The sequence below is a fragment of the Cavia porcellus genome, unplaced genomic scaffold (assembly GCF_034190915.1).
Source record: "Cavia porcellus strain 051 isolate PalLab524CR breed Dunkin Hartley unplaced genomic scaffold, mCavPor4.1 scaffold_29, whole genome shotgun sequence".
NCBI classification, from domain to species: Eukaryota; Metazoa; Chordata; class Mammalia; order Rodentia; family Caviidae; genus Cavia; species Cavia porcellus.
In genome coordinates this window covers 16,691,764-16,978,096 of record NW_026947512.1, presented here as the reverse complement: position 1 = coordinate 16,978,096, position 286,333 = coordinate 16,691,764, and the positions used below count along the sequence as shown (strand labels likewise).

At 49.1% G+C, this 286,333-nt stretch overlaps 1 protein-coding gene and 3 long non-coding RNA genes across 4 annotated transcripts; 3 read left to right on the top strand and 1 right to left on the bottom strand.

Annotated features, from left to right (window-relative positions):
- Positions 1 to 48,852: 48,852 nt before the first annotated feature.
- On the top strand, positions 48,853 to 65,959 carry LOC134473903 (uncharacterized). The gene is made up of 3 exons (XR_010044384.1): positions 48,853 to 49,051; positions 58,221 to 58,339; positions 65,768 to 65,959. It is a non-coding gene; the product is annotated as an uncharacterized LOC134473903 (long non-coding RNA).
- A 659-nt stretch (positions 65,960 to 66,618) lies between these two features.
- On the top strand, positions 66,619 to 70,952 carry LOC111758253 (uncharacterized). Its single transcript, XR_010044382.1, has 2 exons — positions 66,619 to 69,366; positions 69,665 to 70,952. It is a non-coding gene; the product is annotated as an uncharacterized LOC111758253 (long non-coding RNA).
- On the bottom strand, positions 70,887 to 264,221 carry Plxna2 (plexin A2). Its single transcript, XM_003474768.5, has 32 exons — positions 263,626 to 264,221; positions 239,513 to 240,779; positions 234,965 to 235,147; positions 174,388 to 174,522; positions 138,629 to 138,729; positions 135,408 to 135,531; positions 133,690 to 133,843; positions 133,062 to 133,158; positions 130,470 to 130,584; positions 122,379 to 122,579; positions 120,671 to 120,767; positions 117,297 to 117,487; positions 102,883 to 103,034; positions 97,180 to 97,297; positions 95,273 to 95,409; positions 94,012 to 94,179; positions 93,776 to 93,869; positions 90,298 to 90,537; positions 89,587 to 89,730; positions 89,096 to 89,330; positions 86,985 to 87,127; positions 86,134 to 86,402; positions 84,227 to 84,293; positions 83,925 to 84,071; positions 83,271 to 83,430; positions 82,821 to 82,924; positions 78,521 to 78,620; positions 77,854 to 78,044; positions 76,464 to 76,633; positions 73,951 to 74,163; positions 72,985 to 73,135; positions 70,887 to 71,388 (listed from the first exon to the last, which is right to left on the bottom strand). The coding sequence occupies exons 2-32, from the start codon at positions 240,743 to 240,745 to the stop codon at positions 71,293 to 71,295; spliced, it is 5,730 nt and encodes a 1,909-aa protein (XP_003474816.3). The 5' UTR covers positions 240,746 to 240,779; positions 263,626 to 264,221; the 3' UTR covers positions 70,887 to 71,292.
- LOC134473902 (uncharacterized) lies at positions 179,310 to 191,827 on the top strand. Its single transcript, XR_010044383.1, has 2 exons — positions 179,310 to 179,604; positions 191,660 to 191,827. It is a non-coding gene; the product is annotated as an uncharacterized LOC134473902 (long non-coding RNA).
- Positions 264,222 to 286,333: the final 22,112 nt, after the last annotated feature.

The following is a 286,333-nucleotide window of genomic DNA, read 5'->3' as shown; positions in this document are numbered from 1 at the left end:
TTGAATATTGTCAATAGTTCTTCAACAGTGTGCTGAGAGTCTGAAAGAGGAAAAGCGGGCTGGCGCTGTCATCTCATTATAATATATGACAGGTTTAAACTGTTGTAGGCCATCCACCCGTTGCTTCTTCCATCTCTCCAAGTTCATTTATTTATGCAACTGGTGTGCACTTCTGGGCTAGGCACCATGGGTCCTGTGCTGACTTCTGGATGAAACTGTCACTAGCACCTGTTGCTTACCATCTTACTGAGGAGACCCAAGTGGACCATGAAAGACCTCCACAGTGCATGTGTGTGAATGGGGTAAACAGAGAAAGCAGGATGAGCGCTCCACCAGGAGCCCAAGCTCAGCCTGCGAGGTCACCTGGAAGGGGTGATGTTCAGGTGGGGACCAGAAGGATGGAGAGTTGTACCAGGGAAGTGGTGAGGTAGCAACCTTCCTGAGGGACCTTGAAGTGGATGGGCACAGTGGAGTCTGGGGGGAAGGTTTGGGAGGTGAGGGGCTGTGGAATGGGCCATGAGGCATTGTCCTGCAAGCTGTACCAGGAGCTGGACAGGTTCTAGGGGCAGTACAGTGCTGCAGACTGAAGGACCTGAAAGATGGTGCTGGCTCAGGAGTGGAGGGCAGAGAGGCTTCATTGTCTTCACTAGCTCTGCCCTGCAGCGAGTGCTTGAGGCCACTGTATGCGTCCCCACCTCTGACCTGCTTTGCTCTCCCTGGCTGCGGCACAAAGATGCCCTTGGAGAACACCTTTCTATCAGGTGGAGCACTTCCACACCATGTGGTGGAGACTGCACCCTGCAGCCACAGGTGAGGCAGACAGGTGAATGCTGTTTCCCGCCCAGGAAGCCACTCTTAGACCTCGACAAGCTGAGCACATGAGCCTCCCACACAGCTGCAGGAAACAGGGAAGCATAGGGACGCTTCCATATCTCTGGGGGAAAGTCTGCAAGACAGAGGGACGACCTCTTATGGGAAAAAATGTATTTGCAGCACAAAGTAGGATACGAATACCACTTAAAGTGTGTGATTTCATGGTATGAATGACATCTGTACTGCTGTGCAGCCATCTCCGCTGTCTCCAGCACGTCTCATCCCAGACAGACATGTGCTACTACTGAACAAGAACTCTGCTTTCCTTCCTTCTCTCAGCCCTAGGTGATCTCTATCTTCTGAGATTTTGTCTCATTTAGATATTTTATGTAAATGGAATCACACCCTGGCTTATGTCATCCCAGCATGGTGTCTAAAAGATTCATCCTTATTGCGGAGCGTATCTGAACTTCACTCTTTGCGAGACTGAGTGATATTCTGTTGTATAGATGGTACACACATACTTTGTTTGTTCCCTCATCAGTTGATAGTCTTGTTTTTTCTGCCTTGTTCTATTGTAAATGATGCTGTAATAGCCCTGCTGTACAAGCACCTGTAGTTCTTTGGTTTCAGTGCTTTTAGGTGTCTCCCTGTGAGTGGACTTGCAGAGTTGTACAGTGTTTCTGTTTAGCTTTTTTGAGGAATCACCAAATTGTACAAGTATAGAATCATAAAATTTTAAAGAGGAAAAGGATCCTGGGAGTAACTGTTTAGCTCTCCTACTTTGTAATTGGGCAGGTAATTGTACTTTAAACTAATCTCCATTTTGTTTTTGTTTTGGTCCTGGGGATTGAACTCAGGGCCATGTGCCGCTGAGCTGAACCGCCAGCCCCTAACCTCCATGTTTGAGCACTGACGATATATGCCGGTTCTTCTGAAGCAACTGAAGCTTGGGAAAGCTTGATAACAATCTGGCACCTGGTAAATGTTAAGGGGAGTTCTAACCTGAGTTTATATCAACCTTTTGGTTTGATTAAGACTCTAAAAATGGATCTTGTCATGGCATCGGGGTATCCATATTGACTTACTGCAACTGGTTCTTAGGTTTGACCATCTTTGGACTAGGACTAGGTACAAAAGGCTATGCACCTGTGAAAGCTTTCAATTTTTACTATTATTTTATTATTTTGCGATGCTGGGTATGGAACCCATGACCTTTGCACTGAACTACATCCCCAGCCTTTTAAAAATCTTTGAGATAGGGTCTCTCTGAATTGCTAAGTTGCCCAGGCCAGGCTATCACTTGAGGTGCTCCTGCCTCAGCCTCCCAGAGTGTAGGATCTCAGGCATGTAACTTCATGCTTTGCTTTCAATGACTTTAAATTTATCTGGCACATTTTCTTTCGTTTGTGTGTGTATGTTTTTTTTCACATATCCTGGGTTTACTCATTTTAAAAATGAGTCTTCACTGTCAGTGAATGATAGGTCAAGCAGGAAACAAGCCGCTCTGTTGTCATGTTGGGTAAATATAGTATTCATGCTGCTTCTTCCTCTTCTGAATCTTCTCCAAAGTATTTCTCTGAGGAAACATTCTGCTGGGGGGAGGCTGCTGAGGGGAAGGGAGGGTGCTTCTGATTTCCACGTCTTTTTCTTCCGTCCCTGTTCCTCTCTGTGTGCTTGTCAGCCTCTCTTGTTCAGTTTTCTTTGTTAGAGATTGAATTTCCAAACCCAGCAGCCACTCTCGCGCCTACCTCCTTCCTGTAGAAGCCAGCTCACAGCCCATTGTTCCAGCCGGGCGCATTCCGGGGGCGCCAGATAACATCGCCCCAAGCCTTCTGCGGCTCCTGGGCTTCGTCTTGCTGCTTCCATTCCTGTTCTGTCGCATGCCTTCTTTGCAGGAGGCATTGTGTTCCGACTTCCTGTGCTCTTTCCTCTCTAAACAATCAAGCTGGCCGTAGGGGAAGGCCAGGGTCCTTTTCTCCACGTAGGGTTTTAAATTCTGTTCGTGGTGAGGCTGAGGAGTAGAGTAGCCTGCTTCTTTGCGATTGGGTAATAAAAACGCACTCTAGAGAACCGGGCTTGGCTGCTGTTCCTAACAGCTCTCCAGAGGGCGCTGTTCCCCCCACTTAATAAAACTGGTAACTCACACTTGCTTGTAGGCGGCTACCTTCTAAAGCACACTGAAATATATTATATGACTTGAATTTGACTGAAACACAATGTGTGAGCATTATCATCTCTTTTATAGATGACGAACTTAGAAGTACTTTTCCCAAAGCCATACATACTGACAGGTGCAGGGTGCAGACTGCATTTGTTTATATTTTATTAGAATAGGACATAGCCCCATTCTTTCTGACCCTTAGCAATCAAATTTTTAAATTTTTAAATATTTATAAAGAAATTAATAGACAAGAAGAAGGAAAAAAGTGGAGAAAACCAAAGTGTATATAAGAGGTAATCAATATATTCAATGAACACTTACATTGTTTCAAAAAAATTATTATAGGAGAGGATACATGTCATTAACTGCTCCCACAATAGACCCTTTCTCTGTCTTGTAAGATAATTGTCCCAGGTATCTCTTTATAATGATGGAAATCTAATAAAAGAGGTGTGAGAAAAAGATACAGAAAATGTTGAGTTAAAACAATTTATTACAGTAAAGACACGCTGCTCTTGTAATCCACAAATGAACCCCCAAGAGTCCCTGAAAGGGTTGCTGGCCCAGGCTGGATACTGTAGCCGGTAAAGCCAGGGAGTTCCTATCTCCCCCCACCCTTAGGAATTACCTCTGGCGCCAAACTAAGACCAATGGGCTACCTGTGCATCCCTAATGCCCCTTAGGGTCCACCCCAGACCGAGGCTACTTATGTGCCTCACTCCACGAGTTCCAGAGAGAGAACGCTGGCCCCGGGTGGAGAGACCACACCCCAGGGGGTCGGGGGTTTCTCTCCCCGCATTCCCAAAATAAAGGTTACTTATATTTTATACTTCTTATCTTTTCAGCCGCTGGCCAGTCCTCCTTCTCCTCTTCCTCCCCTTCACAGATCTATCAGTCCCCAAACTCGAGTCCAAAAATGGTGCAAGACTTGTTTTTTTTTTAAAAAAGCAGTGCTGATTTATTTTATCCTGGGCCCAGCGACACAGTGCAGTTGGAGTTTGCAAAAGCTGTGTGTCTCCCTCAAAACTTTCCCGACTTTTTGTAGAAGGCACAGTTTACAAAGTAAGGGCTTATGGGTTGGATCCGGAAATCTGCTAAGGAATGAAGAAGACGTTTGTTTTCCTTAACAGAGGACAGAGAAGTCTAGCAGTAATTAACAATCCTTTGTCAGCTTATTTTAGCACAACATCTGTTATTTGTAGAGGGCAACAATGGTTAACATATCAATTAGGTTAGGTTCCCAGGGATTTAAAATTCTTTACAGAGGGGAGCATTGATTAACATGTCAATTAGGTCGCCCTCCAAAAACGCATACAGAACAGTATGGCGGCATTATAGGTACTTTGGTCATATAACTTAGGCATAACACAAACATAATGAAGCTCTTTTGCTACTGTACAGCAGCTGCTATTCATACTTTTCACAATCCTCCTCTTTCTTTGAACAAACTTATCCCATCATCCTTGCCGCTTTCTGCAGCAGTTCTGGAATTCTCTTCTGTGAGTGTCTCTAGGAGATGGCATAACAGCTGAGGAAGGGCTGCTGGAGACACTCACGAAAGGGGACACCTCACACTGCTTTCCAAAGTGGCAAGGACGATGGTATAAGTATGCTCCAAGCAAAGGGAAGTATTTTGAGGGGAATCAGCAGTAGTTAGTCAAACTCTAGTGATTTTTAAAAAATTGAAACATTCTCCACATATTTCAATCACACTTTGCATGAATAAGACGAAAACACACCTATTTCTAGTCCTGTGTATGGACTGCATGTTGCTTCATATATCTTTATTCATTTTCCATTGCTGCATTAAAAAAAAGTCACCCTAAACCTAAAAGCTGAAAAGAACACCCATGTCTCAGGCCACCGCAGGTTTTGAATCTGGTGTGAACGTTTGTGTTCACTAACAGCAGTTGATCATTAAGGCTGAAATCAAGATGTTGATCAGGATGGGCTCTTACGTGGGCAAGAGCTGCCCACATCCATACCCTCTTGTGGGTAGAGCCCTGTGCCTGGGCTGCAGGACTGAGGCCCTTTTCTTTGCTGGCTTCCACCGCAGGCTGCCCTCAGCTCCTAGGGCTCCCTGGTACCTTCTAGCCCTGAGGACACCTCACCCCCTTGTAAGATCCCACTTCTGCTGCCAGACAGAGGGAGTGCTCTGTGTTACACGAAGTCAAGCATTGCAGCACAAGTCGGTAATCCCAGTACTCTATCTAGGAAGCTGAGGTAGGAGGATCGTAAGCTAAAGCTCAGCCTGGGCAACTTAGCATGATCCTGTCTGAAAATTAAAAATTAAAAAAGTACGTGAGGGATGTCGCTCAGTGCAAAGACCGTAGGTTTAAAAACAACTCACAGAATTAGGCACAGCTCACCCAAATGATTTTCCTATTTTAAGGCCAACTCTGCCCCTAAACTGAATAATGGAGAAAAACCCACCTAGCTCACAACCCTGGAGATTATGCAAGACATGCACTCTGGGGAGGTGAATGATTTGTGCATACTGTTTTCTGATGGCAAGAAACCCAAAACTAAACAACCCTCCTTTGAACTCTGAGGCAGACCAGTTCTGTTCCTTCTGCTGCCTCAGATAGCCCCTGGGCCGTGGTGCCCTGACTGTGGAGCCCGCAGAGCCCCAGCCCTGCTTCACAGTTCCCAATGGCTATGAATCAGCCGCATCAGTCTCCCTAGTGCTCTGAGGTCTTGTTCACTGTGCTGACTCGGGGGCTATGCATTACAGTACCTCACAGCACCCAAACGGCCTTTGGCTCCCAAGTCTTAACAATGCTCTCCTCCCTCCTGGGCAATCTTTTGTGCTCTGAATGGCTGGCTGGGAACTTCGGCCTCTGCATCTGCCTGATGTTAGCTTCCAGCCAGCATCAGGCCTGGGCCCTGTTCCATGCCCTGCACAAAATCATAAATGACACCGGGCTTGGCACTGAAGGCTGCTCTGGCTTTTGTATCACCTCCTGCTCATAGGAACTCAAAAGAACATATCTGCATCCCAAATATCCCAGCCTCTTCTCATTTCTAATCTGGTGAGTGCAGAGATGTCCACACTCATTTACTAAGCTGGGTGACAGAGCACACAACCTGCTGGATGCTTTGGGCTGGTGTCTCTGACCATAATCCGCCCTCAGAAGTCAGCCTGCCTCCCTTGGATAGCTTAGAATCACAGCTTTCAAATGCTCCAGTGTGGGTCCAACACGTTCCTAGGTGCCTTAGTATGTGGAAGGCCTGTAGCGACATTTTCCACAGGAGGGAAAGATCATCAAACACAGGTTGCCAACGCAGACATAAAGACATACGAGGTTCAAACCACTTGCCTGAGGGTGCAGAACTCAAAATATGACAGAGGAACAAGTGACAGAAACTTACCAGTGACAGCTGGCACCTCTCCCACACCTGTGATCGCTTGCTTGTCAGGCAGCACCGCTGCACACGTGTGTGCTCGGAGTTCCTCACCTCTAATGGCTCCCCTCCAACTTTGTTTCAGGGAACACCAGTCCTGCTCCTTGTGGGTGTTCTATTTCCAACCCCGACACACTGCTGTGTCACACAGGCTTCACAGTGGCTTCAACCACAAAACAGCCCCTGAAACAGCACCCACACAGTGCCATGCGGAGGACGTGTGCGTGGTGTGCAGGGTTTGGACTGCAGCGTGGCTGCACGCACAGTGCGCCTGCGCAGAGGTGCTGCCTGGGTAGTGGACTGAGTGGCTGGGGCAGATGGAGGCACCCAGGTGGAGTCGGACTGAGCACCCCTTGCTGGGTGAGTGGGGTGCAGATCTACAGCAGAGAGGGCTTGTGGCGGGAGAAAGTTCCTTCGCTCTCACCCTGCCTGCTCAGGGTCCATTCCACGACTACCCACGGAGGCCAAGCTGGCAGGCTGGTCTTGGCGCCTGCCAAGACCGTCATTTCCCTCTAACGAAAACTTCCCTGCCCTGCAAGGCCTCCAGCTGCGGGTGGCTGGCTGGTGGCATCTGTGTCCTCCTCCTTACTGCAGCTTACTGGGCAGAGAGTGAGCCAGGTTCCAGGACACAGCAGGAGCGGGGAGGGGCCTGGTGCAGAAGTGCTTCCCCATCAGAAGCCTTGCATTCTCGGGGCCAGTTGCATCCTCATTCTTGCAAATCAGAACTGGATATTTGAGACAGCACCAGCTGGACAGTAGAAAGGCAGACTGACAGACGCAAACATGAGCATGCCTGGGACAGATATGGGGACAAGATAGTGCTGTGTAGCACTGCCAGCAATGTAAACATCTTCCACCCTCCATTCTTGCTCGTATATCCCAGGGAGATTCCAGTCTCATTCACTGGATCCATGAAGACTGCATCCCTGCAAGGAAAACCCAGTCAAAAGGGACCTCAATAAGAAAAGTAATTCATCTAATTTAAAGAGACAATCCCACGGTTTCTAGGCCAGTTAATTTAGGGGTGTGCCAATGTCATAAAGATCTCAAGTTTCCTAAACCTCTTCAGTCACCCTCAGCAGTTTGCCTGTCCTTCTAGCCTGATTTCTGGCAGGATTCTGGGAGATGGCAGCAGTGCCAGACAATGACACACAGAAGCAAATAAAGGAAATATGCCTTTCTTGTGTCCTTTAAAGGCAGTGGGAGGTGAGGAGGGGAGTCCCCTTTAGGTTCCCAGTAAGTGCCTCCTGTGTCTCACTGGCCACAGTTGCACCCATGCCTGCTGGATCAGCAGGGAGGGGCATGGCCCTGAGCACAGAGTAGCCTCCTGCCTGTGCACAAAGCAGCAGCATCTGACTTCTGAGAGGTGGGAGAGGGAGCAGCAGAGCTGGCCCTCGATCGTGCCTAGTCCATTGCGTGACATGACAGTTGTACTGGTCTCATCCAACTCAAAAGACTCAGCGAACACCTAGGCATCACTGGCCAGCTGAGGCCTGGACTTTGGTAGAGACCCTTAGGAAAAGAGTCAAGAGGTGAGTGCGTGATCTTATAGGGACCTCAAAGGCACTGTTCTGTTCCAGTATTCTCTGGGATCCACAGGTGTGCACGCACAGTGACGGAACCCAGAGCAAAGGCTCACTACTGGGCCTTCCAGTGACAACAGCCCAAGAATGGGCTTGGCTGTCATCTTGTGCAGGGCTCAGGAGCTGGCCTGTTTTCTCACCTGCCCGTTCACCTTCTTTCCTATGTACCTACCCACCTTCCTGCCTTCCTTCCAGTGGAGCTGATGGTGGAGTAGGGAATGTGCTTTTCACACAGGTTTCCTGATGCCCCTGCTGCCTGCCTGGGACTAGACATAGAGAGTCGCCCTGGAGGGCAGGGGCATGGAAGGCTGCCATCTCCCACAGGGAAGCCTACTTCCTGGTCACTAGCAGTCACCAGCAGGCTGGCTGTCTAGATTACAGAGAGGAAGGGCTGCCCCTCTCCTAGAAGGCAGAAGCTTGGACACTTGGCCTGCTGCCAGCAGAGCGGACCTCAGTGTTTGGTGGCTGCTGGTGGGGCCTAACTAGAGGAAAGGGCCCAGAACCCTGTGCCTTTGTAACCCATTTGTTTCTTATCATAAAAGAAGTGGTTGCTGCCACCCTGCAGGCCGCATGGGCTGCTGTTGGCTGGCAGAGGAAGAGGCAGAAGGCCCCTGGCGGATGCCAAGCTTTGTGGACTCGGTCTGTACCCCAAAGAAGAGGCTAGGTGGGTACACAGCACAGGGCACTCTGGGCTCCCTCCCCGCCCTGCAAGCTCAGAAGAATGGATTTCTTTAGTGAAGACTAAAACTGCCCATTCTGCTCGGTTGCACCATCCACTCTAGGATACTCATGGGTAAGCCTGAGTCCCCAAGGTGCTAGGTCTGTGAGGCTGCTATCCATTGAGTGTCTGTCTTGCCCTAGTGGCATCTGGGGACTAGCTGCCTCGACTCCCGAGGGCACTAGGCCTTGTGGGGGAGGCCTCCGCGCCCCCACCCACCGTGACCCCTCCCTGCCACAAATCTTATGGAGCAGTGGCCTTGGGACTACGCAGGCTGGGGGCGGGCTTCAGCGCTCTGGCCGTCCGAACCCTGTGGGCTGCGGACCAGGACACGCCAATGGCGATGTGCCAGGCTCCTCTCTGATGCCTGTGCACCAGCGGTCCCAGCTGGCAGAACCAGACTGCACTTTCGGGGTTCGCAGCTGCCAAGCATCGCACACCCACAGCTTCCCCAAGAAGCTGGGGGTCCCTGGGGCCCAAAGAGCCAGGAGATTGGGCCACAGGAGGGGGGACCTGAACAGGGTGTGCCCCGCCCAGGCCTGCCTCTCCAGATGTGCACAGCTGCACGGGTGTCGCGTGCCGGGTGGGGCAGCCCCGCGAGAGTCCTGCAGAGACGCCTCAAGCCCCGCAGCCATGGCACTGAAGAGCGGTCTTTGGACATTTCAGTTCCACTGTTAATCAGCTCCTCAGCCTTGAGAAATCCACACCCCTCTCTGTTTTCTTGGTTACAAATAAACGCAGCTGCCATTGGAGTGCTGATTGTCGCCCATGACCTTTGCTGACATTAGTTTCATCCTCCCGAAAGGTTTCCCAGGCGGGGTGTTACCCACATGCTGCAGATGAGAGAGTGGGACCATCCCGGGAGCGGGCCCTGCCAAGCTGACCCAGGAGGAAGCAGAGCCCTGGGACTCGAACCTGTCTGGGGCTCCAGATACCAGGCCATCTCTACCTGGGGCCAAGGATGTTCTGGCAGCACTACCACAATGGAGACCGTTCTCTTGGGACCTTTCCTCCTCAGTCCTGAAGTCCAGGACAATGAACAGTGATTGTAACTGTGACTGAGAATCTCGCCTTGGGGAAATCAGTCTGGATTACCCGCAGGGCAGTCCCTGCCAAGGCAGGCTGGGTGCAGGCGGAGGGCAGCAGCCAGCCAGCCAGCCAGCCTTGCCGCCTCCCTGGCCTCCCTCCCCACGGGCTGACCTTCCTTCCTGGGCCGCCTCTGCTGGCCAGAGTCCCTGAGGAGGAGGCGCGTCCCCTCCCCGGCCTCCTGCTCCAAATGAAGACAAGCAGGGCGTGCACAGAGGGTCTGCCCCGCAAATCCCCTGGCAGGCTCCGGCTGGTGGGAGCACAGGGTTGTCTTCCTTTCTCATCCTGTGCCTGCCGCTTGCTTTTCAGATACAGTGATGGAAGATGGGGTGGGGGGAAGAGAACCTGACTGTCAAGAGAGATCGGGGTGCTGGTCTTTTGTAAAAGCATACCTATTAGTGATAAAAGCATCAGTCCTGCCTGGCCCCACAAGCTGTGGGGGAGGCTCAGGGTACTTCTAGGCCCTCTGTGTGCTCTGGGATGGAAAAATGAGCCTTTTTCCAGGGGGTACTTGGGATTGAACTCACAACCATGTACCTGTAAGGCAGGTCCTTATGCTGCTAAGCTAAATCCCCAGCCTGAAGATGAGCCCTTTCTTGGGCCTCTTCACACTGTCGAGGAAATCAGGCAGGCTGCTGGGAGCTGCTCTCTTCCACCTGAGCGGGAGCAAATGAGCAGGATTATTAGGGAGAACAGGATGGAGATTTGTGAAAAAGCTACAAATAGAACCACCCTGAGATATAGTTATACCGACCCTCAGTTTTTATGCAAAGGAAATTAAACCCTTACATCAGGCAGACATCACACTCCATGCTCAATGTGTCAGTGCTTGACCCCGGTCAGGATGGGGATGAGTTCATCTAAGTGATCCTGGACAAGCAGTGGGTAAAGGAAATGTGTGTAGACACTCTGTGGAACACGACTCTGTCACAAAAAGGATGAAATCCTTTTGTTTTGCAGAACACAGATGGAAATGGAGGACACTATGTTAAGTAGAAAAAGTCAGGCATATAAAGACACTTGACCTCACCCATGGAGGGAATCTAACAATTGATCTTGCAGAAGAGCGGAGTAGCCACTACCTTCCCTGGGAAGGGTATCAGGGATACAAGGGTGCAGCTGGATGGGAAGAATAAATTCTTATTTCTGCAGCACAGAACAGCAACCATGATTGACAATGACCAGCAGCACATTTCAAAGTAGCTAATAGAGAGGCTTCTAAACTCTCCCACCCACAAAGGGTAAGTGGTAAGTGCTCCGGAGGATGGACATACCAGCTGCCCCCCATCTGACCCTTACCCAGGTGTCTTTCTAGGCGGGCTGTGAGTATTCATCCCCCCTGCCGCTATCAGGAATGACCTCACACCCAAAGGCTCAGAGCAGCAGTGTTCATCCCTCTTCAGGTCTTGATATAGGGGAGTGAAACTCCCAACTTACTATGTCGTACTATGTACGAGTTCGTGTTCTCTAAAATTGAAGAATGAATTTTAGGAACAATGGAGGTTAGGAGCAGAATAATACATTTATTGAGAGAAAGAAAGCTTTTATCTGAGAAAGAGACAGAAGGGGTCCTGAGTGCACTGCCCTGTGTTTTCCAGGGACTTTAATAGAGTAAAATCATGAGACAGGTTCAAGGTGGGGAAAAGTGGGAACTCACAAGGCAGATGGGCATAAGGTGGGACAGAACTATGGTTAGCCAATAAGATTAGTAGTTCAGGTAAAACTGATTAAATTGGGGACAAATGGGGAAGCCAGTCTCTAGGGTGAAGAAAGGGGGTATTGTTAAGAGTTATGACTCTCCCCTAGGGGGATGAGATGGTGACTCTAGGCTTCCTCAGGGTGGCAGGGAACTAATTAGAATATCATTCCTTAGGATGTGGATGCATTTGTTTGATCCTCTGTCTTGAGGCCTGGCCCACAGCAGGAGTTGTCTCCCCAACATTTGTAAGATACCTGCACTGGCTCCTTTGAGGACCCAGCTCTGTCTGACTGCCTATAATATTTCTAACTAACTCAGCTGCCTGCAAGTCTGGAGCCCCATGTCCCTGCTGAAGGAGGATCCTGGCTCATGTCCCTGTCTCCATGTCTGGAGTCGCTAGCAGCCACCAAGTCTCCCTTGTGCGGTGTCCCTGTACTCTTCGCTGACCCCTGCATGCCTCCCTCCCTGATGGACACACAGTCCTCCCCTACCTTTGCACCTGGCCCCATGGGTGATCCACAATGATCTCCCCATGTCTAGGTTCTTACAGTCATCGCCATCCTAAGGCTCCTTTTCCCTAATAAAACGACTTTTTTGCAAGTCCCAGGGAACAGGACTGGGACATGGCAAGGAGGATTCACAAAAAAGGAGAACATCAATCAACCAACCTGGGGCCTTAAACAAAACATTTTTTAAAAACAGAACTACAGAATGACCAGCTCTCCCTCCCTTGTGAAATAGACCTCACATAGCCATTTTCTCTGCACACTTTACCAACTCTGAAAAAAATCCTTTTGGTGCTGCGCTACCTACGTGCATTAAAAGCAGGGGTGGGTAACAAGGACAGGGGGCCCACATAAAAGGGCCGAAGCAATCTCCGAGGGCCAGAAACAGTGTACTGTGCCGCTTTGGTGGCCACAGGCTTGGCAATGATTAGCTGTTAACAATGCTTCACAGCTCTTAGCGGCTCCACTCTGCAACCCTCTGGCGCTGCAGATTTCAAAACAATCTCTTAAAATCATGAACTGTATTGTGTAGAGCAGCTTTAGGTTCAGAGAGAAATTAAGCAGAAAGTACAGAGAGTTTCCATCTTCCTGTCCCCACCCCACGCACTCCTCCACCTGAAACATTTTTAAAAGCGACCTGGTCCTCTTTCTTTCCAACTGCAATGATTAGATACAAAGTAACAGCTACACTGACAGCAGTTCCCTGAAATCTCAGCACTGCTGGGGGAACCTCTGGAAACTCCTGCTGAGTGCACCCCCGACCCAGGTGTGCTCTGCAAAGCCCATCGCTGCCCATTGACTTGAGCATGAGGTTTCAGTTTTTCAAAGGACTCCTACCTGAACATCTTCTATCTTAAGCGGAAAAACAACACGTGTGCCCTGGTTTGTCACCAGGAAGAGGATAAGCTGGAAAGATCCCTCAAGGTAGGGGTAGTTCGTCCCCTGAGCGGCAGAAGCAACGAACCTCAGAAGGAGCAGGTGTTTGCTCTGAGACTCAGGTTCCCCCCACCTCTGCCCCAAAGCAGAGCTCTGCTGTGCCACCGCCCTGTGTGTATCCACTGAAGAGGACAGGGCTCTCCTCCGGAAATGGCCGGGAGCAGCGTGGTAGCCTACAGGATAGGCCTGCTCAGGGGCCAGGAATGCAGTCAGTTCTTTGGTAGCAGGTGAGGCCCTGAGGACACTCACTCCTCACCCTGTGCAGCCCTTGGGCCATGAGCTCCTCTCCCAGCCTGGTTCATCCCCAAGGCCTGTGCCTGCTCTGACCTGCACAGTCCTGTAAGACTGTAAGGCTGTGGCCTGCCTGCAATACTGTCTGAGAAAAGCGTCCCCATTTCCCAGGCCTAGGGTTGGCATAATGGTTACCAAGTCCGGGATCTGCCACACAGGGAGAACTGGGACTGGAAGGGCCTGCGGGTCACGGAGTTGCCAGCACATTCATCAGGGCAGTTTTCATGAGTAAAGATGGGCCAGGAGTGGTGGTGCTCACCTGTAATCGCTAAACTATGAGGATGAGGCAGGAGGATCTCAAGCTGAAGTTCTATCTGGCAACTTAGCAAGGTAGGGAGACCCTGTCTAAAGGGAGTGCAGGGGCTCGAGGTGTAGCTCAGCATTAAGTCCCTGAGTTCCATGTGCAGCACTGGAAAAAAAATACTGACCACCTTGCTCAGACTGGGGCGGGACAGGCCAGGGAGGTGGCCCAGTGGGTGGACTTTGGGCCATCGGGTGGGCCAGGTGGTTAGGCCTGGGCCTGGCTTTTCTGTTTTGTTTTGTTTTTCTGAGTCAGCGTCTATGTACTCCAGGCTGGCCTTGAACTCCTGTCGACTGTCCTACTCAGCCTCTAGACTGCAGCAATCACAGGCATACGCCATCACACCTGGCTCTCAGCACGTTGTCGCATTGCGTTCTTGGGAGCTATGAGCAAGGCGGCCCAGCCCTGAGGCACGGGACCCGCCCCGGACTCCCCGGGAGCCACAGCTCAAGGCTGCGGGGAGCCGGAAGCTGGGGTGGGGGTTGACACGCAGCCTCGGGTCTGCGCAGGCGCGGAAGGGCCGGTCAGGCGGGCGCGGCGGGGCTGTGCGGCCCGCGTCTGCCCTCTGGTGGACGCTCCGTGCCATGGCAGGCCGCCTCCATCGTCCAGGCAGCGCAGTCCGCTGGAGTCCTGCGTGTGGGCCTGGAGTGCGGAGATTGCCGGCCGCGGGCGGGTACGGGGTGCTGAAGCGCGTGGCCAGGAGCCCGCCGGGTGGAGAGTGAGCGCCCTTAGCGTTCCGACCCGAGCAAAGCCGGGTTGGGTGTGGGGCGGTGCGGGGGACCGGCCCGCTCTGCAGGCCGAGACTGAGTGCGCCCCCTACCGGCTGAGAATGACTCGTCTACCCTTGCGGGGCGAGGCCGAGGTATCCGGGTCTCCTGACTCATGGCCAGCCCTGCTCTGTTCGCCAGCTGTTGTTGGACTGTGTTTCCTGACCTGGGAGTGTCAGGCCCAGTACTAAGCGTCGTGCTAGCCTACACCGCCCGAGGGCCATATGGGTCATTTCCTCTGCACCCGAGTTTCCCAGGGATGCCTGCTGTGAGGTGGCTACCCAGGGCTCCCCCCTTCTGCAGCTCACCCAGTGACATCGCATTGGTGGCCATCGCGTGCCCGGAAGAGGTCTTTGCCCCAGTCCTGCAGATGTGAAGTTACGGGCTGTCGGATCCCCCTGGCCGCAGCGGCCTTCAGCTTGGGCAGGTCGCAGAGGCTGTGACATGGACTCAGGCTGTGACCTCTCCCCGTGAAGTCACATGCTCTGGAGAAATACGTAGACTGGGTGAGCTCACTGGGGACTGGTGCAAGGCCCTGCTCACAGGAAAGGCAAATGGAGACCCTGAGAGTTGCAAATGGCCTGGGCCTAATGAGCAAGCCAGTGACTCAGCTGGAGCGAGACACTGGCTTTCTGGACCACCACTTCCTTCGTTTATTGCATGCGTTTCCTGAGGCCCTATGGTAAATGCTGGCGGAAGGCTGTGAAAAAGTGCTTGTCCAGACCTTGTGTCCCCTGGGATATGTGAGGGGAGATCACAGCTAAACACATACGTGTAACCTGAATGCTAGGTTGGGGTGCACGCTAACCCTCTGCGTGCCGAGAGTGGAGTGTGGGAGGGGCACACAGGTACAGCCAAGCACGTAGAATCACTTGTCATCAGCAAGGGGCCACTTGCAGTGGTCCTGTAAGGTACAGCAGAGCTGGAAAATTCCAGCGTCAGAATGCGATGCTTTACTCACTGTGGGGACTATGGTGTCCATCAGCCGCTGCTCTGTTGGTCATAAAACAGAGAGCTTCAACCCCAGGCCACAGCCCAATCTGTGGCGGGCACACTCCTCTGGACTGGGCCTCACAGCAGAAAAGCAGCGGGCAGCGAACAGAGCTGCCTCAGTTTCTCAAGCTTCCCACAGTTGGCTCAGCTCCTGAGCCCCACCTTCCTCAGCTCAGAGGCAGCGTTGGGTCCTCCAGGAACGCAAACCCTAGTGTGAACTGTACCTGCCAGCAATTTTAGTTGTGGCCTCCTTTAGGTCAACCTCAGATCTGCTGCCCAAGAAACCAGCCTCCAGGGCCTAACAGCTTAGAGACCCTGGTGTAAAAGTAAGCTCCTGAAATGGAGCTCTGTGCACAAACTTCCTAACCGAGGCTTAGTAACAGTCATCAGTGACTAGGGTACCTGCTCCTATATTTGCCGTACCACATCTTTTATTGTTATTGTGGTGAACTCCTTCTGCATATTAAAGGAAAAAAATTCGCCATGGGGTGGTATGTGGAGCCTCCTCACTCACTGTCACTGTGTCCCTTGATCACATCCAGATGCTCCTCTGAGTGGCACCAAAGATACAGGGGAATGAAACTCCCAACCTACTAGCTGTCCCGGTATGAGTTCGTGTTCTGTAAAATCGAAGAATGAATTTTAGGAACAACGGAGGTTAAGAGCAGAATATATTTATTGAGAGAAAGAAAGAGAGAGAGACAGAAGGGGTCCTGAGTGGGTTGCCAGGGACTCTTCTTTTCTAGGGACTTTTATAGAGTAAAACCACGAGGTGAGACTATCCAAGATGGGGAAAACCTGGGAACTCCCAAGGTGTGCATAAGGTGGGGCAGACCTATGGTCAAGCAATAAGATTAATTAGGTAAAGTCGATTATATCAGGGACAAATGGGAAAGTGAGTCATGTAGCAAGAGGCATGCTTAAAGAGCAGTGGCTCTTCCCTTAGGGGGTTGGGATGGTGACTCCTGACTTCCTCAGGGTCATAGAGAACTATTTGGAATATCAGTCCTAAGATGTGGGTGCATTTGCTTGATCCTTTGTCTTGAGGCCCAGCCCACAGCAGGAGGTGTCTTTTTCCCCTACAGTTGCGAGATGTCTGGGCTTCTGCACTGGCTCCTTCCAGGACCAAGCCCTGACTACCACCTGTACTATTTCTGTCTAACTCAGTTGCCTGTAACAGTACCCTGTCCCGTTTGAGTGTGTGTGAAACACATTGTGATTTTGAAGCACAATGAAGTCAACCAGTGCTGTGTATTAGGAGATACTTGTTCAAAATCTTGCTGCTCTGGCAGGCCTGAGAAAGCATGCCTCTCAGCCTCTTCCCAGGTGCTTCTGTGATCTCTGCGTTCATTGTTTCCTCTCCTGATCGTTTCCAAAGAGGGGGCTTGTATAAAACTCCAGTTCTAAAATGGTGCAAATCCTGTCTGTAGCAGGTATTTCAGATCCTTATTGATGGCTGTGACCGTGGCCTTGGGGAGATGGCAGGCAGCCCCGCCTGGTCTGTGATAACGAGGCATCCTCCCTGCAGTGAATAATAGAATAGATGTGCCCAGTGCTTGGGCAATCAAAGTGCATGTACAATCACACTGCCTCTGGTTACAGAGATCAGCAGAGGGGCCTGGGGAGCTGGTGGAGGCCAGGAAACTTTCTAGGAGGGAAGACTGGTCTTCAGAGGCGCCTTCTGCTGGAAGGAATTTCTGTTCCCTCTGAAATGCTCCCTGCTGGGCTCGCTGCTGTTAATCTTTCCCTGGAGGCAGAGAACTCATCCCTCTACTACCTTTCTACCCTGTCCCTGAAGCATAAAGAGATGAAGTGTGAAGGCCAGAGGTAAGGGGGTAAAGGAACAGGGGCAGGGGACACCATCCCAGACTTGAGTCTCCGAGAGGACACTGCAGTGCAGTGTCACACTTCCTGTCCACTGTGATGAGTCTCTGCCTTCGCTGAGGTATAAGTGACATGTTGCCTTCAACTTCCTAGGCCAGGCAAAGGGACTGCTGTGGGTGCTGTGGGTGTGAACCTGCCCTGTGGGGGAAGGGGAGGAGGCAGGTGGGGGACTGTATTATCCCCTCTGAGCCTGCTCTGCTTGCTGGGCTGCAAATCAGCATCATCCTCAGAGGAAATTAATTTGGGGATTTTTATCTGGAAAAATGGGTGAAGATCTTAATATCTGTGCCGCTCAGTGTGTGTGTATTTCTAGAACAGAAGCCCTGGCAGTGCGGGGTGTGCAGGAGTATACAGGATTTAGCTTGGTCAGAGCGAGCCTAGCTTCAGAGGATGCTGTGGGAACGCAGCCCACTGAGTCTGGCCAGAGCACTGCATGTTGTGTGTCTGAGTGTGGGTGTGTCTGAGTGTGTGTGTGTGTGTGTGTCCCAAGTGAGCCCAAGGCCTGAGTCTCTTGCCTTTGCTCCTGTGTGAGCCAGGGTACGGGAGGGAAGTGCACACCAAGAAAGGTGTGCCAGAAAATAACCCACTTACTCGTGGAAAATCATCTTGTGTGCGAGCTCTGTGGCCTGTGAGCAGTGCCAGAGGAGAGATGGAGGTAGGGGACTGAAGAAAGGTCCCTTTCTGATAGAAACCTAGTGTGTGGTTTCACAGAGAGTGCACACACGTGCACATACACACTCACACGTGGTTCCTTGTGAGTATCCCAGACCTGTGTGTGGGTCACTCGCACATTTGTACAACTGGACATCCTTGGCAGCATAGGACTTGTTTCAACTTATAGTTGGGAAACTGAGGCCCAGGGTTCTTTTGAGTTGCCCCAGTGAGTGGGGCTAGAGTGCCACAGTGGTAGTGGAGTCATGCTACCGCTGCTGGTGCTTATTTTCAAGGGTGTGCGCCAATGGGCTTGGCTTCCTGGGTTCCTGGGCTGCGGTATCTGGCCTGCTCCGCCGGAGGAACTCGAGAAATGAGGTGGGGTGCGCCCTATAGACCTGAGTGCTTACCACCCTTCCCAGGAGCAATTTGTTTGGCTCAGGGGTGTTTTGAGGATTATAAAATGTCGTGTTGTAAAATGCACACATCCTGAGTGTAGAGTGGGGTGAGATGTGATAAGCAAGGTCCTTACCCCAACTGGGAAAGGAACATTTGCACCCCGCGGTTTCCTTGTGCAGATGCCATCCTGCCCCTCAAAGCTGAGCCAGTCTCTAGCAAGACCGGTTCATCATCCACTTCTCAAACTCCAAGTACACAGTATTATTTCGTGCAGATCTGGATTTTACAGCTCAGCATGTTTTGGAGATTGGTCCATGTGGTACATAAGCCACTCGTTCATTTTTAATTGCTGCATAATATTGCGCTGTATAGATGTATCACAGTTTGCTTGTCCGTTTACCTGATGGATGTTTGGATTGTGTACAGCCTTACATTTTTATAAGTGAGGTCGCTCTGGACAGTTGTAAATGAGCCTTTGTTTGCTTCCATTTTTCTTGAGTAGACACCTAGCAGTTGATGGTAAGGTTGTATGGTGTATGGGTTTATTTGTTATGACTTATTTTTTAATAATTTTGTTTTTCCATAGATTATGAAATGATATCTCATTGTGAATTTTATTTTTTTTATGTTTTTATGTTTCTTTGACAATGAAAGATCGTTTAATGTGCCTATTGGTTTCCTGTTTTTAAATTTTTTGTGAGTTAAATATTTTGCAAATTTTTCAATTGTGGGATTCTCTTATTATTGGTTGTAAGAGTTCTTTCTGTGTTCTGAGTATATAAACCTTGCATCCTTGTGCAAGGTATATAAAGTGTGAGTATTGTCTCCCAGCCTGTTGCTTACCCTTTATTTTTGTAAAAGATGCATTTTCTTTTTTCTTTTTTTGGTCTTTTTCGGTACCGGGGATTGAGCTCATGACTGCCTGCTTGCAAGACAGGTGCTTATGCCGCTGAGCTAAATCCCCAGCCTCTAAAAGATGCATTTTCAAGATAAAAAGTTTTAAACTTTGGATGAAGTCTGCTTACTGATTTTTTTTCTTTCTTTTGTGGCTTATGCTTTTAGGACCCTAAATATTTCTGCCTATTCCTATGTCACTAATATTTCTCCTATATTAGGTCAAAGAACCAGTATGAATCAATTTTTAGTAGTCCGAGACAAAGATTAAGTTAGCTTCCTTTTTATGATATAAAGGTTTCCTATTGCATCATTTCCAACTTATCAAAATAAGCTGATCATATAAGTACTGTACAGGTCTCTTCTGGAGCCCCTATCCTGTTTCTTGACTCTATCATCTTGCTTATGTCACAGTTTTGATTAGAGTTTGATTAGAGTGAGCCTTAAATTGAATAGTATAAACTTTGATTTTATTTTTTTTAAAATTTTGATATCAGCCTGGAATTTTTTTTTGCATTAAGTTTGACTTTGTAAAATATTGTACAAAAATATTATTTATACCAATTACCAGGATTCTGGGCCTGAAATACCAGCACTATCTCATATTTTGTTCATGTTTGTTACTTTGGCTACTCTAGGTTGCCTGTATTTCCATTCTAATCTTAAAATAAGCTTGCTTCTTGAGATTCTGACTACCATTATGTTTTAAATATATTGAGTATTCCCATGCACAGGCATGGTATATTTTGTTATTATTATTTTAGTTTGTCCTTAAAATCTCTCAGAATTATTTTATAATGTTCAGTTAGAAGTCTTACATATCCTTTGTTAAATTTGCTCCTCGTATTTTATGTTTTGATGCAACTACAAATGCTTTTATTTAAAGGTTTGAAACATTTGAAATATAATATTTAAATGGCTTCTTAGAATATTTAACATACGTAGTTTTAGTTCAGTTTCCAACTCAGTAAATTTCAATTTCCAGTTTGCTGTGTAGAAGTAGAATTGATTTCTGCATACTGATCTTGTACTTATATGCTGGCTGAATTCATGTAATTAGTATTTTTGTAGAGCCCTTATGATTTTCTATGTAGACAATCAGAAATCTGTGAACATATGCAATACTTCCCTTCCTTTACAGTCACATGCTTTCCCAATCTTTTCCTTGGCTTCTGCAGAAACGAGGACCTCAGTAGTATGGTAAGCAACATTTAGAAACGGGAGCAGACCTCTTAGCTTTGCTTCTTGGCAGGACACTGGCTGGCTTTTGAACTGCTCAAGCCTGTGTTGCGCTGGGAAGCGCTGCTCCAGGGCCAGCTGGGTTTGCTGCTGAGGAGTGACCCTGACTGACTCCTGGGGGCAGCACTGCAGGTAAGGAAGGAAACACCGCCCTGGCTTGTGTCCCAGCAGCTGTGACTGGGTTCCCTCAGTCTTTCCTTGGGAAAAAGCGGAGTCTGAATAAATGACAACGTGAAGCCAGCTGAGCTTTTTGAGCAAGACCTCCTTGATGTGAAATTTGAGGGGTCCTGTTCTCTCAAGTGTTGATTCTCTCTCTTTCTCCTGCTCCCTTTCCTGGTCCTCGCCCTCACCCTCTCCCTGAAGAGTGGCGTTTGTACATTTTGGTGGTTCCTCCCTCTTCCTCTGCTCTTTCCCCCAGCATAGACCCCCGCACACAGAAACACTCAGCTACCCTCAACTAGAGAATTGCAAACCCTTGACCAAGAATCGATGAAGACCAAGAAGATGTAGGAATAGCAACGTACTCTATCCTCAGGGTTTAAGATCACTGATAAAAGTCCTTAGGAGAGGGCAGGAGAAACTCTCTAAACATACCTGTCAGCACCTGTGGGGATAACAAGGCAGAAGGAGGCCAGACCTGGAAAGCCGAGTGGGAGGTTTGCCTGAGCTCCAGTATTTGAGACCAGTGTGGGTTCCATAGCCAGGCAGTGCTGCCCTTACACCCCCAGAATCCCAGAGGTGGTGATGTGATGCAGAGCCAGAAGAATCTGATTCATGTTCTCTGAAACGAATGTTCAACTTGATCCTCACAGTGAAATATAAAGGTAGGGCCTGATTGAATTTAATGAATGCGTTAGGGCTCTGTCCTCATGGATGGATTAAATAATCCATTAAATAATCCATCCATGAGTGAATGGATTAGTGCTTGAATGGGTGACTCAAGAGTTTGGCTGGATATTTTGGGCGCTTGTTTCTCACCCCACGATGCCCTGAGCTACCTCAGAATTGGGTTATAACTGAAAGTTTCAGAGGATAGATCTGACTGCAGGCACAGGTGAGTTCAGGACCACAACAATGTCATCAGGACTTTGTCCATATGCTGGGCATTGTGGCCACCAGTAATCCAAGGCTCATCACCAATTAGATGAGCAACTCCTAGAAGGGCAAAGCTCCTCTTCTATTAGCTTTGGCAGAAAAGTCCTATGGAGGGAGCTTATTGGCTGGGTTTGTGCCAGGTGATCATGCTGGACCCAACTACTGTGGCCAGAAGCCTGAGGAATCTGACTGGCCAGCCAGGATCCTGTGCACACCACTGAGAAAGGGCAGTGCCAGTCTCTTTGATGCCATAAAATGAGGGTTCTTCCATCAGAGGTTAGGAGTTGGGCCTGGACAGCCAGTTCCTATGCAGAGTCTAAAGCCCGACTCTTACGTGATTATCTGAGGTCAATGACCTGTCCTAATTATCCTTCGCTTTCTTCATCTGAAGGGGAAGGAATGGTTTTCATTTATGTTGTACTTTCACAGTGGGCGCACAGGTAGGGAGTGTCAGGATTGTACCTGGAGATGGAAGGGGCATAATAGGCAGCTGCAGTCATGTGGCTTCATTTGTGGAAAGCCAGAGAGTAGCTGATCCACTCCCTGAACCCAGGTAATAACCTGATCTTGGAAACATTGAGGCGTTGAAACTACCAGAAAGAGCAGGCACTTAGATCTTCAGTCCTGTCGTCCTTTTTCCCGTGCAGCGTGAATGCTAGCCTCACACGCTTGGCCAGAGCATGGTGTGTCGAGTAACTGGCTGTGAGACCTGCACTGCATGAGCATCTCCCCCACTGATTGCTGCCCCGACACAAGCATACATAAGACTACGGGAGCCAGGAAGGTAGCGTCTGGAAATATACATGGAAAACATACTAGAGGTGGTGGAGTGGCGTGGAATTCTGCTGGGAGTCAGGCTTTCAGAGTGTGCTCTGCAAGTCAGGCTCTGCTGTAGCAGAGGGCTCTGCTTGCTGCTCTCTGCAGAGCCAGAAGGCCAGTAGCTTCTGGGTTCCATGGGAGAAAGGCAGGTTTGGGCTGTGTGAAGTTTGGGGGAGCCCAAGGATGGGGTGAACCACATTCACCCTGAGGATGGAGTCTCCAGATAAACTTTGTGACTTACCAAGGGGCTTGCTCCAAGATTCTAATGCTACCATTGGTATTTTCCAAGCTCAATGATCAGAAATTATTGTGTAAGCACTGGCTCCCCACTCCATACTGGAAACAGAGAATCAATAATAATATAGCAAGGGGTTTATCAAGCACCTAATATTTGCCAGTCACTACTTGAAGTGCTTTACTATAGAAACTAATTCAAGCTTCATACCAACCACAGGAGAGGAGCTATATTACAGCTCCAACTTTGCAGTTAGGGAAACTGAGACATAAAAGTCTATACAGAGTCTATGTAGAGGCACTTTCACTTGTAATTGGATGAGTTCACATAGGTAAAAAGAGAGAAGTGAAGCTCAGAGGACAGGAGAAACAAAACATATAATATTGATTAGTCACCTTCCTGTCACTGGAACAAAACACCTGACACCTGTATCTCAAAAGAGAAGGTTATTTGTGGCTCACTGTTGCAAAAGGTTCAGTCCATGGTCAACTGGTTCCAGGCAGAAACAGCATAGCACAAGGACCTGGGAGAGAACAGCTGCTGACCCATAGCAGCCAGGAAGCAGGGAGAGGGAAAGGAGGGGGAGGGAAAGAGACAGAGAGAAACAGAGAGAGAGAGAGAGAGAGAGAGAGAGAGAGAGAGAGAGAGAGAGAGAGAGACAGAGAGAGACAGAGAGACAGAGAGACCGACAGAGACAGATAGAGACAGAGAGAGAAAGGGAGAGAGGGAGAGGATCTTGGGCCAAGAATATACTTTTCCAGGGAATGCCACCAGTGACCTGCCTGCACTGACGGAGCACTAACACCACCTCCAAATAGGAGCTCGTTAGTGGTGAGTGCAGCACCCTATGATCCGTTACCACTTCTAAAATGATGAGACTGTTGGAGTACATTTTAGATCTGAACCACAGTAAATATACTTTTTTGTTTGTTTTTCTAGTAGTTGCAAAACAAAAAAATTAAAAACAAACAAAGCCTTGCACATGCTAGGCGAGCACTCTATCACTGAGCTACATCCTCAGCCTTGTGAATATTCATAGAGAAGTCTAAAAACCAGGCAGCACAGGCCAAGCTGCTTGGGCTTGCTGGAGAGAACAGGAGATCTAAAGGATTGAAAATGGGATGCATTGTGTGAGAGCCAGAGTTCAAAAGCAACTTCCGGTCTGTCCCCTGCTTCAGAGGCCCAGCACCCCTCTGGCCCCCTGCAAGGTGGCTGAGGACACTAATGGGCTGCCACTTCCCACTTCCCTGTTCACCTCCCTCTCCTCATTTTTCCATTTCTCTGGTTATCATAATTATTTGAGAATTTACAGAATAATCCGTCACCAAGTCCTCCAGAACAAATTGAATGTCAGGTTTATAAAACAACCTAATAAAGCAGATGGCATTACCCGCTGGTAAATCTCTCTCTGTTTCCTGCCCTTCCCCCTCCCCACTTCAGCCTCCGAAAGCTGACAGATTATCCATTTACAGGCAGATTAATCCCGAGCAGTACAAACACTGGGACAAAATTACACTTTCTTGTCTGCATAATTGATAAGAAGGACACATTAATCTATAAAGCCTGGAGGAAAGGCCCATCTGTCTGTCCAGATAGTCATGGAGGTGTCTGAGAAGGAAGGAGACCCGTCCATCTGTCATCTGTCTGTCTGTCTGCCTGTCTTGTTGTGAGGAGGCCACTTGCCCAGTGCCTGCCTTCTTTCTGCCTGGTCCTGGATCCTGGGCCAAGCCATATTACACACTGACTGTCAGCTCCCTCGGTCAGGGTGGAAGCTAGCAGGGTGGAGGGTCCCACACTCCGGAGCTCCGGAGCTCAGGCCACAGGCGGAGACTTTAGCTTTCCTGCTTTCTTCTCTCCAGGTGCTCTGCCAACATCGATGCCTCTGAACAGTACTCTGTGGTGTCTTCCCAGGTTGGCGTCTGGCATCCGTTCACTGTCCCTGGTGGGGTGTTCCAGTTTGTTCAGGAAGATTCCGGGTTAGTTCCCTGCCCGCTTTCTACCACTGCTTTATAACTTCTGCAAATGTACATGCTTTTATTCCTTCTTCCTCTTTCCTGCCACCTGTGCCTGTTAGAGACTGTTGTAAAGCACGAGGCCTGTCAGGCTGTCTGCACGAGTCCTGCAGCCAGCTCCTCCTACAGAGGAGAGGGATGCAGGGGGTGGTCAGCAGATGCTGCCGCAGCCTGAACTGTCCCCTTGCCAGTACAGAGCTGGTCCTGGCAGAGACGGTCACACTGCATAACTGCCCTACCTGGATGGTTTAGGGCAGGCCCTTCTGTTCTGGGACGGGGGCAGCTTAGTGTGGAGACAGAGGGCACCTGGGAGGTGGGTGGATTACCAAGATTGAGGAGAGGGTGCAGCAGAGGTCCTGGCAGACACCCCTGCTGGCCCAAAGGACTGGGAAGAGAAAGGAAATATAAAAGAAATGGCAGAGAGAGAGGCATGCTGCCAGCCCAGAGGAGAGGGAAGAAAATGGATTAAAGGAGAAGCAGAGGTCTGAGGCCAGAGCTCGCCACTTCTGTTTCCAGGATGGGGTGTGTGTGTGTGTGTGTGTGTGTGTGTGTGTGTTTGGGCCTGGGGACCTCTTAAGTCTCTAGCATGCTGCTGGACCCCAGCAGAGTCTGGTGCTGGGCTCCCTCCAAGGGACTCCATTCCCAGGAGAGAACTCCGCTGGCTGGTGGGTGCACCATACTTGATAACCCCGGGTCCCTACACCAGTCTCCAAATCCAGGTGGCTTCTCTGAAGAACTGCACTGGCTGTCAAGGGGCCACTGTGGGGCCCAGGCCACTTCCCATTGCAGGCATCATGGCACAGAGGGCTCCCAACAATAGATCCACTCTTATCCTTGAATCCCCAAGTTCCTCATGCAGGGGACACCTGCTGTCCTGCCTGGTACTCAGGGGCTCCCGGCCACTGGGCCCAGCAGGTTTAAGCTGCTCGCAGGGCTCCTGGCTGCTACACCCTGAGGTGCTGCTGCATATGGGCTTGACCTCGCCTCCTGGGTTGACGTTGGTGCTACGCTGTCTCCTGCCTCTCACAAGGTGATTTTTCCCCTTGGCTCTGTATTTTTTCCTCTTGCCCTCTGTATTAGGAAGCATCGGTGGTGGGTTTGATACAGTCCCAGTGAAACTGTAAATATTAACTCACTCCAGTTTCAAGCTTTCCTTTTTGAAATAAATGACTTAGTTCTACATATATAAAGTATTTAAATTGACAATTATAATTTTAAAGGAGGAAAAAATTAGCAGCTCTGACCCCTGGGTCCTGCAGGCTTGAAAATAATATCATTCCATTTTCATGGACTCATTTTAGTAAAAAAAATTATTACGACATGAATTGTAAAGTAATGCTATGTAAATTATCTACAGAAACCAACAAAGCACTTAATTTTAGCCCCTAAATGTAGTAATTAACGTTCGATGAACATCTAAGCTTTGGAGAGTTAGTTTAATAGGTATAAGCCTGGGTGATAAAGTGAAGTTTCCTATGTATTTCTGTCTGAATGACTCAAATCACTTCAACCAATTAACTTGCTTCTGTCTAAAGAGGCAGCTTTCTGGTTCGTTTTGCCATGAAAGCTGAGGTTCAGCCTCCACAGAACTGTGAGCCGGGGGCAGCAGAACATGGTCCAAAGAGCAGGAGTTTGTGCTTTTGTTTTAAAATTGAAAACGCCAGCGCCTGTCACTCTGGGAAGGCACAGGGAAAGTGGGAAATGCTTTCTGCTCTTTAACAAACAAAACACAGCAAGCACATGTGCGGGGGAACAAAGCTGACTGGTTAAACAAAGGAAAAAGAAAGAACTTTAAAACAAACAGTCAACAACAAACAGAGAAGCAGGTGGGGCGAAGCAGCACCAGGGCTGACTCGGTTGGGTTCTCCAAGGACTGGGCCTGCAGTGCTTACTGCTGGCATCTCCTCCCTGAGTACCCCCTAGAACTTTTGGAACCTCCTCTTGCATGCTCTCACTGAACCTCTTCATGCTTCTGGTTACATGTTACTGACTTTTTATTTTATGCCATGTTTGCAAGAGTCAGGAAGCAGAGGGCTATAAAGGTAGAAAGGAGAATTCATCGTGCAAACACAGCCACTATAAATTTATATGGACTTAGTAAGAGCTGTTCCAGTCATGGGAATAAAAACAACAAAAAGAAGGCTGGCCATGGTGGCCTATGCCTGTAATCCCTTGGAACGCTGAGGCAGGAGATTGCCTTGAGTTCAAAGCCAGCCTGGGTTATGTAGTGAGTACTGAACTGCATAGCACGAACCTGAACTACATAGCCAGAGCCGGTCTCAAAACAAAAACAGAAACTACTCAACTCTGCACCCCGCAAAAAACAATAAAAAGGAACAAACCTTACCATGTAACATGAGTGAGTCTCAAACCATATACTGAGTGAAAGGAACCACACCCCGCACAATACATGCTTTGTAATTCTCTCTCTCTAGAATTCCGGAAAATGACAGAAAACAGAGGAACAGTTACTTAGAAATGTTGGCAGAGGTAGGGGAGGATGTTGAAGAGCAGAAATACATTTTTTAAAGAGGTAGAAAATATTTATAATCTTTATTCTGGTGATGGTTTTATTTATAAGTACATTTTGTCAACACTGAACAAATGACAGCTTGGTACACTTCAGTTATAAACACTTCAGTTATATCTTAATGTTTAGAGAAAAAGAATAAATTCTTAAAAATTAGGAGGATGTGAGCTACAGTAAAGGTTTCCTCTGGTTTTTTTTTTTTTTTTTTGGCACTTGGGTTCAAACTCACAACCTCATGTTTGCCAGGCCGGTGCTTCTGCCACTGAGCTATATCCCCAGCCCTCTTTTCTCCTTTTAAGAAAGACCAGGAGCTCGTACTAATACTTCTAGTCCCAATCCAATACTGCAAGGTTCTTTTTCTTCTCCATTTAGTTATCTGTATCTCAGTTTTTCCTTCAGCGATTCTGTCCAAAATATTCTCAAACAGTATCAGAATATGGACTTATTTGTTTATTTCTGTAACACATGCAAAATGATTTTGGGGATTACCATACTCAGACCATTTCCAAAGCAATACTATTAGGAAAAGTTCACCATTTCTGTACAGTGATTTTACTTGGGTTAGATTTCCCTGAGGGGATACAGCACAGGTACTGTGTTCAAGTTTCCTGGAACAGATGGTTCCCTTTCATGAAGAGGCCTTATCAGTGGGTATAGATAGGTTCCTTCGCTCTTGCTTATATTCAATTTTAGGTTCCTTCTCTGTTTTTTTTTTTTTGTCTTTTTTCTTTTTATTGGTACTGGGGATCGAACTCATTCATGACTGCCTGCTTCCAAGGCAGGCGCTTATGCCGCTGAGCTAAATCCCCAGCCCCTGTTTTTTTTTTTTTTTTTTTAATCAGTACCAGGGATTGAACTCACGACCATGAGCTTGCAAGGCAGGCACTTATGCTGCTGAGGTAAATCCCCAACTCCTCCTTCTCTGGTTTTTAAAGAATTGTTAAGAATTTTAAGAATTTTTATTTCTGTATGGTAAATATTTGCATGGATCAAAATCAAAATTAAACAAAAGTGACAATTTGAGAAGTTTCTTTCTCTTCCTTAGGCATTTCTTGATATTTTAACTCACTCCAAGTAGGTGACAATTTACACTGGCTTCTGATTTATTCTTCCTGGGTTCTTTTTAAAAAATTGGTATATGTTTTTAATTTACTCTATCTCTTTCAAAATATAACATTCTTTCTATGGTATTTACTTAAAATACACTGGAAATCACATCAGTTTACAGAGCTAGTTCTCACTCTGATAGCTGTAAATCACGCTATTGTAATTATGGAATAACGTACTCTACCAATCCACTATGCTCATACTCATGTGGCTGGTTCTCAACATTTTGTAATTATAAGCAGTACAAATGAAGAGCCTTGTGCATGATTCATATTCTAAGAGATAAGTTTTCAAAGTAAACTAATATTAAATCGAATTATTGGCTGAAAAGTAAAGTGCTTATGTAATTGTGTTAAGTATTGCCATATTTTAGATATGGAACCAAGTACATTCTTGGGGTCGTATCATTTTGTATATTCCCTTGCATTGAACCTGAGTGACTGTTTACCCATCTCTTTATATTTTACTTTTATAATTATGATTATTACCATTAATCTAACATCTATACTTATGTTTATTTGGCTTAATAATGTCTACAATTTCATTACTGATGTTATAGCTATGTTTCTCTTTTTTTATGTTTCAGTGGATGCTTGCTTTTTTGGATAATAATAAATTTTACTAAGTAACTTAATTATTCTTCCACTATGTTTCTTTCAAAGCACTTTTCTGGGTTTATTTCTTTGTTAACAAGCCTTCCAACATTCCTTTCAAAATGAAGTTTCATGCATCAAACCCTGAGGCCTCGTGTGCCGACATTTCCATCACATGTATTCAGTTCAGCTGAATAGGAAATTCTAAATGTAATGTTCGTTTTTGTCCTTTAATGTTTTGAAAACATTTTTCTCTGTTTCCCTATATGCAATGTGTTCTTCAGAAATTTGATAAGTTAGGATCTTTTACATTTTATTGATGTGACCGTTTCTTTCTGTAGAATTAAAGAATTATTTGTCCTGGGTCTTTTATATTCTTAGTTTCACTAAAATATGTAAAGATGTGGGTTTTTCTTTATTCCACTTTTGCAGTCTGTAAGTCCCTTAAATTCTAAAGTCGTTTGTCTTTTATTTTTATTTCTTAAAATATTTCCTTCCCTTTCAATTTTATCTCACCTTCTTGGGATCCCATCATTTGGATATTAGTACCATTTACAAAAAGCCTTAGTATTTTATTACCAATTTCTGTTTCTTTATCTCTCCTGATGCTTTTCAGCAGAGTTCTTCAGCTTGGTTGTTCAGCTTCCAAATCTGTTTTCATTGATATCACTCAGCTTATTCTGTAGCTTCATATTTTAATATCATTTCTTTTGTTGGAAATGTTTATCAAGCTTGCTTAATACATTTAATCCTCAGTCCATCATATGTCGTGGAGTGCACGCTGTTACACTCATCTTTTGAAACAATTTTCTTTCTCAATGTCAAAGTCTCTGGGCCCGTGGGCCTGTGCCCCCCGGGGCTGCCTTTCACTCTGTGTGGTGACGTGGAGTGGGAGGGTCAGAGCCGGAGTCCTCCCTTCACTTCCTAGTGGGTTTCAGTGAGGGGAGAGCTCCAAAGCAGCCATTCACGCCACAGAAACCCTCAGGATTCCTCCCAACCACCTGCTGCCTCCTCCCCAGTGCAAGCTGGCCCTCCCTTACTGGGCATCCCTCTGTCTGGGACCCTCCTTTGAGCTGGATCCTCATGGTAGGTCCAGCAACCTTCTGGGCATTCTGTTGATGCATGGATATCCAAGGGCACCTGCAAATCTGCAGTTCATTTCGTTACCTCTTATCTCAGCAGAGGGAGAAGACTTCTCTCATAATATTCCTGGAATCCTGGAGGTCTGGTGCTTGGTCATCTTGAGGCAAGTGTGTGTGTGTGTGTGTGTGTGTGTGTGTGTGTGTGTACATGCATGTGTGTGTGTGTGTGGGGGGGTTCAAGACCAAAACTTAGAGCAGCTGATCTACCTCTGGGGCTTTTCCCTTCTTTATTCCCATTTGCCTACACACCCATCCCTTCTGTCTATGAACCCGTTCTCAGCTGACTGGACCCCTTCCACTCCCTGGAATTGCTCACAGTTTTAGATTCTCAACTCCATGACTTGTTTCTCTGCTGTCCTTTCCTCAAGATTAATTTCAAGCCAGGCAGCCAGCAGCCTGTGCTTGTCTGCCGTCTTCTGTCCTGGCAGTGGGTCAGTGTTTCTGGGTAGATGCTCAGTCTTTGAGAGGTCTTTTCCCTCTTCTCAGCTGTGGGGAGAATACTGTCTTCTTGTCACTTCTGTCCACATTGGGCTGCTCTCTGCCATAGAGTGACTCCTGTGGGCTGGCCCCTGGTGACCTGTGGAGGTTGCTTGGGGTATCATGTAGGCACCCTCTGTGGGAGTCTGTGTCCAGACTGTGGCACCTCCCTAGGGTGTGGAGAGATCACTCATCCCTGCAGGCTTCATGTTCATTCTTTTTTTTTTGGTCTTTTTCCTTTTTATCAGTACCAGGGATCGAACTCATGACTGCCTGCTTGCAAGGCAGATGTTTATGCCGCTGAGCTAAATCCCCAGCCCGCCTCATGCTCATTCTACAGCAGGCATCTTCCTGCTGGCTGCTGCTGTGTTCTGTGCCACAGGGAATGAGCCTCGGTGCTGGAATTCTCTATCACTGGGGCCTCCAACCGCCCCTCCTGCACATCGGAGAGTGTGATAGCACCACTCTTCCATTGTCCCTGATCTATCTAAGGGTAGCCAGAGTCCCATCCACCAAAACGTACAGAGTTCGTTACCAGCTCCTCTTAGGACCTCTCTTCCTTCTCCTTCTAAGTATGTCTGCAGCTGTCTTCCTGCTAGAGTAGGAGTAGAAGCCCCTTAGGATGAGCTCTGTGTCATATTTTTGCATGCGCTGTTTAATGTCTGGCCTTGGGCTCAACATAAAATAAGCACCAGATAAATGTGCATTGAATCACGTTGAGTAATACAAGCCAAAAGGAGATAAGGGCTTTAAAAGAAATGTTTGGGAGACAAAGACATTATTTATGGTTTGGGAATGTGGAACGGTTTCTTAATAGGTGACATCAGACGGTGCTGACTGGTGAGGGGAGAACACTCGGGAATTGGGAATATTATGAACACAGGCATGAAGATGGAAAGCATGGATGTTTATTCCTTTGGGGACAGAAATCATTCTTTGGGTTTCTTTGTTTGCATAGTGTGCCTATATGTGGTGCTCAGTGTATACTTCATGGGGTGGAATCAGAGCTATTTGGTCTCACATCCCCTGGAAGGTGGGCTGAGAGCCTAGGTGCCTAGTAGTTAGAAGATGACATTAGGTCAGAAGAAACAAGGCCCCTTTTTTTTTGCTTATAGACACATGCAGGGTTATAAATCTCATACCTTACATCAGCTCAGGTCCTTGCAGGAAATCAGTAACACACCTAGACAAGGGAGCCAAAGAGAACAAGCCAGACCCTAGCTTCTCCTTGTGACTCAGCACCATTCATGGGCCAGGGGTAGAGAGAAGAAGGCCAGACCAGAAAGCAAGCCCAGTCTGGGAACCAGCACCATGCTCGGGTCACTGATGGACTGGAACAGCCAGATCCCAGCCCTTTCCAGTGCTCAGGCTGGCAAATAAGAAGTTCTCCCCTCCATAAGTGACTAGCTTATCCAGAAAAACACAGGTTGTGATAACTATGGAGGTGAAATGCAGTTGGATGCCTGTGGTGCTTTGGTGTTTCACTAACATTGCAGGTCTAGGGCCAGTGGTCTGATTATAGGCTCAGAGGATAGTGGTACACAGTGTAACATCTAGTGGGGGTCTCCTCCTGAGGGTTGTAGCCATTATTGATTCCCTATGGTCTTATTTTGGAAGTCCTATATAGTTTCCACTGTTTTGTTAGGTTGGGTTTTATTTTCTTTTGTTTGTTTTGATTATGCCAAATCCAATAGCAGGAGCAGCTATTTCAAAGATAGCAAGAAATATCATGGTAGCAATTTTGAATTTACTATAGGCTTGTTTTGAAGTCCTTTATTGCATTCATTGTTTTGTTTTTAATGTTTTTAATCTATTCTGTTCTGTTTGATTTTTACTATGTCCAAAGTTATCTACAGCTATTTTGAAGACATCAAGTGGCATTATGGTAACTATTGTTGATTTTGTAATGTTTTGAAGTCCTGTATCTCTTACACTGGTTTGTTTTGATTGGTTTTATTCTGATTTATCCTCTTTCAAATAAAAAAAGAGTTATTTGCAAAGATGTGGCTGTTAGAGGAACCTAGCAGTTAGACATCCCAGGCTGCTGAGTCCCACCTCTAGAGCCTCAGGGAGAGAGGGAAAAGTCATCTTTTGTAAAGGGAGAGGCTGCCCACCCAGAGTTCTGCCTTTCCTGGAGGTACCACCAGGAGGTTCTGTGAGTATACCCACAGGAGGTTACTCAGTCTGATCTCCGGGCTCCCACCAGTGCCCCCCATTGGCCAAACACAGCTGAAAGGCTCCCAGGGTGCAAAGCCTGGGCTGCAGACCAGCTGGGGCACATCCACTGTCTCCGTTAATAGCAGCCCAGTGAGATGACTTTCTGAACAACCCTGTGTTATCCATGTTATTGTCAAGAAAAATAAAGCCAGAAAGACTGACTTATCTAGGATCAAGATGCTACCACAAAGATTTGAGTCTTCATTGCTCATAAGAACAACGATTCTGTCCGTGTGTGTGTGTGTGTGTGTGTGTGTGTGTGGTCTCTGGGGAGGGGTTCAAGAGGTTCTTGGCTGGATTATGGGCTGGGAATGGAGCCTGTGTGGGGGCAGAGGAGGGACATCAGGGCATGTGCTAGCAGAAGGGGCACAGGGTGGGGAGCAGTGACCCACAGCAGGAAGTCCTAATGAGGGCTCAGGATAACTTTATAACCTTAAAATTTGTTAAAGACTCCAAGTTTTGTTTAGATGGGTTGAATTTCTAATAAAATATTTACCCTATCAAAATCAAAAAAGAAATATAAAATACTTCTTTTCGATTAATTAAAAATGACAGTAAGCACAGAGCATGTTAATTTAATAACATTTCTATTAGGAATTATTTTAAAAAATCAGCAAGAGGGGTGGCCCTGGTTTACTTTGTCACAAATCTCTTTAATATCTGACTGGATTCTCCATCTGCTTTTGCAGTTAATCTGTTGAGATGTGTTGTTCTGGTTAAAGTATGCGAAGAAAATTTGGCTTCATCTAGATATGTTTTTGGAAAAAGTAGAGGCTTTTAAAAATCTTTTCTGAAAGAGTTGCCACTATACATTTTTAACACTAGATTTAAACTCTTTAAGTGCTAGCTTCTTGTTGCCTCTTTACAAACTAGAATTTGAAACCGTACCAATGAATCGTCAGGACACCAGTGTGTGTTTTGTACAAAATGCATGAAAATAATACATGGTCCTTGTACTGCTAATGGTTTTTTTTTGATTCATACATGATCCTGCAGAACCACTCATTGTGCATTGAAGGATATCACTTCTAGGAGCTTGTAGGTCTTCTAGATGTTGACATGTTCCATTATACAAGATTTCTTAAAAAACAAAAGCAGACTGGTTACTATCTCCATTGACCTCATCAGGAAAGGTTCTAAGTAATCGGGGAAGCTACCGAGTTCATGATGGCAAACACAAATTTTCCCAAATTCTCATTTTCCCATTTTCCCACAGCTCTGCCAATTGTTTTCTTTAAAACGAGGGATTCAACTGGGTGTGGTAGTGCTCACCTGTAATCCCAGCACTCTAGAGGCTGAAGCAGGAGGATCACTAGGAGTTCAAACCTCCATATGCTTTACACTTGGCTTATGGTCCATGTCCTCTACGAATCTCTCTCTCCATAACTCGAGCCTCACCTGCCCTGCCACTCCTACCCCCAAACCTTATCCTAACTCTTTCCAAATTCTCCAGAGCTCAAAATGCATTACCCTACCACTGTCAACCCTCCTCCCTGCGGAGCACTTTCCACAACGCTGTTTGTAATTCATTTAGTAGAAGTTATTCTTTCTCTCCTCATCTCTCTCCTCTGGCTCTCTGTTAGTCAGATTTTCCATTGCTGGAACAAAACACCTGACACCTGCAACTTAAAGGAGAGGTTACTTTTCAGTCACAGTTTCAGTCCATGGTTGGGTGGCCACAAGATGGAAAGGGGTAGATGGACTGGCCTGCTGGAGGGAAGTTGCTTAACCCAAGGCAGCAAGAAGCAGAGAGAGACAGAAGAGTCGGGTGAGGGATGAACCCTGACAAGGGCCCCGGGGCTCACCAGCTGCAGCCAATCCCTAGCTCCTGAGAGCACCCCGAGTTAGGAACTCAGCAGTGGATCAGTCTGTGATGAGCACAGTGCCCTGCGACCTGACTGCTTCTGAAAGCTCTGCCTTTCAAAATAAGAGACATGGGGGAGGGGGCATTAAAAAAATCTAAACCACAGTAGGCCCCGGTATTCAGTCTATCAGCCAGACCTGCTGATTCTGCCTACAGCTCATAACTTGCATCTGTTTGGTCTGTTTCCTTCTCCGTGACCTGGGTCCAAGCCGCATATATCTCTGTATCTCTTGCTTGCCCTGTCTCAGAGCTTCTCTCTGGTCCCTCTCTAGCGCCCCCTGTTGGAGTGTGAGGGTGGACCTTGTAGTCTTGTCTTCTGTCTGGGTTCAGTACTGCAGGATGCCCGGCTACTGGGATCTATCTGTTCACTGCTCACCTCTGCATAAAGGATGAAGGTGTGACAACCACCCTGCAGGTGATGCTACTGAGACTCATTAGGTAACACACTGACCTTGCTGTGCAAGGGGCTGCTCTGAGAACCCTGTCCGCACACAGGTCCCAGAGCCCGAGCTCTTTCTATTCCCCCAGCACTGTCAGCAAACGCTCCTCTTGCTCCTCTCACTCCGGGCTCACACGCACTCTCTACTTTTACCTTTGTGCATTTTGGATGCTTTTAACACACACACACACACACACACACACACACACACACACACACACACACACATATTTGGGGTCCAGTGTGGTAATTTGATACATATATTCAATTCAGTGTGTAATAATCAAATGAGGGTAATTAGCATTTCTGTTTCTTTAAACATTTGCCATCTCTTAGTGTAGGGAGCTGTTAGGCTCCTGTCTGCTAGTTTTTTACAAAGTACATAGTAAATTATTGTAACTCAGAGTTACCCTACTGTGCTATGGAATTCCAGAATTTATTCCTATTTTAGTATCTGTTGATGCCCCATCCACACCCTCCCTTCCACCCTTCTTATTTCTAGGAAGTCCTCTTTGACACAGGTTGAAGATAGTTTTTTTTTTTTCCTTTTTTTTTTATTTAAAGAGAAAGAAACAAAAAAATACATGGAAATGAAGATAGTTTTTCTACTCTGAAACTCCAGTTGAAGTTTACTCTCCATTGTGAGACATTAACAGGGTGGAAACATACCTAATTGTTTGACTTGGAAATGGCTATGTGTGGATGCACAAGAGTCTGAGTGTGAGTACATGAATGTGCCCACCTGTGCATGCAAGTGTGCTTCCTGGGGAGTGCCAGGGATGGTGTGAGCGTCTGTGTGCATAGTTGGTGGGGACTCAGGAGGGCTGTGAGTCTGTGGAATGGAGGTTGGGGCCCAGGCTCAGTAGCACATGGCCTGTCTGGGTACCTGAGACTTTGTCCCTCTGCCGGGCACCCAGCGGAGGGTCCACACGCTGCCCTAGGCGTGAGTGGGTAGGGAGTTAGGGGACAAAGCAGGAGGACGAGGAAGGGGGATGTACGACCAGCTTTGTTCTGCCTGGTGACTTCCCCACCCCCACTCCACACATGCGGTGAAGTCATTTTTGGTGCCAGCCCAGCCAGCCCAATCCCACAGCCCAACAGAAGGGCTGTCCCCACTTGGCTTTTGCAATCCTGGCCTGGTGACAATCCATGTCGCCTTTCCAGCACCTCCCCCTCCCTTCCCATGGCTGCTTTGCTTTGGCAGGTGTGAAATATTAATTGCTTCACTGGGGACCAGGCTCTTTCTGTCTGTCGTGTCTGACCAGAATATCATTCTTTTCTGCAAATATAATTACTGGAGTGGGGGCGAGGGGGGACTTCAAGGTAGGGAGGGGACGAGCACAGGAGGCATGGGCACAGAGAGGGGGATGCGGCGTTTTTTCTTAATCGTCTCTCGCCTGTCTGTTAATTAGGAGCTGCTTTGCTACACGCTGCGATATTTTGGTTAATTATGAACGAGAAAAGGACAAATTTGTCACGTCTTTTGTTTTTGCTCACCACGTCTTGTGGTGACAGCGGTGTGAAGGCTGATGGACTGCTCAGGCAACGGTGCCAGATGTTTGCACGTGCAGAGGCAGAGCCCACAGGGGTGCCAGGGTGCAGAAGCCAGGATGGGCTGTGGTCACTGGACAGAGCGGTAGGCTCGGAGTCTGTCAGGGTCATGGGATAGACGGAGAGATAAAGTCATGAATGTGAGTGCAGAGAGGCTGTAGGAGGAGCTCGGGGCCTTGCTAGTGGGTGGCCCTGGGAGACTCTGGCTCCTGCTTGCTGGCCTTCCGCACGATCTCCAGGACCAGGGCTGAACCTGCAGTCAGCTGTCAGAGCAGGCAGAGAAGGCTGGTGAGCGTCTGGGATGCACAAGGGATGTGTAAGGGGCAGGCACGCCGGACGAGGAGGTGATTATATGTGTGCGCTCTGACCTTCTCTGAGCCAGGCACCTCCCAGGCCAACAGGGCAAGCGTCTGTTCTCTCTGCGGTTATTTACTTGTCAAACCCCAGTCTAGAAGGAGCCGGAAAGACAGTGTGTAGATGTCATTTACAGTGACAGCTAGCAAAGCAGGTCACCCAATTGACCGAAGTCCTGAAGAGCAAAGCTGGAAGCTTCCTGAAGAAGGAATTCTGCCTCAGGACAGCAGAAGCCATGCTTGAGTTCCCTGCCTGACAGCCTGGGCTACAGACGTTGACTCACCAAGCCTGCAATTGCAAGGACCAGCTTCTTACAATCAATCTGCCTGTCTGCCTGTCTGCCCTTATGGGTTCTGTTTGGGCACTCTGATCAGTGCCATGTTGTAGCCCTGGCATCTGGAACTTGAGGACGAAACTGACTGGGCCCTGTAACATCCTCTAGGCCTACCAGAAGGCCTGCCCATAATAGAGCTTGGTGTGTATTTATTGCATATTGAATGAATTCATTTAGGGAACAAGAAAGACTTCCACCCCTGAACCAATCAAATAACCACCCCAAGACAGCACAGGCGGCACTTGACTTATAAATAGGTTGAGTTCCAAAAATTCATCTGAGTTAGTTGTCTGAGGCTTTTTCCCATAACAACAAGGATATCAGTGTTGGCAAGGCTCCTGGGCTGGCTGCCAAAAACCTATTTAACCCATAGTATAGATTAAGTGTGTGCATTTGCCATGAAAAATAGTGGAAAACAATACTCTTGCAAGGCTAGTAATTAAGCAAGAAACATGATAGCATTGAATAAAAATAGGTAGAAATTTCATTTTGAATATTGGGGTTTGAGAAAAAATGGTTAGAAAAGGATGAGCAAGTAGAGAGAGAGAGACTAATGGAAAATCTGGGCAGAATTGCCAGGCATTTTCAAGGGTTTTGGAAGTTTGTGGGACTGAGTCTTTGATCTCATTTCTCCTCACAAGCTGTGGTCATCCCCTCCTCCCTAACTGCTTTAGGAGGCTCAATTAGGGGGTGGTTTGTCACAAATGTAACAAGAATAGCCAATGGAGGGGTCTTGGTGTGTCCGGGCAAGGGTTAGAGGGGCAGAAAAGCAGTGCAGGACCCGTAAAGTGTATGCACTGTGTCTATGTGGCAGTGACATGACTTGAAGGCTTACCTGAACCTCAAGGGATGTGGTGGTGGGGTTCACAAGTGTTCCCCCAGAGTTGGGATTTTGGAAGGTTCCCGGCTCACACGGGTGAAATATCATCAAGGAATCAATCCATTAAGGAGTTCAAGTGGGATGTGTTAGAGGCGGGGCTCTGTCGGAGGAGATGGGTCACCAGCGGGTGCATTTTCTCTGTCTCTCTGTTTCTGTCTCTGTCTCTCTGGCTCCCTCTCTGTCTGTCTCCCTTCCTGGCTGCTATACGGTGAGAGCACCGTTCCTCCATGATGCTGTTTCTGTCTTACAGCCAGTCAACCATGGACTGAAACCTTTCCTCCTTTAAGCTGTGTATATCCCAGTGACAAAAAGCTGACTAATACACATGGTGACCCAGAGATGGAAGGAGGAGAGCTGGAGCTCCAAGGGTGTGGAGGGAACGCGGGAGAGACGATGAGTCAGCAGTTCACAGGGCCAGGCACCAGGAGGCGCTGTTGCTCTGTCTCAGCCAAAGGCCGTGATGGCCGCAGTCTTCCAAGGGTTGGTAGGGAGGCCGAGGGAGGGAGGGAGGGAGTGCTGGGGACCTTTCCAAGTTGGGGCTGATCTTGTGCAACGCACGTCTGGCTGTAGAGACCCACATGAGTGATGGGGACGACAAATGCCCACGGACACGATGGAGAAAGCACGCATTGGTGCAAGACTCACTAAGCAAAAACCCTGGCTGCCTTCTTGCTGGGGCCAACAGGGAGAAAAGCTGGCCGGCTGTTGGCCCAGAAGGCTGGCATGAGTGATGCACACGAGACCACGACAGGCCCCAAATGTGCAGGGAAAATGGAAGGAGCTCTGAGGCATGGGCTAAAATAGAGCCCCTTAGTTAGGGCAGTTTGGATGGGGAGTTTTTCCAATGAGAAAGACCAAGGCGAGTTTTCCTTTTAAAAGAACAAAAACTTATTTTCTTGAAGGTGATTTTGTATTTTCAGAAAAGTTGCAAAGTTAGCAGCATTTCCATGTACCCTTCACCCAGCTTCCCCAAGCCTAAAAGTCTCTCCCAATGCTGGAGTTTGGCTCGTGTAATACAGGCTTGGTGTGCAGGGTGGCGTCACTGGGAGTTGCTGAATGTTCTATAGAGGGGACCTGGTGCTGGGTCCTTGTGTCACCCCGGCTACTCATTCTCTTCTTCCTCCCTCTGTGCTTGTTTTTGCTTCCTGCCTGAGACATGACCCTCAGCTACACACTCCCTGATGTGTGCTTTGGCATTGGCCTAAGGGTAATGGATCCTTCATGGGCTGAAACCTGTTGGGGGGGAGCCAAAGTAAACCGTTCTCCTTGCAAGTTGGTTATCTTAGCTCTATTGTCACAGTGCAGGGAAGCTGACTAAGATGCATAACCACAATGCACTTATCACTTATGAAAATTAGTGATTAATGAGATAAAACATAGACTTTGTTCTAATTTCTCTAGTTTTCCCACAAGTATTATTTTTGCTATTGTTCTGGGATGCGATTCAGGATGCTGTGTTATAGTTAGGTATCCCTTCATCACTTCTAGGGTGTTGCTGTTTCTCAGCCTCCCCTTGGTTTTCATTGAGTACTAAGGAATGCCAGCCCGGTGTTTTGTGGACTGTCCCCTAGTTTGAGTTCGCCAGATGTCTTCTTCTGACCCATGAGGTCATGGATTTTTACGATGAATAATGCAGAGGTGACATGTCCTTCTTGTCATGTCTTGTTGGGAGCTGCATGGCAGGGACATGACTTCCTCCTGGGAACTTGGTTGAGGGAAGATACTGCCTCGTTTCCCACTCCTGCCTCCTTTATTACCTACAAACATTGCTAAAGGCTGCTTGCTCTGGAAAAGGCCGCATGGTTCACCACCTTTGGCTTTGCTACTGAAAGGAGCTTTTCTCTCTCTGCATTTGAGGTGAGTCACTAAGTTCTGTCCCTACTCGAGGACCTTGCAATCCAGCTCCTCCTCCCAAAGGAAAGGGTTGCAAAAAATTTTGGGAGATATATTTGTCACTAAATAACTAGGACAGAGGATGTAGCTCAGTAGTAGAGTAATTGCCCACCACGTGCAAAACTCTGAGTTCAATCTGCAGTATGATGAACGTAACAAACACACGAAAAACCCAGTGGCTCATTTATTAATACCTACCTGCAGGGAGCTATTTTGAGGCTTTGAACACACCCTGTGTTGATGGGTTAGCGGAGAGGTTGGTTTTGCTGCAGCAGAAGAGACAGGACATATTTAGGACAGAAGTAGAGAGCTCTGGAACACCTGGACCCAGACCTAGCTGGGAGCAGGAACAGTTAAGTCTTGCCCATGGCTTGTTGCCTGCGCCTTTGCCAGAGCTGGGGCCTGAACTGGCCACGGAGACCCTGTTGAGGACCTGCAGAGGCAGCTGTGGCAGCGTGGTGGGTTGTAGGTGTGGGAAGACAGTGCAATAAGCATTGGCCACTTGTTGTGTTAGAGGGATCAGAATTTGGGCAGCTGTAAGGATGGAGCCTGCCCTGCGATCTGCCTGCTGAGCCCGCGAGTGACAAAAGTGGAGGAAATGCTCTTTGGTTTTATCTAGGGCCCATACTTCTGAGCTGTGATGAGAGTCCCGTTCTCAGCAGCTCAGGCACCACTGGCAGTGCAGCTCCCTCCTCAGGGCAGCACCCAAATCCCTGTCCCACTGACAGGTGTCTGTTTCCAGTCAACTTTCCCTGCCTAACACCCTCCCAGACCTGGGGAGTCAACCACCAGCCGGACTGACTTTAGTGCTGCCGTACCCGAGGAGCAGCCAGAGACCAGGCAGGAAGCAGATGTCCTAATGCCAAGACCCTTGACATTTTGCACCCCAACCCCCATCTCAGATTTAAACACAAGTGTCTGGATTTGGAAGCGCTTTGTTTTTGCACAGACAGGCTTGGATTGGCTGCAGGTCCTCCAGACTGGTTAGACACCCCTTTTACCTAGATTACTTGTTGCTTTAGAAGCGCAGCAGATGTCCCCACTGTGTGTGTGCATGTGTAATGAACTGTAAATTACCTTGCTTAGAATCTTTAGCTTTTATTTGATTCTGTTGATCTGACTTCACTCCATGTCACCTCTCCCCAAAAGCCTTCCTTAGTTAACTTTATATGAACCTCATGTCAAATAGCTGATTTACCTGAGACTCTGTGCTACCCTGCACATGTGACTGAGTGATTGAAATGTGAACATTTGGACTCCCCTCAAGTGGAGGCATCCTGAAGACTGCTCTTGTTTCCTGGGGTCTGTGCTATTGACAGGAGATAGGAAGTGCATTGTCAACCTTCCGTGGTTCATGGTGACTTGTAACTCCACACAGCGTGGAGCACTGATATCAGGGATATGGATCCACTTTCAGAAATCTGGGGCTTCCCTGGCCACCCTCTTGCCTCTGTGTGTGGGTATTTCTTATTCTGACCATGATGGAAGCTTCCATGACCATTCTGACCATGACTCTGATGGAAGCTTCCTTATTTCCCCCAAAGGAATGAGCAGGAAACAGAAATACTCTTAAAGAGGGTTCAAAGAGTCCTCCTTGACAGAGGACTGCAAAGGAGCAGTCCTGATGCCTGGAACCCTGGTACCGGGATCAGCACTTCCATGGTCAGCAGGGAAGGGGAGAGCTTGGCTTCTTCCAGAGACTTCCTTTCTGTCTCCTTATTTGCATTCAGCAAGGAGGAGCCCCATTCTAGAGCATAACCTCCTGCTTTCATTCCAGGAATCTAAATTGTTATTTCTGTGTTTGTGAAAGATAAAGGATTAGGGAGAATGCTTTGCGTTAAGGCTCCATTTGTAAATGCTTTATAATTATTTATGAAATTATTCCACATTTTATAGCATGGGAGATAATAACTTAAATTGATGTATTAACCAGGCACAATCATTATTTTAACAATATTAAATGTACCTCTGTGGAATGATCATTTCATAAATATGAAGAAAGCATTCAGAAATGGCACCTTAATTTAAGACATTACGGGATCTACGACACCCAAATCCACAACCCTTTTTCTTGAAGACAGATGGAGTTTCTTATCTGACTGCAGTGTTCCTCTTTCTTGAAGTGAAAATGAATTCTTAAATTAGAAAAACATATCAAGGTAATTTTGGCAATGTGACGAAGCAATGGGAAAGAGATAAAAAGCAGGATTTCCAGGGACCAGCACAAATTAGACAAACCTTATCTTTCGTTGGCTCTTCCCTCTGTGCCCAGGGTCCTGGGGGTCATCAACCTCCGGGAGTTGGGGTGGTGATTCACGATTGACCTCAAATGCCAGGGCTTTGGTTCTTTTGAGCAAGGAAGACCTCCGGTAAGATCCAGAGGTCTCTGCCACAAAGGAATCCATGGGAGGATAAAAAATTTGGCAAACAGAGGGGAAGAAAAGGGCAGAGAGGAAAACACCACCTCCCCGCCACCAGTCACCTGTGCAAAGCAGGTGGAGGCCCGAAGCGGGGCTGTGCACCGTGTTCCGCAGAAGGCGCCCTCTGCTGGTCATTGTCAGAATTTCCACACCACGCAACAGAAATCTCTGCCAGCAGTGAAGTTTTTCTAAATTTTAGGCCTTGTATCCGAGTGTTTTGTGAACATATTCTTATTTAATTCTGAAAACAATCATGAGATGAAAGAACTGAGCTCCAGGCAAATTCAGCTTAGGTCCCACCTCTCGATTTCTGGGCTATCTGCAGTTGGTAGGCTGGAGAGCTGACCTTGAGGAATGGAGTTACCCACCTGCACTGCGACCCAAGAGCCAGTGGAAATCTACTCTGCACAAAGACCACACTCCGGGGCCCTCACGGTCCAGGGGAGATGTGTGTCTTGGTTTTGAACTTAGATCCAATAATACCTCCGTCCTGTCAGGGAGCAAGAACCTGCGAAATTCATATTATTTGTTGGAGGCATCTGAATTGGCCCTTGTGGGTTTCAGAAGCACTGGATGTCACACAGACTCATCTCTTTCCCTCTCAGTTTAGAAGTTTAGAAATCCCAGCAAGAAGACCTGTCCAAACTTCCTTCAAAATATGCTCCAGGATGCTGCTTCCGTAGTCCCCGTGACTGTTACCACCCTGGTCTAAGGCAGTGTGAGTCACTCTGTCCCGCAGGCCTCCAAACGGCTCTCTGAACAGTCTGTTCTGAGCCAGTGAGCACATCGAGCCCTGGAGAGCATGCCTCGTGTCCTCCCTCCCTCCCTCTCACTCAGAGGCCTTACAGTGCTCCAGAGGCCCCTCTGACTCGGCTCTGCTCACTCCACTGCGGCCCTCCAGTCCCTAGCGTGGTCCCTGGCTCTAAGAGTCAAGCTGTACTCCGAGCCCGATGCCGCTGGTTACCATGCTCTTCCCCTGGTAGTCTCAAAACTTGCTCCTGTGTCTCAAATGCCACCTTTGGAGTGAGGTCTGTGCTGATTGCCCTGCTGCAAGCGACAACTCCCACCCTTCCTTGCAATCTTCCCTATTTTCATTTTTCTCCTTAGCACACATTGCTGTCTAATACCTTATATAACGCTCTTGGTGCTGGTGCTTAGTGCTGCCTCCCTCCGCTAGAACATTCGCCCCCTGAGGGCAGTGTTTCTGTCTGCTGGAGCCTGGGAGGGCAGCAGGGCCGCTGCGGGCACTTATCAAGTCCTTGATACACATGAAGCTGGAGCCTGGGGATGGAGCTCAATTGTGCAACACTTACCTAGCATATGTAAGGCCCCAGGTTTGATCCTCAGAGCCATGAAAACAAACAATAAACAAGCAAAGGTGCGTCTTTGTCCCCAGCTAGGGGTAGGAGTGGCAAAAAATCCTGGCTCACCCATTGCAGATTCGGTTTTATTTTTTTTATTTTTAAATTTTTGTCCTTTTTGTTTTTATCGGTACCAGGGATCGAACTCACGACTGCCTGCTTGCAAGGCAGGCGCTTATGCCGCTGAGCTAAATCCCCAGCCCCTCGGTTTTATTTTGTATCAGTGGAAACCCCTTACTGCCTGGCAAGCTGGGGTGACTGGTCACCTTGCTTCAAGCAGGCAGAACACAAAGAAAGGACAGGGGTCTTCTCAGCCGGGAGCCTGGAGGAGTCTCACATCTTCACCTACATCACCAGAGGACTGGGTGGGGGTGAGGGAATTACTCCATCTCAGAGAAGCCTTTTGAATTATTGAAATTGCAGCTTATTATGGAGAAGAAAGAGAGTTTCTATTTCCTTGTAAGTGGCACAGGAGTAGAAAAATGATGGTGTAATGATGTTCCAGTGGAACAATTATTTTCCCGAGATGGAGTAAGGTAAAGTATCACTTTGATTACTCTCCGCCTTTATAAACCCCCACCCCAGGCTTAGCTCTGCAGCCAATAAATCTTCCAGCCTCCCTGACCTGTGGCTGCTGCTCCACAGGGACACACCGAGTGGTCCTCATCTGCCCGATGACCCCTGCTTCTCCTAACTGTGGTTTAAGATGACGAATTCAGGCCAGTGCCGAGGGCAGCTGTGACAGGAGACAGAGGCAGGGGGAAGGAGAGCCACTGACAGCTGGAACAGTGACCTTGGGCTGGAGGTGGAAGGCTGAGTGAGCGGGCAGGGAGAGCAGAGGGGAAGGAGCAGAGACAGAGGATTTCAAAGGCTGCCTTTGTAATGTTGCCTGGGGGAATGTCCCTGTGGAAGCAGGAGACTGTCCCTAAGTCTGCCTCATTGAAGTCCCCTTGGGCTGCCACAATAAAGTAGCACAGGCTGAGTCATCTAGGTTTAGAGCCCCAATGTCCCTGGAAGCATCAGGGGTGAGCTTTCAGGAGGTGACTGGACCATGAGGTGCTGGGCTCATCACCAATGAGTCCGCTGGTGACTTCCCTGCGGCAGGCGCCGTTCATGGTGCGCTGGGTTGGGGCAGGGTCACTGAGAGCAGGACCAGGAAGGTGGATTCTTGTCCTTCCCTCATGCCTTCCCTCCCTCTCTTGCTCTGTCTGTCTGTCTTTCCTGGCTGCCATGGGTTGAGTAGTTACCTCCACCATGCCATCTACCACGCTGCTTCTGCCTAGAGTCAGTTTAATTTTTCACAATTCTGAAGGCCAAAAGTTCAAGGTCAAGTCCCAGCCCGTGTGGTTCCTGGGGAGGTGTGGAGCTCTTGGGCAGCAGACAGCTGACCTCTCAGAGAGCACGCTCTGGCGCCTTTCTCTTCCTACCAGCCCTACTGGGTTAAGACTTTACTTTCATGACATATTTAGCTATTCCTCACAGGCCCTATCTTTTAATACATGAAACTGAGAAGAAAACAAACCTTTAGTCATAGCACCACCACCGTAGACTCAATCACTGTGTCCCGCTCCCCAGTTTGCATACGAAAAAGCCCAGTCACTGTTGTGGTGGGATCAGGCAACCAAGATTCTAGCAGTTGATCCGGTCAGGAGTATAGAGCCGGGGATTAGGGCCCTTATTAAGGAGCCTTAGGCTGCCCTCTGACCCTTTCCCTCAGGTGAGGTCTCAGGGAGCTGGGAAGCCAGCTCCCCACCTGCCAATACCCTGACCTGGGGCTTCCTGGCCTCTGGCACTAGAAGAAACAGGTTTCTGTTGTTGAAGCCATCCAGCCCATGCTAGTTTTAAGATGGTGCCTAACTGGAATTGCTCCTTTATGGGCTTCCTCGTGCTCCTTGGGCCCAGAGATTCTGGCTGAGATTCACTCCTTTTCAGCCTGATGGTGGTATCTTGTCCCCAGCCTCACCTGAGAGCTGGTTACAACCACCAAGTCCCAGGTGCCTTCTTGGTGCCTGTGTTGCTTGTCTGGTAGCAGGGTCCCCCCAAGCACCCAGCTCCTACCTGTCATGAATGCTGATTCTCTTTCTGCTGTGGGACCTGTTTGCTGTCACCGGGGTGCTTCAGGATCTAATGATTGTCAGCCTTCACAATCTTCTCCTCCTGCTCCTCCAAATCCATGAAGGTGGCCTTCTGGGAGGCCGGTCCCAGCTGCTGTGGTGTCCACTTGTGATCTCCCTAAGTACAGCCAGGGTGCCCGTGATGCCATCACCTGCGGATCATGCCCCCCCCCCCCCACTGCATCTCCAGGACCCACGCTGATTCCAGCCTGGCGGGACATTTCAGCTTTCATGCTCCCCCACCAGCCTGTGCTCCCAAAGCGAGTGCTTCTTTCTGGACAGACCATGTTTGGGATCTGCCAGAGCCCAGGTTGTTCTTAGGGTGATGCTGGCACCTGGAGGCGCAGCACCATGAGCTCCAAGTTTCTTTGGCCATCGAAGGATGAGCTGAATGGCTAGGCTGCCAAGTCCTGAGGATAAAGGACAGGTGGTGGGTTTTCATTGCATTGTTATCAATTATAGGGCTTCTTCCAGAGTGGCTGGCTGGGAATGAGGAGCATGAGGAAATCTGTAGTTTTTGTCCTAATTTGTTTGGTTTGGGGCTGGACCTCAAGCTCAGGAACCACAGTAATTAGCCCAGCTGCAGAATTGGGCAAATAGAGCACATGGCTGTCATGGCTCCAAGGGGCTGGGCTGGCACTCAAGCCACTGGCTCTAACAAGGGCTTTTGTCAGCTTGCGGGGCTGTGATTGCACTGGCAGTTGTGGGAGGAAGGATGGGGTTTTTGATTTCTCACCTCTCCTTCTTTAATCCCTTACCAGCCCTTTTGGTTTGAGGAGCTATCCCAATGCAAGCCTAGGGGAAGAGGTAGGGAGGGGCTCTTGGCATTAACAAGGCAGAGGAGGAGTAGGAGGAGGAGCACAGCCCCTGAGTGGCACGAAGGCATGCTTGATGGAGAGTCTGGGGTTTGGGGAGCAGGAGAGAGCAGGGAAGAAGGGGCACCGCAGCCACATGCAAATGCAAGCTGTGCAGAGGCCCAGAGCTCTGGGGAGAGAGTGTCTGCGATTTGCCAAGCCAACCAGAAAATTAAAAAGATGGCTCAACATGCATGCTGGAGCTCTGGGTGGGAGCAGGGCAGGAAAAAACCAGAGGAGTCAGAGGCCCTGAGCTTCCTGAGAGAGGCTTTGTGGAGCCACGGCAGGGCTGGGCTTCTTTCTGTGGTGAGGCTCAGCGGTTGGCTCTAGCAGTGCATTTGCAAGGCTGGTTACTGTAGCTATGAGCTGTGGAAGACACAGGCGAGGGTCTGTCCTCCAGGTCCCAGATGGCTCCCTACTTCCCACACCCTGCCAGAAGGGCTAGTGCACCTGGACTTCCCAAGTAGACAGGTAGAACCTGGGAGGAGGACTTGAGCTTCTGGGTTGTGGTGTCCAGTATCTTTGATATTTTGCTGACTGTAGTTCTTTGCTGGCTGTGGGAGAGAATAATGGTGGGAGGGATCCAGGAAAGGCCTCTGAAAAGAATTTTTTACTCATAAAAATGGATAAAGACTGGAAAAAAATGACTCAGGGCTGTTTCAGCAGTCTTGGATAGAAAGGCCAGCAGGGTGCAGCTTAGCTGGGCTTCCATTGAGCTGGGGAGGAGTCCTCAGCCTAAAACATGGGGTTCAGTGAGGAGCCCAAAGGCAGAAGCCATCTGGGTGGTGAGGACTCTTCTTTCAGCAAAACAGTCTTCTCTGCAGCACAAGAGGGCACCATGGTGAGGGCATCAGATGGGAGCAGACCTTGGGCCTCTGCCTATTTGGAACAAATACTCCTCCATCTCCACCATGAAGAGGTCCATGGCGCGCACTTCCTTCTCTTGTCAGGCAGACTGGAGGATGCTTTTCTGTTCCAAACCTGTGCAAGCCTGGAAATACCCACATGCTGAGCGATGGCTCAGCCAGAGACCACAGAGTCCCGGATCTGTGAGTCAGCACAGGAGCCAAACCCCAGCTTATATGGTGAGAAGGCTTGGAGGTGTTTCAGTCTCAGACTGAGCCTCCTGCAGGCGTACTGTAAGTCGAGGACAAGGACCGCTCTGTGTCAGTGGAGAGAGACCTGGTGTCTTTGGTTGGCACGATTTCATCTGCTATCTCTCTTGGTGCAGTTCCATCTGTTTTTCCTCTGTGGTGAACATTTGGGGATCACAATAATAGTGCTACAGTTTGGGTGTTGAGGGTCCCTCAAAGGTCTCCATGTGGAAAGCTTAGTCCCCAAAGTGGCATCACTGGGAGGGGGTGGAGCCTATCGGGGGGTCATAGGTCACTGAGGATGTGCCATCGAAGGGAATTGTGGGAGCTCTTCCTTTTTGCTTTCTGTTCATCATGTGAGCAGCTCTACATGACATTCCTGCCCTGCCACAGGCCAGTGCCATAGGACCAATCCATTGAGCATTGCAAGCTCCAAAACTGGAAATCAGAATAACTTCTTTAGAAACTGAACAGATGGGCATTGTTACAGTGAAGACAGCTGACTAATACAGGTGTCTGTTTTACTCACTGGTAGTCTTGGGGTTCTGAAACACACTAGGAAAACCCAAGCAAGTTAGTGAAGTGAATTTCTCTACAAAGTAGCACTGCTGAGTCCTCAGCTGGCTGCCGCAGACCCCTCTGCCTAGTTCCTTTCCCCTTTGGTCCCCTCTTCTTCACTTTCTATTACTCTTCTCTCTTTTCCTCCTTCCTCCTCTTGCTTTTTTCTCTCCTTCCTTCATTTCTTCTTCCTTTTTCTTTCATTTTCCTTCCTTTCTTTCCTTCTTCTTTTCTTTCATCCCTCAGTTTCTTTACTTTCTCTCATGACTTGACCTGGCCCTTGGTTGAACAGAGCTGTGTGCAGAGCTGTGTGGGGAGATGCATTTGTAGCATGCACTTTTAATAGGAAGCTCCCCCAAAGCCTAATTTTTTATGAAAATGTGAAGCTGGGGGCTCAGTGTGTGTTCTTTCTGTGGACCTTCCCAGGACCTACCTTGCTCTGGGCATTCTGAAAGAACCGAGTCAGATCTGTCCACGGGGTGGCTGAATAGGTCTGCCTCGATGTGAGGTCACTATGACCATACATCAGAGCCCATGTTCCTGCCAGACTTGCTGATTCTTAAAATTCCTTTATGACAGTAGAAGCCTTTCCAAGCCACTGTGAGAAATCAGCTTTATTTTCCTAATGTGACTGACTCTGGATATTGCAACTCTGCTCCCAGAAGACACATCAATCATAACAGCACTGTGAGAAAGTGCAGACAACTACAAGTGACCGCCTTTCGCAGAAGAGACTAATTTGTGGCATAGAAAATAATCACAGAGGAATTTTTGAAAAGGTGAGATCAGTGGGGTGGGGGAGGCAAATGTCAGCGTTCTAGTCATGATTTGGTTGAAACATCAACTTCTAGAAAATCTCTGAAAATTACTTTTTAGTTCTTCTGGCTGTCTATACCTTCTGTCTCGAGGCCTCCTGTCATGAAAAATAATCACTCCTGTGGATAATGAATGAACAGAGAATTTGCAAGATTTTTCATCCACCGACAGGTTTATCCCCCGTATGGGTGTGCAGCTGCAATGGTGCTTTAAGAGGACCCGGTCCCCGCCGTGCAGCCTCACCTGCGGAATGTAGCTGGTCTGTGGTGCACCCCAAGTCTCCCTCCCCTGGCTTCCCTGCTGGTCATATCCATGCACCTGTATAATCCTTTTCCCTGCAGGATGCAGACTTGATTCGGATGGAAGAGATAACACGCCCAGCCCCACACTCAAGCTGTGAAGAGATTGTGGTGTCCACATTGGCCGGCCATGCTCTCTCAATTGTTTCTTCACTTTCTTTTTCTTTCTCTTCTTCTGTCTTCCCAGCAGCTGTGTGTGAGGACTCTGAGCTGACGGAGGAGCCTGCAGCCCAGGAGTGGAGGCATTTATAACCAGGTGGCCTGCCCCTGGAACAGCCCCCAGGAGACCTCCTGCTTCCACGTCCTCTTCTCTTTTCCTCTGATTGTTGCCCTTCCTCCACCTCCTCCTGTTTTTTTCCTCCTCTTCTTCCTCTTCCTCCTGCTCCTCCTCTTTCTGTTTCTTCCTCTCCGCCTTCCTGGTGACCCTGAGCTGGGTAGCTTTGCTCTGTCATGCCCTCCCCGCCATGATGCCCTAACTTCATTACAGGCCTAAGGTCAGTTGGGTCAGCCAGTCCTGGGCTGGAACCTCTCAAGCCCAGTGAGCATTCCATCATTTAAGCAGTTTGTCTCGGGTATTTTGTCACAGGGAAAAGGTGATTATCAGCAGCCATCCTGCACATGGACACGGCACACAGCACATGTCCACCCTGCCCCGCTATCTAGTCTACACAGGAGAATGCAGCAGAGGTCAGCAGTGTGGAGACTCAGCCATCCTAGATTCTTGTCTCATGCAGGAGATGGTAAATCTTTGTTGTTTCAAATCACTGAGTTTTGGAGTCATTCGTTTTGTAGCATGGGTGACTACTACACCAAAATATCACCAATTCTTGATCTTTTCAGTGTCTTTGGACCACTCCATTCTCCACTGTCCCTATTTTTTTTTGTCTTTTTCCTTTTTATCGGTACCAGGAATTGAACTCACGACTGTCTGCTTGCAAGGCAGGTGCTTATGCCACTGAGCTAAATCTCCAGCCCCTCTACCATCCCTATTTATTGTACTCAAGAGTCCTGACTTTTTCTTCTACTTCCCTTAAACCTCTTCCTTTGGTTCTTCTTTTAGGTACCTCCTCTGTGTGCTTGGATTGAACATCAGGCCTTGCCCTCATCTTATTGTCTCTCCAGATGTGATGGTGCGGAGCTCTCTTTTGACTCGCAGGCTCTGTGCTGGAGAGACCCTCACTACCGTGGGGACACATTATGGTCTAGTGTCAGTAATGACCTCCAGAACCTATCCTGGGCCTTTCACCTGCCCCAGGTCTGACCCAACAGCAGGATCCAAAAGTAAGCTGATTTGCTAGAGCCGGAAAGCTTAACCAGACACTCTGGCAAGGCTTTCAGTGAAAGCTGAAATAACCTTCTTATCATGAGAAAATTCACTGGATTGTAGCTCCCAGCCCATTCTCATAGCCCCTATCAATCAGGGCTTTCCTGCATTTGTTAATGACGAATGGCAAATGGTTGGGCCATTACTTTGTAAAAACAAGATGCTGTATTCAGACATTTTTCTTTCCTCTCTCTTTCTTCTACCCCCACCTCACTTAATAGCTGTCATTCTTTAGGTCCAGGCAGCATTTCATTCACCGTTATCATTATTTTTGGAAGGTATATGTTAAAATGATCAGATCTGGGTTTCATTGCTGGGCTCTGGTGTCTTAAGGTAAACAGTCCCTGAAAGTAAGCAAGTGTTCAGCTACATCCTCTCAATCATCCCGGTCTCATGATAGTTCAGGCCTTGGAGTAAGTCGGAGGCCAGTCCCAGGCTGGGCAGGAAGACTGGAATTCAATTCACTAGATTGCCAACAGATACGGATGGCTCAAATTAAATCCAGTCTTTCTGTGTGGGTTGGAGAGCATCTGGCCTTGACTGGAAATTAGACATGACATTCCTCGCGTATTGTCACTAAGGAGATATTATACTAATAGATGAAATGTTTGGCGACAAGAGACAAGTGCTTTGCATTCAGGAGGGTCCTGGTACAAACGGGCTGAAAGGATGAGCTGAGACTGCTGGCGCTCCCTAGGCACCTGGGTGTTCCCCCCGCTTAATCTCACTGGATTACTTCATCTGTGACCGTACTTTAGCCATCATCCATCATCCTTCCTGGAGTGTTTTCTCTGGGCCATGATTTCTCTGGAGTCCTGGACCCACACATCTAGTAGCCATGGACACATGGCTTTGTCCCTAGGAACTGAGAATGCTTCAGGTCCAAGACTGGGCTTGCCATCTTTGCCCAGAGCTGCTCCTTCTTCCTTTTCTGGAAACCCTCTGCTTCACTCAGTCTGAAACCTGGGTCAGGTTTGCCTCCTACTTCTCCCTGACACTAGGCTGGTGGTCAGTCAGTGCATTTGGCTGTTCCTATGTTTTGCCTGTCTCTGAAAGTTGGTGCTTCGCTTATCCTCATGTCACCCTCTTGGGTGACACCCTCAAGGGTGGCCCGAGGCCAGGTCATCCTCTGCACTTGCAGATGGATGAAGACAAAGCAGTTGTGCTCGCAGGCTCTGTGCTGGAGAGACCCCTCACTGCTGTGGGGAACCTGCCCAGGCTGTGAGTGTGACCCTGTCTGTTGCACCTCTGTTGATCTGACCCCACTCCCCTCTCCAGTCTCATCACCTTTTTCCTATCACACACTTCGAGCTGTATGTTTCAGGCACAATGAACTGCTGAAAGCTACATTTTGTGGTTCGCTTGCTTGGAGCTCTCTCTCCTCAGGACTCAGCCTGTATGAACTCAGTACAGACACCACCTCCTCAGAGAAGCTTTCCTGCCCCGAGGCTGGGCCGGTATTCCCTGGTGTGTGCTTGGAGCCTGCTATTTTCACTCTGCCATGCAATCTTGCTTGCCTGCTTGGGAGCAGGGATGTCTGTGGTCCTTAGGGTTCAGGACCATGTCTACGCCCCAGGAAGGAATTAGTCAGAAAGTGACTGGCAGCCACAGGATGTGGAGAGTCTACGGAGGGGGAATGCCCACCTGCTGGATTCCAGTCCGTAACAGAACCTCCTGCAGCCCTGGCTCTTCCAGCAAGGAAAATCAGCTGGTAGAGTGTGGCCCAGAGCCTCAGGGTGCTGGCCGCAGTCCCCGACCCTCCTCTCACCGGGCTGGGCTCATGAGCATCTAAACCAGAGGCAGCTGGAAGCCTGACGTGTAGCAGGCGGCGCTGGTGTGAGGACCTGAGGCCGGTGTGTTAAGGGCTGCTTTGGTGAATGGCTGACGAACTTGCAGTTGTCCCCTGACCCCAGAAGCCTGGACCCAGGGCCATGAACTCATGCTTTCAAGAGCAGGGGGCTGACAGAGCAGACTTGATAAGAGCCTTGGTTGCCAGATATGATAATAATAGTCTCATTTATTAATATAAAAGCCCGTTAATAGAGGCGGCACTTTTAATTAGCCAACACGGCCACAATATTAATTTTTATCCAGAGTTATTTAAGTCCAGGAGGCTTCCTCCTCTCTTCTGTTAGCACTTAGCTGGAGGGCGATGGAGAACATTTGTAATTGGATTTCTGTGCAGGACTTAATTATAAGGAGACAATAAAGCCCCTGAAATGCGGCAGGTTCTACTCTGCTAACTATTATTTTCCAGAGACACACTTGGGCCAATGAATGCACAGATTTATCTAAATTATAATTTTTAAACTTAACAAAGCTTCCCCCCCCTCCCCCAGGTCTGCAGGAGGGCAGACTGCAAGGAGAGAGGCACAGAGGCGGATTCTCCATTCCTGTAATCGAGTCTCTCACTCCATGGGCCACTGCGCGGCTTCCTCAGGCCTCTTGGGATCTTGAAAGTGTATTTTCTTCCCTTGGCCAAATGGCTTATTAATAGAATTGGTTTATTTATATCTCGCCCAGAAAAGTCCCAATGTGATACAGCAACAGGGAGATATCGAGCCAATTAGTTGCTGGACTTGTTGTCGTGGGGGGAAATCTAGTTATTAATTTACTGCCCTTCATAGTGGCAGAATCAATTCAGAGGAAACCAGGAGAAAAAGCAAGAAAAGAGGCACAGGCTCAGAACACCTTCGAGCACTCAGAGAGGCAGAGCAAACCGCTGACCCCTTGGCTGGCTGAGAACCACAGGGAGCAGGGAGCCCGCAGCCACCTCTGTGTTGGTGACGTGGGTGTCGTGGAGCATCTAGGGCCTGTCTTTGTGCTTGCTTCTCATGACCACTCTGTGAAATGGCTTATTTCATACTGCTGTGTAGAAGAGGCTGGTGCATTTGTGTGTATGCTGTGTGCCGTGTCCCCTCCAGGTCAGGCTTTGGAGACACTGGTGGACGAGACAAACCCTATCCTCCTACAAGGTGCATGTGGCTCCATGTGACTTCCCAGGGCTGCTGGCCAGCTCTGACAGTGTCAAAGTCTGGGGAATGGCTTTGTCTGTCTTAAGGTGCTTGGCTTGGTGTGACTCCTATGACACGGATGCTGGGATTGGCCACCACTCTCCTGACCTCAAAGCCTGATGGACGGAAAGAGGTCAGTAGTGGGAATGAACAGTGTAGGGGCAGAGGAGCTTTTACTGTCTTCTGAGAGTGCCTGTGGGAGCGGAGGAACTCAGGGTGTGTATATACACTTTAAATTGTGGGTCAGGGAAGTAGTCAGAGGTAGAATGCAAAACTAGGGTTTGGAAGAAGTTGGTGTGGGAAACAGTAAGTAAGAAATAAAACACCTGCAATCCTACTGCCCCCTTCAAGTCGCACCATAACAAGCTGTGCACAGCTTTACATATCATTAAAATCTCTCTGAGGACATAATTTTAAGGAAAAAGGTAGTATCATGTCTTGTGGACATATTATAATTTATTACGTTTCCCATATTGTTAGATATTTAATTCATTTCTACTTATTAAAAATTATGTTAGAGAAAGAGACACATATGTCTGTCCTTATTTTTACTTGCTCAGAAGTGGAATTATCGCAACAAAAAGAATGTGTAGTTTACAGACTCGTGAGACGTCGCTGACTTCGGACTAGAACCCCTTACAGGTTTCCAGCACGCTAGCAGAGCAGAGAGAGGCCGTCCTCACGCTGTCCCTCCCCCCCAAGGCTCAGCGTCGGCTTTCACAAGAGTGTGCTAATTTGCCAGGGCAAAAACTCCATTTCATTGTGCCGTCTTCACACGTCAGCTACAGAGGAGCTCAAGCAGCGCCCTGCAGGTTTAAGCCATCATTTGTGTTTTTTCTGCAAATAGGCTATTCTTGCTCTTTGCACATTTTTGTTTTGGTTTTAGTGGTTTTTTTTATGTTTAAAAATGCTATTTCATATTCTGAGAATATTAACTTGTTGATGTTTTTGTTGCAGACATTTTGTCCAGGTTGACTTCACTGTTTATTTTTAGTTTCCATGATGTGTTTTTCTAGAGATGAATTTTTAAGCCACAAAATATATCAATTTTTTCTTCATGATTTTTTTCCAGTTGTCTTTAAGCTTAGAAAGTCCATCTCTGCACTGACATATACATACTAAGCATGTGTGTATTCTAAGTATCTCATGGCTTTATTTCTAAAATTTAACTTTAATTCATTCAAAATTCATTTTGTTCTCTGTAATATGGTGAGGATTTAAGTTGATTTTGCTCTTAAATAGTTAACTGCATATTCAAGCACTGTTTATTAAAGAATGGTTTCTTTCCCTGTTGGTTTAGATACTGCCTTTATCACATACTAAATTTTCTTAATATATGGTAGACTATTCTGAGCTATTTTATTGTTCGATTGGTTCTATTATAATCACACTGTTTTATCATTGTGTCTTTATTATTTTACATATTTTAAAATATGACACATTTGTATATGAAAATAATATTTTTAATATCTGGAAGAACAAATCTTTTCACAATTGCTCTGCTTTTAGGGAAAAACAAAAAGCTATTTCAGCTCATTCTTTTCCAGATAAATTTCAGAATTATGTTGTTTAGGTCTGGGAAACAAAGATCCCATTTGGGATTTTTGTGAGTGATTAAATTCAACATAGATCTTAATTTGTGAAGAATTGTATCTTTATACCATTATACAATCTTTCCATTCTAAGCAACGGCAATAACAGATTTTGTTTTCTTTTTACACTGATTTTTTTTCCAGGTTAACTCTTTGATCTAAATGGAATTGTAGTGTAAGTATGAGATGAGAAATAAAACTGATTTTTTTCCAGTTCCCTTTTCCTCCAAATCCTAGTTTTGTACACTTTCTTCAATGATTCCCAATTTTTTAAAAAATCGAGTCTATATATATTAGGACCTTTGAGATGTGCTCAAAGCATGCATTAAACGTCTGGATGAGAAACATATTACAGTGAAAGACACACTGCCATTAATCCCCCTCAATCCTCCTTCATGCCTCTGACACACTTACCTCATGTTCTTATCACTTTCTGAAGCTGTCCTGGAAGTCCTTCTGTATTAAGTGTCCTTCTGAGCTATGATCAAAGGCATGTGCATGTGCTGTGTGTGGGTGTCACCCACTGGAAAGGCAGCCTGGTCAAACCATTACAGGTGTCTTCATTCACCTTATCCACTGGATCTGTCACTGTGAGACTTCTAGGTCTTCTCCACAATCAAAATGACCCTGAAAAGTTATTGTTTATATCTAGATGTCACGCTCTTCGGTGGCATTGGGTCCTGGGGGTATCATAGCTGACTTGATGTCAGGAGGCGGAGTCTGCTGTGACCTGGGAGGGTGCATCTCTCTCCTGGGCTCCTCCCTTGACTCTGCTTTGCAGTGGTTGTGGGGTGAGTCGCTCTCCTCTGCCCGGGACCTTCCATCACTCTGCTGACCATGCGAGGATGGAAGCTTAAAATCTGCACCAAAATCACCCTCTGCTCCTTTAAACCATGGGGTTGGGCATAATGTCCCAGTGATGAGAATGTGACTAAGACAAAAGGTCAGTGCTGTGAATGGATTCAATATGGAGGGAGCCAGGACAGCACTACTAAAGATGCGGAAAGGACTCTGGAACTGCTTCAGAATGGGCAAGAGGCATGGGAGTGTTTGAACGAGGTGAGTTATTTTGAATGGGATTAATGACAGTGTGTCTTTTTTTGGCTTTTTCCTTTTTATCGGTACCGGGGATCGAACTCACGATTGCCTGCTTACAAGGCAGGCGCTTATGCTGCTGAGCTAAATCCCCAGCCCCCAACAGTGTGTCTTTTATCGCAATACATTTTGCAAAGTAATTATTTACTGTATTTTAAATCACACCTCCTATTTCCAGACTACCTGTTTGATCTCAGTGATCTGCTGTATTCTGTTGTCGATGTTCTTTAGTGCATCAACGGTGCTCAAACAGTGGTTTGATTATTAGTGCTTCTCTAGTACTAGCTGCAAGCACCATCCGTTTAAATAGCTCATGGAGTCCCTTCCTGGTTTCTTCCCTGCCAGGATTCATTTTCTGAAAGCAGTCAGCCTGAGGGTCAGCATCTCTAGTTAGATGCTTTTTAGTGGCTCAAGGTACTTACACAGGACTTCCAGTTTGAGTTTGGCAAACACCTGGGCAGGGAAACTGATTCCTGCTCTCCACCTCTCCCTTTCTCCCAGGTTAGCTGAGCCAGGTTTCCACCTGTGTGGTGTTCAGGCTCCACATTCTCCCAAGAAAGGAGTGACCAGAGAATTTGAGGGAGGTGGTATGGATGAGAACGGTCTTCTAAAGCCCTCTGCACGTCCCAGGTACTTGCTCTGTGCCAGGCTGTGTAAAGGACATTATTACATTCACTAGCTCTAATTTTTGCCATAACCACCTGGTAACCAGTTACTATATTTTCCACATTAGAAGAGTAGCCTGGGGGAGCTAGAAATTTGTAGACCATCACCCAACACTAAACAGCAAACCTGTGTTTCACCTGAGCGGGGTCTAACTCCCAAATCCATGGTTGCTACTTCTGGCTGGTGAATGACTCAGTCAGAGAAATACTTGAGGTCCCTCCCCAAGGATGCTTCTCACTGGCATTTATGTCATGGCTTATGTCAGTGGCCCCCAAGCCTCATGAATTACGGACTCAACCACATTTAGTGTTTGTGATTGGTTCATTGTGTAGCACTCGGATTGGTGGTGTGTTTGTGCCTTGTTGTTTGCGGTGGCCATGAATAGCTACCCTGCCAAGCCATGCTGCCTTGGAGCCAGCTATGTGTGGACTGAAACCTCCAAGAACTGTAAGAAATAAACCTTTCTTCCCTAACCTTGGGCACCAGGTATTTTGTCTCAGTGACAAGTAAAAAGTAACTAGGGCAATTTATCATCTCTGGTAAAACATTTTCAGCTCTTTGAGCTTTGAAGAGTCCAACTCCAGCTCTCCTGCTGAGAGGATCAGGGAAGCCATTCTGTGGACAGACAGATCTGGCTGAGATGACAGACCCAGATAGAATCTTAAAATAATATCATTCATTTATTGAGGAGCAACTAAAAAAAATCTAAATGTGCTTCTAATTTTGATCAATAAGCAACTGTGTACACTGTCACTTTTCTGCCTTATTACAGTGGATTCTCTTCTTTCCCACCTGAAGAGATTTTGCATTTGTGTACAGATGTATCGACATAGTTCCTTGTTTGATTTTCAGTGCCCTGTACTGCTCTGTCACGTAGATAATCCACAATTTAATAATTCTGAGTGTGGTCTGGGGTGTGCAAGGCAGGAACACACTGATAACAAAGGATTCCTATTTTATGGGGAGTTTTGTTTTGGGAGTCATGGGAGTGAAATTTGCAAATGATGACTTTTGAGCAGGCTTTGGATACAGATAGAGCCCTGGGCTTGGGGTCCACATGCCTGGATTCTGATCTTGATGTTTTCTGTTGTGTACCTGGTGTTTCTTTGTTTGATGTTTTTTTTTTTTTTTCTTGCTCTCAGATTTTAATTTTGCCATTCTAATAACCACACAAATCATGAAATGACACATGTGGAGGCAACCCGGAGGCCAGGCAACTTGCCTGATATCACCTTTGCCATCTGAGGAATCTGGGAAGCAGGTTGGTGTGGGTCTTGAGCACCCTCCTAAGAAGGCCTGGAATGGCCCTGTGTGGAACACTGTCACTCCTGCCCAGCCCAGCTTGGACCTATGAGGTCCTTTCCCCTCTGGACAGCTTGACAGGGACTGTATGCTGCAGCTATTGCTCTGCACGGCTGGAATGCAGGGCCTTGATGAGTGCACTTCCTAGAAGGGATCAGAAGGGCCAAGATGAACCAAGACACAGGCACATGGCGGGTCAGGATCACAAAGACAAGTGGGACTTTGAGCCCTAGGAAATCTGCCCTTGGAAGCTGCAAGTCAGGGGTCTGAGGGTACCAGGAGCTTCCCTAGGAAGAACTGCTGCATGGTGGGGGCTGTAACTCGGCTAACAGAACAATAGCAAGTCTGTGTTGCATTGAAGGGAACAGAGATAGAGGGAGACCAGTTGCCCAACACTAGAGGGACACAGTATGGGGAGAAGGGGAGGACGCAGAGGGACGAGGCAATTGTATCATAGTTCTCCAAGATCAGAATTTTCTAAGCACAAAGGTCAGAGAATATCGAAAGCAATGTTTTCACCAGAGCTCCTACACTGGGCCCCAGGTCCTGATCCTCCTGGTGCTTTCTCGTGATTCTGGTAAATACAATTTTAATTAGTGCAAGGACACACAGGGAAGAAGTGGATGGTGAAGGGAGCCTGGTACAGGAACGTCCCCATACACCCAGACAGGCCGGGGTGGGTGGGAAGGTGCTAATGTCCAGCCCCTCTGACATCAGGATTCAGGGCTGTGCTCTAGTCCTCCACCCCTGGCTTCCCAGATAGTGAAGCCATCCTTGTCCTTGAAGGTTTTCCTGAGGGTTGGGTGGGCAGAGAGGTAGGTAAGAGTGAAAAAAATCAGAAGGAAACAAGTTTAGTTCCCAGCATCCCTTGCCCTTGTGGAGGAGGGCGGAGTCTTTCTTTTCCTTTCTCTCTCTCTGGTTCCGAGATGGAAGTTGACCAGCTCAGCTCTCTTTTCATTAGTGGTCAGCTCTGAAACAGCAGTCTGCTCACTAAGGCAATGCAATCTCTTTTTACATAATCCACTTACTCTGGGAAGTTGAGGCAGGAGGATTGAAAATTCAGGGTGAGGAGGGTAATTTACAGACTTAGTGAGGGGGGATGTAGCTCAGTGTGAAGCCCCAGTATGCACCCATCCCATCAAAAATCATCTCTCAACTCTTCACTGAAAGGAAGCGATAGGTTTGCAATATAACAAGACCCAGGAGAGGTAAAGGTTAAATAAATCTCTAAACCTTCTGTGTTGGGCAGTCCTGGCCTCTGTGTAAATAGACATCATCTTCTGCTTCTGTCCTTCTTGCTCCTCAGGTTACACAGGTGAACTTTTCCTACTTCTTCCTGTCACTGTTTGATCCCAAGACCACGACCAGGCCTCTACCTGTTCCCTGCTCTCCTAGTTTAGCAGAGCACTTGTTGATCTCCTGTGGGTGAAAATAGTTATGTTGACTGAGTTTCACGGCCTCAGGAGCACATCAGGAGGTCTCTGGAGACCAGTCCCCGGGGTGGAGGTAGAGAGGACAAAGTCAGGTGGCTGAGACAAAGCAAGAGAGTCCAGGCAAGGAGGCTGCCCTGGCAGGCCACTAAGTCAGCAAAGCAGGCAGTGCTGCACAGGGTGCCTTTTGCTCTGTCAACTGGTGGCCACTTCTCTCTGCTCTTTGCTATTCCAGTCCCACCTTTTGCTGCTTGGTCCCTGTTTCGGCTCCTTGGGTGGCCCTTGTTCTCCTTACACCTGTGAATCCAATGCCACTGTCTGAACTTGGATTCTTGTCTGACCTTTGACACCTCTGTCCAACTGCTCTGCACCACAGCTGTGGTTCAGAGGTGCCTTGTCCAACAAGAAGACTACTGGACTCTCAGAACCAGGCAGGACCTTAGGGAGCCCATCAGCAGGGTTCCTTGGAGCCTTAGGGCTGCTCAAAGCTGCTCTGAAGGCCAGCATAGGGTGGTGGAATGAGGAGACTGGGCAGGAAAGGGCAACAGATAAGACGGCCTTGGCTCCCCATTTCTGTGCCCATCAGAGCAACCCTATTTGGATGTGGATTCTATAGGAACCTCCCTTCCTTGCTTCTCTCTCTCCCTTTTCTTCCTTCCTTCCTTCCTGCCTGCCTGCCTGCCTGCCTGCCTGCCTTCTTTTCCTCCCTCCATCCTCCCTTTTCCTCTTTCTTACTCTTTTTTTTTGCTGTCCTGGGACTGAGCTACCTCTCTAGCATTTTTAAATTTTTAAATTTTGATACAGGGTCTCACTAAGTTGCTAACTTACCTAGGTTGAGTTTGAACATTAGTTTTTCCTGCCTCAATCTCCCAGAGTGCTGGGATTAGAGGCTTGCCCTGCTTCTCTATGACATTTTTTTGATAAACCTTGTGAACAAAGGCTCTTTTCATAACCCTCAATTTATAAAGGAGAGATATGAGATTAAATAAGGAGAAAGGTTCTATCAAAGACTGGTTTTCTAGTAGATAAGGGCATTAGAGGGAGATATGCTCCCATTGGGGTGGATTCCTGAAGCCACAGGCTCAGGAGCACAACCTGACCTGCGTCTCTGAGTCTTGGTGTTTCTGTGCCTGCAGTCACTCTGGCTGAGAGAGAGAGAGACCTGAGGGACCAGGATACTTGGCCATTGCTGAATTAGGCTGGAACTCTGAGGATCCCTTGGCCATCCAGCCTTCTGCATTCAGCACTGCATGCTGGGACAGGCAAAGCACCTCTCTGAGTTCTGTGGTCACTAATGCCACAGCTTGGGGGGACCTGGGCTCAAATCCCAATAAAATTTCTAGGCTCCATATGGTTTTGAATTTGTTGTGTAATCTATCTGAGTTTCATCTCTAAAGTGAGAGCTAACAATACTCATGCTTCCCCAGGCTTTTCACAGAGGCCAGCAGATCACCTCTGTGAAGTGCTAACCACAGTACCAGCTACCCAGGAAATGCACCACACAGCCCCAGGTCATCCCCACCAGATGAGCATGGTGACCAGAGAGGTGTCAATAACCAGGAGGCCAGTGCTGGGACCCTTCCTCGTGCTTCACAGAAAGCAGAGGATGGAGAGTAAAGACCCTAGGACATGTTTTCAGACAATGGCCAAGAGGACTGTTATGGTTTATGTCTAGATGTTTCCCAAAGCCTCATGCAGGTGGGCTTCTAGAGTTGTGACTGATTCATGGTCTACTGCTAGGATTATGAGTGCTACACTCAGTTGGGTGTGATCTACATACAATATAAGGGACAGAAAGAGCCTTCTCGCTGTGTTCCCCTCTCTTTGCTCTTGTTGCTTGTGCTATTTTCCACTGACATGAACAGTTACCCTCAGCCATGAGCCACCCTGCCTTGGAGTCAGCTTACTATGCGCTGAAACTTCCACAAACTGTGAGCTAAATAAACCTTTTCTTCCTTAGCTTTGAGTGTTGGATTTTGTCCCAGCAATGAGAGAAAACTAACCAAGACAAGGACTGAGATTATAGGTTTCCTTTCTCCCTCCACATTCTCATCCTTCTCCCAGGGTAATGAAGCTGAAATAGAAACCTTAGGCTGCTCTGTGTTGGAGGGCAGCAGATGGTGCAGCCTCCAAGCAGCCACCATATAGGTTTCCTCTGAAAAAGCTCTTGTGACCTTCGGAGTCACCAACTGTCGGTGGTCAGCACAGGGGCTCCCTTTACACCTTCCCATTCCAAGCTCTTCTCCTGTGGAGTACTGTGGTTCTAGAAAAAGGAGGCCTCTAAAAAAATAGGGACCTGAAGTGAAAATCAGGGCCTGAGAAATGGAGCCAGATGAAAATGGAGAGCCTAGGAGAGATGTGACTGGGGGATTGAAAAGACTGGAAAACAGCACGGTTCCTGAGATGAAGCTATGGTCACATGTTTTGCTTTTCATCACTTTCTGATGTGTGCCTCTTGGGTAAGGCTCATAGGATATGGGCTGGGATAATATGGATGCTGACTAATTCAGGAGAAAATCCAGTAGAGAATGGCTTCTGACTTTGCCCACTGTTATTCCCTGTGGTAAACCCAAGAGTCATCCACTTCCCTGACCAGGAGTTGAAACCCTCTCTGGTCCTCTGTCACTCTAGGCCTTGAGTGCTCCCCACACTCTGTGGACAGCTCTCTTTTCTTCCTTGGTTGTCTAGCAAAGGTTAGGATCTTTCAAAAGCATTTTCTACTAGGAAACTAAGAGAGAAAGAAACTGGATGAGAAAGCACCCAAGTTATAGATCACAAGCACTGAGCTAAGTCTTAGTGTCTGATGAACAGATTGACTCATCTTCCTTCCCTCTGATGGCTGATTTTATGTGCAGTCGTGGTAGGGAACGGTGCCCAGTTGTTTGGTCAAACATCAGTCAGTCTAGATGGTTTGAGAAAGTATTTTTGTAGATGTGATTAACATTTAAATCAGCAGACTTTGAGTAAAGCAGATTACCCTCCATCATGTGGATGGATCTCATCCAACAGTGGAAAGTCTTAAAAGACTTGCCAAGAGAGAAGAAATTCTGCCTGCCTCCAGACTAAGACTGTAGCCCTAAGTCTGCTAGACATTCCAGCTTGCCAGCCTGCCCTTCGGATTTCAGACTTGCTAGCTCCCACAATTGCAGGATCCAATTCCATAAATAGTCTCTTCTCTCTTCTGTCCCTTTCTCTCCCTCTCTCCTTTTACACACACACACACACACACACACACACACACACACACACACACACACCTTGTTGGTTGATTGGTTCCCCTTCTCTGGAAAACCCTTGTTAATACCCTTAAGACTAAATGAGGATCAAGGTGCTCATACCCTTCCTGAAGGAGTGACAGGAATGTCTCTCTTTGACTCTGCTGAGTCTGCAGAGCATTCCATCCCATTTCCTTCTTTGCTTCCCTGGCTTCATGCTGGGAATGAGTCTCCCTGGATTTAAACTTTCTGCCTCCAGACTACCTGCCCATCAGTGACTCTGTCCCAGATATGAGTATAAGAGCAGAACTGTCCCCTGGTTCTCTGGGTCAGTGGACAACTTTCCTGCTAAACTCCATGCTTGCCGCTAAGATCTCATTCTGGTCAGCCTCTCAGGAGACATCAACCCTCACAGTGGCCAGCCAGGTCCTGTGAGTGGCCTTAGCATGTGGGTACTTGGCTTGATCCACTTCTACTAACTTCTATCTACCTGTAGCGGTTTTCCTGGCTGGTTCCTCATTGGTTTTGGGTAAACCTTGAGCCATCTCCTATTTTTGTGGGTCAAAATCTTGTCTTGCCTCCTAAGGACTTAACTCTTCGATACTAGATTTTATTTCTGAAACTATGTGCATTATTCAGCTTCTTTCAACAGCCAGATGTAGTCCTTCACCTCTTCCTGCCCCTGGCCCTGCTGGACAGCCTATGAAAAAGAATGCATGGCTAATTTTCTTGCTCTTTATTTATCTATTGTAATATTCACTGAATCCCTCACACACATTATCTTATTTAGCTCCTATGAAGCTTACTGATGCTTATTTGCTCCTCATTTTCTCTGTTTGAAAGTGGATGTGCAAAGAGGTTGTGTAACTTGCTCCATACTACACAGTGTGAGAATGAGCTGCAGCCTGTGCCAGTCTGAGTCCAGAGCCTGGGAGACATGAAACGTAGCCTGACGAAGGAGGCAGGCTGCGGACTAAAGATGATCCAGGCAGGGGTGTAAAATGAAGCCGAAAATGTGATGGGTATGATACAATGCCATGCAAAGTCCTGTGTGTGTGCTACGGCAGCCACAGGTTTGCATCAGACTCCCAGCAGCCGAAGCCGAAGGGGTGGACACTAGGTCCCTGGACTGCCTTCTCTCTATGCTTTCTTCCCGCATAGGTTTCCCCTCCACACCCAGAACCTCGATCTCTAGAATCCTGTTCTGCAGCTTGGCAACAAGTCTTTTGTCCTAGGAAAATGACCTTTAAATCCCTCCCAAGGAAAGGGGGGAGTCTTTCTCATGGTGCAAGAATTTGGTGTTGACATTAGCTTGTGAGATCGTAGGCAGCTGGAACATTAGGATTAGCCCTCACGCTATATACCTGACAGTGCCTGGTCTAGTGTCTTTTGCAGCAACTGGTGAACAGATGTGGGCTGCGTTGGACAAATGTGAATGTTAATGAGTGTTACTGTGCACTCTGCCGTCACGGCACCTGCTTGCTGCAAAAGAAGGGTCCACTTCTGGGGAGGACTTCTGGGGTGTGAACCTGTCCCAGAGCCAAGGAAAGGGAGCATTGTATAGTGGGAAGCTGCGGGAGCCAAATTCTGAACTTAGACATCCGTGGCACTAGCACTGAGGAACCATGTTCTCTTTTAGCAAATCCCTCAAGTTCTCTGAACTTCAGACTAAAGGGAAAAGGAGGGATCTGGTCATATGAGCATGAGCTGCCCATAGGAGAGGATCTCCAGGGCCTGGGATCTGGAGGTGATTCTCAAGTTCCATTCATTCAACAGCTCATCCATACTCAGTGTAGTTACTGAGCAGCTGCCATGGGCTGGGCCCTGCATTGTCCCGGAGACACAGCAAAGAACAGCACAAATAGGTATCTGGTGGGTTCTTTCCTCCTCTCCTTCCCCCCCCCCCAGGCTCCTGAAAACAGGGATGTCCCCAGTCCAACTGAGGCAAGATCAGCTGGGGGAAACTCAGGTAGAAAGACCCCAATGACCTCCCCTCTCCAGGTTTCCCTGGGTCTCAGCTGGCTCCTTTTGCAAAGCTGGGGACCAGGTCAGGCGCAACCCTGTCCTGCATGGTATTTCATGCCAGGTGTCACAGGGTCGCATTATTGCTTTTGCTGAGAGACAATTACATCAATTTCTCCACAGTAGAGTAGTGCTTCTTCTGGTTCAGGCTTGCATTTCCAACAGAAGAAGAGGTGATTTAATGTCAGTCAAAGGGAGCACATGGCTGGCATCTGCTGTACCACTAGGGCACACACTAATCCCACGCAGGCTCAGCCTGCTGCTCTGCATGCATGCTCTGCTCACTCTTAGAATCTGTATGTATCCCTGCTCTCCCTTTGGGAAGAGTGTGTGTGTGTAGGGCGTGCACTCATATGAGAATGGGGGACGTGTGGGTATCATAAATTTGGAGGCTGCTAGGTAGGGACCGAAGCATTTTCCCGACTGTTTCTCAGCACTGGCGCACATGTCGGGTCTCCAGAGCACACTTTTTCTCATCTGTATTTTCCCCATGCACTGCCCCGTGCTCATGTGTGAACAGGGCCTCCTTCCTCAGACTGAGGGCTGTGTTTCTGCTCCCTTCTCCTGCAGCAGCTTTTCCTTTGGGTTGGGTACCTGGACTCAGAAAGCCTCCTAAGGGAGGGAAGAATAGTGTCTTGTGTGTGATTGGCTCAGATGTCCTAGTGGGTCCTTGAGTTGTTCCTGTCTGTTTTCTATTTGTCCTGTCTATTGGCATTTCAGGATGGAAAATAGGAGCGGAAGTGCAGAAGGGCGGAGACAAGCATCCTTGGTGGAGGGCGCCACAGGTTGGGAGTCATGTGATCACATTGCTACCTGGAAGCCTCCTTGCAGAGCTGTGAAACATTTGCCTCTAGACTCTGTCTCCTCTCCTGGACAGGGCTGGTCCGCTGTGTTCTCCTGTTGCAACTGGGAATACCCACTGCCTCGTATCTTTCCCTCAACGGAAAATAAAGAAAATATAAAGTAAAACACAAAAACAAAAAACAAAAACCCCTGAAGACTTAAGTCTGCGCTGCTTCCCAGTGCCTAGCTGCCGTGTTTCCTTCTCAGAACCCTTAAGACTGCACACTCTGAAGTGATTGCAACAGCTGCAGCCCTGCCTTCCCATCTCCCATTCCATCCCCAGCATTCACCACATAGTTCCAGGCCAGGCATGCTTACAGAAGGATTTACACAAACAAATGCGTGTGCTTTCTGGAAAGAGCCAGGGGTGATGTCCTCCCTTAGGCCTGGGAAAGGGCCTCAACTCCTAGACTGTAGCAGTGGCCTCCATTGGAGAGCTGTAATCTGGGGTCCTGGGGCCAGGGGGCAGTGTTCACCCACGGGTTTGGCCACAGCAGAGCATGTGAGTGTGTGAGTGCACACGCGTGCGGGTGTCCTGATGCTGACTGAACATTAATAAGCTCTGGCTCCAGAAAGAATTCTAGAACTCCCTCAAAACAACTTAGCTCATCTTTCTGTGAGTACCTCACTTTTAAATAGGTCTGTGAGTTATTCTGCATAGATGCTGCCAAAAAACTCCATTTATTTGAAGATTTAAGATTTCTTTTTATCCAGTAAACTTTATTTATATATAACAACAGTACAAATTGTGTCCTTGGCTTGCAAAATAGGAGTGTTTCATATTTACAATAGGTACAGGATAATATATTAGAATAACAAAAAAACCCATTTTTTGGAACAATTTAAATAATTTTCTTATTATTCCACAACACCTAAAAAAACAACAAAACCAGACAACCATCATTGTATTTTCTTAAAAATAGATATGATACAGATTCCAGTGTGTCAAGGGGGTTGGGTTTGCATGGGAAGTGTTTGGGGAGAGGTGGGTGGGCTTGTGTTGCAAAGAGCGTGTCACTTCTTCCCCTGGACCTCAGTGACATCTGTCCCATGTGGTGGAGACCACGTTGCATGATGCTGCCCACTGCGGATGCTGCTAGGGATGTCAGATTCGCTCAACGTGCAGGCTGACCGAGCTCTCAGAGCAGCTTCCCCCCTTCCTGCGGTGGAGGTGGGAGAGCCGGAGCACTGCAGAAAGGGTGCAGGGAGGGAGACTTTGTAGGAAGAAAATGGGAAGGGGAATCCAGGAGAAGCTGAGGACTCCCAGGTTCCTTATTGGGCAGAGGAGCTGTCGTCTTGATCATCATGATCGCCTCACAAGACATCACCTAAAACCAGTAAGAGGGGAACACTATCCTCCATTCATGGGCTTTGGGCAGCTTCACTCTGGGGAAGCTGGAAGGAAGGTTGCAGACAGGGAAGTGAGACTGCAGGGTTCAGGCAAGGCTGCTGTTCCGGAGAGAGGCCCCTGAGATTCTGAACTTCATCTCCTAAGTGCCCTAGCCCCAAGGGCTCTGCTCCCACGGCCCTGTGTCTCGACGGCTGCTGTGCGTCTTCTTCTCCACACTGTTGCAGCATGTCATTCTTCCTTGTCTGTGTCCATGGCACAGCATGGCTGGGAGAGGGCCCTCCACAGGAGGGCTGCCAGCCCAGTGTCTCCAGGCAGCAGGTGATGGCACAGCCCCGGCCGTGATCAGGCTGGGTTTCCCAACAGGCACCGCTAGTTTGGCCCCGACTGCCCCCAGTCTACATGCCCACCAGCGCCTCTTCATTCTCGGTGGGGCTGGAGCCTTGATGGCTATGCTTGTCCCCATTGCTGGAGCTGGGAAAAGGTCAGGAGCTGAAGCAGCAGAGGCAGTGCCACCTGAACAGTAGGCAGCGGTGGAATGAGAGTAACTCTCCTGGCTGGGGGACCTCCCCAGGAGAAGGTAAGGCAGCTGGGTGGGTCGACTTACCTTCTTTACTGCACCCCTTTTGTGTAACGGGAACCTCTGTTGGTGGAGGAGGGAGGACTGTGTCTGCTGCATCGGTGGCAAGAACCAGCAGCCTGGAGAACAGACATACTCTTAGAAGGGCCCTCTCGTTCATCACGTTTCCAGCACCTTGGAGATAGCTGCTGCTCAAGAAGATCCTCTAAAGGAGAAGATGCAGGAAACAGCTCTTTCCTTCCAGGGACGTTTTAGTAACACATTCATGCTGTTAATGTCTCAGCGATGTTAGGAGAGATCAAAAGTGACTTTGAGAGCCACGCTATGGAAAGAGGTAGAAGGAGGATGGTTGACACCGAAGCACCCGCTCCACGCAGAGCACAGGGTCCAGCTGGGCTCCACATCTTGTCCTCTGGCATCATCTATCTTCCAGCCCCTGCTGGAGTTCTATTCTCTCCCCAGAGAGCTGCCTCTTCTGTGGCTCAGTGGAACAAACAGCTGGAGAAGACACGGGAGAGATTTCCTGCCTCCCTGCAGGAGGGACGGCTTCTGGGGAGGGACTGTGGCTTTAACATGTCTTTACACAGGCCAAATAGCCTCAAATTGGATAATAGCAAGAAGACAGCACAACAAACTCTGTCTCCTCCGCATTCTACAGGGAGTTTTCGTGGGTTCTTGCTGTGTGCAAGCAAAGAGTTGGCAGAGGATGGGTAAGTAGAAAGCTAGAATGAGGGGCCAGCCACTTCTGCTGTCCTCTTGACCTGGCCTCAGTCCAACTGTGTTTTCCTTTGTCTTTTTTTCTGCAGGGATGTCCCTCCGCCACTTCCTTTGCCAGTTTAAGTGCCCCAGCTCTCTCATGGAATCTGGAGGAATGTGGCCAGACCACCCAGGGCCACTTTGGCTCCTTTTCTCTCCATTTCCACTCTCCATCCCCCATCATCCTCCAGGGAGGCCTCCCCAGGAGCAGTGCGTGGTCACCCAAGTAGCTGTTGGGAGACCCTAGGTAAATCCATGGAAGCCAGGGCCAGGTGGCACTGAAAGAAGCGTGGGCCTATCTCTTACTTCTTTCTTGGCAAACAGAGCCTTGGATGCCGGCCTGAGCAGCGATGTGATCAGGAAACTTTCATTCAGCTGAGCTCAGAAATAAGTGAGGGTGGGCTGGAATTTCCATGGGTAGCGCAAAGTCGAAACTCACATCCTTCTGGCCCTATCACTTCTTTTATTTCCATAAATTATGGGCTCAGAGCTGATAAGCTGTGGGTGCCATGAAGAGCCAACACTTTGGCTTAGTACAGAGGGCCTGTCATTAGTATTTCTTTCATGCTATTAACAGAGCCCCAAGAACTTTCACAGAAGTAAATTATCAGAAGAAAGTGGCCTTGGCATGGCTGGTTGTGAATTATAATGAAAACAGCAAGTTTCCTGAGTATTTTGCTGAATGCTTTTCTCTTCCCATTTTCCAGCTGCATTCAGGCAAGAAACCAGCGCTGAAGAAACTAGGCAGTCTGCTGTGCGGTTAGACAGTTGTCTAAAACCGTGGACCCAGAGGTAAACCGGTCTCCCAAGTGCCCTTTCCCAGCCCTTTCTTGGGAATCCTATGTGATCGGGAAGCGGTTGGAAACTGGAATTGCCTGGAGGCACAGCCGGGCACAAAGAAGCTGGGGCCCAGAGTTCCTTGCAGAGGAAATGACCCTGGCCTAGTCTCTCGTGGGGTTGCTGGTCTCGTTTCCCAGCACTGCGGCTGAGATTCTTGAACCCTAAGAGAAGCAGAAGGTGGAAGGGGAAGACTGTCCCCTTTTGCCACACTCACTCTGCCCCTTTGTCTTTCTTGGCCCTCCTATCACAGGGCTGCTTGCAGAGAAACCGGAGCCAATTGCTTGATTCCAAGCCAAGGATGGAGGCAGGGACTTCCTGATGGACGTCCTTTTACAGCATTCCACTGCCACCAGAGCTGTCCTCCTTTGGTTAACTCCATCAGCTTCTTGGGGGCTTCTGGAGCTTTGGTCTCTTTGTTTGGAAACTACACTCAGGAGAACTGGTGATTCATGGTTTTAGGAGTTAGCAGGAGAGAGAAGGAAAGCAGCCTGATAATATGTCCACTTGTCCCTTGTCCTTCTAACCCGCAGGTCCACGACAGGCAGAAGAGGACAGTGACGTGGGTACGGGGCAGTCAAGTCTGCCAAGGCAAGTGTGGTCTGCCCAGTGGTCAGGAGCATGGGGTGTGAGTGAAGGGTTGTCTCCCCTCTCCAGGCACGAGAGAATGAAAGAAAATATAACAATAAATACTGCAGCTTCTTAACCCTACACTCTTCAAGTATTGCTTGCTGTAAACAGTGTTTGAGTTTTGTTTTCCTTTTATTTGCCAGGAACCAGGGCATGACTGGAATGGAATCCAAAGCCAAATGTCTTTGTCACCAACTCAACCCCCAGGGGACCTCCTGGAGGCCAGGCGGACACACTCCAGGCTGTTCCCCCAGAGTCCCTGCTTCAGGACAGGACTGAATAGGGGTGGAGCTGCTGGTTGTCCTTGGGAAAGCAAGGGATCTGGTCTGGGAGAGGCTCACCTCTCCTACTTGCCAATTCACTTTAGGGAAACCAAAAAGGAAAAGTATCAAAGGCCAGCTCCTCCTTCGTTGAGGTTTGGGATTAAATAAAACAGCAGCAGAAAGCACTGGTGCGCTATTGATAGCCCTTCTCTGTGGAGATGAGAATGGACAGGTGTGTGGGGACCAATCGTAAGTCCCTGCCAGCCAGGCACAGCTACTTGATGGCTTTGCACTGTGTGCCCGGTTCCAGGCGGCCACGCTCTCCCAGCAGCCAGGAGCTCCGGGCTGACTGGCGTTTGCGACGTGTTTGGTGTGGACACTGTGCTCATTCATCTCCTGCTGCTGCTTTTTTTGTTTTCTCCTTGTCCAAGGGAAAGGAGGCCTCTTCTTCCCTTTCGGCTCCTGCTTGGATCTCTCCTTGGCTCTTCCTGACATTTGGAAAGAGGACTTACACAGGGAGGGGAGGTGATAGGGACTAGAAGGAAGGAGTGGAAATCAGAGTTAAACAAAAGTTGGACGGGATTAACAGGACGGCTTTTTGTTTTGTTTTATTTCTTTTTTTCCTTTTTCTTAAAAAAATTAAATAAAGTTCTCATTATTTCCCCAATATACATCAAAGGAGTTTCATGCAAAGCAGCAGTCACAGAGGCCGGCCCATGGAGCACGAGCCTCTCAGCTTGAAGGGCCACCATTTCCTTGTCCTGTGGCGTCCCTAGATGTCGCCGCCTAGGATGACGCCTGCTGTCCTACTCACAGGCACTGGCTGTGAGGAAACCTGGCTAGCGTCAGGGGAGGGGCCTCCCCTTTCCCCTGGACAGGGCCTCAGGGGCAGCAAGCTCCGGGCTGGTCCCCTGCACTTGTCTTTCCTTCCGAGACTCCAGCGTGCCGGCGTGGACGGGTCCCTCTTCCCAGGAATGCAGGCCTCCTTTCAGCTCTCGAGGGACATGGCGCTGATGAGCTGTTCTACCTTGTAGGCCAGCCGCTGTCGCCGGGCCTGCTCGTCCTGCTCCAGCGCCCCGATGAGCTGAGGGACAGAGTGAAGGGGTGACTGCAGGGCCAGGCACCTGTGGAGCCCTGCACCCCCTCTGGCTACTTTTTCATTCTGCCTTGAACACAACCATCAGTAACTGAAACGATTGTTTGCCTGAGTACATTTAATTAGCACACAGTCATGCATTGCTTAACAATGAGGGCACTTTCTGAGAAATGGGTGGCTGGATGATTTTGGCATCACATGAATTCAAAGTTAAATTGAGGGCAAGAGAAAATGACATCATCAAGAAGCACAGTAGACGAGATATGTGAGCCTGGTAGTAGCCGGTATCACAGATGCAGTACCCTGTTCGACAGTCAGCTGTTTGGTTTTGTAAGCAGAGAGAATATATTCCAAAATGATGATAAATAGTCTAGTACAGTAAAGACCTAAGCCAGTCACTGTTCTTTATTACCAGGTATTATTCCTGCAGCCAACTGCATGTGTTACACTACCTTTTATAGACGGGCTGCCAGAAGAGAAGAGGGCTTTACCTCACTGTGAATGTGAGCAAAGCCCTGCACTAGGACAGTAAGATGGCTATGAAGTCACAGAGGAATATTTCAGTCCTCAGGAGGCCACTACAGGTGTATGGTGTGTTGGTGACTAATATGTCATGTTTATATATGCATACATCTAAATACATGTATGTATGTTTATATATACGCATATATATAGATATATACATCAATTGTTTAAAACAGTATTGGCAGATAGGAAGCACTATGTGTTAGCTATTATTATTACTACTATTTCTACCATCAGGCTCACTGTAATACGTGACTTATCAGTTTCTGAAAGCTGCCCTGTTTAGCCTTTCTTTGTGTTAAGGTCCATCTGCCTATCTGAAATGTGACAGATAACATCTGCCCAAGTGCAGAAAAATAGTGGGACCTATCCTTTCAGAAAGAATGAAATTAGTTATTGTTGTGGTTTGTGTCTAGATGTTCCCTCAAAGCCTCATGTGGTCATAGGTGGGACTTTTTCAGAGGTGGCTGAATCTAGTGTGATTGATTCATGGTACAATGCCAGGATTTAAGAGTGTGTGATTACTAAGTCAATCCACTGAATAGTTTGGTACTGCTCTAATCACAGCAGCCTGGACACAATGTAAGGGACAGAAAGAGACTTGTCTTGTCCCTCTTGCTTGCTTTGCTCTCTTCTTCCCCTCATATACTGTTTCTGTGTGTTAGAGTCACCTGATGCTACACTGAAACTTCTACAAACTGTGAGCTAAATACCCTTTAACTTTGGGTGTTGGGTATTGTGTCTCAGCAATGAAAGAAAAGTAAGTAAAACAATAATACAGTGCTCTGAATTGAGAAACAATTAAATTATTAAAAGTGTTATTTAAAGTGTTAGCAATGGATGAAGGAGACAATGATGCATGAGAAAGCAGTCCATGAATCAGGGAGAGGTCAGGCTGCCTTACAATGGAATGATAAGGATTTTGGGCTCATGGGCTTTTGACTGCATGAATTGGTTTTCTAAGTCAGACTCCAGGATGCTACTGAGGACTGGGCAGCATGTTCTCTGTGGTGCCATGGCTCCCCACAAGCTGCCCTGCCCTAGGGTGGCACCACTTACCTCCTCACTGTACTTGCTGACGTAGGAGTAGATCTCGTTGAGGGCGCTCAGCATGTTGAACTCCACGGCGTGCAGGCGGGACTGCTCTGCGAGGTAGGCATTCATGTCCTGGTCGCTGATGGCAGGGAGTTTGGCGATATCTGCATAGTATCTGTCGCACACAGGATAAGGCCCTTGATGAGGACTCAGCAAGGGTTTGCCTGCCTCTCCCCTGGCTCCAGCCCCTGGACAGCGTGGTTTCTCTTGCCCTCCCGTTTCTCTTCCGTGGGGCTCTTGCCTCAAGTTGAAGACCAGGGTTTCTTCAGGAGGCTCCATACAGCTTCGAGCTCAGGCTGCAGTGCCTGGCAGTATGTTTAGAGTCCAGGCTCTGGCCAGACTCCTTGTATTCAAACCCCATCTCTGCCACTTGCTAGCATGTGACCTTGGGCCAGATATGGTCATTGTCCCCATTAGTAAAATGGGAAGAATAACAGCCACTCCACTACTTCACTGGACTGTGTGCACATGTGTGTGCATATGTGGGTGTCTGTGAATCCAGGTCTTGCACACAGAGCCACACCCCAAGCTCTTATTTATTTTTTTAAATTTGGACACAAGGGCTCATGTTAAGTTGCTCAAGTTAAGCACGAAATTGTCATCCCCTTGACCCAGGCTCTCAGTTCTGGGATCACAGATATGCACCACCATGCTTAGCTGCCACTGGAGATTTTAATGAGATGGCACACACACAGTCCTTATCACAGTGTGGATTGCTCAGCTTATGCTTAATATGTGGAACCTGAAGAATAATCATCGGGCTTCCACGGCACAGACACACCCACCCTCCCCTCAGAGCAGAAGGCCTGGATGAGGAAGAAGGAGAAGAGCGTGAGGTTCCCAAGGAACCACGCCCCAGTCCTCAATCTGGGACACGTGCTGGGTGCGGTGTTGCAGGGAGTGTACCCGGCCATGCTGTGTGCTGCCCACCTCTCCACCCAGTTCTTGTAGCTGGGGATGTCCTTGGCGTAGAGCAGCTTGTTGGAGGGCGAGTCTTTTCCCAGCCGGTGCTCCGATGTGGAGCAGGAGTCCATGAAGGTCTGGGCCACCACCGACAGGCAGGCATCTGTGATGCTACCCTTGTGGATGTCGAACACAAACTGTGGGTTCTTAATGACGTTCACCCAGAAGCGCAGAGGGAGACTGCAGGAAGAGGCAGAGTACCCTAAGAATGACATCTTGCCCTGCCCTTGTGTGTCTTGCCAGTATTCCTGCCCAGTCTCACAATCACAGAAAATAACTGTCCTTGCAGCCCTCACTGGCTGTGCAATACTGACTCTGGGAGAGGAGAGGGGCCTTGTAACTCCATGGGGTGCTGACCTGTTCCCTAACAATGGAGGAGTGGGCATGGCTGGACATGGCTGGACTCACCACCGCCTGCAGGCTTTTCTAAGGCCTTGCTGCCCCAAGGGAAGCCTGAGTACAGAGGACAACACAGTTTTCTCAGAGTTGCAGACAAAGCCTCCAGGCTCCTGAAGTCCCCCTCCAGTGTTCATGGCCATTGTCGGGAAGGAGGCCGCCGGCAGCCCCAGGCACTGCCTCAGAGCAGGCACAAAGAGCGCCACCTGCCCTCTCCGCCCAGCCCGGCTGCCAGAGCTGCTTCCCAGGGCTGGCCCTGCCCAGCTGGGCCAGGAACGGGCTCCCCTGGGGCCAGCTCTTTCAGGACTCTCCCCAGGACTTTCTTGTGTCTGGACAGGGGCAGAGGGAGGAGGGCAGGCCATTGTGGGCACCCTGGGAATGGTTCTCTGTAGCTCTGCAGTTTTCCCACCCCAAGAGGAACCACCAGTAGTTAGGAGACTTCCTTTGGCAACTCGGGAATTTTTAAGCAGAAGGAAAGGGGCTTTTTCTGTCCCTGAGACCATAAGGGGGAAAAGCCCATTTACCCTCCTTCAAAATCCGAACAGCTGCCATTTCCCTCCTTCCCTGTTCTGACTGCTTTTCCAGCTGCCTTTGGGCCTTAACTCTTTGGTGCCTCTGAGTAGTGACCCTCTTCCCCAGGCATGTGCCTCAGCCCTGATGTGGTTCTCTACTTCTTTGTTGTCCCTTGACTCTCTCGCATTCCCGGCATCCCCAAATGTCTTTGCAGTGCCAGGTCTTGGGAAAGGGTGCTGTGGACCACCCTGAGCTGCCCATTATGATTTCTGTTTGTCCTGCCATCTGCAGAAACTTGCTCACTTTCCCATGACTTGAAAGGAGCTGCCCCTGCTGAGAGCTTTGCATCTCTCTGGTCCTCCTCTTCCTGGCAGCTTTGGGGACTTGTGATCATCTTCCTTGGACCAACTCAGGACCAGGACACTGCCCACAGCAACAAAAGGGGGTCCATCTCCGTTGCTTGGGTCTGGCCAGCCCACAGAAGGCATGGGACAGGGTAATTCAGAACTTTCTCTGGATTTTCTCCAAACTGCCCATGCCCAATACTGGGCTGATGATCCCTTGCCGAAGCAGATAGCTGTGATCCTGCTGCTGCAATGCCAAGGGAAGACCTGCCTGGTCATCCTGTACCATGGCCCCCCAGCCTTTTTGCTTTTGCTGTAGAAGTAGGAGGATCAGTGACCACAAAACCCTGTAGAAGCCAGGAGTAGAAGGGGTCAGGGTTGGTGCCTTCCAAACTGTTTTGTTGGTTGCTAGGACTTTTGATTTCCAAATAACAGCCTGGGCCCATCTGTGTCAGCTCTGTTTTCTGAGATCGCTGACTCCAGACAGCTGCATGGGCTGCCTGCCCAACCCGAATGCCAGGGCCTCCCCTCTCTCTGCTTGTTCCCAAAGGAAGCCTTTTGATTCTGGCTTGGCCAGGCCCTGTCTGACCCAAAAGTCAGTTCTTAATGTGGTCTGTGGTGCAGGGTCACAACCAAGAATGGAAAAGTTTCACGCAGGAGCTAAGGGAGCCATCCCTCCCACTGCTGACCTTCATGCGGAGGTGACCTTAGGCCAGGAAGTCAGGCCTTTAGGATTTTTCATCTGCTGCTTCCTGAAAGCCATGGTGTTGAGGTAATGACTGGGGCTTAAGGGATCAAGTCTGCCCTGGAACTCAGAGCTGTAGATCAAATCTGTAGCAGGTGTGAGCTCCCTTCCCATCCCCTGCCAACTCTACCAGGGTCCTATCTCAGGAAGTGTTCCTCTCAGAATGCTCAGCAAAACCTGACTCTGCTGCCAGCTTCCAGTGTGACCTCTGTGTAGCTGCCCCCACTCTCTTGAGGTCTTCGTGTTAGGGGAGGGCTCACCCTGGGGAAGGGAACCAGACTGCAAGGGCAGACCTAAACTGTGTGCAGAATTCTAACCAGAGGGGTACCCTTTGGAGCAGGTAGCCCAAAGGCCATGTTGGCTCTGCAGAGCAGCTCCAGCTGGGACAGCTTGCCTTTCCATCTCCAGGGTCCCCAATGTCCCCATCCTCCCAGCTCTGGGCCTCTGCAGGCTGCACCTACTGCAGGGTGCCCCTGGGTTACCAGTTGCTCTTCCAGGTGTGTCGAACATCTGTGTCGTGGATGCTATGCCTGTCTGCCTGCTCATCCAGGAAGTCAAACATATATTTGATGGCCAGGGGGAGGGCACTGCCCCGGTGCACAGTGCTGAACAAGGTCTCAAACAAGTCATCCACGAACTTCTGCAGGGTGCCCTAGGGGAGCAGAAGGGGGACATTGTGAAGTACAGGAGGAAGGAGAGTGGCAGGCAGCAGACAGGAATAACAGATTGTGCCTTGGGCCCATCCTGCCTTGAGAAGCCATCTATGATGAGAGACTGTGTGGACAGTGTGGTAGGGGTGAGGAAGGGCAGTGATTGGGGTGTCAGAAATAGGATGGGCTGGGGATCTGCAGAACCTCTGCTCTAATCTTCAGTTGCCTGCCACATGATAATGGGAGTGGGCTTAGGACCTCTGATGGGAAGCAAGGAAGTGCCGAGTCTCGGCTTTCCCAAGGTGAGGGGGAACAGACAGGCCATCTAATGCAAAGGACAGCTGAAGGACAGAGTGCCTCCTGGCTGGAGTTTGGCAGCACCCAAGGGGGTCAGACAGGAAGCACAAAGAGCCTCAAGAAACTGGTGACCTGGCATGAATGGCATCTGGGCAGGGGCCAGACGGAGCATGAGCCCCACAGTTTGTAGGCCCCAGGACCACCTTTGGGATCATGAGAACCACTGACCCTTTCTTTTCCTTTGCTTTTTATTTTATTTAATTTTCTGTACTGGGAATTGAACTCAGGACCTTGTGCTTGCCAGGCAGGTGCTGTGCTGCTATGCTATATCCCTGGTCCTGCTGGTCTTTTATCGTATACTGAGTGCACTTGGGCAAAGCAAAGAAAGGAGTGACAGGGGTCTGACAAAGTGGTTCTGGGCCTTCCTGGGAGCAAGACTGAGAATGCTAAGTTGGGTGCTGCTGTTTGAGGCTCTCAGCAGCAACACTGTGGGGTCAGTGGGGGAAGTCTTGTCTGACTTGGAGATCTGGGCTATATGAATGACACCGTCAAGGCTTACTTTCTTCTCAGACCATGCTGTCCATCTTCCGTCAATACATGGGCAGGCAGACTGAGGTGAGGGGAAGGAGCTGTTAGATTATTAGTAGGTTGGGACCTCCAGGCTTTCTTTCACATTTAGGCTACAATGGGTAGAAAGGGTAGTGGGCTGGAGGCCAACACATCTGTCCAGCTGACACCAGAAATAAGATCTCAGTGTCTTCGGGATAGGTGGGTCCCAGCCTGACAGCCCTTTGCCACTGAGGGGTAACCATAGTCTTGAGGAATTGGTAGACAGTGATGCTTTCCAAGGGGCCCTGTCCCCTGGGGACTGTGCCATATCTGTGTCCCTTTAGGGCTTCCCTGGCCTGAACAGAACTGGAGTTACCTTAGTGGCCAGTAGCCGGGTCAGGTAGATTTCAGACACCATCTTGCTGCCCCGGTCACCCTCCTTCTGGTCACCATGGTCATGGTTCTTCACTAGATGCCAGACCTTGACCCCACTCTCCAGGTCCGGGGTGATCATGGGGGCCCGGGAACGAAGGCTGTCAGGACTGCCAGTGTACCTGAAAGAGGAGTCTGGAGGGAAGGAGAGGGGCAGGGCTCTGAGTGACAGAGGTCATCGTCCTGCTGGTGGTGTCATTCCAGAGTCCCGCCCACATGCTGCATCCATTCAGAATAATCCAGGTGGCATTGGGAAGGACCCGTGGGATCTCATATTTGCTGGATTATTTTAGGGATCTCCAGCTGGCTCCAGGAAGAGGAACATGGATTCTTTTCTGCAATAAGGAGCTGCTCTAACTCCTCCACAAGCCTGTGGTCTCAGAGGAAGGGCACACATCATCCCAGGAGTGTCACATATGTACTCCTGCTGCTCTGAGGAGGTGCACCCTGTTGGGATGGACTAGACTGGTGGGGAAGGGAAGTAAATGAGCCATTGCCTTTGAGTGGCAGTCAGATACAGGTCTACTGCTGTGAGAAAGGGTACTTTGTGCTCCCAGGGAGCCCCCATAGATCCCACCCTGTACTGCCAAGACTGGCTTCCTAGGGCTCACCATATCTGCTGATGGATGTCCGGGAGATGCTGGCAGAGGCAGGGATGTTGTAGGAAGAGGTCTGTTTGGGGACCAGAGCCACCACTGACCTGTCTGATACCTGAGAGGGTTGGAAGACACAATATAGGCAAATTTGGGTATCCCAGGAAGTTACTTAGCTAAGTACTTGTAGAGGAAGATGATATAGAGTGAGTAGACAGTAAGGAGTCCAGGAACACTAAACATAACTGTTACTGTTGTTTTTACCCTTTTATTGGACCAGAGTGGCACTGCCTGATATGGTCACACCTTGTCACACCTGACTGCAGAGTGCCTGAAATGTAATCAGTCCCAGCAGGGACATGCTCTATGTGTTTGCACAGAGATACACTAAAAATGTCCAGATACACTGGGTATCAATGATTTATTTTACCTAAACTAATATAAATCGTCTCATTAGTAATTTTTATATTGATTATACATTGCAACAATACTTATTTTAGACTGATTAGGTTAAATTAAACACATTGTTAACATTAATCTCATCTGTCAATTTTTGCTTTTTAATGCTGTTACTGAAAACTTGAAATCACACACACACCTTGCACATGTGGTTTGCCCAATGTTTACACTGGGCAGAGTGGGATGAGGTGTGGCTTCTGCCAGTCCTGTGGGTTCCAACAGTTATTCCCATTTTACAGATAAAGAGATAGGAACCTGGGGATGCTAAGTGACATCCTCAAATTCACATAATGAGAGCCAATGTTAGTAGCCAGATCTGTCAAGCTCCAGAGCACATATTCTCCTCATTAGAAAGGATCACTTGGGATTTTATTTCAAGTCACACACATTTTCTCTTTTGGCTCTGATTTCTTTCTGGCCTGCGTCCTAGGATGTCAGAGCCACCTTGAATAGTTTCTACCAAAAGGGCAGCTGCCCTTGGGGAGTCAAAGAGAAAGATGGTATCTTATTCCATCCTCTGGAAGGGTACCAGGCACAGCACCCAGCCCATGGGGATAAATGAGGAGCCATATTGAGGACATTTGGGGCCATTTTGATTTAAGATTACCCTCCGTCTAATAAAAACGGAGAATCCCCAGCATCCTGGTGATCCAATTAAATGCCTGACGCAGAGGGAATAAAACAGCTATAATAATGTTATGGGCCATAAAACATTCCTATTAAACCATTTTTTATTTTAACAATTTTTATGAACTTTATAAGTTTGATTTATAGCTGCACCAGTCATAAAACCATCTTTCTGGGTCTTAAATTGTCAGTCCCTCTTTCCCACCAAAAAAGAATTAAATGTTGGGAAGTCAAACTATAAATGAACATTAGTGCTAACGAGATTCCCTGATAGCTGGTTTTAGTGGTGGTGTTTAATTTTACCCTCCCTATAAATCTGTAGAAGCCTGGGCAGTTTTTTAACACCTCTTTATTAATTAAGATTATGCAGATTTTCTTCTGTAGGGGCTTCAAAGACCTTGGCCTCCAGGGCGGGCAATGAGAGAGCATTTGCTTGATTTGAGGGCAGTGCTTGGCCTGAGGCCCTCACGGCACTGGTCCCTCTCTAAGAAGGTGCCAGTGCTCTGCTGATTTCCAAAACTGGTCAATTTGCACCATCAGCACCAAGTCTAAGATGGAGGGGGAACTCTCCACTTCTGACTTTAAGGAATTCTCCTTGCCACCAAGACAAGGAAATCCTGAAATGACACTCCAAACATTTGGTTGGGACAAGGGTTTACACTCCCAGTCAGAGCATTATTTATGCTCACCCAAAGGAAAAGCTAAAGGTGTCTCACATTACAGCCGTTCCTTTCAACTCCGAGTCTAGCCATTAAGCTGCTTTCACCCTTGGTTTTTAAATTTCTCAACTGAACTTGATGCTCAAGATGCCTGGGAGGGCCTGTCCCTAATTCCCAGCTGGACACATAAACCTCTCTGGGCCTCCGTGGTCTCGTTGGTCAGTAGAGATGATAATCATGTCTAATAATCATAGCTGTGAGGGTTATTAAGGAAATGATGCATAAAGGCTGAATCAGAGGCTGGTGTCCAGTGAGCTTTCAGCAAGTGCTGGTGTCACTGTTGCCACTGAGTCACCACCAGCATTGTTATGGCTTGTGCCCAGAGCTCCCCTTAAAGCCTCATACAGCCATGCAGAGATGGTTTTTTTTAGAAGTGGCTGAATCTAGAGTGTGTGATTAGTTCACTGATTGGTTTAGCACCACCCTAATCCCAGCATTCAGGTAGAATATAAAAGGCTCAGAAAGATGTGGTTAAGTTTGCTTGTTGCTGGGGACTGGGGATTTAGCTCAGCGGCATAAGCACCTTCCTTGCAAGTAGGCGGTCGTGAGTTTGATCCCCAGTACTGGTAAAAAAAAAAAATTTGCTTGTTGCTTTTGCTGTCTTCTGCCCACCATGAAAGGTTGCCCCTCTGCCATGCTACTCTGCTTTGGAGCCAGTGGATTATAGACTGAAACCTCTACAAACTGTGAGCTAAAAAAACCTTTCCTTCCTTAATTTTGGGCTTGAGGTATTTTGTTTCAGTAATGAGAAAAGTAATGAAGATCATCATCATCATCATCATCATCATCATCATCACCACCACCCTTGTCACTGTCACCATTACCACCCTCGTCATTAAAGTCTCCCAAAGGAAAGAGACCCTGGGATCCCTTCCACATAGGGCTAGCATGTGAGACTATCTCATACTCAGTAAAGCTCAGTAAATATTTGATAAATGAATGAATACATGAATGACAAATGACATCAGGGAATTGGAAATGCTTTGCATGATGAGCACTGCAAGGACATGTGGTTTCAGTCTTCTGTTTGGGTGCTGTAGGATGGGCAGCCCAGTAATAAGCATTACAACACCAGAAACAGAGCAGAAAGTCCCCACTCATGCCCACAAAGAACACAGGACTTGGGCATGGTGCTAGTCTCTTTTGTACTTTCCTATTCAGTTCTAACTGGTTCATTACAATTATTCTGCTGGATGCGTTTCCCATGTGACATGGTGGGGGTGGGGTGGGGTGTGTTTGTGTACAGAATGAACAGGGAGTGATTAGAGCTACCTTACATGTACATACACATTCCACACACCTCACCTCATTTTTAATACTTCCAACCACCTTCTTAGAGTCACCAGCCAGTTATTTCCATTTTGCAGATGAGGAGCCCAAAATGGAAGGAGATTAAAGTGGCATCACCAGTGATTGGGGAGATGGGGGTTTAAAAGGAGGCTCCCCAGGTCTTAGCTCTTCCTTTACACCACATTCATTCTGTGTGGGCTGGTGTCCAGGGGAGCGATGAGCATGGGGGACAAAGGCCAGTGAGAGAGATGGAGTACTATTTGGGGTACCCCTGTGTGCCCCTGAGGCTCTAGCCCAGCTCCAGGCTCCTAGCAGTCTGGTCACTGGCAGCTCTATGCGTGCAAGCCCAGCCTCGCAGCCCCTCTGCATGTCTCCCTTCGTGAGACAGGGACATGGGAGGATATTATTAATCAGACAGTCCCCTGGGTCTTGCAGCCTGAGGCGCTTCCTCTAGTTGGCTTAATTTCCCTTGGCGTCTCTCATTTCGTTTCTATTTTAGTATCTTCCCTGAGTCCCAATCTGTCTACCTGTGCTTAATCTTAGAGTTCCCCAAGCACCAGCCTTGACTGTTTCCCGGGGATAGAGGGGTGCTGCTAGGTCTTATGTCCTGCTGGGTGGTTTGACTGCTTCCTGTGTCTTTCAATATACACACATGTCATTGGCTATGCCTTATCCAGTCCACATTCTAAGTGGGACAGGGGTTCCTAGGAGCCCCCTTTCCAAGCGGAAGACAGTTTAAGCAACTCTTTCAGGGACATAAGGTAGTGGATGGCAGGACCTGAAGACAGGCCTCTGGATTCTCTGCTGCGTCAAGCCCACTGCTCAGCTGCAGGAGGACAAAGCCAGAGAGAGGACTCTCTAGGCACTGACAGGTGGCAGTCATGGGTGAGGACTTCCCCACATGCAGGCTTTCCTGTAGATCTGGAGACCCCGACAGGCATGCCGAAGTCCTACCCTGGTCAGTTAAACCTGTTCAGAGGGCGGAGTCTGAGAACTCTGTTATTGCTGGGGCATTGGGAGCTGAGAAGCACTGTGCCAGGCTCTGGGAAAAGGAAGAAATGGAGAACAAACCCACCCCTAGGCTTTGAGCCCTTATGGCAAAGGCTAGAAGGAAGGGATCACTTTGGGATGCTGAGGGCCCATAGCTCACCCCCACTCCACCCCCATGGCCTGGCACCACACTGGGCGAAGGCCCCGTGCCCAGCCAGTAACAGGGGCCTCACCTGGTAGTGTAGCAGTGTGTTAAGCCGCTTCCAGTCACCCTCAATCTTGGTGGTGATGTCCTCATCTTGCAGGACCACCCGGGCGATGCGGCCTTGGCGCCACTCTGCGGAGAGGGGTGGTGCAGGTGCAGTGTGAGGGGGCAAGATCATTGGTCTGGGCCTGCTGTAGGCATGTGGTGACCTGGTGCCCTGGAGCTGGTGCCAATGGCAGTGTTTAGAGGTGGCCAGGCCTATGTAGGAGGTGGAGAACCTGGTGGGCCTCCCTAGGGATGGCTGTGTCCACACAGTTTATATGCAGGGTGACTCTAAGTGCCCTCCATGTATTACCCTGTGACACACACTTTGGGAGGGCACGTTTGGCCTCATCCCTACCCTGCCATGTCTGGACAACCTCCGGGAAGCCAGGAAAGCCCCTCTCGTGCCCTCACATTCCACAACTGGGCCTCCTACCCAAGTCCATGTCCACAGCCCGGGGCCGCTGGGAGTAGGGCACATTCTTGTACACAGCATCGAGGATCTTCTCCTTGACCTGAGTGATGGTGTCACAGTTCAGCACCTTCACCGGGATCTCCGGGCTATTCTCGTTGTCAGGATTGACGCAGTTCAGGATCTGCAAGGTGGATGTATGTCAGCAGCTGGAGGTCTTCTTTACTCTGCTGGTGCCCTCCATAGATTAGCTCTGTTCTGTGCCTCAGTCCCTCCCAACTTCCTGTCCACCCCTTCTTCTGGCTCTCTCCTTCCTAATTCCTGCATGGCTTTGGGGAGACTGCCTGGAATGCGGTTCCTGAGGGATTTGGGGAGAGTCGCAGGTGGGTCAAGGACTGGATTCCCTTTCCTCAAGCTTCTACACTAGGAATCAACAGATTCCCACTCTTCCCCCAGTGTTACCCACAGTAAATGGAGACTGAGAGCTCCCAGAGCTCCCTGGATGAGGCAGGGAAGGAAGGAAGCCAGGGGCTTCCACACACTTAATATAACCCTGGGCTCCCCCTGAACTGTCCCTCAGCCTCTGCCGGCCCCATGTCCTGGCTCCAGGGTGAGCAGGTAGAGTGTGGGTGGAGCAAGTGGTACCAGGCTGTCCCCTGCCGGCCACTGGCCCCTTACCAGTGTCTTGTACTCGATCTGCTGCCGGATGAGCTTGTCCTCGCTCAGGGAGTAGCGGGCCTCGCCAGTGATGGCATCAATGGGGCCCTTCTCCATCTGCTGCTTGATGGCGCAGTACAGCATGAAGAGAGGCTCCCCAGCGCACTCCTGCAGATATAGCGGGGCACGGGAAGTGTGGGCTTGCACCCTTTTTCTCCTTAGTGCCCCTGGGATGTAGAGGTAGAGAGGGGATCAAAGCACTGAGGGCTTGGAAGCAGCCAGGCCAAGGAGTCACTGCTTTTGAGGGCTGGGGTCCCTCTCACCTTCAGGAACTTGTGCAGGAGGAAGGCGAACCAGTTGGTCAACATCTTCTCGGCCACAGACTCAGTCCTGGGAGACAGACAGGAGGAGGCAGTGGTTACAGGGGAAGGGGTTATGGAGAGAGGGTCATGGACAGTGCCTGAGCTTGCTATGGGGGCAACAAGAAAATGTAGTGCTGGCACAGGAGGCCAAGTTTAGGCCAGTGGTACCAGGATCTAGGATATGGCTTGGGTCTAGGAAAGTTTCTTTCTGAGCTTTTATTTCCTGTGAAAATGATGGGCTGGGGCCTTCATCCCAGACTGCTAAGGCAGGGTCTATAGATCCTTCCCATCCCCTAGGCCTCTGAAGGACCAGACCCCCACCCCAACTCTCTCTGGCCTCAGGGCGATGAACTGAGGTTTCCTGTTCCTCTGCAGGTTCCTGCGTGCCTGGAACTCTGCTTTGCACATCTGCCATCTGCCTTCCCAACAGTCAGAGTCTGACTGTCACAGGTTCAGATCCTGACTCTGCCAGGTACTGGCTGTGAGACCTTGGGTGAGTCTCTGGCTTCAATTTCCTCATTTCTAAATGTGCATACTGGAATCGGTGCCTCATACAGGAGTGAGGAGTGGAAAGAGTTAAGATGTTCAAAGTGGCTCTAGGAAGCACTGTGCAAATGTTAGCCTACATTACCGCTGTTGTGTGGGCTCCCAATCCAACCCTGGCAGGTAGAGAGCAGTGCTTGAGTTTAGCCAGCAGGGGCTCTGGTTTTGCAAGCACCTTCCCTCCCCTCCCTCGTCCCATCCTTGGGCTGTGAATCTGGGGACTTGGGAAGAAACCAAGCTGCTGTGACAGACCCTTGTCGATGGAGATGCTGGAAGGGTATTTTAACTGCCTGCACGTGGTGCAAATTATAACCTCTGGTTGCTGTAAATCCCAGGCATTTGCTAGGGCTGCTCAGCAACCTGGGCCTGGGAGAGAGTGACAACAGTAGAAAAAATTGTAGCTTTCTCCCAGGGCCCTCCCAGCAACCTCTCCCTGCATTGTGCCTGAGATTAGCTCTAATTTAAATACAACGCTTCCTAATAAGAGTTTCTAAAGCTTAGATTGGCAGGATGGGGGCTCAGCAGTCGTAAAACAAAGCCATGCTCCCGCCCTCCTCACCCCACGTGGGCCCCTGACGCATGAGAGCTGGGTAGCAGGAAGCTAAGGAGGAGGAACTGAGAGTAGAGGTGGCTCTTTCTAACCCCTGCTGGCCAGACGGGCTCCAGGGCTGTGGTGGGCAGGTAGGTGAAGGGGTTGCCAGGTCTGTAGCTCTTCCTTGTGCCAGCAAAATGGCAAGCAAGGCAAGTGCTAGACACTGGTGATTCCAGCCCAGGAGCTGCAGAAGCTGTGTCACATTGCTGCTCAGTGCCAGGCAGTGGAAGTGTTAGTGGAGATGGGCATGATTTCTACCTGTGCTAGCCAACATGGTGGCCACCAGTCACAGGTAGCACTGGGCAGCCAACCACTGAGAATATGGCCGGGATGATCAAGCAAGTGAAGTCTGCATTTCATTTCATTTTAGTTAATAGCTTCCCATGGCCAGTGGTCCCTGTGCTGGACAGCCCAGCTCAGAGGCGGAGGGAGGGAAAGACAATGTAGGTGTTACTATCTGTGTGTCTAGGAGGAGACTAAGCAATAGTTCCAACAAGTGGCAAGGCTGGGGTTCAAGGTGAGGTCCCCATACACACCATGCCCACTTGGCTGCTTAAGACACTGTAGTTTTTGGGACATCAGCTTCTGCTCTGAGGACACTTATGGGTATAGGCTGTGAGGTGCCATTTCTGCATACTGGGAATCTTGCTGTGTGGTTTGGGTGCCTGTCTAGTGAGATGCCACATCCCTGTTCAAATGCTGCCACCCTCCCTCGCCCTGCTGTGGGTCGGACCTCCGCAGCAGCAGCTTGGGGTGGTTCTTGTTCTCCAGGTTCTTCTCAATGAGGTCGGACAGCAGCTGTTTGAGGACATCAGTGGCGTACTCCAGGCGGCCCTGCAGGCCCGTCATGATGAGCGAGGCCACATTGCCACGGTCACGCATGGAGAAACTTCGCTGAAGCTCTAGTGTGCGGATGAAAGTCAGCAGGAAGACCTTGTTGTTGATGAGCTGGGCAAAGAGCTTCAGGGCCTTTTCCACATGCTGCTGCCCGTTCCCCTGGACCTGGGAGGGATGGTGAGAGACTGCTCTGAGCCCAGGCTCTCTGGAGGGTATGCTGGTGAGGACGCTGGCTAGGCACCCTTCCCATGAGTCCTGTGGAACCCCTCACCCATGCTGTTGGAGGAATGGCTGTTTCGTGAGGACCACATTCTGTTCTGGCTTCCTCCTAGACTAGTGACTGGGCTCCATGAGCATCTCTCTAAGGGGACACTGTGGGCTTCCCCCAAGGATACAACAGGAGGAAGCCCACCAGACATCCTCAGTAAAACAGACCAACAAAGGAGCAAACTGCACAGTCTTCTATCTTTCATGAACTACCTTAAACCCATTCTAGAATGAGGCAAGTTATTGTTATTAATTCAGTCATTAATTTACAAATGGCAAACAATAAACCTCACCCTGGAGTTGTTCCAGCTACTAGGGTGCTCATTTGGCTGTGACTTACCCAATAGGGCTCTTGCTGTGAGATTCTTTGAGCCATAGCACACTCTTAACCTGGCTTCAGTCTGTGGGACCCATCTGAACTTCCTGGGAAATGTGGGTCTGCATCCCTGCAGGGTGGCTGGGCAAGGAGACAGGCATTACCTCCAGCTCCCGCAGGACAGGGTGATCCTCGATGCCAGGGAACAGGACTCGCATGGCATAGGTACGGTAGTCCAGGTAGGGGATTCCTGAGCGGTCCAGGTCACTGGTTAGCTCATTGATGTCAGTCTGGAGCTCAGCAAAAGCTGTGAGAGTGAGTGAAGATAGGGAGACTCAAGGGGAGCTCCAGTTAGGGGAGAGGCTAGCAGGAGATGATAGTGAAGGAAGGGGACCTGGGGTGCAGAGGCAGATAAAAGGGCAGAACTGGGGGACGGGCACAGAATCATTTCTAGAATGCCTGCTATAATTTGGATTTTGTCTCCCCCAAAAGCCCATGTATTAAACACTTACTCCCCAGATGGTGCTAGTGGGAGGTGGTGGGAAGTTCACAAGGAGAGCTTATTGAGAAGTCTTTAGGTCACTGGAAGCCAGCCCTTGAAAGGGACCAGGAGACCTGTTACAATTTGAATCTGAAATGTCTCTCCCCAATCTAATGTTTTGGGAGGCTGTTGGAAAGTGGTTAGATAAAGCGGGCCTGCGCTCACACATTGATGAGCTCACTGCTGACTGTGCTACGGAGGACACGGTGGAGGCGAGAGGCATCAGAGTGCGCCATTGGAGGTTATGCAGTATTTCTTGCTCTGCCTTTATTTTGTCTCTTTTTTCCTGGATGCCATGAGTTGAGCAGCTTTCCTCCACCAGTTTGTTCTGATGTACCATCTTCTGCCTTGGAGCCAGCTAAACATGGACTGACCTCTCTCAAACCAAGAGCCAAAATAAATCTTCACTCCTTTAAATTGTACCTAACGGGTACTTTGTCCCAGCAGCAACCAACAACAAAAACGCCTAGTAGAGGACCCTCACTTCTTCCTCTTCTGCTCTGCTACTTTTTGGCAATAACAAGAGTGGTTATGCTCCACCATGTACTTCTGCCACATGTACTACCTAACACAGGCCTAAAGGCAACAGAGCCAACAGTTCCAGGCTGAAACCTTGAAAACAGTGAGCTAAACCCCTTCGCTTTATGAGTTGCTTATCTAGGTACTGAGCACTAATAACATACTGCATTCCTTAGCTGATGAGAGGATGGTTGATTTTTATATATTCTATTTTCTTTGCTTATCTATGATTTTGATTTTCTTTGAACATATTCTAGTGTGGCAGAAAAAGCAAAAAAGAAGGAAGGACATCATACTGGAATCATTTGGTAAAGATCCTAAAGATGATTAAAAACAGGGGAAGAAACATTTGGGAGATCCACCAAAACCGGAATGGGCAGACAGCAGTTCTTTTTCAAAGGATAAACCAGGATGCAATCCCTTGAGCAGTCCTGATGATGGGACACTGAGCCAACAGGCGAGTCTGGGAAGTGCAGGCATTGGAAGCCTCACCCCAGTGGCAGCCCCATCTCTGAGGTCATATTCTGCAGGGCTGGTCGAGCCTCTGCCTCATTTTTTCCCAGCACAGCCCTTCCCTTTGATCCATCAGAGCCCTTGTTTCTGATAATGTTGTTTGTAGCAAAAGGAGAAATATTTTGATTCCTAATCAAGATGTTTACTCAGAAAACCTGCCAAGTCCTAAATCCTAGAGAATGCCAGGTACACTTGTCACCTCATGGCTGTGGCTGCCTGGGAGATGGAAGAAAACACAATTGTTACTCCTACACACAGCCATGGCCAGGGTTGCCACCCACAGGGCTTTTGGAGAGCTCACCTTGCGGTACTAATAGAAAACAAACCCTGGGAGGTGACTGGGTGGAAAGGAGGGGAGGTGCCTGCCTGCCTTTATAAATGCCCTTGCTCCCAACACTTCACAGATGCCTCTGCAAAAACCAGGGACCTGAGCCTTCGACTTGGAGGATGCACTCTGAGCCAATGGGGCTCCTGGGGGTGGGGAGTGGGCTAGATTGTAGGTGGAGTCACAGCAGGGGCAGGCAAGTGGACTTGAGGCCTCACCATAAGCCTCTTTCAAAGGGCTGCTCCAGACCTATGAGAAAGTGAGATTCTGGGAAGCGGAGGTCAAGGCAGTGTGAAGAGCAGGAGGAAAGATGGGGTTTGTTTGCAAGGAGACGAATGACAAGGCCAGTGACAAGGGGCTGTCCAGACTCTGCTCACCCTCCTTGCACTCCAGAGCCACACGTGACTCCAGGTTGTCCATCTGCATCTGGAGCCGCTTGAGTGTGAGGTCGTTTTCTCGAGATTTGCGCTTGTAGGCGATGAGGACGATGATGACGATGATGAGCAGGAGGCTGCCACCGGCCGCAATGCTAACGATGGCTGGCAGGGTCAGCAAGCTATCGGAGAGAACACTCACGGAGCCAGGAGAGAACACCATTCCGCCTACATGAACCTGTACACAGTACACACACGGATGCACACTGGTGGAGAGCCCTGGCATGCCATTACATCCTCTCAGTATGCGCAGGAAAACGAAGACCACCACTACAGTGATTTCCCGCCCTGGCATCTTCCCTCCTCCTCATACATGTGTGACAGCCACCAATCCGGATGCAGAGAGGAGTCAGGCAGTGGGTGGAAGGAACAGCCTTCAAGACAGAGCACTCGTGCACAGAGGTGGGTGGGGAGAGAAGGAGGGGCTCACTCACCATGACCTTATGCTGCCCCGTGAGGTTGGGCGGTTCACAGAGCAGCTGTGTCTCAGACACGGTGACGGTGCACGGAGTCTCCCCAATCAGCACTGTGTAGTTGAGTTTGGCCCCTCCGGATGCAGGAGGGCAGAGGTTTTTGCCCTGTAGAGAACAGCAGCCTCAGCAGGAAGAACTGACATGGACACATGGCTATGAGCCACCTACTTAAAAAGAGATGAAGGAGGTAGAGGGAGGGCGGCCAGACGAAGACCAATAGATGATTCCATGGTAAGGTTTTTGGATGGGGCACTTCATGGCCACCATGTAGCGGAAACAAAATGGAGACAAAGAAACTGGAGAGGATGGGGATGGGGGAAGAAACAGGGGAACAAGACACTTAAAAAGGAAGTTAGGACAAGGACAGATGAGACTGCAGTGAAAGAGCTGGGCAGTGACACTCCTGGGGAGGTAGCACCAGGAGACTGTGGCCTCCTGAGGTCACCCAGCACAGAAGTGGCTCATAACAGGAAATAGCTACTCCCAAGGGCCCGCCGAACCCAAGGTTCTCATAGCTTCTGACAACAAACACAAAGTGTTGCTGAGAATCTAGCTGTAGAGTGCAGGCAGGCTCAGTTGCTAACTAACAGCGAGCTCCTCCTACAAGGAGATGGTGGCTCTGGGGTCCACCCGCGCAGGTGGGTGAAGCTGCTCTCCCACTGTGGCCCATACCTTTAGGATGATGGGTGACCCTGGCTTCTGATCCAAGACACCTGTTGGGCTGAGCAGCTCGAAGGTCGGGTTGGGGTAGTAGGTGAACTTGGTGTCGTTGTAAATCAGCAAGGACTGGACGTTGTTAAAGACAAACCCGAATTCATCAGGCCGCTCCACAGTGTCCAGGCCAGGGCGGTAATCGGTGGTCAAAGAGGGCGCCAAGCAGGTGAGGGTGGTTGCATTCACAACTTTACACACCTAGGGGCCCAGAGAGCAGAGTTTGAATGCCAGGCTCCTAGGGGCAGAGGTGGGGCCCGCTTCCCACCCCTGCCATCTGGCTGGACATCACTGGTGGCTTGCTCCTCTTCATCACATGCTAGGTCCTTAAGGAAAAGGGCATGGCATTTTTTTTTCGCATGTGTCCTTTGGTCTCATTCATTCCTGCACTCAGCACTGAGTGCCTACTTCATGCCAGAGTAGTTGGGGCATGTGAAGTAGGGTTGGGGAGAGGATGCAGTGTAGGTAAACTCCTTGCCCTGCTTGAAAAGTAAACTGGTGGCTAAACAGGATCTTGCAACTCTTTGCATGTTTGACTCAGGACCCCCTTTCTTCTCTAATCATGCACTCTGACCCTGAACTAGGGTAGGAGATTGGAACTGACACTGAGCTTACCATGTCCCTTTTCTCTTGTAGACTCTGGTCAGCCATTTAAACTCCTAGCATGGGTTTCCACTGCTTAGCACAATCTGTGCCACTTTCTTCTGTTAGTCACTTTTAGGGCTGCCTGTGGAGGCAGACAGACTGAAGAAACTACAGGAAGACCCAGCCTCCTGCCCCCCTCTCCTCCTGGCTCCCCACTTGCACAGCTTGGTTTCAGTTCTGGGAGCCAGGGCATCCCAGAGCAGCCAAGGACACCTCTGAGAACTCAGATCACCCAAGTACAGGCTGTCCTGGCAGGCGGTACGTGTGTGTCTGTCCAACATACACATACTCTGGCTTCATGTCCACAAACAAAACTGTGTGTGCAATTACGAAAAAGCTGCCACTTGCATAGAGATTGTGTCTAGAGATGATGTCAGAGCTTCAAGTCCAAGTCTTAATCTTCTCTTTCTCAAAAGAGCTAGAGAGTTTAAACAAAGTGGCCCACTGTAGCTTCGTGCTACAGAAGGGGTCAGCACCTGTCCCCACCACTTTTACCATGCACAGCAGCAGCCCCTTGGGGTCTTTCCTGCTGCAGCTGGGGATGCTGAGGCATGGGAAGAGCAAGAGGCGTGGTTTCGCCAGGGAGCGGAATCTGCAGATAAGACACCTGTCTTGGGGCTCCTCTCCAGGTCCCTGCCCAATTCTTCTTCCCACTCCTGCAGTTTCCCTACACCAGGCTGCTCTATGAATAAGCAAATCAGCCCCAAACAAGAGGCCTGTGTGCTTCCTGCCCTGTGCTGCTTCGGCACTTTCTCTGCCAAACATTCCTCTGGGTTTTGTGGCTTTGCCTGGCCTTCCTCACTATCCATTGGGGTTACCCTGAAATCCAAAGGCTAGGAAGAGGGGTGGCCCAGGTGGTGGAGGATGAGACAGGGCCCAGTGGACCCATTTTCCTGCAACAGAGCACAGAGTGGAGGTCATGAGTGCAGGTCAGGCTAGGAGGAGCTGCATGCCTTTCCTCCAGGAGCTCACAATGGAAGCTGAGGGATGCTGGTCCTGTAGAAGCTGGAGCTATATTTTGGTCCTGCAAAACACTGCCCTGGCTGAGAAGGGCTGGGAATAAAGCCAAGCAGACTCTTGTCTGGGCTGCAGCTGAGTTCTCATGAGGAAAGAGGAGACTAGGTGGCTGATCTTACACCAAGTCTTTTGGTTCATGTGAGGTTTCACCCTGTCCTCTCTTCCAAAGGTTCTGAGGATGAAGCCTGGAGCTGCTGAGAGTCGCCCTTCCGATTGCATACTCACTTTCCACACTGCTCTCTGGTGCTTTTGTGTGGCTTTTATTTTCTGTCAGTTAATGTTTGACTCCCATGGCCTTGCTAGCTGGGGAGAGACTACCCTCACGGGGCTGGCTGATTCCCACAGATGGCAAAGGGCTGGCTTTCAGGAGTGTGTCCAGAACACACAAGCCCAACCATCCAGCACCTCCTCACCTGCTCTCCTACTCCCAGTCACTGCCCACTGCCCTCATCACCACAGGATCAGGTGCCAGACACCTAGGGACAGTGCTCAGGCAGAGCCCACTAAAATTAAGTAGCTAATCCTAAGCCTGCTGGCCCCACTGTGCCTGCTGCTTCCTGTGGAGACCACAGCAGAGGCTTTGGTCGTATTCTCCTTCTTGCTGTGTCTCTTGGCTGCCTGCCGCTCACCCAGTCACCCTATGACATGGCATGGCTGCTTCTCTTGGAGTCTAACCTGTGAGGATCAGTGCCGCATGTCTCTGTCTTTGTGCAAATGCCAGCCTCCTACAACTTCCTGTGGCCTAGGTATGGAGAATACAGATGCTGGGTTCAAACATGGCCCTGTTAGCAGTCACTTTTATGATTGGGAGCCAGCCATTTAGCCAGTCAGGCCTCAATTTCCCCAATTATGCAATGAGTGGACCCTTGAGACATTTCGAGCTCCAATGTTCTATCTAGCATACTATCTCATTTTGTGAGTGCCATTGTTAATAACAGACATTGGCACCATGGAGACATGTCAGGGGTAAGAAGAGAGACACAAAACCACCGTCCACATTCCCAACTTAGCCTTGCTAATCCCCTGAATGTCAGAACACTAATAGCTCTGTTCCTACGAGAAACAATAATTACCAAAATAGCATCTTCTGGACTAAATTAAGATTATAATAATGGTTCAGAAAATACTGGCTGCAAAGAGTGAGATGAAGCCATTAGAAGAAACTGGAAGCTATACAAAACGTAACAGATTCTGCACATGCCTAAGAGGAATTTTTAAAAATTACAAAAATCTATACTGGATAAAGGGTTAAATGACATGGCTCTGCAAAGGGAAATAAAGGAAAATGTTTCACTTGGTTATCTCAGCAATTAGTACCCAATTGAGGTCAGAATCATCCACACTCAGGGATTAAGTTACCAGGGGCTGGCCAAGGGCCTGGTACGCAGCAGGCCTGTGAGATGGGGTGCATGGTCCTATTTACAGCAGGAGCAGAGAAGTTAAATGTCTTTGACTGTGATTGTGCAGCTCATGGAGAGCAGAGTCCTGCTTCCAGTCGAGAAATTTTTCCACCCCTACACTACTTCTCATCAGAACTCAAAGTACACATGGTATAAACAGGGCCACTTTGGTGCTGTATGAGCTTGGAAGCTACCACTTTCAAACACTCACTCTCTCTCTCTCTGACAAGAAAGCAGCCAGTAATTATAACAGTCATTGTAAGGCTCAGGTATTTGGCGTCATGATTCCAGGCTCAGCAAATGGAGCCAGCTTTGCCTGCCAGCATCCAAGGGTCCTGGTCCAGCAGGACATGCATAGGGAGCAACTGGTTACTCACGTTGACAGATTCTTTGCCATTAAACTTGACTCGGATCCGTGGCTCCTGAATGACATCCAGGTTGAAGCCCGTGATGGTCAGGGGTGTGTGGCCACTGGGAACAAGAGGCCAGGTTAGGTAAAACCCCCAAACCTGGCATGGTGAACCCTGGTCCCTGGGCACCCTCTGCCGAGCCATGCGCTGGCTTCAGGGATGTGGCGCGTGGGACAGGAGCCTTGCTCCCAGCCTTGCCTCACCTGGTGATACTCCACTCGGGCTCTACGCGCTGGACCCGAGGGTCATCTATGTACTCGAACTGCAGGCTGTTATCCACACGGGCTCTGTCCACGCTCACCGAAACAGGAACTGGGCCCAGTCCATTGGATGATGGTGGAGAAACACATACAATCTCGTTCATTGACCTCCTGAGGGGGAGACAGTGCGAGGTTGAGAAGAAAGATTCGGGCAGTAGGTGTGCCCCTATGGTTTGAAAAGGAGCTCCATTGGTCCCAGGGGAGTGCTCCATCCCAGGAAGTGCTCGTTTGTTTTTTATTAGTATAAGTTTGGGATAACTAATAAAGACACTCGTCCATGGGGACTGGTACACGTACATACTGCAGCTTGATTTGTTTCACTTCTCTTTCCTTCCCCCTCCCTTCTGCCCCCTCCCTCCGCCTCCTCTTCCATCTGCTCATAGTTTATCTCCCTGTTTGTGGCCTGCTGTTCTTTTGTGCTCCGTGTTATGGGCACACATCTGTTATCCACGGCCATCAGTGTCCTCTTTTCATCTGTGACCTAGCTCTGGTTGAATGAGGGGAGATGCACATGGGGGAAGGGGGTTGGAAAGTATGGGGCAGGCACAGGGCTCCATGAGCTACGGGGAGCTCCGTGTTTTGGATTTCTCTAGACTATGACTAACCAGTGCTTGATCTGGTCAGGTTGTCAGCAAACAGTCGAGTATTTCATATGTGCAGTGATAAGCACCAGTGTTCATTTTTGTAATATTTATGGTGCAAGACAGAGATTATTGGGTGGACAGCATTGAGTACACTGGATCCCAGCCATGGATCTTTACAATTTTCTAGGAGACTCTGCATTCCCAGGGCTCATAGGAGCACTGACAATTGTAGCTTGCAATTCTTTATGCACAGGAGATGCTCTGAGCATAGGTCTGTGTGCTTATAAAACCCAACCACCCAGCCTCTGTGTTTCTGTGCACCAGAAGGGGAACTCAATGTATGTTTGGTCCTATGGTGACTGAAGGACTCCTAGTTGTCTCCTTCACTTGGAAGTGTCCTCACTTCCAATGACCTTGAGAGGTAATTATGCCCCAACTTATACAGGTTGTACACTGATCAGTGGATGGTGTGCATTCCACAAGGGCTGGAATGGTAGTTTGGTCCGTGTAGCAAATAACACAGTGGTGAAGGGATTGGTCTACATGTGAACACATGCAGGCCTACGTGTACACATGTCCCAGATACACAGGCTTCTAGCTGGCTTTCAAGTTCATCTCACCCGTAGAACTCGCAGGTTTGGTTGCCTAGGTACACTGCCACGCTGCTTCCGGCTCCAAGGTAATGGCCCGTGATGGTCACCATGGTGCCGCCCGACTCTGGACCTCGGATGGGGTTGAGTGAGAGCACCGAAGGGTTCTTTGGAAAGAAGCAGAGAAATGCTCACAATTTGCACACAAGACTAGACCTGGGGCTGGAAGGAGGCCCTGCCCTCATGGTGGGAGGGAGGTGCTTCTGCTCTTTTCGCTCCCCAGTGCTCTCTGCTTCCTGCTGGAGAGTCAGTCCAGGGAAGGCAGAGGGTTGTGCGCTGGAATTAATGAACTCCCTGGGGAGTCTTATGCTCATAACACTGAGGGGAAAGTGGAGTGACATTGACTAATCTATCAATTAGTTTACAAATGAGAACAATTTGAAAATGCTTCTCTATCTAAAGCTTGTCTTGATTTTTTGACACAAAATCTATAGGGCTGAAGAAAGCACACCTGCTTAGATTGGGCTACTGAGAAGCTGTGTCCCTTCATAAATGACCTGAGTGCATATCCTTTGTCTCTCCCCAAGCAGGCGAGGGTCCCAGTGCTAAGCTGCCAGTGCAGCAAGCATTTGGCATGGCTTCAATACCCGTCGCTAGGCGGACGGCACACTGCTGGCTGGAATGTTTCAGTGGACGTGCTAGGTGATAGCATTTAGTCTTGCTTAAAATTTGCCATGCAGCTGCCCTGTGTACAAAAGTACTACTTCTGCCTGGAGGGCAGTGAAGTGCACAGTGCATTTAACTGAAATGCTGCACAAGCATGAATTCTAGTTTGCATTACCCCTCACTGGTGGTGGGATTGAGGCAAGTCTCAGGCTTCTTGTAGATAGGGATTTGGCTCCTTAGCAAGCAAGGCAGGTGGGCAGGATTATCCCAAAGCTCCTCCCATCTCTGACATCTACAGCTTGCTCCCTGTCTGACCCTTCCATGTTTGGGAGGGGGGTGCAAGGTGCAGAATCTTGGTTCCAGATAGGTCCTGGTATTCTCCAATCCGAGCAAGAAAAGTGCAAGGTAAAGACAGAGATGCCAAGATGAGAAGACAAAATCTAAAATAAGCAATAAAATGCTTTAGAGAGTAGAAAATCCTGTGGCCTAATGATTTTTCAAGACTCTTAGCAAGGCTGGTTTGACCCCATCTGCTGGAGTTAACACTTTTTAATGAAGTACTTGATGTGGCAGTGTAGGCAAGTGTTAGGCCTTGGAGCTCAGGGCCCTGGAAGGAAGTTATTGATTCCAAATGAATTTAACAACCACAGACTCCAGAGCCTCAGAACTTATTGATTCAGTGTGAATTTAGCACCAACCTTGCAGAGAACTTCTTTGATGCTACTACCTGTTGTTGAGCATGAAGGGATGTTGTCAGATGCATGAATGTGCATGCGTGTGCATGTGCTTGCACTGACACACAGCAGCTGGCTCACGTACCCCTTTCCTCATGTGGCATACAGAGGCATTGTCCTTGCTCAGTTTAAGGGGCTCCTCCAAAACTCCATTTAAAAGATCCTTGGCAGAAAACAGCATGTGGGATAAATCTAGCCCTGATTAACTAGGTCTCTCTGACCATGTGTCCCCATTAGACTGGAATTAAGATAGTAATGCTGGAGGGACTAAGGGCAGCTGTCCCCATCTATTGTCTTGAATTCATTTTTGAAGAAAGGCTTTGCTTTGCTGTATTGAGAACTCTGGCCTGGGCTACTGAGGACTCTGGAGTATCCACAGCTTTGCACAACCCGAGTCCAACCCATAAGAGGAAGACAGGGTTGCCAGCAGTGAGGTCCCGTGTTGCCTTTCTGAGGCTCCTCCATGGACAGTAGGAAGCCCGGAGGTGCCTGGTTTGGGAGGGTGTTCAAGAGACGCCCCGCTGGGCACTCACTCACCACAAAAGTGTACTGCTGGTGGGACTTGGTCATGAACTCTGGCTTGCACTCGCCAATGCAGAGGCGCACTGGCCCGGAGGGGGTCCCCACCACTGCGTGGCCCATTTCGCAGACAATCCTGAGGAGAGAGCAGACCTTCCAGTAAGAGGCTTGACAAAAGCTGCCATCCCTGCCCTGCTTGCTCATCGGTCACAGTCACAGTGAATATCTCACCACAGTTTGGCCAGAGTTCTGGACAAGGAGCCCGCCAGTGAACATCTCACCGCAGTTTGACCAGAGTGCTGGACAAGGAGCCCAGCCATCTTTTAGCTGTGTGACCTTGGATAAAGTGCTTTCCCTCACTGGGCTTGAGTCACATCTGTACTGTGGGAGGTCGGATTGGCTCATATCTAAAGCTTCTGATCATTTCTATGCCTCTGATGCACCACATTGCCTAATTCTGTGGCTGAGCTTGTGTTCCCCCATGTCTAGTCTTGGATATGTTCCCAGGATTTATAGCGTAAAACTAAGCATTCAACAGATGGAGGCAGGGTCTGCAGTTTAACTGGTGTTCTCTCCCAGCCTCCCTAGAAGGGCAGCGAGGGCCTCAGTGCCAAGCTGATTCAATTGTGGACAGTTTCCTGCAGTGAGTTTTAAGAAGGGGATAGATAATCTGCCGAGATAGTGAGAGCAGCAAAGTCAGCACCCCTGGGAAAATAGGAGGGAGTGTGGCCTGCAGCCTTGAGAGGAAAGGGAGTGGGGAGGAGGAGTCCATTAGGCTGCAGTGGATTCTAGGCTCCCACTTAATCAAGGCTGAGCACACAGGCTGGGAGGCGAGAGTGTGACCAGCCCTAGGTTGAAGTCATGTCTGGCGCTCCCGGACAGCCACCGGGAGGTGTGCTTGCCCTTCCTGGAACAGCAGCCCAGATCCATTTCTCTGTGTGTGCCTTCCCTGGTGCTTCAGATGAGTGACACAAGCATGTTCAGGCACCGGTTGCTTTAGGCACAGCAGCCACTTGGAAAGGTGGCGACTCAGGAAATCAGGTTCTTTCTGGGACCACCTTCCTGGACCTGCAGGGCCTGAGGAGAGCGCCACTAGGCTCAGCGCAAGGGAGGCTGGGAATGCAGGGTAGAAAGAATTTGCCTTGCTTTCTCATCCTGTTTAAGAGTTCCGAGCTCTCTGGTGGCCCTGGTAGGTTTGCTTAGTGGGGAGACAGAAAAACAGACCCCCTCTCTGCTAATCCCTTGCATTATCCTGGCACGGTGGGAAAGATCTGTGTTTAGCAGAGTAATGCTATCTCAAAAGCTTCTCTAGGAAGGAAGGTAACTAAACAGAGATTTCATTTCGATGTAATAAAATTTGCATTAAACAAATATGCTGTGTGCTCACATGCACGGCACGCTGCTGGTTTCCATCTCCTTCATAACAGTTAATCCCAAATAAGTACTTGCACTCCTGGCGAATATTTACTTAACATGCAATAACTGTCTTATTATGTTTAGCCCATCAGATGCCACAGAAAGTACTGGATATGACGGAAGACTATTCTCCTTTCCTTTTCTCTATGAATAAAGAAATTAATTATAAACAGGCACAAACACTAGAGTGACAATCGACGTGTAACTGTCACTTTGCGTTTCATTAGTGGAGTATTGGAGAAGCTGAATCTAAGGTATGATGTGTGGTTAATTTCACACTACTGCTACCTGCTGCAGCTCTCATCCTGTCTCCCAGAGGCCAGTGCCTGCTCCTGTCTGAGGTCCCCGCCATTCTCCTTTACCCTCCTGAGGGGAGCCACTCAATTTTTGTGGGAGAGAACAAAAGGAAGGAGACAAGCTCCCCTCCTTAATACTGGGGCTGAGCTGCCTGGGAACACCGTGGAAGGGTGTTCCCAGAAGCAACAAGAAGCAACAAGAGGGACAAATCCTTGCCTGTGAAGATTCAGGGAGAGAGGAAATATGAAAGCACATGAAGGTCCCCTGGGATGTCAAGAAAGGAGAGCTCTCAGCAGCCCCCACGGAGGTTGCGGGGGTTTGGGCCTCTTGGGAAACTTTCTGAAGGTGTTTCTCTCTCAGAGTTCAGGGTCAAAGGCCTGGGAGAGAAGCAACCAGGAGACCGAGGTCACTTGAGTGCCCCTGGTTGGATGGGCTTGAGGAATGGCCAGGAGCTGGGCTATAGGGAGCCTTGGAGCTGCCCACAGCGCCCACAGTGCCCTTTCCTTAGTTGGGACCTAGTAAGGAAGGGTGTGCTCAGCCGCAGCCCACTGGAAAGGTCTAAGTGGAGGTCTCGGCATTGACTACAGTCCTGAGGAGACCAGGCAGCTGTTCCTGGGAGCCAGAGCTTTCAGAGAAGGGTGCAGAGGCCTGGCATGGATTTGCTGTGGGTGCTTCTCCTCTGAGCTCCTGGGAAGGGCTGCTAAAGGAAGGTGCAAGGCACAAAAAAGGGCTGTAGAGAGGACCGAGAATCATGCCGTGGCTCATGCTGGACTCTCACAATGCCAAGAACCAAACAAGACAGGAAGGAAGGCCTCCCAGCACAGGAGCTGATGCCACCCTCAGGCTCTGCTACTGGGTGCTACTGACCCTGAATCCCATGCCTTTGACCACTCCATGCCACACTGGACCTAGCAGGACACTCTGATGTCCTTTGGGAAGGGAATGGAACAGACATGGAGGCAACAGTAGAGGTGAGGATGTTGGCAGAGGGTTGTTAACATCATTAAAGCCTCCATCCTGGGCAGTGATGGCTTCCTATGGCTCTGGGAGCTGTGCTGTAGTGTATACCACTCTCTCCTCCAGACCTTGTAAGCTGGGCCCCATGGTTCGATTTCAGGTCTCCTGTCTTCTCCCTGCGGATCTGGGATCCTCATGTGTTATTAGGAAGAGAGAACTAGAGATGCTGGTATTCTCTATGTAAAATGAGGGGCTGGACAAAGCCCCTGGCCATCTTCGACACTGGAAGACTGGACGTGTGTTTGATGGGGGCTTCTGGAGACACTCTGGCTTTCTAATGGAGGAGCTGCAGGTCCCATGCAGCTGCTGCTTCAGCATTTTAAAGGCCATGGATGGGATTGTAGAGAAGATTTATTCTTACACGCTTTTTTCCAGATGAGATCTCTGAGAATCGGGAGCATAGCGATTTACTCAAAGTCACCTAGCTTATCAGCAGCTTGACCTCTAGTCTCCTGGGCCAGCCCAGTGTTCTTGTCCCCAATCATATCTCCTGCAGGCTTACAGAGAGGATGCCTTGCTTCCTGTCATGGGAAACACACAGACCTAACATCCATCTGGCTGTGTTTGAGGTCACAGGAATCATAGAGGAGAAGTAAGGGGTCAGAGGACATGAACTGGGGGTGCCTCACACAGATCCCCTATTCCAGGAGGGATGAGCAGCAGCTTTAACCAGCATCCCGCAGCCCAGAGATCATCCTGTTCCTCCATTATGAGGCCCTCCACAGACCTGTGGGGTGCTGATTACAGGACTAAGCAGGGCCTTTTAACCGACATTAGCCTAATTGCTGAGTGATAGATGCCTCAGCACAAGCATATGGTGAATCATTACTGTGCCTACTAATCCTGCCCGTGCCCAGGACTCTGCACTGAGCCCGTTTAGCCAAATTCATCTCTTGCAGACATCTGTAACGATGGGCCTGCTGCTCACTGCCCAGGATGGAGGCTTTAATGATGTTAACAAACTCTGAAACCTCGAGAGTCATAATGAGCCTGGCACGGCTGGAGACCAGGGCTGCATGCGGTGAGGCACGGGGTTTGGTGCCATCTCCTGCCTGCCATGGGCCTGAGGTGGGGATGCTCATGGCTTTCTAAGGTCACCACCAGCCTTGGCAAGGACCCAAGGTGACCATTCTCCAGCTCTTGGGCATCCTCTCTTTTGGCATTTCTGTACGCTTTCTTCTTGTGGCTTGAGGTGAGTGGAGCACATTTGACTTCATAAACAGAACTAAAATCCCTTACATTTGTCTAGCACATTTGGTTGTTGGGGGTCAGAGAGACAGAACAGCTTGTAAAGGTCTTAGAGCTGGTCAGTAGATTAGCCAGGGCTAGAGCACAGCTCAATTCAAAATCTCATAAGACTCAGGTCCAGCTGCCCAGAAATTTGCACTTTTCAGCTCAAAGTGTGACTCCTCCCATTTCTCAAAAGAAGTTGGAGAGTGGACTGCATTCAGAGGCATGAGGCAGGTCTTGGAGTCAGTGCAAACTTGGTATGACTTTAGTGCCTGGTGTGGTCTGGCCTGGCTGTTGCACCTTTGCAGGCTGGGCTACTCTTGCTCTGGCCACTTTCCCTTCTACTTCTGGCTCTGGAGCACTTCTTAAATCATTTCCCTCCACAGTCCTTGCATTCTTCCTGAGGCCAAGCTACTTTTCCTTCAGGACTTGTTCCTTGCAGGGATAAGGCTATTAGTAAATGGTTAGCACTGAAGGATGGGGAGGCTCAGGTCAGCTCTTTTTACTTCCTGTCTATAGTCCTAGCTTTTCAAGCGCAGGAACCCATCCCTTCTGCCTCTGACTTTACTTCAGCTACACTGGAATCTCAGCTGGCTATTGAGCCCCAAAGAAACTTGTAGATGAGTCAAGGAACTTTCTGGTCCCTCCTGTGCAGGACCTCCCGCCATGGCTTTGTGGAAGGGATGAATTCTGGGCAAAGGAGCAGGAGACTTGTGATGCAGTTCTGCTTTGGCAAAAACTGGGAGTCATTTTGTCTCCCTGAGTCCTTTGCTCTCTCCTGTTTGCAAAAGTGGCAATAACAGTAATTTACCTGTCAGACCATTAACCAATTAAAAATGAGATAGTGGATGAGAAAGTCCTATTAACTGAAAAGCACTGATGAAAGATAAAATGATGTCGATTTTATGGTTGCTGTAGAAGGCTGCCCTCAGGAGGTCAGGGACAGGAGCTGGGACTGTAAAGCAGCAGAGTTCGGGGTGGGAACCCTTGCCCCAAAGTCAAGCTGTTGGTTTTGCTCAATCTGCCACATGCAGATTGAGGTATGTTCTTGGGACAGTCAGGGTGGCTTGACCTGAGTTCACATGACAAGTCATGTAGACTGAGCCAGCAATGTCCTCCCTTTCTCCTTCAGAAGGAAGCATCCTTCCTTCTATCCTCCTGCTCTTGCTTTCTTCGTGCCCACCTTCTGCTCACCAACTCACAGTGGCCAGCGCTGCCAAATGAACACCCCAAATTGGAACATATGTCACTCCCAGAGCTCCGTTCCCCTGTCCGCCACTACATGCCTATTTTCTAATTTCCAGCTGACATTTCCCTTAGTGAAATAAATGAATTTGCTCCTGCGGAGGCCCTGCTCGGATTAAGCTGCTGTCAGAACCCCATGCACCAAACAAATTGTTACCCGCAGCCCACCGTGCAGGATGCATTCCAATGGGGGGTGGAGGGGGGGGGCCCAGGAGATCTGGGAGGAGCCTGAGCTTGTCAGGAAACTAGCTTGGTTACACCATTGGACATGCAAAGATGGAATGAGGGGCAGTGTGGGTACCAGGGGCCCTGATGCCAGAGGAAGCAGGAAACAGAATAAAATAAGACCCCCTGATGCAGAGCTAGAGTCGGAGTGCACAGGAGGCCCCTAGGGCAGGCTGTGTGGGAGGAGTGGCGGTGGGAGGTGAATCCTCCATCCACCACAGAGAGGAAAGGAGAGAGTCCTCCTTCACCCCTTTGCTCCCATGGGAAAAGGGCCAGGCAGGGAGGACTCACTGCTCAGCGATGATGTACTCCCCTGGGAGGGGCGCACAGGGCACCCCAGCCACCTGCACATGGTGCGCGATCTCAGAGAAGTCCAGGCCCAGGTTCACACCATGGATGGTCACTCGAGTTCCTCCTTCTGGTGGTCCAGACACTGTCAAAATCTGCAGGAGGAAAGTGGAATTAGCCAATCTGGTCAAGCCAGCAATGCAGAAGGTCCATGTTCAACCCGGGTGAAGTATGCTGAGGTATTAAACTTTTTAGATTATCTAGGATCCTAACCTACCCTTCTGTTTTAACATGACTTGGTTAAGTCATTCATTCATCATTCCTAAACATTTAGAAAAACTTAAAAGAAATAATATTCTGGACCTTAGGCAGATAATCATTGTTCAAGATCCATTTCTAATTCACTACTTGCCTGATTGCAATCAAGTCACATAATCTCTCTATGCTTCAGTTCTTAGTGGTAAAGAGAATATTAAGTCTTCCAAGCTAGCAGGGGGCTTGAGAATCCCAAAGAGAAGGTGTGCTTGGGGCATTTTGCAAGCCAGAAGGGCCCTATCATGGTGACAGTGTTACTGCCACTCTGGTGTGTTGGCCCCTGAGGTGGTGGTGGGGTACAAAGATGAATACACAGCAGGTTTACCCTCAAGGAACTTGTAGTCAGGGCAGCTGAAATAACAAAGGCTTATAAATTATACTGATCCAGGGTCTAGGGCGATAAGACAGATAAAGAGGATAAACTCTGTGAGCTCAGAGTGGGATGGGATTAGGAGTGGCTGCAGGGGGTGATGCGTTTGCCTTTGTTCTGAAAAAAATAAATACTATGACACATGCTAGGACGGAGAAGAAATGACTTTAGGATTTTCCAAATCTTTGCTGACTTCCTGTTAGCAAGGATCATTTATGTATTCATTTTTAAAATCAGCCACCAAATGCTGACTACCCCATTTTGTTTTGATCGCACAGAAAACAGGGTGGAATGATTGGGTTCTTCCAAGGTATAAGCTTCTGTCTGGGAACACACTAGGTTCTTGGAAAAATGCATTTCTTCAGGATTCAACAAATCCCAGTGAATTAATCCATGCCTTGTGGTGTATGGTTACCCAAAGTAACAAAACCTCAGAGGTGGACTTAATGCTGGACAGCAGAAGAACACAGACTTTCAGAACGGGAAAGGTCATAGAGGGCCTTATACTAAGATCCTCAGCTTACCAGGAGAAGAATGAGAACTAGAGAATGAGGGAGGGATCCATAGCTTCAAGCAACTACTGGAGAAATGCCCAGCATTCTTCTCAGTGCATCATAAGGAAGACAAGACAGAAAAGGGAAGGACAGAGGGAGGGGGACTTATGGAGACCAACAATCCCTTAGGGTCCATAGATGGTGCCTCCGGGTAGAGCTGCAGTGTGTGTCCTTGGACACCTCTGACATCTCCCCCTCAATCCCATCCATGCTACTTAGGGTGGGGATCATAGGTGAGCACAGAGGGGAATGCTTTTCCTGCCCCTCAGTGGGGCTCTCTTTCCTTCCTGTGATGTGCAAGTCAGTTTCTGCCACCATTTGAGCCCCTGTTCTCTTTAGGGGACTTTGGACAGTATTTCCTCTTCCCTCCTTGCCAGTAGAGCCCTCACTGGAGGTTCTTTCACCCGGGTTACCTTGTCTGTGACTCTCAATCCTTTTCCTGGGAAGGAAATAGCCACCTTATGAATAAAACTAAGTAAGACATACTGAGTGAATCAAGGAGATGCAGGCAGGAGACTCGTGCCTCTCTGTTGGGGTGGGAAGAGGACAATGCAGAGAGGAAAGCGCTGGCTCGAGGGACCGGAAGCTCCAGGAGACTCTAAAAATACCCAACAATAACACATCCTGGCTGATCATCTCTGCCCTGGCACAGTTCCTGCAGGCCTTGGGCTCCAGAGCCTGGGAACTGGACACTGGTGAGTAAGATGCTGGGAAGGGCTCTCTCCTTGGCATCCAGCAGGTCAGCGGCACAACCTCTGTGCCTGACTCTCTTTGACTGACTGGGTCTGAGCCCCTTGGGTTCCCCATTCCCTCCTCTAGCCACCTGGATGCCCTGAATTCATCTACCCAAAGAAGCTGATGAAACTGAGGTGATTAGTTTCCTGCTCCTTCCCCCACTTTTATTTTTAAAATTCATTCTTTTGCTCACTGCAGTTAATTACAACCTTTCAGAAAAACTGAAATGAAATCTTTCAGGAAAGCCTAAAAATATTTCTGTCTTGCAGGTAGTATGTGAGGGACACATTGTGGAGATACCATGATGCAGATAGGGCCAACGGTTCACTCCTTGTTGCTAAGTCACCAAGGTGCTTCCTCTGGGCATCCAAAGGTGACTATCAGACCCGTGGTCACCTGCTGGGGAGTCATGCAGTCAGGCTGCCGATGACGAGCTCTGCTCCTAGAAGCCTCAGTCCACTGACATTGTTTAGAGAAAGAGCACTCTGTTTTGCCCCTTAAATTATTTGCAACCCTGACATGAAGACACTTTGTCACAGAGAAACATAGGTCCAGATACCATTGCTGGGATTCAAACTAGGGCAATCTGAGTCCTCTAGGATCTTTACACCAGGATTAGTGCCTGTGGAAGGCTGGCCTTCAGGAGAAGCTTCTTTCCAAGTAATGCCCATGCTGTCACCACTTTGCATAGACAGCCAGAGAGTTTAGGCTGGAGACAGTTGAGTCATTGTCCTGCCGTGGGGAATACAAGGGATGTGTGTGGCTTATACTTCTTTGCTTAGAGCAAAACTGATGTGTGGAAGTCTGGATTTCCAAATCACAGATGAGGTGGTGATTATTTGACTTGCAAGAGGATTCCCCAGGCCTCCATTACTGATGACTTCCAAATCTATATTGCTGGCTCAGACCTTCCTCCCGAACGCCTTAGCCATATATCCAATTGGTACTGGACACTTCCACTTCCCCTGCATGTCCATTAGGCAGCTCAAATTTCCCTGTGTCTAAAAATGAACTCTTGATTTTTCTTCCTCCCACCGAATTATCCGCTCAGATTCTCTTTCAAGGTTAATGGGATCATTGGACCCCCAGCCAGGAATCTTGTATATATTGTTAACGGTTTCATTTTCCTCTCCTACCATGTATCATTAATAAGGTCACCAGGCCCATTGGTTCTCACTCCCATGTGCCTGGAATCTGTGAGTCCCAGAGCAGGGGTTAAGCAAAGCCCCATCTCTCTTTCTGTCTGCCAGAATGTCTCTCCCCATAAATTTGAACTCTGCCCAGTGGCCAGAGGGAGTGCATACTAATCAAATTACTAAGCATTTGTTCTAAAAGCCTCAGTGCTGTGGCCATTACTAAGGCAAAGTCTCTAACTCCTGGCCTGGCTTCATGGTCCTTCAGGTTCTAGTTTCCTTCACTTCCTCAGCCACATTTCCACCCTGCAATGTCCTCTAAGTCCTATCAGATACAAGGGATTCCTGTATATAAAATGCACTTAAAAATCACTGTGCCTTTGAACCTGCTTGTTCTTGCCCATCTCAAAAATCAAATAGGGCCAACATCAATGTCTGTGCCTGGAGCGCCAAAAAATAGAAGTCACCCCAGAAGACAGCCCCTCCCACTCAACCTTGCAAAGGCTGGCAATGAGTACAAGGCCATGATGGTTATGTGTCAGCTTGTGGTGGCAAGTACCTGGCCTCTTGCTTCTTCATTTGTCCTCAGGGATAGTTATCTGGGTGGAAGGCCACTGAGGGGTGGCTTGGTGGGGAAAGATTTCTCTCCAGAGAAAGAATGAACAGGACCCTGTAGGGTACCACTTCAAACCTGGCAGCTTTAGGGTCGCTAGCCCCTTTTCCCCATAAAACTGCACCCATGATTTTCTCTTAAAAGCAGCAATAGTTTTCAGGGGACCCAGGGCTGCATTTCATGATGGGAACAGGTCTGGCTTTTCTAAATGGGCTATAAAGAGGCACAAGGGCTGAGTCCCTGCCCATGGTGGCAGAACTCCAGGGAAGGCCTTCCAGATCTGAAAGGATATGGAGGCTGCTGGGGTGGGAGAGGTGTGAGCCAGAAAGCAGGGTGGAGTTACGTAGAGACCCCTGATGGACTGAAAATTCGTTAAAGATGGCCAGCACACGAGGCAGGTATGTACATCTTGGCTTGGGGTTTCCGGTGGCCTTTATGCTGCTCCACGATAGGGTAGGGAAAGAGATCCTCTGAGCTCAGGCTGCTCTGCAGCAGGAAGGGAACAAGTAACCTCTAGAGTCAAGCAGACCCAAATTTGAATAGCAGCTCTGATGCTGAGAAGCTAGGTGACCTTGAATCTAATGTCCTCATCTGAAGGCAGATGATTCTGCTACCTCTCAAGGATGATCTGAGGGTTAAGCAAAATTCTCTAATATGTTTGTGCAAAAAGTAGGTCTCGATAATTGTTGATTTCCTTCTCATGCTTCTTGCACCTATGGCTTCCTAGGTGACAAAAACAAAGTGATTGCATTAATGGGAAGCCTGGAGAAGTTGGGAACTCTTTGCCTACCGTGCAGCTGGAGAACATATGGATCAAGGGGCTCAGGACAGGTACAGGAATGAGCCAGGCCGGGGCACTAGGGAGAGGCTGGGAAGTGACCTGCAGCCTGAGCCTGGGCAGAAGTGGGTGGGCTTTGGTGGGTTCTGAACTCCACACAGCAGTAGTCTGCACTGGGCATCACCCTTTCACTCCTTGAATATGGGAGGACACGGGCCCTGTCCAAAACAGTCTTCATGGTTTCTGTCTTCTCTTCTTGTCATTTCTTTTTTTCTCAGCTAATAGCCATCTAGGAGTGGGTACAGCATTTAACAATTACTTCAACCAGTTCTTCCAGGCAAGTCATTTTAAATGAGACACTCTTGTAAACAAATGATTCGACATCTTGATGTGTGTGTGTGTGTGTGTGTGTGTGTGTGTGTGTGCTGTGCATCAAGGAGGAGTGGAAAAGAGGAGGAAAGAAAGGGAAGATCTTAAGATATTGATTGATTTCAGCCCCATGCTTTCCAACAAAGCTTATTCTGTGGACTGGTGATCGATCTAAATTCTCCCACATGGACTGTAGAAGAAGTGGGGAACAGAAGTAGAGGACTGGATAAATCCCAGAAGCAGCTGCTGTGAGAGTTGGGGTAAACTTGTGTGTTCCTCCTCTGCCCACCCTTTGCACTGGGTCTCCCCAGATTCTGGCTCAGCTCTGCAGCAGTTTAAAATGCTGACCTGGGAGAGCTCATCGGTTTGCTTTTGATACTGTGTGGTCTTTGCCGCAAGGCCCTCCCACCAGCAAGCACCTGACCACCCTATCCAGCTTTGCTAAGATGACGTCTCATCTAGACCTCCTCCAGCCCCTGCCAGCCTTTTGAACACCTGCAAGACAATGGTCACTATGCACTGCCAACTGCTCATTTCCTGGATAAGACATGAGCTCTCTGGGGACAGGGACAGCCTCGCTCTTCTCATCAAACGGATATTTAGTGTACTGCCTGGTATAGAGATGGTTACAATAAATATTACCAATTCTCTGTTAGTGGGAAACATTGGTCTCCACCAGATTCTAGAACAGATTGTATTCTTTACTGATACCTGGAAGAACAAAAGTGTGGGTTTCTGAGGAGTGGTAAAGTATTTTAATATCAGAATCATTAAGATGCTCTTCCTGTAATCTCCCTTTCTTTCCTTTAAACCACTTTCAAGTTTGATCCCTTGCTGCATGGAGGACTGAATGGCTGTCCTCATCAGGTACTTCCTGATACCGGAGACAGCAGTGAAGCCACTCTGGCTTTCATTCCAAGGTCTGTTGGCCTCTCCTCTGCAGATACTCTCTGCTCAGCCTTGTGATCATGTTGGATGCTTCCCTCTGGACCCTGGGACTTCCATGCATCCTGCCAGTGTGGTGACCCACCCCAGGCCACCCAAGGATGGTGCCTGGAGCAAATTCTCTCTTGGTTAATGTGCAGTATGGAGGCCTGTGAGGTTGATTTTCCTCTGCTTCTCACCATTAGTCTGACCCTGGGCAAAAGCCTCAGTCGTCTTTGCAGGTTTTGTCGATAAAACCCTGAGTTTCTTCCCCAATTTGGGCACCTTTCCCTTTGCTGCTCTCTCCTTAAAGAAACTGGTTTTTGCATTTTCATGGGACACTATGTTGTGACATTACCTTGCTTTAAGGATAGTAGCGCTTGGAGGAGTGTGGAGTAAAGCTTGTGTATTGTTTGCAGGACTCAGAAGAAAGGTATAGGAAGCACTTCAGGGCTGAGGCTAGCACAGTAAATCCCACCAAGAAGCAACCTCTGCCCAATCTGAATGGGTAGGCCAGGTCTTGGCTATATAGCCATTTGCCTCATCTTAGGATGGCAGGATGTGGGTGAGGCCTGGCGCACTTGACCCCTACACCTGGGCCAAGTCCTGGGGAGCTTCCCATTCTGTGCTCAGGCCTTTGAAAAGCTTCTAGGAGCCTCTGGATGGGAAGGTTTGTTCTCCATCTGCACACAGCCCACCTTAGCAGCAGCAGGCCTCAGCTGATCCTCAGCATGCCTGCTGGGGCACCCTGGCTGGATCTGTATTCCTGCCAGATTCTGTCATGTTTGTTTTCCTCTGTGGGTGCCCTGTCCTGGAAAGCAGCCGCCAGGATGCTGCGTCTGCCCTCATTCTTGCAGCCACTAATTGAACAGTTCAGCGGGAACTGTGCCACAGAGCTGCCCCAGGGCGAGAACAGATGCAGCCGATTAATTACAGCTGGGGAGATCCAAAGGGCTGCATGGGGAACGGGGCAGGAGCCTCAGGAAGGCTGGGGCTTGGGTGCCTGAGGGAGAATCCCAGACTGGCTGCACACTGGGATGCCATTCCTGTGGTCAGGCTCAGGCAGGGACCTGGACAGAGCTGGGGTTGGGGGTGGGGGCTGGGATGGGGAGACAGAATTTGGGTCTCCTTCAAAGGAACTTGGTGGGAACTTCAGAAAGTTGGGCTCCCATTCTAGAGCCACTGGGTTCCTCTGGTTATGTCTTCAGGCTGACAGGGTTGATGGGAGAGGACGTCAGGGAGTATTTCCGGGTTATTGAAGATTGTTCTGATAACGGTGCCTACAATTTTAAAAAATTTATTAGGTTTTCATTAATGAGTCATAAATCATACCAAGGGTGTTCAAATTGCATCCTACTTAGGGCCACTAACAGTACTATTACAGTTCCCACTTTTCAGGTGGATCTGCTGGAGGTTACACTGAGCGGCAGAACATAGCCAACTTTATTCAGCCTGTGCTTTTAGCTTGTATCTTGCACTGCCAGGTTGGCTACCCACCTGCTCCTGAGAGACAGCGCTGGGTGGCAGCCAGGAGCACTCACACCAGCCTGCTTTTTGGCTTTCTCTGCCCGGTTTTCCAGCCCCCTTTGCTTAGTCCAGTCAAGTATGGCCTGGACTATGAGGCACCCTATTTGGCTTTGTCTTTACTGGTCACCCTCACTTTTCCTGCTCTCTGCACCTCTCTGGGCTTCCTGCCTTCTCCTTGCCCCTCTGCCTGTCCACACTCCCTGCTTGACCTTGGCTCCTGGTTCCCTCTCCCTGTGCATGTCCAGCTTCCTGTATGATCTGGAGTAGAGGCTACCAGCTTTCTTCCCATCTTTGTGGTAGGTTTGGAAGGAGCTTGGGGCCAGCTCCTCTCTCTTCTGACTCTGTGGACAGAGGACTCTATTCATTCCCATGAGCTCAGGAAAGAGGGTGAGGATAGTATGCAGGCCGAATGTAAGGGCTGTGGAGTCCAGTCATTGAGAGTTTCTTCTTAGCTCCAAAATGTATTAGCAAAGTGACTGTAAGAATGTGATTATAGGCTGGGGATTTAGCTCAGTTGCTCAAGTGCTTGCCTGGTAAATGCAAAGTTGTGAGTTCAATCCCCAGTACAAAAAAAAAAATGTGTATCACATGGCACCTCAGTTTCCCCATCTGTCAAGTGAAGCTAAGGACAGCAATTTCTCAAAGTTGTGAGGTACAGCTGAGGTGTTGTATGTGAGGTGCTTAGTGTAGTTTTATGAATAAGGTCCTTTTCAGTGAATACTCACTATTATTTTTGTCATGATCATTTCATAATTAAGAAATCTAGAGGTCCAGGCAAAAGTGAGGCTAGTGGGGGTCAAGAGGGAAAATTAGGTTAAAAAATGGCTTTGTTATGAGCATTCCATATAGTAATGCAGGTAGCTGCAGACAGCCTTGCCTGTGACAGAGGCCTGTGACAGTGGCCTGTGCAGTGCTTCCAGTGTCTCCTGCAGGATGACAGCCCCCTGCACTGGGCTCATAAGGAGAGAAGGGAGTGCCTGATACAGGGACCTGCTGGCTTGCTTGTGTCCCCAGCTCATGGTCACTCTCTGTGTTCCTGTGTGTGACACTGGGGTTTTAGGAGTGGCCAGAGAGGACATTTGTCTGTCAGCTCATCCTCTCCTTTCTGGGTCATTTGTTTCCTTCCTGTTGCTCAGTGTCCCCCCAACTTCAGAAGTCAATGATGCCCACAGGAGGCCTGCCCATCCCATCTCAGTCCCTGGAGACACCTGGATGGTGGGTCCAAGACAGCAAATGACCACATCTTCTTTACCTGTGTGTGTGTGTGTGTGTGTGTGTGTGTGTGTGTTAGCTTGTGAGTGCACACTCTTCTGGGTAGGTTAGAGCCCAGCTGATGAGCTCTGCAGGAATCTATGGCTTCAGAGGCGCCAGCTCCTCGCTGGCTCTGTCTTAGCTGATAGTACATTCAGGAGCTAATTGTTATCTCAGCAGAGTAACTCCATTATTCATTCTGACACCTTCCGAGTTAGCTGTTTGTTGCAGTGATGTTATATTAATGAGGCTTGCAAATAAATGAACAGGAGATCAGCGTGCTGGCTTGTTTCTCTTGAAAGCTGGCTGACTTCTATCTTATTTGTTTATTTATTTATTTTTTTGGTTGGGAACTTTACAGTGAGTTGCTCTAGCCTGAAGCTGTGGCTTTTGGCCTTTTCTGCAGACATGCGGTATACCCTTGCAGATAAATTCTTGTAAATGTCCTAGCTTTCCAAATAGTTTCACAAATAGTTTCCAAATGTTTCACAAATGCATTTGCAATCCAGGAGAAAACATAGTCCTTTAGATTACTTGGGCACATGGACAGCAGGATGCAGCAGCAGTGATGGATCATCTCAAACCATTAGATTATAGAACATTCCATAGGCTTGGTTTCAAAGTCCAGTGTACACTATTTTCTACAGATTTTCTTTCCTGGATACATGTATCTAAAATAATGTTTGATAATGTTAAAGAGAATTTGTATTTCCTAAGCATGGATGGGTAAGGTCAGGGAAGTTACTGCAAGTTGAAAAATTCATCAAGTAAAATTTAGACAGCAGTCAGGAGAGAGACGATTGTAAATTCAGTGCCCCTGCTTGGCATCAGTATTCCCTTGCTGGGCACTGCGGCTGGTGGCCTCAGGAGCACACAGGAACATTCATGCAGCACCTAAGTGTGGTGGCTTCCTGGCCTCTAGCTGAGGTTCCAGTTCTGGGACTCGCCCCCTGTGTCTCTAGCCCACTGTGCCTTTACTTTGCCAGATCTCTGCTCTGCCTGTAGCTAAGGGTCACCTGGACCCATCCTCTGGGCTCTCCCATTAGGTAGACATGCTAGAGACGTCAGAATCCAGCCCAGGGCATATACCTTCACTTAGCCTTCATTGCTTTGGTTGGCAAAGGCTGAACACACACAGATGACTGGCATCTCTGCATCAAGTGTGACAGGTTTAGGTAAGATCTGAGTTAGCAGTGAAAGAAACACCTGTGCCCCAAAAGGCAGATGTGATTACCCTAAGTTCCAAAGTACCCTCAAACTTCCACATGGTCTTCTCAAATCACAGGACTCAATGTGGACTAAGTTATGCTGAGGGAAATGGGTGAACAGGCTGTATTCACAGGGTAGACAAGGTGTCTATTGTGTCTGGGTCTCTTGGTATCTTCCAAGAGGATTCTGGCTCTGGACATCTTGGGCATTCTGGCCCACATTTGGAGTGGGGTGAGTTGGAGGGATCTGTGCTCCTCTGTTCCTCTGATTGAGACATAACCCCTAAGCTACCTTCATAAGCCAGAGGTCCTGGTTTTCAATACCTGTTCAGCCACTAACCAGATACATGGCTTTGTGATAATGGCTTATTTCCCCAAGTACTGTTTCCCCATCTATTTACATAATTATAGTCCCTTTAAAGTTCCCTTATTTGAGGAGTAAGTATGTAAACTGCAGAGTCTGGGACTTAGTAGTCTTATTACAGAAAAGTTATTATTATTAAGAGCCCTGGAATCAGACTGTGGCAAACCCATTCATATCCAAGGCCTGAGCTAGTATTCTCATAGCTGTGAAGCTGTGCGCTTGCTACAGTCCTGTTTCTCTTTTATACAGGCAGCAACAGCTAAGAATGTGCATTAGAAGTTTGTCCTAGGCTCTCTGGGGGAGGCTGAGTAGCCTGCAGGGAAGGTGTTATCCAGCCTCCCCTAGTGTGACAGTGCTCAGGATGGGTTGCATCTCCCCTATGGAAGGATGCATTTCCTTTTCTACCCAGAACTCACTCATCCACAGAACAACCTTCAATCCAGAACAATGAATGGCGTATAGCAGTCACTAATTAAATAATCATGTAGGAGTGAATTAATTTATTTGGAACTGTAGTAACTCCTCCCTTTACTCAGATTGAGTTAAATCCCCTTCCAAATTCCTATGATCAAGTCCTGACTCCCAGTTTCTCAAAAGGTGACCTTATTTGGAGACAGAGACTTTGTAGAAACAATCAGGTTAAAATGAGATCACTAGAGTGGGCCTTAAATCAATCTGGTTGGTGTCCTTATTTAAAAAGAAAAGATTAAGAGACAGCCATACACAGGGCAAGCATCACATGAACACACAGGCAGAGGTTGGGTTAAAGCTGCTACAGAGCAAAGGCTGCCCGAGACCATTAGCAAAGCACCAGGAGCCAGGAGAGAAACTCAAAGCCCTTAGGGGACAAACCCTGCCACCCTTCGATCATGAGCTTCTGCTTTTCAGACCTCTTTGAGAATGTGCTTCTGTGGCCTGAGATACCTTGTTTGTGCTGTTTTGTGAGGCAGACCCTGGGAAACTAACCCCAGCAGAGACCAGAGTGTACAACTTTGTGACATTAACTGTGCAGCCTCTTCACCCTCTCTAAGTATTTTTTTCCCTAAGGATCTATTCCATCCCCTTTGCTTTCCTTCCAGCTTCTTGGGAAGTGCTTTTTTGGACTCTCTTTTCCAGGGGTGGCTCACCACTTCCTCCTCTGTGGAGCCCCAGCAGGTCCTGAGCACAGGCCTACGGAGAGCAGAAAGGCAGCGGGCAGGCATGGCATGGGCTTCCCAATCTTCGGCTTGTCTCCTGTTCTCAGGGTTGAACAGGTGACATGTGCACAGATGCCTGGATGACAGCTGGAAATGGGAGCAGCCTGGGCCGCTTCCCGCAGGGGACAACGTCATTATCACACTGTGAGCTGGCTGAGAAGGAGCAGACGGTGAGTCCTGAGGGGGTCCTAACCTGAGCTTTGTGCAAAGTGAGAAATTCAATAGGCTGTACAACTTGTCCTACATGAAGCTGCCATAAAGGATGGGTCTCTCGGGGTGGGCTCGGTTGCCATGGAGACAGTGGGGGTAAGGAGGGGTTAAGGAAGAACACAGCTGTTCATCTAACTGCAAGTGAGCCCACTCCTCTGCTTAAAGTGGAATTTCTTTGAGGTCATCTCATTTATTTTCTGTTCCCAGGCAGGGCAGCACCCCTTCCTTGCCCCCATTTATTTTCAGGATTGGGAGTCCTGGCATCCCAGCAGCCGGCACAAGCCATCGTAAGATCCTTCTCCTCCCCCTAGGAAAGATCTCTGTGACACATGCTCAGTGCTGGTGCTGAGGAGGGGACACATTTTGCAGAAATAAAAATATGTGTGATACATATGAAAGAGTATGAGCTCCATAGAATGTTGTTAGTACTTCTTACAAAAAAAAAAATATAACCTGAATTTTCTCATGATGAAGCATCTGGAATAGCCAAATTGAGAGGCTTTCGATAAGATACTTGTCCTGGACTCTTCAATAGCTTGAAGATCATTAGGGACACTGTGATTACAGATCAGGGACTGAGCCATGGCATTGGCATATCACATGGGACCCTGGATTAGATCCTGGGTTGGTTTCTCGACCAGAATAGCGGATATCCCTGAGATAACTGGCAAAATGTTAATAAAGCATCTATATTGCATAGTGTTATTGAATCATTATTAAGTTCCTGATTTTGATAATCACACTGTGATTATATAAGATATCAACCTTTGGGAATCTGGGTGAAGGGAATATGAAAGTTTCTTGTACTATTTTTGTGTCTTTTTTTTCTAAATTTGAGGTTATTTCAAAAATGAAAACTTAGAGAACAGAAAATGACTTCTGCATGTTCGGGGGCCTCTGGTGGCATCGAGGATATGAGGGAAAGGATATATGACAGACAGCAGTGAGTATATTATTCTGGGCTCAGGTTCTCTCTCCTGCCTGTTCTGTCCAGAGTGATGTCCCTTGAGTGGCTTGGAACACAGCAAGGACTTGCTCTTCCCCAAAGATGCTGTTTCATTTCTCAACAGTGCAACATGCAAATCACCACCAGATACTTGGGGCCTCTGACTCTCACTGTGATGTTCACTGGGAAAATCAATTACAGCCTCATTACCTCAGGGGGTTAATTAGCTTCCGGGAACTGGGCATCCTCTGTGAACAGAGCAGGCTGTTGTCAGGTCAGTGAACAGGGGCAGCTGAGGCAAAAGCCCCTCAGTGAGCAGCTTGCCTGGGGCCTGGGAAGGGGCCAGTCACTGGGGAACCCACAACTGTCAGCCTTGGTACAGGACCCCCAGGTTAGCAGAGGCGGGAGGCACTGATGGACCCCAAGCCCTGCCCTGTCTAAAGTCTCTGCACCATAGGTGCTGATGGGTGCAGATATACATAACTGCAGCAGAGGAAATTACAGAACGGTGCAAGTCTTGAGGCCAGCAGCTTCTGCAAATCACCAGAGTCAGGGAGAAGGCACGGAGCCAGAGCAGCTCAGCAGGCTGGCTGGCTGAGGGCAGGCTAGGGGCACTGTTGGCAGCCCCTGCAGGCATTCGCTAAAGACAAAACAGAAAGTCAACAGCCACTGTCGCTGGGACACATCTGAGAATGAGACGGGATGGAAGCAGTCTACTCTTTGAGGGACTATGTTTGTACCCACATAGTCTCATCCTGTGCAGATGAATGAAGACCCAGATATACAGTTTCCAAGGCTGCCACATGATGGCCCATACCAGCAGGAAAGGGTCAGGTCTTAAGGAAGTGGAAATATCGCCTCATGTGATGTTGCCTGGGCAAACCATAGACAATTTTCAAATGGTTTTATAATTGTATCTGAGCTAAAAAACTGGCTCTGTCACTTCTTCACTATGTGACTTGAGTGTATCATTCATTTCTCTGGGCTTCTTTGAGTTTTTGGGCTTGTTTTACCTTATTTCTATGATCACAGACAGGGGAGCTCAAGAAGTTTCCCAACACCATGACAGAGCTGAGAACCAGAATTGCTTTCTTTGACCAACAGGGAAAATGAGGCCAAGAAAAAGGCCAGGGCATCAGCTCAGGGAAGATGCAGATGGGGGCAGCCCCTACCAGTTTTTGTCACACCTGCAGGCCACTGTGGTACCTGCGCAGGCTTCCGTTTTATTCCTAGTCAGCATCAGGAATGTGCAATTAGTTTCAAAGCCCAAGCAACAGCCACTGAGTTGAGAGCCACAAAGAGTGATGAGCACACAAAGCAACCCAAGTTAAGTATAATTCTTCTCCAGCCCATTCAAACCCAAGCAGCTGTGTTTCCATCCACATCCTCTATTCATCTTCCTTTGCAATGTGCTATTTTGGAAACACCATTTTTTCCCTTCATATAATTAATTACCTGTTTCTTCCCATTAAATTGCACAAACGCATTGGGACAGTGACTAAACCTTGGGAAATGGCGCAGTGGCTAACACAGTGTCTGTCTTTTAACTTGGCAACTCTGAGCTAATTGCAGTTCCTGAAAACACATGTCTGCTGTGAAAAGCCAAACTTGCTTTCTGAAACATTCTCCCAGCATGGCACTAACGTTCTGTGCCCACCTGGCTCAACCAGCCTGGCAGGCAATTGGGCTGGCTCTGTACGTACTTTGTAGTGCACATGTGTGCACAGTAATGCATGAAGAGGCACGAAGACACATTTCCAACATATGTGAGTGATGCTTGGGTGCAGGCTGGTGAGACACAAGCAGGAGAGGCCTTCTATACCCCCACACTACACACATTCAACTTCAGGAATTCATCCACAAAGCCATGCCTTGCTCTCCTCTGCCATGGTCCTGGTCAACCCACAGGAACTTGGGGACTCACCTCAGTGATCTGGGGGTTGGAGCACTTGACATTGTGGCTGGACCAGTCAAGCCAGGGGTTGGAGGGGCTGGAACAGTGTTGGTGCAGTGTGCACCTGTGCTCTCCACTACACCAGCCACACTCAAACTTGCGGTCGGCCTTGAGACAGAGGCCACAGCTCTCCCGCTGGGCTGAGCACTTGTAGAGATGCACTGCAAAGAGAGGGGTCTGGTCACAGATGGGCCTGCAGAGGCTGCAGACACTGTCCCCAACCATGGTAACGCCACCCATTGGCATCATGACAAGGGTACCAGATGGGGGAGTAATAAATTGCACCTCTTAGTAGTCATTTAAAGACACTGAACATAGCACTGTTTAAGATTGCTGGCTCTTGATTGAATTAGATCAGGCCTTTATTTGTGGCTTCACTACTTAGCAATGGGACAAAGTATTTAACCTCTCCAAACCCATGTACCTCTCTCTAATGTGGAGATAATCATTGTTTATTTTTTTTGGAAGTTTGAGTGAAATGTATAGTAAGTAGTGAGCTCAATCCTGTGACATATCTGATGTTCTATGCATGCTTCTCTTTGAACTTAAACTGTACTCTCAAGCTGCCATTTTCATATATTCACAGATAGCTCTCCTTTAGAACAGTGAGGCTCATTTCCTTATTCAGGTAAAAGTGATGCTCAAAGAGAAAAGTAATGATTCACAGCTCACCAAGATCAGTGCTGCATGCTGGGATGCTGAAGCTCCAGCTCCCAGTGCTGCTGGATGGGGTTCTAGGAAAAGAGGTATTGCCCTCTGCATCCTGGAAAGTGTGTGAGCCTGAGAGGGCAGTAGGCTTAGGCTTAATGAAAGCCCAGGTGGTTGGCAATGGCGAGACACTGGTGATAAGGAAAGAGCATCTTGTTCACTACTCCTATGGATGGGGACCACATACTGGAGAGGACAACCTGGCTTCTTTACAGGTCACACGTGCAGTCTTCAAACCCTTGGTCTTCACTTTTGTCTCTTATTGATTTAAAAATCCTGGTGGAATTAGCCAGTCAGAGGAGCTGTGGTTTCTGACCCTGGGGCTTACTTCCTTGCCTCGAGGGTTTGATCTCAGAGTCTGAAAAGAATTCTCCAGAAGCAGAATTCAGCGGGCCTTTCATGTTTGTGGGTTCTGTATCCTCTAATTCAACCAACTGTGAATTTAAAGTACTTTTTAAAAATGCATATATACTGAACATGTACAGACTTATTTCCTGTCACTAATCCTTAAACAATACACTGTAACATCTGTGTGCATAGCACTGACCTTAGATTACATGAGGGATCGAGAATATGGGATGCAGTGACATTTTATAGAGGGATTTGAGATCCGTTGGTTTTAGAATCGCCAGGGGATCTTGGAACAAATTCACTGGGGATATTGAGGGATGAATATGCTCAGAAAGTCATTTTTCAACTCTTCTGGTCAAGCTGACATAAGCTTTCCAGACTGGGCAGTGTGCTTCAGCTGAAGGCCAGATACTCACCCCATGCAGGGGTCATTTTTTTTCTTCCATAGCTCCTTCCATTCCTCTGGTCTGTCTAGCAACCCTCAGTCCCAGTTGCACAGACTACATTTAAATATCCTCATGCGTGGCTTCTTAAGGTAGAGGACAGGAAAGCCAAGTGTACACTGGACCACCCTAGCTCAATGGATCCTCAGATGACCTTGAGGAGTAGCTGTCCTTTCCTCATTGCATGAGATAGGATGCAGACACAAGGTAAGGACATGGGATGCAGACAGGAGCTGTCACCGGTCTGACTTCATGCTGCTGCAATGAAAGTGCCTGCAGTTGAATCTTAGCTTGCTGGATTCTAGAACTTGAGCCTTTAAACACAGTGGCCGCTGCCCATCAAAGTGTACAGCCTCCCCTGATACCCAGGCTCTAGGAGGGCATGAACATGAAGTACAAATGGCTGCCATGCACTCGAGGAGCTTCCCAGGCATCAAGAGAGTCTGATGGCCAATGTAGATGGGGCTGTTTCCTCTCCATGCTCCAGGTGCAAAGACAGCCTCCGGGATCTAAGCCCAGATCCTCAGCAAGGATCTCTCTTGCTGGTGTGAAAATTTGGCCTTGTTAGAAGAAATAGGGGAAAACAGAGCTCCAGCTCCATTTCTCTCTCCTAGCCCAAACTTCATTGATTTTTCAGTGGCAGGGTCTGGGACAAAGGAGCTGCGGTCCATAGATGCCAAAACACTTGCAGGCCCTCCGTGGCCTTGACCTCTCTTGGTGCCCATGGGGTGGCTTGCAGGTGGAATCCGAGATCTGAGAGGCTTGCTTCTTGGACAGCACGGCATCTGGGCATGGTGGAGCATGATAATGCATGGGGTGGTAGGGCAGAAGGACTGGAAGTCTGAGCCAGGCCTAGGCGATTCAGCGATACAGAGAGACACTGGCTCAAAATACAAAAAAGATGTGGGGATGTAGCTCAGTGTGAAGGGCCTGGGTTTAGTCCTCACTATGGGGAACTGGGTGAATAGTAGGGAGACATTGATGTATGGGGGTGGCAGGGGCTGGGGTGTACTCTGGGGGAAGAGGGTTCAAATCTCACAGCGAGCTGGGCTATAGGTCATCCTAGTGATACGGTTAAGTTTGCAGGCCAGTTTGAAATTAGACTATTGGGTCCAAATCTTCCCTCTTACTATTGGACTCTTGGCTCATTTCTTAACCTTTTTTGGATTTTACTTTCCTGTCTACAAAATGGAAATATCAGTGCAGACCTCTCAGAGCTGTGCTAATCATGAAAAAGAATTTCAAACAGATCACTTAACAAGTGAGTGCCCTGGAGGGAACACTACACGCCTCACTGACATGAATTGAAGTGACCCTCACGCAGCACCCCTCTTGCTCCAGTCCAGTGCCTCTATCTGAACTTCTCTGCCTCAGATGTGCGCCTGTGTGGGCCTGCTACTCCTTCCTACCTTTCTCAGGAAAAAGAGCTGTCTTAAAAGAATTCTTTGCATCCCAGATGTGACCAGGACCAGGACCAAGGACCAAAGAGGCTGTGAGAGCCAGAGTGGAAACAACATCTCCATTTCCAGGGAAATTGGCAGGATGTTCCTGCCTGCTGTTCTCCTAGGTCAGGCTCTACAGACACTTCAAAGCCACCAGGACCCGAGAATAATGTGGAGAGCCGCAGCCGCCCGATGCATACCCTGGTTGTAATAAAACAGGGCTCCCAACAGGACTCCTTTGATGGCTCCAAACATTGCTTTAGGATCCTCTGAAGAGCTCTGCTGATAGGCAGAGCATATTATCCAAGGCACAGCAGCTGGGCAGCTCTGATCTCTCCAGCCTCAATCTTTCCCTAGGGTCATCCAAAGATCAAACCTCCACGTGGAGGTAGCTGCTTACCTTGCAGGTTCTGAGGGTTGTCTATGATGAAATTGCCATTCCACACCACAGCAAAGTCCACAGCCAGGTTGCTGATGTCCATCCCGTCATACTGGTACTACCGGGAGAGTACGTACGTGGTCTTGTCACTGGGAGCCAGGGCTGTCGAGCAGCTGTTTTTCTCTCAAACAGACTCCACAGCATCCCTATTCTGACTCACAGTCACTAATGCAAACAACATGCCACTTCAGCCCTCTAGCCTGGCATTTAGAGCCCTGCTCCATTCAACCCAGGCTTATGTCTCCTGCCTTCTTCTCTTACAGAGATTTGAACACAGCTATTTCCATATATTCCTGCTGACACCTCTTTGTGCCTGGGGGGCATTCCTGTGTCATAAGGAATGCCATGAGGCTGGGTTGAGGAGCTCCTCTGGGGATGTCTGGGGGTCTCCTTCACAGAGGTGCCAATGGGAGCTGAGACACCCCCTGGGATGAAGTGTCTGTGTGAGAGGTGTCTACATCACTCCCTAAGACCTCCATCCTTTTAACGCATCTTTATTTTTTCAGTCCAGCTTGGATCTATCTTCCCCTGGGTATCACTGCTGCCAGGCCTCCTCATTTCCCTGTTGCCTGGTGCTGTCACTGTCTTTAACCTGGCACCTCCCAGGAGCTGTGGTGTATCTTTTCACGAGGAGGCCAAGTCTCTCTGGAGAGGCCATATACATGTTTTGTGAGGCAAAGCCAATGCCCTCCGGCTGGTCTGGGAGGGCCAACAGGAACAGTCCTGGGGTGACTGGCTGGCTGGTGGGTCCCAAACAATCCTCTCTGCACATGCAGTAGTAGACCACTAGCAGAATGTCATCACCCCATCACAAATATCTCTAGCTTCATGGATTCTCTCTCCTGAAGACCCCACAGGCGACTCAGAGGTCCTTCACACACTTGAGAAAGAGCCCAGTGGGGTGACTCAGCTTCCACTGGCACCTCTGTGAAGGAGAAACCCAAACATCCATAGAGGGAGCCAACCAGCCCAGCCCAGCCTAGCTGTGCAGCTCAGGAGGTCAGGTCACCGAGGCCCCTGGTCCGTTCAGTCATCTTCCTCCTTTTTTGTGCTTCATTTCTGCCTCGACCTTGCATTTAGCGGCCTTCCACCAATTACAAATTCTATCAAGTGCCTGTGACCCCGGAATCTGACATTTCCCTCATAAAAGGCCCAGATTCTTTTATCTCTCCCAGGCAAAATAGCTTCCCACAACACCTCTCTCACATCCCCCATCTCTGAGTTGACCCCCCCATGATCAGAGACAAGGAGCTGGCTGATAAAAATACCTTCTTTGGGCCAAGATTATAATTAAACACCTCATGTGCATGGTGTCTGCCATTTGGGCCAGGTTTAACCCTTGCTGTTCTTAAAATGTGCCAATCCTCTTTCCACTTCCCATCTCCTAGCCTGCTTTCCTCCCTGGTGACCGTAACACCCTTCTGGTCTTTCACTCCCTGTGTGGGGACAGGGAGATTGTTCTTTAAAGTTCACCAAGGTCTCAACTTCTGTACTGAGTTTCGACTCAGTTCCTCTCCTCTGACATTGCTAACTGGCCTGGCCTTGACTGAATGAAGGCCCTGGGTGCTTGCCTCTGTCCCTGAGGGGTGGGGATGGGGACAGCTAAGGCCTTAGCATGGGCAGGAGAGACAGTCTTGGCCCTGGTCAAGCCCCAGCCTAGTGCTCTTACCGAGCTGTTCTGGCACTGTACACTGGAGCTGTTGAAGCGCAAGGCAGGGACCCGGTGAACGGCGCCCTGGATGTGGAGGACGCATTCATAGCCACGCTGCCCGGACTGTGGCTGGGGCAGGTTGCGAGCCTTGAGGGTGATTGGTTTCACCTCCCCGACTGGAATCAGGATCTCCTCTGTGGGCACCAGCTGGGGACAGTCCTGGGAAGCAAGCAGAGAGGCTCCATCTATTGTCTGCTGACACCCCTGACTCCCCTGAGCCCGGGTAGGGGCCTTCCTGATGCCAGACCACAACCTCTGTGTCCAAGCCATGCTACATCACCAGAGGAAATGAAACCTCCCGGCACTGCTGGGCTTTGATGCTGTCCCGGCTTAAATGTACATGGTCCTCCCAAAGCCTCATGCAGTCAGCAGTGGGACTTTGGGTGGTGACTGGATGGTGGGTGTCAGATGCTGGATCATGGAGTATGATGCTCATCACTCGATCTGCCCACTGATGGGTTTGCCTCTAGGTGTGATGCTGGGAGATGAAGCTTGGTGGGAAGAGGTGGTCACTGTGGCTGTGACCTGGAAGGGTTTATCTCTCCTCCTCCATCGACCCCTTTTTTCTTCCTGCTGCCATGCAATAAGCTCTTTCTCCTCTGCCATACTGCCCTGCCTGAGAGCCAGGCAGCTATGGACTGAACCCTCTATAAATTGTGAGCCAAAGTAAACCTTTCCTTCTTTAAGTCATAGGAGTTGGGTACTGAGTCTCAGCAATAAGAAAGTAAGATGTAACAGTCATCAACATCCTACAAACTATCCTATATTAGGCCTGTGAAGCACAATCTAAGAATTCATTTTCGAGCATCAGGATGGTACACTGTGGGTTTCATCTCCCAAGACACTGGATCAAAGAGCCCATCCCCGGCTCAGGGACCCTAACTCTGTTTTCATCTACTGCCGCTGCTCCAGTGTGAGCTCCTGCACGGCTCACATTGCCCAGTGCCTGAGGCAGTCTGTTATCGCCAGCTTCAGCTTCCCGGCTCCAGCAGAGCTGGGCTTTCCAGGAGTTGGATCAAGCCCTCCCAGCCTTGCTCTAAATACTTGCTCTGGCTTTTTATCTCATTTCATTACCAGGCCCTGCGTGAATGCCTTGTTGCTTTGGAAAACAAAACCCAAATAAGAAAGCTGTGGTAGGGGGAGTGATGGGAAGGACCCTGAGAGAGAAAACGAGGAAGAGATGGAGTTTTTCAGTTCTGTGTCTGCTTGCCTCTTTTCTACTAGCTCCAATTTCTTCTTTCTCCCGCCCTTCCAGGGAAGTAGTAGACCCCGTGGCCCCTGGCAGTGAGGATGTAGAAACATCCTTCATGGAGAATCATTGTCTATCTCCAAGGATCAACTCCAGGAGGACCTCTTCTCCTAGGCCTTGTTTCCAGAAAGATCTCTTGGGAATTCTGGGGACTAGTGTTGCTTACGAGGCCTGCAAGGAGTACTACAGGCGTTTTCTGTCCTGGGGCTGAGACTGCCGACTTTCTGTGAGTGTGGGCAGTTTCCAGACAAGAGATTGTCCCTGTGTGGATGCCAGAGGTGAAGCTTGCTCAGAAACCTTGTGTAACACAGGTAGTGTTGAGCAAGATCATTGCCTCTGCCAGGGACCAGGAGGCTGGCCAGCCCCTCCCTCAGGGAGAACCTAAACAGCCACTTCTTTTCTCTGGGTTCCAGTTGCAAATTCAGCATGGTCTGGGCCCTGCCTATCTAGTAACCTGAGGCTGTGGTGCAGCCATCGTGAATGTATGGTCAGTTCCGACCCACAGGCTTCCTTGCGGAATCTATCTGAAGGTGTTTTTCGTTTCACCAAACACTAACACCTACGTCCCACCTCTTGCTTCCTTCTCCTTCCAGCCATGCTTTGGCACCCTATTATCTTTTCATCAGCTCATAACCTCTTCCTGGGAAGCCTGTCCCTACCTTTTCCCTCACTGGCTTTGAAATGGGTGATGGATATTCTGCCATGACTTGCTTTAATCCAGAGAACTCCGATTTTTGGCTGACTTCTTCTCACTGGGTTGTGAGCTTCTTGAGGACCAGATAGCCTCTTTTCTGCTCTTCCACCCCCAGTTCTCGTCTCAGCATCTGACCTATAGTGGGCACTTGGTCTTTGTTCATGGGAGGTTAAATGTACAGAGGAAAACAAAGCAACAGGCAAAAAGATCTTCGAGTTTCATTTTAGCTTCATCTCTGTAGATTGGTTAGAGCTGAGGAGAGAGCCTGGTTCCTGTGCATCAGTAGACTTGAGGATTTCAGGGCCCAGGAGCAGGGATTACAGAGGACTATGACTTCTGGAGCCATATGATCACGGAATGGGCATGTGTGCATCTGTTAAGGAATCCTGAGGATTCTGAGTGCTGGGCCAGGGGACATGAAAGTCTGTGCAGGAGAGTCTGCATGGAGCTTCAGGGTCACTAGTGCTGTCTTTGCCCTTTAGCTAACTGCACGTGAGGCCTCCAGGCAGGCACAGCTTTCACGAGGTACCGGATGGTGAGGCAGCCCTGGGACAGATGGGCCCACCCGGGAGCCTGTCACTCAAGCTGCCAGCTCCTAACCACTCTCTCTACTACCCTTTCACTTTCATTCCCTGTAGCACTCTTGACAGAGGCTTTCATATATTTATAGCCAAGAAAGAAGAACCCCACGTTAGAGAAGCCCAGGCATCCTGCAGAGAAAGCTATGCCCCATCCTCTTAGTGGCTAAAATCTTCAATATCGAATATGGTGTTAGAATTTTAATTTAGGATAGAAATAAGGTTAAGGCATAATACTGCGCATATGTGTGTGTTTACTCTTTGTAAGTGAGGGAGGCAGATTTTCAGATTTGAATCACTTGATTTATTCTATTCTAAGTGGTGAGCAGTTGTTTGTCATCTCTAATGAGCTCAGAGTACAGAACCAAATTTCAGTGGCAGGATCTTAGAGATGGGTGTTCAGAAGGATGATGTTTCAGGTTGATAAACAAGATTATAGAATTCTTTTAATTTTGATAACAAAAAAGCACAACTCCTTCTCAGTATCCATGGATTCTACCAACTAAGAATCAAAAAAATATTTGAAAAGAATCCCATAGGTACTAAACCTGTACAGATTTTTTCTTGCCTATCCTTTAAGCAATACTGTAGAACCAATTTATATAGCATTTTACACTGTATAAGTTATTATAAGTAATGTAAAGATAATTTAAAATATTCAAGAGAATGTTCATAGGTTAGATACAAATACTGTGCCATTTTATGTAAGGGAATTGACATTCAGCAGATTTTGGTATTTACAAAGATACTAGACCCAATTTCCCATGGTACTTAGAGGTGGCTGTATATACTATACATAAAGTGTACCCAGATACACACACCCACATGCACACACAGACACACACGCACACTTTTGCCCAGCATGGGTCTTGGAGAATGATTGACAGATTTTATGAAGACTCTCAAGAGTGTTTTAAGGGATTCTAGAATTTTAGAAAACTTTCCCTTGGTCTGCTATTTTCAGGTCTTTAGGAACTAGATGAGGATCTTCTCAAAGGTCAAGCAAGCTGCAAGACTGCCCCAGGAGAAAAAAGGATGTCTTAGGCTTTGTGTATCTGGTTATTGCTCTCAGCCAGAGTTTTCCTTCTACTTTTCAGGGCCAGGGAAAGAAATGCTTTATGTCCAAGGTTCTCTCTCCACCATGGGTAATGCGAGATTCAGACTCTGGGACTGTGAGATGATTCAGGTGGGCCCATCAGCGAGGGGTGGTGGGTCTCGGGTAGAAGTGGCACTGGGAAGGCAGAAGGCAGGTGCCAAAGAGCTGGACAGTTGCCAACTTGTTGGAACTTTAATACATCTGGGGCTTGAGGAAGGTCATGGATTTCATCAGATATGACAAGGCCATTTCCAAGCCATTTGCTTCTGTGGGGACGGACACACACACACACACACACACACACACACACACACACGCAAGTGCACACATTCTTGTCCAAAGGACAGGAAAGGCAATACTCATAAATGCTTTTGAAGATGCTAAGTGGTCCTTCTGACCCTCACAGATTTTGGTCCTCTTATTCCTCCTATCTGATTGCTGACTATAGCCAGGTTACCTCCTCAGCAGCCACTCTCATTTAAACCGACATGAACAGAATCCCATTTGGGGATATCCCAGGACTGGAGGTGGCTACGGAAAGGATGCAAGTACAGAGAGGCAGAGACCCTGGCGTGAGCACTGGGGGCTGAGTGACACACTCGGCTCCCCTGCTCTGCCAGTTTCTGTGCTGGGACCTGTTGGCCCTCTGAAATGACTTCTCCCATGTGGAAATGGCATTATCTTCACCCACTGGACTTCAAAGAGAGACAGCAGCCAGCATCCTGGAAAGCTAATCGGATTTATTTGGTTCTATCTTTCCCCTGGGGCAGGGTGTAAAGAAGATATTTATGTATCTACATCTCACTAGGCCTGGTTTAGCCAAGGAGGCAGATGAGTTTTAAAAGCTCAAAAGACATACATACTCCTGTACACACTGCTTCTAACCATGTCACAGCCTTATCCAGCCTAGGGAGGCAGAGACTGGGGGCCCCATCAGAGAGCTGCTGTGTTCCAGCTGTTAGAAAGGTCTGCCTCATTGTTGGCTCAATTTTTACTCAGCTTTCTCATCTATACAGCGGTGACAATGCTACCTGACAACCTAGATTGCATGAAAGAAGGGTGTAAAGTGTGACATACATGGGAATAAGCTGGACTAAAAATTGCTAATATCATCATTGCATATTTCTCACGGGTATGTGTGTGTATGGACACAGAATTAGAGAGTATCAAACTTATTCAAGGCCAGCTTGGAACACTGACTCTGAATCCTGATTGCTGCATTAAACTGATGATCAGAGGGAACATATTTCACTCAGCTAAACCTCATCCTATCTGTCCTAGAATCAACTTCACAGAGCAGTGTAGATTAGATGAGATTCATGCATACACATATATGTACACACACAGTGCTCATATATGACAAGCACCCTATAGGTGCTAACTTCTAATAGTTTTCTATTTGAATTGCATTCCTCAGCAGAGCTGCTCCTTATGGTCAAATGTCACTAAAGACTCTGGAAGGATGTGGGCAGATGCACTGCATATGCTTACACTGCTACCTTTGTATCTGGAAAGGGCACTGATGACCTGTCTTAGGAGGGCAGTTCCTCCACCTGTGGAGATGGATTTGTGCTGGCCCAGCCATACCCTGGACCCTTATAGCCATCAGCAAGGGACCAGGCTGAAACCCTGCTGCAAGTATCATGCTGCCATGGGGATCAACATACTCACAGGTCCTGGTTTTCTGTACAGAGCATACTACTCAGTGTTTTGAGATGCCTGAGTTATCTGTTGCCTTGGGCAAAACCCTTACATTTTGGCTTCTTGGCTCCTATAGATGTAAGCTATGCATTATGTGAAGCTTTCAGGCTGCTTGAAGAATTATCTGAAATGCCATACATCAGTGGTTCTCATTCTTAGTGTCATCTACGCCGGAACCCATGAATATGAATTTCTAACAAGTTTTCGGTGATGTGAATGGTGTGGTGTGTCCCTGGCAGAAACACATTGTGAATTCTCACCATATGTGAAAAAAAATGTCAAATGTGTGATGCATTAATATGGCTGCATTATCCAAAGGAGCTGATCAGCTATATATTGTTTCTAGAAAGCAGAGAGACACAAACTTTGATTCAAAGGCCTGCCACATGATTAGAAGTAAAAAAGAGATAATCTAAAGATCCCAGAGAGACAGTTAGGGGATGCCCAGTCCTGATAACAATGTGATGATCTTGCATGGTACTCCTGAGAGAAAAAAGGAGAACTCACCAAAGTCAGACATGTGCACCCTTGCTGTTCTTCAAAGTTTCAGGGATATAGGGGGTCTCCTAAAGCACAGCTTTGAACAACAACAGGGAGCCCCCTAAAGCACAGTTGTGGACAGCAACGTCCAGGACCTGGGAGCAATTTGCTAGGAAGACTACATGAGTGAGTGTGGTTGACAGTTGAGGTATTTAGGAAGCTGAGAAAGTGGCCCTAGCAACTTCATGGGTCTCTGCACCCCATTTCCTTCTCTGGACCTCCAGAGTCTGTCTCTCTGCCATGCCAGGGGCCACCATGCAAGTCAGTCAGAGAGCAGACATCAACTCCAGGCTCATTCCAGGAGATGGGAGATGGGAAGGGACAGAAGAACCATTCCTCTACCCTGAGCCACACACATCAAGGACAGGAAGTGAGACTGAAAGGTGGGAAGACTTTGTACTCCCTCGGGGCCCTTTTTGCTATTATTTTGCACTGGAGTGCGGGATGTGAAGGCATCTCTCTGCTGCCTTTCTGAAATGCCCAAAACTCTTATCATGGCCCAGAGGGAGCTGGGTTTCTGCAGCTCCTACACAGTATGAAGGAGGCCTGGTCTGCTTCCCATGAGCCTTCCGGGGCCCAGCCCTCAGGTCTCCTTCTTCCCAGAGTTTATTTGTCTTGCTCTGTGTGACACGCGGGCTCACCTCTGCTCCTGCTGTGAGGTTGCACCCAGGCTTGGCTTTAGGGTTTTCTCTGCCTAAGGGGGTGACTAAGTGAGGCAGGGTCTGGTCTACATGTGCACTTCAGCCCGCCTCTGGATCCTGGGATCCTCTTTCATCTATTTCAAGTGACCAAAGTGAAGGGAAGTTTCTGAGGCTGTTGGTCACAATCACTTCTCAGCCCACATTTCTGACCTGGCCCTCCTGTGGCTGCTTCTCTCAGCCATTGCTCTGCCGACTCCCAGCCTGTGTTCCTCGCCAGCCTAACACCCTCAGCTCTTAGGCCTTTTCCCCAGGCTAAGAAGATGGGTTTCCTACCCTTGCAGATTGTGAGGGCTGAAAATACTCTTGGCATCCACTAAGGCCAAAGTGGTGCTTTCAGGCCAGTGGTATGCCAGCATGCCCACTGGACAGACAGAAATCCTCCTGAGATGTTCCTTGGGTCCCAGGAACCTGATCTCACCATTCTGAGGCCCTGTGGAGGAGTCTGTCTTTTGGGCCATTATTTGTGTCTCTCCATTTCCAGGTGGACACATTTCACTTCTTAGACTGAATAGAACACTTGTTGTTTTGAAAAGTAAGAAGAGTCCAAGGCTACGAGTGATTGTCTCAGCAAACTTTCAAGGTCTCTTATGTTTAGCTGTGGAGACCCAGAACCTCTATTTCTCGACATCGTCCCACATGAAATGTGGGTACAGGACTCCCTGTTCAACATTCTCCCTTGAATGCAGTCTGTAAATGGCCACTGGAAAAGGCCCTTCAGGTTGAGCAATAAGGTCCTTGCAGGCCAATGCAGCGGGAAGAGGTGTACAAAGTCTGTACTCTGTAGGAAAATGCCACATCATCACTACTATTTTAATTTTCTAAACGGTGGAACATGAGGAATGTGTGTATGAGGACGAGGACATCTGTGTGAACCCTGTATGGACATCTGTATGAACCCTGTGTGAACTCTGTATGGACATCTGTATGGCCTTTATAGTTGCTCACACCGGACTGGCCACCCTTGGACTTAACAAGAGAGTCTGATCAACAGGCTTCACTGTCTGAGGGATCCTGGGAACACGCCAGAAAGTCAACCCCTGGATCCTTGACTGGAAGAGCCTTTGGAAAGGTAAGCCAGATCATATGTCACTGTGTTGGTAACAAAGGTGCCTTGGGTTTTAGGGGTGGGGCTTTGTATGATAAAAGCAGATATTTAGTGATGTAGCTTCTTTTCACTAGCTGAATTCCTCTTTCTGTAAGGCCAACCACCCAGTCACAGTCAGTGTGAGTCAGTGAGTGGTACAGCTGGAAGAGAAGCTGGCATGGGAGGATGGCTGAGACTGGCTGCTCTCTTGAACTAGACAACATCTGCAGCCAAACACAGGGCAAGACTCAGAATAAACACTCTTTGCTACACACTCGCAGAGCACCAAGTCTGGCTGGATGCGTTTCCTCTTGGCCTTTGGTCTCAACCTGCTACCTTCAAGCCAGACCAGAGATGGCCAAGTTGTTCACTGGGAATGCTGCCAGGCTAAGGTGAGCCTTCTTACCTCTGAAACATTAATGCGCCCCTCCTGGAAGGAGCAGGTGGTGGGGTCATGAGTGCAGAGGTTGCGGTACTTGCACCAATGACAGCGGAAGGCGCTGTTGACACAGGACAGGCACCTGTAAGGACAGGGACAATATTTCTGGTCAGGCTCTCAGCCACATGTCACAGCAGAAGTCTATGTGCTTCTCAGGCTTCCTCACAGGAGAATGGACAGGTGGATTGTGATTCTCTGACTCTGGTCTCTTTCTAATTTTCTGGCCCCAAGAACATCTTGAATGAAGAGTACATCTTATAGGGACCATAAATCACCTATAACTTCAACCTATTAAATATGATGTTTGCATGTTAACGATGGTCACAGCATCTGGGGTACTGAGTTTGGGGGACTCAGTGGGGTTAATGGTAACTTAGTCTCACGTCACTGAAAGCTCAGGTGTGGAACAACAGGATGCATACATTCCTTGCAGGGTGAAGAATTCTTTCTCTGGTTTTACGTGGAGACCGTATATGTTATTTTGGCTCTGCATGTGATCAGAACATGATAGCAGAAATGGGTCTGGTGTTTGGGGCTGCTCTTCTGCCCCAGGACAGCTCTCTCACTACAAGGTCTTTCCTGAAGAGGCCCATCCACCACGGACAGACCAGGTCTGCAATCTGGCGCCACCTGGTGGGACTCCAGTTACATCTGGGTGGTTGGGGTGCTATGGAGGGATCCCCTGCTAATAGACCAGTGTGTTGAAGTGCTGTAGCCGCTCTACACTTCCTTCCTCCTGGTCAGTGATTTTTCCCCTTCTGCTAGTGTACAAAGTTGTTTAGTCTCTGAGCTTAGGTTAGCGGTCTGTCATGTACTTCCTGACTGATTGGCTTTTCATAGTATCTCATGATTCAGTAAGTAAATAATGAAAACAGACCCAGGGCCAAAAACTGCAGACATGGCCCTTTTACTGGGTAACTTTGTGACTGTCAGCATGGTGTTTATTCTCTTGGACCTCAGTTTACCATATTAGAAGGAGGGAACTGAACTTGATACTGTGACATTTAAATATGGATGCCAAGGGGAAAAGAGTAAGATGGTCATGTTTGGTAACAAAATAGAATGTCTGCTGTCAGGGAGACCTGTTTTCTTTTCTTTCTTTTTTTTTTCCTGGTAAAACTTGCTGCTTCCTGTGACAGCATCTTTGTTGCTATGGCAATCCATCATTGAAAGTGGTGATGTCACACTGGATTGTCAGGGAGGTGAGGGTGCATACACAAACAATGGATTCTAGTCCTACTATGTTAGTCTGTGAGGAGGCTGATAGGTTCTCTCTCCAAATTGTGCTCTTCCCCAAGGATAACAGGCTGGAATGCAGGGGTCAGAGGTCACTTTTGTCCATTTCAGCTTTGCCACCACCTGGCCTGCCTGGTTTTCTTCCTGGTCATTTTCAGCTCTCATTCCATCTTTCTCTGTATATCTATTGAGTTGTCCCAATGGGTTCACATACGTTTCCTTGGCTACTGTAGAAATATTACAATCATAGATTATTCTGATCATGGAAATCAAAGGGAGAGATAGAGAGAGACTAAGGACTGCTCACTTGTCTGTTTAATGGCTGAAAGTTCCTTTGGGGCTTACAGGCAAACATACCCTCTCCCCACCTTGATGTGGAGCCCACTGTGCCCAGTGCTTGGTCCTTACAGACTCTGTGCCCCTCGAGTTCTGCCTGTTATACAGAATTCACTGGGCACTAGGAAAGATGGGTTGGTAGACTGTGCTCAGTGAATGCCCCCTCTGGCATGGTGCTGTGGGTTACATACTCCCTTTGCTGGATAGCCATCCATGGTTATTAGCCCTACAACAATCCTGTGGTCCTATTATCAAGACACACATTTCTTTCTCTCTAAACCAACTAGTGCATGAGCGCTCAGCTTCCATGCCCCAGTTTCTCTGCTAGGATGTAAGTGCAGCCCCTCTCTCCCCACTTCTGGCCTTGCCTTTGCCTTGTTGAATCCTCCCAGCTTCCTGCACAGTAGAGGGGTCTCTTTTAGAGAGACAGGTGGCTGCTGCAGGTGGCGGGAAAATTCAGCTGAGCTGAGCCCAAGCCACTCTGGAGGTTGGGGTTCAGTTTGTTTGGTTTCCCCTCTGGATTCACAAACTGAAGGTCAGATCTGGAGCACAGCAGAGTTAACTCCTCCACTGTTGCTCCCCATCTGAGGTCCTTTATCTGTGTGCTCAGAGAGGCTGCTTCCCCTGTGTCCTATCCTCTGTGGGCACTTGAGTAGTTGACACTCCTGGTTCTGACTTCTTCACTTACTTAACTCCGATCACAAAGCTGTCACCAATGGGGATCTTTTCTCATGGTTCTTGTGTCATGATCCTTTTTACTGTCCTGGCTTGAGAGAGTTGGGGTAGCGAATGCAGGGAGGATGCAATGAGACCAGAAGCCATAGAGATTGAATGTTATCCAGTTCTGCCCATGTCTTGTACTTGGCCCTCTAAGGAGACCAGGAGGTGCCCACTACACCTCTTCTGTCCTAAAGGAGCTTGGACCCACGAGATGGAAGCCCCACTCCCACATCCACCCATCCAAGGCTGTTTCCCACAAGTTCTTACAATTGGTGGGCGCTGCAGTTGTAAAACTTGAACTCAGTGCTGACAAATATCTTCCCTGTCTCCTTCGACCTCAGCTGCAGCTCTAGTCCAAACCAGTCTGGAAAAAAGTAGAATGGGAAGGAATAAAAACCTGGGGGCTCCTTGGGTGGTCTTCAGGACAGGGCATTTCTGGGGCAAGCCAATTTATCCTTCTCCTGAGAGACCCTCTTTAACTGGTTACTTGCCCACTCCTCAGATCCACACCCTGGGAGGAAGTGAAGGATTCCACGATGGCCCTTGCCTCAGTGAGAGATATTCAGTTGCTGAAACAATTTTAGAAACACTGAGCCAGAGCCCTTGGAATCCCAGGTCTATGAAGAGAACTGGCCAAGGCCTGAAGCCACTCTTATCTCCAGTAGGGACAGGCCACCACAGCTATAACTCATACTGAAACAAGTGTTTCTCTCTGTCCTAAATTTAGCTGTGGGCCATGACACTTTGCTTGCAGACTCAATTTCTCCAAGCTAGTACTAGTGTCTGGTATTAGAAGACTGGGTCAAGCAACTTCTGTGCCTGCTACTTATGACCTCCAATGCCATTTTGGTAGAGCAGTCCCCAGCCTCTGGCTTTCTCAGAGGATACTTCTTACCTTGATCCAAAGGGATGGCAGGGACATCCTTGGGCCCAGGTGACATGCAGATGACATTGCTTCCAGTCACCCGCCCTTCCACCTCGGTCAGATTCCCAAAGGCACAGGTGATGCCTGCAGACAGATCTGGAGCATCACTCACAACCAGGTTGAGCTGTGGGAGGAGCAAAGAGCTCAGGAGACCCAGGCTTCAGGGCTGGCCCTGTTTGGGTCTATTAGTCACTGATCACTCCCGACCTCATCTATCAAAGTAGGGAGTTGATCTAGGTGATCTTCCACTCTGTCAATGAACAATTATGGTAATTAATTGCTCAGTGGTGTGCAGGGCCAATAGTCCTTATTAATATTATTATTAATTGATTTTTCAATTTTTCCCAGCATCAGAAAGCACTACAGGTTAGGGGAAAAGAAGGTACCAAAATCCATCTTAGATTCTGCTTATTTTTGACATGGAAATCAATTGCAAAGCACCACGGGAATTAGGAAGCCATGAGCTAAGGTCTTCATCAGTGAGACTTCTGCCTGGGTTCCTGGGAGAGCAAGGAGGACCAGGCTGGAGCTTTGCCAGGAGCTCCGGAGCTTGGTGGAGAGAGGAGCGCCTCATGCTGGCTACCACTGACTCAAGGCTACTTAGCAGGCTACGGGATTCCTGGAGTTCCTGCTCTTCTGTTTCTTGGTGCTCTCTCCTCTCCAGCGGTTCTTCTGGAGTGGGGCAGGAGATTTTCAAGGAGCTCAGGGGATCAGGGAAGGCTACCAACACCTCTGGGGCAGCTGTTACCCCTGGGTTCCATTGTCAAATTTGAAGATGCTCTTTGAGTGCTAAAAATATCGCAGAATTTCAGAAGCACGTGTTAACTGAGAAAATATCTAATGGCAAAATGTTGCTCTGAGTTCAGTGCATTTTTCAATGATTTTATACTCAGTTATTATGATACATGGCCAGGGGGTATTTGAATAGGCAAAAATGTTACTGATTCCCTGTGGTGATGAGGAATGCCCTTGGGTTCTCAGCATAACACTTCTGCCTTCTCTGAGCTAGGGGCTGTGGGTAGGTAGGGTTCCCTCTGTATTCCTACCAACACTTGGTAGTGGCTCTCTTGATCACACCAACAGGTGTTATCCAGCCTTTTTCATGTGTTTGCTTGTCCTTGAATCTCTGCCTCAGTTTCCTATCCATGGGGAACCAGGTACAACCCCTTCCCCTGCTTGGTCCCTTGGCTCTTGAGTTGAAAGCTACTGGTGGGGGTGAATGGGCCTCATTTGTGGGAGGTTCATTAACCAGATAACATTTGTAAGTGCTCCCAGGACCTTCAGGATGATGTATGTAATGGTTATGACCTGAGGATGTGGAGTATTTGGGTTGCATCATGACACATGGCTAAGGTCTCTTTTATTCTCTTTAAGCACAGAGTGACTTTCTATTGACATACAGACAACTTGCAGATCTCTTTAGTGAATGTAGTAAGTAGGTGAGTGCAAATACAGCATGCATTAAAGAAAGTGTTATTTGGTGTTAGATTGTATTATGTCATGGAACTTGTCATTAAAGGCAAAATTTGGTTTTACAAAACAGATTTGTGAGTGATACCCTTTATTCAGGAATTCATAGTTTCATTGGAGTAGCTGAAGCCTGATCAGTGCACAGATGTTGTGTAGGCGCTAAGGCACACATCTGCCAGGCGCATGCCCTGTGCCCTGGTGCCCATTGGGTCACCCACCTTCTGGCTATGCTCAGACACGGAGATGCTGCTGGGCTGCACTGCTAGGCTCATGCAATGGCTGATGCTGGCAGCAAAACGATTTGGTTCCCAGGATCGTTGGCACTTGTCCCTGCGGGAGCACCTGATGGAGACATAGATTCATGAGAGGTCAGTCCTGTGGCCCACATGTTTGGCTTCATCCCTGGATAAGAGGAGTGTGCTTCACTGAGGCCTGTGGCTTGTCTGGTGACCTACAGTGGACTCTAGAGGGCTCTGGGGATGCCCTGGGGTACACGTCACAGGCAGCTAAGGACAGAGCATGAGGAAGGAGCACTTCCTCAGCACAAAGAAGGGTACAGTGTAGGTAGAAAAGACACTCTTGCCAGTACTGTTGGAAACTGAGACAGAGCGAGAGAAGTTTCGGGGCCTTGGACTGTAACACTGCTGTGGACTCAGATATGAACTCCAGAGCCAGGGCGCTGTGCCCCACCCCAAGCCTACTGCTTCTGTGTGCTCCTGGGCAAGTTACTTAGGCTCTCTGTTCTCAGTGGAAGGGCAAAAGTGGTGGTAAGAGCCCACCTCCCAGGGCTGGGGAAGAACAAGGCTGAATGAAGCAGGGCAGGTGAGAGCCCTGCACTTAGCAGGTGCCACGTTGGCGCAAGCGCCTGTAATGCTAACACAGTGCCTACAATGGTTCCAGCTTTCATTCTCCTCCAGAAGGAGTTAGAAAACAGGAGCACGGGCTCGCTGTGTGGGGCAGCGTGCCTACGATCTCGTGGGTGGATTAATGGCTCTTTGAAGGCACAAGTTATGTTTTATTCATTGGGATATTATACCTGTCACAGGGAATATTTTAAATAAATGTTTGTGTCGTGAAATAATGCCTCGAGACAGAGACAGGCACAGAGCTGTGGCCAGGGCAGCCTCTGTCAGAAAGCTTGTGTGGCTGCTCCTGCCGATGTCTTCATCCTGGCTCCAGCTCCTCTGCCTACACATGGCAGGTGGGCATAGTTATGCTCCCACATGGGAGCTTTGGGATGCCACCTGCCGTGTCCCTCAGTGAAGCACGCTGCAGGGCTGATGAAGCTCCAAACCAAACAGCCCTGGGACTCTGCAAGATTGCAGATCCAGCAGGGTTTCCCCCAAGCTCCTCCCCCTCTTCCTTTCCAGGCACATAATGGATCTAAATATGAATGCTGTCAAAGAAAAGAATTATTGAGGTTTAAGTGAATCCTTAAGATAGCTCTAAAGTGAGCTCTTGACTGGAGCCTTTATCTCATTGACTCACTGAAATGGCTCTTTTTTATCATGCTATTTATGGCAACAGCCCTAACAGAGATAAATAGCCCCCGAGACAATAACACACTTGCAAGAGCAAGGCATACAGAAGAGACAGGAAAGTTTCAAATCCCCTGGACCACAGGCCCTTCGGCCATGGCCCACAGCCCTCTTCTTCCACCAGGAACCTGGCTTGCTGGCCTGGAGCTGGGCCAGCTTTGCTCCTGGGCACCTTCTTGGCAGGGGAGACTAGTGGTGGCCAGTGGCAGGGTATTGCACAAGTTCTGGTGATGATGAAAATGACCATGCCAGTAGAAATCTCTGAGCATAAACATCAAAACTCTTGCTCCCCATGTGCCTTGACAGGCAGAGAGGCTGGGAGAAGTGTGCCTGGATGGGGGTTGGTTCTTGGATCCTAGGTGAGCAGTTGGGGGAACAGAGGACATCTGAGCTCTCCTGAAGAAGCTCTGCCATTCTAGAAGCCACAGGGACCTCATCCTGGAGATGATCGGGTGGTCTGGGGTAGATGGGAGACCAAAGTATCACTGACCATTTATAGATGCTAGGACAAGCTAGGGAAACAGATATCCCTACCAGTGACCTGTAATTCTGCTGTGTTCTACATGGGAGCAGTTTCACAGACACCAGAAGTTGGGGGGTGGGGCGGGAAGGAAAGGAAGTTTGAGGCACAGCTGACCTGGCCACTGCAGAGTGAGAGGGCAAGCAGTACAAGACCTTCATACAGAGCCAAGTGGGCTGTAGGCTCTTCAGAGATTAAAAAACTCTCCTGCTGGCTGCTGGGTCACCCTCACTGCTGAGAACCCACATTTACACCTTAGGTCATTTCTGGGGTTCACTGTGCTAGCACATAGCCTCTGAATCTTTCCTAATACACATAAAGACAAACTGGGTTGCAGGAGCATTTTCGCAGCACTTTTTGAGGAATCTCTTACCTCTGAAACCTATGCTTGGAACCCAGCATTTGTGGCATCAAATCCAGTCCGGATTTTGCATCTGCGAAGCACCAGCTTCCCTTCCTCCCTCCCAAACCCTCCCAACACCTGCTGCAGAGGCTGGAAGCCAAGAGCTATTGTGCAGGACCCTGAACTCTGGCCCTCTGCCTCCGCCTCCACCCCAAACTCCACACATTTCACAGAGATGTTCTGCTGGCTGGCACCAGGCCATGGAGTTTCCAACTCCATTGGGCAAGAGAATTCCTAGCCAGCTCCTGCCTATCGGTTTCCACCCTTTTCAATCTCTCTGGGGCTCTTCGAATTAGGAAGTTTAAGTGTGATTTTGCATATCTATTGAGCTGGTATTCAATGGGGGATGTCTCTGAATAGGGATCTGAGGCCAGTTGGAGTGAGATGTGGACTTCTTGGAATCATGAAATAATGAGGCCAGAAGGGTCCTCCCAAGGGTAGAGAGTCCATAATAGTTATTTTGATTTGTGTAGCCTCTTCTGGGCTTCCTTATTTCCAAAGCACTTATTATTTCATTTAGTCTTTACAATTCACCTGTGAAATAGGCATTTTCCTTATTTAGCAGCAGAGAAAGGAAGGCTCGGAGTTGTCAGAGGACTCATCTAGGGTCACACGGCAGCTAGCCAGATAGCAAACCTCCCCAACCAGCGCAGTACGTCTGCGTGCCCTTGGCTGGAGCAGCCACAAGGTTTCAAGGAAAACCTAGAGAGATTCCACGGCTGCCCTGGTGAGATCTCCCGGCAACACAGAGAAACAGCCCTACGGCTCAGCGAGGCTGAGAAGACCGTGGCAGGGGCATGGCTTATGGAGAGAAGGCGCCCATGGTAACTGCATTTCCTGCCCTTCTCTTGTGCTACAATAAGGATCCCTGTTCAAAAAAGAAGGAGACCTTCCTTTTTCTGAAAACTGGTGTCCTGCCCCATACCAGGAAAGACCCCCATCTTTGCAATCCCTACTTCCAGAATGTCCCAAACTTACATGTTGTGCAGGGTGCACCAGCCACAGTGAGGGTCCCCTGAGCTCAGGCACTCCCCACAAGTCGTGTACTGCTCGCATGATTCCACGGGGACCCTGGTGACCTGCCAGAGAGAGGAAAGGGAGCGCAGAGGGTCAGTTGTGACAACTTCCAGGTGTACCTTTGCCACGTCCCCTAGCAAGGCCACGCCGGGAGCACCTCAGTGGTATGCAGGCTCTTATCTTCTGCTGCGAGGGTCAGGTGTGGTGAAGCAGAATACATTTTCAAGGTGAAGGCAAAATCTGTCTGCCAGAGTGGGGTGCAAATCCTCCAAGCCTGCTGCTAGTGCGCTCCACAGAGCTGTGCAGGCTGGAGCAAGTCCTGAAAATGGTTAACTCTGTTGAAAGGCTATTGAGTGACACAGACGCATCACTGAAGAGGTTTCAGCTGGGCGCAGGCTGAGACATCCTGCCTGTGCAGAGCACATTGAAAAGGGCAGAGAAGGAGAAACTTTTCCCATCGAGGAATAGTCACAGTACGGCACAGGCTCTTTACAGTCAACCAAATATACCACCTGGATCCAATTATCCCTTCTCCTATGGCTGTATTCAGTTTCCCTAGTGAATCTCCCAGCCTTTGAAAAATCTGGCTACATGGGAACCTCCACAGAGAAGAGCTGCCCATCTCTTCTGTCTTGCCTGGAAAGTGAAAATCTGCAGAGGAAGCCTCTGCTCCCTCTGGGGTCCACCCTCGAAAACTCCTGGCTTTCTGGTGGGGTGCCAAACTCCCCCTCTCCTTCACCATGTGTGACCAGAAAGGCCAGGCAAGGAGTCAGAGGACTGCAGGCTCTCATTTGCTATGTGTGTTTGTGGCTGGAGCAGGTGGCTGCTGGGCTAGAAATAGGTTCTCATTCGCTGGGGCACAGAGGTCTCCCACCTACCGAATGTGTGAGCTCAGGTGAAAACGTAACCTGGGGTCTAGCAACGCAGCATGCTGCCTCTGGCAGGGACAGCGGGACAGAGTGCATGGTAGACACCTGTACGGCATCCTCCTGAGAGGCTCTGGACCCTGATGTTCTTCATTCAGCAGAGATTATTAGATGTCAGTTCTGCAGGGACACTGGTGATACGCAATAGGGAAACCACTGAGAACAGACAGATGCTGCTGTGGGGCCCTGTGGCTCACAGAAGTTGGGAATGGCAGACAAAGTTGTTCAGCCTGGTACTGGTTGTGTGTGTGTGTGGCAAGGGGTTGGTATAAGTGTGGGGGCCTCAGTAGTGGACAGCAGGTTGTCTAGGACTGTTAGGAGGGAAGGGCTGAGGGCATAGTGTGCGAGATATCTTAAAAGGACATTCCGAACTGAAGTGTAATCCTGAGCAAAAGGAATCATGACAGGTTCATTCTAAACTGAAGGTGAGTGTGCACCATTCAGGCCAGAGCCCAGCCTACTGCTTGGGTTAGGAGCCCTATCCAGCCTTAGCACATCGCAGCTTACCATACCCCATCACGGGCTTTCCTGTAAATGAGGTACACCATCAGCCCTAGGTACTCCTAACTCCTTTCAATAATAAAAAGATGAAATGCAGGTGGGATTAGAGTCTGTCTTGATATGTGGTTTAAGAAATGGATACTCTAAGCATAATTTGGAGGGATGGCTGGTTTAAAACACTCCAAGTGTAATGCACAGGCGAGTTTGAGATGAGTCTATGTGCAACCTGGTAGGTGATGTCATGGCTCAAGGACCTGACATGACCCAGACAAATATGCATCATCAGAACCTAGTGAGGTGGTCACCCAGGGGAGTTCTGAGCTAGGGTCTCTGAAGCCTCCCTGTGGAGTACTGTTTAACCCAGCATCCTTCCCAGAAGGTGGCCAGGATGGTGTGATGTCCAGATGAGATCTCTAAGTGCAGCTGATGGACTTCAGACACTACTTAGCCCACAGGGGAGGAGTCTCAAGGTGTCCCTAGGCTCTTTCCAGTGTCTGACAGGCTTAGTCTGGTGGCAGTAGGGCCATGAGTAAAGAGTTCTTGGAAAAGCTCAACACAAGAGAGTCCAGGCTGCCAAATGCTGCCCAAAGGACACCCACTACTGGGAGGCATCTACAGTCAAGGTGACGTTTTTCTGCCATGCTATGAAAAGCATCTCCACCCTCAAAGGCTGGATTCCCCTGTCAAATTCAGACAGTCCAGGATTCTACTTCTCATAGCTTATCTACTCTCTGAGGCCAGCCTGATTTCTGACCTTGGTGACTTGACAGTTGAAAGAATGTCCAGCCATCACTACTACTGACTGATTTCTCATGGCCTTTCCCATGCTCTGCTCATGGGCTGGGAGGGCTACAACAGCACCTTTTGGACAGGGGCCTGCTGGAGGTTCCTCCCTGGAGCCTGCGGATCTTTGGGATCCTTGCTGCCTGCCTGCTGGGCTTCCGCTGACCCCCTCCAACTTGCCTAGCCAGGCCTGAGAGCAGCAGTCCAGTGCCCATTCCCTTTCTTGGCGTTCAGGCTCCTTGTGAGTGATGTCTGCATCTGGCTGGAAATTAAAACAACTGTCTGCATTGCATTCGGCCCGTCTGTCAAAACACAGCCCGGCTCTCAGCAGCTGGGGAAGGGGGCCCTGAATGGGTGCAGTGTCTCCAGCAACAAAGCCCACTTTCACGCCAAGTGCCATGGAGATAGTGAAACCCTGTTCTTCTCCAAACATGAAACCAACAGCACAACTATTTTTCCTGTTTCCTGGGCCCTCTTGGTGGGATTTTTTTTTTTTTTTTTTTTTGCACCGAGTTAAAGACTAAAGTGAAACAGGAAACTTATAGCAGGGAGGATTCTGCCACTAGACTCATTCTCCTCTCTGCGATCTAATAGCCATGCATAGACCAGAGGAAAGAAATGTCACAGTGACTGGGAGGGGACCCTCAAAGTCAGATGTCCCTATATTCATGGCTTTCTATGTTCATTCATCAACCATTGCTCATTGATCATGTCCTCCATACAGCCCACTTCAAGAGAATAAAAAAAAACACCATTAAAACACAGCCATTGCCTTCCACTTGCAAAATGACTAGCAATAAAAACAAGAAAATGATGGTACCCTAAGAGCGTATTTAAAGGGGTATCAGAGAATGCAAAGTGAAGACAAAAACTGCCTCTGTGTGTGCCCCTTCTGGCGTGACAGCCACCCGCCCTACAGTGCTCATGGGCATCTGAAAGGAACTGGCCGAGCTGAGGTGTGCTGTAAGTGCATGGCACTTACTGCATTTGGACGATTTAGAGTGGAAAAGAACAGAAATAAAATATCACATTAAAATTCATTATTAACATTTTCAAAGATACCATGCTGTATATGATAAGTTACATAAAAATTGTTTTTTCTTACTTTTTTTTTTTGGAATGAAGCCCATTTTAGCTGAGCACAAAGTGAAAACCACACATGCAGCTCAGGTCTGCAGCTGGCAGTTTATTGCTGCTGGACACCGGTGTCCAGGACGAGAGCGCAGGCAGGCTGGGTATGCATCGGGTCTTACAGGGCAGCTACCATGCTGACTCCAGAAGACAAGGGTTCGGGCTCAAGCAGGAAGGGTAGGGAAGACAGAGCGCATCATGGAGTCTCTGAGCCCTCTACCCTGTTACCGCTTGGCCAAAAGAATGTCCTCCATAGAAAGGTGGCCTTGTGGCTTCCAGGGAGTGATGGCTGCCAAGGTGTGGCCGTCAGGCCAGCCCTGCAGACCTTACCAGTGAGCTTTTCAGACAGGAAAATCGAGGGCCCACTCATCAGAAGAGCTGGGCTGGGCACCCTAAATGGGTGTTGGCATCTCTCCAGCTCATCTGTGGTGTGCTGAAGTTTGAGAATCACAGATAGAAATGACCTCAGCTTTGGGACAGCTTTTTAGATGTTGGGCCACAGGAGTGGGAAGAAGCAGAATCAAACCCTGTCTTGGGAGCTTTGGTGGAAATGATACTAGTTTGGGATATGCGGGGGAGAGCGATAGAACTTTCAGATCACTTTATGCTCTGGGAGAATTTGATTCTATTCATTTTGAGGCTCTGGAGTCTGTAAAAGATCAAGTTTAGGTCTCCAGAGGCTGCACAGCCCCAGGTGGCGGTCAGACACTGGCTGGAGGACGGGGCAAGATGGTGCTGTCTCTGGAAGCTCCAGGATGTCATGGTGCTTTCTCCTGGATGGTGTCCATTGCACAAGGGAGGCAGGAGGTGCTTTGTCAGGGCTGACTCAGAGTTTAATGGGACACTCCGTGACTCTTTCATTAGTGTCTGTTTATTATTATTGCATTTTAATTATGGCTGGGGCTTCCTCCTGATCCACTCTGAGGTCAGGAATCTGAAGGTGGCTGGCCTGACTGAGGACCTAGTGATGAGAGTCACACAATGGGACAAGGTCCTTCTCTTGCTCCCCACTTCGGTTCTCCAGGACCCACAATGCTGTCTCCCACTGGATTCTGCCTTTGTACTCCACATTCTTTTCTGCTTGATCTTACGTCTTGTAATTACACCTCTAATGAATATAACTGTCCTATTAAGTCATTTACTTAAGAAATACTCCTAATTAAAGGTGACTCATACTGTGCTGTTGGCTCCTCTGGCCCCAGGGCCCCGCATCTCTGGTGCCTTCCTTGGCCTGATTCCAAACAGAAAGGACTCCACAGGCGTTCGCTGAAAGTGGGGTGGTCTCCCCACTGCCCTGTCAGTTCGGCACATGCGGCAGCCCACATAGTGTGAGCCCATATTTGATGATGGCATTGCCTGGTTAGTATTGGTTGAGGGAGAGGAGTCACTGAGGAAGACACTGGAACTGGCCTTGGCCCCAAAGATCCTGAAGAACACGGCAGGGACACCCAGGGCGGAGCCAGAAATGCCTCTGCGGTCCTGGCCATGGCTTACACTTTCATCCTGGTCATGGGCTCTGGATGGTCACTGCCAACAGCTGCAAACACACCACTCTTCAGATGGAAGCACTCCCAATGCAGGGCATAAGCACATAAGCCCAGGCTGGGTGAGCGTGGGGACAGAGCACTGGAGCTTCCTCTCTGCTGGCTGTGTGGACACCTACACAGCGCTCTATGGTTCTGATCCTCCAGAGGAGTTTTCCAGAGAAATACTGAGCTGAGAGTAGAAAACCTCACAGGGTTCTAAAGACAGAGTGTGCCTGGGTGCTGCTCAATTCTTACGCGTTCACTGAGCATTTACATAGTGCCAAACCCTCCATTAGGCACAGGGGTGATATTTTCTGCCCTTCTGAAGCCCATGGTTCTACTGAGAACAAAAGCAAGCAAATAGATGATCTCTTTACAGCAGGATAGACACCACCATGGAGGGAAAATCAAGGCACAGTTGTGGGCCAGAGCACAAGTAGTGCACACCTCAGCACCTGGTGGGAGCACTCTGGGTCCAAGAGGCCTTTCAGATTCTTTCACAAACACACAAGTGAGCATAGAGCATGAAGGCAGGAAGGGCTAAGGCAAAGCTGCTCCCCAGGGAGTGCAGCCCCTCAGACATGGAGCATTTAATTCCCTGCTTCCCTGGAATCCGTTCTCCCCTGCCAGATGGTACACCTGTCTCTGCATGTGTGGCCTGCTCCTGACACACAGAGAGGAACAGAGGCCTTCTCAGTGGCTGGGGGCCAGGTGGTAGGGGTGGGAGGTGGCACAGGCAGCCTGGCTGGAGCATGCAGTTGGTCTCATCAGCAGCCTTCTGGTCCCAGCACCAGGGATAAAGCTCACAGCAGCTGAAGCTGGTAGCACTGGCTCCTGGGGCCTCTGTCTGTTCCACTGTGGTTTCTCTTGGTGTTTCCTCCATGCCAGCCCACCCAGTCTGTAGCACTTTGGGCCCATTCTCTCCCTTTCCCCCAATCCAAATCTGTTTTTGAGAGTCCATCTGATACCTACCCATTGACATCTCTAGCTGATGGTAGAGAGGAGAGCGGCTCACCTAGGTTGTATATGGACAGAGATCAATAGCACACCCCCGCAGTGCTGGTAAAGGGTTTTAGCATTTTCAAAATGCTTTCACACACATGTGCTCATTTGATCTGCAAAGCTTCCCAGGGAGGAAAAAAACAGGTACTGCTACATAGTATGATCCCATCTGGCCATCAGGAAGTTAAGGCCTCATAAGGCTGTCTTGACTCTGGTCTCACAGCATGTGGCTAGTGAGAGGAGCACCCTCCATTCAGAGTTGGATCTGTCTTAGTTATTTTTCTGTTGTGGAGACAAAATATCTACACTCAGAATAAAGGAAGGAATGGTTTATTTAGCTAAAGGTCTATGGAGGTTTTGGTCTATAATCAGCTAGCTCCAAAATAGGATGGCATGGCACAGGGCAATACTTCAAGGTGGCAGAAGAAGGAGCAGTAGTCAGGCTGTCCTTTCACCTGGCTTTAGTGGTTGAGTGCCTGGATTGCTGGGCACTCTGAATCCAATTCAGAATAAGTTTTTTTATGCTGTTGCCATTTTGGAACATGGTGTTTTGTGGCTTTTCCCTCAAAACAAAGTCTTTTATTTTTATAGTTTTGAGGCTATAAAGGTTTGAGACTTGTTTTTTGTGATGCCTTTAGGCCATTAAAAATTTTTTTTTTAGTAATTGAGATTTTTAGTCCTATCTTTGTAGTCTATAGCTTTATTGAAACCTTTCATGGGCCAAACTCACAACGTTTTAAATCATCTTTGTTGGGCTCTTTGTTCTTGATTTTAACATAGATCTGGCTAAAGGCCCCCAGCAACAGCCATGCCACGGCCTCAATATTTGATTGTTTTGAATTTTTTTTCCAGATCAGTAAGTCCTCTATCCTTCATCTTAGTCTCAGACAGAGTCTCTGGATATGAGCAAAATACAAACAAACTTTTTGCCAAACCATAACATACATCATCTGGAATCCAACACCTAAGGCAGTCTTTCTCAGCAGAAACCTCTTGAGCCTGGCCTTTACTGGTAGGATTATAATCATCCTTTTGGTCTGCTGAGCTCTGACCAGAATCTCCCATACAGAATAGCCTAAGGTGTTCCAGTACTAGTTTTTTAGGTGACATCTCTGAACCTCTCCAAACTCTTCCCACAAGCCATTTTTAAAAGTTCTTGAACTACATGGTCAGGTACAGTCACAGCAATGACCCCACTTCTGGTACCAAATTCTGTCTTTGTTACTTTTCTTTTGTGGCTGAAACTAAATATTTGAAGCCCAAAATGAAGGAAGGAAAAGTTTATTTAACTAACATTCTGTGGAAGCTTTGGTCTATAATCATCTGGTTCCAAAGCAGGGTGACATGGTATAGGGGCAACACTTCAAGGCAGCAGAAGACAGAAAAACAAGAGCAAAAGCAGGGGAAGAGCACCCCCTTTTCCTTAGTTATATTGTACACAGGCCACGCCCACCCCAGGGCAAAAATCTCTTTTCCCTCCTCTTAAACAGGATAAGGATGTTTACAAAATAAGGACCCTGGCTTCCTGCTGGGTTGCTTACACTTCTAAACTTCTCAAGTTGCCACAATGTATCAACCATAAACAGGGGTCATTTACTTTTCTCTAGCAAACTGGATGGTCTCTTGTTGTGGGGTTGGGGAAGGAAATGCTGCTTATGGGACTAGTTCTAAGAGAGCAGCTGGGACATATCTAAGGCAAGTCCAGGGTGGGGTTCAGTGGACTGGAGGCAACTTGCAGGTAGTTAAGTTCTCAGGACCCAGGAGCTGTTAGTTGATGGAAGGAATGGTTCCTCTGCATAGCTTGGCCAGAGTCTCATCAGCCCTTCACCCAGTGGGTGCAACCAGCATAGAGAGGCTGGAGGGTGATTATCCTGGGAGCTTTGGGCTCTATTCTCTTCCTCCCATGGAGGGTGGCCATAGGTCAGAATCAGCGTAGAGAGAAACATATGGACTGTATGTCAGGGAGACCCAGTCTCATCCCCCAGCCCTAGTCTGATTCTCTGTCACAGAAGCCAAAGGGCACTGTCAGGGGAAGCCCTTCTCTCAACATGCCTTGGGCCACATCCCCTTGGCTAAGCCCCTTGCCCGGTGGCTGGCAGTCAGTGTCACCTTTCTTCTTCCCACACACCAGCACTGGGCTGGCTGTCAGCCTCTGATATGGGGTTCACCTGCCTGACTGCTTCACATCTCTCAGCTCATTTTCTCTGCTGTGTTTTCTAACAATACTTTAGCAGGTGACTCAGGATCCAGACAGAGACCAAGAGGTGATACCAGAAGGTGAAGAAACAGGCCGACAATGGTAGGGTGGGTAGTGGAAGATTCCCCACTGGACTGTTTTGGAAGTGGACTAGGACCTGAAGCATAAAAGGAGAGGCTGTGAGTAAGCTCCAAGGGCTCCACTGGGTCATCTATAGGCTGCTGAGCCCTCTGTTTGCGTAGCCCAGTGGTGGAGTGAGCAGAGCTTTTGTCCCAGCCTTGCCGGCAATAAGCTGTGGCTCTGGGTGCACCTCTTAACTGCTTCTGGTCTCTATTTCCTTATCATCAAAACGGAGACAGCCCCGCCTGTCACACTGTCCCAGGGAGCGGGAATTCTGAGCCCACACTGTCAGTGTGGCTCTTCCCTATGAACCAGTTTCCAGAACAAACTACAGAGCTCATTCTTGCTTACTCATTCTTGCTTACAGATCCAGGGTTGGATCTGTTTTCTTACAAATCTATGGTCCTGTCCAGAGCCCCAAACCTTCAAAAACCAGGCACTGTTTCATCCTCCTACTCATCTAAGTGGTGACAGTCACGGGATCATTTTTATTAAAAGGAGGCATGAAACCCCTGCAAATGTCTCATTTCCAGAGGCTGTGATTGCAGCTGATGTAACATTCGGCCTCCTGGCTGGACGCTGACCCCAGGCTCTGTCCTCAGCACTACTCACTATCTGAAGACCTGAGGGAGGAGTGGAGTTCAAAGAGGAAATCTATTTTTAATGACTTGGGGGATAAGTGGAGAGTGGCTGAGTAATTCAGAGTAATTAAAGCTATCTATTACTCAGAAAGGGAGTCCAAAGTTGGTTGAAGTTTTCAAAGATGTTTTTCTCCCCTCATTCATAAAGCCCAACAGAGGTCTTGCTGGAGTCAAAGGGGAGAGAACAACGTGGAAAGATGCTGCTCGTCCTACACAGAGCAATGCAGTCTTTGGATGTGGGGTGGGCAGGGCCGCTCATTTACAGTCTCCTGGACCCATGGTGGCCAGGGTTCAGATCAGCCTCAGGCTGTCTTAGAATTGATTTCTGAGCCAGTTTCCAGATAGAACCTGTACTGGGCACTGACTGAGAGGCATACTCTGATGTGGACCATCCTCATTTTAAATCCAGTTCTGTGCTTATCAGCTGATGGCATGGACTGAGTTACTGGACCATCTATGGTTCCCATTTCCCCCTGTAAAATGGTGACTGTTGAGGTCAGATTCACAGAGTTGTCTTCAGGTACTGTGAGATTGGTTCACAAAGCTGTGCACACAGCTGAGGTTCCACAGGGGTCGTTACTGTGCTCAAGGCAGACCCCACTCAACAGGCAGTGTTTGCATGCAAACCTGCAGGGGGCCCAGGCCCAGACTCTGCATTGGCCAATGACCTGAGCCATCTGTCTGGCCTCTCTGGGCAGGGATTGCGTGCCTGTCATTTGGGGAGAACCCTGTTTGCCTGTGCATGAAAAGCAGTCCAGCTCTCAGACTACTGTTTTCATTTCTGACATGATCTCAATGCTGTATGTGTGTGTGTGTGTGTGTGTGTGTGTGTGTATGCGCGTTGAAACCTAAGACCCAAGCTGGAAAATGTCAAATTATAACAAGAGCCCTAAAAATGAAGGTAAAAGTTAGGTAACAGAAAAACACAATACAGTAGGAAGCCCAGTAGGCAAAGCAGACATTCCTAGTACCATGGAATTTTCTCAAACAGGACTTCCATGCCAAAAATATTAGGGAGGCAGATGTAGGGCTCTTCTAGTTTGGGATTTTGGAAGGATCTGCAGAGAAGCAGAGATGCTGATACTATGTTGTCTCCATGACAACGGTGGATTTATTCAGTTAGGAAATGCAGGTGGGATAGGAAATGAGGGATGAGAAGGATTTGGGAAATAGGGCCTAAGAAATAACTAAAACAGATCTCTCACCTGGGAGCCAGATGCCTGGGATTAGCAGGGTCCCACACAGCTCCTTTTGGCCAGCACTGACTCACGTACCCCAGGAAGGGGAAAGGTGGTGAAAGAAATTGGAGTAAGGAGGCAATGACACCCCTTTGCCCAGCTATTTCCTCTCCCACATCCCACACTGGCTATTTGTCTGCAGTGGTTCTGATGAGGCCCCTGACAATGCAGGGCCACATCCAACCTGCAGGCCAGTGGAGCCTGACTATACCTAATAGCTGGTACCTGTCTAGTAGACCCTACTTTCTGGGCCCTGCCTTGATTTTGGGGTCCCTGCTTTTCAGTCACCAGAACATAAGAGAAGGATTTTGGAGCTCAGTGAACCCTAAAGTCTTTTTTGAACATGGAAACACTTTCTATGCCTTTAGCTTAGGGACCTGAGGGTTAAGGCAGAAATCATCAGGGGAAGGAGCCCAAGGAGGCTGGTCAGGGATGGGGGTAAGAGCACCTTACTGTTGACTAAGTGGAAGGTAAAAGCTAACTGCAGTACCGCTGTAGATGGAGACTGAGGGAGTTTGTGTCTGGTAGGATCCTTTTACAATAGTGGAGTCTGTAGGACAGCACCGTTCCCGAGAAGGACCATAAAGGAGAATGTCTCTGGCATTACTTCCTAGCCAAATTCGTTCTTATCTCGTGGTGCCCAACTACTTCCTACTCCGATGCAGATACGCATGGTCTTTGGCACGCACTTTCAGTTCTCCATCATTCCTGGTTTACTTGTTTGCCAGCCGTGATACCTTCCCCAGAACCCACCAGAGCAGTGTGAAGGATCCCAGGCTGGGGTTCCCAGGCTGTCGTTATAAAGGGAGGATAAAATCAGACTGGATCCTGCCCGAGGCCCAGAGTTTCCTACAGTCCACCCCAGCAATGGCCAGGCACACAGGAAAGGAAAGACTCAGCTCATCACTGGTCTCAGATGAGCCCCATTTCTCCTCCAGAGCCATTGTATAATTCTGAATATGCAAAAAAAAAAAAAAAAAAAAAAGCCACCAGGGCTTCATGTGGCAAAACAGAATCTTGGTCCCCAGCAAACACCAGGGAACGTATCTCCTCAACTGCCTCTCGGTTCTCCTTTTCAACCATCTGAGACTTAGACATCTTACCCACTCTGACATATCAGATATCTGGAAAATATCTACTCTGACTTTTCTTGGTGTGCTAAGTGGCCTTCTTTTAGGGGATGGGCTACAAATTTGTCTTTCACAAATTGAGTTGATGTGTGTGTGTGTGTGTGTGTGTGTGTGTGTGTGCATGCATATGTGCTTCAGAGACACAGAGGATAACATGTTTTAGAGCTCTAAGGGAAACCCACAAATCTCCTGCAGTGGTATAGAAAATGCTGGATTTACAGTCTAGAGAGCTCATTTATTCATTTGTATCATTCATTCATTTATTCATTCATCTACAGCAAAGTAGTGACATAAGAGGCCAGGTAGCTCATGTGCTTTGCTGGACCCTGTGCCTCTGTGCTTTTGGAGAACTTTAGAGAACTTGTGTAGATGGACAGTGGAGGAAAGAACATCCTTCAAGGTATCAATCACCACTTGTCCCCATGCTTTGTACCCAGGCACTAGACAGGGCTGGTTGGCTGACTTGACCTTGTAAGTCTAGATTCATGTAGATGTGCTATCCCTGAGTACATCTGTGTATGGCTAAAGATATATTTTAGTTATGTATGTGTGCATTCATTCACCCAGCTACTAGGCTAGTTATCAAATCCTGTACTCAGCTGCTAACAAACATGAGTTACTTCTGATCTCCAGTGTGCACTGGGAACACATCTTCTGGTGAGTATGACTGAAGGGACAAGGAGGGCAGCATGCATTTGTGAAAGTCTTGAAGCCCTGGAGCTCCTTGATAGCCAGTAGGGAGGAAGGAAGTGCCAAGAAGAGAGAGGAGTTGAGCAAAGCACCTGCATGTGAGGGGGTGGAGGACACATCACCCAGGAGTGGGCAAGGCGAAGGAGAGGAAGCTGATGCAGAAGAGACTGGGGTAGCTGGGGAGTGCAGCCAGGACCAGGATGGTGGGACCAGAATGGAATGGAGGAAAAGGAAAGATTTCCTTCCTTCTTTTTGCATCCCTGTCATCGCATTCCTGGCTTCTCTGGTTACAGTCCTTGAGGTCCCAGTTGGATGGGACTTCGTCCGTCTCCCTGCCAGCCTTTCCACACAAGTGCTGTGCACGCTTTCATCCTCCTCGTCTTCCCCAAGGCTGAGCGGACGGTGGTGGACGGCCCTGGCAGGCTCTCCAGGCCAAACCTCAGCCCTTTTGCTGATGAGTTGTATGACCTTGGGCAAGTTACTCAGCTCAGAGCTTCTCTTATTGATCTGTTAAGTAGTCATAAAAAGAATGCTCATGCTTACATAAAATTTTTCTGTGGATGAAGAAATCAAAAGAGTCTTAATGGATTCATTTAAAGTCATAGAGCCAATAGGTTGTATCTCTGGGACTCAGACTCAGGCTGCTAGCTAGCAAGTCCCTGTATCTGACTTCTTTTATAATTCTTTCATTTGTTTATTCAGTCATTCAGTACTGGGAATTGAACTTTGCACTGAGCTACATTTCCTACCCTTCTTTCCATTTTTTAAATTTTAGGACAGAGTCTTGTTAAGTTGTTACGTGGACCAGACTGGGCTTAAACTTGCAATCTCCCTGCCTCAGCCTCCCAGAGTGCTGGGATTATGGGCATCTACTACCATGCTGGGCTGTTCTTAAATTCTACAGGCACAAAGGATGCTCAATTTAGAAAACACTGAGTCCACTGCTTTCAAGTAAGTGACACAGATCGTGGTTACTATTAATAAATATGTGGAAAGCAATGGCCATGCATTCTGTGTAGACATTAAGCTAATGGGTAGAAATGGCCCTGATTCTAACTCTAAGCATAGTCAAACATACAGACACACATCCCAAGGTGGAGTGAAATATCTGCCCTCTGACTGAAAGGTGATACAGTTACAGAAGCCAAGGGCAAGTGCAGACCAGGGAGGGTTTCCAAGAGGCCATTTTGTAACGATGATCTCTGTTAAAAGTACAAAATAATAAACAGTGCCCCTCCAAAGGAGCTAATCCAAACACCAGGCCTGATGTTTTAGCCTTTTAAACTTGGTTCCCACTGGGCTGACATTCCCATCCCTCCACCTCGGGTCAGAACTCACCCCTCTTGTTGCCAGGCTGGCCCCTCATGCCTTCTCCCTCAAGTCTTGCTCATCAAAACACCCTCCCTCTGACTTTCCCTCCCACAGGAAGCCATCCTTGATCAGCCTCAGACATCTGTCTCCGGGGTAAAAGTTCAATCAACTGCTCATCAGCAGGAGCTTAGTGGGATTTCTCCCTCCTCTTAGGTGAGTGTGTTTTTACTTCCCGGTTGTGGGGTGGTGACTTTACTGCGGCACACTGTGAACCTCAGCTGGGAGTTTGATCTTACTCCAGTTGTGATATGTGGCAGGAGGCTGTCACACTGCAGCTTGGGTCGGCCACACATCATGAGGGCAGACGACTGGCTCTCTCCGGTGGACGGTGTGGCCAGCATTGTTTTGATATTGTGCTTTGTGTTTTTTTGCCTCATGTCTGTAGAATGTTCACCTGTGTGTGCACACAGATGTTCAACTCTTAGGGACAGGAGTGGTTTGTGCGAGGTGACCTGGCCTAGCCATGGGCTTGTGCTCTTGTCCTGAGCAGGTTGAAGGTCAGCAAGACTAAGCTGAGAGGTGTCAGAAGCATTTTCGCCTGGTGGTACTTTCCACTTTGGGTGGTTCATGGCAATGCAACCCCATTGTAGATTGAGGAGTGCCTATCTCTTTCTCTTCCTCCCTGACATGCCCCTGCAGGCCCCACTGCAGTTCCCACACAGCAGAGGTCTATAAATACCTGCTGAGAAGCTAGTCGCACAGGCTCGATGACCTCAGTTTTATTTTAAGGGCTTTAGGTAAATGCACTCTGCTGGAGTTTGAGAGGTGCAGCTGAGGCCCCCTGGCATTCTGCTGGGATCCATTAGGTGATGTATAGCACAAGTAGGGTGCATGGTGCCATGGAAAGGACACGGCTGCTGGATGCAGAAGAATGTGCCTTGGTCTTAGCGCACTCTTGGGTGCGCAGGGCATGGCCCCAGATCCCTCTGAGTTTCGGGGTTCACATTCATAAACATTATTAGATGTTGACAGAGCACTCACTGGGGCTCCAGGATGCCACCATGTTGCATTCTGGCATAAGGAGGTGTGACCCCAGGGTCATGATTCTTTTGCTTCCTACCACAGGTCCCCTGACCAAGATTAATGACACACAGGGTGAAAAGAATGAGAAAGAAGAGGTTCCTTGTGCTTTTGGGAGAAGCCTTTAGAATGCTAAGCCTGGTCGCCTTTCAGCAAGACCCCTCTCATGGGAACCCTGAAAGATGTGTCCAGGATGTAGAAGACACTGGGGATCAGCTGATCCCCAGAAGACAGCTGATCCCAGGGGCTGGCGAGCTCCTAGGAGCCCAGGGCACAATGCTGGTGAGGATTAGAAAGTCACCTGGCAGGCCTAGGACGGGCGAGCACTTTGCTGGCACTGGATGTGGCCTCCTGAGTGGAAGCCTGGCCCAGGAGCATTGTATGAGCGTCCAGGAAGAGTCCTAGAAGTGGCACTGAGGCTCTACTGTGCACATCTGGAAGGGGGGACTTCTGGGACACAGGGCGGAGAAGTGCTGCCCATAAGAGGAGATGCCTCCTGCTTGTGTCCACAGGGGGACCACCAAGAACACAGCCCTGGAAGCGCAGAGACATTAACTGGCCGAAGAGTAGGCAGCCATCTTGTGACAATTCCAGTCCAAGAGAGAAAGCACTTCTCTGACCTCCCCCCTTCCTTCCTCCAAAGGCCCCAGGTCCAGCCGTTCAAGAGGGAGGAAGTTGTAAGAAAGAGTAGGGTGAAGGTGCCTCACAGCTGCAGACAGGGTCCGGGAGAACAGATCAGTGCTGTAGCCAAGCAGAGATTGATTCTGGTGCAAAACTGGGCACTGTAACTGTGAGTGGAGACTGCACCTGAGACCTGCAGTGACCAGAGTGCTCCATATCTCAGAATGATCCTAAGCAGAATGCCTGCGATCCAGGGGACCCACCCACCACAAACAGTTGTAAGGGACAGAGGAGACAATGGGACTACCAGCATCTGGTTGGGCAGCACAGTAATGTTTGTAGTTGTGTTTCCTAATGCATGTGCTCACATGGAGTCATGAGGGTCACAAGAAGTGGGAACTACAACACTGCCTGTTCAAACATATTGCAGAGGTCTAGACACTGATTGATAACTTACAGATACAATGATTTTTTAAAAAGCCACTGAATGTCAATTGTCAGTGCAGTAGACTCTCCTTTGGATCCTGGCATCACTCTGAGGACTGAATGGACCACCCTGTCCCCACTCTGAATGGGCCAAGGTGGTTCACAGGTCAGAAGAACTTGAGATCTGATGCCAATTCCCCTCCGTCTTCCAAGAGGTAAAAGTGCTGCTGTTAGATAGGACACTAGCAGTTGGTGTTGGTGGGGTGCTGGCTTGAGTGTGAGGGTCCCCCTCCCCACTCTGGCACAGGTCCTCCTGAGCAATCTCCAGGGTCACAGTTTTGTAGCCAGCTCTTACTTGAAGGTGATGATAGAGACTGACCGTGCTTCCCCCACTGCTTTCTCTTCCAGACCTTCTTCACTGGCTGCTTCAGTTGCAACCTGTGTCTTAGAGCCTCTGGGGGTCATCAGGTATGGGGGAAACTTGGGGGAAGTAGAAGACAGACAAAAATTTGTTTTTGCTTTTTTGAAACAGGTACTTAGGAAATTAATTAAAGCAAATAATCACCAAGTTGTCTGAGTCTCTATTTTATTTGGTGCATGCCAGGTCTAGTGGAAAAAAAAGCAGAATTTTAAATAATTTTGGAGTTATAACTGATGTAATTAGGTGCTCAGTGAACACTTAGCATCGAGCTGTGCTTATTAAAATTACTGTTTTAATCAGAACATTGCCAGAGAATCATTAATAATACAATGGCTTGATTCCCTGGAACTCTAATTAGACCTGGACTTTTAACTACCTGAGCGTAATCTGGCTCCGTCTGGATGAGCACCACGGGCAATGCATTATCATTCCAGGGTGAGAAGGCATGGGGTCCTGATACTGCTATTTAGTGACTGCCTAATGCTTTCCAGTTTTGGAGGAGAGGAGGGAGTACAGAGGCCCAGAGTACTAGAGAGGCTGAAAGGTGGCAAAGGGGTAGGTTGGCCAGGGTCAGAGGCTGCAGTCTTCACGACAAAATAACAGGGGAAGCATCTCCTGCTGCTGTAGTGAGCCTTAACCACTACTCCAAGGAGCCTCAATGTCTCCAAATCATAAAGGTCACTTGTCTTCCACAGAGCACACACCCCTGGAGAGGAGCACGGACTTTTCTTGCTTAGCCATGCTCACCTGCAGTTGGTTCCATCCTCCAAAACATGATGAAAGGCTACTGAGGTCCCAGGCAGGGTCACACTTTCTGTCTCCACTGAGCAAGATCATGAGGTTGGCCAAGATTTTCCAGACTGTCCTATACTTCATGACTTTGCTCTGGTATGCAGTCCAGAGCTGGAAGAGGGTCTGGGCGTGCTGTGTCCCCTGCTATGCCTGGCTGAGCTGGCATTTGAGGAGAGGATCCTGGGCTTTGGTGCCTGCACCTTCGGCTAGTGGCTCAGTGTGTCAGCAGTGCTGATTTAAGCCCACAAGGGTCAGAGTCCTGGGGCTGTCACCGGGATGGCCAAAAACAAAGGATATGGAAACCCACTTTCACCTCCTAAAGCTTGCTAATGAGGTGGAAGGACATGACAGAGATGTGAAGAAAAGATTCAAGACACTTAAGAGACAGCTTTAGAGAGAAGAAAATACAGCTGAAGCCAGGCAAGGGCAGGCAGAGTTAAGTGGTGAACAGACCAGGGTGGGATTAATCAGAGAGAGAGAGAGGATGGCACTTTCGGAGGGAGGGCAGTGGGCCAGACTTCATCCAGAGGCAGGAGGAAGAAGGACACATTCTGCATGTTTCATTAAGCACCCCTCCGGCTGCCCCATCACTCCGCAAACTTGAATTCTTACCTAAACAACCTCAGGAGCACCATCATAGATTCATGCTCCATGCCAACATGCAGACTTGCATACACACTGCCACACACTCATGCTTGCACTCCATGTACACCCATGTGTCACGCACACTCCCTGTCCCTCTCCAGCCCTGCCAGCATTCAAATGGGAGGAGAAGTGAGCCAGTGGGAGCTGTCTCCCTCTGACTTGCAGTGAAGGATTGGTTGGCACTGCTCAAGAGTACCCAGAGAAGTTAAGAGTGACAAACAGACTTCTAAACAGGACTCGAGTCTTAATAAAAACCATAATGAATGGAGCAGCCCATAAATGGTTATAAATATCAGACCAACAGATGAGATCTTAGGTACTGCAGTTCTGAACCCCATCAAAATACTTCTGTTATAATTTATCAATAAATAACCAAGCCTGGCCTGTATTTAAGGTCCTAGGGAGCTTCAGCATATAGACACCAAGGCTGGGCAGAGCTGGGTTTGAATTCCATTCATGCTTCTGACCAGCTTGGTTTTCTTGGGAATGTTAATCTGCTCATTATGTCTCAGTTTTTTCATCTACAAAATGAGGATGATTATCTTCCTAATAGGGATGTTGTGAGGATTAAATTAAGTCCTAGGCAGCTATAATAATAATTTATAGTAATATTAACAATTTATTGTTATTATCAATTTTCATCATTGCCTCTCCTCCTGCCAACCTTCAGCTCCCTAAGGTCAAGCAAACCCCCCTGGAGGCTGTCTGATGGTGGGATCCACACAAAAATAAAGGAAAAAGGAGCAGGGACCCGTAAGAAGGTGAAACAGTCAGAGGCCAAGGCAAGACAAGGGATTGGGGGAGGGGAAAGGAAGAGAAAAGAGGACAGCAGACCCCTCAAAGGCTGGCCACTGTCACTAGTGACATGGCATCCATGCTTCTTTGGGGATGGTCATCAGAGGAAGAAGCTATGCTGTAGCTAGACAAGGAAGGCATAGCCTTCCTAAGATTTTTAAATAAGGGTTTCATTGAGATATAATTCATGTATCATAAAATTCACCCAGGCAGAGTATACAATTCAGTGGCATTTAGTATATTCATGGAATTGTACACTTATGACAACAACTGACTTTAGAATACTTTCCTCAACCCCCAAAAGACATCTTCCCACCCATTGGCAGTCCTCTCATTCCTTCCCCTAGTAGCCCCAGGCAAGGGCACCACCAATCCACTTTCTACCTCTAGCAACGTCTGTTCTATACATTCCCAATCCACGGAGCCACGCGGTGGGCCAGCCTTTGTGCCTGGCTTCTTCCACTCAGCGCAGTGTCTTTCTAATGTCTTTCATACTCAGGCACAAAGGAACAACCTCCCAAAGCTTAAAATTCAAAGCCAAGAAGGTGAAGCAGAGGGATTACTATCCCTACAAATGAGCACCTGTCATAATGCAACTGCCCAAGATTAACTCACAGAATCAAGGTCACTTGCTACGGTACAGACCTAGAGACCATGCAGCGGGGTTTACAGTGGGGGGAGCCAGAGCCAAGTGAAAGGATGTGCTGCCACTATGGGCTCCCTGCTGCAGCTCTGCACGCTTCTCCCAAAGACAGGAGAGCAAAACAGCCTTCAAATGTTAAGAGTGCCTTGCTGTGGTTTTATGATTTAGATTTAATGTTAAGAGATAAATAAGAGGCTCCTGGCATTCTGTCCATATGTCTCTCTCTTACCTCTTAAAAGTGACAATTACCAACTCAATTTTTACAATCTAAAAGGAGGACTTGCCTCTAATGGTTACCTGTCATTGTTTATGTCTATGGTGATTTTATATGTTAAGGCTGTAGCCGTAGGATACAGGAAAGCAGAAAGCAAGACTCAGGGCCCAAAGGCAGTTCTGGAGGTAGGAGGCGATCAAGTGGGTGGGAAACACTAGGCTGTTTATTGGACTCAGGGAAAGTCCATCACTGTTGTTCCTTAACCGAAGTGAGAAGTGCCCGGCCCTTAGGGCAGTTATCCTGAGAATTCCAGGAATGACAGGGTATCCATCCATTCCAGGGACATGGAATACCTACAGTCTAAACAGTGTGTGAGCTCCTGTCTCTGGCTGAATGTGCACCTACATTACCCCTGGCCACTAGATGTTATTCTCGGGCCGCAGGTAAAGAGACCCAACTTTATGAAAAATAACATCAGAAATCATACAACTAAAGATGGCTGAGAAAACATATTTCTTATATGTATGTGTGAGGCCTTCTCTTTTTCCTATAGATTTCAATATTGGTTTAGCTTGAAATACAGGGAGAGGAAATTGTGGCTAGGCTGAAATGATGCCTTGAGCCACAGTGCCCTTGGAAGCCAGGCAAGGTGGTACTGGCAGCAGCCACTGCTAGAGACCCAGGGGAAAGCTCAGATTGATGAGGCAGGAGAGTGACTTCCGGTGCGAGTACTTGTCATTTCCTATCTGGTTGTCTCAGTGGGTACTGTGAGAGCCTCAGCATCAAGTTCATTTTTAGAAAAATTCATTTCCAAATGTAACAACCACTACACCCAATGGGCTTTGGTGTAAGGGCCCTATTTCATGAAATAAAACAATATGATGTTGCCATTCTCAAAAGGTCAGGCATTGTTTATGAACAATGCCCAAAGAATCTCATTAAATCTGGAAGCAGAGGCTGTCGGGAACTAACATACTCACACATTTGCAATGATGTGCAAAGACTACCAGGGGACCAGAGATACAGCCTGTGGGCATAATTCCCACACACCCATCCACCTTGGACTCCTACAATGGTGCCCAGTTCATTTTTCAGTTTATCTAGTCTGCAGGGGGCGCTCACACCAGGAAGGGAAGCAGGCTTCTGGAAAGAGTGAGGTGACTAGGATTTTCTCCATTAAGCTGGACATGCTCCAATTTGCTCCAGGAGCATAAATTTGCATGTCAAGTTCCAGAGGCCCCAAATTGAACAATATTAGATAAAATAAAATTAATTTTTGTAATCCCCTATGATCATATTCAAAACCAATATTCTCAGCTTGGCACAATGAATGGGTTTGCCTGCCTGCTTTCCCATTAAAATTATTTTCTCAATCACTGATTGAGTTCTGGCTGTACCATCGGCTGGGGGGTGGGGCTGGCATCTCTGACCTTCTGGTCCCCAGTCTCAGAGCCTGTGGGGTAGGGGAGGTGGTAAATTACTAGAATGCATCCATGTTGCAGTTTTACCATTCAAGTTAGGGAGAAGCCCAGAGGTCTGAGTGCACCCTGACTCATCCTGACTGGGATGAGCTGGGCTGGCTCTGAGTTCTGCTGGGGACACGGGAGGAAGGACATCAGGGAACACACTGGTACCCTGATCTTCTTAGGAGTGCAAAATGACTTCCTGATGCCTTAGTGTATTCTGTGCTTCTCTGTCCTTATGGAGGCTGGGAAAGAGGGAGGGAACTCCTGGCAGCCTGCAAGGATCTGGGCGAAGACCAGTAACTGCTAAGGCAGGCCTGAGAGGTGAGTGTGGCTATGGCAGAGAGGAGGAAGCCAGTTTTGCCTGATTCTGCAGGGTCTCTGAGAGTCCCAGGAAACAACTGGACACTGCCACACAGTGGGTGGTTTGGTTTCTCCATGGGCTTACACTTTTTCTGTGGTTCTGGAAGTGGGGTTGGCTATGGAATGTGTGGGCTTCACTGTCTTGGGAAATCAGATACTTCCTGCCTAACTAGCCTAATGGTTAGTGACCTAATGACCACTCAGCCCTGCTAGGGCCTGTCCAGAACAGTGAAAAGAATTTTTTCAAAGCCAGCATTTGTTGAATTTGCTGTGTACCATGCAGTGGGCCCTCAGTATCGTCTTGTGACAGTCTGACAGAGGAGACCCTATCATTATCCATGATTAACAATTTACCTAGAGGAAACTGACGGCGTGGAAAGATTAGGTAACTTGGAGAAGGTCAGGGCTAGGATTCCAGATGGTCTACACTCAGAGCCTTCTCCGGCCACCCTTCTGCTCTGTTTCCTACAGTAAGCAGGTAATGCAGGCCTATTTTTAGGGCTGAGGCACTCGCTTCTGCACCCTGCCTGCTGGCTGCCCTGCTTTGGCTGCCTCTTGCCTGCCACCTCTTTCTCTACCGCATCCAGACCACTCCTCGAAGGAAGCTCACAAGAAGACAAAAAGGCACATGGTGTCCTGGGCCCAGGGACAGGTGACCTTTCCAATCCAGCACCTTTATAAATCTTACCTAATGAAGTTAAAGAGGAAAGGGAATTAATGAATAAGTGAAGGTTAAATCACTCCCTGTGGAAAATTGATGCTGACAGTAGGGGCCAAGAAGAGAGCTTGGAAATCAGGCAGTGGACTTGCACAAGAGAACTTTCAGACTCCGCTCCCCAAGTATGAAGGAGATAAGAGGCTCCTGTTGCTGTCACAAGTGTTGGGGGCTTTGGGGGGGGGGCCCAGAGAGTGGCACTAGGGGGTGACATGAGAAAGTATACAATAACTGAGTTAATTTCTTCTTGAAGCTGGTTTGAGTATGAGGCCCATATGTGTGGGTGTACACACACACGCGCGCACATACACTCATCCACATGGTATACACTATTTACTCCTGCAACTGATCGTGTTGTATGCTGTTTGGGTTGGCATGGCTCGTTCCATTCCTGGCCTTCTAGGGAGCTCTGTGGCATGACGTCTTGTCACACATGTTTGCTAGCCTCCCTGGTCTCCTTGTCTCCCCTGTGATTACCACCACCCTCCACTCAGCACATCTGGCCCTGAAGAGTTGCTGGTGAATGCATTTCTGGGCCCTGAGAGGAAGAGAAAGGGAAAACAGAAACCACTACTGGCCATAATAGGTCAGCCAGGCCAGAGTGGGTGCAGGGAGCAGCAGACCTTGAGGGGAAAGTGTTCATAGGAGGAGATACCTGTGTTACTGAGGCTGGGCAGAACATGTCCTCTTGTGAGCCAGGCTGTTAAATTCCATGCAGGTTGCCGGCTCCCCTACGCCTAGGCTTGGCTCCTTGGTGAAATGCAGCGGGAGAGGGAGACCGCAAAGGAGAGTCTGCCCACTGGTTTCAGGAGTCTAGCCATGGAGACAAAGTATGGGAGGAGCTCCAGGCTTGCTGGAGGGATTGCGCTGCTGGGGGAGGGGGCGGGGTGGCAGCGGTGTGAAGAAGGTTAGAGAGACCTGGAGTCAAGAGCTGACCGGATGGACCAGCAAATGAAAGGTCACAGTGATTTTCTAGGCACCTCGGGAAAGCAGACAGTGCTTTGCTGACGGTGGGAACTGACAAATGGCAAATGAGCCTGTGCGGTTATCTGTTTTCCTTCCTTATCCTCATCTCCTAAGACAGAGGCTAGAAATAGATGCAACTGGCAGATGACTTCGGGAAGAAAAATGAGCAGCGTGCCAGCTGTGGGGGTCTCGGGGCAGTGACGGGGGAGCAGCACAGGGCTTTGCTGAGGCTGTTCCCCAAAGGTCAGCTCCTGCTCTGTCCCAGGTACTTGATAAGGATGAGCCATTCCATTTCTCAGCAATCTGAAAAGTGGGGATCACTGTTATCCCCATATTATAGAAGTCAAAATGGAGACTTAGTGAAGGAAAACCAGTGATACGAAGAGCAGCAAGATCCGAAAGCAGTTCTCACTGTTTCCAAAGACAAGCTCTTCGGCCAAGCCCACATGGCCACCTTCACACACTTTCTTTTCTTGTTTCCCTCCCTGCTAAACGTCCATAAGCCTTGATGGAGCACCCCTGAAGCACTAAACTCCACGTCACGGAAAAATGGAAGCCATGTCTCTGCCATCAAGAAGTTGTTGAGGTGAGTGATTAGAGCCTGCTGTCTCCGTTAGCTTCTTCCCACACACCTGCATGGACAGAGTTTCCTTGATGTACGGGCCAGAGAAGTGGCTCTTATAAGAGGAGTGGACTTGCAGGACCACGACTTGCCCAGTGGGCCTGCTGGTGGCCTCGGCAACAGAGGGCTCCAGGTGCTGGGTGCACAATCACTCCATCTCCTCCCCCAAATTCTGTGCTGAGCAGCTGGGGTAGCCTAAAGCCTCCGGGCCCCTTAAGGGCCTGGTGGTGGGTGGAGCTGAGTGGAAGGCTGCATACCGCGTCAGGAAAGTGTTACAAAACTGAGGCCCCTGATCACTGTGGTCAGCTCACCCCTACCAAGCTTGAAGGAACTCTTCCTGCAGAGGCTGAACGCTCTCAGGCTTTGAAGCTCTCTTTTTATTTCTCTGTTTTTTATCCTACTGGGTGAAGGCTCCCCTCTCAGGGATCACCCAGAACGTCCTCTCTTTAATTCACTTTCTTGCCTGCACGCAGTGCTGGACAAGGCCCATTGTGTCCCTGCTGTCTGAACACTGCACTGTAATTCTCTGCTTGCTTTTCTTGTTCTTACTTTTCCTGCGGTTCTGGGGATTGAACCCAAGAGCTTTGCACTTAGCTACATCCCCAGCTACTCTTGTTAATGTGGAGACAGGGTCTCACTAAATTGCTAAGTTGCCCAGTCTGAGCTCAAACTTGTATCTTCCTGCTTCAGCCTCCCAGAGTGTGTCTTTTTTTTTGGGGGGGGACTAGGAATTGAACTCAGGACCTCTTGTTTGCCAGCAGGTGCTTATGCCACTGAGCTATACTCCCAATCCCTTGCATCATCTTCTGGTATATGTGCGACTGTGTAGGGACAAGCTCTCTGGAGACCACAGCGGGTCCTCAAAGGTTGTGGGATAACCCTGAACCACTTGGTGGCAGAGTGCCTGAGACATTGCTCTCATTTCTGTCCCTGTATCTCTTCCTGTCCTCCTTCTGCCTGTTGCATGGCTCCCTCTTCTCATCATTAAATGCTGCTTCAAGGACACAAACTGAGCATAGGCTGTTTGCAGAGTGCCAGCAGCTGAGGACACACCCTTCTTCCATTGGGAAGTTTCAAACCCCAACCTGCTTGCCAAGGTGGGAGAAGGGAGCAGGGCGGAAGGCTACTTGGTACCCAGCGGTGCAACCTTAGGGAATTTAACAATTTTTTTTGGAATCGAACTTGCAACCTCAGGCTTGCCAGGCAGGAGCTGAGCTGCTGAGCTCTATCCTTGGACCAAGAATTTAATGAATTTAACCTGATGGTGTACAAACTACCAAGCAGAGCCTGTGGCCGAGACACTGGGTTCCTGGTGGACCAGCTGGGAAAAAGTACAGCCCATCTGGGGTCCGCAAACAGCGCAAAGCCAAGCACAGAAGGAGCTGCAGCCCTCATTTCCCCCAGGGGTCCTGTGAAGGTGTGGAAGAAAAGACCTTTGCTAGGGAGCCACTGTCCCAGGGCGCCCCGGAAACTCTGTGCTTTCCTCCTTCCCACTGGCAGCACACAGACATCCACTGGGCTGTCTTCCACCTGGCTTGAGATGCTGTCCCTGGCTAGAAGGACTGTGCCAGAGGTCAGTGGGGACATTGACCCAACCATAGTCAATGCGCAAAACCAACTTGGGACAGTTCACAAAGGCACATAGGATCTTACCTTTCTCTCACTCCTGGCTTCCTCCTGGCCTCCCTTCTGCCATCCCTCCCCTCTCTGCCCCCAGCAACTACATGGTGGCCCAAATTCTGACTCCAGATTTCCTCCTTAGGACCAGCCCCAGGGAGAAGGCTTATCTGGCAGGCAGTAGATAAAAGCACAAGTGGAAGAAAGAGTTTTTACAAACTGGCTCGGCAGGACTCTTCCTGTTGAGGAGCTCAGAGGCCACTCCTGAAGAACTGGACCAGGTGAGCCTCCCTTTTCCCAGGGCTCTTGCTACATTAGTGTCCTCAGAGAGTCTGCTTCAAACCTGAGCCCAACTGCTTTCCCTCTCTCGTGGCCTCTTAGGCTTTGTTCTTATACGAAGGAGCCTTGCCAAGTATAGGTAGAGCCTGATGTCCACTCTCACTCACTGGGTGAGGCCTTGATTCCAGGCTGTGCTTCTTCCTGAGGGTCAGGCTGGGATCCTCTCTCCTTCTTATCCTTTTGCTGATGGCTTCACTTCCCGTGACACCTCTGAAACTGAATCTTTTCATCACAGCCACAGCCCCAGTCATCAATGGTCGGAAATAACTTTTCATGACAGCTCCTATGATGCTGCACCTTGTGTGTTGATCAAAACAACAAAACGAATCAGACTCGAGGCATCTGATTGAAGCCTAATTGGAAATTCAAAGTGGCACTAAATGTTATGGTCTAAATAAAATACATTCAATTACTGAGACTCAACTCAGGGAGCACTGGGGAGAGTGCTGGCAAGGAGCTAAGAAGCGGGCTGGGCTGCAAAGTTCTGGGTGCTGCTGTGGTTACTCCTGCATCTTCTGGATGAGATCAAAGATAGTGAGCCAGGTGGTTCTTGTGAGCCCAAAAGCCCCTATTTGGGGCCAGAAACTGAGCTGATTCCAGTTTAGGTACATTGCTTCCCAAGACCTCTGCACCTGCAAAGATTTTTCTTTGGCAGACAAGGCTAGTGGGGATCGGGTATCACAACAGACAGGGCTTTCTGACATTGGCCCATGGGTTCAGGAGTTACTACCTTGGTGGTGGGGAGGACAGGAGGGCAGGATAATCTCAACACCCAGACCTACACTTCACTCCTTGCTCTGCTTCAGATTAGCCTCGCAGTCTCCTTGTTCAGGTTGCTTCATCTTGCCATGCCTCAGTTTCCCCACTTGTCAAATGTAGGAGCTAATCCCTGTCTTTCCCTGTCCTATGTGATAGATAAAATAAATGGCACAGCAGTAACTTCCTCAGGGCACAGAGCTGTCACTCCCAGCTCTGGGACCATCAGAGGATTCCCCACTCGCCCGTGTAGGGCTGGGGTAGTGCTGGATTGCTTTTATGAGGTTTATAAAGTAGAACAGCTCAGGACTATTCCAAGTCTCCCTGGGTGTGTGATTGTGAGCCTGGTGCTGGGAACAAAGAGGGGATTCAGACAGCAGCCAGGGGGCGCTGTCTCTGGGATGAATCAATGCAGACTTGGCTTCCTCAGTGTGAGGTGGAGGCCTAACCCTTTTGTCTGCCAGGTTTGTTGCTTTGGGCAAATTCCCTAGCTAGATTGAATTTCAGTTTTCATATCTGTAGAAAAAACTGGGAAAATAAAACTTATTAGCTGAGGTTATGTTTGTAAACTAAAATGAGAAAAACATGACATAAATAACTGGATTTCAACACGTCTTAAATAGAAGAGTTTTCTATTTCTTAAATAAAAAAACTCCAGGCAGGCAGTGGTGTTTCTGTCTTGGGTGTGGTTATAGATAGAAGATGATCTTTAGGGCTTGGCCTGGCAATGAGGCATGGCGGCACAAACGTAAAAATATAATTACTGCTGCTAACACTTAGGTAGTCAGTAATTCAGATTGCTTTTTATGCATGGACTCATTGGATGTAATCCTCATGCAGATGCCACAGTTATGCCCACTTGCAGATGAGGTTACCAAGGCACAGAGAGGGAAAGCAAATTGCCCAGTCCTCAGAGCAGTAAGTGCTGGCCCCGGAACTCACAGAGTTTGTGTTTCTAGTGGCCCTCAGGGAGCTTCTCATGGCTAGTGACTGTGGGCTTCTTCATACTGGCCACACACATCCTCCCTTTTTCAAGTCCCTACCCAGATCTCCATGCCCACTTCTGGAACACAAAGGGCTGCTCCTTGCTCGCTACGTTCTGGGGCTGGCCCAGCGCTAGATTCTTGTGTGGGGAGAGGATGAGACCCAGAGTCTGAAGAGAACGGGCCAGATCCCCCCCTGATGGATATATGTTACTTCCAATGCTGGGAGCACTGCACAACTCCTTTATTGAGACATTCACCCTCTCTCATTTATTTACACTTCATTCTTTCTCTCCAGAATGTGATCATTCCAAGGACAGCCATTTTATTTCATTTGTCTCTACACAGAACACACTTAGTGCTGCTGTTGCTCTGAAAAGAGCAGAAAGGAATAAAGAATGTACCTATCTTCAGGTGGCCCTGTTTCTAAGGAGATCTTGGCTGGAACATCCTTAGAAAGACCCTGACTGTCTCTGCATATGCAAATGATCATCAGTGGACAGCTCCATGCATTATACATTGTAGACACTTAATGGTCTGTTGAGTGAATGAGTCTGTGTATGCAAATAACATGCAAATGCAGCCAGTTTTAATTTGACCCTTGGGAATATCTTCAGGAACTCTCCTGGGCCTATGCTGTTTTTAATTTTTTTTAATTAGAGATTTCTAAATAGCCAGTGTTTTCTCTTGGCTGTGCTGAGTGAATTAGTGTCAGTCCAGGGAAAGAACACTGGGTGAGCTGGATTAACCAGTATGAACCCTGGGTCATTTGGTGGCTCAGATAGTGACACAGGTAAGTGAATCCCATCCCTGGTATCAGTTTCTTCATACAGAGGAGGCTATGGAAGGGCAGGATTCCTCATGGTGTTGAGACATTGATCTTCCATTCTCCTCTTTGAAACATCATTCTGGCCAGTTGGAGCGGCAGCCTTCATCACTTCCTACCTAGACAGAGAAGTGGAAGCCTTGCCAAGGATTAGAGCAGGAGTCTCTAGGCCCCCTGGCCATTTCAGGAAACGAGGCATTTTGGCACCAGTTTGCCCAGCCTGGGCATTGTGTTCAATCATTGCTTTCCAAACCAAAGGATTTTAAAAATAAGAGGCTAGAGTTTTCTTTCTTATATATGGCAAGCCAAGCGTCTGATTAATAGGGTAGCTTTCCATTTCTTTCCCTCATGTGAAAATATTCATAAAAAAATGTTCCGGTGAGAATATTAATAGCGAGGGAATAAGCTCTGCGTCAGGATCTGGGCTCATGACATTGGAAACAGTGGGGAAAAAAGGGCAAATCAAACTCAAGTTGTGGTCGCTGCTGGCTGCACCCGCACCCAAGCCCCCCAGGAGTCAAGACTCCTCTGCCTTTGGAGCAGGCAGTGATTTGAGTGCTCAGCTCCTGGGCCGTATGGGGGTTCCCAGGCCTTAACCAGAAACACATGTGCATCAAAGGCTTAGATTGAAAGTGACACATTCTAAAACAAAAGCGCTGCAACAGTTCTCTTATCCTCACTTTCCTAATCCGCAAACTCTATAATTCTTCCCCGAGTCCCTCAGGGTCAGCTGTGGTAGTCATCTCCTGGCCCCTCACACTCCTACCCTGTCCAGGCTCAGCCAGGACCTCCCAGTCCAGGCAGGAATGGATCCTCCTGTTACTGAGCCCCTGTTGGCCTTTTAAAAATATACTTTGAAAAAAAAATACACTTTGGTCTGCTTGGCCCGTGCCCTGGGAAGCTGTATCACCCAGACTACACAAATAGGCACAATCACAATAACAGCCTGAAATACCAAGACACTGAGCAGGGACATCTGGAAGTGTGGTTCCCCATATTTTTTTCTTCCCTTCCCCAAGGTCTTCAGGTGCCTTAGGGGGTTGGTGGTTCAGGAGCATTAGCTAGAGATAGCAGACTTTCTATGCCAGCCATGACAATACTTCCTTTGAGAGGCATTCTTATTTTTGGCCCTAGATCTAGGTTAACTGTTGACACGGCCTCTTCCAAATCCGAGAAAATAAAAGTGGCTCTCTGGTGAAGCTGGCTGGACACCGTGAGAGCTAACCTGACCTTCTATTCCTCCCCAGGTCCCACATGGGAAGTCTACCTGATGCAGGGAATCACTCCAAGGTTTTTCCTGTGTCAAAGGCTACTGGGCAAGGGTGACTTCTCAATCTTTCAAAATAAATTTTGTTTCTCATAATTCTAGGTCCAAGTTCTCCTTGCCTTACCACTCTTCACTACTTAAGTCAGGGTTGGTAAAAATGTCAGCTTCCTGCCTTCCCTTGAGGAAGTCTTGGCCTGAACAGGGAACACAAGGCACCGAGGAGGACCATTCCTGAGTGGCCCGACATGATACCACTCAAAGAAGACCTCTGAGTGAGCCATTAAAATCTGTGCCCATGGAACGGCACTTTCTTTCTTTCCTGAAAGGGTGCTGCCCCTCCACAAGGCTCTCTCTGAAGCTCTTTCTGGGCCTATGGACCCTTAATGGATCTCACTTGGGACTCACACAACCTTCTGCAAATTGGCTGCATGTTGTAAAGTCATTGATACGTCCCCATGTGTTCAGGGAAATCAAAGCAATTCCTCTGAGTACGGAGCTCACTGCTGAGTGTTCATGAAGCAGAAAAGGGTCAGCTACTTGGGGTGCACTCTGGTTCTCGGGTTTCTCATTGAGAGCCAGAACCATCTCTGAAGTCTTCATAATTTATGTGCTGGAATTCCATAACGCTCTCAAACAGGGAAGCACATACTTCCTTTTTTCCCAGACTTGATTCTTACACATGGCCATGGATCACAAGAGTGCTGAGCAATAAGATGGTAAAGAGGCAAGAAGAAGAGGCCACCCTCAGATTTTCACAGTGCAGGCATTAAAAGACAATTTTCTGTGGGGATACACATGCTTGGAACCCTGAGCCATGTGTCTGCCATGAGCAGCCATGTTCAAGCATCCTGACGCTTGAGGTGGCCCCACTGCAAGGGAATCTAAGACATTTAGCAGAGGTCTTCTACAAAGTACTCTGGCCAACAATCTAACTGACCCCAGCTTCTAGTTCCCAGGTGCCAGGTATGAAAAGTTTCCTGATCATTCCAGCCCTTCATCATTCGCAGCCACTCACGTCACGGCAGCAGAGGTTGTAGACATTGTGGGACAGAGACAAGCCAGCTTCGTGTACCTATCTGAATTCCTGACTCAGGCAGTTTGTGAGCATGACAAGATACTTGTGCTACACTCATAGTTTGAAGTGGTTCATTATCTAGCAATAGGACAAACAGAACAGTGTGTCTGTGACTGGCCCACAGGAGGCCACTCAGAAGGGGGTCTCAGGGTCACTACCTGGAGAAGGTAGCCCTGTTTCTGGCATTTCATTTTCGATGCCAGAAATGTAAATCCCCTGGCGAGACTCCTGTTGGCCAGATGTCCACACATGCAGCTGGACAGGCCCAGACAATTTGGGGGGACGTGGGCGCTACACTCTCCTTGCTTTCACAGAGGCCTGCTTTTCAGCCTCCCAGCTGGGCTTGGGGCTGCCGCTCTGTGTGTTGAGGAAAGCAGGACTGTTTAGTCTGTTGGGCACATTCCTGGATTTTTAAAATAAATATCAGATTATGAGCGACTCAGCCCAGTGCTGCCATGTGGCTGGGCCAGAGTCTTCTGAGCCCTCTGGGAGGCAGCGGCAGGAATGGGAGGTTGGAGGCCATTGCTGAAAAATGGGAATGCTTGCGGTGGTGATGCTTCTAGCCCCTTCTGAGCTCCTCGGCAGGTTTTAGTGCTGCTACCACTCACCACTAGTGCTTATTGCAAGCACTGACCATGTGTCAGACATGCCACGAGAACTTATGTGGACTATTCATCTTCACAACCGTTACATTCTTATACCCATTCGACAAGATGAAGCAGGTTTAGAGCAGTTAAGTAACTTTCTCAAAGTCATATTCTCAAAGCTGGCTATGCAGGGAAGGTGAGTCTAACTTGCACACACCAGCTCTTAACCAGTGGGCTGCTATTTTGCTTATGCAGACCTTGAAATAGATGAAGTAGATAGCAGAATCCTACATCCGTCACCCACCCCAACGCTCCCACCCATCGCCAGCCTTTCTGCTGTTCCCAAGGCTCTCTCCAGTCTGCATGGAGCCATTTTCCATTGTGGCTCCCTTTTCCATTTCACCCTTCGCTGGATCATTTTATGCCTCTATTCCCTCTGCTAATTCAAACTAATTAAAGTATAAAATAGAATAATTGCTTCCATCCTACACTCTTCCCATCTACCCACAGTACAGAGTTGTATTCCTTTTCTGGGAGTGACCAGCCTGACGAGTTGGGTGGGAACCTGGGCTGTCCTGTTTTTTTTCATCTTATTGCTCGAGTTTTCACTTGGCTCTCTGCCTGATTTTCCCTGGACTCACTGTCTGACTTCCATTAGACGCTGAGGATAAGGGAGCAACTTGTATTCACGCTTGTAACATCTGTTGACTCTGCTGATGGATGGGAGCTTTCCAGGGATGAGCTAGGCATCCTCTCAGGAACACCTGGGCAATCAACAGCAGGACTGGGAAATCTGCTTTCAAATTCCCCAGGGACTGGTTGGTCACAGATCCATTAGCAGTACATTAACATTGACTTGTTAGGCAGTGGCACTAACGACCCAACAGTTTTACTAGTCCTATTTCTTAATTACATTTCGTTAATTGAGAGAGAGAGAGAGAGAGAGAGAGAGAGAGAGAGAGACAGAGAGAGAGACAGAGAGAGAGACAGAGAGACGCAAACAGAGAGATGCAGACAGAGACAGACAGATAGAGATGTCTGTCTAGATTGTTCTAGCCTTGTAAGGAGATAAAGACTTCCTAGGCAGAATGGGAGATAAGGACTTGGTTCTATTCCCTTCATAGTCCCAAGGATACTGCAGGTGCCATTTTTAAGGGAAGGGGTGGGGGAACAGAGAGAGAAGTGTTGTGAACAAGGGAAAAGGAAAGGAAGAAATTAGGCTGCCCGGAGATTTGTTATCAGTTGACGTTATGGGAAGTCCATTCCCATGATGTCTTAGAAGGCCATAGGATTTTTAGGGAATTCCAGTCTTAAATTGCTGCCTCTGTGGCTTGGATATAGTATGAGTTCTTGTGTTTGGCTCCTGTGTTGAAAGGTAGTGTGGAACCATTCATAGCAGGGACCCAGTGGGACATGATTAGATCATAGAAGGCACTGATTTTGGAAGAAAATGATATAGTGGGCCATTCTGTTTGGACTTTCAGCCTCCAAAATCATCACTAAAGAAATGTCTTAACTTTATTATAAGCCACCCAGCCTCAAATATTTTGTTATAGTAATGGAAAATGGACTAAGACACTAATTCAATACAGGAATATATGTATCCATAACCAAATCAGCAATCATACAGTCGCTAGAGTGTTCATTATTCAGAATAGAAGGTCATAGGGACAGACATGGCCTTGTAACTCTCTCCTTCAGAAGTCTTTTGGTCTAACCTCAAACCTATCTGTGGTGCTTTCCATGTTGTTTTCCACAGGGAGAGAAAAGCCTGAATACCATGATCTTTAAGATCTAACAGAGATGCTAGAGTTGGATTTGTCATGCCTATCTCTCCTTGTTTCTGGTGGTAAAATGATTGTTGTGCACTGATTTCAACTTAAAAAAGCACATAGTATGTCATCTCTGTCTTCAAAAGTGAGGAACCAAAGTGCTTGAGATGTTAAGAGCCCACATCTCCCAGGGAGTTACAGGTGACTTTGGAAGAGAACACAAACCTCCAGGCTCACCTCTCACCACTTACTTGTCCCTAATCATCCTCCTCATCTCCACATACCTAAGTAAAGGAATCATAAAGTTCAAGAGCTGGGAGGAGCTCTGTAGAATATTAATGACAAGCATTTATGTGGAATATGAGACAGAATAGAAATTCCTAATTTCCTGTCCCAGAGGAGTCTCACATTGACCTTGTGTGAGACACACTAAGGTTAAGTGACTTGTCCATGATCTCTTAGCTATAGAATAGTGAGGTGGGACCTGAATCAGTCTTCTGGATTTTAAGGAAAATCCTGTGACCTGACGGAACACCTCTGAATAATAAAGGAAGACACTTAAGCTGTGAGAGTTCTACTACTGATTATCACAAAAACTAGAACAGAACCCAGATCATCCAACTGTATTTTTACTGACTGTCTTCCTGTTAGCCATTATCCTGCCTCTTGTAAGAGGTCAGAGTTCTCTGTGAGCACTCTCTTCACCTGGCCTCAGACAGACAGGCCTCCTGAGCTGCTCTTGGTCCTCATCCCTGACCTCAGCCTCCTATTTTTCATCTTATATCTGTCCAGGTAAACAGTTTCAGAGCTCTATCACACATCCGCCTTGGACTTGGCCTCCTGATTACAGCTCCATCTAATATAGGAGCTCCTCTACTAATATCTCACTTAGCCAGAGATAGCCTACAGCATTGAACCCAAACTCTTCCTATATCTGTCATCGTGACTGGATACTATTTATGTGTTCTCTTTGTGCAGGTTGTACCATGGCATAGGTCACAAGAAACAGAAGATGAGGATGAAGAAGAGTATATGTATAAATAAGCTACATGGACCTTTGGTGTGGCTGAGGCAGATGCTCCCAGAGGCGAGATCAGAGAAGCACTCAGGAGGTCACTGTGCACCTTGAAGTCTACTCGTTCTCCAGCCACAACCCAGCTCCTCTTTGCTTGATCACATTTTGAATGCATTTTTAAAAAGCCAAAATTTATCCTTGATGCCTTTTCAGTCCTCCCAAGGCTCAGCGATGACTTCTATTTGCTGTTTCTGCTTGTTCACTTCACTGGGCTTATGGAACCCAAGAGAGTGCTCTTATTCTGAGCTGGTTTCCTGGTCCTCAGCTGTCCCTGGAGTCTCTTGAAAATATCACACAGAACGTGGGTCTCTTCAATTCTTCTGACCACCCTTTACTTGCTTATAAAAGAGTATCAGATATCTGTTCATATTTCTATCTGTAAATATTCTCGCAGAAGTGTCAAGGGTGGTGTTCACCAAATACTAACCCAATGTTACATTTTGGGCAGTTGTAACATTTTGGATAGTGGGAGTTGGTGATTTGTGACTGTTTTCTGCTTTCAGTGCTTGAATTTCTGTAGCTATCATCTACCATTTTTATCCAAAAAATAATCATCTGTCTAACAAAGCAGAATATGGAGAAAAAGCAGAGCACTTGTAGAGTTAATTTGATGTTAGAGATGTTGAGGTAGATGCCCATCGTGGTTCAGATCTGAAATGTGCCTCAAAATTTTCATGTGTTCAGAGGTGGGAGTTTTGGAAGGAGGTCAGATCATGGAGTTGCTATATTGCCAGTGGATTAATCAATCCACTGAAAAGTTAGTAGATCAATGCACAGTTAGAAGAGGTGTATGACCTGGAAGGGTGTTTTCTTGTCCCCAGTTCCTCACTTTTCTCTCCGTTTCTTGGCTATCATGGGCTAAACAGTGCCTCTGCCAGCCCCTTCTGCTATGCTTTTCCACCTTGGAGCCAGCTGACCATGGACTGAAGCTTCTGAAACCCTGAGCCAAAGTAAACGTCTCTTTCTCTAAACTACTTGTGGGGTTATTTTATCCTGATATGGGAAAATGACTAATACAATGTCTCTTACCCTGTTTAGATTAACTAAGTAAGACTAGTAGATCAAGTCCTATTCATTTTGCTGCTTGCCCAGTACTTTGTTGGCAATAAATGTATGCCCGGTGACAGTCTCGTTTTAGGCTTATCTCATCGGTACTTTTTACCAGAATCATATGCTAATGTTTGTTTCTAAGACTTTTATCCACGCTAAGGTAGGCAAAGGTTCCTTCAGCTCTACAAAATTCCCATTTGATTATGTCTCAACTGCAGGGGCCACACAAAAGAAGGCGAAAAAGACAGGTGGGTTCAAGAGGATCTGGATGTAATTTGCATGCAATTAGCATACGATTTGTGTCACTTATTCTCAAGAAGTAATTTTCAAGTTAGAACTGCATCAGTGCCTCCCTTAAGCTGTCATGTGCCCATCCACCTCTTCCTTACCCGTTCTGTTCATCGCTCCCCCCCAGATTCAGACTCATTACATTTGAAAAGAAACAAGTAAAGAGAACTGTGGGAAAGGTGAAGCTGATCAAGGGTAAGGGGACCCTTGCACAATAATCAGAATGACCTCCAAGATGGGAGTCACTGGTCCTTGCAGCCCCAGTCACTGTCCTCAGCTGCTGAAGCAGGCTCACAACCCTGTTTCTCCTTTGCCTTTATCTGCCTCATCTGTTGAGCAAAGCAAGACTAAGGGGGCTGCTGGGTGGCTGTCAACCCACTGACCTAGGGAGTGGAATGGGCTGGCTTTTGCTGAGGTCTTTGCTTAGTTTTCTGGGCCCCAGTGACCTGGAGAACACTTGTCTTCTTGCCCTGAACTATCACTCCCTCTGCACTGGCTTCCTCTGCTTACACACAGTTAGAGCAAATGCAGTCTGGGGGAATAACACTCCCTCCCTTCACCCAAGAGCATGGGAGGGGGTTGGTCAGTCATCACCTAGCAGAGGGTGGAAGTGGGCTTTGCAGGGTTCTGCATCTCTGCAGGCATAGTTTCAGCCTCCCAGAGCTGAACACCTCATATCCCACACTGGCCTAAGACACAGGCAAACATTTTATCTCTTCCTGCCCTATGTTAGGTCTATCTCTCCTAGGAGCCAGCCCAGCTCAGAGGCCTGGATTATTTACACTTCTTTGGCACCCTTGAACAGCAGACTCTGGGCCCAATAGCAGTAAATCTACCTCCTAATCACACCAAGCTGCTTCACTCAGGCTGGCTGGTTCTTGTGGGCCGTTCATCACTTGCTGAGACAAGGCCTGTGGATGAGGGAGAAACCTCCGGGAAGTGCCCCGCCCCCCAGGCAGCTTCCCTCTGGCTCCCTGCAAAAGCCTGCAGGGACTCAGCCTCTCTCAGGGCCCCTGGGCAGAAGCCCAGATGTCTTTCTTGTGAGATGGAAAAGCTTCTGAACAAAGGTGACAGATTACCAGTGGTGTAGTCTAGAAAGGAGGGAAGGGTGTGAGCCACTTACCTGCCTCTCGGACATGACATATAGGTAGCGTTGATCAATAGAGAAGGCCATGTCCCGGAGGATGGGGCTCCCATCTTTGAGCACAGAGACCATCTCATACTGGACCCCACCATGGGGGGGACCATCAGCTCGAATCTGCAAGAGAAACAAGGGTGTCCTCAGTATCTACATTAGCTTTCCCTTGGTCTCTCTGTTTTTACATAGAGGAGGGGGCTTACTGAATACCACTGCTACTCCCTCCATTGCTACTGTATAGAAAGAAGAGCCACTTATTCCACACATCCCAGCTTCCATCAAGGGGAATTTCCTTCCCAGCAATCTGAGTGTGCCGGGCTTGGGATCACAGATGGTACTTTATTTGTATGTGCTCCTATGCCTTTAGGAATGATTTCCATCATCCGTATGAGGTCATTCTTGTGTCTTTATCTACATTTATAGTGCTATGTGACACATGTATATGCACATGAGTGTGTGCTTATGCACACTTATTTGGGTTTACAACATGAGAGTCAGCAGCTCTACACGTATCCTTGTCCCAGGCAGATACTGGGGAATACTGGATAATTATGAAAACCATCAAACAGCCGATCACTGAGAGAGTCAAGATTTTTGACTTCAAATAGTCTTTCTTCCTCTAGACACAGGCTCAAACTGCCTGCCAGTCCACCCAGTGAGCATTGGTGAACCAGGAATCCCAGTTCAGTTTCCCCAAACCCACAGCAGGACAATAAGAAAGACCTGTACTTCTCAACCCTGGTTACATAGTTGAGTCCTATGGGAAGTTTTAAAAAATACAAATGCTAGGGCCAGATTAATTAATCAGAATCTCTGTGGGTGGGATCTACACACTGTCATTGAGTTTTAAAAGCTCCCAAGGTGAACTAAATGAGCAGCCTGGATTGAGAAGCAGCATTATAATCCAGCATTCTCAAACCAGTATGCCCTTGGAGTCAAAGGCCTCCCTATATTCAAGGCTGTGTCCACTCCCAGAATTTGAGGTTGAGAGGGGTGACCCTGCATATATGCATTTCTATCAGAATCCCAGGGGCTGCCAAGAGTTGCCAATGTAGGGGCCTGAACGTCATTCGGCTGAGCACTGCAAATATAATTCTGAAACTTCAAGGAGAGAGGTCCTAAGGTCATGCAAACAGTTGGGAGCAAGGAGCCCTTGGCTCCAATATTCTCCATCCTCAGGTTCTTTTTCTAGCCTAGCAGCTGACCTTAGACCAATCTTCCTTGCCCTAGCTCATGTTCTTCATCCTCTGCCCACCTACACACCCTCTGGCTCAAGCCCCACCTCCTCCAGGAAGGCTTCTCAACCTTTCTAATGGCTACTGAACTGCTCCTACACTGATGCCTTTTTCCTTGCAACCATTTTGCTCCAGGATTGCAATCAATGGCTAACAGGCAGTGGCACCTACTTGAGCTGTTCTCTAATTACTTCAGATGCACCTATGTTCTGTCAGCATTCTGAAGGTGGGGATGGTTTTCTGTTTCCCCCACAGCCCTCTGTGGATGTGCGTGGGGCTGGGGATCCAGTGCATGACTAATACAAAGGAATGCTTGAGACACGCTGTGGAATGGACATGTAATCAGGGACTCTTTAGTGCTAAATCAAAGTGAGGACAAAAGACATTTTCTTGCTAATCCATGAAGAATAGATCTCCTTCATTACACCCTTGCACCACCCTTGTACTATCTCCTCCCTCCGCCCACTTCTCCTTATCACACTGATGGCAAGGAACCAGGACTTACTCATCCCTTGGGCCAAGTGAAGTGCCCATCCCTGCTGCCAGCATGGAAGGCGGGATGAGTGGAGGCACCTTCATTTCTTATGGGCTGAACCAAGAGGGTCACCAGTATTATCTATTGCAGGGCTGGCTGGGGGTATGGGGCCAAATCTTCCATCCCTATTTTTCTACCCTCCTGAGAACAAGTCAGGGTACAATCTGCACCCACGGGGTTGGGCTGGACGAGAGAGTGTTGAGGCAGATGGTGACCCTTTGTGAGCTTGGCAGCTCAGGGTCTGGAGCTCCCAAGGGGCAGAAACAGCAGATTTCTACCTGAAACTCTTGTACCTCAACCCCAGGGGTAGGAGCAGGAAGCCAGGCCTAGGGTGGAACATACCACGTCCTCCTCCTCACCTAATAGCTGAGGGCTATGGACTTGAAGTTGAGGAGGAAAGGTCAGTGGAACCTATATAGCCTGGACTCAGCCACTCCTACCCCAGCACCTCTGCTCTTTCCTCTAAATTCCACCTTTGCCCTTTTTCCTAGCTCATCAGAGGTCTTTGCACATTCCAAATTGTTGCCATGACAACCATCGCTAAAGCCCCTCCTCCTGGGAGCCTGGGCAGGGAACCATTTGCCTCATTCTGCGGTGAGGGGAGCCTCTAGGAGCAGGACCTGGATGCCATGGGTGCGGCATGTGCCATCTACTCCAGAGCAGCCATAACTGTGAGATTCAGCACAACAGGGTCTCCATCTGGGAAAAGTACCCTCAGTTAAAATGGTTTTCCTTAATGTTCAAAGCACCATTCTCCTGCAGATGCAAGGCCCATGTTTCTCCTGGCCCCTTCCGAGTCATTAACGCCCTTGGATCACTACAGGATGTAGAGGATGCTGCGGCAGTCATGGCTTCTGGATGGCGTGGCCTTAGTTTTCTCTTCCACAGCCTTGGGAATTCTCAGTCCGCTCTAACCCAAGCCTGAGGGTCAGTCTGAAGGGAAATATTTCAGTGCCTCTCCTAACCTTCCACGACAGCTGGTCCTTTCCAGGGAGACTGAGGTCTCCCCAAAGCACAGGGTCAGGAGCTTCAGAACCAGCCCTCTTGCAGGCCTGGCCAGGACTTCCTGCCTCAAGCAGCTGGTTGACCTTTCTATGAACCTGGGCACTGGCCTAGAATTCCCAGCAAGATCTGGACATGAAATTAAAGGAGGAAGGAAAGCTATAGACCTGGTCTTCTCTGCAGTCCCTGGGACCAGGTGGTGGCCAGGTTAGACCTGGAACTGAACCAAAAGCAACTTATCAGCACACACTGCTGCATTCAGTAAGAACTAGTCCTAACCATTCGCTTTTTACTGGATCAGAGGCCTAATCAGAAGCTTTAAAAAACTCCTTGTCTGCAACTTCAATCTTTCAATAAAGCAGTAGAAGCCAGAATCAGATCTGTAATTTCCAAAGGCAGAACTAAAACTAAACCAGAATGAAAGATGTTGGTACCAAATGTCAGCTAAGCTGTCCAGTCACAGCAGAATCACTGACTTATCATGGTTGGAACCACAGGGCTTTGAAATTCATAATTGAAACTCTTTCATTCCACCAGGTCAAGAGTGGAACAGGAGCTCAGTCTGGCTCCAGCCTGTTTAGTCCAGAGGAAAGCAGATGGTCAATGCATAGCTCCTACTGACCAAGGAAGCTGTGAGCTTCAAAGTTGTCCTGTATGCTTCCTAAATACAGAATGTCTAATGGTGAGGGGCTGTCAGGGGATCCCAAAATAAAAGCGGGCATTTTAAAGCCAACCTGTCAGGTCTATTCTATGGTGACACACAAAGTGTCAGCTCTCTTCAGTGTTTAAGCATGCATCCCCAGGACCAGATTTCACTGACAATAGCACAACAGTAAATTGAAGTAAACCACAAATGCAGTGCAAGACCATGGCATTAGCAGATGAAGCAGCGCTAGTCTCAATGTTTTGCCAGGCAGTGGAAGGATCTGGGGACAGAACAGAAGAAGGAAGTGACAGGGACAGGTGGGATGAGTCATCTACTATGGTTTTCTAGCTGGTGCCCAGAGAAGGCCTAACTTTAGGGACGGACATGTAGCAACTACTGCGTCATTTAGCTTGCACAGGCTCAGATGGTCAGAAGCTCTGTAGCTCAATGTGGCCCTGCCTGAAAGAAGTTAGATAGACTTGGTGCATTTCCAAAGGGCCCTGTTTACCTAATTAATTTGTTAATAGCAGCCATATATAGCATTTACAATGTTCTCAGCACTATTGAGGTCAGCTTACAAAATGTAACCCATTTAATGATTACAAGTACCCCTGACATAAAGCTATTATTGTTCCCATTTTATAGATAAATCTGAGGCCAAGAGAGTTAGGTGATTTTCTGAAGATCACACAACTGAAGAGTAGCAGAAGTGAGGTTTGCACATAGAATCCAAAATCTCCATCATTGTTTGATCTTCCATAAGAGCAAGTGTTGCTGTTCTTAAAGCTGAGCAGAACTCAGAAGGCCAAGGTCCCTCCTTGTCTACTATTCTTCCATACCTCTATCAACTGGGACAATTGCCTGGTTTCCAGGGGCTAAATTAATTCAACTTAATTTGGAGGCTTAATGTGGAGACTAAAACTCAGTTGAACAGGGCTGGCTTTGGGGCAGAGGTATGTGAGGTGAGGCCCAGGGAGCTTATTGTCCAGATTTCCAGGTGGGAGGGGCCCCTTGGAAATGAGAATGGAATAGGACCCCTTCTAGGAGCTTTCATTGAACCATGGCTATGTCGGCACAAACATTAATGACAGCCTCTTTACTTGAACATCCAACTCAAATCAGCCTATCCAATTAACTTGCTTACCGATGGGTCCAGCAAACTCATCCTTTTGCATCAATTTTTTACCTAGTTTTAGGGCCCTTCCCTGAGATTAAGCAGTCTAATATGAATTCATTTATAGCAGAAATAGGGCTTGTAGTCATAATTTTTTTGCAAGTACTGCTGAAGAGAGGTACAGTTGGGCGTCTTCTTCTCATGTCCCTCAGTAAAAAAGAGGTTGGTTTGACAGGCACTACAGTACAGAAGGAGGTGCCAGATCCCAACCCTAAGCTTTCTTATCAGCAGCTGGTGTGACTACAGGCAAGTCACTTCACCTGTTTATATAATCGTTTCTGTAACTACCAAATAGGGTGGTAACTCCTGTTCCTTCTAGTGGAAAAAGGATATTGTGAAAATGAAATGAGTCATCGGCCATGAATTCAGGGCTGTCCAATATTTACGTACTATGTGAGCGAGCCCTACACCATGAGCCAAGTGTGATAAACAACATGGGACCCCTTCAGGGCACCGCGGAAGGGGAAAGGGACCATCCAGCTGGTCTTCACAGACATATCAGCTGGCCTATGAGAAGAGGTTTGTGTGGGGACTCAAGGGGACAGCATGGCGAGTGGTCAGTGCCTATCTGGCCACTGGAAGAGGATCCACAGGAGGCTTCCTGAAGGAGGTGAGGCCTTGCAGAGAAGCAAGGGTGGAAATAGAGTTCTTGGTATAAAATTTAATATAATTATAAACATAGTATTTAATGGTTAGGTCCAGATTTCTTAGAAACCTGGTCTCTTGGATGGGCCCACTTGGAAGGGGATCTGACTGTTGATCCAGAGAGGGTTGAGCAATGATTTTAGGGTCTGGGCACCTTCTGTCATGAGATTCTCTATAGACGAGCCCTCCTCTATTGCTGGGCTCTCTCGCTTGCGCTGTAAGAGTGTGTGCACCATGTGAGCGTGTGCACCATGCGTGGGCTATGCAGGTTGTCAGGTGTGAGCTGTGGACGTGTGCCCACTTAGATCTTCAGAGACAGCAAAGGTGGAGAGGCTCTGCGTTGCTCATGCTGTACTGGGAGCGCATTCATGAGCAAGCATCTGTATGTTTAGCACAACGAGACGCGGTTCGTGCTGGAGTTTATTTTTTATTTTTTTATTTTTTTTATTTAAGAGGAGTGGAGTTTATTTTTGTACAGCTTCATGACCCGAATTATTTATAGATTGAAGGCTTTGGTAAATTCAGATTCTGAGAGTTTTCCTCCTGTTCCTGCATATGCGCATGCACATGCTTGCATGTGCACAGATACACACACACACACACACACACACACACACACACACACCAGCAGCAGCAACTTGCCCTGCCCTCTGAGCAAGGAGGAGGAAACTTAACTAAGTGCACAGAGTCACAGCACAGCAGGCTGGGGCTCCCCGGAGAGTAGTGGAGAGCCTGGCCCTAAATGCTTGGGTAATTGGAGGGAGACTCCAGAGCCTGGATGATGTCGCCTGTGGACTTCCCTAGCCAGAAGAGGAGAGCAAGAGCAGGACACAGTGCTGAAAGTCCCTCTTGCCTGTGTTGACAAAGAGGAAGAAGGTTGCTAAGATGTAATACCTTTAATTCACACACACACACACACACACACACACACACACACACACGCACACATGCAGACACCATCCACACACACTCAGATGCTTCCAAAACTAGTCCCCAGTGAGTTGTCGGTCAATCACCGGGACTTTGACACTGGAGATTGACATTTACTGGTATGATTATTTCTATTTCTGTGCATGTATGAATCTGCCTTATATTCAGCTAGGGGTGAGAGCAGAACTAGCAGAGGGCTGCTCAGTGATAGAGGCATCCAGAGTTTAGGCGGGTTGAGTGGTAGCTTTCTGCTGGGACGTGGGAGGAGTCTACTGCACTGGACTTCTGCATCTTGGGACAGTCTGAGAATTAACAGCCTATCAAGGGTTAGTGGGCACTGTGACTATCACTGAGCACCTCTGAGGAAGGTCGATGCTCACTGAGGGTCAGGTTGGAGAGAATGGCGGGGGGGATGGTGCTCCACAGATCAGCTCTTTCTTTTTCCTTCCATCCCTCTCTCCTTCCTTCCAAGGTACTGAGGATTGAACCTAGGGAATTCACACTGAGCTACATCCCCAGCCCTTTAAATTTTTAAAAAATGTAGAGATAAAAAAAAAATGTAAAGATAGGGTGTTCCTAAATCACTAAGTTGCCCGTGCTGGACTTGAACTTATAATCCTCCCACCAGACTCCCAGAATTCTGTGACAGTTTTCTTTTGCTAAACTACGGCTTCTCTGCTCTTCCTTAGCCAGAAGAGGAGGCCAAAGGACCTATCTATGCCACTCCTAGAACAGAGAGTACAACCCCTGCTTTGTACCTTCCTATTTATGGTTAGTGACCAATTGTATCTCACACAGGTGCCAGGTCTCTATCCATAGGGCTTTCCCTCCACCACCAAGGGGACACTGATGGCAAGGCAGAGGGGGCAAAATCAGGGTTCTTGATTCCACCTCTGGGCAGAGGGCTTTGTACTGTAAGGCCCAGGCAGGGACAAGGACATTGAGAGATAATTCAGGAACTTGTCCCATCTTTCACTCACTGCTCTTGCTCTAGGTCTCTGCAGGCCAGGGACTCCAGGAAAAAAAGCAGCATCCAGGGGCAGAGGAAGCACTTGATTGTTCTGGGAAACAATAAGATAAACACAGCAGGGACAGCCTGAGCATTAAGCAGCCTCGAATGAAATCAAATCACGCAGAGACCAAGCAATAATTTACATGGATTGTAAGGAATTTGGGCTGGGGGAAAGAGCCTAGCGAGGTGATAGCAGGAATTAATAAAGAATAACGAGAAACTTCTGCCAAACTGAAATCTGTGTTTATCCAGCGCTCCCGCAATGTGGGCTCCTCTGAATCTCCATTTAAGGTTCTGCTCACAGCTTTTGTACCCAGTGCTTTCAAGAAAGAATGAAAGTGCTTATGTGTTTTGCCCAGGGAGACAACTTCACTAGATTCATGAGAAGGGAAGCTCACGCCCTGAAGAGGGGCTGTAAGTCATGAGAGAAGGAATGGTGACCAACCAATAGGTCCCAATTCCCAGGTGAGGTGTAAGAAAGACACTGGTGCTCGCTAGGACTAGGGAGATATGGTTTTGGAAGCTTTCTCTCATAATTTTAGCACATTCTTTGATTATCTATCCTATGTCAACCAATGTGAAAAGGGACTGGGGTGTACACAGGAATAATTTCCAGAGCTCTACGAGGCAGACCTCTCTGTTTTGCAGAAGAGCTGTCAGGTGTTTCGAAGAGGTTCACACAGCTGGTAAGTGGCAGTGTAGAACTCAAAGCTGTGTCAGCCTGGTCCCAGAGGCTACTGCACTCCTTTTTCATTCTGCCCTCTCTGGGGCCTCAGTTTTCCCTCAGTTGAAGAGGAGGGCAATGCTTGCTTCCCAAGTAAAAACTAAATCTAAACAGTGCCAGGGGACTCTGGGATAAATCCTGGGGAACAGAATAGCTGTCTTTCCAGTGTGACAAAGAAGGCCACCCGCAGTTTGGGAGAGCAGGAAATGATAAGGAGTTTAAGAGGGTTATTTAATTAACTCGTTCTTTTCAATAGCCTGTGATTGCTCTGCCTTGTCGAATCTGGAACTGTAATCTTTTGCTTTCACTAACACTGAAGATGGTATTTTCAGCTGCAGGAACAGCAAGGGAGGTCTAGAGCTCTGAGCACCACTGTCTGACCCTGGCCCTGTGTCTGGAGGCAGGAGACACCCTGAGATTTTAGGAGGAGAAACGATGTTTTAAAATGCACCTGGCAGATATACATATGTGCAGAAAATACAGGGTGACTGAGTGAGGCAGAGACACCTCCACGCTTGCTGTCTCTTCTGTCTCATCACTAGCGGGCTTGGTCTAAGTTTTTATTGCCTCTTATCTGTGCTACTGCAATAACCTGAAAAATCTCCCTGCCTCCAGCCCATCCTGCTCTAATCTATTCTACCAAACACTGCCAGATTAATCTTCTTAAAACACTTATTTGATCCTGCCTTTTCTGCATGCAAAATCCTTAAATTTCAGGTGTTTGTAATTTTCTTTCTCTTGCTTATCTCTGTCTTCTAATTTTTAAAATGATGAACATACACACTACTTTTGGAATATTGAAAAAAAAGTAAATTGTATGCATTCATGCACATACACAACACCCTTAATTGCTCTCACTGAAAATTTAGAAAAGTTCACTTTCCTCAGTTCGTTATTTAAAGGTTTAACTAGCATGGCCTTTACATAGTTTTCCGGTTTTATCCTGGGCTTGTTGGTCTTCATGCTTTGTCCTGATAATTTATTCTGTCTCCTAGATCCTAACCATCCTTCAGCATCCAGCCCAAGAACCATCATCTCTCTCATGAAGCTGGCACTGACTCTACTTGCATCAATCAATTTTCTTGGTGCTGGCACAAACCACCTGACACCCACAATTTAAGGAAGGCTCACAGTTACAGAAGTTTCAGTCCATGGCCTGCTGAAACAGAGTGGAAGGGGAAAAAGTTGCTCAGCTCATAGCATCTGGGAAACAAAGAACCTGAGAGCAAGAGGCTAGGGACCAGATAGAGTCACCAGAGTCTCCCCCATGACCTATTTCCTCCAGCTAGGTTCAACTGGACTCAATATAACACTTCACTCAGCTATGAAGTCATTGATGGATTAACACATTCACAATCTGATCATCTCTCCAAGACCCTCTTAATCTGATAAAGCTGACAAACAAGATGAACTGGCACACTGATTTTCATGGGAATCCCGTAGCATCTGGCATGTCTCTTGGTGAAGCTGTGTCTTAAGATGAAGTAGTTAGAGAAGAGACTATATGAGTAGCGTTATGGCTTGTATCATAATGTCCCCCCAAAGATTAATGTGCTCATAGGTGGAGCTGTTTGGAGTTGGAGTATTTAGGGCGTATGAATATGGATGAAGGGTGTGTGATAACTAAATCAGTCTACTGATTTCCTTAGCATAGTTCTGAGTGTGGATAATGGCAAGCTCCACCCTGGGTATGGGTGGCATCAACCAAATAGGCCTACACCCTGAGTGAGATAAAAGAAAAGAGGAGGCTTGCTTCTCCCTGCTTCCTGACTCCCCTGCCATGAACTGTTTTTCCTTGGCAATACCTCTCTGCATCCTGCCCTGCTTTGGAGCCAACCATGGGATGAAACTTCTATAAACTGTGAGTCAGGGCCAGGGATCCAGCTCAGTGGTGTAAGTGCCTTCCTGGCAAGTGCAAGGTCATAAGTTTGATCCCAAGTACCAAAAACAAAACAAACAAACAAATGAAAACTGTGAGCCAACAATAAATCTTTCCTCCTTTGACCTTGAGTATGCCAGGTATTTTGTCTCAGCAATAAGAAAGTAACCAAGAGAAACAGGTGGTGTGCTTTCCAATGCACTGCCACACACACAGCAGGCCACCATGCATCCATAGGCTATCCATAATCCATACTGATAGAATGCCTGAGTCCTTGTTGTTGAGACTAGGCAGGAGGGCACTGTGACTCTCAGATCACATTATTTAATCTTAACCATTGTTGGACACCATGCTACAAGAGGCACTGCTATTATCTTCAGGGTATAGGTGAGGGTATCCTTGAGGCCTAAAGGGGTGGGTGATTTCCCCAAGGCCAAAAAGCTGGCAGACAGAAGGCCCAAGACCTGAACTGTGCTGGAGCTTCATTTTCCGAGGCCTGTTTTCCCATCTCTAGTAAAAACAGGGTAAGCAGAGAGGGCATCTTGCTCCATCTACTCCACCTGTGCCCTGTCTTCCAGAGCCTGGCTCATAACACTACTGTCTACATTTGTTTCTGTTGAAATGATCTTTCTGGCTCCCCAGTGTACTGGTAAGAACTCTTAAGAGCAAAGTACTACAAACACTTAAGGTGGTGCTCTGAAAAGAAATTCAGGGCCTGCAAGCTGGAATACTGCTGGTTGGAAGGCAGGTGGGGAACAGGGCTGAGGTCAGGCTGTGGGGCTCAGATCTGGGTCTGCACAACCATGGTGGAGGAGGAGGAAGAGGAGAGAAGATTCTCTGCTGTCCCCAGAGCAGCCCAGGGTACCCCATGTGCTCCAGTCTGTGACTTCCTGGCAGAGCCCAGGGGTAAAAGAGATAGCTGGGGGAGGGTCCAGGTCTGTGAAAAGATTCTGTCTGAATGCTATTGGGCGTCACACCTCTTCCCCTCTCCTCTTCCAGGAGAGAGGCTTTTATAAGGAGCTGCTTCATGACAACAGATCCCTAATTAATTCATTGCTATTCTTCTGGGGCCAGATCATTCTAATCAAGGAGGGGTGACAAGTGCAGGTTGTCACCATCTGCTTGGTCTGCCACAGACAGTCGCTAGCCTTGCCTCCTGCACTGTTCTGAGGCGTGTGCCCTCCCCCTCTGCCCCGTCACCTTGTTCTCTCTGGCTGGACACCTGCTTCTCCTTGATGCCTATACCTTCTTGTGCTAATGGCCCCACAGCTGCCAGGCATGGTGCCAGCAGTGGCCAGATTGCTGGTGGCTGGGCATCGACAGCAGGCACCAGCATCTTACTGAGGAAGGTAAGGGAAGGGAGCAGGGCCTGACCTTGACCTGTTTTTCCTTTTCTCTGAACATCAGCAGAATATTGGGTAGGCTGAGCAGCCTTCTCCTTGGGTCCTCCCCAATCCTTCTGACCCAGGAGGCATCCTTCACCTGGGAGCTGTGTGCTCCTGCACCACAATGTCCCCACCTCCAGGAGCAGCTGCAAAGGATGTCAGTGCAGAAGACAGATTGAGACTACAGAGAGCTATCCCGGGCACAACATAACACAAAAGAAGCTTATGAAATGCTCCCAAGCTAGAGCATTCTCAGAGACAACACGAATCAGAGATTGTGCAGGTCTCACCTGGGCAGCCTCCTTACAGGCCTTTTTGTTTCCTTTCTCAGTGGTCCAAGACCCACTTTTCAGTCTACCTGTCCCATAGGTGCCACATGTAGCAGCTTAACTCTGGGGTGGAGGCCACAGGGCACTCAGTCAAGGGAGCCAGTTCTCATTTTCCTCACCTACACAGCTGGGATGCACGGGTCCACCAGCATGAAAAGTCTGCAGGAGTAACACACAAGGACTAGGCAAGTACTCAGGGAACTGGGAGGGGAGCAGGATAGAGAGGAAGTTTTGATTGACAGTCTCTACCTATAAACCAGGGTGGAACCAGACTCAGGAGGATAGGGAGGGAATTCTTCAGGGGGCCGTGGGGGCAAGTGCTCACTCCTGCACGCTGCCTTTTCCAAGGGAGCAGACTGGAGAGGGAAAGAAAAGGAAGACGAGGAGGAGAAGAAGAAGAAAGGGGGACGGGAAGGAGAGGGCAGCAGAAAAAGGAGGAAGAGGAGAAGAAAGGAACAGCTTCCTGAGAGCTCCCAACCTCCCTGTGAATGCAGCCCAGCTCATAAAAGAGCCCGAGGGAAGGCTTGGCCAGTGTCTCTGCAGGCCCTATTCCGGGGACACAGAGCTTGGGGAGACCACTGGTTCCAAGCATGGCAGCATTCAGACTGAGACCCCTTGCACTTTTTGAGAGAGATAAAAGCTACAGGGAGGCTTCAGTCCTTCACCCACAGAGAAGGCAGTTTGGGGCAAACCTGCCCACTTCTAATCTGCTCCTCAGAAAGAGCTTCGAGGAGCTGTAGCTCAGCTTTTGTGTGAAGCTCTGAAGCATCCCCTCTGCCCTTCCCACACCCCCAGACCTCTCCACATTTTTCTCTTAAAAGAGTGCTGCCTCTCTCCAGGGGTGGGGATCATTCACAGAATAGCACTTTGCTCCTCAGAGCTTTTGACAATTTGGCAGTGAGCTGCAGAGGAGCAGGAGAAAGGGTGATACAGGGGTGCATCTGGAGGATGGCCCAGTGTGTTTCTGGCCTCGGGTCAACCAAGGGACACTGGGCCCTGGGCTGGAGCAGGCCATCAGGTGGTGTGGTGGGGTAGGCAGGTGTGTGCTATGAGGCTGTCATTCATACCCACTTCTGCTGTTATCTGCTGGCTGCCCGGGACTGTCTGACAGCCAATCTGGGCAAGGGATCCTTCTGGAGGGAAGGGAGAGTTGATGTCCCTTAATCTAACGAGCACCAGGACTCCCAAGGACAAGATTGACTGGGGTGGGTTAGAGTTGAAAGGCTAAACCTAAACAGTGACTGACCTCCCACGGTGGCAAAGCCCAAACCTTTCCTAATAGGAAGGGAAACAGGTGGGAGAAAGGAGATCTATGGACTCCAGGCAGGATGTCATGCAAACAGGCCAAAGGGAAGGAGGATTCTAGGACTCCTAAGAGTGAGGACGTACAGCAGAGTCTCCAGTAAGGCTCTGAAGAGTCCCAGCCACTGGAGAGGCAGATGGCTTTGGAGTTGTTCTCCGGAGGTGCCAATGGGTATCCAGCCTTCTAGGGGGATCAGAGAACTTAGCTCCTCCTGGCTAACTCCACACCAACTCCCCAGCCTGGGAACCCAGCCTTACTGAGTCATTCTGGCACTGAAGTGTGTTTACCATTAACTGAGCATATACTATGCACTAGATGTGGCACCAGGCACCTTACACCAAGCCTATTTCAAAGATGAAGAACTTTGTATGGCTGCAGAGTGAGGCACTGGCCTCAGGCCACACAGCCAACCAGCCACACAGAAGGCTTGGATCCTGAGTCAGTCTGATTATTAATCCATTTGCTTCTCTAAAAGACAGTCACCTTTGTCTTGGGTATAATGTTAACATCTGACTGTCTGTCACTTTAATGCTCTTCTTCTGCTACATGAGTCCTTACCTAAGTGCCAACATAAATTATAAATTCCCAGAGGTAGAAGTTGAATCCATATAGTTCATTTTATTCAACTTTTAGCAGAGTGCCAAGCACGACGGGGTGCTTTAAAAAATTGCATTTTATCCTTGAATCAACTTAGAGCTCCAGAAAGCCACAAGCTTGGACCACAAAAGCTTACCCAGCAAGCCTCCTTTTCCTTAATGGCCTCACACACTTGATTTTGACTGTTTGCAACTCCATGAGAGTAACTCCCTGAATGCTGCTGTCACAAGGATGTCACAGACTTGGCACTTTATCAGGAGGTAACATGAGACACTGTCATACAAAAGGAGCCCCTGATTTTCACGTTAAACTCTTGTCCTGGTTTCCTTGTAAGGTCTCACATGATCGTAAATCACTTATAGAATGCAATGCCTGGGCATTGTCTCTCTTGAAAAATAGGGACACATTTAAAGCAGAGAGTTTCTAGTTTCCTTCATTTTCTTTAGGAATTGGCTGCTGGCACAGTGAGGCCAGATCTGAGGTTGGCGTTGATGCCTGTTCACCCCTGGGTAGCATGTTTACTTCCATCCCCTTTGTAGTTCACCATTTTAGCTTCCAAGCCAGTTATCATTACCTATGTTTGCCAAATCTTTCACCGAAAGTCACCTTAATTCCTTCTTTGGAAAAAAGTGGGTTGTGAACACATACATCATGCTCACATCTTCTCTTTTTACCATGTGAATCTGTATCTTGTTATATGCTGCCTTGATGTCCAATCAGATCTTTGTACCAAGAGCTTGCATCTTTGCCTCTGCAGGTAGGAGGTAGCTCTTGGTGAGGTGGAGGAGGAAGAGGTGGGAGATGCCACTAACTCTTAGAGTTGATGGCTGACTTGAACTCTGCCTCACTATAAAAACCCACACATGGGTTTGGATCTGTTTGTGTGAAAGGATGAATGACTAAATTAACAAATGAGTGGTTTTTCTGAGCCAAGAGTCTTTCTCAAAGGAGAGGAGACAAAGGCTACTTGGCATAAGGCCCATCCTCAGGCCACAGAGGACACTCAAGGTCATCATGACAGCCCAGTGAGTCTAGGCTCATCACCCTGTCCTGGCCAGGTCAAAAGCATGGTGGGGGGTGGGGAAGGCTGGGGGGGAGGAGAGTGAGGGGGGAGGGAGGAAGGAGGAAGGTGCTGGCCTCTCCTCCTCCCTGCCTTGGAAGGGAAAGAGGGATCTAGTCCCTGGGGTGTAGTGGGGAGAGATGGTCTCTATACCTGTCTCTCATTTCACACTAATCTTCAAATTCTCACTTGCTCTCTCACTGTCTCCCTCCCTCATCTGTATCCTCTCCCTCCTGACAAGTCTCTGTACCTGCCTGCTGTCTCTGTGTCTCTGACTCTCCTGCCCTCTCTCCGCATTCCCCCAGAGGGACAGCTTCTCCCGGCTTCCAGGGGAAGCTGTAAGCATGATACAGCCTGAGCTCAGGGCCACCCCACCCCCACACTGACCTGGGTCCACACCTGGGCTTTCCTTCTAATCCTAGTGGCCTTGACAACAACACTTGGGCTAATTTTTCCCTGTAATTAAATTGAAGGGTCCCCCCCCCAGTCCATCCCTAATCTCAGATAATTAGCTCTCTGATTGCCCAGCGCTGGGCAGGAAACCTCCTGTTTGGAGAGGGATTTTGGACAGACAGATTAGGCAAACACTATGCAGGAAGCTGCACTGGGGGCTGGGGAATCAGGCCGCTCAGAATTTGTTGTTAAAAGAGATCTGGGGTGGGTAAAAGTGCCTGGTCCCCTCCAGGTGGCCTGGCTGCCTCTGACCCTGGTGGGTTCTCTGGCAGACAGGCAGCTTGTCTTGGCTCTCAGCTGGCTGTGGGTATTCCCGGAGAGCACGCTCCTTCCCTGTCGCAGAGCATGTGCTTCCCTGCCTGGGCCAGGGGTGTAGACACCTTTCTAATGCTCATCCTGCATGCCAGTTGGTGATGTCCAAAGTCAGCGAAATGAATACAAATATGATGGGTGACAGTAAAACTGCATGACTTCTTCCAAACCCAAGAGCAGCAGTGCTTCTAGGAGAATGGAAAGTCCCTATTCATGTCCCATGGGTGCTGGGGAGGACCCTTTAGAGCTGGGTGCAATTCTCCCAGCCATGGCTGTCACATGTCAGTGTCACAGGCATGGCATTATCATCCACTGTGCTCTTGTGTGCTCTGGGGATGACATTTGTATTATTTCTGCCACCTAAGTTTCCATGGAGAGATAGAAGTCTTAGAACTCTGATGGCCATGGGCTGGTGGGCTCTTCTGCACAGGTCTGAAGGCCTGTTGCTATCCCAGTGGTCTCCCGAAATGCTTGCTGCTATGGGGTGGGGCTGGCATTCCCAGCAGCCCTCAATGGCTGAGCATGGCCAGAATTCTCATGCTGTTCTTTCTTCCTCCTGCAATATTTGGAGCTGTGGCAATAGCTCTCTGTGGTTCTCACAAGAAGGGGCAGGCACTAAAGTTGGGTGCTCTTGTGAAAGGGACTTGCATGCTGGGAGAGAGACCTGTGGGCCAGGACCTAGGGGATCTGCCCTGCCTGCTGCTGGAGGCGCCTGGCCCGGCTTCCTGGCTGCGGCTCCTCCAATGAGCTCAGTGCACAGGGAAGCAGCCTGGCCCTGGATGTGTTCCAGATGGGCTATCAGGTTTGCCCACACTCGACTTCGAGGCTCCTCTGGTCTCTGCGGCTCCCTCAGCTCTGATTCAGCTGCCCTAAAGGTCCACTGTGGAATGCACATGAAACCCAACCTGCTCCCACCGGCTCCCCCGCCATCAGCCTGTCCCTTCCTCCACTACCAGGGACATCACATTGCTTCCCTTCACAAACACGACCCTCACCTTGACACAAGGTTGGGACTGGGAATCTGGCCGGCAGCTGGGCCTCTGGTTAAATGCTCTGACCCATTTCCCTCTGGGAAGGAGTGTAAAATTCTGGGCTCAAATTCTGGATATCTGAGAACAAGGTGTCTGCATGGGGAACCTGGGGTGCAGCAGAGACTCCTCATGTTCCCCTGGCTGCTGGATCTGTCAGCTGGCAGTGACCCAGGCATGGAAGAAAAAGGAGGAGCACAAAATGAGGGGGGCCAGGCAGCAGATACATGACAGCATCTTGCTGTCCTGAGGCTCCCACCTCATTTAACTCAGCATGCTGGAGGAAAAACCAGTGCTGATTTGGCTTCAGTCTCCTGTATCTTGCCACACACATTAGTGAGGGCCTACTATGCACCAGGCAGGAGGCTTTTGCTTTGGAGGTTCAGAAACAAATGCCACATGGACTATGCCCCAGAAGCCAGGGCTATTTCCTATGCCACATAATTAATAGATTAATTATTCTCAGGGAGGGCCCAGTGGGCCTTGTAGTATAAAAGACTTTTACATAACCTCACTCAATCCCCACGGTTTAAACACAGTCACATTCATTACTGCTTCGGAGTGAAAAGAAGAAATTATTGCAAGTGGTGGTGGTGGTGGGAGGGGGTCCTATCAGGATTTTCTGTCCTATGTAACGTGCCTCAATTTCCCCTTTGTTACCAGGATTTGTTTTTGGAGTTTCTAGAATCTTCCATCTCGGCCTCCTCTATCCATCCTGAGCTGAGCTGAGCTGTTGCTCCAGGTCTTTCTCAGGAGTGCACTGCTTGGGCCTTTTGTTGAGGAAGGGCAGGCTGGAGGTGATGCCGCCCCTTTAGGGTTGATTAGTGGGGCTGAAATTTGCATTTTGCTTTGGAAAACCAGTTTGGGTTCTCTGGTGGGGAGCAGCAGGGCTCCAGCTTCAGTGGAGAACGCCCCCAAGGCCAGGTGTTTGAATTAACCACAGAAGCCTTCCTCCCCTCTCCTCACCTTCCTGCAGCCCCTGGCTCACCTCTCCCCTCTCACCAACAGGCTGGGGCTGTGCAGAGGGCTCTCTGAACACTGAACATGCCCGCAGAAGAAAAGGCTTTTTTCTTGGCTTCTTCAAAGAAGATGCGCAGCTCCCTCCAGCCTCTGGAGAATCAGCGAGGGAACAGTCTGTCTCGAAATGCCATTAAAACATCTCTCAAATTAAAACCATTCCTGGAATGTGCAACCTCGCAGGGGAGTGCTGCTGTCTGACTACCTGAGGGCGCCTACCGGGTCGGAGCCTCCACCACCCCGACTTGGGTTCCCAGTGTCCTCCCTTGACAACATCCAAGTGCCCTTGGGCGTGACATTTAGTCATTCAGGGCCTCAGTTTTACCACCCCATTAATATAACATAGAATTATCCCTCTCCTCCTTCCTTAATTTCAACACACTACAGAAAGCAGCAGTCTTGTGCCCTGAGATAACGGTCTGGGTGCTCTCTCCAGCCTCTCCCCATCCTCTTTCCCTGTCCTCTCTCTCCACAGTCACGGTGCTATTTTAAGTGGAGGCTCCCAGCCAAAATTGGTACTTTATTAATTACGTGTCAACTAGCCTGTGTAACACTGAATGCCCTTTCCAGATTGTATCAAATGCATAGCAGAAGGAGGAGTCCGGCGGTGTCCGTGTGCCTGGCACAGGGTATACTGAGAGCAGGTTCTCTCCTCCGAGTCCTGGAATTGCTGTTCAGGCCAGGCCTAGATCCACATGCAAGCCCCAATTTCAACAATGCCACCCTCCTGGGAGGCAGGGAAACGGCATCCTTGGAAGTGCAGAGGGCCTGGGTTAGCTGAGCTCTGCTAACAGACAGGGTGCTTTGGACACCTGGGTCCATAATACGCAGAGGAAGGCTGGAGATAACACTGACCATCTGCTCTCTCCAAAGAGAAGATGGAAATAGCACTGGAATCAGAGCTGGAAAGATGGGAGGGAGTCCTGGGTATGACACTGCTGACTGCCAGGTTTCTGAGACAGTTTCTTGCTGTGTGATTTGGGCAAGACCTTTGTCTCCTCTGAGTCTCAGTATACCTATCTGTAAAATTAGCATTTATTCAAGAAGAGCTTTCAAGACCTTTCTAGTTTTAGCTTCTTTCTGGGAGGAAATGCTAGGGAGGAGCAGAATCTCTTGGAGGACAGAGAAAATCTGTAACTTTCTGCCCCTCAACAGATCATGGGAAGACCAGTAAGAGGTGAACAGACAGCAAGCAGGCCCTGCTCTGTGAGCTGTAGCTGGATGAAAACATCCATGCTGACAGGCATAGGACACAGGTTCTGCCATCACCACTATGTTATTCGTGGCGAAAGCAAGACCCAGAGAGGTTAAGTGGCATCCAAAGTCACTGGATGGGTGGGGATCTGGCGAAGCTGCTTCAAAGTGTGTGAGCATCGTTATCCACACACTGCAGTGGGGGAGGCATGAACAGTGCTAGACACAACGCCAGTTCAGCTCAGGGCTGGAACTGGTGGAAAGATACATGGTTCTCGAGGCATCAACTGAGGAGGGCAGGTTAGGGGGGCTTCACAGAGGAGGTGGGATGTGGGTGAGGTGAGAAGGCAAGGAGGAATGGGAGGCCAGCCTCCTGGGTGTGGAGATGGGAATTTAGGCAGAGGGGGACCAGAGAAGCTGGGAGCCAGCGTGTGAGTACGGCAGGGGTGGGCGAGAAGGGGACACAGAGATGAAGCCTTTATGGTAGAGGGAGGCCAGAGCCCTGCTTGAAAGTTTGAGCCAGAGCTAACAGTTATGAGGGCAACTTTTTTGTTCTTTACTAAATGTGGAAGCTAGTGGGATGTGGGGATATGTGTCCATAATTCCAGTATTCTAAAAGGCTGAGGCAGGAGGACAGGGAGCTTAAGCCTAGTTTAGGTAACTTCGCAACTTAGTGAGACCGTCTCTCAAAAGGAAAAATACAAGGGAAAAAACCTGCCGAGCAACACACAATGAAGAGCCTGAGTTGAATCCCTGTTACCAAAAAGAATAAGAAAGGAGAAAAAAGCCAGAGAAAGACAGAGACAGGGACAGAGATATTAGCTTGGAGGAGACAGAGCACAAGGAACCACAAAGTCAGGGACATGTCATAAATGTCTCCACTTGGGTGGGAGTGGTGCCTGCAGACAGACAGATGGACAAATAGACAGGCAGATGAAGGGAATCCCACAGTCAGCAGTCAGTAGAGCCAGAGTCAGTGGAGAGGTCATGAGCAGCTCCCCATTCCCACCAAAGCTGATGAGAGAGTGGATGGTGGTGTCCGCAGGCCCTGGGGTGGGGCTCTGGACCATTTACATGAGGTGTGATATAGTTAGCTCAGATGTTACATCCCCTCACACACAATGACGCCTTTTCTGACTCTCCTTGTCCCCTAACAGCACTGGTTCCCTAGTTACAGGTTCCTGCTCTGCTTACATCTCTGACTCTGGCCACCACGATACTAAGTGGTGACTTGCTAGGATCCCTTCAGGCCACTGTGCGCGAGCTAAGCCCAAGGCCCAGGGCCTGCAGGCGCCTGCTCAGGAGAGGGTCAGGAGGATAGCTGGCGTGCTGCTTTGCACCTGGACCAATGCCCTTGCCTCACCTTGGCTGTCACCATGGCTTGTTTGCCTCTGGAGTCCTGGGCCAGCACAGGGAGGCAGCTGAATCCACATGCTCACCTGTCCACATTCACTGTGCTTATGGGGCCTGACACTTCTGCACAGTACTGCCGGGTGGCAATAATGAACAGTTTAGCATGGAAATTGGCCTTAGCAAGAGGTGGCTGGTGTGTGCATGTACGATTAGCGAGCACTTGGCCAGAGGACACCTTCAGCCCTACAGATCTTTGACCTCCCTGCCACAGCCAGGCAACCCTGCTTGCCCACCCCATCCCTTTTGTTTCCCCCAACTTTTCTGTTCTGTCCCCACCCACATCCAACTTAGAGGGGCGGGAGGAAGGAAATGTGGTACCTCCCTCTGCCCAGAATCTCTCTTGGACAGGGAAAATTCCTGATCTCCTGTCCTGATCCCAAAGGTAAGAGCCCAGTAGGGACTTCTCCTTTATAGTGGGCTCTCCAAGGAGGGCCAGCCTGAGACATTCTTCCTTAATGCCCGTGGAATTTGAATGAATAAGGGAAGAAAGATATTTAGAAGTTGGGAAAATGTAATTCCTTAAAAACCAGGACAGGGATCATCTTTGGGAACTTACAGAAAGGGGGATATGAAGGCCCTCTCAGGCTTGGGGAGCGGGGCTCTGGCTCTCGTCCTGCAGGCCTCCAGTAGCTGGGCATCGGTGGGCAGCAGCTGCCGGGGTGGAGGAAGGAGCTCCTAAGGATGTACTTAGCAGGCGCCGCCTGACTCTAGCGGCACTAATGGGTTCTGTTATCTCGTGGGGACCCTTGTCTGCAGATCGGCAAAGCGGAAGGAGGTGGTAGGTTAAAAATACTCTGTTAGCAATGAGGCTTAGGTGGGGGCTGTGCCGTGGGAATTGCAGCAATGAGAGCCCCCTGGGGCAGGAACCAAAGCTTAGCTTCTCTTTTGCCTCCAATTTTAATTTGCCTTGATGACTGACAAAGGACTGTGAGGATGGGGCACTAATTGCTTCTTTTCTGAGGTCCAGCGAGCCAAATGTCAGGTGGCTTGGCCTTTGCTCCTGTAGACCTGACACTGGGGCATCGTCTATGTGCTAGCAGGCATCAGGTGTTGGGGGGTGGGTGTATTGCCTAAACTCTGATTCATTTTATAGCTTGTAGTCCCTTCCCGAGAAAAGGGGATCTCATCCCCGATGTGAGGAAACACTAGTACCCTACATTTAGAGGATGCTTTGATTGCTTCTGAAGTGTTTCCTCATCTGACAGCTCACAGCAGCCTCACCATGTGCCTGGGGGCCAAGAACTATTACCCAAGTTTTGCACTGGGGGGAACAAGGTTCTGAGAGTTTATGAGACTTGCCCTAGGTGACATGTCTTGGAAGTGGCAGTGTGGGTCTCTATGAGGCTTCTCTGACTTCTGGTCCACAGCTTACTCTGTACACTTTTCCTCCCAACTCTTTCACTCCCCTTAATCATAATGTGGGCAAACTCTTGGGGCTCTCCCCACTGGCCTAGGGCAATCCTCAGGCAGCTTTATCTGTCTTGAAGCCCACACAGGTCCAGTGGCCTCTATTTGGCTCAAGGCCACCCCAGGGCTGCTTGGAGCCCTTTGCCTACATTCCTGCAGGACCAGGAGGGAAGCTCACAGCTGTGATGTCCCTGCCTGAGGTCAGAGGGCAGAGCTCGGGGCTCAGAGGAGCCTAGAGCCCCAGGTATGAGTCCATCTCTTCCACTTGGCCAGGGGATCTGGGTCTCACTGTGCACCAAAGAGAACCATGTTTTAAAACTCCCACTGGCAAATCAGTTGGGGGCTTATTTTACTCTTTCTTTTTGCCCAGAAAGATACTGCAGAGGCTGACTTCCTGATGCATCCCAGGGCCATGGCTTCTGCGTAAACTGAGGGCTGCTTCCGGGAGTGTAAGGAAAAATGATCTAACAGCCCCAGGAATGAGGATGCCGCAAAGGGCCTCTCTTTCCCACCACTCCCCTCTAGAGAAGATGGCAAGGACACACATTATGCTCTTCACCTTGAACATGTGGTGTAGAAAGAAATTGGCCTCAAAGACTGACAGTTTGATTGGCAGTGACAGAATCTCCAAGGGTTGGAATCCCCACAGAAACGCCAGCAGTGCTCACCGAGCCCCATTCCTGGTCTCGTGTTTGCTTGCACCCCTTTTCTTTGGGATATCTCTGGCTTAGCTAGCTGCTTTGAGGCTAAAGGAGGTGGCGGTTGGACGTGTGGGGGCTGCAGAAGGTCTGGTGAGGATGGGGCACACCTGTTACTCCCAGCACTACTTAGATGCCTGCAGAGGCTGCTGCCAGACACAGAAAGCGGATGGGGGTCTGTTCTTGCTCCCCAAAGCTTACACTGAGGGGAAGCAAGGCAGATACTGACGAGGCTTAAGGACAAAGGAACCCGGAAGGAGCTAGAAATGCCTCTATCGGTTCAAAAGAATGAAAAAAAAAGTTCACAGATATGAGAGAAGGGAAGGAAAAGGGACACAAGTACAGAGTGATACAACAATTAGTGGGCATCAAACACAGAATGAGCACTTTTGGATTGCCATGAGAGCCAACCAGAGGCAGGAGGCGGGGCTGAGCCAGGAGGGCGGCATGCACTTGAAGGAACATAAGAGAAAATCTCCCTCCTTTGAGTTTTCAAATAGGTGGACACTTAACCTCTAGCTTTAGAGGCCCAGCGCGCTAGGAGTTTGCAGCTCTCCTTCTTCCTCACCCTAGCCCTGCAGCTCCCTGCACAGCCCAGTGGAATTGGCAAGGCACTGCTGAGACTGCACAGCACCGGAGTCTGCACCTGGGGCTACCGAGCAAGGCAGGGAGTTCCCAAAATAGAGAGCAGAGCTCCAGGCTACATCACAATGTGTGTGCTGACTCCCTGCATTTCTAGGTCGCTGGAGATTGGCATCGACTAGACAAAGAAAACTGACGTGTGACTGCCAAGCTTCATGGATCTCCAGCTGACTCTCAACCTCTCTCTTGCATGAAATTGCAGCCCAGGACTCTGGGGCCAGGGACCTGGTCTAGCTGGTGCTCAGAGGAAGAAGGAACAGGCAGGGAGAGGACACCAGGAGACTATGCCCACCCCCAGCAAAGTGAGCGATAATGAATTAATTAACTAAGTAGTTTTGAATGTACTCCATTGCAGCTCATTGTCTGCAGCTGCCATTCCCTGGAGGAGCCATAATATACTTAGCGCGTACTATATAATTAAATAGTAACACATGTGTCCGCTGCCCAGTGCTGGGATGCGTATTTACTTGTGTTAATGAGAACTGGCGTGGCCTTACTGATGAGTGGCCCAGGGAAGTGTCAGGGGGATGAGTCACAAGTTTTTGGAAGTGGTGATGAGTACACTCAGTCCCTCATTCTTTTAGCTGTCCACTGCTTTCTCCACACCCCTGGCCCTGGAAGGGCATCTCAAGATGCCTGGAGGAAGCATCTCTTTAGACCACAGGGCAGAGGCCCCTCTGCCTCACTCCTCTCTAATGGGAGGGAGTCGCAGCACGTGGTGTATAATGACTATGTTTCTGCTTAATACAAATTGTGGTTATTTAGCAGCCCAAATACCAATTCCCCACTGAGATCCCTGTTGCTGAAACTCCACACACAAGCTCAGACTCAGCAGACAGAAAAGCTTGCACCTGTTTGCTGTCCCTGCCCTATCCCAGTGGCGCTCTGGCTTCTGCTTGCCCGAGGTGTTTCTGCTGGACTGGGTGACAATGTGGATCTGCCATGTGGTTTCACCTTGGTGGAGCCCAAAGCAGGTCATTAGAGACAGAAAGTACAGTTCTAGTATCTCTGGGACTGGGTGTCAAACCTTGGCTACATTACCCAAACCTTGGGACCTTTTGCTCACTTACATGGAGAGTGGGGACAGGGACATGGGAGCCAAAGTAAGAGTGCAAAGGTGTCATTTATGAGAAGGGGCGCTCCGTACGTGTCCAAGCACCTGTCCTCCTTTTCCCTGGTCAGATGTGACCACATCTGGGATGGAGAGTGGAAGAGTTCTGTCCACAGGGGAAGCAACAATGGGGAAAGAAGTGTCCCTCGCACCAGCATGCAGCGGGACCTTGATTATTTTGTTCACTAATATAACCCTAATAGCTAGGAGAGAGGACACTCAATCCATGGCAGGTTCTCCGGCAACGTTTACTGAATGAAGAAACACCTCATTTCTCTATTTAATCCTCATCATAATGCCATGTGTTGAACATATTGCTACCATTCTGCAAGAGCATAAATAGGCTCAGAGAGGTTTAGGGCCTTGCTCCAGACACAGAGCTGCCCTTGGTTAAAAACCCAGACATCTGAATGAAATGTGTTTTTTTTTTTTTTTTTTTTTTTTTTTTTTTGTTGTTGCTTTTCACAGCCTCTAAGAGCTTGGGGAGTTTTTAATTTTATAGAAAAAAGAAAAAGGAAAAATGGAGGAGATACGCAATGCTTTTTAAGAGTAAAGGGCACAATTCCTGCCACCTACAGCCCAGTCACAGCATGGAGCTCAGGGGAACGGGATTTTGGCTTCCCAGCAGATGAGAGAGAAAGGACTCTAGAGGGCAGGTACACACCGGCTTTTATGATTGTGGATTTTAAACCACATTCATTCAAAAGCTATCCTGGCCCTTCATTGATTTCCTTTAGGTTGAACTGGTCATCCACTGGACTTGTACTCTTTAAAGCCAAGTCCTTAGAGAGGGGTCTATATCGTCCCTAAGCAGGCCTGAGACCATGCTGTTGGACACGGAACAGGTGGCAGGACACGGAACAGGTGGCAGGACACGGAACAGGGAGAAGGCAGATCTGCCCTTGTGCTAAGAGGGCCCAGGAGAAGCTCCTAGTCTGACCTTCCTTCAGGAGCAGAGGGCACATAGGAGTGATAGACCCCACACTACAGGCCCAGGCATGACACACATTTTAGTTACTTCTCTCATTGCTAAGACAAAATATCCAACATCCAAAGTTAAAGGAGGAAGATTTATTTAGCTCACAGTGTGTAGAGGTTTTAATCCGTAATCAGCTGGTTCCAAAGCAGGGTGGCACATGGCAGAAGGGCAATGGTTCACAGTGGTGGAAGACAGCAAAAGCAGCCAAGGGAAGGAAAGAAGAGTTTTTCTGTCACTTACTATATCTAGTTTACCGAGAGTAGGGCAGTGCCAATCCATTCAGTGGACTCAAGTCACAGTATTGCACTATGAATCAATCATACACTCTAGATTCAGCTACCTACAAAAAAGTATTATGATCACATGAGACTTTGGAGGGACATCAGGACACAAACCATAGCAACACACAATCAAAAACTAGAAAAAGGTACAGATTAGCAGACTGAGACAAGACCTGGGGACAGTTGAGATGGGCTGACCATCAGCAAGCGTGGACCCTTTGCCTTCTCTGCTGGAAGAACTTTAACTCATCACGAATATTTCGCAGTTTCCTATCATGACCTGAAATGGCAGAGACCTAGCTCCAGGGTAGTTTGCTGTTGAATCCAAAAATATATTTTAGTTGCATCTGGCCCTGTGGGGAAATAAATCAGGACCACTCTTCTAGAAAATCAGCTCCAGAGCAGCTTCTGTCTTGGTGGCAGGTGGGCATCCTGGAGTCCCTGAGAAGGCTGGGACTAGAAAGTCACCTTGGGCATCACAGGGGGCAGAGTTGAAGATGGATGAGAGACAAGGCAGGATTTGGGAAGGGGTGTTTGGACCTAAAGGACTAGCAAGAGCATACCACACATAGGCAGGGGTTTAGAACACAAAAGAGAGCAGAAGTGCCAAAATGCCACACTCAACAGGTGAGAAAAAGGGTCTCGGACAGCAGAGCGGGGCGCCAAGCCCACAGTGCCAAGAAACCTAAATCCTGGCTGTGGTTTTGATGTACATCAGGTGTGGCTTTGGGCAAGTCATTTCCTTTTTGTGGTTTTGAGTTTCTTTACAAAAGGGAGGGGGTCCAGATTGCATGAACTCTAAAATCTCTGCTATTAAGAAAGGCTCCCAGGGTTACTACCTCCTCCTCAAATTTCAGAACTTTGCTGGTCACTGCCAGCCACAGAGACCAGGATCTCCAAGAATTCCTTGGGGGAGCTGTGGGGTGCTGTGTGCATCTCTCATTAGCTATTCACCACCTCTCCTCCCTCTCTTCCTCCCCGCCCCCTCCTTTCCCCCCTCCTTTCCCATATGCAGATGGCTTTGTTTTCCAAACCTGATAGATGCTGACAGGTATATTGTTCTCAGCATCACCAGACTGCCAGAGGCTGCTTAAGTCAAATGATTTTCTTTCCCCTAATAACTTGGAGATTTTTTTTTCTCTTAAAAGGCAAAAAAAAAAAAAAAAGTCTTTTTTAATGCCTCTTTTTTTACCTTAAAGAGACAGAGTGTCATTTATCTTCCTCTTTGCCCAAAGTCAAATGAAAAGAACATTAAACAAAGACCAGCCTACCCTGAAGCGGTCATTTGTGACCTGAGACTGAAAGGGAATTGGGAAGGGCCTTCGGGAATATCTCTGGGGACTGGTGATTGGCAGGTTGAAGGGAGGCAAGGTCGCAGCTGGGAGAAGAGGCGGAGGTCACCCCTGAAGGCCAGGGAGCAGGCTGGGGGCTAAGGGCTCAGCAGGCAAGGCTCCTTGGAGGCTCCATGTGGGGACCAGTTTAACCAAGCTCAAGAGATACAGTCAGATTTCATGTTATAATTCCATGATCACAAAATTATTGTGGCCTTTGAAACAGGACCATGCCTGGATGAAAACTGCCTTTTACACTATAATCACTACAGTTTTTAATGAACAGTGAACTGTTCTTGGCTGATCCATCAACCAACAGGTTTTTAAACTTCCTCTTGTGTGATAAATACCCTGGTAGTATAAAGATAATACAGTTTTTTTGCTCTTGAGAATCCCACAATTTAATGAAGAGGACAGGGAAAGAAAAATGACAAGGAATAGAGCCAGGAAGCTAATGCCTGACACAGAGGACGGTGGCACCAGGACCTCACGGACACTCCTGGGGCCGAGGAAGGACCCCCTCCTGGAGGGGCGCTTCTCCCAAGGGTGTTGTACTGAGTGGTATACCATCTCCTGATGGCTGTGTGCTGGTGGCAAGATGGAATACGGGAACACGGGGTAATTGTAGATAGGTAAGTTTGTTTAGCACTTGGCTTAGAAAGAGGCAAGTGGCCCGTAACATAAAGTAAGTGGTGACAGCCAGGTCAGGGAGTTTGGCCTGCACTGTCATTATCACTTCTTGACCCTATAGGAATAGTAAGATCTGAGCATACTCAGGTGGATAGGGCCTCTTCCAAACACAGGAAAGACTGGTAAGTTAACAATAATATTAACTAAATTTTATTGTATGCTTACTATGACCAGTCATTATTATAAATATTTTATATGTGCCCTATTTTTTAATTCTGAAAATTAATCTAATCCTCAAGATGAAGTTATGAGCTAGTTCATCATTTGAAAGGTGAGAAAGGTAAAGCACAGGCAGTTTGAGAAACCTAAGTTCCCTAACTTACTCTCTAACCTTTGATCTCTTTGTTGAGTGGTCATAGTAACAGCTCTTAGGATTCTGTTGACAGGGATTAGATGAGAAATTGCTGTGAAGCACTCATCAGGTTACATGGCACATAGTAGGTACTCAGTGACTATTAGCTGAGCAGCGTCAGCAGAGGCTTTGAGGGAAGGACACTCCGTACGCATGCAGCTCTGGGTGGGAAGCACCGTTCTGGGTGTCTGTGGACTTCAGAGCTGCCGTCTTCAGCTGGGGCGAAGTATAATTGGAAAGGCAGGTGGGCTGCTATTGTGAAAGGCCAGCGATGCTGAGAGTTGCTTTGTGAAACAGCGTGTTCTGTTCTTCCCTCTATTTCTAGCTCTCTGCTTTGATACTGCTTACAAACAGCTCTGAAGTCCTTCTAACTTAGTGCTCTCTCTGTCCTCCCACCTCCCCTGGTGCTGCCTGCTAAGTGTGCCCATGGCGGTGCCCGTGACTGCGGGTGGCATGTGAGCTCACCAGGCTCTGAGCTCAGCTCTGGGCGGGGTGAGCCAGGCACACACCCTGACACTTATCTCACCGCTGGGCGCCTGGCTTCTGAGTGTGGGGTGGCGCCTGCCCCAGGAGCAGGTAGCCTCATGTGTCTAAGAGATCCTGAGGCTTTGGGGAGGGAGCGAGTCTCACCATGCCCTAGGATAGCATCCAGTACTGTCTCTTTGCTGAAAGGGGGCCTGGCGGTGCCCTGGGTTTGCCTGGGAGTTGTTTTGGGGGCTATACAGAGCTGATGATGTTTTGCTGTTGTGGTTTGCTTGTTTCCTAGTACTGGAGATTGAAGCTAGGACCTTGCGCTGAGTTACATCCCCAGCCCTTTAATAATTTATTTATTTTGCAGTATCGGGGATTTAACCAGGGTCTCTCCATTTAGCTACATCCCTAATCTTTTTCCCCCCTAATTTTCTCTTTCTTTTCTTAATTTTAGGGCAGGGTCTCCCCTTGTCACTAAGTTCCCCAGGATGGCCTCAAGCTCATGATCCTTTTGCCTCAGCCTCCCAGCTACTAGCTGAGATTACAGGCTCAGGAGTTGCTTTTTGTACTCCAGAGACACTTTTGAGCAGCAGAAGGGAGGAGGTAACTGAGTCACTCTAGGGTTGGTTCACTGCAAAGGTCCCTCTGTCACATCCTAGAGAATAGGACCGAGTTGCCTGGTGTTATATAATCAAGCTGCAGGAAGTAGAGGAGAGGAACAGCAAGGGGACTCTGACTCAGTCCCTTCCCTGGCTGGCATATGTGACAGGAGGTGTTGGGTAGTGGCACCTGGAGCCTGTCTGCTGGGCTGTACTCCTGATTACAGGGCAATGACTTCTGGGAGCCAAATTCCCAAAGATGTACATGAGTTGGCACTGGAGCTTGATACATCTAGAGCAGTCACAGTGAACCTTCAGAGATAGAAGACAGCCCACTGTGGCACGCGTGCCAGAGGTTTGCCATCGCTGATCTACAGCACCAACTGGCTCAGGAAAAGTGAGCTGTATTTACCAGAGTCACTGCCACTGCTACCACTGCCACAGAGCCAGACCAGGAGACTTTCAGAGGCCTCCCAAAGGTCCCTGGCTCCATTTCCCGAAATGTGAGCCTGGCTTGATTGCAGGCTTATGCAGCATTTGCTGAGCACTTCCCACCAGTGAATGTATTATCCTAGTTACTGCATTTCACTAGCTTGCAACAGGTCCTGCAAGCCCCGTGCTACATTCATCAAGAGCTAAGACAAGAGGTCTTCAGAGAATCTCAGTGAAGTTGGCTGAGCAGGATTCACCTGCCATCCAGCAGCACTCCTCTACTCTAATCTGCTGTGCTGGCATGAAGGAAGGGTCTTTTGGTACTGAGCTGTTATAGGAACTTAAGATTTAGGGCCAAGGTTCCCAACTGGGCAGACCCAGGGCTGGGGTTAGGTGTGTGTGCCAAGACTGTCTCAAGGGTAGGTGGGCGGTTTGCCAATGAAAATGTTACCAGATAAGCAGCCTTGTGGGGCTGTGATGGAGGGGAACTAGAATGAATCCTCTTATTACCAGCCTGACCCACCCCAGGGATGGGCAGCGCAGAGCCAAGAACTTGGGCAGTATCTGCTACTGCAGTCAGCTTCACTCTTTCCAGGGGAAGGCTAGCGAGGCACGAAGATGCCAAGAGGTAGGGGTGTGCATGCGTGCACACGTGCACACACACACTCACACACATCAGAGACTAAATTAGGGTCCTGATGACTTAGCTTTTTGGGAATAACAGAAGTTAGTGGAACATGTGGGTCTTGATCACTTTGCAAGTCCTCTCTGAGCAGGATACTGGATCAGAGGCCAGAGTCTTGCAGTCACACCATGACTGGCTTCTGCAGATGGATCTCAGACTTGAATGGAGGTGCTGTGCTCCCCACTGGTTGTAGCACCTTCCAGTGAGGTGCTTCCAAACATGGAAAAGAAGTGGGTGGAGCCTTGGCAAGGCCTGGCAGCCATAGGGGTGTAGGATTGGAGATGGGGAGAAAAGCAACAACTCTTTGGAGAGCGCTGTGCCTGTTTTCTTCTTGCAAGGGCGCTTGGGGGAGGCAGAGAAACACACAGAAGGTAGATTCATAAGGATTCTCAGCGGGTGGAGGTAGGGGAGGTAGGGGGTTGCGGGGGAGGGAAGTAGTGGGTATTGCAAGACTCTCTGGATGGTCATCAGCCAGATGTGGAGACCAGATGGAGAAGGGCTCAAGGTGGAGGGGAAAGAAAAGGGCAAAGAGAGAGGAAGGCGGGGAGGGCACAAGATGCAGGGGTGACAGCTGCTCATCTAGGCCTTTGGAATGAGAGGGACGTGAGAGAGCCCTCCCCTCCCCAACAGGCTGGTGAGGACCCCAGGCCACAGGGACTGAAAGCCATAGCCCGTATTCGCTTTCCAGTTCCTTTCAGGTCTCAAACCCTGCGGGACAGCCTTGCTCTGATCCAGCCCTTTGCCTCCTCCCCTTCTTCAAGGAAATAAGCTGGGGTCTCTGGGATACAAGAGGAACTGGATTTGGCTTTTCCTTATTGTCACTTTCTTAGCGCTGAGAACTCTGGGCTGGACCTGGGCTATTTCTGACTCTGGGGAAGCGGTAGCCAGCTGTGAGGAGCACTTTGTACAGCAGCAACTTTGTGGGAGCACCTGCACACCTCAGGAAGCAGAGCTCATGCACCTGCAGATGGAAGACACTGCAGAAATGTGAAAGGGGAAGAGGCAGGGTGCACGAGCCCAAGACCTGGAGCCCTTTACTTGATGAGGATGTGGAAATCAGACCCAAATAGGATACGAGAGAAGACTAGGGGAAGAGAGACCAGGCCGACGGAAGAGCTCAGGATGCCCTTGCCGCATTCCTGTCAGGTCCACTCCTGTCTGCATTATAGCCTTCTGGAGCTCAGATGGTGTCTGAACAGGTACACAGCAGCTCCAGCAACTGCTCAGGAAGGGATACAGGCTATCTAAGCGGAAGGCAGAGGGTGCTGCCCAATGACTTCTGAAAGGTATTTTGGTGGTTGTTTCCTGAAAACTCCAGGGAGATTGGTGGAGACCAGTCTCCTCTCCACCCTACCCTGGGCTGAGAAGCTGCAGATGGAGGCATGGGGCCAGCTCTCTCCATACCAGTTGCCACTGCTCCCCTGGGGAATGGGTTGGACATTAGAAAGGTCATCCATGGACCCAGCAGGAGAGGATGCTTGGGGGGCACAGGTCAGTCTGGAGAGGGTGCGTGAGGAAGGTAATCTTCCTAAGACAGTGCCTGAGGAAAGCTGTCAGCAGAGATGGAAGGCCCTACAGTGGAAAGGAAAGTTAACAGGTACCCAGGGACTCGTTGGCAGTGTTATAGGGCTGGACACAGGTTGGCTTCCTATTGCTGGTATCTTGGGGTTTTCTTTGAAGTCGGTTGATGGATGGCTCAATCTGTCCCTGTCGGCAACAACCAGCCTTACATGCCCTCTCTATCTCTCACTTGTCTGGTGCTTTACAGTTTACAACATACTTTCAAAGGCAGGTCTGATGTAAGGTCATAGCAACTCTGTGGAATAAATGAGGAAGGCAGACACTTGTACTATGTCACAGGTGAGGACATGGAGATCAGAGGATTAGCTTGCACATGGATTTCTGATCCGAGGATAAGCGCTGGATTGGAAAGGTAAGTGCTGCAGAGGCATCACAGTGCCTGAAACTCACGCTGGAACCCATCTATTTCCATGGAGCTTGGTAGAGAGGTGCTAGAGACCCTGACTCCCCTCCAGTAATACCGATCTACCATTACTGGCTGGATAAAGAGGCCGTGGACCTCTACACATGAACTTTGAGGCTATCTAGCAACATGGCCATTGGTATCTTGGGGTCCTGGAGACAGGGTCAGAATTAGGCTGACATAGGTAGGAAGAGCCTCAAGAATAACAGCAAAGATCAACCAGAAAAGGTGCCCAAGGTGGGGAATTGGTAGTAATGAATGCTGGCCAGAAAGAGTGATGGTATCCAGAGGAGTAAGAGATGGAGGGAGCAGGGAAATTTGTGTCTGGAACAGAGCCCATGCTGAACTAAAGGCTAAAACCGCAAGTTAGCTTTCAATGCTGCATATCTGATTATGTCCCTGCCCTGCTGAAAGACCTCTACAGCTTCCCTTTGGTCACCAAAGTCCATATTCCTGAGTTACCCTTTCAAGATTACTGACGACATAGTCTCAGCCTATCTTTACAGCAGCCCCCCAACCTTGACTGGCTCCTCGGGCACTGAAGTACACATAGCTCGGCAGCCCTGCTGTCCTCAAGTTCACACACAGTGCCTTTGCACAGTCTGGGTGCTCCTGGAGAGTGGGCTTTAGTCTCTAGCTCAAAACTTCTAATGTTTAAGTTCAGCACCAATGTCCTTTTCTCCTTGATACCTTCCTACCTCTTTGGGGTTGAGCTGTTCGTACTGTGCTCCAGCCATTCAGTGCTGGGTGCAGACTTCTGTGCTGGTACTGCCCTACGACACTCCAGGTATTCACACTGGGCATTTCTGTGTTCTTCCCATCTAACTGACACAGAGTCAAGCACAGGGCTTCCCCCACAACTCGGTGACGACTGGATAGGAACGCGGATCTGGGAACCAGGCTGCCCTGCTCCCCCACTGATTAGCTGTGTAACCTTGACATCTCTGCCACTAATGTTGCTTCATTTGTAGAAAGGGGATAGTAATTACAGATAGTCAGGGCGATTATGAGAATTAAGAGTTAATATATGCAGAACTCCAGGACTGTGGCTCTTAGTAAGCATTACCAGAGTGTTTACAATAATGATTATTATCTCGCGAATGAATGAAAAACAACACGGAACTAGCAAGCTGGTCACATTTTTCCTAAATGATCTTAAAAGAACACAGAAAGAGTGTAATCTAGTCTAGGGGTAGGAAATGTGATTCTGATGCAGAAATCTCACCATAGGGCTGCAGAACTAGATTGGTGTTTCTCAGACTTGGTCTCCATAGCAGACACTTAGATCTCCCTTGGGAACACATGAGAATGCCAGTTCCCAGGCCCCATCTTGGTCCAGTGCACATGCACCAGAAGTCCTGGGGCTTGGGGCAGCAATGTGAGTTGAACAAACAGACAGACTCCCAAATTTGAAGCCACTTTGTGCACATCGAGTTGCTTTTGTGTAGTGCATGCCTTGAGTTCTGAAAGCTGCTACTGAAAAACCAGTGTGGAGCTTCACGCAGGCATCAGAGCACACACAGGGTAGGACGCATTTCAGCCAATGCCCGGGGCCCCCTATCTAGCAGGAGCTCCACAAGTTCCCATATCTATCTCCTTTCCCCCTTTCCCTCCAAGGTAAGAGGAGAGGAAAGGCTGTGTCCCCAAGGCACTGTTGTTGAAGGGGAAGCCTGAGCATGCTGGTGTGGAGGAGAGGGAGCCTGGCTGCCAGGATCAAGGTGGCAGCATCACCCAGGTGCCTGCTCCGCAGTGGGTATGGGGACTGTGTCCACGGTGGGTAGTGCCATTTGAGTGAGAGGAACAGGTGGGGAGGAATGAGGTGGGCCAGAATGCAGGAGGGCACTTATCTGGGGCCCAGCCTTCCAGTACTCATTTACAGGGTGAGTCAGGGCTTCAGCCTTCCCCTGAGGAAAGCCTGAAATGTCAAGTGAGAGGAGGAAGTCTTCAGAGGTGCAGATGGAGAGCTGCCTGCCTCCACCTTCTCTCCAAGGGATTCCTAGGTGTGAGAGCTAGCAGCACTGCGCTACCTCATGCTGTGCTTGGGCCCATAGCCCACTTGCAGGGAACCCGATTTCCAGGGTGATGAAAGAGGCATATACAAACACAGGGAAACCATCAGGATAAGAGAAGGAGGGGAGTTCTAGTGCCTTGGTCTTAACTATAAACAACTTAAGATGGTTTGAGGTGGGGGCTAGCAAAATGTGGTCCCCAGGTCAACAGTTATCAGCATCATTTGGCAACTTGGGAAATCAGCATTTGGAAAACACAAACTCTCAGGCTGCATTGCAGACCTGTTCAAGTAGGAACTCCTGGGTGAGACCCAACCATCTATAGTTTAATAAGCTCCTTCGGAGGTACTGAGAGATGTTCCAGTTGGTTTAGGGCAAGGTCCCCAGCCCCAAGGCCAGGGACTGGTACTAGTTGTGGCCTGTTAAGAACTGGGCTGCACAGCAGGAGAGCTGCTTTCAAGCCAGCAAAGTTTCCTTTGCATTCAGGGTCCCACTCCATCAGCAGCTACCCTCACTGCCTGAGCTCCACCACTGTCAGATCAGCCCCAGAATTAAGATTCTCAAAAGAGTGCAAACCCCACAGTGAACTGCATGTGCCAGGAATCTAGGCTGAGCGCTGCTTATGGGAATCTAATGTCATAAAAATAGAAAACAAGTGCACAATAAAAGTAATGTGCTTGAATCATTCTGAAACCATCCCCCACACCTTGCATCCATGGAAAAATTGTCTTCTATGAAACCGGTACCTGGTGCCAAAAAATGTTAGGGATGGCTGGCTTAGGGGAGGAGGGGAGGTCTTTGTCTTGCCTTGAAGAAGAAGGACCTGTGCTACTCAGAGCAATGACCTTGCCTTTGCACTGGCAGAGAGCCCCCGTCACACAATCTCGGCACAAGGATGCAGCCTGCGGGGCCAGGGCCAGAAGCCCTGTGGGTGGAGAGGGGAGGAGAGAGGCAGGGAGGCTGCCATAACTCATTTTCTCCTAACATGAAAGCCCAGGGGAGGCCTAGGCCTCCCCGCCATTGAAACTGGCAAATTACAGGATGATGATGGTTGATATTACCAATAATGACGATAATAGCCCCAATAAGGCGAGGTCAGGCAGGCACTTTTCCTGTCTTTGGTCAAAGGGTGAGGCTAAAGCTTGGGTGCATTTGCTTCTGATTTAGAGGAAACCTGGATCCCAGCCACCCTCATTTCCATGCTGAGGGGTGGCACTGCATCCCACTCCCTATACCCACCTGCCCTACAGTCATGGGCTCCTTCCTCTTGGCACAGGGGTGAAGCTTGGATGGGTGAGGCTGGGACAGGTGGCCTTTGGGCCTGGCCAGACTGTCCCTGGGCTCACAGACCCAGAGACACAGGGAGAACCACCTCCTGATGCTGCTCTCACTGCACAAAGGGAGAGGGCAGGGTGGCCCTAGAGCCTGGGCCTGGGCATCTCCCAGGAGAGCCACAGGGAGAGACCCGAGGCAGGAGCTCTGTGTCAAGCCTCAGCAGACCCACAGACACCTTCCGCTCCACTCCTTTCAAGGACAAGCAAGATCACGGTAGCGTCCTCCTTCCACACTGCCTGCCCACCCTGCCCAAGGCGTCTTTCTTACTCTCCACCATTGCCCAGGATGAACTATTTCCCTAAGTGCTGCAGTGCTTCCAGGAGGATCAAAGGGAACAAGGAGCTGCTGAAGCCCTGGGTCTTTTCCCCTAGGCTGCCTGCCACCCCACCCCCACTCCAGGGCTTCAAACAGGGAGGAAATTAGCACAAGGCCCCCTGTCATCACAAGCAGTGACTTGTGAACATGTGCTTGGCTTGTTTCTCCTCCATAACATGAGGTTTAGAGCAACTCACTGGGGGCTTGTATTTTTTTTTTTTTTAAAGAACTGTGTATGTTAAAGTCATTAAGTGTGGAAGGGGATGCACAGGGGAGTAAAGGCCATTATGGAGGGGGAGAGAAGAAAAATGACCTGTCTTCAAGCTGTCAGCCAAGGGAACGCCTCTGCAGCAGAGGTGGGGAGGTGGGAGAGGGCAGGCTCAGGTGTGTGGGCACCTTGGGGTCCAGACAGTGCAGGGGTGAAGACCAGGATGAGTTCACCACTACCACCATCCCTTGGTTCTTGCCTTGGCCGTGGCATGCTATGGCCACCTGCCAGTAGAGTGTCACTAGTTATGTTTTAGGGGCCACCAGCAGAGAAGTAGAGGTGTGCTGCAAAAGCTAGCAGTTCCTGAGTGCTTCCGAGGTAACAGGACTCTGCCAAGCACTCAGCACCCACTTTACAGAGGCTCCACATGACTTCCACATCCATTTCAGAGAGGAGGAAACTGAGTTACCTGAGTGCTTCGGTATCTTGCCCAAAGCGACAGACAGCAAAATGGTGAAGAGAAGCTAGAAACACAGGCACCCAGCTGTTTGGAGAGGGTGCTCCGGTTAAGACCAGCTCATAAATAGCACAGCCCCCTCCATGAATATTTGCTATGTGGTGTAGGCAGAAGACACCTAGAGGGTGTAAAGAGGGGGTGGGATAGCAAGGAAGGAGAGTTGAGCACCATAGTCCCAGTTCCGTCAGGAATCAGTGTCTCCCCCAGGAGAGACATGAGACGGGGGCTGGCTCCTCTGGAACCCTGAGGCCTGTAGGCCTCTTCAGCATGCAAGGCCCTGAGCTCGTGGCTCTGCCTTCCCCTCAGAGCTCCACAAGCCGCTGGGAGCAGAGCTGCTCTGATGGAGTGAGGCAGGAATGTTGAGGGGTCACAAGAAGCAGCAGACAAGCTCCATGCTGCTGGGCCCTGAGGAGCACCCTGGCGGCCCTTGTCAGCCCTCCTTCTCCTGAGAAATGCCTCCAGGGATAGAGACAGGCTGTGCCATCCCAGGCACTGTGGCCACCTCGTGAGGCTGAGAGGAGTAGGGACAGGGGAGGGCAAGAAAGGGCCTAGTCCCTTATCTAATCCTTCCTGTGAGCCGGACCCAGAGGGGTGCAATCGGGTGCATCCCAGTCTCACATGCCCCAAATCACAGCACAAGTGACAGCTTTTGCGAGGGAAGCCTGGGAGGATGAAAGGCCCAGCCCCACAGCTGCCCCCCAGGCCTCCTTTGCCAAAACATACTGTGAAAGGACCTCTGACCTCTGCAGTCCTTCAGCCCTGTTTGTTTCCCTCCTCCCAAGAGAGGAGCAGACAGCTCGGTAATTTAGGGATCACTGGTAAGAAAGGTGCAAAGGGCAGAAGGCAGGAGCTGAGGGGAGTTCCACGCCTGCTTTCTGGTCCTAGAGCCTGTCTCCCATCTGCAGACCAGGCCCCTATGTGGAATAGGGACAAGGTGTAGGGACACAAAGCGACACATACCCTGAAAACACACACCTTCAAATTTCTACTTTTGGAGTGTTTCTGGGAAAAGGATATGCCACCCAGGCCCTTGCAGCTCTGATTGAGAAAGTTCTTTCTTTCATCTCACTTGACTCTCCCCTGCTGTAGCTGCTACACAGGCAAAAGCTAATCTGTTTAATGTCTCTCCTTTCTCTCCCACCAGAGCCCCTTCAGTTTAACTCAGCTCCGGTCTGCCTCAGGACTTAGAACCTGAGAAGCAGTGACTCAACCAGTTCTGGAACAGGAGCAGCCAGCTCATCTCTCTTTTCTGGGCATTGAGAGCCACCAAAAAGCTGCAGGGGGTTTGTGCTCAGTTCCACAGTTACTAGGGGTGCTTTGCTCCTGCTCACCACTGGAGATGTTAGGAAATTACACTTACAGAGTGCAGTGTTAGAAGGGCCTCATCATGCAATTTCTGCCTTGCAGATGGGGAAACTGAGGCATGTTTGCTATCACTGGAAGGGTTTATAGTAAAACAAGGGCTTTCTGCTTCCTCTGCTTATAGGATAAAAGCAAAGGGCTCGAGGAGTTGCCTGCTGACTGAGCAGTGCTGTGGGAGGTGTTTGTGCCCAATATTGGGGGTCCTAGGCCACTCTTAGGGTGGGCACTAGATACCTGGTAAATTAGTGTGTTTTTGCAGGCTGGGAACCTCCCTGGCTTGGGGAGCCAGTAACAGCCAGTGTCAGGATCTGGAAACGGACTGGCTTTCCCGCTGGCTTGCTCCACATGTGGAGTCCAGCCTAAGCCACCAAGCTCAGGGGCAGAAGGAGCTCCTCCCTCCCTCCTGCTTGCCTGAAGGGTCAGTGGGGCTTAAGTCAGTGGGGGTAGAGGGGGATACTGACTGCATTCAGTCCTGGGGAGCATGGAGAGAGATCTGCTTTTCTGGGACTTCCTCACTCTCTGGGGGCGAGGTCAGAAGACCAAAGGTCACAGATGGACATGCCATAGCATGGAGCAGCCGCACATGCTCCTGCACCCACAGGAGGGAGGCAGGAGGAGGGGGGTGCAGGGACTGACATCTCCTGCAGAAGTGAAGTCACTGGAGGCTTCTAACCCAGACAGGTTCCTCCCAAATCTGGAGGAAGGGCAGGGAGAGCCCTGGGAAGCCACTTTCTTGAATGTCACTAGCATTTCATTTCAACCTTTCTCTGCCTTCCTGCCTCTTTTTTTCTTCTTTCCCCCTTGACCTTCCGCAGCAGGGAGAGAGGGAGTTGGAGAAGCAGGAAGAGAGGTCTGCAGGGCCTGGGCTCTGCTGACCATCAGCAGCTGAGAGCCGTTGTTGACAGTAAAGAAAAGAAGAGGCAGAAAAAGGAGGGAAACCAGATGTCCGCAGCTGCAGCCCACTTCGCAGGGCCCCCCTGCTGGGCCCCTGCTGCGCACTCACCTCACGCAGGGAGACAGGGCCAGATGGAGCAGAGGGTATGGGGCTCTGGGGGCGCTGGGCCCTGCTCCCACATACCCCACTCTGCGGCTGATTCTGCGTGGTGAGCAGATCTCAGAAAGGGGCTTGTCTGATACTCTGCCTGAGAATTTGGCCCACACTGGGGCAGATGGAAGAGAAATTGCACCATGACATCTTAAAAAGCTGCCCTTTCTCAGCTGGAACAAGAAATGTGGAGTGCTCTTTAGGTCCCTACAAGTTCTAAGCTTCCAAGGTGCATCTGTCTCCATCCTAAGATGGCACTCTTCAGTACAGTGGCGTCTAGTCACATGGAGCTCTTTATTTTTAAGTTAATTAAGCCGAGTAAAATTTAAAAAGCCCAGCTCGTCAGGTGCACTAACACTTCCATCTCCCCGAGCCCCATGAGGCGGTGGTTACTATATGAGCAGCACAGACACACAGATGTGAAATTATTACTTTTTGTCACAGCAAGTTATTTTAGACAGTGCCATTCTAGAAAGGTCTTCTGTGTGCCCAAGTTTCCTTGTCCATTTTTCCAGGTGCTCATAGCACACTGTACCAACAGAAGGAAGCATCAGCCCCAAGGATGGCTGTGAGGTGCGCTGAGGTGCAGAGGAGGAAGGTGGGGGAAGCATTTTAATCCAGCCTTTCTTTAGTCCTCAAGTGTCTTCCCAGGAGTGAGTATCCCACTCACTCAGAGGTGGGAAGGCTGTGCAGAGGAGGAATTCTGAGGTGGCCACAGCCAAACGGGTTTTACAGTTACACTCTGCCTCCCATCTACACCCTGCTTAAAAAAATAGTGAGGCCAGCTCCAGCTGGGTGGGTGTAGTGTCATTAGGCTGACTTGCTCATCACCCACGGCCTCTGTTGGGGCGGGGATAGGCAGGGGCAGCGACAGGGGATGCAGGGTGGGGAAAGGCAAGTGGCTGTGCCCCTGTCAGTTTTCAAAGTTGTTGACATGATGGAGAGTGGAAGAGAGATGTCAAGCGCAGAGACAGGCACTCTCAGCTCAGGCACTTAGCAGTCCCCAGGGCTGCCTTAGGCCTCTTGTCCTTGAGAGGTCCCTTTGTGGGGAGAGATAGGGAAGAGTACACACATGGACACACACACCCATGCACATACGTACACATGTGTACAGCCCTCCTGGTATTTCAGGGAGATTTCTGGAAAGAATCTTTGGTCTAACCTCTCAGTAGCCTCACCTGTTCCACTCTGAGACACCTGTGGGACAGGCTACCCTCCTAAAGCCCTGGAAAGCAGAGTCCAACCTTCTTCAGGACCGATGGTCCAGTGAAGCTTCCCCCCCACAGATGTAAGTAAAAATGAAGATTTTCAGGTCACATCTTCCATATGGAACCCTTGTCTCTCAGGAGCTGCTTGGAGCCACAGATCTCCAGAAAGACTTCCTTCTAAAGTGCACCCCAGGCCTCCAGCACCTCAGAGGATCACTCAGGGCTGACTCCTTCTGGGTGCCCCTTGTAAGGAAGGGGGCTCCTGAGGGTCAGGCTAAGGAGGCAGCAACCTCTGCCAGTGTTTGCACTGCCTTCTCTCAAGGGCCAGAAAGGAGGATCCAGGGCCTGCTTCTCTCCCAGATGCACCTCCTCTTCACTGCACAGCTAATTGGCAAGACTGGCATAAATACATCCATATATCTCTCTATAAATGTACACATTTTTAGCTATATATATCTTTTCTTCTAAAGGCTTGGCAAGAATTCCCTAGAAGCCTTTTCCATGATACAACACAAAACCAGTGGAGTCATTAGTTGGATGGTTCCCACAAACATAGCTTTGGGTTGACCTTTGCAAAGCTCGCTGTAGCCCTGGCTCTAGGACCCTAACCCCCGTCCCTTGCCAGCCCCCTGGCATACACCAGTCAAAACTCAGTTTCCTAAAGCTGCTGCTTTATTCCTTATTGGCCTTTGTCCAGAAGAAAAAACATCTACTGTTTTCAACCTATTATCTTAAAAAAAAATACTAGGCTTTGTGTCTGAGTCCCAGCAGCAACAGGAAGAAACAAGCAGGACCAGTGCGGGCAAGGAGCGGGGCTGGTACTGCCCTAGGGGCCTCTATCTCTGGGAAGTGTTGTGGGGTGCTGTAGAGCAGGTGTCTCTCAAGGGTCAGGTACCCCTGTGCAGGGAGGAAGGAAGCTGTGCTCCCCCGATGAGGACCCTGCACGCACACTGCTCTGTGCTTTCCAAGACACAAGCACAGGGCTGGGAAAGCAACCCAGGTAATGACTTTCCGAGGGAGTTATCATTAGGCACAGATTCTTGGAGCACTGTCTTCACCATCCTGCGTGGGCACTGGTTGGAAGGAGGCCCAGGAAGGGAGGAGGGGGAGGCTGAGCTGGCTCTTTCATCCTTCCTTCCTTCCTTCCTTCCTTCCTTCCTTCCTTCCTTTCTTCCTTTCTTCCTTCCTTCCTTCTCTTCCTTTTTTTCTCTTCCCTCTCCCTTCTCATCACTCTCTTCTCTCTCTCTCTCTCTCTCTCTCTCTCTCTCTCTCTCTCTCATTTTTACGAGAGTCTTGGGTATGTATCAATAGCCCCTGTGACTTTTCCTGGAGGTATTCTAGCCACAGGTTGATATCACATGTAATCCCCAAACAGGTTTTCTTCTCTTGATTTTCAAAGTAGCTGGGAGAGGGATTCACACATACAGTGGAGAATGCAAAAAGACAGTATCAACAGAAGAAACCATAGAATGTAATTTTGGGGAGGAAATCACAAAAAAAACCCCAAAACCCAATAAAAGTGAAACCTACAACTACTCCCACCGCCCTTCTTGCTTCAGTTCCTCTGTCTTTAAGGTGGTGTTGTTATTCTTGTGACAGAGAATGCCAGCAGGTGCTGCTGGCAGCTGTTTAATGACAGTGTAAGGAACATCTTTCAGGATGGTAGACTCAGGCAGAGGGCGGCGATGGAGAAAACAGGGTGAAGGAAGCAGCCCCACATCTGCAGAGAAGGTGGTTGAGGGATGGAGTGCTGTACTGGGGACTGCAATGTTATTGTCTACAAAATTCTTCCTGTAAGAGGCAGGGGGAGGGAAGAAGCAGTTTTCAGTTTTTTTTTTTTTTTTCTTTTGCAAGAATTTTGAACTAGAATTGCAAGCAGCTTGCTGTCTTTGGGCAAATACCTTAGCTCCTCGGAGGCATCTCCCACTTTCTCCTTTATTGTTAGTGACTGTCATGAGGATTAAATAAAAGGACCTGGAGACCTCTGAGATGGATCCCAGCAGACCTCGGGTGGTTAGCCCTGTAATTATCCCACATCTGGAAGAGGTAATGGCTCCCAGACTGGCAGGAGTGTGTCTCTTCGAACAGCAAGAAAAAGATTTTTGTTACCTGGCCCAAAGAGGGAGCTCCGCTTTTCAGTGTGGGAGAGAGGTGACAAAGCGGGAAGCTGGATCCAGAAAGAGAGCTGCAGCTACAACAGAGCCTTAGCACCAAGCACTCCGAAGAAAATCCCACACACAGGAGGCTGGAAGCGCTACTCTGCACTGTGCTTCAGCCTCTATAACTGATGTAAGCACTGCAAACCTGAAGACCTCACCAGCCAAAATTTGTCCCTGGAGAGAACACATCAGTCAGAGGTATAGTGAGATGTCTGCAGGGAGCACTGCTTCCCTCCACTGGTGCTCTGCTCCTTGTTGGGACAGTGACCAAGCTCTCAAGCAAGTGCCTAGCAATTGTCTTCTCCTCCAGGAGGGCACTGCCAGGCCGTATACTTCTGGGACAGAATCCATAGAGTCTTTCTCCATGACCCTGCTCCCTATGTATCCTTTCTTTTTTTTTTTTTGTAAAATTTGTCACATATGTGCCACGCAATGGATGTGGAGGGCATAGGCTATTGACCAGCAGCCACAGCTCATAACTGAAGCTGCCTGGGTCCCCGGTACACGTGCACAGGGATTGGTGACTAAGATCCCCACCGTGGGCCTGAGACTGCTGATCGAATGGGTTGAGAGGGTATGAAAGAGGGCACAGACCCTTCCTGCTCGCTGGTGTGTGACTGCTCAGGGCTTCCCACACGCGGCCACACTCGAACTGCCCCAGGACCATGTAGGAACCAGAGTTATCAATATTTCTATTTAGAGATGAGAGAACTGAGTGACATCTCTAAAATCAATGGCTGCAGGGTTTGGGCTGGCGCGTAGGCTGTCTAATGACTTAATGTCCAGGCTTTATTTCCCCTATTATGCAGTGTAACATTGTCCTTGCCATCATATCCCTGAACGACTCTGGAAGGTTGCAACCTGTCCTGTCTTTAAGGGAAGACAGAAGGAAGCAAACATACCTTGGGTCTTCCAGTGGGGTCGGGGACCTGAGGCATGGGCACCTGCTGTACTTTCCTTTACAGGGCTGGGCATAGCTCAGTGTTGCAGCATTTGCCTGGCATGAGCAAGGTTCTGGGCTCCAACCCAGCACCACAATAAGAAAAAAAGAAGAAAAAAGATGGTGCGTTGTCTTTTACCTCTCCATCACCTATAAACAGGGTTTACATATAATAGAGGTTCAAGGAGAACAGTCTGAATGGCTGTGTTACGAAGGAGGACAGGAAGGACACAGCAAGAGTATGGAGGGATCATGGGGAATATTGAACTCTGAGCCACAAAGCTGGGGTTTAGGTCGAAGTGATTCTGCTTTACAACTGAATAATCCACCAGGATCTCTGTTCAAGCCACTTTCCAAGTGGAGATGAGAGAGCCCACCTCTGCAGCTGCTATGAACCATAGGCAGCAGGAACAGGAAAGTGCTCTGTGTGCTGTCATGTGTAAAGTCGGGTTGCAGAGTTCACCAGAGGTAAGCCAGCAGGAGGAGCAGAGGCGGCCCTCAGAGCAGGAAGCAGAGCAGGCACCTGCCCTGGAGCACTGGGGGGCTGGCTGGGAGAAGTGGCCAGGCCTCGCGTGGATGAGGCAGGCTCTTGAGAGTTAGCCTTTCTGCACTTGCCTTTCTGCAAATCCTTCTATGAGCAGAGTAAGGAAAAGGGCAAAAGGGCAGCAGAAAGGACAATCACCAGCAACAGCGTCTTGAGGCTCTCTTTAGCTTCCAGGCCTTAAAGACGCCAGGATCCATCTTAGAAGAGGGCAAACAGGACTGTTGCCTAGTCTCCACCCTGTCCTCCAATCTCTGCTGAGCAGAGGGACAACAGGAGAGTCAGGCTGTGACAATTCTACACACAAAGTTATGCTGGGGGAGTGAGTGTGAGTTGTGGTCTAGCCACTGCAGAGGGAGGACAAAAGTGGGTGATCAGGAGTCAGGGTTGACTGATACGCCACACCCCTGCATGAGTCCCAGAGCAGAAAACAGGTCTGGCCAAGCTGTAACAGGCCCTCCAGAAGGGACGCTGATTCTCTCTCCCCATCTCTTAGAGTCCCTGGAAAAAAGCCATCCTGGGGCTGAGGCAGGAGGGTGAGCATACGGGCTCCAATTTCTTGGGTGCTCTGTCTCTGCCAGCTGTCATGCTCAAAGATGAGCATCCTTGGCCTTACTGAATTTTCCAGAGCAACTCTGTGAAGTAGGAATCCTCATTTTCATTCTGCAGCTGGAGAAACCAAAGCTCAGTGAGGTTCACTAATTTGCCCAGCATTATCTGCTTTGTAGGTGGCAAAGATGGGATCTGAACCAAGATAGTCCAATTCCATAGTCCACCTCTCCTTCCTTTGCACAGGCTGCCTCCCACCCAAACAGTTCACCAGTAAAAAGCTGCAAATAGCAGCCTACACCTCCCATGGCACAGGTTAAAGCAGCACGGGGAGAAGCTGAAGGCTGGTAGAGAGCAGATCTTTATCAAGTGCTTCAGGAGCAGGAGGAATAGCTCCACCCCTTTCTAGCCAGAGGGTTGGCTGTGTGGGTAGGATGAGAAACATTTTAGATGGAGGGTGGACTCTCAAGCTAGTTACCACCCACACCAAATGCAAACCTGGAGGCAGACTGAGATCTCAAGGGATGTGTTTAACTGCGTGTGTGTGTGTTGTGTGTTTGTGTGTATATACATGTTTGTGTGTATGTGGAACTGGGAAAGAAGAGGGTGGGAAGGAGTCTTTTTTTCATACTTCATGGCATTTATGAACTGTACAGCCCTCCCAAAACTTTGTTTCTCCTCTCTCTGCCCTTTATTTATTTCATGTTTTTCTTCCCTGATCTCTTACGGAGAGCTTGTGCTGCTTAGTAGATAAGGAGATTTGAGGGTTAGATACTTGAGTCTGCTTTTCAAATCTACTGAGTTGCCCAATAAACACATCTTATATGAATAAATGAGAAAATAGTGTCACTACCTCTGAGTCTTAGTTTTCTTCTTTGGCAAAATAATAGTTTGGGTTGCTCTGGTTCATGGTGGCTGTGAGGGGTAAATAGGGCTCACCACCCCGCCCCCCCGTGGAGAGGTGCTGGAATCATAGTAAATTCCTATTTCCTTGACCAGGGCCTCTCAACTCAGCACTGCAGACACTGTAGGCCAGATGACTGGTTGCTGTGACGCTGTTCTGTGCATTGTAGGATGTTTATTTTAGCAGTTCCCCTCGTCTCTACTTGTTAGATGCCCCAGACTTAAGAATCTCCAGATAATGTGTATTGTCTACAAAAACCATGCCCTGTAGAGAACCACTGGCTCAATGTAATGAATACTGATATAAGTACCCAGGATACACTGGGAGCACCTCATAGGTACCTATAGTAACATTCATCTCTTTTTATGAAGGAGTGAGTGGACATATGAGTGAACACACTAAGTAGGAAGGGGAGTAAGTCTGCATCTCCAAACCTTCAGTAGTTGGAGGAGTACCGTCTAGGGAGCTTAGCATGAGAGAAAGTGGACAGAATCTCAGAAGAATCTGGTAAAGACACCTCTGCCCTCTCTCTCCCTGGCCTCTCTGCTGCCAGCCATTTTGGTGCACACCTGGCATCTACTGAGATTTGTAGATGAGGTGGTGCCAAGTGAGCAAGGCTGCGCACAAAGAGAGGCTGAAGGATGCTCCCCTCTGGGAAAGCGCCATCCCAGAGAGGTGGTGCTGCAGCAGGGACAGCTTGGCTTTCTCTGCAGGAGATTCCACTGCCTGAGTCATGCACCATCCCCAAAGAGCCCCACATGTACACAAGCTGCCCTGCAGGAACACAGGGAGGGACTCTGAGGCCCCACTCCCTGGGAGGCACAGCAAGCACCTGCAAGCTCAGGGCTCACGTGACACAGACTTTGCGAAAAGCATACAGAGGTGGCTTCTGTCCTAGGAATTTTTCTTCTTTTCTCTTAGCTTTGCTCCTCTCCTTCTCTTCCTTTTAAACTTTTACTGCATTTCTGTCACATAGGTGGGTGCATTAGGGACTTCCAAGTATACGCGGGAGGGAGAGAGAAAGAAAAGGACAGTTATAATACATGTGATAGCTGGTGACATTTACCAGGCACTACCTCTGTTTTGTACACTGGTCTATGCATTTCTCATGCCACAAGCCTGCAGGGAGAAGTGATTATTATTTCCAGGCTGAGAAAAGGAGAGAGGTGAGGGTGACTTTTGCTGTGTCACACAGATGTGAGTACAGAATCAGGAGTTGAGCCCAGACAGTTTTGGCCTGGACTCTCTTTAGCCCTGTGCCCTTCTGCTCTGATGGCCACATGGCTGATGCCCTGTGATACACATGGGAAGGGGGCTTCCTGAAGGAGTTGCCACCATAGTGCCTGCAGTATCCAGTGTCCCCAGTGAGGGACAGTAGCACAGTTGCGGAGTCCTAGGCTGGGAGAGTGGGGACCAGTCAGGGTTGTGCGGGGCAAGTCCTACTTCTTCCTTTAGGGCTGACTTAATTCCTTCTGGGTCCATTCGGTCTCTTTGGCCTCTTCCCCCAAGGGCACACTAGTATTTAGGATCAAGACCATGCCCCAGGCTGTGGCCTAAAGGTGCACCCTGCAGCAGCCCTGCTCTGAGTACTGAGGAGCTCTTACCTGGGCCTTCTGGCTGCAGTATCTCCCACTCAGACTGCTCTGCTGTCCAGAGGTCGGGGTTGGAGATGGGGTGTGTGTCCATGTGCAAGCATGTGTGTGTGTATGTGCTGAGCTTGGTAGATAATAAGCCCAGATAGAACCATCACTGCTTCTTTTGCTCAAAGACACCTAAAGCCAGAATCTAGAAAGCACAACTCTTTAGAAGTTGCACATTTTTAAGGATGAGGGCATTGTGTTTATATTACTTCCTCACAGCCCTAGAGGGGTCATGGGTGTCAGAGATGACTTGTGCCTCAGTCTCCACCCTGGTCTAATGCTAGAGACCTCACATAGCTGGGCAATAATGAGCTTGTACAGAAGACAGGCATCTGGGCCTCAATCTGCATCCATGACCGAATGATCAAGAAGGCAAATCACTTGACTCCTCCTTTCTGTTCTTCCATAATATCACAGCCTGGGGTTGTGGAGATTAGAAGCCAAGCTGTGAGTGGGTGATATGTACATGCCAGCCCTGTACTGTATAGCTTAGTCCCCTACAGAAGTTTAAGGTTAGTTTTTTTGTCTTGTCATGTAGAGGACAACTCATAGACTCATGCCAAGAGAGGTAGCATTTGCAGGCCTAGTAACCAAGAAAAGATTTTACTGAAAGGGAGCAAATTGAGGCCCAAAATATAAAACCATTCACCTGAGTCCTCCATCCCAAAGTCACGAGTGGGGGCAGGGAGGTGTAATGGCTCAGATCCAGCCCTGGACAACCAAGCACGGTCTATGGCCTGGGGTCATACATTCCATCTTCCCCAGGACCCTTCAGCAAGGAGAGAGGTTCTGAGACCAAGCTCATGCCCCTACTCCCCAGACCCCTGTGCTCAGGATGAAGTGCTGGTCTGCTGCTCCTTGCAAAGCCATTCCTAGGTTTGTGGTGATGGAAAATGAAGGCCCTTCCTAGGGTCTGTCTTTTCTCATGAACTGACCAGGGGAAGAGGTTGAATGAGTGACCTCTGGCTGGAGTCTCCAGAGTGTACCATGCAGCTGGCCAGGATGCCACATGTGTTCTAGGCAGCACTTGGGCAGTGGGTGCTGGGGGCCTGCAGGCAGGTTTATGAGATTAAAGCCCAGTGCCCAATACATAATTTAGCAGCTTTTGCAAAAAACATACACACAGCATAATAGCTACCATCTCTTGCAGTCTGATGTGTACATACATTTTAAACGTGTATCTCTTTCTCCTGCATACTTCCATTTGATGTGGAGCCCAAAACCAAATAAAGAGAAGAAAAAGCATCACCCCCTCCACCCTCTCCGCCGTCCTGCCACCGAGATGGGGCACTGAGTAAGAAATCCGTTCTCTTCCTAGCCATTCACGGCTATGCTGCTGACTGCCCTCCTCCCGCCACCCCCCCCACCCCCCGCCTCGCTTTCCTCTGCTATTTGTGTGTGTAGGAAGAATCTGAAATCTCCACCAGGCCAATTACTCATTCAGAATTTGCTTTGCTTCTCCTGGGGGTGCCTTTTATGGAGCAAAACTGGCTCCAGGTGCTAGTTCCCGCAGCGGGCACAAGTGACTTGCTTGTGGGTGCTGTTCAAAAACTGGAATAAATAAATATCCTTGCTGCGGCCACCACAGTCCAGGCTGAAGCTTTAATGAGCCAGAAATGGTGGTGATGGATTGGTAGGCTTTGGTCTTGGATGTGAGGGAGGGGATGAGACTTGGGGTGGGGGCAGGGCAGGGAGGGCTGGGTACCACCAGAAGAGAGGGGAGAAGGCAAAGGAACTGATGAGAAGTCGCTCCGAGATCTGGGAGCATCAGAAGGAAGCGAGAGACACGTGGAAGCATATGTGGCGACTTGAGTGGGCGGAAGCAAATTGTGCCAAAGGGAGCCCTCTTCTCCAGATTGGAAACTTTACTGGTTCTGAATATAATTCAGGGATGGCGGCCGCTGTGGGGACAGGTGTGAGGGAGGGTGGCAGGATTTCCCTCTAGCTGTCGTGGTGATCTGGTTGGGTGGCATCTGTTTCGGCCCCAGCTCCTGACTCATTCCTCTATGCCAGGCCCACCAGCAACACTACCGAGCTCACACCCTGGCCACTCTCTGCCACTCTCTGGTCTTGAATGCATTTACTGCCGGAGGCTGTGGTTTATTTCCCGTTGTTTATGGCCTGGGACAGGCTGCCTACAAATAGCTCCCCAAAGAGTAGGGAAATGCAGGCATCTGCCATTCTGTGAAGCTCTTCCCAGAAATGAAAAGGACAGTCATAAAGTATGGCAAGGGGAGGGGGTGTGTGTGTGGGGGGGTGGACCATGCATCATAAAAAGCGTAATGGACTAATGCTAATACAGACTGGCTGCTGCCCAGGGGTGTCTGCTGAGCTCAGGCATAAATACTGGGGAGGCGGCAAGGAGACAGTTTTTTTTTTTTTTTTTTTTTAATTTCTTTGATTTGATAGTGAGGGGAGGTTGGGCATATATTTTCCTCCATTTCTCTGTCTGGGGCCATTTCTCTGGGGATACCACCGATCTACTTGGGACTGAAGCTACTCAACATTTTATGACTTCATGAGGGACAGCAATTAGGTTACTAAGAAGACTAGAGATACAGGGGGAATTTATGGGTGCATAACACTGCCTCATAGTGTGAACCAAATTTGGGGGGTTTGGTTGTACATCCAAGACCTTGAAGTGACAAGATCACTGAGTGAGATAAATACACTATGTCGAATGTCTGATAGAACGCGTGCATGAGTAACTGTGGACTTGCCCGGTATCAGTTTAATTTCCAGTATTAAAGGGACTGATTAATGCCCTTTATTTAGTGCTGTCATTTGACAGCAAACCAGCAAATCACCCAATAGGTCTCCCCATTCCTGCTCAACCTCAGGTATGAAGCGGAAAACATTTTTTCTTAACTAATGAAAAATACAGACTCGAGGACTCAACCGCATAGACTGTTTTCTAGGGATCTATACTGAGCAGTAACTATAACCTCTGCTGCATAGGCCACTGGCTCACTGCTGCCTGAGCTCACACTTGCCTTTATGCGTGCACTTGCACAGAGGGTAGGTGAGCAAGTGTTAGTGGGCCAGTGATAGAAGGGCATAAAAGTCTTTTAGCTCCTTGGTTGACGTTAGGATGCTCCTTCTCCTGCCTCCCTGTGTGTCCCTATAACCTGGGGGAGAGCTCTGAGCTGGGCATTTAAAAGTACTTTCAGGACATGTCAGACCTTGCTTAGCCCAGCAGAGGAGAGAGAAACTGCAGAAACCATGGTCACAGCTAGTCGCTGAGTGTGTGGGGTGGTCCCAAGAGCAGGGAAGGATGGGGGAGGCATCTTCCTTAGTCCTCTGTATGTGGGTATATGAGGGAGAGAAGAGGAAGAGCGGGCAGAGAATCTTACTGGGTGTAGCAGATCTGTGCTATGCTATTTTGATACTTCTTTAAACTTATTGGGAAAGATAAAGGTAGGATTGTGTTTCTGGTAAGTTAAGTAATTTAGCTACAGTCACAAATACAGTAAATAATAGAGTGAAGATTTGAACTCAAATCACTGTCTCTTCTAACAGTGACTTAACACAGGAAAGAAAAAAAAACCCATGAGTGATGTTTGGAAGAAAAATTATTCTCAGCCTGAAGGTAAAAGAGAAGAGACTAATGCGCCAATTGGTGCACATGATTATTCCAAGTGTAACATGATTGGAAAAGAGTTAGGTGACCCTTGTAGGTGGCAATGGATAACCATGTAGGTGGTGGTGAATGGACTCCTGAGAGAGTCTCCAAAGCAGAACTGACCTTGGCAAAAGACTGAGCCTGTTGCAGGTTTACCTCCAAAAGCGTGAGAGAACAACACATCCTTCCCACCACTTGCACTGTGGGCTCTGGTATGTGGTGGTCTGCAGGTGGCTCAGGGAGCTCTCTGGGTGAGGCTGTGAGATCACTGGGGCTTGCCCCCTGTGCACCCCTGGGAATGAGAGCTAACTGGGTCCATCAATAGGGTTTTGGCTCAGCCTCTCCCAACTAAGCTTGGGCCACGAGGGAACAGTCTTCGTCTCTCTGCTGCCTCATGGCCACCTTAAGGTCAGAGGAAGGAATCTCCATGCCCTCCAGTGTTGTGGCCTTGGCTGAGAAGCTCCAGGTTGCACTGAGGGAAGACCTCGAGCTGAGGCTGGCTCTGAGGCATCTTCTGCTAGCGACCCCTAAGAGCAGCGCAGATACCTAACTGCTGCCATGGTGCTGGGGAGACCTGCTCTCAGCTTCACCTTTGCCTCCTGACATTTTGGTTAAGGCCCAGGACAGATATAGAATATATAATTTTCACATCATTCCTGGAAAATCCCAGGTGCACCCCATTAGTAGAGTTCCAATGATGCCATTTTCTATCAAGAAAAAGACATGCCACACCGTGGTGCTTAGCTCAGGGCCCTATTAATAGCAACCCTAATTACAAGGCTGGAAATTTAATTCATAGTAATGATTAGTGTCAGAATCAAAGGCATCAGGCATCAATATTGATGGAATTGTGAAAGCCCCATAAACAGAGGACCCGTGCCCAGCCCGCCCCATCACAGGATCTGCTGGTAACTATTGCGTGAATGTCTCTTCCAATTCTGACACATCCAAATGACTCTATTTCTCAGGGTTCCCCTGCTCTCCATAGAGACCTCTGCCCGGCCTGCTCAGAATGGGTATGACTGGCACACAAAAGATCCCAGACAATGTCTTTGAAGAAGAGCCCGAGGCTCCCAGGGAAGCACGGAGACGGGCTCAGGCCTCACGCATTACACAGCAGCTCTTGGCCTCATCAGCGATATGCCTTTGTGTCGCCTTCAGAAAGCTCATGACAAACAATGAGGCCTGGAGAAAGGGGAGTCAGCTGGGGACTGTGTGTGGCACAAAAGGCTGCCGCCCCATCCATTGTGACCTGAAGGAGGAGGCCAGAGGAGAGTGACTCAGGCAGCGTGTGTGCCGAGGTGACAACTGCCGTGTCCCAGGTTCCAGGGCACCGGCGTTCAGCAGAGCATGCAATGTCACCCTCTGTTTCTCACATGGGTCTTCCCACATGCTGATGGGCAGGTGGGAGTGAGATGTGGATGGGTGAAATCTCAGAGAGGCCAAGAAGATGCTATAAGAGCTGGTGGGCAAAAGCACAGGTCCCAGATATGGAGCTCTGGGTTAAGATGCCGGATTTCCACTTAGCAGCAGAGGGACTCCGACAAAGTGACTCTGTGAAGCTTCAGTGTGTTCTTATGTAAGATGGACTTAACATAATTCTTACCTTGTAAGCATTCAGTAGGTTTAACTGAAGAAACAGCTCATGGCTTAGCATATAGCAAATGCTTAGTGTAGAGTAGACAAATAAGAAAAAAAAAATGAGTGTACGCTTAGAGAGAAGACTAACATGTAAGACTTGAGAGTCCCAGTTCAGTGTTCTGACTTCTTAGCCCCAAGGTAAACATTCTGTGGTTAACTAGCCTTCCTGCTGGACAGGCTCTGGTAGGACTCCCAGGCACAGGGGCTTGGGGTTCAGGCTGTGAGTCTCCCCAGAGCAGGGCTACAGGGTGAGGTGTGGCAGATGCTCAGCAGGACTCTTGTCCAGGGCATGGAACCTTGGACCAGTTTTAGGTTCTGCCAAGAACTGCATGAGTAGGGAGAGGCAGAGGTCAGCCTGATGTCCTGTGTCAAGGGAGTGTTCCCTCCTGTGACATAGAGAGGACCCCCAGAAGGCAATGCCCAAACCCAGATTCCAGTCTTTTCTGTTATTAAGAACCAGGGTGATTCTGAGTGGATTATTCAACCTCTCCAGGCCTCAGCTATCTCATTCACAATATGCATCCCATTGCCCAAAGTCAGAATACCGAGCTGTTTTGGCGGGTTCCTCTCTAGCTATGAGATCAGTGATGCACATGTCTGGGAAGGTTCCTGATCTTGTGTGATGATTTAATCTCCCTAGGAACCCTAAGCCCTCTGCAGGGTCTGCATACCCTGGCCTCACTCTTTGCTTTGCTTAATTTCTCACCTACTCCCTGACAGCCAAGTGTGGGAAACTCCTGGTCCACCACTAAAGCCTATTGATGCCATTATTCCTCCTGGATTAGGTGGAGACATTCAACTAGTGGCATCAGCCTTTGCATAGAACTGAGCACAGTGTAGGAGGGTGTGACTCACTGGGACATCAGTGGCTCCAGCTTTTGAACTTCTTCACCACCTTGGAGCTAGGAGACCTTTCTGGAGGCCAATGCCAAGAGAGAAGTAGAATTCCAAAGAAAGACTCAGAAGGACAGAATCCAGGTTCATCACTAGCTTACATTTCCATGCGTTTCCTGCTTCCCTGGACAGACCAACTTAGCGTCAAGGAGAAAAGAGCAAGCAGCTATTTCCATTGCGATGAATCAAGAGGTTCATTGCAATCATCTTGTACTATAATGAGACCTAGGTAGACATGAGGGCCATCCCTACTCTGAAATATTTGTGGTTCTGGTTCCAATTTCCACATCTTCCCTTGATGTACCATGTGACCCCGAGTACGTGCATAATCTCATCAATGTCATTATTATCCTCCACAACATGGCAGAGAAACACCCCAACCCTTCTTGGTCATCCAAAAGATGTGCTAAAAGAAACAGTGTTTGGGCCTTTGGAAGAAAAACATAGTAAGAGCCCAGGAGTGACAGCGGTGGGACAAGTGGGAGTCACTCTAGCAGTAATGGTGACTAAGTGCCAACAACGTGCTGTATTAGATATTCCACATCCCCCAGGACCTATGTGCATCAGTTCTGCAAGGCAGGCATTAGTGATCTGGTTGAGGACACTAAGCATCCCCTAAGCTCACACAGTTCTCCTGAGGCCGAGTCATACAGTGCCAGGCTATTTCAGTGCCTTGGGAGCATGCGCAGGGAGAAAATAGCCCTTGCTTAGCTAAATCTGCAAAGGCACAGAGCGGAACACATACTTCCCTCAGCCCCACCCTGGGGAAGGGGTTGGTACCTATTGTTTGGTGATATGGGACTCGGAAAGCTCTCACTGGTGACTAATGCGACTGGATGCCAAAGTCCAGCAGGATTAGATTAATTCGACTCAGCTGGGCCCAATCTTGGAAATATTTTTTCCCATGACTCAGGGATGGGACAGGGGAAGGATTCTCTTCCTCCATTTGACCTTGCAAACATGTCACTGAAGAGGAGTCTGGGCTGACAGTTTCAGTGCCCTAGAGAGCCAGGAAAGGAGTGGGATTTAGAGGAAGACTCAGAGATGTTAGTAAAAATAGAAAGCACATTTGTGCCAAGCACTATATTAAATACTTTTTAATATAGGATCTTATATAAGTTCTACAACACGTATGCAAAGTCACATCATTATTCCATACCACAGAAGGAAAAACTAAGGCTCACAAGTTAAGTAACAATAGGGATAATATTTATTGTGTTTCTGCTTAAGTTCCATATTTCAGCTTTCTATGAGTTATTGCCATGTGTTCTATTGTTCCATGGCATTTATCATCTAAAAAACTACGTATTTTGCTTATTAGTAGTATTTGTCCTCTTCCTATGTTAAGATGTAATCTCCACTAGCCCATTTTTGAAATTTTGCTTACTATAATATAACCAGCCTTTCATATAAAAGGTGTTCAAAAAGTTTTAATTCAAGGAAGTATTTTTTTTCACTCATTAAAATCTGCCTAGGTGAGGATGAGAATTGCTCTCACTTTATAATTGAGGAAACAAGCTCAGAGGTCTCACTATAGGGCTGGAATCAGAACCCATAAGCCCATCTACCCTTTGTCATGCACATTGTCCCTACCTGGAGGCAAAGGACCCGACCAGGTGGCCTTTGGTGGTCTCTTCTCACCCTAAGATTATCATGCCCAGGCCCCCTCTACAGGCACCCAATGCTCCATGGACTCCAGGGTATGCATGTGTACGGTTTGTAGTTTCCCACAGACAAGGCCTAGCACCTTAGCCTCTTGAAAACGGGGTAGGGCCCGTTTGGGTCTGGGTTCTGTGAGCTTGAGCCCTTCCTTCCAGGCTCTCTGTCCCCAAAACACAGTTCCCTGTGTTTTAGTGCCCTTCAATAAAGTCTTGAGCTATAGGAACTCATTCTTGGACTGGAATTACTCAGCTGAACATATAGCCCAGGGCCTCCAAGACTGGATTACATAAGAAGCTGAGCAAAAGCTTCCAAAATTAAAGGGGTCCTTTGTCTCTCCCTTTTTGGAATGGCTCTGGGAGACCAGGGCTCCTTCCCAGTATCTGTTGGGGATCTGAACAGAGCCAACACCCCCTGCTTACACCTGTCAGGCTGAGCAGGTGATGTGCAGGGAGCAGGTTGTTCTATAAGCGTGCTTCCTTCCTGGTGCCAACCCAATCCAGCTTTTCCCAGCTTTCTGAAGACCAGTTCCTGGGACCCAAGAGGCCTATAAAACAACAAAACAAACAGCGAGTCTGGCAGCGGGAGCCTGGGCAGAAAGCCAAACTCATTACCAGGGCTGTGCTCCACCACCCCACCTCTCAAGGCAGGCTCCAGGCAAGCTCACGGGGCATCTTCTCCCCCTTACCTAGGTCCCAATGCTGCTGAGATGCTGGGAGAGCCAGGGTATTGAATCCAAGATCACAAGCGTCAGGACCATGGCCAAGCCTCCAGCATTGGACCCGCAGTCCTGGCTGCTTACTTAATCGGGGGTTCACACTGAGAGACAAGTGAATCATTTCCACTCAGAGGAATGAGTGGCTATTGTTTGGTGGGATTGGCACCAGAGAAAGGAATGTTTTTCCGCTTTTCATCCAACTTGGCCTTCTGTCCGCCAAGGCAACTCCACCCCGTGAGGGAAGCCAAGTAACAGGTTAGGAACGTCTGATTGTTTGGGGAGAAAATATAAATGCCAGTGTCAGTATTTCCAGGGGCGCAGGGTGGGGGCACATAAGCTGGAGAAGATACTTGAAGTCCCTGTAGCTCAGTTTTCCACCTTTGTACAACTGGGTTGAATCACAGGGGGCATCACCCATTGAAGTACTAAGGGAGGCCGAATGGCCTGTTGTATGAATACGCAATGCTATCATGTCACTGAGTGCTAACACCTGCTTCCCTTGGGGCAGGGACTGCTGTGGGGCCCCTGATGGATGCTTTCAGGTTTAAGCTGCTACCACAAGAAGCTCCCAGCCCCTGGCATACCATACTGAATTGTTTGTGAGAATATGAAAGAAGAACAGGATAAAGACATATCAAGGCCTTATAGAGGAGGAAGCCAGGAGACCTTGCATTTGTGGGTCCCTCATGGATGAGAGGAAAGAATTTTCCTTAAGAAATTCACAGATGTTTCAGTGGCTACTGTTAGCTAAAGGGAAAAAGGGTGATGCCAAACAAGGCCAAGAACCTCCCCATAGCTGGGAAAGTCTGCATGAGGTTTCGAAAATGTCCCATGAGTCCTAAATACAGGGCTGGTGTGGGGACAGCTAGCTGCCTGTTGATTGCAGACAAGCCTACCTCTGATCAGGTAAGGCAGACCATTGTGCCTGTGGTTCCAGGGCTTTCAGGCAACAGTATATGCAAACCCTCTTCCCTCCCCAGCCAGCCTATCACAGAGCACACTCTCTCTCTTCCAAATGTCCTTACTGGAAGACAGACTCTTCCTGTACCCCACCAGAAGTTCTTGTTTCCTTAACTCTGCACATCACTCTGGCCTTTCAAATGCGTCAGGACTTCCGTCCTTTCCAAGTGAGCCACATCATGAGGAGTCAGTCTTGCCTGTGCAGGTGGGGTCCCACAGCTGGCAGGAACCCAATACATTCGAGATCAACGCAGTGAGCTCTGGATGTGTGAGGCAGTATGTCCAGCAGAGGGACTGGATAATATGGAAAAGAAGGTCTCACCCTTAAGCATCTGTGGCTCTCCAGGGAGGTGCATGCCCTGGTAGTTACTCCTAAGTCAGATGCTGTGGGGTGTGAGGAAGGGACCACTCATAATAGTGTAAGGGACATAGTAAAGCACTTGTCACCAAGCTAGAGCAGCATGGCCCCTTCCCTCCTGGGCCCATCCCTTGTACTTGGGTGGCCTCTCTGGCTCCTCGTCAAAACCAGGACAGTCATTTGCAGTGAGTTTCCAGTTCCTGTTGCCACTCTTCCTCTACCTACACCAGCCCCTGCCACTGCATAACTGATTCCCTTCCCCTGGAGGGATACCACCATGGCACATGGTGGCCAAGCTCCTGAATCTTGTCCCAAGTCTGTTGCCATCACCATCTTGGGCATACCTTGCCATCTCTGCCAAGCACCTCCCTGACTCAAGGGTCTTTTCTGTCACATGGCAGGCTGGCACAACCCAGCCTTGTCTTCAAAGCCCCCAGGCAGGGTGCCTTGGTCTTCCTCTCTTTGCATCTCGTTTCTGTCTCAGCCTGTCCTCTTTTGTCACATTCTCCACTGCAGGAGTCAGAGAGAGAAGCAAGATCATGTGAGAGATCACAGGGCTCAGAGCAACAGCACCCTTGATCAGATATTTCCACTGACTAGGGGCTCAACGCTTCTCACACGACTATTTCCAGTATGGGACAATTTGGTAATGAGAAATCCTTCCCTACATGAAGGAGAAAGCTGCTTTGCAGGAACTCGGGTCCATCAGGGCTGTGCTGACCTCTAGGGCCACAGTGATTAATGTCTCATTCATCTTCCACAGCTTAATGCTAAGCAGGCAGATTGCAGAGCCAGGAGATCACGGTGCAAGTCCTGGCCCTGCCATTAACATTGCTAAGTGGCTCTGAGCAAATTTCTTTACCTCTCCTGGCCTGCATTTTCTTATCTATAAAATGGAAGTGGTAACAGAAAGTTATTTCCTCAGAATTACACCAAGATGAGTTGGTAGATACAAAGCTCTTAAAATAGTACCTGACATAATAAGTGCTCAGTAAATTACATTATCTGAGGAAGACTTCCTTTCATCCTGCACTATTCTATTTCCCTTGGGTTAATGTCCTTTTGAAAATATTGTTTACAAAGCGCCAGTGCCACCTCCTTCCAGCTCCTGTTTATCTGGCATTTTATTTTACCATGTTACTCCTACCATACAGTGGAGCCCCTATCACCCAGGACTTGGAAATTATTTGACTGATGTGACTGATGACTGATTAACTTCACTGATGCTGCATTAGACACAGTTGGCTCATGGTGACCTTGTGGTCACCATGGATCATTCACCAGGATCTTTCTCATGTGACCTTTTTGGAGTCTCACAATACCAGGGCTCCACCTTACCTTCTCCCTGCCCAAGTTTACTGGAGCCTTTGTGTCCTCTGGACCTTGCTGACATGTACTGTGTATTTGCTTGGTACAGCACTGGAGCTCCATCAGGTCCTCTTTCACTCTTCACTCATCAGCCCTGTCTCACTCAGTTTCTAATGGACCCCCGTAACCTTCCTTGGTGAGGATGACACACTCTAGTCACTAGTTCTTTTGCATTATTCAGCCTTGTAGTGATTCTCTGTCTTCTCGTTTTGAGCAGTGGTCTCACCCTGGTGCTGAGCCTAGCCTATTAAGCCCTGCATATCCTGGCTTTGAGGCCTGATCCTCCTTTGTCCTATTCTTTCCACCTGTTTTTGGCTCAGAGGGTTATGGCCTGGCTGAAGGCATAGGCATGTTCTGTGTCTCACAAACAGCAGAGCATGAGCCAGAATGGGATGAGGCCCCCAAAGCCACTTCTAGCGAGTTTCTGCTTCCCCTAAACTTCTCCATGGGGACATCCTGTTCCTACAGGCCCCCTGGATGAGGGTTGGACCGTCTGACAGACGCCTGGCCAGCAGGGAAGCAGTGAGTAGCTCTGACACACCCGGCTTTCCTCCCTCTCAAAACTCTTAGCTATTTTTTTTCTTTATTTTCCTTCCTGTGTTGAAAGAGCTATGGGGCCTGGGCCGTGGTAAGGGTTTCCTGGGGACATTCCACAGATTCCTCCTGGGCTGTTTCCCTGGAGAGGGTGGGAGCAAGAGGCTGGGTGAGCAGGCCAGTAGGAGCCTGAGTGTGAGTATCAGGTACCTAGAGCAGCGTGGGTGGGAAGAGAGTGAGCTGCTCAGAGAAGGAATGGGGGGGGTCCTATGAGCTCATAGAAACAGCTGGAGAAAGGCCAAGGGAACAGTAAGACGAGCAGACAGCTTGCAGGTTGCAACAAGCTGTGGGCAACCACACCCCCAGCCTTGCCTCAAACCCCCTGACTTGCCTCACTGGTCAGTCGGGGCCCCTGCAGGACTGAGAGAATTTGACCAGCTCACCAGGTATGTGGCTTGGAAAGGGGCCAAACAGCCCTCCTGTATATTTTGTGCAAGAAGTCCAGGGACGTGCAGAGGTCAGAACAGCACCCCCAGAAGTGTGGCTGGTTGTTCTTCCCTTCTGCACTCTCCCTGCATCTCTTCTGCAAAACACCAACTCCTTCATTTGGGTCAAGGGTTGCAGAGAGTGGAGACATCAGTCCCGGCTGAACTCTGCAGCAAGCCTAGGCCTGAAGATCCATCTCAGTCTCCATCTTTGGGTTCCAAAGCTGTATCCTTAAATGGCTGCCAAGTTGGGGGTCATGGCAAGAAGCAACCTGTCCTAGATCTCTAGGCTTGCACAAGTCACTTTTCTTCTGCAGTGAATATTGGGTGTATTGGGCCAGGTGAGCGCTAAGATTTCTTAGAGAATGATTCAGTTCCCCAAAACAGCGGGAGGCTCTCCCATGCCTGAACACTTGGTGAGGTAGCAGGAGGAAGGGAGTAAGTATGAATGAGGAATCATTTTCCTTTAATAGAACTTCTAAGAGAATAAAGGCAACAGAGTCCTACTAACGATCTCTAGTGACTGAAGGTGAGCTTAGGGGAAGGTACTAATCACCAACCTACTGCTGGCTTCTGTTGCCTAGCAGGGTTTTGAGCTACTTGGGAAGATATGGTCCCTTTGGGCAGATGAATCAGTAAGAGGAGTCCCACAGGGAAGAAGTCTAGGCCAAAGGGTGTGGAGGGGTAAGGAGAGTGTGGGTGGATGTCAGCCTCCCCCAGGCCTGATGCCTCTGTGCCAGTCACAATTTGTTCCACTACATAGAGCGGCTGTGGCTCAGCAGGAAGTAGCCAGCCTCAGGGTCCAAGTAGAACCACATTTGGTAGAGTACACTACTTTCCTCTACTTTAGTGGACTCTCCTCACATGACAACTTTCTTCTCTCCCTTTGGGAGAGCAAATAGAAAGACTGTACTCATCCTTTCTTCCATGTCCTGAAAACTCAAGCCAGGGCCCTCAGCCCTGGGCAGAGAGAAGGGCGTAGGACACAGCAAGTAGGAACCTTTCCCTAGAACAAGGACATAGACGAAAAGCTTCGGAATCATGAGGTGCAAAGAGGTGCGAAGGTTCAGCACCTCCTCATCAACCCAGACCAGCTTCTTAGAGCTCCTCGGTGTTAACTCATAACTACCAGCATGGAAATTCCTCTTCAGTCCCCCTCTCAGCTATGCTTCTTAAACATTCCCAAGCCACAAGTCTCCCAAGGCTCTCTGTGAGTTAGGAGGCAGGAGCTGCAGGGGTGACGTGATACATAGGAAGCGGGGAGATGCAGCGAAATGGGGTCTGTTTCCTGATCCACAGGTGGTGGGATGTGAGAGGTGGCAGGAGGGTATGCTTGGGAAAGGGGATTAGCGGGGGCTGGAAGGAATGCCGCAGCTGTAATCCCACATAATGAACCATACTGTCTCCCTCTCTGCACCCTCAGCCGGAGACAAGCAGCTACAAGCTGCTGAGTTCAGCCCACCGCTCGGATGGTCTAGAGCTGGAGCTGGCAGAGACCTAAGACAGGAAGTCTGCGTCCTTCTGGAGCTCTGCTCTGGGCACTGAGGTAAGAAGGGAGAGTGAGATTGCAGAAAGAAGAGTTGGGTGAGTGGGCTCTCGCCTGGGCGTCATACCAAAGGGCAGCAGCAGCTCCTTTAGAGTTGTGACCCGTAATCTGCTTCAACCAACTTCATCCAATTCACCAAAGACTTTTACCAATGTGATCAACTCTACATGTTCCGTGGAGGGATTTAATGTGGGTATTCATAATGCCAGTTAGGAAAAACAAGTTCCACTTGATTTGAGAATGAAGAGTGATTTTATTTTCCCCTGTAGGCAGGGTACCTCGAAATTCTTTCAGGTTTGGCAGGATTGAAATAGGTTTGCATTCGCCATACACCCACTGACTGATGGCTGCAGGAAACAGCATGATGATAAACCATGGAATTCATCCCTGCCTCTCCTTCCATTCTGTGTCTTTGTTCCCAAGAAGAGGCAGCCGCCTGCAGCCCCTCCTGGCAACCCTTTCCTGAAAGGATTCTCTAGTGTATGATTGGAGTGGCGCTCAGAGCCTTACCTTTTTCAGCTTGCCATTCTTCGTCCCCACGAAAACCACGCTGTAGCCATTGTAAACGTAGGAGGCCACAGAGGTCATGCGGTCCCGGCTGGTTGTGTACAAGGTCAGGCCCTCCACTGGGGTGGAACCTCCCAGAGGCTGGTTGATGTCCAGTCCACAGAAATTGTCATCAATGGGTACTGGCTGTAGTAGGGAAAAAGTCAGGGTGAGTGTCGTGAAGCAGTAGTGACATCTGTCACCTCAGACTATGTCTACCCCACCTGCCAGCCTGTGGGTGCCGGGCCTTGGAGAGGCCAAAGTATGAGGCTCAGGGGACCATCACATGCTGCACGAGCACTTCTCACCAGGTGACCACCAATGGCACCCTGACTCCTATGGCTATGGACAGAAGAATAGGCATCCACTTCCATTCACCTGGAGTCCCCAACACCCACCCTTTTGCCATGAGAACCAGGCCCCATTTTATACCCGATTGCTTGAGCCCACTTCCTGGTTAGTTTAACCTCCCTGAGGACCTCCTCGCCAGACTCCTCAGTGGATAGTCAGTTTAGAGGCAATGTCACACAATTGCCAGCAACCTGTAGAGGGCTTCTTTGCTTCTTGGTCAGGCTATTATTTCATGGGCTACCTGAGATCTCAGTGAGGCAGAAGGAACTCAAAGCCACTCAACAATCAGTACCATCTGCTATTGTGGGAATACACTAATGGTTCCTCCAAGCACCCCAGGTGACAAGCACAATATGGGCTCCTGTGGCAAGGGCTGCAGACTCTGGGCTGGGAAGAGCCCTGAGTCCTGGGGTAGCTGCTCAGGCTGGGTCTGGAGAGACATCCCAGAGGGAGAAGGAAATGGAGGCTGTAAGCAAGGAAATCAGCCCCTCCCCTGCCTCTGTTTCTCACCCTCACCAGGGAAGAGCAGACTGACACTTTGCTTGGTGACAGCATCATTTCCTTGGGATAATTGGTTTATAAGCTACAGCACATGATTTTCCATAAAGCCAGGAATTTCCCTTCTCTTTTCTTCTTGGTTCCAAAGGGAATAAGGACTTATTTCTTAGGTTTCCTCCGTGTTTTGCTAAGAGCTGCTGCTCCTGCTGCTGGCAGGCATGGTGGCGCTGTGCTGGTGTAGCTGTGTCCTTCAGGAAAGGACACCATGTTCTAGGCTAAGGTTAACTTTGAGCTGTGGGTCCCAAGCAGCTGCACATAGTGGAAGAACAAGCTGCTCAGGAAGGGAAGTCACAGCAGCATACTGGTGGCAGCACTGGGAGACATCCACTTGGTGTTAGAAATCAACACGGTTGGGTATTTACACCAGGGAAACAGCAGTATTACCAACCAGGTTCTCCTTCTGTGGCCCGCATACGGCCAACCATTTACTCGTGACCCACAGGTCAGCGGGGTGGTAAGGAAACTGTACTCCCTGGAACTGCGGATTTGAGTACTCAGCTACCACTTGGGACACTTTCTGCTCCTCCTCTTTATTCCTGCACCTCGGGCAGCAGCTGCCCAGTAAGAGCTGGATGATCCACAGGTTAGTCCTATCTTTACCACTGTCCAACTTGGTGACCTTGAAAATGTCACATCCCCTCCCTGGGCTTCAGTTTCCTCATATCACCTGGCCTATTTGTCAAGCTTCCCTCCGATTCCAAGGCATGGATTTCATAGCTTCTGTTTTTTTCCCATTTTCTCCACGGATGAGAAAACCACAGAGTCTATGCACAGATGTAACTGAAGCCAGCTTTGGAGAAATGGTGACAGCAGCAAAAATCCTGTTGGTAATTGTGGATTTCTCTGCATCCCTCTTAACTCTAAAATACCCAGGACTGTAAAGGAAATGATTGTCCTAAGGTCAAACCCCTGGGAATGGCTGTCGTTTCTTTTTCTCTACAATTTCTTTCTCAAGACGTTGTCCCCACCCGGGATATTCCCACTCACCCAGCACCCCTCAGCCTTTGCTCAAGTAGTGAGAGCTTGAACATGGCTTTCCTGGGAGGCAGAGTGGCTAACTGTGCACTTGGACTCAAGTCACAGGGACCGGACTGAATGCAAATTTCTGCATTACTGTTCATACTTGTTTCATTTTAGATAATGTACTTAGTCTTTTGTGAGCCTTTGTACTACCATCTGCAAAATGGGGTCCACAGGGTCACTGTGACAATCTAGTGAGACAGCTCTCAAATCGCTCAGCCCAGCTTTGGCCACAGTCTACTTCATTCCCTATCTTTATTCCTTTCCTGGGGACAAAGCTCAAATCTTTGACCTCAGTTTCTATGTTAGTCCAGAGATTATGTTAAAGTCAGGCTCTGGGACCACGGGATCTCTCACTGATCCTCAGTGCCTTCAAAGTTGTCCCTGGGGCCCCTGCCCTGGGAGCCTTTGGGTTGTATGGGGCTTTCTTTCCATATCCCTTGCTGTCCAGGCCACACCCCGGGGTCCGAAGGGTTAGGGAGTGAGGAGCTATTCTCTGAGGTCCTGCGCACTCTAGATGTCACCTCTCCCCCAGTGCCTTTGCTGGCCTCTGGTCACAAGCCCAGGCTTGCCTCTGCATGGCACTGGAGCAGAGCCGGTCCGTCTTCCTCTTCCCCTTCCCTCTGGCTCCTAAGCAGGCAGGAATCAGCAGTTTCCTCCTGACAAGGGCCCTCTGGGAAATGAGAACCACTCTGGATTCTGCTCAGGCTTAACCCTTACATCTCCCCACTTTCCTGTCAGCTGCTTAGGGTCTTTGGTCATAAACCATGAGTGCCAAAAAGGAATTTGGAAGGTATCTGGTCCAACTGCCTTATTTTATAATATTAAGGAAACTATGCAGAGAACTGGCTTTCTGCTATGATTAGCATGAATAATTATCATTGTTCATTTATTGAACACTTACTATGCACCAAGTACTGTGTTAAGCATTCTACATTTTCTCTTTGATCCTCATAATAACTATGAAAAGAGGACAGGATTATTTCTATTTTTAAAATTTAAAAAAACTATGGATAAAGCCAGGTTCATAGAGTTAAAAAAAGTCACACGGGATGTAGGTGGGAGAACTGAGGTTTAATGTAACCTGTTGGGCTCCAAAGCTTGTCACCTTAACAAGCACATGATGATGACAAGAGAAGCATAGCTCAGGCATCACCTGGTGCTAGTACCAGAGACCCTCCATTCAGAGTATGCAGCAGGCTGATGTATGCGCCACAGTCTCAGGTTTTCCTGAGGCTGCAGAGCCAGAACACAAAGCCTTCACAGAGACCTACTTTTAGCCCTTGTCAGTTAACCTCAGAGTTAGTTAACTAATATGCCATGCATGGTACTAATCTCTCATGCCATTTCACAAATAAAAAGGTAGAGGTACTCAGTTACTTCTGAAGCAGGAAGTAGCACAGATTGAATTTGGACCCTGTGGAAGCCTAAATTCCTGATCACTACATTTTGTTATAGCTGTTATGTTTAAAAACTTTCTTTCTCTTCCCCATTATATTACATGAGCTGTGACAGTAGTGACCATACATGTTTTATGTTTGCATCCCCAGACGCTCTTCAGTTAAATGAAGGATGAATGACAGAGGGATCAATGCTGGAGAAAGGGAGAGAAGGAGGAAGGATGGGTGGAGAGAGGATGAATTGGATGGATGGAAGAATGGTTAATGGAAGGAGAGAAAAAAAGGGATGAATAGATGGACAGATGGATGGAAGAATGAATGGATGGATATAAAGAGGAAGAGAAGGAGTGGATTTACACACAGAAAGAAGAATGAAAGAGAGAGAAGGAGAGGTGGATGGATAGAAGGAGAGATGACGGGGAGGATGGGTGGGTCACAGTGAGCACTTTAATGGGCGCATCCTGTCGCTCTGCTGGGTACGAGGCATTGATTTTCCTGTCGGTTGTCCTTAGGCTTCAATCCTGAGGACAACCTTCCCTTCTTATCCTTTGGCAGGGTCCTGGTTCCCATTTTCAAGCTATTCATCAAGCTTCACTTCCTTTCTTCTCCTCTGTCTCAAACATGCGATGCCTCCTTGATCCCCTGGCTCACTGTCAGCGAGGCCCGCACATCCATGCCCTGGTCCCACTGCCTCTGCCCTGACCTCTCCTCTGCTTCCTCTCTCAGGCTCGGATCAGGCTGCAGTTACCTCCCTGCTGGCTCTCAAACCTACTTGAGTTCTGAATTCATTGTCCTTGCCTTTAGCGCTCTGGAACGCCTTGCCCAGACACTGGCTGGCGCCTTCTCTCCCCTTGCTAGAATGCTCTCTCAGTGAGCCAGTTCTCTTGGGATGGCCCCTCCCTCTTCCAGTGGGTGTGTATCACCGTTTCCCAACTAGATGCTTTACGTGTTCATTCATCCTGCCTCATAGCAGGTAAGACCCACAACGGGGCGTCTTGGCACATGTAGGCAATGATTCAATGAATCAACATACATATCCCAGGTACTTGGGATATTTGGTTACCGGTTGGTAAACACAGCCTGGAGGCCTCTGCTCCCAGCTCTGGTACTGGGTATGCAGAGGACTTGGGCAGCAAAGACACAGCCCGTGAGCCTGGGGAGCAGGAGAGGAAGTGCTCCTTACCGCCTTGGTACACTGGACATCCTTGCCCAGAAGCCAGTTGAGCTCCAGATTGCCCTCTCCTTGGTAGCAGGACTGCAGACGCTCCTTGATCTGCAGGTTGATGGAGCGGATGGGGAAGGCACACAGGGCAGAGTCATCGGGTGGGTGATGATACTGCTTCTGGCCCTTGGAGAAGATGGCAAAGAGCACATCGTCCTGGCTGCTGATGTTGAAGGTCTGGGCCAGTGCCTCCCCTGGCTTGGCAAGGTAAGCAGCCTGCAGGAGATGGTATTCCATGCCTGCCCTTGTGCAGCCAAAGGGCAGGGATACATAGGAGTGGAACTTCGGGTCATCCTTGCAGAGACGCACAATGCGAGAGGTGTAGAAAAGGTCTCCAGCGGAGTTGATGGACACACCCTCCGGGGTCTCGGGCTGTACTGTGAGGAAGTACACGAAGGCCCCGCTGGCGAAGCCATAGATATAGAAGATGTCAAAGTGGGAAACCAGGGCCAGGGTGTCAGAGGGGATCTTGATGAGGGAGGAGACGAAATCGCTGTGGAGCTCGTAGTCCAGCATGGCTGAGGACTCGGGGTCTCGGGGCAGCTTGCGACTGGACAATGTTGGGAAGTAATCCTGCTTGCCATCCACAGCCGTACCGATGAAGAGCTTGCCGTCCTCGCCCTCAGAGCGCACAATCACCCCATACATGGTGCCTGTCTTGTTGACACTGGATAGGTAGTGCTCCTTCTTGTGTGATGGCTCCACCAGGATGAAGAGGTCATCCAGCCGTAGCAGCTTGCAGACTCCCTGGTAGAGGCTGCCACAGGCCAGCAGGCGGTTCTCAGAGTAGTCAATGAGCAGCAGCTTGTTGACGTTGTTGGTAAGGGTGAGCACCTCACTGCACGGCTGCACAATGAGTGGTGGGTAGCAGGACTTGTTGTCCTCCTCCGGCCCTGTCTTGTGGGCCACCTGGATCGTCAGGTTGCCTGTCAGCTTATACACTCGATTGATGGCCCCCACATACACGGCCCCTGTCCCTTGGTGGACAGTCAAGTGGTTGAAGGTCCAGTCTCGGTTCTCAGAGTGAAAGGTGCTAAACTGAGGCATTCCAGCTCCCCTGGGCGCCAGCAGCACCCACAGTGTGGCGAGCAGAACTGGAGACCAGCTGTCAGCCCATGGGGCCAGTGGCTGCCGCCTCCTCTGTGTCATCCTGAGGAGGGCGAAGACCAGCAGACAGCTCCCCCGGGCTCTCATCTGTGACACCTTCCAGGATCAGCCTCACATGGTTCTGGAAAACACAAGGCAGGGTGATCAGACTGGGAGCAGGGTCCGGGAGGAGCAGACAGGATTGCTGGGCCCAGGGTCCCCAATCTGGCTGGCTCTGTGAGCCTCTTCCTTTTATATTTTGTGTTTTCTATTTTTACCATACTCTCTCTCTCTTAGGACTGTTCAGGGAATCCTCTTATCTATTTTGGTCTCCGGTCTTTACACTGTAAATTTTATTTTATTTTACTTTACAGAGCATCTCTATTTCTGTCCTCTTAAGACATCATTTTTATCTTTCGAAGAGGTTAAAAGACTGCAGGAGTTCACCAGCCAGTCAATGCTAGTGTCACGGCTGAAGCCAACCTTCCTGTGTAATCGTGGCCTTCTCCCCAAGGCGATTGGAAGTTGCTCCTGCCTCCTAAAAGCCTGTTAAGGAGGTCCTCTCCCAGGTTTTCCCAAGAATCTAAGAGTGCAAAGAAAACCCCTTGGTATTCCAGACTCTCATTGCCGATAAGGCTGTGCTTCCCACTATCCCCTGCTTGGCTCTCTACGTCGAGGGAGAAGATCAGGCCTCCCTGAGCTCTGGTTCTCCCCTGCCCATGGTCTCTTCTCCAGAAAGAGTTCCTGCCCTTGTTAGAAAAGTATGCCATAGCCACTAAGCATGGAACTCCCACATGTGCCACTTGGGGTTCATGGAGCCTCTCGGAGGGGGAGGATGAGCTACTATGCCACCGGACACTTTCTTGGCAGCTAGAACTATAGGCAGCCAGCGTCCCTGCTAAGGGGTTCTGCTGTCTGAGTCTAGCTTTGGTCCCCTGTAGCAGGAATTCTGGGCTGGGGACACATGGAGAGGAGCCCAGGGAGGTGAGCTGAGGGTCAGCATCCTCTAGCTATGCCATACCTCCTGCCTGTGTGAGCAGCCATGAGATCAGCCCTGGACTCAGTGATCCAAGGCCACCTCCAGCCCTGACCCCTAAGCTGCTGGCGTGCAGGGCAGGGCTCCTGGGGACAGGTTGCAGAGATTCTCAGGTGAGGTGTAGGGGTCAGAGAGCACGGGTCACTGTTGTCCAGCTGCTCAAGGCTTCTAGATAGGGACAGTGGCAGCATAGCAATGGTACCAGGAGGAGAAAGAAGAGGAGGAGGCAGTGTGCCATCTGGCTGGGAGAACTTTGCTTCAATTGGACAGACCACCTGACACCCTTCTTGGACAAGTCCAGACAGAACTCAGCACCCGAGGAGGCAAGGATGGACATAGTCAAGGGGTGGAGAATTCACTCCAAGGCAGTTTAAGAGAAGTCTGTCTGTCCCTCCACTCCTTTAGATGGCTGGACTGGGCTAGAATTAGAACAAACAACACTTGCTGGGCCTTCCCAGTATTTTAGAAATTCTCCTTCCTACTCTTCAACTCTGTGTTCTAGGCCCGGCAGCCTCGAGAGAGTCAGGGTAGGGCCCACCCAGCCACACTTCTCTAGGTAGGCTCTGCTGGGGTGTTCTGGGTGACTCATGAGGCCCCAGGCTTCCTTGGAAAGAGGAAGGCGGCAGCATGAGGCTGACCTCAGCCGCTCTACCACGCCCTTCCGGCCCCACGCGCACACCACACCGGCAAAGGCTCCCAGCAAATAGAGCTTTTGGTTTGGAAACTAGAAGTTATTTTGAGCTACGTCCTGAGGCCGGTAGCAGGACGTGAATTCCTCAAGAGGAGCTGCAGAAAGGAAATAACAGAATCCTTAAGTGCTCCAGCTGGACAGGGAATTGCAAGGGACTGTTCTTTGCCCACCCCTCTCTGCACTGCTAAGCGCCTCTGGCTGCAGGTGGAGAGTTCTATGCTGGGGGGGTGGGTAGAGGGGAGGAGGCTGATGGTCACTCTGCTGTGCTTTTCAAAGTGCTCTCTGGAGCAAGATTGCATGAAATTGAGAATAGGCTTCTCCTGTCTTCTCTACAACATAGGTGCACATCTATGGTTAGCTTGTGGGTAGAACAGGAGGGTCCTGGTACCAAGAGACATGGTGTGATGCTAAAAGCCATTTTACTTCACTGTGCAGAATCCTCCCAAGGCATACTTTGAAAAAGCAAGTGGCTTTTGTTTTAGGCAGAGTTTGGAACAAATTTGGGACTTTGGGCAAGTCCTTGCTCCCATGGGGCAGGGTTGGGGTAGCCCCGGTACCTACTCTCTGGGTGTCATGAAGGCAAATGTGACAAGGCAGGGTAACCTTTTAGCATGGCCACTTGGTCACAGAGGTTGCTTCACTTGTACTGGTTGTTAGGATTATCACTGAAGGCTCTCTAGGAGACAGCACTTCAGGTGTCCTGGCAGAATTTCTGACTTTTCTTTTTTTACTTATAGTTGTCCTCTCCATTAGAGGGATATTAAGAGTGGATCTTTGATTGCCAGCCTCCTTGGACCCAGTGCAGAGCTCAGCTGGGAGGCAGATGGTCAGGGAAAAGAATAGGTCCAAGGGGAGCAACTCTGTCCTCCTGTGGCACAGTTCCCAGCCCAGCCTCTCCATAGCTCCAGGGAGCCTGGTGGAAGCACAGGCTTTGCAGAGGTGGACTAAATTCGGGGGTACTGGTCTCAGCTCCAAGAGGCTCAGAAAGGATGGAGACTCAGGAGCTTTGGCTCAGTTAGCACTTGGGTCACTGAAAAATTTAGTTTGGTCTAGCATCTCCCCAAGCCCATTTTCTGAATGTGAAAGAAAAGACATTGGAATGAGTCAGTTTGTAAGATTTCTTCTTACAGATGAATGATGCCTTGAGGCCTGGCTTCTTCAGCTTCCTGCAATGGCTAAGATCCTCCCATCTACCTGCTGAGGTGGACTAGACCAGGAATTCTCAAGATAGCATTATAGCCAGCCTGTTTTCCTCTCCCTGTTCTGGCAGCACCTATTCTGGATCACAGCCAGAGTGTTCATCCTACCAGGCACAGGGCCTGCCTGCCTGCCCAGGAGCAACTGTCACTGGCTCCAGACTCCACAGAATAGTTTCCTGCAGCCAGCGCAGGAGAGAGGTTTGAGCCCCACCTTGGAAGCATGCATAGGGATCTGGAGTCCAAGGGTGAGTCAGCTGCTTCCTACTTTCCATGTTGGTTTGGACAGCACCAAGAGGCTGTTCCAAAGCAGCACCCAGTGGGCCAGGCTCAGGCTACACCCACTTCTGGGCCTCCTACAGCCCAGGAGGCGGTGTGATATGGGTAAATGCACACACTGTAGACTGAATGCTTGGATACAAACAGAGCTGGAGCTTCCCGTGTGGGTCAAAGCACCAATTCTGTGATGCCATCTAACCTTGCATAAAATATCCGCCAATTACCTCACAGGATCACCACGAAGTCAGTCAGTACCTGTAAAGTGCTTAGGACAGTGCTCAGCCCACTTTAAGCATTTGGAATTCATTATTAGCCATTTATCTGTTGACAGCTCCAGCTCCCTACTCCATCCATCCCAGAATCTGTCTCACAGTAAATTTCCCATCCTCAGTTTGATAGAAGCTGGTAAGCACATGCTTGTGATATTGTTTACCTTGAATTTCTTCTTAACCCCAATTTTCTGCTGGTGTTAACTCTGGGAGATTTCTTCTAATAGCAATACGTTTTTCTTGCTGTCTAGTCATTTTCTCTGTTTAGTTCGTTTTCTCTGTTTAGTTCACTTGTCACATGCCAAATCAGAAGCTCATTCAGCCTGGCCTGTGTTCTCCTACCAATTTCCTCTTCCCCTATTTCATTCTCAAGCTGGGGCAGGCTATCTCGAGACTCTTATCTGCAAGGCCTTTGGAGACATCTTCTCTGCCTCACTCCGGTGTCAAGGAGAGGCCATGCTTCCCTCTTCGGGAAGCAAGCACCACTAAATATTTTATTTAGAGAGCCTGATGACACCATCTCTGAGATCAGGCTCCAGCAGGCAGGTGTTGGTGACAGCCAGTGAAGGCATCTGACACCTTCCTGATCAGCTGCCGCAGGAGCCAGTGGCCAAGCAGGGAGGAAGTGATGATCAGGCATTTCCAGTTCAGCTCGAGGAGGATTCTCTCCTCCTAGCAGCACTGCTCTGTTGCACTTTTTAGGAGGCCTGGGTGCATATGCCTCTCCACTGTCATCTAGCCTCCATTATTGCAGAAGGAGATGTGTAGAGAGTTAGAGCTGAATACCTGCCACTTTACCAAATTGAGCTGAAGTTCACATTAGTGGTTCTCACAAGGTTGGACCATCTGTGGGTCCCCTCTGCCACTGCTCCTACCACTGTCTGGGCACTGAAGGTTTTTGTAGCCATAGCAGGAAGTGGTGCTGTCATTGCCACACCTGCAAGGTGGAGCACACAGCTGGACTCCAAAGAGCCCAATAGTGATGGGGAAAAGGTAAGGACAACAAGGAGGGCTGTGCCATCAGAGGAGTTGACAGCTACTCTTGGGATTCACCCAACCTCCTTCTTCTCCCAAGACGGTGAGGAATCCATCTTCTTCCTAGTTCTCCTTTCTAAATATTTAGGCTTCGAGAGCAGGGCTTTATGGTGCATCCTGAAGGAGCTGAGTTTACTCCCATCCGCCACTGTTTTTACAGATGAAGAAGCCAAAGTCCTTTGAGAGGAAACAACTTGCCCAAGGTGACTCGATATGCACCAGGGACAGTTGGAGTCAGAACCTCTAAGGAAAGCAGAAGACAGGGAGTTGGTTACACCTTGTCTGGGAGTCGTCCTGCCTGAGATAAGAAGGCATGTTTTGATGGTAGTGCTTTCACTGATGGACAGAAGGGAGTTATGCAGGCCTGGGAGGCACTGCTCAGGGCAGAAGGATGAAAGAAGCAATCGGTGGTCTTCTGGGTTGGGGAGTGTGACCTCCTTTGGCTAACCCAGATCCATGCAGACCCCGTCAAATATCATACTCAGGAATGTCACCTACACTGCATCCTTAGGGCTCTGATGTCCTGTGTCATATTCTTCTGGGGTGTAGGAAACCCCAGAGACAAATCAGATAAGCACAGAGAACTTTGTCCAAAAGTGTCAGAACTGTAGCAGAGGGACCATAGTCAGATGTTCAGGGACCTCCTATCTACAGAGGAGAACATGGAATTTCCTGACATTGACCTTTCTGATGGCTGTGTAGGAATAAGCTTTCCCAGGGCAGGGGCTTGGTTCTAATGATATCAGAAGGCTCTTTCTGGTTTATGATTTCTGTGAATCACAACCCATGAAAGTAAGATGTGTAGATATGACTTTCTGAGGCCCCAGCTCCTTCCCTGGAGGGCCTGTCCTAATGTCCTTTGCACGCTAAGTGTGCAGACATTTGGACATTCTTGGGATGAGACTCAGAGGTAGTCCAGGCACTCAGGGCAGCACAAGGTGAGCTTGAGGGCAGTGCAAGGCCTTGGCCAATGCCAACAACTGAAAGGCCTCAATTAGAGTGAAAGAAGTTATCTGGTATTTAAATAATTATTAGATTGAAGGAATAATCATGGGTTTGAGCTGATTTTTTCCCCACTGTCACCCTGATGGTGTCTATAATACTATTATTCAAATGCCCATGATTCTCATTGAGGAGAGACCAAGGGAGCGAGGTGGGGTGGGGGAGGGGTGGCGGAGTTGGGAGAGGGGCTCATTTAATCTCCATGTGACAGACTGCAGGAGGTACGATTAGTCTTTTTCTTATTTCAGCTGTCACTCACACACAGACACCAAGATTGTTATTAGCGTTATTTTATGCACGCGATTTAAAGGGAGCAGGGGGAGGGGACAGTGAGATTTCCTATGGAAAATAACGGGACCAAAGAAACAATTTAGATGTCACTGCTATACCAGCTGCGTTTCCTTCATTAATCGAATGTCATTTCCCCCACCCCAGACTCTGGGTTGTTATGTGATGCTGAGTGTCTGATTGCCCTGGCGTTGGAGAAGGAAGGTGTATGGGGAGAGAAGGGGGACACAGGGCCATGCCCACGGCCACCCTCAGCCTGCTCTCTGACATGGTTGAGGTTGGCACCCCCGCCCCCAGGTATACAAAGACAGCTTGGGATGACCATTTCTCTACTTGTCCCACAGGTACCAGATCTCATCTCCTGTGGCCAAGGAGCCAGAGATAGGGATTTAGAGAGGTTTAACAGTGACTGTGGCAGTGAGGGAAGCGGTGACACCTCATAGGGCTGCCTGCCTTGAGCCATGTGTAGCTTTCTGCTCCAGTGACTGTCTTGGGGTCCCACTGAACTGTGTGATGGTGAGGACCTGTGTACTTGTCACACAGTGGACAGAGACACAAGTGTGGGGCTGGATTCTGGCAAGAAAGGTGGGAGAATATGTGTTAGGGCACAGTCCTGTCACCTTCACTTTCTGTGCTTAAGTCCTAATTTCTGGGGGCCTCAGAATTCGACTCCATTTGGATGGGGGGTCTCTACAGGGGTAATGGAGTTTCCAAGAGGTGAGTGCTAATCCAATAGGACTGGTATCTGATGGAGAGGAAACGGGAGAGAGATGTGTACTCACTGAGGAGGGTGACTGAAGAGATACACAGGTGGACTCTATGTGCAGGGGGAGGGGCTGGGACACATGCTTCCCTCACAGCCTTTATAAGGACCCAATCCTCAGACAACTTGATCCTGGGCTCCCCAGCCTTCAGAACCGTGAGAAAACCTATGTCTCCTTGTTGGAGCTTCTTGGTTGGCCATACTTGGTTACATTAGCCTGAGCACACTCCTGTAGCTAGGAGGAGGCAGGTGCTCCAACTATTTGGCTTGGATCTGTTCTTTTGAAGAGAATGGGGTGTACGTGCATATATTTCGGGGGAGGAAGCAAGCAGCCTTGAGCCAGGGACTGGACATGCAGAGCCCATAAGGATTCTGGGAGAACCAAGGCTTCAAGCCATGCTGCTCCTTTTACCCCTGGGAAACAGTGGTCTAGAGACCTTCCTTGCAGCCTGTGCTCCATCCCCAGGCTTTGGGAGGAGAATTAGGATTTTCCAATGCTTGCTTTTCTGCATAGTGGTTCTCACCCGCCGCTTTTTTTCCCTTTTCTCCGCTGTCTGCTCCCCATCTGCTCCTGCTCAGGACAGTGACTGGTTCAGTCACTGGACCCCAAGAACATCACAGGGTATTTTGTGACTGCCTAGGTGTCCTTTCTCTGCTTCCCACCCCAGCTCCTCCTCCCCCAGGGGCGCTCCTCTGGGACTGGAGTTTTCTACACTAGGGAGAGTTTTCTGGTATTTTTTCCCAGGTCTCTCTGATTGAGCCCTGGAAAGCACACCAGCTCTCCTAGGGCCTTAGCAAAACATCCAGTGTTTGTCCTCTCCTCACACAGGCTATAAAAGTTTGGAGTTGTCTCCCTGAATTATGAAGGTTCCGAGACATGGACTCATTGGAGGGGCTGGCAGTGGTGGTGGGGGTGGCTCTGTGCCTTTCTGGGGCATTGGCTGGGCTGGCTTTTGCAAAGTCAAAACAAGATTCATTACCCTGGGGCCTAGAGCAGGGAGATACACGCCTGACCCTGCAGACCCGCCCCATATGTCATGGGCCTGTCAGAAATCTCCCAGAATTCCCTTTATTATCTAAAGGTCGCCAACCGGGCAGAGCTGAGAGAACTGCACGGTATAAACTAACCTACAAGAGCAATCAATTTCAAGCAGCTGCCTTCCCTTCCACCTCACCCTGCTTGCCTTCCTGAAGCTCTGCCCTCTTCAACCCCCTTTGGGGAAGGTCAAGGAGAAGCAGACTTGCTGTGGTCACCTCCCCCTTGAGTCAGAAAGAATCTCTGCCAATTAGTAGGGCGCTGAGGCTAGGAGACATGGGTTCAGGAGTGTGCCTAGCCTCTGTACTCAGGGGTCTGGGAAAGGTCCCCCACTCTCCTGTCTAAACCTTGTTGGTAGTGGGGTTGCCATTCTGGTAGGCATCCCCAGATGAAAAGACTCCTGAAATTCCCAGGAAAGAGCAGCAAAGAGTAAAATGGAGATGGATTTTTGAAATCAAGTCTCATTCACTTCAGGATAACTCATACCCTGAGGGCAGCATCATAAAAGTAACTCCCATTTGTTTCTACAACAAAACCAATAAAGAAAAACTATACTTATTACTATTTATTAGTCACCTGCTACGTTACAAGATTAATGTGCTCTTCATCATTCTGCAATTATCTTGTATGGGGGGTATGCTTATTCCCATCTCACAGATTGAGAAACTGAGTCTAAGCAGGCCTAAATACTTCGATTAGTAGCACCTAGGAAGCAGAGTTTTTGGAGGCCCCTGCTTTTGCCATTGTTCCACATTGCCTAAATTTTTAAATCTATGTTTCAGCCAAAGCCTCTTCTCACTAGTATGGGAAAACCCACCAGAATGTTAAATAAGCCTTGGCGAGTGCTTGATTTCAAAGGTCAAGTGTTGAGGCTCCACAGTGTCATTTCTGCCATTGTGGGCTGCTCTTATGTCTCCATGATAGAGTACAACTTGGGTAGGGTGGAAGGAGCTGAGGTTCTCAGTGCCCAGGTAGGGTGCAGGGGTGTCTGGTGGCAGGAAGATTACTAGCTGGCCATCACCTTTCAGAACAACCCTACAGGATCTTTCCAAGGAGCTGAGAAAGGTTGTCTCCTGCCTCTCCTCTTTACAGTCCAAGGGGTGAAGCTGCAGCCTTTTGGAGACTGAAATGGAGTAGGAGGGTAGGGTTAAAAAGCACCCAGCTAAATAATTCAATGAATTACAGTTCCTCCACATAATGGCATATTATGCTGTCATTAAACATACTGTTTTCAAAGAATAATGACAAGGCTCCAGTTCACACAAGGGGAAGGGAAACGAAGAAACAAAGGATCTGAAAGAAAAAGCCAAACAAAGCCCCAGGCGTTCACTGGAACTCTCAGTCCACGGGCTGACTCTAAAACTCCACTTATTTCCTCCATCTTTTTCCTACTGAAGCTAAAATGTTAGCAGTTCCAGGAGGCCCAGGTGAGGCAGTTCCTGCTTTGCCTTTCAGACCCTCCTTCCTTCCAGCCCTCCCTGGGTGGCTTCCTGCCACCAGTTCCTGAGGAGCTCCAGGGGTGGGGAGTGTTCCCTGTTCCTGACAATTCTCTGCTCCCCAGGCCAGGATGGTGACCATCAGCGGAGAGGTGTAATTTTTAGTGCTGTCTCTGGCCAGTAGCTTGGGTTTCCCAGTGTTGGAAAGGTCAAGCTCTTCCTCAGGAGCCCAGCATGGCTGCCCTAGAAATGGCACTGGTGGCAGAGTCACGCTGTGGCCACCCTGGCCCTCCTCTGCATCAGATCCAGTAAAGCATGGGCCACGGAGATCCAGGCACTGATAGCCTGTAGGGTGTGGCCTACACTGCTTCCTTTCTTGTCTCAGACCCTGTATCTAACTTTGCCAGGTGTGTAGCCAATGTCTGAGATTTACCCAAGAAAAAGGTTTCCTGCTACTGACTCCCAAGTAGGATCAGAACACCTAAGTGCCCAAGTTCAGTTCTTCCCAGCTCACTCTCTACAGTGACTCCATCCCAGCAAACCATCCCTCACATTCTGGAATGCCTGCCTTCACTTTTTTCTGTGTCTCTCCAAATCCCGTCTGGCCTTACAAACTGTTTCTTTCTTCCAACATCAAGCTTAAAATGCTGATTAGGGAACCTGCTGATGTTCGCAGGCTGCAGTGTGGGTTCTTTTCTTTCTATGGGAGTTGATCCTATCTCTGCACTGAGACAGAGGCCCTTTGAGGGCAGGGACAATATCTCAAGCATGATGACTTTCAGCGAGAAATGTGTTCAGTCTGAATATTGCAGAGCTTCAGAGAGGAGACACAGGGGTGCTCGTTTGCTTTTTCCTAGCTGATACCTCCCTCATGACTCCACACAATGGCCTACATGGAAGTGATTTGAATTAACATGCTTGCTCAGACATTTATCAGATCTGATATTCTGCAGTTAGAGGAGAAGGGCTGAACAGTTTGGGATGCATCCTGGCTGCTGTAGACTTTGAAGCCACTGGGAGAAGAGTAATTCATTGGCTAGGTGAATGAGGTGGATAGAAAGATGGTGAAGAATGGACAATACTTGCTCTGCCTTTGAAAGATGCCCAATCCAGATGTGTGTGGGAAAGTCCTGGTGAGAACGCTCCAGAGCCACAAACCGTATTATAACATGAGAAGCATATCACACCAAACTACGGCAAACTGACAACAAAAAGTGATCGAGAGCAGGTTGGGTCAGGGGAAGAGTCCCCTAGGAAGGTTTCAGAAGAGGGCATCATGTAGCCAGGGTGTAGAGTAACGACCTGGCCTTTGGAGACAGATGTAAGCTCAAGTCTTGTGCTCCCTGTGGCTAGGTGGGTGACCTTGCACTGACCTTAGAGAAACTTTCAGAGGGAGCTGTGCTTTCTGGGGCCATAAAACAATACTTCACAGGCTTGTGGTGAGAATCAGTAAAATAATGAATGTCAAATTGCTTTGTGAACCCTCCAACTGGGAGTAAACACTGGTCACTCTTGCTTCTGTTTTTGGAGAAACCCTACATAAGGACATCATCTCCTTGGTACAGTAGCTGCCTAGACCTTGAGGGCTGGGTCCCAGCTTTGGCTGATGGTTGAGCACTGGACCACAGGGACCCAGATTCCAGCTCCTGAGACCCACTCTTCTTGGCTGAAACCACCCTCTCTCCCATGCTGGCCTGCAGTCTCCAGTAGCCCTTCCTTCCCGTGCCCTCAGTTTTACCATGTCCATGTCACCCTCCCCCTTGCCGTGACATTTAAGGACCATCACCTATGACAGGAAGGTGGGATCAAAGTGGGGGAGGGGAAGAAGGAAAGTGGGTCCCACAGAGGGGGTTAAGTAGATACTTAGGTAATCCTCCCACAGACAGCAGGCCCGGTCATGGCCTCTCTGCATACAATGCTGCTGAGCAATTCAGGATGGAGCTGGTCTTCCTTCTGTATCACCTGCCTGTCCTCTCTGGTGCTTTTCAGAACTGCCAGGCAGCCTTTGATTATGAAGCTGTAGTACTCCTTTTCATGAGGGATGTCTTAAGTAGTCTGTGTCCCACCCCGTTCCCTCTTTATCCTGGTTCCTATTATCTTTCTCTCTTTGTGTGAGACTCCCGGGCATGGAGAGCAGATCTGGAGCTGACAGCCAGCCTCTCTTAGGTAGCACCGTGTTCACACTGGCTCTCCCAGCAGGAAATAAGCCACGGGGCTGGATAAGCCCTGTGGGAACTCAGAGATGGATGGGAAAGGTGGCAGGCTGGGCAGAGGTCTCTCTGCTTATGGCCTCATCTGGGCCAAGACACCCATGCACTCAGCCAGGAAGATCTTTAAACATGGCTGGTGGTCACTGCCCCTTGGGGTGCAGCAGGGGAGGGTGATTCTGGGGGCCCTCAAGACCCTACTGGCCCTAGACTTAGGTCCAGGAGCCCTCTGCCCTCCTGTGAGGAAAAAGGAGAAGCACAGAGAGGCCAAGACAGGCGGGAGAATGTGCTGAGGGCAAGCCGGGGACACAAGGGACACAGCAGGTTGGCCAGCAGGAGAACCTGGGGCTGGAGAGGGGAGGAAGTCCTTGAGTGGGAACCAGGCCCAGGATGATGAATGGGGTGTGAGAGAGAAGCCTGGAAGAGGGTAAACAGCCAGGAGGGACAGGCTGAGGGAGGAGGGATGAGAAGGAAGAATGTTGGGGTCAAGGAAGAATGAAAATATCCCTGCAGCAATTGACTCAACATCCAGCCTAGACACCCTGGGAAGGACAGATGCACACCTGCAGACAAATGTGTGCAGCCACCACCCTCCCCTCCACGCCCTGCACCATAGCCTGTCCCTGCTGGCCAAGCTTGCTTCCAATGTTTTGCTTGCGCTCTGTGTAGTGACTATAGTTTTCTAAGTCACATAGTTCGACTCACACCCATGTTCCATGAGTGAAGCCCCCTGCAGAACTGTGAGCCTGAGGGTGGCCTTAGTGCCACTGCTATACAGCTGAGAATCTAGGTAAATGTGTGCTGATGGTGACAGAGGTGGCAGAAGGGCTTAGATTTGGGGATGCAGGAGTTAAATGCGTCGTCCTGCTTCTTACAGCCTGGAGCTGAGGGTATGACCAAGGGACACTTCTAAGGAGAAATCATCACTGCAGAGGTCACACTCTGTTTCCTGGCAAGCAGTACTGTGCCGACTTAAGGGCATCCTGTTACCACTTTGATGGAACGGAGTTGTGGCATAAAAAGTTTCAACTCAAATGTGAGCTTTTGGGGACCCCCTGTGAAAGTTGAGAGGAACAAGCCCATAGATGAGAGCTGCTGACCGACTGTGGAATGCCCTTGGCTGCTGCCCAGTGGTGGTTGATGGGAAGGAGGTCTGGGGAAGGGCTGAGCACTGGAGATGGCCCCGGGGCTCACATAGGTGGTGGCAGATGGAAAGAGTCCAGAAGCAGACTTGTACAGCGTAAGACTCATGTGCCTAAGTCCCCCTGTCCCACACACCCTTATGGTGGGCAGAAAGCCTGCTTCTAACTCCCCCTGTGCAGACCACAGCATTACCACAGCCCCCAAGTGTGAGCATCTCCTGCCTTTTGTGGGGGTGCACCAGCCCCCTCAGCTCTCTCCCAGCCCTGGCCCTGCCTCTCTTCAGTCCCCAGCCGCCGCAGACCACTGATTAATTCAGGGCTGCTTAATAACCCTTCTATTTCAATGAAACAAGCTGTCTTGTTTTCTTTATTTTTAACACTGACTTTCTCGTTTCTTTGCTAAGCATCTTACTGTCATTTAAATTTCTCTGTCTCCAACCAAGCTGATAATACACTGGAGTGAGCAGCTGCTTCGGTCCTGTTTATGACAATGATTAGAAGTTAGAGCTGCGTGAGCACAGAATTGACCAGATCTCAGTTCTGTGGGGGCTGGCCCTGCTTGTAGAGGGTTTGCTAATTTTAACATGATTAGGAGAACTCTGGCTCTGGGCGTGGGCAGGGTGCATCCCGGCCTCACCTTCCTGGAACCTGCTCTGAGGCTGGCCATGGGACTGAAGGTGTGAGAGCCAACTCTGCTTGCTTTGAACTTAAGGCCAGGAGCTTTGGGCCTTGTGCACAGACCTGAGACTCGACTATTCCCAGACAGCCTGTCCTGCCTCAAATTTACAGAGCACCAGGAAGGAGATCCACTTTAGAGGGCTTGAGTGGCTGGGGATCCCAGCAAACACCTACGATGTCTCTCTGCTTTCCACAGGAACCCCTATAAAGACCTCGTTATCTTCCAGCCTCTGCTTGAATCCTCCATATGTGCATCCCCTGCCTTGCTGGGCCCTCCCAGGGCTGGACAGCTCTGACCAGTCTCCCTGCCATCATCTTAAGCACACAGTAGATACTCTATAAACACATTACTTCCATCAAATTATATGGGGGGATACCAACTGCAAACTCCTTGCAAGGAATGCATCTTTCCCTGGTGAGGCTCCTGGGGTAAAGCTTTCCACCTTTTTCTATTTGGATAAATGTTCTGCCCCTGGCCATCTGCAGGCCAGAAGTGGCTCCATCCTCAGGACATAGGCCCTTCACTTCTAGCCAGGCCCCCTGGGGACTTCACAGCTGGTAGAAAGCTCTGCCAACAATGCTGGGTATGTGCAGGGAAGCCAGTCAGGTGGCTAGACCAGCCCCTTGGACCCCAGTTCCAGCCCCCCCCCCCGCCCCGTTCCCTCTGGGCCAGCCATGCTGCCTGGGAAACCTCACAGGTGCACGGTGCCCAGGCCCCAGCAGCCTAACATTGCCTCCCTCTCCCCTGCAGCTTCACGAGAGCCAAAGCTCTCCCTCCAAGCCTCCCAGCTAGCACAGGCTGCAGGCAGCTGCTCGGGTCATTGTCTCAGCCTCTTCAAGTTGTGAATGCTGAGTCTATAGAGACCGAAACACAAACAGTGCCCACACTGCCTCTTAGGGTGGGAGGGATGGCTGGGCCCTGCCAAAGCCATTGACTGTGCAAATAGCAAGACTTGCTATGGATGGAAGAAAGCTGGTTGGAGCTATTGAGGAGAGGGGGGTCTCCGCCAGCACACTGCCCAGTGCCCAGGAGGGCAGACGGTGTGTGGTAAAGGCCAGCAGATGGACAGAGATGAGGCAAGGCCTGCTCTCTGGGGGAAGGTGGCTTTGTTTGAGCTGCATGCTTGCGCAGAACCAAGGAACAGAGATATTCCAGAAGCCCCAGCGAACAGGGTGGGGAGCAGGAGAAAGCGGCTCCCTGGGCAGGTTCAGAGTATGTTGGGCGAGATTGGGGTGAACAGACCTCCCAGAAAGTGGAGAGCAGGGAATGACTTGCTGTGTGACCCGGGCAATCCACTTACCCAGCTGGGACCCATGTTTCACATGTATTATTTGGGCCTCAGTAAAAGCTGCTACCAAATAAATACTCAGAAACATTCCTCAAGTATTTTACCCAGAATACCTGTTTCTTTTGTAATTCAAACCATTTTAAATAAATCATATTTAGAAAAGAAATTCAAGGCATTGTGCCACCTCCATTTCCCCGTAATCAAATCCACAGAAGTCTCCTCTCTCCCAGCCCCCTCCCCCATGCTACACTCTGACCTCAGGACAAGGCCCTCTGGACTCCAGCTGGTGGGGCCATGGGGAACTGCTGCTTCTCCCACAAACCCAGCTGTGACCTATGCAATGACCAGTACTGACTGAAGACTACCCCACGGCCCAAGGCCCAGCCTGGGCTCCTGCTAATGCTCTTTGGGCCATGTCTGCTCCATCTGTACACCTTCTCTGCAGAGAAACTCTCTGCAGGACAGGTCTGTCCCTTCCCTGCCAGGGGTGACTCTCAGAGCAAGGCCAGCTTAGCAGATCTATGGCCATGTCATGCACCTCTGCCCCCAAAACTCATGCAGAGCAAACTGCATTCAAATCCTAGCCTGCTGGTCAAGCAATGACCCCAAGTTTTGCCCACTGCCTCACAGCCAAGCCATGGGTTTTGCTCTGTTTCTGGTCTTTACTAAGTGATCAGCCCTCTACACTGTAGTGTACACCTTGGCTGTAAAGAAAGCCTTTTTTTGTTTGTTTGTTTGTTTTTGTAAAGTTTCAAATGTGCAAGGGAGGGAGGGAGCGAACAAACATATCTTGCCTTTTATTCCTTTTATTCTGCTCTATATTTTACAGTATTTGCAACCATTTTTCTACATTTGGAACCACTGTCATTTTTCCATCTCCCTGGACATCATCTTCTTCTGCCTGGCTCCAGAGATAAGGGCAAGTGAGGGACTATGAGCAGGCATGAAAAACACGCATTCCCATTGCACAGACAGGGAAACCAAGGTTTTGGGTCAGAAGCAGGAGTCAATCCTGCCAGTGTGGTTGCTACTGCTGCTTCTCTTCCCTGCTGTTTCAGGGAACAAATGGGGCAGGAGCTGGCCACAGGTGAGAAATCTTCCAGGAAGGAGGCAAGTGTGAAGGGAAGCCTTTTGTTTCTCTGTGTTAGGAGCCTGTTCCCTGCCCCCTCAGGCTCTTCCTGACCATCTGTCTGACCCTCTGTGTGAGGCCAAACCCCCTCCCCAGAGTGGGGCTGCCTTCCCAGTAACACAACCATGTACAACATCCCAAGTTCTTGGGCCCTGAAACTTAACAGGCTGAGGCTCAGCCCTGCGGCCTCAGGGGTGGACAGTGGACTAGCACTGTGCCCATCTCCAGAGAGACCTGGGGGCAATTTACCCTGAACCCTTGGCAGTACGAGAACTAAGGGAGGAAGGGACACTAAGAAGACCCAGGTGGCAGGCAAGCAGTGGCTCCACTGTCTCAGCAGAAGACTGTGACATCCTGAAAACACCCTCGGCTATCTGCAGCAGAGGCAGGGGCACTTTGCTGACTCAGTGGGGGGCTGACTCCTGTCTGCCAAGGGGAAGGGGCTGGTGTCCTGCTAAGACCCTGCCCTCCCCAAAGTTCTAAAATGACCCCTCTTCCCCAGGTATCTTTATTCCTGGGGAGGTGGGGTGAAAGCTGGGGAGCTCTTCAGGGAGGTGGGAGGTCAGAGGTCAATGTAATATTTACCCAGCCCAGCCAGGGCCTTTCACTTTTATGAAGCAGGAAACCACTTCAAAGTAGCAACATTCCCTCTCACCACTTCTGTCTGCACACAGGTCCTCTTGCCTCTGCAGTAGGCAGGAGGCCTGGCCTCCTGCTCCGAGAAGGTAAGCACTTGCCAGTAGCTGCTGCATGACTGGCTTTAACTGCCGGGCGCCCCTGATATTCAGAGCCAGCCCTGCAGAGATCCCATTCACCCTGAGCAAGTCATTCTACTTTGGGACTTGGAGAAGGCTGCAATTCCTCACTAGGAGCCCCCTCTCCACTGCCAGAGCCAACGATGGTAACTCAGGGTGGCACAGACCCTAGATACTTAAGCTTTAGCAGGTCTGAATCACAAATTCTTTCTATCGAAGTAGTATGCTATTGTCATTCCTGGAAGTGCAAAGCTACAAAGGTTCCAGAGGCCCCTCTTTTTCTGGTCCTGGGGATTGATCCTAGGACCTTCACATGGCTCACACTCTCAGCCTTTAGCTTTGCTTTAGTACCTAAATTGCCCAGTTAGGCTCAAACTCGCTACCCTCCCACCTCAGTCTCCCAGAATGCTGGGGTTACAGGCATGTCCACAACCCCTAGCTTCATGGGCCTCTTGAAGGGTCAGGTCTTCCACAGCCTCAACTAGAACACAAGGCTCAGGAACGGCATTGCCTGACATGCTGGGCTTAGAGGATGGCTCTACAGTGAGTAGAGATTTGCCTTCTCTAGCCTCCCTCCAGGAGTCCTGCTCAGCATCTTCCTGGAAAGAAACTTTAAAAGACTGCAGACACCTCCCAGGTAGCAAAGTCAGGCAGAGGTACCCTGCAGCAGCCTCTCCTGCTCAGTCAGCCTGGGTACAGATCTGCAATCTCTCCCCAGGTCCCATCCCTTTAAGGAGTTCATTCAGATAAGTGAGGGTGAGCACTGTGGGATTCTGGACACTTAAAGGTGGAAGTGATGAGCATTTCCCAAGGAATCACGCAGAACAGTGCAACTCACACAGAGTGCAATGGGAAAAGTGCTTGGGTGTGCACCTGGGAGGTCTGGCTCTCGAACGCTAATTAACAGAAAACAACTCCAGTGTGCTCAGTCTGAAATCCACAGAAGAGAGTGAGGGGCTGAGAGGCTGGGGTTTGGAGGGCCTCAGAGAGTCACTCTCAGAATGCTGACATCCAAGGTGTCTCCTGGTCCCTCTCCTGGAATAACGTACACTGCACATGGCCCTGGTCTGAAAGCTCTGAGGAGCCTGCTGGCTTCTCTTCCCGAGCCCCGCACACTGTGAACTCCAGCCTGCCATCTACTGCGGGGTCTAGGGGTACCTTGCTTACACTGCCCTCTCTCACCCTAGCATTGTGTAGATACCGTCAAGTCAGGAGCTATGATTTTTCATCCTTGGACTTGGAGTTACTATGTTCCTGGCACTACATCCATGATCGATCCCTATTTATTTAAACTTAAATGGATTCCAATTCCTGCTTTCAGCATCTCTCTATTTGTTTCAGTGCAAAGGACAAGGACAACTGTGTAACAATTCCAATACACAGGTGAACCTGGAGGTGGACTGGCAGCTCTCTCCACCCCTCTTTTTCCTTCCCTCCATGCCCAATCCAGAAACCAAGACTGCAACAGGGAATGAATAGGAGAACAAAGCCTGGGAGGACGAGTCCACAGGGAGGACACCGAGAGGACTGAGGAGTGTGGAGGTTGCTTGCTCAGAAGCTGCTGTTGTCCCAGGCCGCAGAGGGAATGTGAGAATCTGTGCATGTGCGTGTGTGCATGTGCGTGTGTGTGTTGGGAGGTCACGAGGGGGAAAGGATCATTCACCAGCTATTCTTTCTGTACCACAGCACCTCCTGCTCTTCCTTTTGAAAGACATGTTGAACTTTCCAAGGGCAACTCCATAACCTTTTATCTCTCATCCTGAAAGTAATTTTAGCCAAGGAAAAGCAGGATTACACTTTCATAACATGATACGTCTATCTTGTTTTTTCTCCTTTCTTTTTTTTTTTTTTTTTTTTTTTTTTGGCTTTTTCGTTTTTATCGGTACCGGGGATCCAACTCACGACTGCCTGCTTCCAAGGCAGGTGCTTATGCCGCTGAGCTAAACCTCCAGCCCCTTTTCTCCTTTCTTTTCTGCCCTCCCTCTCACTCTCTCACAGCTCTAGGTAAATCTGAGCCAGAGGGGAACTGAGATTAAATATCAGAGGATGGCATCAGATCTGAAGAAGCACTGCTTCCTGGCCCCTTGACCATCCCAAAACTTATTTTTCCACTCCTCTATTAGACGGCTATTATCGCTTAGATGAGGAAGCCTCTGGACTCTGCACTCTGGCAATATTGTCCTTTGCTGAAATGAAAGGGGGAATTAGAATTCAGAGAAAGCTGCCCACAGAGAATAGGAAGACAAAGATTAAATCATTTATATGGTGCTGTTATGTTCAGTTCCTGAAAGGTATTTTCAAAAAAATTCTCCTCCAGCGTAGTTTGGCTACCACCTGAGAGTGTTTTGAAAATCTGCATTTGAGGAGGCAGAGAAAGGGCAGGCACGTGAAGGAGTCTTGGGGACTGGCCAAAATCCACTCTTGCTGATAAAGAAGGCTGAGAGGCTCCTGGTTGGGTGGCAAGGCACTGGACAGCCTGAAAACTTGAGTCCTGGCCATTCTGGTCACTTTGCATCCCACACTGCCCAGCGGGGCAGCCTGGCTTCAGCTGCTTGATGCAACAGGCGCCTCCCATTCTCCAGGCAGATGGGGATGCTGAGCACCCACTGCCCTGGGACCCCACCAGCCGTCTCTGGGTAGTGACAGATGGGAGTCTCTTTTATTCTCCCCACTCCCAAAAAAAGCACAAAAGCTACCGTTTCAGGCCAAGCCTGGTTTTCAAGGGTCCCTCTAGTGGTGATAACCTGCTACTTCGGCTTCCCGTGAGCCCAGAGCCTCCAGAAGACCCTGCCTGCGGGCTCCCCTCTCCCCTAGCCCCCTAGCTCTGTGTTCACTCTCAGCTCATCGCCAGCCACACTATCATTCTCTCCACTGTCTCTCTCCATTTGTCTGCGATGCCCACATCTACACCCTGACTTCTGTCTTTCCCTGTGCCCTTTCATGCCTGCATCTTGATCTGCATCTTTTTTCGTCCACCTGCTGCTTTTCACAAAGTCCACGTTCAGGGCAAGGGGTCTGGCCAGCTAGATTGTGCACATGGGCCTTAGGGTCAAAGGGCCTAACCTCAGAGGACCATGACAGGGCCCAGACTTTTCTGTATTTCTGAAGCTTCTCACTTGAAGCTCTGTGAGAAACCAGTCCACTCCCAACCCTGCCTCCTCCCAGTTCTGACCCGCACACTGCCACGCAAACTTCTGTGTCTGCTGGAGGGAAGGGGTGCAGGGGTGGAAGGGCCTCAGCACAGAGGCAGGTGTGAAGGGGAGGATGAGGCCCCAGTGGACAAGGGGGACAGAGCAAACATTCTGTGGACAGGAGGGGCCCTGGGAGGACACCAGCTGGTCAGGGTTTCCCAGGCAGGAGATTAGGCCAGGACAGGGCAGGAGATTAATGGTTAACCAAACTAACTGCAGAGAACTTTTGCACCGTTGAGGCCCAAGCCTCTCCTTCCAGCTCACTACTTTCCACCTCCTTCCTTCTCTTGCCTTATGTTCTCTCTGTGGGGTCCTGCTCCCCAACAAAGAAATTTCTCGCCTTTATTTCTACCCCCAAATTCCAGATGGAGCAGCATAGGGCGAGATAAAGAGGTTCCATATGCCCAAGTACCAGGGAATGGGGCCCAAGAGGGCCTAAGACCCGGGCAGAAGAGAAAAGGGCGGCCCGTTTCTACCAGCCATCCCTCCTTTGGGAGCAGCTGTTTGACCCCAGAGCGATCGCCTTTCTCTGTCTCTACAGGGCTCACCTTCAGAAATGACCAGAAAACCCACCCCTGTGGACACCCACCCACCCCTCATTTACTCTAATTGGGCATGAAATCTTTGTAACTAAGTGAAAAAACTGTTTCCCATAGGGAAATGGGCTCCATTCATTATTGTTTGATGGAACATATGTGTAGAGGAGCAGCAGACTATCCCACCAAGTGAACTGATAACAGACTGCCCCTGGGCAAGGGTGACAGTGGCAGGCGGGGAGCCCACAGGAGCCAGTAAACCTCCCGAACCTCTAAGCCTGTTCGTATCCGCTCCACTACCGACAGGCCTGAATTATTTCTCCTTAACTGACTGTCACACAATGCTCCAGTCTCTTTATGTTGGGGTGAGGGTGGGGTGGGGTGCCTGGCCTGGTGCTCCTTGCCTCTGCATTTGTCATGACGGACAGAAGTATATTGTGCCCTTCTGTGACAGCTGTGTGGCAATGCACAAAGACAGCTGGGGAGGGGGGTGGAGAAAGGAACTGCCTCCCCCACACTAAACCTATATCCCGGGGAGGCAATCACAGAATACAAGGTAGGACAGAAACTCTGAAACCCCCCAAACAGTGACTACTCTAGCACCTGAAATCTGTCATAGTACCTGAGCGGGGGAGTGTGGGCTGCTGCCAGCGGCTGCTTTGTATATTTAACCATGTTACCGGCTTCCCCTCCTGGTCCTGTGTTTTCTTGTAATGTGCCCATGAAATAAAGATTAGCTGAATAATCAGAAGTATCTGTAAAAGCCAAGGGGGCCTACCAGAGAAAAGGTGCTCTTTGAGGATTTTCTTGCTAACCTCATTTTGAGCCATACACCTGCAAAACAGATGGGGAACTTTCACACTGCCCGATTCTGCAGCTTTGGATGGTGGGGAGAGTTGGAGGGTGGACGGTCTTGGGGCCCTGGAGGCAGAGGGAGGCATTTGGGCTGGTCCTGATGGAGGGCAGGGCTGCTGGCCTTGGAGTGGCAGCTTCTGTGCAGTGGTCTGAGAAGTCAGTATTTGTGCTTCACTTTGACCTGGGCTGAGAGGCTGGCCAGCCCTCTCCTGGGTTCCAGACTGAGAGGGACTCCTGTCAAACAGAGGGACCAACTGGGATTCCCTCATCAGACTTCTGGTCCCTGGGCAGAAGAGACCTTTTACTTCTTTACCGCTTCAGGTCCTGCTGCTTCTTGGCAGTGTGTCGTTCAAAATGCCATCTCCATTTAACAGCTTGGCTAGCCAATTTGCCCCCATCCTAATGCAATTTGCTGGAGACAGTGAGGGAGCAGAAAGGGCAGGTGGCATTGCTCTCCTCCATCTGCAGGTCCCTGAAGAGGGCCAGCCGGGGACAGAGACTACCTGCTAGGTTTGGGAATGCTGGCTTTTGGCTGAAAGGGTGAGTTCTGGGGTAGGGGGAGCTTGGAGGTGACAGACAGTGACACTAGGTGGCAAACTCATCAGGGTGCCTTGATGATTCTTCTGTTTCCTTGGTTCCCTATCCTCTCTCCTCAGTCTCTCAGCCCTGGGCCACCAAGGAGAGCACACAGGTAATTAGTTCAAATGATGCTCCATGAAGACTGGGGGAAGTTAATGAATTCTTTCTTCTTGCCTGGAGGTCATGGGGGGGGGGAGACAAGTGGCTCTGGGAGCTTTCCTGGGTGACTGCACAGAAGTTGTGCATTTCAGTTAGGAATAGCCAAATTCCTCTAGCCAGGACTGGCTTTTTGGGGGACTCTGCCACTCAGATAGAGGAAGGCCCCAGAATCCCAAGCCAGCCCAAGGCGCAGAGTGAAGTTCAAAGGCTGCCAGAGAAGCCCAGTGAGAAAGGAGCCTACTACCTGTGGGGCTGGACTGCACTCCTACTCCAAAAGAGTTCAGTTCTGTCCACCCAAGGTCATCATCCTAGGAAACTTGTCCCCTGTGCCCAACAGAAGGGGTGGGAATGCTCAGAATGTCTGGGGGCTCCTGCAGTTGATGGACCTTGCACCACCTCTAGAGCTGAGCAGGCTGTCCCACTGCCCCTGCGTCTCTCGCTCTCCCAGAGCCATTCCAGGGTCTTAGATTCCTGCAAGAACCCACTTATGCTCTCTGACCCCTTGCTGACACAGAGCCCTGAGCCCATCAGAGTCCCTCTCCCATCTGCACTCTTCTGGGCTGGCAGAGCCTGGGTAGCAGGTCCTTCTAGGGCAAGGGTCATGCCACACAAGTGGACACTTCTCAGGAACCTCGAATGGCAGTTTCTGGTGACTCTGGCTGACATCTAGGTCACCATGACGGGCATTTCCAGACTACCTGTGGGGTGGATCTGACAACTAGGATCCTACAAGATCCTTTTCCACTTGTGGGGCGGGGCAAAAGGGAGCACATGGGGGTAAATATTCCCAAACGGCCTACAAGGAGCTCTGGGATCCTGGGCAAACTCCCACCAAATCCCCCATACTCATCTTGTTCAAATCAGAAGAATGGACGCCACTGGACACCACACGAAAGGGGGTGGGGACACGGAACACTTATCCCCGTCAATGCCTTGGAATCACTGTCCACAAGCCGCTAGGAACTGGCGCGAATGATGTTTTCCCTTTCCCTCATTCCAAGTCCCAAGATCCACAGGGACAGTCAACGGCCACGAGGGACTGGGGCCAGAGTGAACGCCCCCAAATCGATTGCTGGTCACAGTGGCCTTGGGCTGTCTTGCCTCTGCCACCGAGGCCCTCCCGGGTTCCCGCTGTGGGACAGCCTTGCCTCTCCCGGCTCCTTCGGAGCCGCAGGCTGCCGGCAGGTGCATGGGGGGAGACGCCGGTGGCCAGGAAGCCAAGCCGGCAGCCCTCGGGGAGGAGGCGGCGAGTCCGTGGCGCTCTCCGGCGCATGCCATGCTCTGGCCCGCGAAAGTGGCCGCCCGCGTGGGGACTCGCCGGCCGCTGCCAAGCCCGGGCGACCAGGCCAGGACAGTGACCCGGAGAGCTGGGCGCGGGAGGAGCCGCCGAGGGTGCGCGCGCAGGGGCGACTCGGGGCGCCAGGGCCCGCCGCTTACCCGGCTCGGCGACGTCTGTCTGTCCTTCCGCCCCTCGGCTCGCCGCGCCTCTCCGCCAGCTGCCGCCCGCTAGCAGCTCGGAATCACGGGCACGGGCACATCCACACGGAGTCCAGATGCATTAAAACCCACGTCCAGCCGCCTGCCACTTATCTGTATTCCTGAAGTGGCTGCTCGGGCTCCGCTCCGCGCCCCACCGGCTCCGCCGCCCCGCAGCAGCCCCGCCGGGCGCAGCCGCCGGCTCGCGGGAGGCTCCCGAGGCGCCGAGAGGGCGCGCGGGGGTGGCCAGCGGCGCCTGTGCGGGGCGAGCGGCAGAGCCCCCGGCTGCTGTCTTCGGATTTTTCCAGCGCGACTTTCCGGGCTCCTCTGACATCAGCGACCGCGGCGCTTCCTTCCCTTCTCGCGGCTCCCCGGCTGGCTCACGATCCCATTTCCTCCGGGAACCAGGCTCTCCAGATCCGAGTCGAGCCTCGCCTGTCCTCACGGCCGCCGGTTCGCAGGGTCTCGGGCGGAGAGGTTCCCAGCTCGGCGCCCTCCGCCCTCCGGCTCCAGCCCTGCGCGGACGCTCTGCACCCGGAGCTCGCTCTCCTGGCGACGGCGGCGGTGGCGGCGAGCCCTGCGCGCCGGCTCCTATATTACCGTGCAGCTCATTATCATAGAGGCCGCGCTTAACCCGCTCCGCGCCGGCCCGCGCGCCGCCCCCAGCCTGCGCCCCGCCTGCTTCCTCCGGCGCCCGCCCGCCCGCGGTCCACAAAGGAGGACCGGGTTGGCGCCCCGCTTCGCCCGGACCTGTCAGCCACCTGAAGTGACAGAGGGGCTTCAAAGATGTACCCTGGCCTGGGGACCCGAAGTGAGGCCTCCCGGCCGGCCAGCTCAACCCCGGAGGAGGGGGCGCAGGTAGGGGGCGCTCGGGGCCCCGGGTAGAGCGACAAGACCTTAGGGGTCGGGCGCCCCCTCCTTCGCGTCACCTGTCACCACGAGCATCCGGAATCTGAGTGAGGGAGCAGCGGCCTTGTGCCATGGGTGGAGGCGGGGGTCTTGGGATTTGCGGGAGCAGTCTCTCCTGCAGAATTTTAGAGCTGTCAAACGAAACACGAAGTTGTTGCTAATGATTATTATGGCACTGCGAAGATGAATGAGCCTTGGTCTGGATCTCAAGTTTCCAGCGCTTAGGCACCCGGAGCCTCAGGCAAGTCCTGACTTATGTGGATGGGGGCGCTGGGAACCAAAGAGGAGCAATCTTCTTCCAGACCCAGAGAGCGGACTCGCAGGGGAATCAGATGGCTGCAACAGGGCGAGAGTAACTTCGTTTAATAACCCAAGGAGAGGTGTCTTTGGATTTGGTGACAGTGCCTCCTTGGCGCCCTTTGGGCCCGGATTCCTCATCACATAGTATCAGCATCTCCGGCAGCCTCTGGATTTGGCTTTCAGATAAGGGGCCTGCCAGCAAGACCCAGCGAGTTCGCAGGATCTGCGTAGACCCTGCTTGCTCACACGCGAGTTTACTCACCATGTCTAATAGTCAGATAAGCTTCCTCTACTGCCCCCTCGTGGCCACAGTGCTCATTGGTCTAAAGAGAAAACAAAAACTAAAAACCAAAAACCAAAAAACCTCAAGCCTGAAAGCTGTTACTTGCATTCACTGGAGCAATAAGGGTCTGGACAAGAGAGAAAAGGAGAGAGAACGTACACTCTCCCCAGTCATCTCCCATGCCTCTGCACTCAGTTCAGGATTGGTGAGACCTACACTTTACTACAGTTAGCTAATTCTTTAGAAATTGTGAACAGCTAGCCAAGTCTTCGAAAGTTTTTTATGTAGATAATTAGTATAAATGGATGTTTTGTGACTTGCATTGCTTATTCCTGACTTTGGCTTGTGGGTCAACAGAATCTAAGCCCTCTTCTCGAATCCATCTGTGTTTCTTTCTTTGATCTTCTTCAGAATTTATTGTTCTCAGCTCTTCAGGCAGTCAGTCATGTCTATCCTACACTGTTACTTATCTGTTGATATAAGTGGGTCTTACCTCCTTATCCAGACAATCTTGCCATCTTCTTATATCTCGGTAGGCTGAATCTAACTGCAATTTATTAAGGAAGCTGGTTTGGAGATGTTTGGGGCATTTTCCTGTTTGTTTAGTGCACGCTGGGTCTGGCCTGTTACACTTGGGAGCATTGAGGTGGGGCTACAGATGTCCAGCTGGGAAAGCTCATGGCAAAAACAAGGACCTCTGGTTCTAAGTCAGGTGCTGCCTAGCTCCAACAGAGGGCAGAGCTCTTCCCGTGACTCAGTGTAATCCCATCTTGAGAGGATTATAATACAAATTAAATAATTTCCAGATATTATCCCACCACTCAAGTGATCCAAGAAGTAAACTCAAGAACGAAGAGCGAGGAAGCATAAAATAAAACCGATTCCACCCCGCATGTCTCCTTCCCTTCCCAAGTAAAGGCAGAAAAAGGGAGAATGAGGAAGAAATGAAGACAGCTCAGGAACAGAAGGACAGGTTGTGGCCAGGTGGCAGTGCCACCCAGTCTCCATGTCGACATGTGGGAGCGTGGGGTGCCCCAGGACTGTGGGAGTCTCTAGGGTCTGTGTGGAGAGGGAAAGAACTGTAACCTGAGCTACAATGAGGGCCTGGATGGAGTAACCTTAATTCCCTAGGTCTCAGTTTGTCTGTCTGTAATACAGGGATTTCTATCTTCCATGTCCAGAGAGCTAAGAGAATTAAAACACATTTATGCAAAAGTTTTTGAAGGATTAATAGAGTCATTAAAATAGAAAGATGGTTATTACTTTCAATCTTAATAGATCAGAATAAATACTGAGCTCACTAGTTAAGCATATAACTATATTCTTTGGGAATTAAAATACCACTCAGATTCAGGTTTGTATTTGGGTATAACATCTCTGAGACATTGGGGCTACGCTTGAGTCTCCATTCTTTAAAGGCGCTCAGACAAGCCTACTCTGTTGAACACTGATATTAATTCTGTCATCAGCAAATGCTCGTTAAGAGGAAGTATCCTATAATTTGTTAGTGGAATTGTATGTAGTACTGAGTTACTTATTGAGAACATTAAAAATTTAAAGCATATTAGCTGCACATATGTATGGGAAACTGATTATTTTGATATAAAGTATAATGATCAAATCAGGCTCATTAGCATATTGTCACCTCAGACATTTGTTATTTGTGCTAAGAACATTCAGAGTCCTCTCTTCTGGCTGCTCTGAAATATGCATTGAGTTACTGTTCCTGGAGTCACTCTGCTCTGCTATGGAACACGGGGGTCGTGTCTCTGGTCTAACTATAGTTTTCTATCTGACAATAGACTGCCCTCCCCTTTCCTCTTCCTCTTTCCAAAGACTGGTATCAACTATTCTATTCCCTATTTCTACACAATTAGCTTTTTAAGCTTCTGAATATGAGTGACAATGGGCAGTATTTGCCTTTCTGTGCCTGGTTTATGTCACTTGCCTTGAGGTCCTCGGGTCGCTCCACGGGGTTGAAAGGAACAGGATCACGTTGTTTTTAATGGTTGCATGCTATTTCAGTGCTCAGCGCCTTTTCTTTTTAAAGTGTGCTACCTACCGACAGACTCCAGGCACCCATGCTGTTCTGGGGATCAAGATATCTCATATTGGGGCTGGGGATTTAGCTCAGCGGCATAAGTGCCTGCCTTGCAAGCAGGCAGTCGTGAGTTCGATCCCTGGTACCGATAAAAAGGAAAAAGCCAAAAAAAAAAAAAAAAAAAAAAAAAAAGATATCTCATATTGAGCCGCTACCCTTGTTTTTCAACTTGTCCAGCTGAGGTCAGACCCAGAAGCCCCGGGGGATGGCCAGTGCCTGGTCAGTACCTAGCGATTCATTCCTACTTCCAGCAAGAGGAGCAGCCACAGCCTGGCACAGTTCTGGACAAGCAGCAGGCGTTTAATAATGTCTCCCCAGTGAAGGAACGAACAGGCTCACGAGGATGGTAGACCCTCATTTTTGGAAAGTCGTCGCAAGTTCCTCCCCCTTTCACGGCCCTGGGGCCCCAGCCTGAAGTGTCCCTTGTGGCTGCCGGACAGTCACCCCTGGCCCCAGTGCCTTAGGTTGCTTCTCACTAAAGAGGTGACTCAGGGGAGGAGGACGAGGGAAGGAGATGAGAAGGGCATCCTGGAACGGTGCTGCATTTTTCCCGGTAAGAACTGAGGGCTTCTGCAAAAGGCGGTTCCACCCTTGTCCCGGGCAGGCAGTGGGCGCTTCTGCTGCGGAGCAGCTGGCCATCACCAGGGGAAACCCTCTCTCTCTCGCAGCAGCAGCTTCGGTCTGCAGAGATGCCAGCACGGTAGCCCCTTGGAGCACAGAAGGTATTCTTGGCACTGGAAACCGCCGCTCTGGAAGGCTTTCCGGGTGAAGTCAGGTCCTTCTAGGATGTGGTTGTGGGGGCAGCCAGCACTGCTGGGGCAGAGTGCCACGTGTGAGTGTAGTGCGCATGCCTGGAAGGCCCGTGGGGCGCGGGGTGGGGGCTGGGTGTGGATGCGTGCTGGGAGGTGAGTGGGCTCCTGCTTGCCAGCAGCCATGGGTTATCTCTGGTTGGTGCATCTGCTGTCGCCAGCCTTGTCTCTGGTTTCCTAAGCTGAGCTTCGTTGAGTCACCAGCAGCATGACGGAGCTCTGAAGGAAGATGCGTGCCATTTTTCGCGTGCCCAGATCTGGGGCTCGCTGCCACCCGGGCAGGAATAAGCCCCCTAGTGGGTGGCCCCTTCTGTTTTCCGCGCTGCACTTTACCGTCAGTCCCTGTCAGCTGCCTCAGAATCTCCAGAGAGGACCCCCCCCCCCACTGTTGGGAACAAAGGCCTGGGCCTGACCCGCCAGACTGGAATGCATGGGTTGAGCGCCATGAATGGAGGCCACAGGCTGCCGGGCTGCCAACGCAGTAGGTCTCTACCAGGCCATGGCCAGGCCCTGGATGCAGGGACAGGGCGCCTGCTCCGGGCTTCTCAGAACCATTCACAGAGATGCCACCCTCTCTCTCCTCCCCACTCCTCCCTCTATGAATCCCACTTCAGTCGGTGGGCACGCCTTCCTTACTGAACCAGAGGAGCTCACGTCCCTGTATCCTTCGCCCTCTTTCCCTCCCTTCCCTCCTCCCTCCCTCTGTCCAGTGTGTTACTTTGGGAAGAGAATGTTCTCTGTGAAGCCAGGCAACAGCATCCCCAGACCTACTGGAGCAGGCCCCCGAGGTGATTTTCAGGGCTGTGCTTTACTGGGCCCCAAGATGCAGGGCACAAGGGAAGGCCCTGTTGGGCTTCAGCCTCAGAGCTGGAGGTTGGCAAAGGCCCAGGCTCGTGGTCCTCTTTTGCTGCTGCCCCATGATGGCGTGGAGAGTCTGGAGAATGCCTCGATCTCTGACTTCATGGAAAGACCCCCCCACCCCCCACCCCCGCCAGTGGAAATGCTACTTGGTCGTGTAATTCCTGGTCAAATCCCTTGGTGCCTCAGTTTCTCCACCTACAAAGAAAAAATGATCGCCCTTTCCTTGCATATCTTGCCAGAATTCACAAGAACCAGACAAAATGCTGATTGTGAAGGCTTCACACACTGCATAGAGTGGTACAAATGCTTGGTGATGTCACCTTAAAAGCAGAACATTCTGTCCAGAGGCTAATGGACTTCTCATTGGCCACACCTATCATCATTCTCTTGTTTGGCTTTCTGGGGAAAACACTTGATCTCACAAGTATTTACATATGAGAAGCTACAGCATTCCTGTCATGGTTCAGATTTAAAATGTCCCTCGAAGTCTGCTGTGTTCTAAGGTGGGGCTTTTATTGGGTGACCGGATGCTAGGGAGGTGCTATACTCATCAGTGGGTTGATTCATTAAAGAGTTTATGGCTGACTGTGCTGTTAGGAGGTAGGCCCTGGTCAGAAAAGGCAGGTCACTGGAGGCGCGACTTGGGAGGATACGCACTGGCTCTTAATGGGTCAGTCCACTATTCTGTCTCTGCTTGGTTGTCAACTACCCATGGACTGCACCCACTGGAAACCAAGCCAAATAAACTTGTTCTGTTTTAAACTGCAGGCGTTGGGTATTTTGTCCCAGTGAGGAGAAAGTAACCAATACAGCTCCCTATCATCCTGAAGTTCCTCCTACTCTCTCATGCTTCTGTATCAGAGTGCTACAGAGCTGGGAGAATCTGACAAGCCATCTTCCTATACGGAACTAGTGCAGTGGAGTTGACCCTTGTCACCAGGTGGTGCCTATGTCCACTTGTAAAAATGGTGGCTGAGGTTCCTTGACATACAGCAGTCAAAGCAGTGTCGACCCTCAAGACTTGTGAAGTCACCACCCCCACAGGCTTCGATGTCCATCATGGGTCAGGTTCTCAGAGTTGCAGTGGGAGTAGGGCTGTCACAGCTGTCTGAAGGCTCATCATCCTGTAGTCAGATCAACTCAGAAGCTTCCCTGGGCTGCAGGAAGACTGGAGGAAAGTAGTGTAGTTGACCGCTTTGAGGTCAGAAACTCTGAACTGGAGGTTACCCAGGTCTGGGCCTCCTCATGTAAAGGGATGTCTTCCCTTAGTTGTTAGAGCTGTCACAAAGCATTAGTGTGTGACGGTAAGTATTGGATTCCGGAGTGACCACCCTAGGCCAGTCACACTGGTTGGCAACATACCTCTATGATTTCTAAGTCTCACAACTTTAATCTCACAGGGTAAGCACTATTAGCCCATCTTACAGATGTAGAAACTGATGGTCAGAAAAGCCATGGTCCTGTTGATAGTGTGTGGTATGATCGTGATGTGAACCTGGGGTGTCTGACATCTATTTTCTCTAGTTTTGTCCTCTTCTGAGGAGTACAAAGTCATGGAAGTCCAGGGGTCCATGCATCAAAGGCCAGGAAGTGGGAGTCCCAAGACTTTGCCATTTTAATAGTGCTCGCCAGTTCTGTGGCTGGGAGCCCTGCAAGCAGGAAGGTTGCAGTGTATTCCTGTAGAGTCAACCAAAGCCTTGTGGAGAGTTACTGAGGGTCAGGTGTCATTTTCTCTTACAAAGGAGCCTGTGGTATAATTGTTACGTTGATTATAAACAATCATACTAATGAGCTCAGTTCTCCCCTATTTTATGAGGTATTTGTATTTAACAATGAGAAGGGGGGAGAAGTTGTCAACACGTGCAAATCTCTGTAGCTCGTGTCACTTCTGCCAGGCACAATACCACATAGGGGTCCACGCCCATCTTTCAGAGTAATGGGATAATTAGATCCACCATGTGGTGCCCCCACCCCTAGAGAAACCATGGCAGCAGCTCTTTGTGGGCATCTGTGGGAAGCCGGTGCAGCAAACTACCAACACCTGCCTCCTCCTTGACTGTACCCGTGCCCTGCAATCCCTGGCAGAATTGGACACTCAGCTCCTCCTAATGAGGAGAGAAAGAAAGACAAGAATGCCAGCAGAAGGACTTCCTCCTGCCTGACTCCAGCTCTTCAGGGACAGACCAGCTTCCGACATCACCTTCCTGACTGATATCTGGCGACCTAACGCGGTGCCAGGCCCTGCCTGGGACCAGAGCCCCTGCACTATGTGAGTGCTGAGCCGCGGCCCCTCTGCAGCTACACTCTACTCCAGACACCTGGCTGTTCCGCAGAGCTGGGGCCCAGAAGGGCCTAGAAGCCTCAAGCCAGAAAGATGGGGGCTGGGCGGGACCCAAGTAGAGAACCTGAGAGGAGGCTGGCAGAGAGTACAGTCCATGTCTCTTGCAAAAGTAAATAACTCCCCACTTGAGTCGATCAAATACCATGCTGTCCAGGCATGCTGCCTTTGTGCTGTAACTTGGGACAGAGTGTGAATGACAAGAATCTGAAAGGAAAAACCCAGAAAGGGTACAAGTTCTTGGCAGGCAGGAATCAACCACAGCAATATCATGCACATCATGAAGCAATTAATAACCACTTGGGCATGCTTTCCATAGGCTGAGTTTTAAAGTCTTGGAAAGTCAGGTCCATACTTAGGGTTCCCCTGTTAGTCAGTTTAAATCTACATTTTTTTCCCTTTGTGAAATGCTTTCTTGCAGCGGATTCTGAGAGGTATAAGAGCTGAAGAGAAAAATCACTGAAGAGAAAAATCAGTGAGAGACATGCTGTTTCTATCCTTCTCTTCCAGAGGTGAGGGCACCAAAAGAGTCTACAAGCTCAATGTCAGCACTGGAAGGAAAAGCAGTACTATGTCCATGAAAAATCCCAAAACAAACCAAAAACAAACAAAAAAAAATGTTGAAAAACCCCAGCCTGGGAATTAGGATGCTGGGATTTAATTCCGGATTCTGTTACACTCTAACTGTGTGACCTGTATGAGTCTCCTCCTCTTCTTGGGTCCTAATGCCAAGATTCAGGCTGGACACTCTCCACTTCACAGCACAACTTGCAGCCCCACTGCCCAGCCATCATGCCAGCTCTCTTCTGAGAGAAAGGAGAAACCTGCTTTCAATGCCTAAGAAAGTCTAGTGCCTAAAATAACGGACCAAGGGGTACATTCCTGGGCAAACTGAAAAAATGGGATTTTTGCCTTTGAATTGTTTCAAATTGGATGGTCTCTCTCCCTACCTGCCTTTGATAAACACTCCTGTGTTGAGCTCTGTAGTTATGAATCTTTCTGAGTCATGGGTGGCTACATTTCCTTTGATCTGTTCCACTGATAATATTTCCCATTCTTCCGGAGCATAGGATGGTCTAGTTGTGAATATTTATTTTCTCCCCCTCCATCCTGCCCCTCATACAGCCTCCTCTCTCGCCGCTGGGCTTCCTAGTTTTGCCCTGTCCCGTCAAGTCCTGAGGCTCACCGAGTCCTGCTCATTGTCCAGGTGTGGGAGCCGTAGCCCCAGTGGCCTGGAGAAGGAGGCAAACAGCTTGCAGTGTCTCTGGGCCATCACCCCCTCTGGTGGAACGACTGGGAACTTTCCTGGCTTGGAAGAAGCCAGGCAGCCTGGCAGCATGTCCTCCTCCTGTGCAGTTGTCAGCGAGGCTAATAATTAGAACCCTGTTTTAATCATGACAATGGAAGGATCTCAGGCCATTATTTTGAAATGATGGGCTCCAGCCAATGGCTGCTTATGACAGCTAAGGGGAAACAGGAGCTCCGGGGAGCCCCCATGTCAATGGAGAGCTGAGCGAGAGATCAAGAATACTGGAACATATATTTAGTTCCATTTTCCCTCCAAAAAGGGCTCTGTCAGAGCAATTTCCCCCCCCTGTGCACTGTACTTCTCCATTGTTTGCAGTCTTTTCTGGGAGAATAAAACAAGATGGGACCCCTCTTCTCCATGTCTCCACTCTGACTGGCCTCCCCTCTCCCTGCCTCCCGTCAATTGTGTCTCTTTCTGGAGTTTGGCAAACACAGCTCCGTCCTCCTGCTGTGCCTTCAGTGGAGCTGAAATGAATGTGGCTGTGGTTATTTTTTTTTTCCTTCATCATTTTTCTTCTCTTTTGCAGGAGAGCATTTGAACGAAGCATGGTGACAGAGGAGCGTCGTGTCCTGGTGTTCAGGTGGGCAGCATGCGTTTCTTTTCCAGTATTCTTCCTTGAATAATAATGCCCCCTTGCCATAACATCAGAGGGTTGAAGGCGGTCATGCACAGCTTTCGTCATCTGGCCCTACTACCTGCCCTCTGTGCCGTTGTCTCTCCACATAGGCTTGCTGCTGTCGTCTCTGCCCTGGGAAGTGCCAAGGTCACTTTGTCCCCTGAACCTGTGCTTGTGGTCCCCCGGTCGTCTGGAAGGTGGAACTTTCGTCTTCCCACAGCTGTTCATGGCCTGAGCAACATTCCTCTCTCTTGAGATACCTTTTCCACTTTAGGCTGGTGGTTTCGGCTTATCTAGTTTGAGAATTTGTACACTAGTTCCCATCCCATGTGAACTCGGTGTGGAGAAGCCAATCTGCTATCTGCTCGTCTTTACTGCTTCTTTAAAAAAAAAAAAAAAAAAAAAAAAAAAAAAGCATTTTGTGGAGCAACGGTGATCATTACCAGTGGGAATGTAAACCAGTGCAACCATTCTGGAAATCAGTATGGAGATTTCACAAAGAACTGAGCCCAGAACTTCCATATAAGCTAGCTATTCTCTTGCTAGGCATCTTCCTCAAAGAGTTTAGGTCATCATACTATAGTGATAAATGCATACCAGTGTTTATAGCTGCACAATTCATAACAGTCAAACCCTGGAAGCATCCGGATAGCCATCAATAGATGAATGGATAAAACACTGTGGTGTCTGTATATAATGGAATACTACTTAGCTATAAAGAACGACACATTTGAGGAACTTGTAGGAAACTGGATGCATCTGGAAAATATAATGTTGAGTGAAATAAACCAGACACAGGCTTAAATACTGTATGGTATCTCTCATTTGAGTGAGGCAAAGTACAAACAGTGAAAACGATAAAGGATGGATAGAAAAGGACAGGGGGACAGATCTCTTGCTATAGGGAAGTGGCCCAAGAGAGCAAAGTCAAGGGGTGAGGAGGGGAAGGGAAATGAGCGGAATAAAGAGAGCCACATCCAGGAGCCTGCACCTGTTAATGGAAACCCTACATGCCATGCTGTGGGGCAAGCACAATAATACCATCAAGAATGAAAAGGGCTGGGGCAGCCAGAGGAGGAGCTGGGAGGGGATGGAAAGGCAGAGGAAATTTTAAAATAAAAAAGAAACAAGCTATGACATGAACACATAATCACCCCCAAAAGAATTGAAAACTGTGTGAATTGTAAGCATATTCTCATACAAGAAAACGAAAAAAGGTCATTTCAGTGTTGGGACAAGTTAACAGGCTTAAAGAAGTCAAGTGACTTAGAGAGCATAGTGTAGCCAGTGGCAGAGAAGCTGCCGGGATCTAGGAGTTCTGACATTGAACTCAGCGCCTTTCAGCTGCTCTAAGCCTCGGGCCTGTAGCTAATCTGTGCGCTCACTTCCTGTGCCTCTGCTTTCCTCACCTTTCTCACTGGACTGCAAATTTCTCATGGCCTGGTACCAGGCCTTCGATGCTCTGAAAGCTGTAAGTCAACCCCGATGGCCACTCCCCAGCCCCATGTGGATCCTGGCTGCAGAAGATAGCGATATCTCACCGAGCCCAGCTCGGGAGGATCCAGGCTCTGACACTGGGAGCCTGTGCCATGCTGAACGCTTACGATCTGATCTCTGTCTCCTCTAAGGCTGGCACTGGGAGCTGCCAGCTCCACCCCGAGGATCCGGACCCCAATCTGGTTCCTTCTCACACAGCGGCCAGCGACTCAGGGGACACTGAGTGCAGACACTCCCTAGGGACATTTACTAATGGCTTCAAGCTTTGCTGCTGCCCTGTTCCTAGAGTACTGTTTTCTCTTCTCTAGGGGACCAATGAGCTCCCCAAAAGGCCCTTGGATGAAAAAATGTGCCAGATTGCTTTGGAATTCCTGTGCCCACCTCATTCTTCATTTTTGGGTCTTAGAAAAGCTTTGAAAGTCAAGCACTTCTCTCTTACTGCAGTAATTATATCCAGCAGTTAATCTGAGTAGTTAATGTAGTCACATGTGTAACAGTTAGCATTGCCCCAGCTGGTCATTGTGTTTTAGAAGCAGGTAGATATACATAGTAACAAGTTTGCTGAACTTGATTTTGGCTAAAAACAGAGATACTCCAGTGGATCTGATTCCTGGCTGGAGGGATTATTCCACCTTGGTCACAGCAAAGTTACTTAACCTCTTTGTAACTTTGATCTCCTCCATTGTAAACTCACAGAGCCCTTATGAGAACTAAACGATAGACATACTGTTTGATGCAAGAAAAGCTACTATCTGTGGGCTGGATGTTCTGTGACAGTCACCTATTTGTTAGCCATGGCGTGGCCTTGGGGAATCAGGTTGCTTCATTTCCCTCTTGAGAACAGGAAGCATTGTGTCCTGATATATATTGGTTCTCAGCATGACACATTCACATATCCACTGATGCAAAGTGATTAATCATTAGAGAACAACTTTCCAATCCTAATGTAAAACCGGGTACACCTTCCCCTCACTCTGCAAACCTCTCAAGGTGATATAATTGTTTTTGCTTTCAATGGAGGAAACTGAGACTTGGGGAGGTGAAGTGCCTTGCTCAAGATGTGCTATTTCTAGAGAGGCACAGCCTCTCCTCCAAGTCTCCAGATAATCCTTTGCCTTTCGAGCATCTGCCATCTCTTCTTCTGGCCCTGAGTTTCCTAGAGGAGAGCGCTGGTGTCTCTTGCTTCCAAGGAATGTTGGCATGGTCTCAAAAACATCTGTGTCAGGTAACTCAGTCTAGGATGACACAGTGACTTTGAGGTTGAGCCCGGAATGCTTGGTGCCCCCTCTCCCAGGGAGACCTTGCCTCTAATGGTGTCAGTGTGTGCCATCTTCAAAGTGGATCAGATTATCCAGTTGTTTGATATTGGATGGAGCTCCTGAGTTAGGATTCCTGCTTGATAACCTTGAGGAATGGGGTCTGGCTTCTTTCCTGGAAGCAGGTTCTAAGCATGCAATTCATCACTGGAGGAAGAAGGAAGGACCCCACCTGTGAGAGAATCAAAATCTTGAAGCAAGAGGATTTGGTCAAGGCTCCCCTTAAATGGCCTGCAATGGGTCCCATAGCTCCCTATCTCTCCTTCCCAGCCATACTCCCCTCTCTCTCAAGACAGGACTATGTAGGGACCCAGCTAGAAAGATGAACTTCCAGTAGAGAAACCCTACAATCTAGGACTATAGCCCATTGTGTTTGGAAGAGACCCTCAGGCCAGTCTCACCCTGTGATTTAGTTTCCTAGCACTTCCATGGCAAAGGACCACAAAAGGGGTGGCTTAAAACAATAGAAGTTTATTTTCCTGTGGTTCTGGAGGCCAGAAGCCAGAAATCAAGCTTGGAGTAACCCCTGCTTACCACCTTCAGCTTCTGTGGACATCCACAGTCCTTGGAATTCTTTGCCCATAGCTATAGCACTCAAATTTCTGCCTTATCTTTACAGATTTTCTCTCCTCTCCTCTGCTCTCCTCTCCTCTCTTCTCTCCCTCTTTTTTCTCCTCTCCCTCCCTCTCTGTGTATGTTTTTACATGCTTCCCTATCAATCATTAGATTTATGGTTCACCCTAGTCTAGTATGACCTAATCTTAAGTTGATGACATCTTCAAAGACTATTCCCAAACAGGGTCCCATCTTGAAATATTGGAGCTTAAGAATCAAATACATCTTTTTGGAAAACATAATTCCACCTCATTACACCTTTGATAAGACCTCCTACATCGACTCAGGAAAGTGGTCTTTCTTTATCTCCTTGGATCCACCCAGTAACAGGCATTTACCATCCTGTAACTTTTAAAGAATACAGAATATATTCTCAACAACCGTCAAACCTGTTACAGTGTTGCTATCAGCTTAGCCTGGGAGAGACTTAATTTCTTATCCATGTTCCTTTTTGAGACTTGACTCAGTGGGAACAGTGGTTTCTCAGGAACCCTTGAACCGAAGATTTCTCCCCTTTGCAAACCTCCCTTCTGAGGGCAATGCAGGGAGCAGCTGGGAGGCTCCTGTTTTTCATCAGCAGCTGCTCAGTGTATCCCAAATTATCACAACAAAGTGCTCATGGTTAGTGTCCTACAGAACTCTTGGCCTTCAAAGCCTTCCTGTCCTCTCCTCAATATACATTCAAGTCCACTAGCATGCCTTTCCACCTGCTCTGGCCTTGACCCTGTGACATGAATAGTTTTTGCCCTGCCTTCACTCTGTGGAAGCCAGAGAGCTCAGCAGAGCACTGCAGAAAACATTAAGACATGTGTAATGGGCGTGTGTGTTATGTGTGTGTACATGCATGTGTGTGCGTGTGCCTGTGACCTGGGGTTAAAAAAAAGATCTGTTGGTCTTATTTGATGCATTCAGTTACCACGATGAGTGCCTCTCTGGAGCTTTCTGACATGGCCAGTTTTGCATTTGGTTCACACTGCAGAAGGGGCACAGCCCATGGTGCGGATTATGTATACCTGCACAATGGCTCAGAAATCTAAGCCTTACTCCTATAGAGCCCAGCCAGCCTCTCTGGCCACCAGGACACCAATTAGACTGTCTCTGGCCCATGGAGACGGAGGATAACGGTGAAAAGGCAGACTGGGAGGGAACCAACTGTGCGGCAGCTTTTGGGGCCCCCTACCCTCAGCCATCTCACCCACCCACTGCCTCCTTTTCACTGCTACATGATCAAGAAAATTCAAATGAGAAAACTCATTTAAAGTTATCGTAAGAGGAGGTGGTAATCTTCCACCCCTCCCCGTAGCTCACACTGTGTGGCTTCCTTGATACTGGTCTGGGACTGGCTATTGTCATTAAAGCTCCAGCAAGCGGGGTTCAGCCGGAATCTTGCTTTCCACATGGTTGCAGCAATGTGACATTACACCAGTGGCTGAGATGAAATGTCCACAGGTCTGATATAACTTTCTTCATACTACGAGGCTTCAGTGTTTTACTGTCGGCTCTGATGGTCAGAGCAGGGGGCACGCTGCTCTTGATGCAGCAGGAGAGTCCGAAGCCTGATGAGCAAGAAAGCAGCAGACTGGATTCTCCTCCCAACACTGCCTTTCCAGGCTCTTCTGATTCTAGCCGATATTTTCACAACTTAGGGACTGACCAGCTCCCTGGGGTCCCTTGTGGCTTGAAATCTTGCCAGAGAAAGTGGCCATGGGGGGGGGGGGATGTGAAGGTCCATGTCATCTCTGCCCCAGGGCAGGCTTCAAATTGATAAAAGGTAGCAGCTGCTTCGCTAATGGCAGACAGAGCTCTGGGCCAGAGGATCACCCTTCTGGTTTATCCTAGGTGTTGACAGACTGTGTGACCTCCAAAAAGTAATTAACCTTTATATGCAACCAATTCTCTTTCAAAGGCAAAAAGCCCACCCTTCAGTTCTGAAGTTTGCTCTGAAGAAAATCATCAGGATAAATGAAACTGACTATCTAAGCATTCCTTTTGGCTTTGCCGCCAGAAGTGCACCATCTCAAACAGCAGAGAGGAGAATCTATTAAAAAATACTCATTGCAAGTATCTGCATGGCCATGTGGTACGCTTGTAGAGCGATTATGCTTCTGGTGGATGGTCAGTCCAGGAGCCATCTTTATCATTTATTATTAATTCATGCTGTTGGTGACTGCTTCTGGAGATTCCATGGGTCATGGGTGGAACTTGGCAACACATACTTTTTAAAAAGCTGTATATGCATTGGAGCTAATAAGACACTGGTTTATGCGTTTTGCCCAGTACATTTTTATTGAGACTGTAGCTGTGTGGAATATTTTAAAAAATGGTTTAGGGTCTTGGATTCCTGGGAAATCCCAGCAATGCTTGCAACCAAGGAAAGCAGACAGGAGTGAAATGAAGTGTGACCATGTTAAGTCAGGCACCAATACTAAAAAGAGAGATGAACGATCTAAACAGAGCTGGCTGTGAACAATTAGTGTGACCACATCAGTATACTTCAGGCAGGCCATTCCTCTGGGTGTACTCAATTTGATGAGTATTCTATTTATGATGATGAGGCCTTAGAGGTGAACTGTTGGAGCTGACCCTGGGAGAATCAGTACAATGAACATATTTCTCCAAATTTGCTTAAATGCTGATGTGAAGGATAATCAATAAAACCAACAAGATGATTGTTAGAGTAAAGAGAGTTCTTTACTCTTAAAGACCAGCAAAGAGCTAGGCTCTTTTGAATACATCATATTTTGCAAATTTGTTTTTGGATCCATGTAAATATTTTTTTTACCTCATTTTATAACAAAATGCAAAAGTTTTCTAAAAACTTAGAAAATAAATTGAAAAAGAGAAAGAGTGAATTTAAATGGGCTGCCAATTGGAACATAACTATGTCCAAAAGGTATTTAGTTAACTTAAAAAAAAAAAACAATCTTTTTTTGTTAAAAAAAGATCAGGAGAACAAAAAGAATTAAAAATGAAAACAAAGCTTTAAGGTGTTTTTAGTAATCATATTGTTAGTAGTAGTGTCCCTATTGCTATTCTAAAGTTGTAGTGAATTTGGATTACCATACAGTATACATATATAATTTTATAGCTATGTGCCCTGTGTGAGTAATTATAAAGCAATCATTGAGAACAGAGATTTTTTCTTATGGCAAGAAAATAATAAAGATGTGAGATTGAGGTCAATTAGGTGAAAGCAAACCTGTGGTTCTGTATTTTTCCTGAAAGTATCATTAGGAACTTGTAATCTATACTATCTTCCAAAAAATCCCTGTGAAATGGTTCTATCAAGAAGAAACAAAAGTAATGAATAATCCAGTTACATTCCATGGAGACTCTTAGCTCTCGGACTATGTTTTCTAAATATAATTTTCTCTTAAAATGAACCAGAGTTTCCTGAAAAAAATCTGATGCTACATTTAAGGGAGATATATACTGGAAAATAAACTAAATATCAGACACAACTGGTGTCACAACAGAAGGACATGGGAGCCTACTAGAGTCACTCTCACTGTTTGGAGATGGAATAACAGGAGCATTAGGAAGGTTAATAGCTGCCAAAGATTGAAATTCAAGCAAATCCATTCTCATGCATGGGCTCACAATGCTATATCTGAACTATCTCATTATCATAAAAACAAATTAGTAAAGGAAAAAAACTAAGCATTCATCTATCTTCTTTTATATGATTCATATTTTAGGATTATCAAATAGATGGGGGAAAGTTGCTCTCTATAAAAATATTAGAGCTAAAGAAATAAAGAACAGAATGAAAATGTCACCATTTTGCAGCTTCCTAATGAGGGTCGCCAGATTTAGCAAATAAAAACACGAGGACTCATAGTTAAATACAAGTTTAAGATAAACAACTGTCACTTAGTATAGGTATTTCTCATAAAATATTCATATGTATTATACTAAACTACCATTTATCGCTTTTCTGAAATTCAGATGTACCTGGACATTACAGTAGGCTCATCACTGGGCACCCCAACTTTGTATCAAGCAGTAACCACTGGTGCTGCTGACTTCACACACCCAGGCAAAGAAACACCAGAGCTTAGGAAGATAAGGAGAGAGAAAGAGGAGGGAGAGAGAGAGATTTAGCATTATAAATGCTGATATTTTCAGAGAATGTGATAATGTTACTGTGGTTAATTTTAGAGTCCCTAAATCAATCCTAAAAGATTAAATATGGTTTGCTTCAAATAATCTGGGATGTGGGTAAAGTGAGTGGGTTACTGTTGCTGTTAAGGCATTTGTGATACTATTTAGATATGTGAGTGCTCCTAATACTAATTATTTATGCTCATGTATATAATTATTCATAGTAAAACATGTTTGTAAAAACATGAAGATCTAAGGTAGAATTTACTTTCTAAGCCATTTTGTAGGCGATTTACTCAGATTGTCTCATTTTAATCTCACAAACACAAGTGAAATAGATCTGTTTCTTATTCCTGTTTTACAGACGAGGAAGAGGCGCACAGACCAACAGGTCAAGGTGTTGTTGAAGGTCACCTAGGAGCACATGTTCAAGCAGGGCTCTTACTCCAGGCAGTGTAAACCCGTCATGCTAACGCGACCATCATACCCCTGATGAATAGGCAGACTGGCTCTTCTGCTTTGGTGTCAGTGGCAGCTACTTGGGACCTTCTGACCCTATGCAGCTCAGCATCCACAGCTGTGTTGTTGGTGGTGACTGTCTCAGCATCGGTGGTCTACACTGTCATGCCTGAGACAGATGAGCTGCTAAATGGGCTTGAAGGTCATGTCCCATTGCAGAGCCTGTGAGCCTATGTGGTTTTTCTTCCCCACTGCAGTGACTCCCCGAGAGTGTGGTGCAGGAGTGCTTCTTTACCTCTAGGAGCTGGAGGACAACCAGAAGAGCAATCAGAAGCCTAGAATGAGGCAGCTTAGGAAGAGTGGACTTTGGGGCCTGGCAGGCCAGTCCAATAGGCTGGGGTTCCTCAGGAAAGGTCCTTCTCTCTCTGCTGAGCCCAGCTCTTCCTGTGGACGGCAGGCCTTCCATTTGCCAGGTCAGATTATTGGTGGGGATGTTTGCAAAATGTTCTTGTCAGCTTCTGGGTATAAACATGATTCTGTCTGTGAAGACACTCTCTGATCCCCAGGGAGATGGACAGTGCTGGGCAATGCCTTGGTTTCTAACAGTGTAATTACTTCGAGTTGTACCAAGTCTTTCAAAAACTGTGAGCTTCCCAGAAGCTGGATCATGAATGTCTCCCCTTGAAGAATGCAACTAGAACTCTCTACAGTCATACACTACCCTCTCCTTATCACGTTTCCTGCCTCTTGTAATACACCCACATTTAGAGGAATGAGGCAGGTAGATGGTTTTCAAGGGTAAAAAAAAACAGAGCTCTGCCTTTGTATTTAGTGTACAAAGTTCCAGTGTGTTGGTTCTATCAACTCACTGATTGGGAAGATGGGTTTGTGCCCAAGGCTACTTCGTTCAAGCTGCGGGCAGTCTCGTAGGTTGGTTGACACACATGTATTATTTTTCATAACTCAGAATTATCTTTGGAGCCGCCAGGAGTCTATTCCAACTCTCTGGATAAGATGGAAGTTTCAAAGGAAAATTTTCCTTGGCAAAAAGTAAGTCTTGGCTCTAGCAGCCCAATGATGAAAATATGAAGACCAGCGATGATGCAGGGCTGCTTCCAATTACTGGGGTTGAACTCACTGGGAATAGGCCTCATGACATGCCTTGGATTAGGAGCAGACAATGTCTCAACTGGCAAGCCAGGAGGAAAAAAAGATCATTTCTTCGCTATTTGGTAGACTTTTCCAATTATGGAGAGGTAATTCAAGTCTTTGGTGATTTTGGAATTCTTCCCACTGGAAAATTCCCATTGATTTTTGGTATTTGATTAATTTTGGAAGCATTGAGCATGTTTTGGAGAGAATGGAGCCTAAGTTATTTGGGTGCCTGACAAGAATTCTCAGGCAAGTGGCAATGGCAGAAATGCTCTGAAGACTGTCCCCAAAGCCTTGGAAGCAGGCTCTGGCTGTCAGGGGATTTGAACTCTTTACACACAAAAGAAGAGAGGCCCCAGCTGTGGGCAAAGAGTAAGTCAGAAACATTGTCAGGGCCGAGAACCCAAATAGCTTAAATGAAGTCAATAGAAAATGAATGCAGAAGGCAGAGAGTCAAATGATATGTCTTTCTTTTTGGCTTGTAAGCCCATGAAATTTGTTTTGATTTACTGACAACCCCTCGGTCACTGATAAGGAAGCCAGTGTGCTCTGTCTAGACAATTCATTTCATGAAGGCAAGAGGCTGGGTTTTGCCCTTTGATCCTCGACAGCACTCTGTGTTTCCTTCTGAACTTTACACTTGTTGAGTACTTTGGCAGGGAGGAAAGGAAAAAGCTTTAACTAAAATAATCAGATCCCATTTTTTGAGTATGTGACCAGCTGTATATGGTGCTTCTTCCACAGATCTTCAAAAGGACACGGACCTTCCATGCTGGCCCAGACTCAACACTCTTTTCATTTTCAACTTTCTGAACCTGTATAGGCTGCAGTCTTAGCTATGGAGAAAAGATAGAATTGTTTAGTGCCTGGGGATTCTTTTGCACAATGGGTAAAAATATACTGAATGAATGAGTATCTTGAGTAGAGTCTAAGACAAACCCTTGATAAACTTAGTACATATTGACAGAGGAACTCCCTTGACCCCTGTGAATGGGAAGTGTCCAGGGGTATTGTTTTGTCCATTTTTACATGACAACTTGGTTATTAGTTGGACCACAGAGCAGGCCACTTGGAGCAGTGGCCATTTGATAATGATTCCCCATGAAGATCTCATCACAGCCTCTGCTATGTAGATAAAAAAATAGAAGGGGCCTTCAAACTGTCCCTTCCCACAGGCAAGGCACACACATGCCAGACTTCCATGCAGGGGGCATGTGGGATGGGAGGGAACTTCCATGCAGAGTGCTGCTGGAATCCATGGGGCCATGACAGTGCCCTGCCCCAATGATGCCTCTTCACGCATCTCCCCAGCAGGCTGCAGGCTTTCTGCAGCACCAGGGGTGAGGGGTGGGGTGGGCTTGGTGGTGTCTGCGGGGATCAAGTGATTGGCAGGGCTGAGCAGCTCCAAATTTAATTTCCTGAAAGGATACCAGAAGCAGCAGCACTGTGGTGACACAGAATGCCCGCTAAGAAGGCTCCCTGTAGGCTACGGTGCTCTGGATCCAGATGGGAGGAGGAGACGCCTGCAGGTCAGGCCCCACTGAAGTCTAGTGTGAGGAGGACACCACCCCACCAGCACCATCTACTTCTTCCCCAGCCTCCCCCATTTGGCACAGGGGCTCCCAGACTGAGGCAGCTTCCAAGCCTCGTCATATTTCTCCTTTATGCTCTTCTCTGGGTCCCAGATGCTGGAACCTGTATGAGTGTGCTTGACTGGCCTCTCTCTCTCCTGTTCTGGGAACTTAGTGAGGTTGACTTTCACCTTTGCAATGTCCTGCATTTTCTTTTGGCCACAGCGTGTTCTTCTACTGTTCTGAAGTCTAGCTCTATTTTATCTCCTTTCAAAGCTCAGATTGCACTGTAACTTTAGCAATTATGACAGCATACAAAGAACTAGAGTTCGGGGCAGAGTCTTTGAAGGCTACCCAACAGCCTTATGTTCCTTGGGGAAACTGAGGCCCAGAGTGGAGGAAGGAACTCTTACAAAGCAAGGATGGATGGAGTAGTAGGGTCCTGGTCAGGACTCAGTGCTGGCACCTTTCTGACATGTGCATCTTTTAGAAGTTATTTGACATTAGTTCTGCTCTTGTAGAGGTGCTTCTTAGCAGGAACAGTGGCAGAGATCTAGCTGATCCCGTTTTAGATGCCGAGTTCAATGTGGAATTCCACAACTGGACCAAGGTTGCCTAGACACATGGCTGCTGTGGAAAAAACAGCAGCCCCTGGCTGGAAGGGGCTGTTCCTCACAGGACTGGGAGGTGAGGGGCTGTGGCGCTGGGCCAGGCTGTGGCTGCCCAAGGGATCCGCAGACTTCCCCTTGCTCCAGGTGGCCTTCTGCTGGCTGGATGCCTGGTTCTCTTCCCCTGTGGTAAAGACGGCCACTCTTCAAGGAACCATCGAGTTGGGAAGAGGAAGCTTGCTGGGTTCTTTAGTTCTTCCTTCCACTAGCCTCCTTCCCCGGGCTTGATGGGTCCCCAGGAGAAAGCTGGGATTCAGACAGCAGCTGTCTCCCCTCCCCCCGCCCAACCAGTCGTTGGGGGGAAATGTAGTCACATCATTTGCATTTATCACAGAGGATATACCGCCTTGTCTGTAGCCTTTAGTCTGACTGAATTGCTTTTCTGCTTCATAAGACACAGGCACAGCAGCCCAGCACTCCCCTCCGCTCTCCACTTCGACAGCGTCGGCCCGTAACCCACTTTGCTCCCAGGCGCATTTATCATAGCAATCGTATAAGAAATAGATCATAAGCAGAATGAAATTACCGAATGCAATGATCTGGGGCATCCTATGGACCAGATCAATCTTGGGGCAGCAGGAGAAAAAAAGTTGCTTACTGTAACGTTTGTTTTCCAAAGTTGATTTTCATTGCAAATAGAAATTTCCATCAGCTGAGGCACCCTGGAGGGGAAACTCAGTTATGCTGGTGTGTGTGTATGTGTGTGTGTGTGTGTGTGTGTGTGTGTGTGTGTGTGTGTGTTGAGGAGAGATGGGAAGCATGGAAGTTTGGGAAGATTCATTCATTACATTCATCAGTAAAGAGGTATCCTTAGTTAAAATGTCTTTGAAATGTAAGTTTGAGGCTCTGCCTACAGTGAAACCCATTTTCTCTTGGCTAGCTCATATTCTGCACATTGCTCCTGTGTGTGTATGTGTGTGTGTGTGTGTGTGTGTGTGTGTGTGTGTGTGTGTGTATGCCCGTGCGTGTATATGTGATGTGCGGTAAAACCCTTGTTTAGAAAACCCCTCTCAGGCCCTGTCTAACCTTTTGTGAATGCCTGGGCTGAGGCCGCCTGCTGTCCCCAGCCCTGGCGTGTGAATCTGCAGGATGCTGGCTTCTTGACAGTGTGGGTGGTACAGGCAAGCGTGGAATTTGTTCAGAAGCTGCTTGGTGAACACATGAGCATCTCCCCTCCCCGACCCGTGGCTCCAGACGCGACCTCTGCCATCCTAAGAATGCTCTCGTTGTCTGCATCGGGGCTGGCAAGTTCAGCCGAGACTGCAAACCCAAGTGAACAAGGTTCCTGGCAGCCTGCCACCACCTCAGGCGGAGGCACAAACCCTCGGTGGGAATGTGGTCTGAGGCCCCATCACCCCCTTCCCACTGTGAAATCCATCCCCAGACACTGAGACTCAGTATTATTGGCTTTGGCAACATTCGTCATGCCAATAAACTCATTGAAATTGAAGAAACCAAAGCGGGGAAGGAGCACAGGGAATAGAGGAGTGAGGAGGGAGCAAGGGAGGGCTGTGCAAAGAATGGCAGGGGAGAGGGGCTGCCCTCGGCCTCGCAGAGGTTTAAGGAGAAACCCTGGGGATGCTGGACAGTTGAGTTCACAGAGAACTCAGAGAAGGCCCAGACAGGAACAGACCCATGCCAAGACCCCTAACCTGTCTCTGCCCGCACTCTGTCACCACTGACGCTCTGAGATCCATGGAAATATCTCTGGAAACCTTCCCGTGGGACAGACGGCCAAGGAAGCACATGCATGCCCAGTCA

Bases quoted from the DNA above. Each gene is read 5' to 3' on its own strand.
- Plxna2 (XM_003474768.5), bottom strand. From the start codon at position 240,745: ATGAGAGCCCGGGGGAGCTGTCTGCTGGTCTTCGCCCTCCTCAGGATG. The intron at 130,585-133,061 runs GTAAGAACTTGT...CTGTCCTTACAG, and splicing joins AACTGCAGCGCCCACCAATT to GTGCCTGTCCTGTGTCAACA. The intron at 84,294-86,133 runs GTCCGACCCACA...TCTGTCTCCCAG, and splicing joins CCCAAGCTGCTGCTGCGGAG to GACTGAGTCTGTGGCCGAGA.